Source organism: Mesoplodon densirostris, chromosome 16 (genome assembly GCF_025265405.1).
Source record: "Mesoplodon densirostris isolate mMesDen1 chromosome 16, mMesDen1 primary haplotype, whole genome shotgun sequence".
NCBI lineage: Eukaryota > Metazoa > Chordata > Mammalia > Artiodactyla > Ziphiidae > Mesoplodon > Mesoplodon densirostris.
The window spans coordinates 23,703,533-23,980,846 of NC_082676.1; the positions used below are offsets into that span (position 1 = coordinate 23,703,533).

The following is a 277,314-nucleotide window of genomic DNA, read 5'->3' on the forward strand; positions in this document are numbered from 1 at the left end:
CCCGCGCGGATCCGGGACCTGAGGTGACCTCTCTGCCCCAGTTGGACGAGACCTCACCTCGTCCGGACAACGACGGACAAAGGCCTTAACGGGCCCGGAAGGTGAGCGGAGCCCCGGTCGACGACGGGTGGAACGTTCGCGGGTCATCGGGCGGTTGGTCGTCGTTCTACCAAGACCTCGATGTCGGAAGATAGAAATGGTAGAATAACGTACCACATGCGGCCAATAGGAAGTGCCAGCCACCCTTTGGGAAGATTTACTGGCCGTTTATAGAAGGCCTGTGTATATAATATGAAAAAGCTGCTCTCAACTTTCCCCCCAACCTTTCGAAAGAAAACTTTTCGCTACATATAGGCCTAGATGTGAAGAGGTTGCCGACGTATGATAGAGTTAAAGTCACATGTCTTGTAAATGCCCATTTGTTTCTTTAAAAAAAAACGTAGAAAAGAAATGTCTTCTGGAAATGACTTTTCGAAATGGAGTTGTTTGACCACCTCTAGAGGCGACATCAGGAGCCACAGAGGTCCACGTTTGTTCAGTGGGTTAGAGACCATGGAATGGAAGACGTTGAGGAGGAAGAAAAGAAAGTTCTGTGCCAGACTGGTCACAGTTAGAAGACATTTGCATATTAGAATCATTGTTTTGTGTGTGCATTTTACTCCTTACTACTGTATATGTAGTTGACAATAAGTACTTTTTTGAAATATCTAGTCTTTCTAGATGTTCTAAAGTGCCTGATATATCTTCAAAGTAGAGGTAGTAAAAAGACATTTTGTAAATATCTTTTTGTTAAAATTCGTATGAAATGTTGTTTTGGGGGGCAGGGGTGGCCAAACCACCTTTTTGAACAGTACGCAGTATGCACTGTGTTTGTTTGTGCACTGGTTCAAGGTCGGGGGGAGGAGAAGGAAGTGCAAAGAGCTCTGTGCCAGTGTGTTTATAGTGAGGCAAGATTAACCATTGTCTTTTTTATGTTCCTGCATTTTGTTTCACTTTGCTGTGTATATAGTGTATATAATGGACAAATGAGTCGTAATTTACAACACCTAGTCTTTCTAGATGTTAAAGAGGTTGCCAGTGTATGACAAAAATAGAGTTAGTAAATAATACATTTTGTACATTTTGTGTTAAAATTTCTAGGAAAGATTGTCTTCTGAAAATTTGAGCATGATAGCCCTCTGGGTTGGTGGAGGGGGGAGAGAGAGAAGGGGGTTGGTCTTAGAATGGCTAGAATGCTGGTATTTTGAAGACACTCTCAGGTTGTAACTGTTACATGTGTGCAGTTCATTCAGTACTGCTCTGTATATAGTGGACAAATTAAGTCCTTATTTGAAACATCTAGTCCATCTAGATGTTTAGAAGTGCCCAACGTATGTTAAATGTAGAGGTAGTAAAATATCACTTTGTAAATATCTTTTTGCTAAAATTCACAGGAAGTAGTCTTTGGGAATGTTAAATGTTAAACCACCTCTCTGAGCAGTATACTATTGTTTATACTTGTTCAGTGGTTTGGAGGAGGGAGGGAAAGAATTGCAAAAGGTAATATGCTAGTGTGTTCATACCTGGACATTTTCGGACAAAACCATTTTTTGTATGTTCATTTTGTTTTGCTGTGTATATAGTGTATATAATGGACAAATTGAGTCCTAGTTTTGCAACATCTAGCCTCTAGATGTTAAAGGGGTTGCCAGTGTATGACAAAGTAGTAAAATTAGCACATTTTGTATACTTTATTGAAATTCATAGGAATGCTTGTCTTCTGTAAATGACTTTTGGATATGAATTTGTTCAACCACCTCTAAGCATTACACATGCATGTACTTGTCCACTGGATTGGCGGTGGAGAGAAGGAAGTGAGGGAGGAAATGGTTCAGGCCCAAATGGTCATACTTAGAAGAAGATACCTCAGATTATAACCATTGTTAAATGTGTGCAATTTTATTTAACAGTGCTGTGTACATAGTGGACAAGTAAGCTCTTATATGAAATATCTATTCTTTCTAGATGTTTAGAAGTGCTCGATGTATTTAAAAGTAGTTTTAATAGAATAATGCTTCTTGTAAATAGCTTTTAAAAACTGATGGGAAATACTGTCTTTGGAAATGGAATTGTTAAACCTCCTCTCTGAACAGTATACTCTGTGCTTGTTCATTGGGTTTAGGGAGGTGGGAGGGAAAGATTGCAAAAGATGTTTTGCTAGCAGGTACTAGAACATTTCAACTTATCCATTGCTCTATATGTTACATGCATTTTGTTTAACTTTACTGTATATATTTTGTATATACTGGACCAATGGGTCCCAATTTTATAATATCTAGTCTCTAGATATTAAAGAGGTTGCCAATGTATGACAAAAGTAGAGTTAGTAAACTAACACATTTTGTACACTTTGTGTTAAAATTCATTGAAAGGCTGTCTTCTGAAAAGGGCCTTTGGAAGTGAAATTGTAAATCACATCTAAGTGACACCTGTGCCTGTACTTGCCCAATGTTGGATGGATGGCAGAAAGGAGGTACTGGGAGAAATGAAGTGTTCTAGATTAGAATGTTCCTATGTAGAAGACACTTTCAGATCTAACCATTGTTACATGTGTGCAGTTTATTCAACACTACTGTGTATATAGGGGACAAACTTAAGTCCTTATTTGAAACATCTAGTCTTTCTAGATGTTTAGAAGTGCACAAAGTATGTTAAAAGTAGAGGTAGTGAAGTAACATGTTTTGTAGATATATCCTTTTGTTAAAATTCATATGAAATACTGTCTTAGAAATGGAGTGATCAAAATGATCAAACCACCTCTCTGAGCAGTACATGTTATTTTATTTGTGCTGGTTCAGGGAGAAAGAAGAAAGTGTAAAGGGCTTTATACCAAGACTAACCATTGTCTGGTGTGTCTCTGCGTTTTGTTTTACTTGGCTGTGTACATAGTGTACATAAAGGACAGAGGGTCCAAATTTACAACATCTCGTCTTCCCGGGTGTTAAAGAGGTCGCCAGTGTATGACAAAAAGAGCCGATAAATACACTGTAACTTTGTGTTAAAATTCATTGGAAAGACTTCTGAAAACAACTGGAGGAAGTAAAATTGTCAAAATCCCCTCTAAGCATTACAGATGCTTATTATTCTTGTCCACTGGGTTGATAGAGATGAAGAGGGGAAGCTTTTAGGCCAGAGTGTTCCTGTTTAGGAGACACTTTGTGACTATAGCCTTTATGTGCAGTTTCTTCAGTGCTACTATGTGTATACATAGTGGACAAACTTAAATCTGTATTTGAAACATCTAATCTTTCTAGATGTGTAAAAGTGCACAACATATGTTGAAAATAGTTAAAAATAAGACCTTTTAAGTATTTTTTTTTCTGTTAATTCATAGGAATGTTTGTATTGGGGGAGTGGAAATTGTTAAACTTGAGTCTTGGAGAGTAAGCTGACTATTCACTGGGGGGTGGGGAGGCGGGGAGCGGACAGGGAAGGAAGTACAGAGAAGGGATCTGTGCCCATGAGTCTTTAGACAAGTTCAGATTGTCTAACCATTGTTCTATTTGTGTGTTTTAGTTAATATTGCTGTGTATTAAAGAATAAGCAAGTCCTAATGCCCAAAGTATATTAAAAGTAGAGGTAGTAAAATAACCCCTTAATAAATGCCCTTTTGTTGGTTTTTAGGAAGGGCTGTGTCTTCTGGGAGTGTCTATGTTAATCCACCTCTTGGAGCTAGATATAGTCCTGTACTTAGTCGCTGATATGCTGGAGGAGGGGTAAGAGGAAGGGTGAAGGGAAGGGCTCTTAGCTAATATCTCCATATCTAGAAGACAGTTTTAGGTTATAACCATAGGTCTAAATGTGCATTTTTATAAAGTACCAATGCTTATTATGGACAAGGTTCATTCATTATTTTGCAACATCTAGGCTTTTTAGGAGTCCTGAGGTGACAATGTATGATAAAAAGTAGAGCTAGTGAATTAATCAATTTGTAAATATCTTTGTTATAATTGGTAAAATAGTAGCATCTTGGACATGGAATTGTTAAACCATCTGAGAAATGTACACCAGGACTTGTTCATTAGGTTGGCAGCAGAGGGGCAGAAGGAAGTATAAAAGGGAGGGAAGTGTGTGGATGTGTTCCTTTTTATATTTTGATGATAACCATTGATGTGTGTGCATCTCTTAGCTGTACTATAGGAATACATTGTTAAGTAATTCAGTGGAAACATACCTCCTTGCTAATACTTTAATAGTTAGATCGGATAATGAATTCTCTTAAAAGCATTATACTTTGGGTACTGTGTTGCTTTATGTCTCATTTTTAATTGAACTTTAAGGGAATGTAGTATTTTAATCATAACTCTGCCAATATCTTTATCTAGAGGCCTGTTGCCATTTTTGTCTTTTCTGAAGCTTTTGTCGCCAAGAAAGGATTACATTTTTTTTCCTTCCAGATTGAGTTGGTGTAGTGTATTTTTGGTTATCAAAATACTCATAGCTTTGGGACTTTGAAATGGTAAATATTCATGATGTGTGAAAAAGCATGATACATAACTGTATGATCTTAATTACATAAAGATGGATGCTTAGTTGTGTTTAAATACACAAACGAGACCTAGAAGGACACATCAGATGGTAAACTGCTTGTGATGATGGATGACTTTGTTTTTTGCTTCTTGTGTTCTTTGGTTTCCTATTATGCACATGTTAACTTTTAAGAAATAAATGTTATTTTGAAAACCTTAATGAAGTCTCCATAGAAGCATAGTGTCCACACCCTTCATGCCTGGGCTCTGAGGTATCTGAAGTGTCACGTCTTACGATGCCTTCCATTGCTTAGATGTTAGCCCCGCAACCCCCAGCGACGTGCCCTGCTGTTCTAGGTAACTAGTTCTGCGCTTCGGTGATTGCAGCTTTGCTCAAGCTATTCCTTCCACCCATGGCGCCCTTCCCACGTTTTTCTTTCTTTTTATCGATTTATTTTATTTATTTATTTCTGACTGCATTGGGTCTTTGTTGTTGCACGCGGGCTTTCTCTAGTTGGCGGCGAGCGGGGGCTACTCTTTGTTGCGGTGCGCGGGCTTCTCATTGCGGAGCACGGGCTCTAGGCGCGCGGGCTCAGTAGTTGTGGCTTGCAGGTTCTAAAGTGCAGGCTCAGTAGTTGTGGTGCACGGGCTTAGTTGCTCCGCAGCACGTGGGATCTTCCTGGACCAGGGCTCGAACCCGTGTCCCCTGCGTTGGCAGGCGATTCTTAACCACTGTGCCACCAGGGAAGCCCCCCTTTCCAAATTTTTCATCTAGCAAAATCATTCATTGTTGCCCTCTCAAATTTTGTATACAGTCTTGCCTACAAGAACCTGACATGCCAGAACCAAATGTCAGAAGTTAGACCCTTTCCCTTGCAGCCCCTACTTGTGCCTCTTGTATTGACATATGGAACCCACTTGTACTGTCATTGTTACCTGAAATTCTACTGGATTGAGCTCTGGCTTAAATCATCTTACCACAGGGTGCAGCACAATGCCTGACACATAGTAGGTGCTTAGGAAATGCCCGTTGAATACAAAAGAGCCAAAAGCTCAGCTTTTCAGACAGTTGTATGGCGTAGCTGCTGCTGGCATCAGTTGAATAGTCAGGGCTTCCCAGGCTGGCAGTTCCTATCAGCTGACCAAACCAGAGGGTGAAGGTTGGATGCAGCACCACCCACCCCAATCAGGCATCAAGTATTCTCTAATGGAATACCAGAGGGTTTCTTACACCCAACTTTGAGAGTGAAGCTCAAGAGACACTGGCCTCGAAATGTGGGGAGGTGGCATTTCTGGTGCTTCCCTGGGTGCTCTTGGTATAACATGGGTGAGCTGGGAGCCAGTGAGGGCAGGTAGAGGAGGCCCTTCCCATTGCCATCCTCTATTGACGCCCCTATGAGACAGGTGTTAGCTGACGGAGATGGGCTTCAGGGAGGCACATATGCCTGGAACCCCTGGCCTGGAAGGGGAGAACCAGGTGCATTTGGACAACTCATCCCAGGCTAGGACCAGTCTGCAACCCCAATCCACCAGAGCTGGAGATAAAAGCTGAAGCTCTCTGTAATTAAAGGTGGAGTCACCCATAAAGGTCTGGGGGGTGGGGGGAAGGTAGGCTCAGGAAGAGTTAAAGAGAAAAGGTTAGCTCTCAGAAAGGCAGTCTTGGACCCCCAGGCAAAGCTAACCCTCAGTGGACAGAAGAGGAAAGTGAAGTCCAGAGAGGGGACAGGCCCCACCGGGATCACACCTTGTAACTAACAACATGTATTGCCAGGGAAAGAGCACTGGAAGGGAGGCAGAGGCCTCAGCTCTCGTCTGAGCTCTCTCACGAGCTAGGGAACATTGGCCACCTGATCCCATCTGAGCATCAGTCCCCTCCTCTGTAAATGAGGGGTTTGTTCTGGCTGGTTGATGACGTACGCCTCTCCAGATCAGATGCTGGGCTTTTCAAAGCCACAGATTTCAGCAGAAGAGCCTGGGCCAGAAGCATCTAAATCCCATTCTCTATTAAAAGGAAGCAGGGTCCCTGGAGAAATGGTTAATTCCAGGGCTGCAACAGGAAAGTACGAGATCATCCTGGAATATCCTGTGGCAGCAGAAAACAAGAAAAGGCCTCAGAGAATGATAGGGACATGTCAAAAGGACCCCAGAAGCCAGCATCAAGTGGCTTCCATTGGCCTAATCTGTGGCAATTTGTGCATCAAAATAGAAAATGAGGGGCTTCCCTGGTGGCGCAGTGGTTGAGAGTCCGCCTGCCGATGCAGGGGACACGGGTTCGTGCCCCGGTCCAGGAAGATCCCACATGTCGTGGAGCGGCTGGGCCCGTGAGCCATGGCCGCTGAGCCTGTGCGTCCGGAGCCTGTGCTCTGCAATGGGAGAGGCCACAACAGTGAGAGGCCCGCGTACGGCAAAAAAAAAAAAAAAAAGAGAAGAAAATGATAATAACAGATAATACACTGAATAAAATAGGAAGCCACGAGTCCAATGCTGATATAAGTAAATGAATAAATAAATGGAAAGCATGATAAGGAAGGGAATATTTACATAGTCCCAAAGCACCTCCTCACAAAAGACCTATTAGAAGGGAATAAGACACGCTCAACAGAGTGAAATGGCAACCTATGGAATGGGAGAAAATACTTGCAAATCATATATCTGATATATCTAGAATATATAAAAAACTCTGACAACAAAAATATCCAATTAAAAAATTGACAAAGGACTTGAATAGACATTCTTCCAAAGATGACATACAGATTTCCATCAAGCATATGAAAAGATGCTCAACCTCACTAATCATTAGAGAAATGCAAATCAAAACCACAATGAGATATCAACTCATACCCATTAGGATGGCTACTAACAAGAACAGAATGACAAGTGTTGACAAGGATCTGGAGAAATTGCAACCTTTGTTCACTGTTGGTGGGATTGTAACATGGTGCAACTGCTATGGAAAACAGGATGACAGTTTCTCAAAAAAATCAAAACTAGAGCCACCATATGACCCAGCAGTCCCACTTCTGGATATATATCCAAGAAATTTGAAAACAGGTCTGAAAGAGATATTTGCATATCCATGTTCATAGCAGCACTATCACAAAAGCCAAGAGGTGGAACCCAAATTTCCATCAACAGATGAATGGATAAACAAAATGTGGTATATAAATGCCAGGGAATATTATTCAGCCTTAAAAAAGCAAGAAATCCTGACACATGCTACAACTGGGATGAACCTTGAGGACATTGTGCTAAGTGAAATAAGCCAGCCACAAAAAGACAAAGACTGTATGATTCTGCTTATATGAGGTATCAAAAGTTGTCAAGTTCATAGAGACAGAAAGTGGAAGGGTGCTTACCAGGGGCTGGGGGGAGGGGGAAAGGGGAGTTGTTTAGTGGGTACAGAGTTTCAGATTTGCAAGATGAAAAAGTTCTGGAAATCTCTCTCACAATGTGAATATACTCAACACTCTTGAACTATACACGTAGAAATGGTTAAGATGGTAAATTTCATGTTATGTGTTTTTTTTAACACCATACATACGTACATGCATACATATATTTTAAAATGAAAAGGAAATAAACAAGAGTAACTTTACAGTGGAGACACCATTTTAATCCAATAATAAGTTACCACCAGTAATGGGACAAACTGAAATCTTGCACCACCTGATAACATCCAATGGGAAGAACACAGCATCACTTCTGGGATTTCCTGCCCAAGATGCATAACCTAAATTGAACCATGAGAAAACATCAAACAGGCCCTTTCTTGTAGAAAGAACACTCTACAAAATAACTGGTCTATAATCTTCAAAAGTATCAAGGTCATGAATGTCAAAGAAAGGTTGAGAACTGTATCAGATAGAAGGAAACCAAAGAGGCATGCCAACGAAGTGTACTGCACGATCGTGAACTGGATCCTTTGCTATAAAGGATGTTATTGGGACAACTGGCAACGTGTGGATGGGCCCTGAGGATTCGATGGCTGTAATGTGTCGATGATAATTTCCTGATTTTGATGGTTGTGGTTACACAAGAGAATGTCCTTGTTTGAGGAAATAAACACTAAATTATTTGGATGTGCTGTTGCATCTGGTCCCAACTTACTCTCAAATGGCTTTTTTGTAGTGTAACTGCAACTTTTCTGTGAGATGATTTCAAAATTTATAAAATTAAACAAAAAAGAAATGTCCATGATACTCTAAGTAAAAAAACCAAAATGTATAACACTGTGCTGTCCATTATGGTGGCCACTACCTACCTATAGCTATTTAAATTACTTAAAATTAAAAATTCAGTCCTCAGTCACATTAGCCACATTTCAAGTGCCCAGTAGCCGTATATGGCTGGTGGACATGTATGATAGAACATTGTCTTCACTGCAGAAAATTCTATTGGACAGAGCTGGTATAGCTTCTTCCTTTTTTTTTTTTTTTTTTTTGTTAAAATAATAAATAAGGAAATGGATATGAGTATGTGAACTTTGAGAAGGTTACATACCAAACTGTTAGTCAAGTTATCCTTGGGAGATGAGATTAGATGGGTGAAATAGTGGAAATGTTTCAATTCTCATTATATACATTTAAAATTTGGGATTATGAAAACAAAATTTTTAGAATTTTTCTAATATTTATATCTATATAGATAAATATCTACCTACCTACCTACTACCTGTCTGTCTATATTTTTAAAGCATGTTTTAGGAATTACTTGATGCCAGTGAAGTTTTAAATGACCTTTCTTGTGATGAAGACCTATGAAAAGGGAATTTAAATTTCACGGCGCTACCAATAACGCTTGAAGAGGCAAATAGCTCATGGGTGCCTCCTGCTTCACCACACAAAACAGGATCTTGCTCACCTCACTTGACATAACCCAAGAGTCCCAAACAAAGGGTCAGGCTCTAACTGCAATCGGACAGACTGCCATTAAACAGGAGGAAGAACTTTCTGACAGTATCAACATGAAACCTTAAGGACAAGGGATCATGGAAGACTGAGGATGTTTAAGAAGAGAAACAAACCGAGGTTTGGAGCCAAACAGACCCAGGTTTGAATTCTGGCTCTTCTACCAAACCAGCAGTGTGAAAATGGGGATAATACTAACCTTGCATGAGTGTGCATGAAGTGCCGGGTGGTGTTGCAACTGCTTTACGTGTGTTATCACATCATCCTTAAATCCTTTTTTTTTTTTTTTAACTGTTAAAAACCACACTCCTGGGCTTCCCTGGTGGCACAGTGGTTGAGCGTCCGCCTGCCGATGCAGGGGACACGGGTTCATGCCCCGGTCCGGGAAGATCCCACATGCCACAGAGCGGCTGGGCCCGTGAGCCATGGCCACTGAGCCTGCGCGTCCGGAGCCTGTGCTCCGCAACGGGAGAGACCACAACAGTGAGAGGCCCGCATACCGCAAAAAAAAACAAAACAAAACAAAACAAAAAACCACACTCCTGATATTCGCCCCTAAATGTACTTCTCCTACAGTCTTCTCTGTCTCAGGGAACGGCTACTCCATCCTCCCCTTGCTCAAACCAAAATCTTTGGAGTTATCCTTAGTCCCTCTCTCTCATTCCTGACATTGTCCTTTAGCAAACCCTGATCGATTCTACCATCGAAATATGTCCACGATCAGCCCCATCGAGACACCACCACAATCAATATGGTGATCTGAGCCACCGTAATCTCCTACTTGGATCATGGCGCTGGCTTCCCAACTGTCCCCCACCCCCGTCTCCCCATGCCACCCTCATGCTTAAACCCCCAGTCTGTAGCCAGATCATATCACTCACTCCTCTGCTAAGAACTTTCCAAAGGCTCCCTTCACATGATCATGAGCTGGCCTCCAGTCCCTCTCTGCCCTTGCCCTTTTTCAATTTCTCTCTCCTTTGACTCCATTCCAGCCACACCAGCCTTCTTGCTGTTATGCTTGAATGTGCTTTCTCTCTGCCTGGAACATCCTTGCCCCGATATCTGCATGGCTCATCCCCTCACTTCCTGTACTCATCAATATCACAGTCTTAGAGAAGCCTTCCCTGACTATCCTTTACAACGCAGTAACCTGTAACCCACCTCCATCCCCGTTGCCCTGATTTTTCTTGTGTTCTTTAACCACTGACCCAGAACGTAAGCTCCTTGATGCCAAGGACTTTGGTTTGGTTTGGTGCTGTCTCTCTAAGCCCTGACCAGCTCCCTCTCCCTGCAGCATGTCTGCTAATTGGAGATATACTGGTTGAATTCATCTAGGTTTTAGTTCAGTCCTTCCAGTTCCCATATGCTTCCCTATCTAATGGAGATGCCAGGAGCCTGGCAGTTAAGGGACAGAAGACAAGCACTGGCATAAAGGGAGGAGGAGGAGATAGGCAGCCAGCAGGCTCCAGGGCTCTCCTCTCAAAAAGGCAGAGGACCGCATGAGCTGGTAATCGTCGAAGCTGATAAGATGTGTATGATAATAGAGCAATGTGCAAATGCAGAATGATTCACCGGTGAGAGCTTTTTACATGTGCAAATCCCCCAGCTGCTGTGATCTGTTAAACTGAGAAATGTCCATATGTGGGGCTCTTCTATTTCAACTCTGTGGGCAGGGCTGGCCTCCCGGTTGGTCTGCAAGTCTCACAGACCTACTGTCTGTATCATTTTGTCCCTGGGTCCCCTTTTTTCTCCCACCCCAGGTTTTTGCTTTCTGAGAGTCAAACTCTGAATTTAGTGTTTTATATGGACTATTTAAGTTAATCTTCATGACTTTATGAAACAGATGCTTTTATTATTCCCATGTTACAGATGGGGAAACTGAGGCAAAGAGCAGTGGCTTGCCTGCTGTCACACAGCTGGTCAGAAGCAGAGCAGCCTAAATCCAGAACTCCTGCTCATTATCCTGCTCCTTCTGCCCTGTGATGTCGGTGAAATCAGACAGAAGGACAGGAGAAGGTCTGGCTTTATGGGGAAGAGGCTTCCCGAAGAGCAATGAGCAATTCCTCTCCATCTCCACACAAACAAGAAAAAATCTTGAACAGTAGCATGAGTTTCAAGTTATGACCGGAAGAAGGACTTTCTGACAGTATCTTTCAAGATAAAAACCTGCTCTCAGGAAAAGATATGGTCTCAGTTTCTAACCATTAAAATCATAGATGATCAGTGTTGTTAAGACTTAAAGACCATGAGTCCACCTCCTTCCATGTGATAAACGTGATAAGGGAGCAAGGGGGGAACAGCCCTCACCGGCAGCCAACCATTCTAGAGACTAACTTTGTGGTGCCAGAAGGGACCCGAGGCCAAGAAGTCCAGAGCCAGGTAGAAACAGGCCCCTAATTTAAAGTACCCTGGGAGAAGGTAGCTCACAGTAAAATGGCTGCGAGGGTAAGTTTTATGTGTATTATACAACTTAAAATAATTTTTTTTTAAGTTACAAGAATGAAGGATGACCTAAGGTATCTACCATGATCATTTTTGTAATCTGGTCAGTTAATAAACAGTGACTGCTTTCAAATTGGAAAAAAAATTACAAGAATGGTTCAAAGAACTCCTAAGTACCCTTCACCCAGATTCGCCAGTTGTTATCATTTTGCTATATATGCTTTGCTCTTCTAAATATACACACAATATATTTCTAAATCATTTGAAAGTAAGTTGAAGAAACCATCTCCTTTAACAGCCAAGGACCTCAGTGTGCATTTCCTAAGGACAGGAGATTCTCTTACGTAACCACAGTAAACTTACCAACATCAGGACATTTAGCATTAATACAGTACTATTATCTCATCTGCGGTTCATTTTCACACTTCACCAAGGGTCTCTGTAATCCATTTTCTTCTTTTTTTTTTTTTTTTTTTTTTTTTTTTTGCTGTACGCGGGCCTCTCACTGCTGTGGCCTCTCCCGTTGCGGAGCACAGGCTCCGGACACACAGGCTCCGCGGCCATGGCTCGCGGGCCCAGCCGCTCCGCGGCACGTGGGATCCTCCGGGATCGGGGCACGAACCCGTGTCCCCTGCATCGGCAGGCGGACTCTCAACCACTGCGCCACCAGGGAGGCCCCCATTTTCTTCTTGATTCTGATTTTCTGTTGGGGTTAGAGGGAGGCTGAAGAACACCTACCAGACCCTGTGCCAATTTTGCCAATGACGGTAGTGAAGCTCCAGAAAGGGAAGGAGCCTGGCTGAAAGTCACACAGCTCTTGTCCAGAAGTGCCACCCTCCCAATATCCCCAGGCTCTGTCCCCAGGGCTAAAGCCCACAGCCTTTAGAAGCCATGAAAAACCCTCGTTCCAGCTTTGGTGCTGCTTCTCAGCCACCTAGAAATTACTCGTCTTCATTGTCAGCTCTGAACCTGTGACTACAAATTCTGCAACTCAGCACCCTTGTGGTTAAACCCCTTAAATCCCTAAATGACAGAAAAGCATCATGGCAAAATAGCCTCTAGTGAGTGCGATGGAGGTTGCAAAGCTACCCATCTCACCCCTTAGACCTTCTGTAACAGGAAGGTAAGATTTTTCCATGAGTTATATAAAAGGAATAGAGGATTTAAAGAATGCTTTTGCTTCCAACCCCAAGGAGGGATCTTAAACACTTCCTATAACAAATGCTGGCAATATCTCCTGTGTTTCTCAAATGGCTTTTTTCATTTTCCCCAAACAGTGGAAGCTATCAGTACTGGGGGCTGTATTTTTGGCTTGAGTGGCCTGGGTGTGCCTCTGCAATATGACTAGGCTTATTTACATATGGAAAATCATCCCAGAGGGTGAATATATTCTCTCCAGCACAGTTCCAGGGTTGTGTGTACAGAATTTGTATGGAAAACAGGTGGCTCATTTGGGATAGATGAGTGAGGGTGGTGTCACAGTGCACACGCTGAGACGCTTCCTGCCTGGGAGGGTGCTGGGGTGCAGTGAAAGCTCTCAGATTTCCTGGAGCAACCACCTGGTAGCGAGTGAGCTTAGACAAGGCCTTTGCCTCTCTGGGCCTCAGGCTCCTCATCTGTCAGATGGGGACAATGCCACCTGGTTAGTTGCCAGGAAGTATTTTCAGGATAAGTGATAGCCTCTATAGAGTGCCTCACACGATGTGGGCACACAGGGAGCACTCCGTACCTAAGCCGGGCCCTACTCCCTTGTGACGGGTCACTATGGGCTTCCTGACCCTTGGATCTGTGCCAGGTGGGCAGTAAGAACCTCTGTAGCACTGAAAATATGTTTATTACTAACACTTGTGTCAAGGGGTGTCATACTGGTTCCTTCTGAATGAGCTTTTCTCCCAAATAAATCCTCATGTGTCCTCCTCCCTGCCTGATGCTGATCCACTGCTGTTTGTTGCAGAGTGTATGCGGAAGGGGAGGGATTCTGAAGCTCATGGCCCGGAGGCTGGGAGGTTCTCACACAGCCCTCCCCACACCGTCCCACTCATTCTTCCTTCGACCAGCACCCTTGCCCACAGTGCATGTTGATGCTTTGCTGACCCGCCTCTGCTCTCTCCCTCCAACGCTGCCTCTTAATACTGACATTAACCATTTCACTTAGAGTGTGGGGTTCGGGTGAGATGACAGCCAGCGCCCTCCTATCCCAAATCTCTCGGAGATGGTCTTTATCATTGATTATGAAGGCTCAGCCTTCCAAAGCCTTGGCTTCCTATTCCACTGAAGGGGGAAGAGAGTCTCTGGAAGGGCAAATTGATCTTGATCAAAAAGGTACTAATAGGACTTCCCTGGTGGCACAGTGGTTAAGAATCCGCCTGCCAATGCAGGGGACACGGGTTCGAGCCCTGGTCCGGGAAGATCCCACATGCCGGGGAGCAACTAAGCCCGTGCACCACAACTACTGAGCCCGCGCTCTAGAGCCCGTGAACCACAACTAATGAGTCCGTGCGCCACAATTACTGAAGCCCACGCGCCTAGAGCCCATGCTCCACAACGAGAAGCCACCGCAGTGAGAAGCCTACACACCGCCAACAAAGAGTAGCCCCCACTCGCCGCAACTAGAGAAAGCCCGCGCGCAGCAATGAAGACCCAACACAGCCATAAATAAAATAAATAAAATAAATTTTAAAAAAGGTACTAATACCATCTAACATGTATTGAGCACGTACTATGTACCAGGGACTTTACATGTGTAACCGAACATAACTAGGGCCTCATGCTGCCCACTGTCGGCTTGGTAACTGAACTCAAAGAAACAGCACTATGGCATAAAATTATAAATAAGAGCTATTCAAAAAAACAAAAAAAAGGAGCTATTCAAATGTTTACTTGGTTTCTCAAGAAAATGCCAAAGGAGAAACATGCTCAGTGCACAGAAAAGCTCTTTGAAGACCTCTTTGGGCATTTCTCATTCTCAAGTTCTCCTATCTGTTACATAGTAGCTTCAGAAAAAGCTTTGCTCTTTCCCAAAGCCCCAGACCTCACAGCCTCCCCTGCTACACATGGTGCCCTTGCTCCCAGGCTGCTCTTCTAGTCTAAGTTCTCACCCACTGCTCCCCTAGAAAACTTGCTCTGCCTCCTACGCTGGAAGTTTTTTCTCTCACTTTCCAGGAAGCTGGATGCAGTGGTCCTGGTGAATAAAATCCTCCCCCTTGCTGTTCATGTACCACCTCTTTTAATCCTCAACAGCCATTAAGTGGCAGACCTAGGATCTTAGCCCAAGTCATTAGACTCCAGTCAGATGCTTAGCAAGATGGCTGTCATAGAATAAATGCTCAATAAAAAGCTTCCCACCCCTTCTCTGGTCATGTCAGGTCGACTCAAGAACCTTCAAGGGCTCCCTATTGCCTAGAGCGGGGGTCAGCAAACAATGGCGCACAGGCCAAATCTAGCCTGCCACCTGTTTTGGTTTTTTAAAAAATAAATTTATTTATTTATTTTTGGCTGAGTTGGGTCTTTGTTGTTGCGTGCAGGCTTTCTCTAGTTGCGGCGAGCGGGGACTACTCTTTGTTGCGATGTGTGGGCTTCTCACTGCAGTGGCTTCTCTTTGTTGCGGAGCATGGGCTCTAGGCGTGCGGGCTCAGTAGTTGTGGCACGCGGGCTCAGTAGTTGTGGTTCGTGGGCTCTAGAGCGCAGGCTCAGTAGTTGTGGTGCACGGGCTTAGTTGCGCCGTGGCATGTGGGATCTTCCCCGACCAGGGCTCGAACCCGTGTCCCCTGCATTCGCAGGCGGATTCTTAACCACTGTGCCACCAGGGAAGCCCGCCTGCCACCTGTTTTTGCAAATAAAGCTTTATTGGAACGCTAAAGCTGCTTTCACCATGCAGAGTTGAGTAGTTACAACAGAGACCATAAGGCCTATAAAACCTAAAATATTTATTATTTGGCCCTTGGCCTACAGAATAAGAGGGAATGCAGACTGCCTCTTATCCTCCTTTGGATCTGCTACAGAGCAAGTACTTAATAAATACATTTCAAATGAATGAACAAAATGTCCACACCATCATCTTGGAGCCACAGACCTACACACAAAGAGATCTCTAAATATAGTCAGACACCCCAATTTACCTGATCCCCAAACCATGCCACCCTGTCCTTGTAGGTCACAGGCAGCCCTTCCAGGACTGCTGCAGACATCCCAGGCTCCTCAACCCTCTGGAGCTATCAGGGAAGTCGAGATGACTTAAGTCCACTGCTTCTCTCCTCTCTTACATCCACACGCTCTTCTGACAGACAAATTCCCTACTCCTCCTTCTTTGCTGGGTAACATGAAAACAGCTTTCTTCTAAATTCGACAAACAAAAGTATAATGTTGAATGTGCTTTTCAAACTATACTCACCTCTCACTCGTGAAAACCATTCATCTTGTCCAACACGCTCATTTTGCCACTGGGGAAACCGGAGGGCAGGTGAAGCACTCCAGGCACTCAAGGGTGTCCCACGGGACAGAAGCAGGCTCTCCAGGGCTCCCGATGCCGGCTCAGTGCCCGGTGTTCCTCCGAGTCCACTCCTCGCAGGGGTGCTGTGGGGGGGGAGGTACTGGTTGGGGAGGGCTCCTGTCTCTCCTGGCACCACCAGGCTGGGCTCTTGTGCTGCCATGGCCTCCACCAGGCCCCTCAGGGCTCTCAAAGCTAAACCATGGGTTTTCCCAAGGGAGAGAGGTGACTTAGTCCTGGGTCTGTGGTGCCGAGGCTGGAGTGAGACAGGAACCCTGAGTTCTAGGCCCAGCGCTACCAACAAGGAGAGCCGGCCCAGGCCAGTGACTGATGGCTTCCAGGCCCCGCCGGAGGGACCAGGGAGAGCTCCTTAGGTCCCACTGACCGCCTCCTGTCTCTGGTCTGCATCCTCTCTCAGGCTGCTCACTCCTCATCCTTGACCCGGGACGCCGGCTCCTGTCACGCTGCCCATCCGTCTCTGGCTCCTTGTACCTCCCCCCACGGTCACGCCTCACTCCAGTCTCTGGCAACACCCTGTCATTCTGACAGAGCTGCCTGACAAGCTACTGGCAAACCAGCAGCCTGTGGGCCCAACGCAGCCTGTGTGTGTGTTTTGTTTGCCTAACACAGTATTTCAAAAACAATTTGAGTTCGTTGCTCACATTTGAAAACGGGTAGGAATCATCTAAAACACTGCGTTTCTGGGTTCTCCTGAAAAATCTAAGGATTGGCCGTACCGGGCCTGCATTACTTCCTGGCATGGCATCAACTGACTGGGTCTACAGAGCAGCGGCTCCACCTGGACGGAGAATGTGCGCACCAGCCCCCACCGTTCCCTGCCGCCTCCCCAGTCCTTCTGCTACACTCCTTTAGACGACCTGCCGGCCTTGCAAGGCATTTGAGTTTGCAACCCCATCTTGCCGCTGTGTCTCCCATCTGTCTCCTCAGATAAGACCCTCCCACTCTGAGGCCACCTCCAGTGATTAACCCATCCCCACCCAGCCTCCCAACCATCCCTTACTCAGTCCCACAAGTGTCCAGAGAGACAGTGCCCCAGGTGCTGCCCCAAACACCTCTCTGGACCCATGGCTCAGCCCTCAGGATCCCCCACTGTAAGCCCCGCAACTCCCACGGTGGTTATTCAGGAAACACGAGGGTCAACCCAACATCTTTTATTGACTCTAAACAAGGACCCCTGAATTCTTATACTGAGGCAGGAGTTCTTGGATTTTGTACCGGGGTGCTATAATGGCTTCAACAATCCTCAATGCGGGGAGGTATTTCTGGGGTGCCATAAAAATGGGATGACGAGGTCTAGTCTTCTTGTCTAAGCTACACAAATCCAGCATCACAGCCTTGGGCTTGTAGATCCCTTTCTCCTTGGGCTGGATTGGGATGAATGGTGGACACTGGCGAGGCTCCACCAGCAGCCGCATCAGGTCCTTCCGAAAGACATTCCAACTGTTCTCCTCGAGGAACTTCTGGCACACATCTTCGTCGCTGAAGGCAAGGCCCAGATGTTGAGGTTCCCACACGAGCTCCTCCCTGCCCCCTGCCCCTCCAGCCCTGCCTCCTTCCAGCCCCGAAACACACTGAGCCCTGTCCCACCTCCGCGCCTTTTCCCAGACTCTTCCCTCTGCCTCCTTTACCTTTCCACACCTTCATCACCTAGACCTGCACTATTCCATGTGGTGGCCACGAGCCACATGTGGCTACTGAGTACCTGAAGTGTGACGAATCTGAATTAGAGGTGTGCTCTGAGTATAAAATACACACCAGATTTCAAAGACTTAGAACAACAAAAAAAGAATGCAGAATATCTCAGTAATTTTTATGTTGATTACATGTTGAAATGATAACATTTTAGATACATTGCATTCAATAAAATAATTATTACAGTTAATTTCACCCATTTCTTTTGATTTCTTATAACGTGGCTACTGAAAATTTTAAATTACATATGTGATCATTAGCCATCAGGGGAATGTAAGCCAAAGCCACACAAGATACCACTTATGCCCACTAGGATGATGATAATTAAAAAGACAAATAATAATAAGTGCTAATGGGGATGTGGAGACATTGGAGCGAGGGTTCCAATACATTGCTGCCAGGAATGTAAAATGATGCAGCCACTTTGAAAAAACAGTCTAGCAGTTCCTCAAAAGGTTAAACAGTTAACTTATGACCCAGGAATTCCACTCCTAGGTATATACCCAAGAGAAATGAAAAATATGTCCACACAAAAACTTGAACAAGAATGTCCATAGCAGGACTTCCCTGGTGGCGCAGTGGTTGAGATTCCGCCTGCCGATGCAGGGGACAAGGGTTTGTGCCCCGGTCCGGCAGGATCCCACATGCCGCGGAGCGGCTGGGCCCGTGAACCACAACTACTGAGCCTGCGCGTCCAGAGCCTGTGCTTCACAACGGGAGAGGCCACAACAGTGAGAGGCCCACTTACCGCAAAAAAAAAAAAAAGAATGTTCATAGCAGCATTATTCATAATAGCTAAAAAGTGGAAACAACCCAACTGTCCATCAGTTGATGAATGAGTAAATAAAAGAGTGGTATATCCATGCACTGGAATATTATTTGACAATAAAAATGAATGAAGTGCTGGTACATGCTAAAACATGAATGAACCTTGAAAACACTATGTTAAGAAGCCAGTCACATATACATGGTTCCATTTATCTGAAATGTCCAGACAAGGCCACTCTATAGAGATAGAAGGTCCATTGGTAGCTACCTTGGACTGGTCTTGGTGCCCTGGCTCTACTCGGCCCCCTTCCCTCATAGCACATGAGGGTGAGGAAAGTGGGGGAGGGTGGAATGAGCTCAGGACTCATTGGTTTATTTTCTTCTGAGACCTCAGCAAGGGAAGGGCACACTCAACTTCCACTGACTCACCTATACTCTCACCTAAGGAGGCAACTCTGATAAATCACTAACACATTAGAGCATTCTTCTGGGTAGATTATATTGACCAGGACAAAATCAACTTTGATTCATAGAGATCAACTTAATATAAAATCTAGAGGTCAGAATGGGCTACAAGTTAGCCCTGGTGGTCTCAGCATTGCCAGCGTCAGCTCCTACCAGCTCACGAGAGCAACTCCATGCTCGATGACCTCAGGTTGGTAGCTCAAAACCGGCCATGGCGGCAGTATGTGCACCACAGAAACCAGCAAACACTTCCAATCAGGTTACTTCCCACCTCCCAGAGAGCTGCTCGTTGAACATTTCCCAGCACACCACTGGATAGTCTCCAACTAAAAAGTCCCGTTAACTCCCAATTTCTTACATAATAAATAACAGTATCTAACTCTGCTTCACACTTACCATGACCAGGCACTTTACACTTGTTAACTCATTTGATCCTCAGGACCACCCCATTTCACAAACATGGAAACTAAGGCTCAGTGGGGCTAAGGAATTCATCAAAACCTATGAGGGGGCAAGCACGTGCTTACAGATTCTTAAGGGATCTTTTTTTTTTTTTTGATCCAGAGTCCAAGTTAAGACAGACAAGATTCCACATAACCTCCTGATGCCGACAGTCACGTTGATTTCTAGTCTAGCCTTTCACTAAATGCGGCAGCTCTTCTAAAGTCCTCAGCTTCATGCAGCAATTCCAGTTCTACTCTGCCTCGCTTGAACTGAAAGTGTCATCTGTCCTTGCAGGATGCAACACTTCAGCCTGTGGTGCCCTCAGCCACAACCCCTCCCCATGCCTGCCTGGCAATCCAGCACTAGATCACACTCTGTGCTTTGGTTTTAGGCTGCTCTTCATTTGGGCCCTTGGAGATTTCCCTTCTTTCCTGTGAACTCAGTTGTTCATATTCTACATGGGGGAGAGGCTTCAGATAATCTAGCCTGTAGCATCCACAGGACAGGTGTCTCACCAACTGACTGTGTGATCTTCAGGATGTCACGTCCCCTTTCCTGGGCCTCACGGTCCTCAATTAAAACATGGAGGATTTGAGCTAGATAATGCTTATATTTTCTGCCTGCTTTAGCAGTCTAGAAAGCCATGAGTTCAACAATTAATGAATAAGCGAGAATTCTGTCAGCATTGCAGATGATTGCAGCAAAGTGCTGACTGGGCAGCACAGATGCTGAGTGCCCAAACATCTGCCACCCTCAAGTCTACATAAACATCTGAATTTCAATTCAACCAACATTAACTGACACCCATCATGTACCAGATGTTATGTGAGAAGCTAAGGCTCCTTAAATCCTTTTTTTTTTTTTTTTTTTTTTTTTTGTGGTACATGGGCCTCTCACTGTTGTGGCCTCTCCCGTTGCGGAGCACAGGCTCCGGACGCGCAGGCTCAGCGGCCATGGCTCACGGGCCCAGCCGCTCTGCGGCATGTGGGATCTTCCCAGACTGGGGCATGAACCCGCATCCCCTGCATTGGCAGGCGGACTCTCAACCACTGCGCCACCAGGGAAGCCCCCTTAAATCCTTTTTTGAGTAGCTATTTTCTAAATAGCTATTTTTTATGTTGGTAGTATGCAGGAATCAGAATTGGGGCATCGCTGAACTGCAAGGAACCACCAGTGTTTCCCAACTTTTTTTTTTTTTCACAAAACTGCCCCAATTTGGACCATAGCTACATATCATCTATTATTTTATTAATGATTTTTTTAATTTCTACTTAGTTTCTTTTACTTAAGTATTTACTTTGGCTTTGTTCTAAGCAACAAGTTTGTCAAATCATGGGTTTAGTGAGCTAGTCATGTTTTTCTAGGTCACACTAGAATAAATACATAGCTGTTTACAATCCGTGTACCACCTAAAGTCATCTTGTAAGCCTTCTGTGAATATGATCCATACTTCGGGAAACACTGTTCTAGTCTAATTTTCTTGTTTTTTAGATTGGAGTCTGAAGCCTAGAGGAGGGAAAATGACTTATCCAAGGTCATATGGGAGGGAGGGAAATGACTTATCCAAGGTTATATGGATCCCATATCAAATTCTTTCATGTGCTTATTGGGCACAGCTGAAGCAACTCTACAGGTTTGCTTGCCTTCACACCTCTTTCTCAACCACAGGAATCACTTGCTTCCCACACCTGCCCACAAAACGATGTCTGATCACAGCATCACCACAAGAAAAGAAAATGGAGGGAGGATGCAAAATTGTACAATTGGTATGATCTCCATTATAAAGCTCTGTGTGCCTGAATGATAAATACCTATTTGGTACACAGCCATGCGGTAAAAGAAAAAAATACGGAAAGGAAATACATAAAATGCTAATTGAGATTGCTGGAGGAATGCAAATGCATTTAAGAAGGTCTTCACCTTCTTAAATGTTCAGCATTTTCCAGTTTTCCCTAATGAGTGTGTCTCATTAATTCATTCACTCACCCAACGTTTATCACGCATCTACCATGTGCCAGGTACTATACAGGTGCTAGAGATGAAAGGTGGATAAAGCCCAATCCCTGCGTTCACGAAGCAATTAACCAAGTGGTGGAGAAAGAACTGTGCGAAAACTACGCAGCTCTAAACAGCTGTAATATAACGTGGTGTGGCCACTGTGAGAGCTACGTAGGGAGGATTACGAGTGCACAGAAAGGGGTACTTAGCCCAGCCTGGGGTCAGTCATGAAAGGTTTTCTGGAGGAGATGAATCTTAAAGAATGAGAAGAAATTTATCAGAAAATAAAGGGGAGAGGAGCAGGATTGAGGGGTGGCATTGCAGGCAGGGGGACTGCACTGGCAAAGGCAAGTATGTGCAGGTCCAGGAGGCAATCTGCCTGGGTTGCTGGAGTGGGTTAGAGGTGGCAGGAGGTGCTGCAGGGGAGTTGAAGGGCCAGAAAATGAAGGGCCATTTACGTGGCATTGAATCTGCACTGTATCATACAGTCCGTGAGATACCACTGAAAGGTTTTAAGCAGGAGTTTAACACAGCCAGATTTGGGTTTCAGCAAGAGCAAAGTATGCAGAAAGGATCTGGCAGGGAGAGATCGAGGCAGGGGACCAGCGGTAGGACGGCTACAGGAGTCTCGGCTGGGGATCCCAAAGTGGGGGTTAGGGTGTCAGCCAGGGAGGTGAATGAGATCCACTGGGCTGTGTGAAGAAAACAGTAGGACTCCATTTATATTTACCTTTGTCTTACTCTTTCTAAAGATCTATTTGTTGCATGTTTATAAAATATATGATATATTCATATAGCAATATATGGGCATAATAAATAAAAATAAATTAAATAACATATATTATTTATATCACATATATATTCTAGGGGGTATACACTCAAACACTCTTTAGTAATAGCGGTGTTAGATCAAAACAGTTTTGTGACCAGTGGTCCAGACAATAAATTGGTTTTTACCTAAAAATTAGGGTTTTTTTCACACTATAAAAGTATTCACTCAGGGCTTCCCTGGTGGCGCAGTGGTTGAGAGTCCGCCTGCCGATGCAGGGGACACGGGTTCGTGCCCCGGTCCGGGAGGATCCCACATGCCACGGAGCGGCTGGGCCCGTGAGCCATGGCCGCTGAGCCTGCGCGTCCGGAGCCTGTGCTCCGCAACGGGAGAGGCCACAACAGTGAGAGGCCCGCGTACCGCAAAAAAAAAAGTATTCACTCTGGAAAATTTGTAAGCTAGGGAAATATAAAATCTTTTTTATCAAATCTTTCAAGATAAATTTTTTTAAATTATAAAAGTAATATATCATCATTAACAAACATTTGGAGAATAAAGGGAAAAAAACCCACTTGGAATGTCATACCCTGATAACAACTTTAAAAACTATATCTTTTTTTCCCTCATTATAAAAGAAATGCATACTCACTACAAAACCAATTACACATCAGAGGAATATATAACTATAACCAGAAAGTCCCTTTTAGTCCGACCTTCCAGAGAGAATGACTATTACAAATTGGGCAATACCACAGATACTATCACTTTTGCTCATTTTCCTTCTAGATTTTTCTCATGTGTTTTACAAAGGCATAGTCATAGTATGTATATACACAATTTTGTACCCTATCCTTTTCTTGTAGCATTTTATCACTCATTTACTTATGATTTTTTTTTTTTTTTTTTTTTTGCGGTACGCGGGCCTCTCACTGTTGTGGCCTCTTCCGTTGCGGAGCACAGGCTCCAGACGTGCAGGCTCAGCGGCCATGGCTCACAGGCCCAGCCGCTCCGCGGCATATGGGATCTTCCCAGCCCGGGGCATGAACCCGTGTCCCCTGCATCGGCAGGCGGACTCTCAACCACTGCGCCACCAGGGAAGCCCCTACTTATGATTTTTAAATAAAAGTTACTTTCTATCAAGGGAATGTACCACAGTTTTCTAAACTATCCCCCTAGTGTACCACATGTGGGTAAAGGTGGTTGTTTTTCTATTATGAATATGGCGGCTACGAACATCTTAGTGTATGTAGCTTTCCCTATAATTAGTTACATACAGATAAATTCACAGGTAGACCATTGCTTCAAAGGGTAGGAACAGTTTTGTGGCCCTTGAAACATTATTATCTAAAATTATTATCAAAAGGATTGGGCTTCCCTGGTGGCGCAGTTGAGAGTCCGCCTGCCGATGCAGGGGACACGGGTTCGTGCCCCAGTCCAGGAAGATCCCACATGCCGTGGAGCGGCTGGGCCCGTGAGCCATGGCCGCTGAGCCTGCTCGTCCAGAGCCTGAGAGCCTGTGCTCCGTAACGGGAGAGGCGACAACAGTGAGAGGCCCGCGTACCACAAAAAAAAAAAAAAAAAAAAAAGGATTGAGCCAATTTCCAGTGTACCAACAATTATCAGTTTCATTCCACCAGTGTCAGCTTTAGGTATCATCACTTTTTTCTTCCTTTTACCAAAATAAGAGGCAAAAAAATTGTTGATTTGATCTGGTGGGAGGTATGCACATTTACAGCACTGACCTGGGGTACTTGATCTCGAACTTCGACAATCTTTCTATTGTCTTACTGTCAATCAGTTCGCAAAACTTCTCTTTCCTAATCCGTATCACCTCAGCTCCCAGGCTCACCAGGATCAAGGGCCGAGTGTCATGCTGGCTCTCCGGGAGGAGGATCTGGTGAAGGCCCTAGAAAAAAGAAGTCCCAGAAAGTTCGAGACCATCCACTTGTACAAGCAGATTTTCAGGGTAGGCAAAACAAGGCCCCGAACAGGAGGTGAATCCATCTGGGGTCATTCAGCAAGTGACGGGGAGAAGTCCAGAACTCCCTTTGCTAATGACATCAAAGTCCTGGGGCTCCTCACATTAGAAGAGCCCTCAGGGCACTTTGTCAGCTGTCCTGCTCACGGGCAGCAGGCTCTGCAAGAGTCGCACTCGCACAGTCGCTTGCCGAGCGACGGCATTTTACAAGCTTTCCCCGGTGTCCAGTCTCGACTCTTCTTTGTGCCAGGCCAGCCCGTTTTCTCTTCCTTAGGACTATGATGGACAGCTCATCCTCCTCTTCTACATCTTCCCTTTTACAGCTGTCACACCCTCCCACACCCTTTCCTCCAGGGCTTCCTTCATAAGCGTGTGTCGCCTTAGTTCCTTCCGTCCCTCACGGGCTCTGGGGCCACTGGTAGTCCCTGTGCGGCTCCCGTTGACCCTTGGGCTCCCTGGAGTGGATTCCTACTCAGTTATATCTGGAAGGGAGATGAAGGTCAACAGGCACAGCTTTACAGAGTGTAACCCCCTTTGTAAGGAGACACTCTGAGATGGGGCAAAGCCGGGACCAGAGTCTTTGCTGCTGAAACCCCAATCCAGGGCTCACTCAGCCTCTCGGCTATTAAGACTCAGGCAAGGAGGGGAGGGGAGGTCAATGGTCTGGAGCCTACAATGCCCAGCTGTCTTGGGCTTAAGAAGACATCAGCCAGGGCTTCCCTGGTGGCGCAGTGGTTGAGAGTCTGCCTGCCGATGCAGGGGACACGGGTTCGTGCCCCGGTCCGGGAAGATCCCACATGCTGCAGAGTGGCTGGGCCCGTGAGCCATGGCCGCTGAGCCTGCGCGTCCGGAGCCTGTGCTCCGCAACGGGAGAGGCCACAACAGTGAGAGGCCCACGTACCGCAAAAAAAGAAGACATCAGCCATAAACCAAGAGCTCTGTTCTATGGAGGCCGTGTGGGATTGAGAATAATCCTGCTTCAGAAGAAAGATCCATATGTTTACTTGTCATGCGACTTTGGGCAAAGTTATTATGTCCCTGGGCCACTGTTTGCTCACCTGTGAAACAGAGGTGAAAATACCTGCCCTGCATGTCTCTGAAGGATTCTCAGTTTGAAAGGAGATGTGAAGTAGGGTTTGGAACAGCTTCCCCTTCCCCGCCCTCACCCACACTACCACCATTTGGGTTCCAGACCTTGAAGAAAGACCATCGACTCTGAGCCCCGGCCTTGTCTCTCCTTGGTAAGACTGGAATGGAGATGTGTTATCTTTCTTATGAAGTTGTTGAAGGTCCAAACAAGATGGTGTGTGTGAGGATGCTCTGGGAGACGTGAAGCCCCCCACTTTAGTTGTGCTCAGTGCGATGGGCATAAAGGCCCTTCTGACCAGCGCCAGGCCTTGCACAGAAGCCAGATGGCTGCTCTTTAGTCAGCTCCTACTGTGTGGGAGAAACATGTGTGTAGATGTAATCCTCACAACCACCCGGGGATACAGGAATTATCAGCCTCAGATGTGGAAAATAAGGTTCAAAAAAGGAAATTTACTTGTCAAAGGTCATGTGTCTTCTAACAATAACAATGACGACGATGATAATGATGACGACGATGACAGCACCCGCTAATGTTTAATGAGCCTTCACTAAATCCCAGGCCCTCCTGTAGCTTTGGGGTGTGCTAGCTCATGGAACCCTCACTAGAACCCCATGAGGTGAGTCCTTTTATGATCATCATTTTACAGAGGATGCTGATGAGGTTAAGGAACTTGTCCAACATCATACAGCACGGAAGCAATAAAGCTAGGATTTGAACTCGGATGGGCCTGCCTTTAGAGTCCATGCTTTTAACCACTACACTCCGAGGAAACTGAGGCACAAACTTAACTAACCTGCCCAAGGTAACAAGACAGAAAGTGGTGGAGCCGGGATTTGAACCAGCAATCTGTCCAGGGTCTCACTGAGGGCAGCACCGTCAGCAGGCACTGTTATCCACCTCCACCCCACCCCACACGTTCCAGCTGGAGTCAGGTCTTCAAGTAGCTTCCCAAAGCGCCCAGGATAAAGCAGAACTCTTCACTGTGGCCACCGAGGCTTTGGCTATCTCACCCTTGTGAGGCTCCTGCCCCGTTGACTCTGTTCCAGCCATGCTGCCCTCCCTTCCAGTCCCCTCAACAGGCCAAGCTGCTCTCTGCCTCAGGCTCAACCTGCTGTTCCTCTGTCTGGAACACTCTTCCCCCCAGGTTGTCTGTAGTTTATTCCTTTTGTCATTCAGGTCCCAGCTTAAATATCGCTGCCTTCGAGCAGCCTTCCCTGACCACTCCGTTTAGGAAGACCACCCCCTTCAACGCAGCTTTCTGTTCCATTCCCAACAGCAATTTAAAACTTTCTGTGTGTTTGCTGCTTTATCTGTTTACTGTCTGTCTCCAGACTAGATCATTAGCCCCATAAGGGCAAGAATAATGTCAGTTTACTCGCCCACACTGGCACCTTGGGCCACGCTTGGAGCATGATAGATCTTCCAGAAATATCTGCTGAGTGAATGCTCCAACGGAATCATAGAACATTAGAGTCGGCAGCTCACCCAGGTGAATGTCCTCATTTTCTGATGAGGGTACAGATTCAGAGAGGTAAAGTGATTTGCCCAAGGCCACACAGCAAGCTAATTAGAAGCAAAAATTAAAAGATGTGAGGTGGCCCATCTGCCATCTCCCTGCTGCTCTGCCCAGTCTTGACCAAGTCTGAGGCCTCAGCCCGCCTGTTCCCTGGAGAAGCTGGTTCCCCTACACCCTCTGGCTCAAAAGCTGGGTCTCTTTACTCCAGGCCCCAAGCTCTGCTGTTTCCAGGGCTGACTCAGCTCTACACTCCTGCCTCCAAAGGAAAATGTGACCTCCTACCTCCTGGTAGGTGAATACAGTCACAGCTGTTACCATGCATTCTCCTGCAAATGAAGCCAGGGCCTTGAAAGCAGGGAGAACAGAATTTTACCAAAGGCACACCACAGGCATTTTCTTCAACAGGATCACGTTAATGACTGTTTGGTGGTGGGAGTTTCTCTGCTCTGGGTCCTGTGTGGTGAATGAGGCAGTCAGGGCCTTGCTCCGAGCCTTCCAGGATTGCTTAGAGAATCAAGTCCCAAGTCCCTCTTGTTCCATCTTCCACAGCCTCCCGCTCCTGTCACCCTCTACCACAGTGGGCAACACCTCGTCTGCCCTGTGGTTCCTCCACAGGGTGCCAGGCATCCCGGCTCCTCCGCGGGCAGCCCACAAGGCTGCATGCACGGCAGGTGCCTGGCCTCAGGTGGCCTGTGTCCAGCCCTGAGCACCTCACTCTGAGACACTGAAACTGCAGGAAAACGGAAGTGAGAAGGCTGGAAACTATATCACATGAAGACTGAAGGAATGGAGGAATGTTTTCCCTGCATAAGAAAATAATTAACAGGGCACAGATGCTGAATGAAAAACAAAACAGCATTCTTTAAATACCTGAGAGGCCACCATGTGGCAAGGAAGCTGATTTCTGTTTGTTCTTGGGGGGATGGGTAAGCGGGAGTCGGAGCTCCTTAAAAATTGTAGGAGGCAGAGTTTTACTGAGCAAAAGTAAGAGCTGCTGAAAAGCTCGGAAATACTCACGCGGTATTGACCGAGGGCTGTGCTAGGGCCTGAGGCTCCAGACAGTGCTGGGCTGACCTCCCTGCCTCGGCGGGGGGGTGTGCACAGGCCAGAGCAGGAGCACTAAGAGCTCAGCACAGCACGGGGTGAGGACCCTGGAGGTTCATGGCAACAACGATGACCATACATCAGAAGACAGTTCCCCCACCTCCAGGAAGACTGAGGTGAATCGCTACCCACCAGGAGGCCTCGTGCCCTCCCTGTATAGCTCACCCGCCCACCCAGCTCCAGCACCTATGGCCCAGCTCCCACAGTGGTCAACTCATGGCCAAGTTTGTTTCACCCATACATCCCCCCTCCACTATTGGATAATTACTTTTTTTAAAAGATTTTTTTTAAGGGAACCATTTTAAAAGTCTTTACTGAATTTGTTACAATATTGCTTCTGTTTAATGTTTTGGTTTTTTGGCTGCGAGGTATGTGGGATCTTAGCTCCCTGGGGATCGAACCCTCAGCCCCTGCATTGGAAGGCGAAGTCTTAACCACTGGACAACCAGGGATGTCCCTGGATAATTACTATTTTTTTTTTTTTTTTTTTTGCGGTACGCGGGCCTCTCACTGTTGTGGCCTCTCCCGTTGCAGAGCACAGGCTCCGGACACGCAGGCTCAGCAGCCATGGCTCACAGGCCCAGCTGCTCCGTGGCATGTGGGATCCTCCCGGACCGGGGCACGAACACGTGTCCCCTGCATCGGCAGGTGGACTCTCAACCACTGCACCACCAGGGAAGCCCACTTTTTAAAAACAATTAATTAATTTATTTTATTTATTTATTTTTGGCTGCATTGGGTCTTCGTTGCTGTGAGCACACTTTCTCTAGTTGCGGCGAGCAGGCTCTAGAGCGCAGGCTCAGTAGTTGTGGCACACAGGCTTAGCTGTTCCGCAGCATGTGGGATCTTCCTGGACTAGAGATCGAACCCATGTCCCCTGCATTGGCAGGCGGATTCTTAACCACTGCACCACCGGGGAAGTCCCGTGGATAATTACTTTTTAATAGACTTTTTTTTTTCCTTTTGTATGTCCTTTATGTTTTCATATTATTCAACACTTTCAGATTCAGGTTTCAGATTCAGATTCTGGCTCTGTGAGCTCCTGACATACATTTACCAGATTTCCATGAGTAATGGAACTCTCTTTATTCATGGACATATATTTATTGAAATTTTAATAACTGACAGTCTCTGTGCTGGGTTCTGAGACAATCCCTACTATAGAGATGTGTATAGACCACTGAGGAAAATATACAAGTTCAGTCACAGTCACTGTAATGACTTCATGAATAGACTTTTCTTTAGAACAGTTTTAGACTTAACAGAAAAATTGAGAAGATAGTACAGAGTTCCCATATACCCTGCCCTTGGTTTCCTGTTAAGATCTCACATTAACTGTGATACCTTTGTTACAATTAATGAACCAATATGGATACATAATCAATAACTGAAGCCAACGAGTTATTTAGATTTCCTTTTTCTCTTCCACAGTCCTATCCAGGACACAGCATTACATTTAATTGTCATGTCCCTTTAGGCTCCTCTTGGCTGTGGCACTTTCTCAGACTTACCTTGTTCATGATGATCTTGACAGTTTTGAGGAGTACCGGTCAGGTATTTCTTGGGTCGCCCCACTATTAGAATTTGTCTGATTTTTCTCATGATTAGACTGGGGTTATGGGTTATTGGGAAGAGGACCACAGCATGCCATTTTCATCACACCACATCCCACTTTTATCATCTCATATTAAGGGGACATACTATCAGCATGATTTATTATTCTTGATCTTGGCCTTGATCACCTGAGTGAGGAAGCACTGCTCACTCAATGGTTTTTCCTCTGTGAAATTATTCTTTTTTTTCCTCCTTTCTATCATGTACTCTTTGGAAGGAAGTCACTATGTGCAGCCCACACCTAAGGAGCAGTGAGTTATATACCCTCTCTTTCAGGGCAGAGTGTCTACATAATTATTTGGAATTCTTCCGCATGGGAGATTTGTCTTTTCTCCCCTGTTTATTAATTTATTCATTATTTATGCATTATATCAGTATGTCCTTACAGATGTTTATTTTGTACTTTGGGTTATAATCCAATACTACTTTATTTAGTTGTTCTGATTGTTCCAGCTTTGGCCACTGGGAGCTCTTTCAGTTGGCCCCTGTGTTCCTTTGATATGCCCACTCCCATCAATGTAGGGATTTTCTCCCCAGCACATCCTTACTTCCTGGCACTACAAAAGGCCCCAGGCTCACTCATATATGTCTTGTCCTGGTTCTAGACTCAACCAAAGAGCCCTTGTTTCTTTTGAAGAAAGGTATTAGGAACCAAGATCTGGGCACTATGTGTGCTCATTGCTACTGGTGTGTCATTTCTTCTAGGCCCTGTCGGCTAACAGAGCAAAAAATACATGTTTATACATATATCTATAAATATTTCTTTATGGAACCATCTGTATCTATATTACGATAGACATAAGTTCACATGATGTCTGTAACTCTAACCCATTACCACATGGATCATTCTAGCCTCCTCCCCTTGCGTATCTGTATATTTCCACTCCAGTGGTGAAAAACCTGGCTCCTACCCTCTGCCATTCATTTACTTAATTGATACATTTCAGTATACACGTACAGCAGTATCAGCATTGTTAATCCACACACCCATGGAAAAAACTTTGTCATAGAGTACAGTGCTCATGTGCAGTTCCTTTTGTTTTCAGTCTTAGAGACTCCACTCATCTCCAACGTTACTTAGGTCAGGACCTTTCCCTCCCATCCTCTTCACTGAAGTTGTTTCACCGATTTGTAATATTGTTAGATTCTCTCCTCAGTCTGCATTTCTTCCTGGGGGATCCCCCCCACCATCTCCTAAATGATTTTTGTTGTTGTTACAAATTGCATACATTAAGGTTCACTCTGTGCTGTAAAGTTCTATGGGTTTTGACAAATGCTTAATGTTTTGTATCCACCATTACAGTAATTACAGAGTAATTTTATTGCCCTAAAAACCCCCTGTGCTTTACTTATTTATCCCTCCCCCTGAATTCCAAACCTCTGGTGACCATTTTACTATCTCCATATTTTTGTCTTTTCCAAAATGTCACATAATTAGAATCATACAATACTTAATCTTTTCATACTGGTTTCTTTCCCTTAGAAATATTCATTTAGGTAATTCCCTGGTGGTCCAGTGGTTAGGATTCTGGGCTTTCACTGCTGGGGCCGGGTTCAGTCCCTGGTTGGGGAACTAAGATCCCACAGGCCATACTTGGTGCAGCCAAAAAAAAGAAATATTTATTTAATTTTACCATGTCTTTTCATGGTTTCTTAGCTGATTTCTTTTTTTTTTTTTGTGGTACGCGGGACTCTCACTGTTGTGGCTTCTCCCATTGCGGAGCACAGGCTCCGGAAGCGCAGGCTCAGCGGCCACAGGCTCCGGACGCGCAGGCTCAGCGGCCATGGCTCACGGGCCCAGCCGCTCTGTGGCATGTGGGATCTTCCCGGACCGGGGCACGAACCTGTGTCCCCTGCATCGGCAGGCAGACTCTCAACCACTGCGCCACCAGGGAAGCCCCGCTAATTTCTTTTTATTGCCAAATAATATTTCATTGTATGGATTTATCAGTTTGTTTACATTCACCTTTCCATATAAATTTTAGCATCAGTTTTTCAATATCCACAAAATAACTTGCTGGGATTTTGATTGGGATTGCATTGAATCTATACATCAAGTTGGAATAAACTGACATGTTAACAATACTGAGTCTTCCAATCCACGAACATAGAATATTTCTCCATTTATTTATATCTTCTTTGAATTTTTTCATTATAGTTATATAGTTTTCTGCATATAGATCCTGAACATATTTTGTTAGATTTATACCTAAGTATTTCATTTTTTGTTACTATTGTAAATGACATTGTGTTTTTTTATTTCAAATTAAAATTGTTCATTGCCTTATACCCTGTGACCTTGCTATAATCATTTATTAGCTCCAGGAAGTTTTATTTGTTCTTTTTCGTTGTTGTTGTTGTTTTGTTTTTTTGATTCTTTAGAATTGTCTATATAGACAATCATGTCATCTGCAAACAAAGACAGATATATTTTTTCCTTCCCAATCTGTATGTGTTTAACTTCCTTTTCTTAATGCACTAGCTAGAACTTCCAAAACAATGTTGAATAGGAGTAGTGAGAAGGGACATCCTTGCCTTGTTCCTGGATTATTTTAAAGCAAGTCCCAGATGTCATATCATTTTATCTGTAAATATTTGGATATGTATCTCCTAAATATAAGGACTATTTATTTATTTATTTATTTATAGCTGCCCTGCGTGGCATGTGGGATCTCAGTTCCCCAACCAGGGATAGAACCCATGTCCCCTGCAATGGAAGTGCAGAGTCTTAACCACTGGACCGCCAGGGAAGTCCCATAAGGACTCTTTAAAAAACATAACCACAGGGCTTCCCTGGTGGTGCAGTGGTTGAGAATCTGCCTGCCAATGCAGGGGACACGGGTTCGAGCCCTGGTCTGGGAAGATCCCACATGCCACAGAGCAACTAGGCCCCTGAGCCATAACTACTGAGCCTGCACGTCTGGAGTCTGTGCTCCACAACAGGAGAGGCCTCGATAGTGAGAGGCCCGTGCACAGTGATGAAGAGTGGTCCCCACTTGCCACAACTAGAGAAAGCCCTCACACAGAAACGAAGACCCAACACAGCCAAAAAATTTTAAAAATTAAAAAAAAAAAAAAAAGAAGTCCAGCCTGAGGGATGTGACATTTATAAAAAAAAAAAAAAAAAAAAAAAAAAAACATAACCACAATACCATGATCATATCTTTTTTTTTTTTTTTTTGCGGTACGCGGGCCTCTCACTGTTGTGGCCTCTCCCGTTGCGGAGCACAGGCTCCGGACGCGCAGGCTCAGCGGCCATGGCTCACGGGCCCAGCCGCTCCGCGGCATATGGGATCCTCCCGGACCGAGGCACGAACCCGTATCCCCTGCATCGGCAGGCGGACTCTCAACCACTGCGCCACCAGGGAGGCCCCCATGATCATATCTTAAAAAAATCAACAATATTCCTTAATATCACCGAATTTCGAACAGGATGATTTTAAACATTTACTCTCATTACTTAGCACCCCCAGCCCTTCGTGTTACACACTCTATTGTGAACAAGGCTCTCTGCACACTTACCAAGATTTCTCCTTGCTCCACGGTGTGGATCTTCATGTAGGCCCCCACTGCAGCCTCCTTGGGGAGATCACCATACTTCGTATCAATCATGGGACACTCGATGAAATGAGGACACCTGGATCTGAAATTTGACACCTTGTTAAAGAGAACTCATTTGTAACACAGCCAGTTCATGAAGCCCTGGATAAGCAGCCCCCATTCAACTGCATATTGAGATCGCCCCTCCCTTCTCCCAGGTGGTGAGAAAACAGAAAATCAAGCCCCTGGACAAACCGACTGTCAGGATTTGGAGAGTTTTAATAGGGAGAAGACATGCACCTGAGCCAGGCCTGATGGGTGAGAAGTCCAGGCTGGCTGACTTAATGCTCAGCACAAGGAAGGGATTTCTAAGTCAGACCTGTCTAAAAATGGAACAGACTACTTTGAGAAAGAGTAAGCTCTGTCCTCCTGGGGACACAGCAGAGGTTGGGGCTCTTCTTGAGAGGCAGGCAGAGAAGAGATGGCTTCATTTGTTTGTTTACAAAAATGGGTTTCCCTCAGTGATCTGTAGACTCGGTACTTTGTTCACTTTGGAGTGATTTTTACACAGGCAATCCTGTTGTGCTTTCTTTGGTCTCAGGCTAGGTAGAAGGAAGAGACAAAGTATGCTATCTGGATTAGAGGCAGGGAAAAGATTATTCATCAGCTGAGAACATAGCTGAACTCACCCAACATATACACAAGGTAGGCTTCCATTCTTGCCTCCCAGGACATGCCCAGCCTATGTCTTTTATTTTTTACTGTGGGGACAGCCTGTCCCCTTTTTCCTCACTATTTACAGCAGAGAAACTAAGTCTGTTCCATCTCTACCTTCAGAAGAACTAGGATTGGGATTTCAAACACTGGATCCTTTGGAAAGAGTATCCATCAGAGGTAAAAACAACAAAGCAACCACAGGGTGCTCGTTATGGAGGCAAGCAGGCTGGATCCGGGCACCAGGGAGATTGTGACACTGATGCCATTATTAGTCTGATTTTTTTTTGTTTTTTGTTCTTTTGCGGTACGCGGGCCTCTCACTGCTGTGTCTTCTCCCGTTGCGGAGCACAGGCTCCGGACGCGCAGGCCCAGCGGCCATGGCTCACGGGCCCAGCCACTCCGCGGCATGTGGGATCCTCCCAGACCAGGGCACGAACCCGTATCCCCTGCATCGGCAGGCGGACTCTCAACCACTGCGCCACCAGGGAGGCCCTATTAGTGTGATAGTTTTACTTCATATGTAATGAAGGGGCGGGCACTGAGCTGCTCTAGGCCAGTGCCCACTGAGTGTCCCTTCCTCTCCAGGAAAGGCAAAAAGCACAGCCTTCATTGTGCACCCACCTTGTTTCTGTCATGACGATCATACCAGATAGCAAGACTGAGCACTAACAAGCTGCTCAGGTTTGAATCCTGACTCTGCCACTTTCTCTCCGTGTGACCTTGAATAAGTAACTTAATCTCTCCCTGTACCTTGGTTTTCTCACCTGAAAGATGTGAGTGATAATAGCAGTACTTACGTTGTAGGGTTGTTGGGAGAATTAAATTAGATAATCCAGTACCAGGCACAGAGTCATTTCATTAAGTGTTAGCTATAATTATCATTATCTCATTTAACTGCTGGTTTACAACAAAACTGAGACTTAGATGCTGTTAGCTACAGACCAGGAAGCTGAGGCTTAGAGAGGTCAAGTCCCTTGCACAGGGACACAGAGCTAAAGTAAGTGGCCAAGCCAGGATTCGAACTCAGATTGGACTGGCTCCAAAGCACTTATCTACTGCCTCCCTTAAATGAGCAGACTTTTCTTAAGAAGCTCAGAGTCAAGGAGATATGGGGATGTATGTGTCTGTATAGCTGATTCACTTTGTTATACAGCAGAAACCGACACACCATTGTAAAGCAACTATACTCCAATAAAGATGTTTAAAAAAAAAAAAAGCAGCTCAGAGCCAAAAAGGCCCAGTGATATACAAACAGAAGGTCATCACCAAAAACTGTGTCCTGCCCCTTCTTCTTCAGATGGGTTCCCTGAGAAAGGAAGCAGCCACCACCTAAAGGGGCCCTGTGAGCTGGAGGCAGGGAAGGCAGTCCCCATATCACACCTAGGACCTCTGTAGGCTGCCTTCTGCACACATCCCAACCTTTGGGGTCAAGCTGTGATTGCTACCTCCGCCCCCTCCCCAGCATCCCTGACATTCTGCCCTGTAAGTTATATCCCCCTTTTCAACCAGAATCTGGACCATTCTATCTGTCAAGGGCAAAGCTTACTTGATCTTTGAGCCCAAGGTCTTTGGGAGAGTATTTCCTGAGGTTTTAATCTTCCTACTGAAGCTGGATCCCTGTTGCTCCTGGGCTTTCCGGAGATGCAGAAGTTTCAGAAAACTAAAATCCTGTACAGGATATGACCTGATCTGGAATTCCTTAAATCTCTCCACAGGAGACAGATCTGTTAGAGAAAGCACAGGAAAACACATTAATGGGTCTTTGCATACATAAGGGTTGTGCTGAAGGTGTCTAGAGGTATATCACAATCTCCTGTGTGGCTAGTCTGATGCACGGGGGAATTAAGAAAAACAGGAAAGAAAAACACTGGCTTCCACTGTTGTCCCTCTGTGCCAGGTCCTGAGCGAGAGCCTTTACATCCATTACATCTAGACAAATGTCATTAGCCTTATTTAAGAGAGAAAATGAGAAGCAGAGTTTAACACCCAGGAAAGGGCTGAAGCTTGTATTTGAACTCAGCTGTTTCTGATTCAAAGCTCATGTCTTTCCATTAACAGATCACATTTATCTGGGCTTTCAAACTGTGACTGGGGGCAGGAGCAGCAATAAAAAATAAATGGGTGACCAGCCATAGAACCTTGGACAAGTCTCAATCTCCTGGAATCCTCCTAGGACTATTGTAAGCATTACAGATAAAGTATGTGCTATGCCTAACACAGTGCCTGGAACATAATAGGTCCTCTGTGAGCATTAATAAAAAGATCTCCAACATGGGGCTTCCCTGGTGGCGCAGTGGTTAAGAATCCGCCTGCCAATGCAGGGGACATGGGTTCAAGCCCTGGTCTGGGACGATCCCACATGCCATGGAGCAACTAAGCCCGTGAGCCACAACTACTGAGCCTGCGCTCTAGAGCCCGTGAGCCACAACTACTGAAGCCCATGCGCCACAACTACTGAAGCCCATGCACCTAGAGCCTGTGCTCTGCAACAAGAGAAGCCACAGCAATGAGTAGCCCCCGCTCACCACAACTAGAGAAAGCCCGCGCACAGCAACGAAGACCCAATGCAGCCCCCCAAAAAAATAAATAAATAAAATAAAATTTTTTAAAAAATAAAAAGATCTCCAAGAGAATACCACTCAGAAACACTATGCTGAGTGAAAGGAACAAGATACAAAAGAGTACATACTATATGACTCCATTTACATGAAACTCTAGGAAAGACAAATGTAACCTATAGTGATGGAAAGCAGATCAGTGGTTGCCCAGGGCCAGGGGTGAAGGATAGGGATTGACTGGGATGGGGCACAAGGGAACTTCTGGGGGTGACGGAAATGTTCTATAACTTGATTGTGGTGGTTACAACGGATGTAAATTTGTTAAAATTCATTGAACTACACACTTTAAATGTGTGTCTTTTATTGTATGAAAATGAAACCTTAATGATATTGATTTAAAAAATAGATCTTCTGGGAGTTCCCTGGTGGCCTAGGGGTTAGGATCCTGGGCTCTCACTGCCGTGGCCTGGGTACAACCCCTGGTCAGGGAATGGAGATCCCACAAGCTGTGCAGCACGACCAAAAAAAAAAAAAAAAAAACCTCTCCAGTGTTAGTATTAAAATTAATGTTAATAGAAATAAACTCGAACTACACAAGGAGTAGGCCTAGAAAAACGTAGCATATATAAAAAAAGCCCTAAGTACAACCTATTTAGAAGGCATTTTAGCAATACTTATCAACATTTTAAATGTGCATAGCCAGTACACACTGAACCAATTACTTGATCCAGTAATTCTAAGAATTTATCCCATATGTTTTTGTGCACAAGTATGCAAAGATAAACACACCAGGAAATTCACCACAGTAGGGTAATAGCGAAAAATTGGAAATAACCCAAAATATCTGTAAAAGGTAATTGGTTTAATTGTGAGAATAAAGAGAATAAACAAGAGAACAAGAGAATAAAACTCAGCTATTAAGAACCACAGATCTAGACTTCTGCTTCCAGCCAAACAGAGTAACAGAGGGACTACCCTCCCACCTGAAACTAATAAAATACTGGGCTAAATACATGAAAAATGTGGCTTTCATGACACTGGGCATCAGGCCATGAAGAACCATTATTCCTGAAAGATAGAAAACAAATGGGCTGAGCCCTACTATTGCCCCAGCTGACCACCTAGAGACCTTCTGGGCAATGGTGCAGGAAAGGGAAACCCAGGAGGAGCCCAGCAATCTCTCTGAATTAATGAGACAGAAGTGAGTCCAGGGAAGACAAGGCAGCTGGAGTTCACAGAGCAGAGTCCCAGAGAGGAGAGAGTTGCAGAAAGAGAGAACTCTGAAGATGTTCCGAGGGTCCCCTTTGGTCTTAGCTGAGTACTGAGAAATACATGAATGATGTTAGGAAACCACCAGTGGTTAGGCAGCCACTAAGATGGCCCTCAGTGATTCCCACCTCCTGATGGCCACACATTTGTGTACTATCCTCCCGTTAAGTGTGGGCTGGATTTGATTCTAATACATAGAATATAGCAGAAGTGATGGGATATCACTTTTGAGGTTAGGTTTTAAAAGGCTTCTGCCTTGGGTATACTCTGTGTTGCTCTCTCTCTCTCCTGGGGAAGCAAGCTGCCATGTCATAAAACAGCCCTGTAGAGACACCCACAAGGTGAGGGACCAAGGTTTGCAAATAGCCACGTAAGTGAACTTGGAAGTGGGTCCCTCTCAAGTGAGTCTTCAGATGAGACCACAACCCTGGCAGACAGCTGCAACCTCACAACAGAACTTGAGCCAGAGGCAGCTGGCTAAGCCATGCTCAGATTTCTGACTCACAGAAACTGAGAGATAACAAATATTGTTTTAAGTCACTAAGTTTTGGGATAATTTGTTATGCAGTAATAGATACAAAAATACTACCTAAGACTGGGGAAAGAACCACCCAAAATGTTTAGAGGGATAAATAATCAGAGTTCACACAGGACCAGAAATAGTTACTATTCTCAATAGCTAGAATAGAAAGCGTCACAAGCCGTGGGCACCTGTGGAATATTCAGAATGGCTTTGTCTCATGAATGGGGCAAAATTAGCTCTAGATTAAACACTGCTCTGATCTTACCTACCAAAGTCTAAATGCTAGTCTTTAAAAGATCAAAATATTTCCAAATAACTTACCTGCATCCCAGAACAAATCTCAAAAATATTTACAGGAATTTTTAAATATGTAGCACCCAAAATTCACAGCTTCTAGCATTCTGTGAAAAGTTACCAACCATGCAAAGAAGTAGGAAAATATGAACCATATAAAGAGAAAAAACAATAAACTGAAACTGACCCAGAAATGACAGAGATAACAGAATTAGTATGCAAGGACATTGAAATAGTTATTATAATTGTATTCCAAAGAGGAAATTGTGTGTATATTAAGCAGAAACATGGAAATTATTTAAGAAAAAAAAAAGACCCAAATCAAACTTCTAGATATGAAAACTGCAAGGTCTGAAATGAAAAATACATGGATGGGATTAATAGCAGATTAGAAAATGCAGAAGAAAGTCTACTGAACTTGGAGACATAGCAATAAAAATGATCAAAAATGAGAGAAAAAAGACAACAAGAAAAAATTAATAGAGCATCAGTGAAACAACTTCAAGCAGTCCAATATACATGTGATTGGAATCCTCAAAGTGGAGGCGAAAGAAGGAAAGATAGAAAAAAAAATTGTTTAATGGTCAAAACATTCCAAATCTGATGAAAAATATAAACCCAAAGATCCAAAAAACTAAATGAACCCCAAGCACAGAAACATGACAAAAATTTTGTGAAGGCACAGTGTGACCAAATTGCTTATTTGATAAGATCTTTACTGATAAAGAGAAAAATTTTAAACCAACCAGGGCAGGGCAGTGGTGATCACTCTACCATGTACAGGAATATCGAATCACTATGTTGTGCACCAGGAACTAACATAGTGTCGTGGGTCAATTACCCTTCAAAAATAAACAAGCTCATAGAAAAAAAGATCAGATTTGTGGTTACCAGAGGCAGGGGGAAGGGCAGAGGGGGAATTGGATGAAGGTGGTCAAAAGGTACAAACATCTGGGGCTTCTCTGGTGGTGCAGTGGTTAAGAATCCACCTGCCAATGCAGGGGACACAGGTTCAAGCCCTGGTCCGGGAAGATCCCACATGCCACAGAGCAACTAAGCCCATGCGCCACAGCTACTGAGCCTGCGGTCTAGATCCTGTGAGCCATAACTACTGAGCCCACGTGCCACAACTACTGAAGCCCGCATGCTTAGAGCCCATTCTCTGCAACAAGAGAAGCCACCGCAATGAGAAGCCCACACACTGTACCGAAGAGTAGCCCCCGCTCGCCACAACTAGAGGCAGCCCACGGGCAGCAATAAAGACCCAACGCAGCCAAAAATAAATAAGTAAAAAATTTAAAAAAGGTACAAACACCTACTTATAAGATAAATACTAAGTAATAGAGATGTAATGTACAACATGATTAATATAATTAACCCTGCTGTATGTTATATACAAAAGCTATTAAGAGAGTAAATCCTAAGAGTTATCACAAGAAAAAAATTTATTTTTTCTTTTGTATCTATGTGAAACGATGGATGTTCACTAAACTTATTGGGGTAATCATTTCATGATGTATTTAAGTTGAATCATTATGCTGTATACCTTAAACTTACACGGTGCTGTATGTCAATTATATTTCAATAAAATTGGAAGAAAAGAGAACAGCCATAGCAAAAAGGCATTATTACATACAAAGGATATACAAAGTTACGCAAAGAGATTATACAAAGATAAGAAGGTTGGCAGACTTCTTATGGAAAACAATGCAAGCGAGAAGACAGACTTTAATGCAAATCTTTAAAATATTGAGCAAAAACAAAAAACAAAACCCTGTTAACCTTGAATTCTATACCCAACAAAAAATTTCTTTTAAAAATTAAGACAAAATCATTTTTAGACATAGAAAAGCTGAAAGAAATGTTAAAGGAAATACTTTGGGCAGAAGGAAATTGTACAATGGAAATCTGGACCTATACAAAGGCATGAAGAACATCAGGAATGGTACCACATAGGTAAATATAAAATACTTTTGTTTTTATTAGTTAAATATATTTAAAAGATAATTGTTTAAAGCAAAAGTGACAACTGTGTACTGTAAGGTTTTTAACATATGTGAAGGTAGAATATTTGACAATAGCCCAAAATCTGAGAAGGGAGAAATGGAAGTATATTGTTGTAAGGTTCTGATCCTGTATGTGAAGTGGCATAATATCACGTGAAGGTAGCCTGTGATAAGTTAAAGGTATGTTCAACAAACTATAAAGCAACCACTAAAATAAAAGGACAAAGAGTTAGAGCTAATAAGCCAACAGAGAAAATGAAATGGGATCATACATAATAGTCCAAAGGAAGGCAGGTAAGAAAAAGAATATACCACTGAACTGTGTGCTCAAAAATGGTTAAGATAGTAAATTTTACGTTATGTGTATCTTGCTGCAGTAAAAAAAAAAAAAAAAAAAAAAAATGGGGGGGAAAAATGTGTGGGATGTAGCTTTTTCTCTGGTGGATTAGCAATGGAAAAGAGAGAAAAAAAGAATTGACATGAGAAGAGAGCTGAAATTTACTGAGCACCTCCCAGGCCCTATGCACACATGATCTGATTCGGTGCTCCTAGTAACCTGTGTGATAATGAGAGTGAACATCTACTATATACTAATACATCTAGGTAGTGTTCTAAGAGCATTATATATTCATTTGCTTAATTTTATAACAAGCCTATGAGGCAGGGACCATGAGTCATATTTTACAGACTCTGAGGGCATCAGTGTGCAGGGACATGGAATCACTTGCCCAGTATCCACACAGCTAGTAAGAGAAGGACCCTGAATTCAAACGTAGCTTGGCCCTGGGCCTATGCTCTTAACCACGACACCAGCGACAGACCCCAAGACACCAGGCCCAAAGGCTTGAGTACTCACCAAAATCGCCCTGCTAATCAGTGGTATTCAAACCTGGCTCTGTCTAGCTCCAAGCTCTCTTTTTTCCACCCCTCTCCCTGGGCTGAAGCAAAGGGGAAAGGCTGAAATTGGCTGCAGGAGTGGGCAGGAGCCTCACCTCGGAGAGCCACGTGGATCAGGTTTCCTCAGCTAGTAGAAGAAGGATGTCTATCCTGCCAGGACGTTCCAGCTCTAGATTTCTAAGACTTTGTGGACCAGGCACTGAGAACCCACAGGATCAGGCACCCCCTGCTGTGCTGCGGGCTGCCGGATGTGGATATCGGCTTACCCTTGAGGTGGGTGTTTGGAGGTCTGTCGTCTATCAGCTGCAGGTGCTGCCAGATCCACTTGTGGTAGAAGGGCGAGGTCGCAAGGTCTATCAACTGCAGTACTTCACAGCTGCCCTGGACACGTCAAGAGACACAAGCAGAAGGGTCAACCCCAGCTCCAGGTAGGCTAGGCTTTGAAGATAAGCTCTCTTTTGTTTTACTTGCTTAATGCAAGTGGTTTCACGTCCTTTTTAAAAATGAAAATGTTATCTACTCATCATAAAAAATTCAAATGGCTAAAGAGGCCTGAGAACTAAAAAAACAAAAAATCACCATTGAGGATGTTATTGGGACAACTGGTGAAATTGATTATGGACTACAGATTATATACTATATCAATGTTAAATTCCTAGATTTCAAAAATTATTCTGTGGTTGGGCCTCCCTGGTGACGCAAGTGGTTAAGAGTCCGCCTGCCGATGCAGGGGATACGGGTTCGTGCCCCGGTCTGGGAGGATCCCATATGCCGCGGAGCGGCTGGGCCCGTGAGCCATGGCCGCTGGGCCTGCGCATCCGGAGCCTGTGCTCCGCAACGGGAGAGGCCACAACAGTGAGAGGCCCACATACCGCAAAAAAAAAAAAAAGAAAAAAAAAAAAATTATTCTGTGGTTAATTTCTGATCTTAGAAAATAATCACTTAAGTATATAGGGGTAAATGAATATGATGAATGATACTTAACTCTCAAATGATTCAGGCAGGAAAAATATATACATATATATAAAAGCAAATATGGCAAAATGTTAATAATTGCTGAAGCCAGGTTAGGGTCATACAGGAATTCTTTGTACTGTTCTTGCAAATTTTCTGTAAATTCAAAATCATTCCAAAACTAAAAGTTTAAAAAATATTCAAATCAAACAAAGAAGAACATAGAGAAAGTTAAAACTATGTTAATCCTAACACCCAGAAATAACAGGGTAACACTTTGGTGAATATTATTTCAAACTCTTCTCTCTAAGCATATAAGATGTATAAATACAATTTTGCATAAATAAGTCCTTTAATGTAAAACAGACTCTTGTAACCTTTGTAAAAGCTCAATAATATATCAAGGACATCTTTTTATGCCAAGCAATATGGTTCTATGCTATTGTTTTTAATGATTGCATATTATTCTATGTATGCCATAATTTACATAAAATTAAAAATAAATATTCAGTTGAGCAAAAGAAGTCAGACACAAGGAGCACATACGATACGATGCATTTACACAAAGTTAAAGAATAGGCAAAAGTAATCTGTGGTGACAGAAGTCAGAAGAGTGGTTACCTGTGTGGGGGCATTTTGTCTGGGAATGGACATAAGGGAGCCTCTGAGGTACTGAAAATGTTCTCTATCTTGATTTGGGTGATGCTTACACAGGGGTGTACATATGTAAAAATCCATCAAGCTGTAAAAGTTTAGATTTGAGGTCCTTATTGCATATGTTACACCTCAGGAAAACTTTTTTTTTTTTTTTTTTTTTTTTGCGGTACGCGGGCCTCTCACCGATGTGGCCTCTCCTGTTGCAGAGCACAGGCTCCGGACGCGCAGGCTCACTGGCCATGGCTCACGGGCCTAGCCGCTCCATGGCATGTGGGATCTTCTTGGACCGGGGCACGAACCCGTGTCCCCTGCATCGGCAGGCGGACTCTCAACCACTGCGCCACCAGAGAAGCCCCAGGAAAACATTTTTGAAGATTAATATTTAGTTGTTTCTAATTTGCCAGTATTATATATAACTCTGATTTCGTTCAGGACAACAAAGTCCCCAGTTTAAAAAAACTCACCGCCTTCCCAAACTCGCCTACAGTGGGGCTGGCAGTGACTCAATTCTGGCTAATGAGATATAAGTGGAAGACTGATGGATAAATCTCCAAGGAAAGCTATGGTTATCCTTTCCACTACCTTCTGCCTGAAACTCAGATGTGATGGCTGGAGGTGGAACAGCCATACTGTCGCCATTAGGATGAAAGCCATAAACTGTGGACGATGAAGGGAGAAGCTAGAAGGGGTCTGGGTTCTTGATGACTTCCTAGGACAGCTGTTCTAGCCCTGGATTGCTTAATTCTAGACTGTTAATACTGTGACCTGCAGTGGACAGCAACTTTTTTTTTTTTTTTTTTTTTTTTTTTTTTGCGGTATGCGGGCCTCTCACTGTTGTGGCCTCCCCCGTTGCGGAGCACAGGCTCCGGACGCGCAGGCTCCGGACGCGCAGGCTCAGTGGCCATGGCTCACGGGCCCAGCCGCTCCGCGGCATATGGAATCCTCCCAGACCGGGGCACGAACCCGTATCCCCTGCATCGGCAGGCGGACTCTCAACCACTTGCGCCACCAGGGAGGCCCTGGACAGCAACTTTTAACTGATAACCTTGTACTTACATCTTAATGCCCGTAGTGGTCATTAAGGCAAGTACTTGAGTTCTCCTTCCAGGCACATGGCAGGATTATACTTTTCTACCCTTTGAATTAGGCATGGCCTTCTTACCACTTTGGCCAGTTTCCTTAGCAAAGTGACTTGTGATAATCCTAGGTAGAAACTTTAAAAGCCAGGGAATTCCCTGGCGGTCCAGTGGTTAGGACTTGGTGCTCTCACTGCGGGGGCCCCGGGTTCGATCCCTGGTTGGGGGACTAAGATCCTGCAAGCCGCTCAGCGAGGCCTAAATAAATAAATAAATAAAAGCCATCACTTGACTCTCAATATTACCTTCTCCTGTTCTATTGATCATGGAATCATGGGTCAAGAGGGGCCCATGTCTCCATGTGACCTGGGTCCCTGAGTGACCATGAGGAGTAAGGCTTCCTGCTGACCTGCTATGATCAGGTAGTGGGAGGAAGGAATATATCTTTGTCAATCCACTGAGATCTGAGGATTTTAAAAATAATTGTGGCTTAATCCAGTTTATCCTAATATAATAGCTATGCTTGACTATCTCCTTGGGATTCATTCCTAAAGGTATTATGCATGTTTTAAATTTTGATACATATTTCCAAACAGCCCTCCAGAAATGTTAGATAAGTTGTTTTTTTTTTTTTAATAAATTTACTTATTTTACTTATTTATTTTTTGGTGCATTGGGTCTTCATTGCTACATGTGGGCTTTCTCTAGTTGCAGTGAGCAGGGGCTACTCTTCACTGTGGTGCACGGGCTTCTCATTGCGGTAGCTTCTCTTGTTGCGGAGCATGGGCTCTAGGCACGCGGGCTTCAGTAGTTGCGGCACATGGGCTCAGTAGTTGTGGCGCACGGGCTTAGTTGCTCCGTGGCATGTGGGATCTTCCCAGACCAGGGCTCAAACCAGTGTCCCCTGCATTGGCAGGTGGATTCTTAACCACTGAGCCACCAGGGAAGCCCCTGGAAATGTTAGATAAGTTTACACTCTGTCCAACAGTGCATAACAGAACTTGTTGTAATACATCTTTGTAGTACATTGACAACTGGGTTTTCGCAACCCTTTTAATCTTTTCTGAGAGGCAAGAAAGATACGTCATTTTTCTTATGTATTTCATACTTTATAAAATTTTAATCTTTTTAAGTAGGAATTCTAAAAGACACATTATAAAGGGTTAAGGTTCAAGATAGATTACTGCTGAACAGGAAGGAGAAGAAGAGATCAAACATTTAATAAGCCCTTATTATATTCCAGGCATTGTGCTAGGAGCTTTATTCAACATTCATTCAACAAACATTTATCTACCAGGAACTGCAGGTACTGGAGAAACACACATGAGCAGTTCTCTCTGGAAAGACTCTCATGGGTCTTTAATCGCATCTGTATCTGTGGAAAAAACAATTTCACCATGTGTTCCCAAATGATAAACTGTTCAAAATGAGTTGATTATGGGCATTAATTATGATTGTAATGCTAGCGGAAATCATGTTCTCCAACTTTGCCGTGACCCCAAGGACGCACAGCCACCCGATGCTGATTTCTCCCTCTAGTGGCAATATCAGTAAACTACAGGAGTCGGGACAACTGTTTTTAGCAGATGAACATTTAAGCAGCTGGACAGGCGGGAAATTATGAGAAAAAAAGAGCAGTCCCTTTAGAGGTGGCAGGTGCACTTCAACTCCAGCCAGAGGGGCCACACCAGAATATAGCCTGGTATTGCCTGATCTTCTGAATATTCAAAAGAAGCCAGAAATCAGAACTTTTATGTAGAATCTTCACATTAACAATTAAATCAGGTTTTAGCAAAATACTATAAGGGATAAACCAACTCATCTACTAGGCAAGAGGCTCTCTACCTGATGTCACTTTGTGACATCTGTATTATTTTTCTCAGAATGAAGTTCAAGCATTAGAAATCAGAAACCTGCGACGCTTATTCAGATGCAGATTTCCAGAGTTAATGAAGCAGAATTTCTGGGGTGAGGCAGGACTCTGCCATTTTCAGAAGCACTCTAGGAGTTTGTTATGCTTACCAAAATTTGAAAACTCTTCCCTTAGATCAGGGGTCCTCCAGCTTCAGTGCACATCAGAATCACCCGGAAGCAGATATCAGTGTTGTCAGAACACAGATTACTGAGCCCCTTCTCCCAGAGTTTTGGGTTTAATAGCTCTTGGGTGGGCCCGAGAATTTGCATTTCTAATGAGTTCCCAGGTGTCGCTGCTGGTCCAGGGAAAACACTTTGAGAACCACTGGATTAGAGGGTGACTGAGGTGAGTGAGCATGTGCTGAGCTAATCTCATCCTCACAGACTTTATGAAGTAAGCACATAGTCCAATTTTACAGATAAAGAAATGCAGGCTAAACCAGATTAAGAACCTTCTGCTGGTCAGGATGTAACCATCATGCTGAGTAAAGAAAGTCTTGAATTTATATCCCTTACTGCTCATCTCCCCCATCTTTTCTGGTTATACAGTATCAAAAGAGCTTAGAGTTAAATTTGCAGACACATGGCATGCTTGGCTTTGGAGGCAATCACCCCAATATTTTAGGAAATAGGAAGCAGATATCAGGGGGAGAAAGAATGGCAAATTATTCAGGTTGGCCTTCAGGGCTCTCCACCACCAGTTTCTCTTCTAGGCTTTCTCCCACCTCTCCTCACATGACCGTCAGGATTCTCCAGACTTATCAAACTCTTCCCCCCTCCACTGGCAAGGACCTCATCCTCATCCTCGCCCTCCTCTGGGTCAGATCCTGTGCATCCAATCCCCTTTTAGTGTTAGTGTGTAGAGGCTGGAAACCAAACACTACATTTCCTAAGGTACCCTGAAGCTAAGGCTCTGGATGTGATTTGGGTTCCACCAATCCAGTACACCTGGGCAAGGCTTGGTTTTGGAACTGTGGGACATCCACTTCACTAGTGGAGACGGTGGCTTCCTGAACTTGGCAGGAGCAGCAGCACCGGTGACAGTCCAGTTCTGGACTCTGATTTGGAGTCGTTTGGGAGTCATTTTCAGTCTAGAGCCTGTTTCTTCAGGTCTCCCCTCACCAGTAAATCTGTTAGCCATTTAACATCCCACAGTAAATCCCTTCCTGCTTGCATTAGCTAGACTTGAGTGTTCTCTGGGACTGAACCCAAAAATCACAACACAAACACATCCCTGGTGACGCTGAAACAACCGGCTCTTGGGTAAAATGTATGCACGTCTATACATTTTACCGTTATGAAGGGTGTGTTACACACAATTTATAAATAATAATAAAATATACCACACTTATTGGAAATTCCATATAGCCAATCGATTCTCACAGAATGCTTTTATTGACTTTGGCTGAACTCATATCAGTGGCTAGTCTATAGTCACAATTCAACCATAATTTGACAAATGAATCTGCATCCCAATCTATAAATTTAATATTATTAAGTCTGACTTGTACTCTACTGGTAAACTATTTCTCACCCTCTTATAAATTATATTCATTAAATTGAAACCTCTTTTAGCTTTAACACTATGTCTATCAGAACTTCACCTGTTCATCAGTTATATAACTGCTATGATGAATCTATGATGAGTCATTTTTGAATACTGGAAAACATTTCCTTAATTTTCTGCTCTTTACAATGTAATGGCTACAGACCCAGCCCACTTTGAAATTTAATCTGCATTATAAACATTTCCTCTATAGCTTTCTTAAGACAATCAGCAAAGCCATAAAACAAGACCTGACTTAGAGAGTCTGCCTATTTTCATTGTGTGTGCACATACTCCCACCATGGTCGATTTTCAGCTACCAATGGGAAGTCACTGCACATGGAACTGAGAAGAGATGTGCACAATGGTAGAGATTTCCACCATATGGATACTATGGGCAAAAGGAACTTCAAGAGCATAGACAATAGTAAAATGCAATAAATCCAGGAAATGATAAGTTTTTCAGTATTTATTACCCTTGTTTTCAATATTTAATTGTAGGTTTATATAATTTAATTTTTAATAATTATCATGTGTACTGACTTGCAAAATGCCTGAGAACTTAACAATCAGCTCTCTCAAGCCAGGAAGAACCAGCTCCAGCACACGACCAATCTTGCCCCCTACTTTTGTCTAAGGGCCCAATACTTCAATGCTCGTCTCCCACCTCACATCCTCCAGGAAGCCCTCCTTGGAGCCTTCAGCCTTTAGAGAGTTCTGCATCCTGAATTCTTGTAATTCACAGGGTTTGTACTAATCGCTTGGTAGTCGGCATTGACAACTTTGTCTACACTTAGAATCTAGTGGAGAAGATATATAAGGAGAGAGAACCAATCTTTTCTTTTTTTTAATATATAAATATATTTTATTTTTGGCTGCGTTGGGTCTTCGTTGCTGCGCATGGGCTTTCCTCTAGTTGTGGCAAGCGGGGGCTACTCTTTGTTGCGGTGCATGGGCTTCTCATTGCGGTGGCTTCTCCTGTTGCAGAGCACAGGCTCTAGGCACGCGGGCTTCAGTAGTTGTGGCACTCGGGGTCAGTAGTTGTGGCTCGCGGGCTGTAGAGCACAGGCTCAGTAGTTGTGGTGCACGGGCTAACTGCTCCATGGCATGTGGGATCTTCCCGGACCAGGGCTCGAACCCGTGTCCCCTGCATTGGCAGGCAGATTCTTAACCACTGCGCCACCAGGGAAGCCCCAGAGAACCAATCTTTTCCACCTTTGTATCCCTCCAGAGCCTGGGCCACTGTGTCATGATCTTGGCAAAAACTTGGCAAATGTCTGTGGTGGCTTAACGTGTAGGCAATAGGTATACAGGAGATATTAAATATGGGAGTTTGGGGGCAAAATTCTGGCTCTGCCACTTACTAGCTAGGTGGCCTTTCTTAAGGCATCTTAGCTTCAACTTCTTCATCTGCAAACTTGGAATAATAATATCTTCCTGGTAGAGCTACGGTGAAGATTTATGGTAGAATGGTACTAGGTACACAGTTATTCATCAAAGCACTGTTTGAAATAGCAAACGTTGAGATAACCTAAATATCCATCAGTTAGGGAACTGGTTAAAGTACAACCATACATATAGAATCTAAAAAAACAGTACTGATGAACCTAGTGGCAGGGCAGGAATAAAGACGCAGACGTAGAGAATGGTCTTGAGGACACCGAGGGGGAAGGGGAAGCGGGGACAAAGTGAGAGCGTAGCATTGACATATATACACTACCAAATGTAAAATGGATGGCTAGTGGGAAGCTGCTGCATAGCACAGCACAGGGAGATCAGCTCGATGCTTTGTGATGACCTAGAGGGGTGGGATAGGGAGGGTGGGAGGGAGACACAAGAGGGAGGGGATATGGGGATATATGTATACATATAGCTGATTTACTTTGTTATACAGCAGAAACTAACACAACATTGTAAAGCAATTATACTCCAATAAATATATAAAAAATAAAGCACAACCATACAGTAAAATACTCATGAGTGGTAAAGAGAATGAATGAGTTCTTTATGTACTGATATGGAACAACCTACAGAAATACTCTTAAATGAAACAGCAAAGTGCAGAACAGTCTGTATAGGATGACACCACTTATGAAAAAAAAGGAAAAAACATATACACACGCATGTGCCTGTATAGAGAGAGAACGTGTGGAGGACAGAGACACAAGAAACTGGTGCTGGTGGTGGTCCCTGGGGAGGGATATTCTGGGAGAGAGAGGGGGGAGGGAGACATCACTCTTGTGAACGTTTTGAATTTTGAAGCATGTGAAGTACTACCTATTCCAAAATAAACAAAAAAAGATTAATGATGTCATTAGAACTCCTAGCACAGGAGCAAAGAGCCTCAAAAAAATAGTGACTCTTATGATGATGATTATGATGATGAACTACTTAGGATTTGAGCAGGGTCAACAACTGATGGAAAGGTCAACTCAAATCCCAAGTCCCAGCTTCTGGGAAGAAGAGCTTTGGGGTCAGACAGACCTGGGTCGAACCCTGCCTCATGCCCCTCATCAAATGCGTGACCTTGAACAGCCACCTAACCTTCCTTTCCACCTCTGTAAAATGGCAATAATGACAATATCAACCTCCTTAAATTTTCTTTTCATTATCAACCAACAGAGCAGGGGGCAAAGGACATAAAGCAATTCACAAAACACAAAATTCAGATAGTAAACAAACAAGATTAATCTCACTAGTAATCAGAAAAAAACATAAGTTAAATCCTCAATGAGGCAGTAATTGCCACATATTAAATTTAAAAACTTTTGAAAGAATGACGGCAGAGCTTGGTGGCACTGGCAAAGTTGTATGTTGCTGGGAGCTAGAGAAAGTGGATCCCTCCTTGTGAAAAGCAGTTTGTTCCAAGAGTCATAAAAATGGTGATGCTAAGCAATTTCAATTTTGGAAATCTATTCTGTGGTAATGAGCTCATTTGTCCCCCTTCCTGGAAAGTTGTATAATGTGGTGGTATCACTTTTACAATTTAGAGATTATAATTATAAAAAGTGATCTGGAGACTTCCCTGGTGGCGCAGTGGTTAAGAATCCACCTGCCAATGCAGGAGAGACAGGTTCGAGCCCTGGTCCGGGAAGATCTCACATGCCATAGAGCAACTAAGCCCGTGCGCCACAACTACTGAGCCTGCGCTCTAGAGCCGCGAGCCACAACTACAGACCCCGAGTGCCACAGCTACTGAAGCCCGCGCGCCTAGAGCCCGTGCTCCACAACAAGAGAAGCCACCGCAATGAGACGCCCGCGCACCGCAACGAAGAGTTGCCCCTGCTTGCCACAAGTAGAGAAAGCCCGTGTGCAGCAATGAAGACCCAATGCAGCCAAAAAGAAATAATAAATAGTGACCTGGCATCATTAAAATTCAAGAGCCAAATGCATAATTTAAATATGTACCTGTTTGTAAATAAACATGTATATGAGCTGAAGGAAGGGGTACCCTCCCCACACGTGCCCTCTTTGTAATATAACAGCTATATCTTAACGTTCACAGCAACCCTCTGAGGGAGGGAGGCCAAAATGTGTCCTTTGTCTTTTTCTTTTTTTTTTTAACATCTTTATTGGAGTATAATTGCTTTACAATAGTTAGTTTCTGCTGTATAACAAAGTGCATCAGCTATATGCATACTATAACCCCATATCTCCTCCCTCTTGCGTCTCCCTCCCACCCTCCCCATCCCACCCCTCTAGGTGGTCACAAAGCACCGAGTTGATCTCCCTGTGCTATGTGGCTGCTTCCCACTCGCTCTCTACTTTACGTTTGGTAGTGTATATATGTCCATGCCTCTCTCTCACTTCGTCCCAGCTTACCCTTCCCCCTCCCTGTGTCTTCAAGTCCATTACCTACATCTGCCTCTTTACTTCTGTCCTGTCCCTAGGTTCATCTTTTTTTTTTTAGATTCCACATATATGTGTTAGCATACAGTATTTATTTTTCTCTTTCTGACTTACTTCACTCTGTATGACAATCTCTAGGTCCATCCACCTCACTACAAACAACTCAGTTTCTCTTTATGGCTGAGTAATATTCCATTGTATATATGTGCCACATCTTTATCCATTCGCCTGTCGATGGACATTCCTTTGCCTTTTTAAGTAGGACGTGGGCGCTCGGAAAAAGACGTGTTGAAGGCCAGGGCTCTGCCGGTCACCAGGCTACAGGACATTAGATTAGGCACGCTCTTCCCAGCTTCACCACCCTACCCCAGACCTCTTTACCTTACACACAAACACGATGGAGGATGATTCTACAAAGTCCTTTGAGATCAGCTGCCCGTATGAGAACTTCTCTTTCTTCCCCAGGATTACGAGCTTCCAGAGCTTCTCATCGGACCAGGAGTGAAACAGATCCATCTTCCTGAGGGGAAAAGCCTGTTAGACTTCATCGCCCTCCATCACCAAGGTGGCTCAGCACTTAGCAATTTCCAGAAAAGGAATATGTTCTTCTGCTCTTGCAAAGGCCTGAGGTGGAAGATTTCACACCCACCCTGCTCGCTAGCCTAGCCTGCAGCCGGTCTCCTGTCACTTGTCCTTTGCTCCCCTGCCCTCTTCTCAAGGCCCTGCCCTTCAGCTGCTCCCCTAACTGAGCCTCAGACGCACCGGGGGTGATTGGAGCTCTGCTTCTTTCACCTCTGCTCCTCCCTCCAGGAGCTTCTCCTGGCTGAATCCCCTGCCAACCTTGTTACCACTGAGCTACTCCCATTACAAGGAGCACCCAAGAGTTCCTCACTTCAGCTCACTGGCTATCCTGTCCCCCAGCCCAGCAGTCCGGGCCCTACCTTTGGTTTGGGCAGCTCATTCCAACCCCTGTCTCCTCCAGCCTATTGGCTTCAAATCCTCAGCCCTGGGCCTGGGAATGGGGGAAGTCTGGACTCTCTTCTTTTGGCCTGTTTGTGCCCTGTGGTGAAAGGCCCACCCAGCAGTGACCACCCCTTCCGTTGATCTTGAACCTCATACACCGCTGATCGTGGGCTTCCCTTCCCTCGCAGGCGGCCCCGCGGGGCTGCCAACAAAAATCATCTTAGATCTTCCCAGCTCCAACAGATTATGAGCCCTGAACTCGGGTGATTCAGGTCTCAACCTAGGCGAGGGAGCACCGAGTTCTGTCCAGGGCACCAAAGGGGAACAGGGTCAGTGCCATGCCCAAGGAGGAGAAGGGTCTGGAAACACAGGAGGAAAGCAGGGCCACCACAGAAGGAGCACCTCTTGGGCCAAGACTGAGCCACGCACTTCCCACGATCACCTCATCTGATTCTTACAATGACCTCGGGAGAGAGGAATTGTTATCCCCATTTTACTGCACAGGAGACTAAAACCCAGAGAAGTGAAGCGACCTATCTAGGGTCCCATGGTGGATAAGCCTAAGAGCTGAGATTAGAACACGGTCCTATTTTTCTTCCACTGTATACAAAAATGAACTGTCCCTCCCTTCAGAACCGAGTCCCTCCCTTTTCGGGCTACAGCCCCTTCATGCAGATGGCTTTCTCTCAGTTCCAGCCTACCCCTCTGCTCAACACGCTTCTCTATGGCCCTGCAACCCTACAACCTGTATTCTCAGTGCCAGTGCAGATGCTCCATTTGATTTTCACTCTTTTCCTCAAGGCAAGTAACTAAAGATAATTAAACGAGCACCTGCATGTGCCTGGCACTGTGATAACATAGGGATGATGATGGTGAAAAAGGAAGGTCTTCCCTTGCCACTGTGCTGCTTACTGTCTGATGGCACAAATAAACTGTAAAGAAAGTATTATATGATCAAGAATTACAGTTTGGATGGGGCTTTACGGAAACACAGGGTAGAAGCACTGAGGGGGCACCCTCTCTATTCTGGAGTGAGGGTAGCTGGGCTTGGTTAGTGAGGCGGGGTGGTGAAGCCCAGAGACTCTGAGTCAGGCATTCTGGACACATCACCATCCTGAGCCTTGCTTCCCTCACTGTAAACTGGGGAGAAAAAGAGAAAGAACATCATGGGTTGAATGTGAGATTAGATATAACGGGTGGTACAAAGGGCTGAGCATCCTGCCCGGCCCAGCAAGTGCTCAATGCATGTTAGCTATCCTGTTGTTACTATCCCATAAGGAAGGGATATTTGAACTGCGACCTGAAGGTATGTTAGGAGTTTGCTAGACCGAGAAGTTGGGTGGGAGGTGGGTACCAAAAAGCATTCCAAGCAGAGAGAACAGCACCTAGTGTTCCCCACTGGGTGTAGGACAAAGGCACCTAATAGACACACAGGGGGAAGATGCTGGCTGGTGGAGTTACCTAAAAAATTCAAACCGATGCTGAGCATCCTTTTTAACTTCTTGGTCCAGTTTATTAGCAAGGAAATCCTCTCTGTCAACAACCAAGAACTCTGTTTCTTCCATACAGACCACGGTGGCCCTCCTCACTGAAGAAGTTAGAAAGCCCATTTCCTGTTGGGTAGACAGGGGCAAAGGCAAGTGAGAGGTCACCCCTGGCGTTCTGCCCACAGCCCTGACCACCTCTTCCCTGCTTCCATCTCCCCTGAGAAATCTCTCCTCCCCAGAATGCAGGTTCCCTGGACCGCCCTGTGCCCCTGCTCACTCCCTGCTTCTATGGGCCCACGCCCCTCCCTCTTAATATGCTGCCTGTGGAAAAAGAGGCAACTGGTTTGACCAGGGCAGAGAAAGGAAGCTGGAGAGGCCTTGCTGAGGAGTCACTGCATCTCTAGGGGGTTATAGAGGGAACATACTCCTTAAACATCACAGACGAAGTGGTGGGACTTGGACATCACTGGCTCCAACTCAATCGGCATTTGACAGGTAAGGGCTCTGTGACCCACAACAGGGCAATGACTTGCACAGAGTGAAAGGCAGGACTGGGCCTGGCCTAGAGGTTGTAGCAGGAGTCCTGTCACACCCCGAACCCCACCCCAGGAACGCAGACCCGTGCCCCGTGCTTACCCCAAAACAGCTGCCCTTTTGCAGCAACGTTGGGTGGGGGTCCAGGAAGGCACTGATGCCATCTTCGTCCTCAGTCACGGCCACCGTGCCCAGGTAGATAAAATAAAAGCTGTTGCCCCCCTGGCCCTTCCTGACGATCACACGCCTGCGACCAAACCTGGGAAAAAAACATGGCCAGTTGACCTGGTAGCAACACAGAGTCTGGTCCCTAAGGGGAGGAGATCTGGACGGGCCGTGCTCCCTGCTCTGGAGTATGAAAGCCCAGACTGGGACTAGAAGGGACCTCAGAACAGCCCATCCCCATCCCCATCAAGCTCGACCCCTTCACTAACATTTGTCCAGACACCCACCTCCATTAGAGGAAGCTGCCGGAGAGCAGAGCCTTTGTCAGTCTGCTTAGGCAATGAACAGTTGTTGAATAAATGAATGAACAAATGCTGGAAGCAATGGATGCGTAGCTAAATGATTACGAGCACTGGCTTTAGGGTCAGACCAGGATCCAAATCCTGGTTTTGCCCTTAGCTGTGGGACACTAGGCAATTCATATCCCCTCTCTGAGCCTCAGTTACTCTTGTCTGTAAAATGCAGATGAGCATACGTAGAAAGAGATGGATAAATGATCTTATTATGATCCCTAATAACTCACTATCCAACTGGGAACCTTTAGGGCAGAGGTACCCAGGTTCAGAGCAAACTAACAGTTCTTAAGCTCAAAGGAGGATAGTTTCTGTATTTCAAATGCAAGTTCAAGTCAAATCTCACTTCTTTTAGTGTTTATTCATTTCCTTCATTCATTCAATAAGTTAGACAAATACCAATGGTGTCTAACAGGTGTAGTGATAAAAAATACAAATTTTGTTCTCAAAATTATGGTTAAATACAAGAAGTAAATAAGGTTTAAAAATGCTTTAAAAGACGTAAGGCACAGGCTAATTCAGAAGCAGAGAGAAAGGGCACTTAACCCAGTTTAGGAAGGCCAGAGAAGGCTCTAGGATGGTGGCTAGAGTCATCCACGTGGCCAGAGAGATGAAAGAGTGTCATAAGCAGAGGGACCACCATGTCCAAAAGCACAGAGATGGCTGGAGGCCTGGCATATTCAAAGAAAGAACAGTAAGCTCCATCAGACAGGACAATGTACAAGCCAGAGGCTTTATCAATAGAGGAAAGAGGCGACAGCCCAGATGACAATGACCAGATGGGAGAAGGCAAGCATATTCAGCCAGGAAATAAGACTTTGGGGATGAGAGAACACAGGCCAGCCTTCATTCCAGGGTAGACCCTCAGAGACCAGAACCTACATTTTGGGAGTGAAGAGATATCTCATACAGCAGATATCTGTTGTTTTCTCTGCCAAGCATCTGGTCACCTTTTTCCACCAACTGCACCCTGATTTTACTTTGGGAGAAACACCTTTTCTTGACTCTTAGACAATCGGAACATCACTAACCCACTGGTGATTCAAGTGAGATCACCCTGGCTCAGAAGGAACTAATCCCAAGGCTCTGACTTGATTGCGAAGAGGTATTCTCTCCTTTCCAATGGACTGAACCTGGAAAGCTAGAAGTTTGGAGCTGTGGCTGTAGCAGCCGGCTTGCCACTATGAAGGGAGAGTCTCAGACAGAGACTCTCCTTTGCATTTGCATAAGTTGCTTATGCAAATGAAGTGCCAAGAGATGGAGAGAGACAGACACAAACATGGGTCCTGGTGACACTGAGCCCCTGAATCCAGCTGAGCCTGAAGCTGGAGAACTATCCCAGGACTTTCAGATACATGAGCCACCAATGCATTCCCTTAGGCTGGGTTTTCTGTCACTAGGGAGTGGAAGAATCCTATCTAATCTGCTAATTCCCAGTCCCAGAAATAGTAATCAGCAACTAGTGGAGGGCTTTAACAATTACCACCTCCTGATGTTCACAAAAAGCCTGTAAAATTCATATTATTATCTTTATATCACTCATGGGGATACTAGGCTCAGAAAGGTTAAGTGGCTTGCCTGAGGTCACACAGCAGACGGCACATTAAATTCCAGAGCTTCTAAGCCTGTGACTCTTTTTCTTTCTGTGACGACATTCTGCCTGCTATAGAATCTTACTTTAAGACAGCAGTGGGGGCTTCCCTGGTGGCGCAGTGGTTGAGAGTCCACCTGCCGATGCAGGGGACACGAGTTCGGGACACGGGTTCGTGCCCCGGTCCGGGAAGATCCCACATGCCGCAGAGCGGCTGGGCCTGTGAGCCATGGCCGCTGAGCCTGCGCCTCCGGAGCCTGTGCTCCGCAACGGGAGAGGCCACAACAGTGAGAGGCCCGCGTACCGCAAAAAAAAAAAAAAAAAAAAAAATAGACAGCAGTGACTCCCTCTCTTTACTGGGCTAGAACAAAGCAGATGGTTCCCTCTGCCTGGAATGTCCCGTCTACACCTCCACTTGTCAAATCTACCTGTTCAAATGCCACCTCTTCTGTGAAACTCCCTTGGCCAAGCTAGCTGGAAGGTTACCTCCTCCTGGCTTATTATCTGCGAAACAGACCCTGCATGGGTCATAAAGGGTCGTCTGTAACCCGTAGTTAGTGTGGTTATGTCTTAGACTGTGACCGCTATGAAGGAAGATAGGGCACAAACCTATAGTGACCTTACATCTTAGATTTCAAGACAGGTTTTACCTCAAATATTCTGCTAGGCTGCCCCCCTGAGGCCACTGAAATGTCCTGGAAATAACTATTTTCACACGTACCTCTTAGGCTTCTCTACTACAAGGGATTTACAAGGTCCTTTTTTGTGTGTGTCACGGAGCAGTTGACAATCTGGTGAAGGTTTCACAGAACAATGTTTTAAATGTATAAAATAATATACATTAGAATTACAGTTAAGAAAAAACCAAGTTTGTGATATAGCAATATATGTGCCTCTTCATTAAGGCACTGAAAAACAAGAGCCAGCAGCAGATCTAATAACTACCATCATTTCAAAGATGTGATAAATATAAATTATCTTTTGAGAAATCTGCAGCAACTTGAATATGTCATAATACCTGTATTTTTTTATTTATAAAAAAAAATATACAGGGACTTCCCAGGTGGTCCAGTGGTTAAGAATCCACCTCCCAATGCAGGGGATGCGGGTTTGATCCCTGGTCAGGGAACTAAGATCCCACATGCCACAGGGCAACTAAGCCCGCATGCCACAACTAGAGAGAAGCCTGCGTGCTGCAACGAAAGATCCTGCGTGCCACAACTAAGACCCGACACAGCCAAATAAATAAATAGTATGCAGTGGTTTGTTACCTACATTCATGACTGAAGGAAATTATAAATTTCAGAGGTTAATGAAAATACAGATATAATATTTTTTCTCATCCAAGTTCACAGACTCTTGCCCTAGTTGTTCCTACCTGGATGTAGTACCTCATCTGTGATCCCCTCTGGCTTTTAGGGCCTGGATTTGAGTCTCGGCTCTGCTACTTATTTTCTGGGTGAACTAGGATGACTTATTTCCCCGCCAAGCCTCAGTTTCCTGATCTGAAAAATGAGGGAATTAGACTAGATCCTTTCTGAGGTTCCAACCAGATCCTCTCCAGACTCAGTGACTCCTTAATTCTGGGTAGATTCTCAGTGAATGGCTGAGACACAGTGGGCCGCAGTCATAACGGTGAGCACCAAGGTGAAGTGACAGGTTTCTCACGGCTGACACCCCGCAGAGGGGCTGGTAGACCCGCCGTGGCCTTCGCAGCCGGGCCCTTCTTGCCCAGCCCAGCCCCAGCCCAGGGGCCAAGGGATGTGCCCCTCACTGACCGTTCAAAGCGCATGACCTTGGCCAGGAGCAGCTGCAGGGGCTCCGAGTAGTTCCGGTAACTATCCAGAACCTGCAGGAGGTTACAGAGGGACTGGATCTCGCGCTCTGTCCTCCAAGCGGGCTTCTTCTGCGTGATCTGAATGGCCCTTGGAGGGAAGTGACCCTGGAAAGAGAGAGCCAAAGTGACACAGAGAGCCCAGCAGTTTCCCCCAGGGGCTAGCAGGCAACTCCCCACACTCCTGCTTTCACAGTCCCACTTCCCATACAATAGTGGCTGACAGGTAATGAGTGCTTCCTGCGTGCCAGGCATCGGGATAGGCAACTTACACACACCGTCTCATTGAATCTTTACCTAAAGAAGCGAGGCATGCTTATTATCCCCTTTGACAGATGAAGACATTCAGGCAGGATTATTACCTAGATTTGTTACATGCCAAGGCCTGTATCCCCAACTACTGATCATACTACCTCTGCTGTTCACTGACCACGCCCCCAAGTCAATAATGGGGCTCCCTGGGCTCCAAGGGCCCTTTGACACACTTCAGTCAGGGGAGACCTCCCCTGCCTCAGCCTATACCTCAGCATGCTCCGGGAGCCTAAGGAACAAAGAGAGCCTACAGAGACTCTTAGCTAACCTTCAGCAGCCAGGACTCGTGGACCAGGGGGCGGGCAGATCTACCCATTCGCTCACCACTCCTACCTGCGGGGAAATGGCACTGTGAGTTGTTAAACGCCCCGCACTGGCTGCCCGTGGCACTCAGGAGAAGATGTTAACTCCTACCACAGCCTGGGGCCCCACATGGTCTGACTCCCTACCTGCCTACTGCCCTCCAACCTCTCCTCCTGCTTCTCCCCTCATTCTCTAGCCTTCTATCCATCTCTTGCACGTGCCAAGCTCACTTCTGTCTTTAGATCTTTGCTTGGGCTGTTTCCTCTGCCTGGAATGTTCTTCCCCTGGGTTTTCACATGGATATGGCTGCCGCCTCCTCCTCCTCCTCATTCTGCTCTCAGCTCATATGGTGCCACATCCTCAGGGAGTTCCTTCTGCATCATCTGAGCTAAAATAGCAGGCCCCCTTTCCAGCACTCTGTGAGCTCTGAATCATTCTCTTCAAAGCATTTAATACTTTCTGAAATGACCTTATTCTTTTTTTGTTAATGTGGATATTATCTGTCATTTCCCACCCTACACACACACACACACACACACACACACACACACACACACACACGTGTAGAACTGCGCTGTCCACTATGGCAGCCAACAGCCACATGTGACTACTTAAATTTAATTAGATAAAAAACAAGCCCCTCAGTCACACTAACGACAAGTGTTCAGTAGCTACATGTGTCTGCTGGCTACTGTTTTGGATAATGCAGACTACTAAACATTTCCATTGTCACAGAAAGTTCCATCGGACAAAGGTGCTCTAGAATATAAGCCCCAATATAAACACAATAGTGGCCTTGTCTACCTTGTTTCCCACTCTAGAATAATGTCTCATCTGTAGTGGACACTCAACAAAATACATATTTATGGAAGGAAGGAATGAACACCGGCAGTCTTACATAACAGTAACTGTCATAGAAGCAAAAGGAAAGTGGGACATGATGCAGAATTCTGATCTTCACAACGACAGACGGAAAGGCAGTGTAGCACAGTGGTTGAAAGCACGCAGGCTATGCTGCCAGGTGCCTGGGTTTGAACTTTGTCCTGCGACTTCCCATTTGCGTGTCCTGGCACAAGTCTCTTCTCCCGGAGCCCGTTTCCCTACCTGATGATAACAGAAACTACATGTACAAATAGCAGGGTTAATACATGTCAAGGGCTTACAATGTGCATGGCACAGAGCAAGGGCTATGGAAGTGCTGGTCTTTTTTATGGTCTGAATCCAATCTTTCTCCTTTCTCTCTCTTACTATCAATAACCCATTAGGATTTCTATCATAGGGTCTATTTATGGTAAACCAGATGCCTCTGGCTTCTATGAACCAAACTTATTTTTCGGGCCCACTTAGGGCCCTAATTCCTTCAGGAAATCCTTCTTATTACCCCTAACCCTTGAGACTCCCTTCTGTGGATTCCTACAGAAGTGAAAATTTGTTATTAACTTCCTGGGTAAGTTTCATCACCTTAACTCCTAATTAGCTCCTTAAGGGAAGGTGCGAATGTTACACAACCTAGCACAGTCATCCTTGTCCTTCAGTATCCACAAGGTGGGGAGGAAGGATTGGTTCTGGGACCCCTGCCAATACCAAAATCTGCAGATGCTCAAGTCCCTTACCTAAAATGGTGTAGTATTTGTACATCCTCCTGTATACTTTAAATCATCCCTAGATTACTTATAATACCTAACGCAATGTACATACTATGTAAATAGTTGCAAATACAATAAATAGTTGCTGTCTGCAAGCAGTATTCAAGTTTTGCTTTTTGGAACTTTCTGGAATTTTTCTTTTCTGAATATTTTCTATCCATGGTCAGTTGAATCCACGGATGTGGAACCTGCAGATACAGACACCTGACTGTATTCCCCACCACCAGACACAGATCTAGCCCTACCTTAGGAGCTCATAAAAATATCTGGAATGGGGAAAAGGGAATAGTATTCAAACAGAGCCCTGCCTGTTTCTCACACACCATTTCTCAGCGCTGTCACCCTCACTCACTTCAGGCCAGCCATCTCCTCAGTGTGTTCATCTAGCATACAGGAAGGATAAAGGAAAATAAGAGGGGCTGCCCATAATGCTACCACCCAGAACTAGCCATTTACATGTGACATTCTTGTTGCCTGCCTTTTTCTTATGCATAAATAAAAATTTTGAAAATAACATAATACATGACTATTTTCCATTAAAAATCAGAACAATATATATAGTTAAAATCCCCTTGTACCATGTCACCAGTAACCCAGACCTGCTCTCCACCACCAGTTAACCATTTATATATATTATTATATACTTATATGTGTGCCCACAGAATATGTATAGAATTGTTTTATTTTTATTTGCATAAATGTTAGACTGCTGACATCGTTTATGCAACTTGCCTTTTTTCACTCAATATTTTTTTAAACCATGTTTTAGAAATGTACCCATTGTTTCCAATGTCTCACAAATGCTATAATAAATGAGTCTATGATTCTAAGCCTCTATAATTCTTAGGATTCTTTCTGAGAAGGTTAGCATTAGTAGACTATATGGAAGTTGAGTTTTCCAGTGTTGTCTGAGAGACAGCTTATATATGTATAAATGTGTGTGTGTGTGTGTTTGTGTATCACCTTGATCGAGATGTAATTCACACAACATAATGATTTCACCATTTAAAGTGCACAGATCAATTTTTAGTGTATTCACAGAGTAGTACATCACCACAGTGGGTTTTAGAACCTTTTAATCATCACCCTAAAAAGAAACCTGGTACCCATTCGCAGTCACTAAAAGGGTAGGTTTTTAAATCGGGTCTCTACTCTCCATGTCTGTGCTGGAGACAGAGCCAGTGATAACTCATTCAAAAGGCAGAAAGGCCTTGCCTATATGATGGACTTTTCCTCTGTACTCGCCTCTCTTTCTGTTGCTATGCACAGAATTGCCTCCATCTCCAGATCTCTGTGGCTCTCAGACAGACCCCTAGTTTCTCCTGTCTGAAGGGTGAAACTTGGGTAACCTTCAATGCACAGTGTCAGGTCACACTGGCTGGTCTCGAAAACTGAAGAAAACTCAGAATTTGGAGGACTTTACTGTGCTTCATATATAATGGGGCATGAGAAATTAGATTATGCCCAGGGGAGGCAGTCAACAGAAGCCACACCTTGGTTCCAAAGGAGGAGGAGGCAGCAGGGTGGCACAGGTGGTCCTGGTACCAGTTATAAAGCTCTGTTCTCCCTGCTTTTCCTAGAGAAAAACCAGCATGTCTGCTCCAGGCCAGGGTCAAGTCAGGTCTACATTGGTGAGAACTTCAGATCTTCCTTATAAATAAGGAAGCCCCTTAATTAAAATTTAAATTAAAATTTTAATTTTAATTTAATATCCAGGATTTGGTGGGGAGAAGCCAGGAAGATAATAATGCTTGAAATTTGGAGAACAAATCACATAGTGCAAATGACATGAAGGCATTCCCTTCTCAGAATGGCCATCCGAGCACAGGTGAGAGACAGCTGTGCCCAGCATCTATCAGAAAGTTTCGGGCAGAGCCAGAATCCACACACAGGCCAGTGCTTTTCCCACCACCTTGATTATTTCTCCTCTCTCTGGGGTTCTCACATCCTCTCCTTTGCCTTCTACGGTTTTCCCACTGGTCCAAGCACAGGCGATCTCCCGTGCTGGTTCTGCTCAGCTATAACGCAACAATGGGTTTGGGGTTCAGCTGGGTGGGAGAGGGGGAAGGCTCGCAGTCTTGGGATGCCAGAACTGAAAGGGATCACCAAGGTCAGCTATTTTATAGGTGAGGAAACTAAGTGGCTAGCTCAGGGTGGCACACTGGGTTGGTGGCAGAACCTGGTCTGAACTCAGCTATCCTGATACCCAGCCCAGGGCTTCTTTCAGGCTATGATACGAAAAAAAAAAAAAATTCCCAGCAGCAAAGTCAGAGCTGTCTATACATACCGACTCTGCAATGAAGTCCACAGTATCAAATGTGATTCGGCTTTGCTTCTTTTTCTGGGGAAAAAAAAAAAAAAAGGAAGGGGGGCTGCAGAGTGGAAGGAGAATCAGCAAGACTGTTTCTAGAATTTTGCACTGAAACCCTTCTGCGTACCTGGGCCACTGTGGTAGGCAGCAAGCCTTGGGAAACCTCCTACCAGCTGGGCCTCTCATGTCCACCTCCGCTCAAAAGCCCCAGCTCCACATAAGACTTGGGACCAGCATTGACAATGTATTATTATGGAGGCAGAGAAAGATGGGGGTGGGGAGAGGGAAAGGAGGATAAAGAGAAGAAGGATGGAGAGAGAAAAGGAAGAGGGAAAAGAAGTAAAAAAAAAAAAAAAAAAAAAAGGAAAGTATAGAGAAAAGAAAGAAAAGAGGGATAAAAAGGAAGGAACAAATGAAGCCAACCTTCATTAAGTGCCTGTAACGAGCCAGGCATGGCTTATCTTATTCCATTTCATCATCAGGACAAAGCAGGTACTACTGAGCAGCTCCACTGAGGACCTGAAGTGGGTGAAGGAAGTTGCCCAAAAATCACACAGTGAGGAAATGGTCCTCATCTGAAGGATGGCCAGGAAGAAGAGGTATAGGAGGTCTTAGGGATGAACTAATTCAACCCTATTTCCTAATAGATGCAGAGAGGATGTGGAAAGCGTAGAGAAAGGGGCAGAGAGGGAGGAAAAAGATATGTAGCGGGGGAGTAGCAGGGGAGGAAAGGGACAAACAAGGCCCTGAACAGCATCCTGGGGCAAACCAGGACTCCCCATTCATCTCTCTGGGCACACCTTACATCCTTCCCCAGAGCCCACTCGGTTCCCTGTCCCCTCCCTCCATTTATAGTTTATACATCCATGTGGTGCTTCTCAGAGAGGCCAATGAAAGACGTGATGTTCAGAAAGATCTGGATTCACATACTCCACTGAAAACCAGTCTACGGCTCTCTCTGCCCGACACTATGCCCCAACCCCCTGGCTCCCTGCCCGGAAGCCATATGACCCCCATAGGCTGTCCCTGAGACGCTTCTGCTCTGCTCAAGGCCATCCTGACAGAGCAATGTTGTTAGGTTTAGCCTCACACTCCCATGATGACAAGCCTGACTCTGGTCTTCAGCTTCCAGCTGCCCAGGCACCAACCCAGGTCTTCTGGTAACCACAGACTCCTGGTCTCCAGGGCCCTTCGCTTCACCACTGCGTGACTCCCGGAGTCAGAAGGTCCTTCCTGAGGTTACGATGCTCCTGCTCCAACCCTTCTCATCTCACGACCCAATAACAGGGCAGAATCTGGCTGCAGATTTGTTTGGTTTGGCCACCAAAATGTCTTAAAAATATATGAATTTGAATGTCTGTAGATGGGGCAAGCCCTTCCCCTCAAGCTGCCCCCAGGTGCCTACTCCCTGCTTCGTCTTAAACTCAGCCACATATACACAGTTACATTAGCTGCTGGTCCCTTAGAAACCAACCTAACACACCTTCTTTTCCCCATCACCACCCCTCCACGCCCCTCTCCTTGGCTGCTAGGCTTCAGAAACCATTGTGGGAAATGTTTTGGAGGCAATCGCTGGATGCAGTGGGGAGGCACGACTGGCACAGTAGGAATCTGGGCAGGGTTTGTCTAGGTATTGGCTGGGGAAACTTTGGAGCCCTGGAGAGTAATGAAGACACCCTTGGGGACCCAGAACAAGTTAAGAGAATGGTGATCAACTTTTCTGAGCCAAAAAGGGGCTCAGGATCTACCACTGGGATAAAATATTTGAAATTGGGACCTTCCAGAAAATCTAGAAAGCAAGGTCACCAGAGAGGCCCTGCAAATGTCCCCTTCTTGTCTAGGTGGGGGGGACAGGAAAGAAGGCAGAGAAGATGAACAGTTGCTAAGTATTCGGGAAATCCTGGCTCCATTGTGGCTCCTGGATTTCTTCTGGCTGTTTTGATCACCCTTGGAATGGAGATGGCTTCTTCCCCACTCTTGATGTTTCTCTCTACGTGGAGGGAGTTGTACTAGCAGAACAATACCAGCCCCTCTCCTTTCACACTGAGAAGGAGTGACTTAAACTCTTTGGTGAATTTGGAAGGAGAAACCGGGCACGATCATCCCCTTCTCCATCCCTCCAAGCCCACATTCTGCTCTGCCCTTCCCTGCTGTGAGTGTAGGGCAGGAGACCCTGCTACTGCAGTGAATGCCTGCCTTGGTCCAGCACTGCCTGTGACTGGGGTCGTCGATAAGGCTGTCCAACTCTGGGGTTTAGTATTAGGTAACCCTCTGGCTTGATGACACCTGTCAGCTTCTCCAATGTAAGTTTTGTCATTAATAAAAGTGACAGCTCAGTCTCCCATCTGCTTTACCCTTTGTCTTCTCTCTCAGTTGATTCAGAACTTGGGCTGGGAAGTGAGGTGCTATTTATTGGACCCCTTTAAACCGTGTATAAACCTGCTAAGCCCAGCAGCTTACATCCCAGAAAGAGAAGATAGGGTGCTTTCTGTGAGCAGTCTCAATGATCTGATATTTCCGAAACCCTCTGAGGCCTTGGCGGAACATTCTACACACTCGGTTCATCGTAATGATATCCATGGTGAGCTGGTACAGCCCCTGTGGAAACAAAACAAACAAGATCTGTGGAAACCATCTGTTTTCAACAGTCAACAGCAGGCTGGATAGTGTGAACAAGGTGAAATGTAATAGGATTAAATGCAGTGCTGTTGCTGGAACCATAGTTACATCTTTAGGGAGTTTTCAAGCCTGTTGAAATCATATTGGTAGCTTGAAATTGGCCATGGTGGGAGTATTTATGCCACAGAAACTGGCAACTACTACAAGTGGTGGCATCTCCCTCCCCAGGAGCCTGTTAAAACATTCACCAGCACAGCTTTAGTTAACTGTCAAGTCCTTCACTTCGCTCCAGAAAATAATGTGCGCAAGTAACGGCACGCGGCACGCCGTGAGGGGTGATGTGAAGAGCCTGCATGATGGAATCAGATGTATCTGAGGGAAGAATGGTCAGAGAGATGCAACAATCCTGGCTTTGAAGGCAGAGAAAGGGCCATGAGCCAAGGAATGTGGGTGGTCTGTAGAAGATAGAAAGTCAAGGAAATGAATTCTTCCCTCCACTCTCGAGAAAGGAACACAGCCCGGCTAACACCTGGATTTTAACCTGTGCCAGACTTCTAGCCTCCAGAAGATAATGTGTGTTTGTTTGTTTTAATTTATTTATTTTTTGCCTGTGCCGTGCAGCATGCAAGATATTAATTCCCCAACCAGGGATCGAAACTGTGCCCCCTGCACTGGAAGCACGGAGTCTTAACCACTGGACCACCAGGGAAGTCCCAATGTGTGTTGCTTTAAGCCACTAAAGTGTGGTACAGCAGTCAAAAGAAAACTAATATAACACCTAATCCAAGACAAGCCATTCTATCTTTTCCCTGGGAATTTGGAATTGGAGCTGAGAACAAATCAGCCTCTCCATCCCAATATGAATTGAGGAGTAAGGGCAGTCACCCTCTACCTGCCAAGTAAATATAAGGGACAGGGAAACAAGTTCAACACCAAAGAGACAAATCCAGAATGTAAAACAATCTACAAGTCATCTAACCCAGTTTCTTCAAAAAGTCAGCTGCAAGGGCTTCCCTGGTGGCGCAGTGGTTAAGAATCTGCCTGCCAACGCAGGGGACACAGGTTTGAGCCCTGGTCTGGGAAGATCCCACATGCCGCGGAGCAACTAAGCCCGTGCACCACAACTACTGAGCCTGCACTCTAGAGCCCGTGAGCCACAACTACTGAGCCTGTGTGCCACAACTACTGAGGCTGTGTGCCCCAACTACTGAGCCTGTGCACCTAGAGCCCGTGCTCCACAAGAGAAGCCACCACAACGAGAAGCTCATGCACCACAACGAAGAGTAGCCCTCGCTCGCCGCAACTAGAGAAAGCCCACGCACAACAACAAAGACCCAATACAGCCAAATAAATAAATTTATTAAAAAAAAGAGAGACATACAAACAAATGCAAAATATGAACCTTGATTGGCTCCTGGTTCATAATAACAAGCTGTAAAAGACGTTTGAGGGACAAATAAGAAAAATACATCCGGTAGAGTCACGGGACTGGAATTGGCACTAGAGTGTGTGTCAATGGGGGTAAAGCTCACACAATTTTGAGTGGAAAAAAGGTGAAATGAGATGCCATTTATGATACCATTTTTAAAAATGTGCTGCATACTGCAGGTTCTTATGGATACACACAGATATAATAAAAAATTTTTAAACATAGGAAGGGTACATATCAATCTCAGGAAAGTGGTTGCCAGTGAGGAGAAAGGGAGTGAGATAGTGAGGCGATCTACCTGTAACTATAATATTTTTAAAAAATTATATATCTAGGGCTTCCCTGGTGGCGCAGTGGTTGAGAGTCCGCCTGCCGATGCAGGGGACATGGGTTCGTGCCCCGGTCTGGGAAGATCCCACATGCCATGGAGTGGCTGGGCCCGTGAGCCATGGCCACTGAGCCTGCGCGTCCGGAGCCTGTGCTCCGCAACGGGAGAGGCCACAACAGTGAGAGGCCCGCGTACTGCAAAAAAAAAAAAAAATTATATATCTAAAGGAAATATGGGGAAAAGCTTTATTAATAAAATTAATATTTATTGAATACAATTTGCCATTGTCAGGCTCTATTCTAAGCCTATTATATGTATTGACTTATTTAATCCTCAATAATAAATCTATGTAGCAGGTATTGTTATCATCACCCTTTACAGAGGAGAAAACAGGCACAGCAAATCAAGTAACTTGCCTAATACTAATATTAGCCACATGACTAATAGGTGATAGGGATTTAAACCCAGGAAGTCTGGCTCCAGAGTCCGTAAGTTTAACCTATTACTCTACCCTGATGCTGGGCCTTATTCTCTCTGACTCTCCTAATAGCAAGAAGGGTGAGTACAGAGCAGTCCTCAGGGGCTCAAAGTGTAGCCAATGCCAAGGGCAGAGTAGGCTACAGGGCAGGGGTCAGAATTCATTCTTTCCTTTGTGACTCCAAAAGGTACAGGGTGGCCACGTTTATCCGAGGCCGCCTCCTACACCTGCCTCTCCTTCCCTCAAAGTACCTGTTTGTTCAGTCTTCCACTGTTCCCTCCCGGGGTCCTTGACACTCCTCACCAATTCCTTCTTCACGATCTGCCAGGAATGGGACACCACAAATCTCTTCATGGTTCCTGAGTTGGCAAATGGTGCAACAGCCCCTTTGTTTTTCAAGGGTAGGACCACAAGTCTTTCCCCAAGAATCCAGTTATACTAGAAACAAAGTTTCCCTCAGTGGCAAGGTAAGAGCTCCTCTCCATTCCTCATCCCCAACCAACAGTGGCTGGAAGCCTCGTTCTAACGAATCTATTCTCAGAACCTCCTTATGTCACACTGGAAGAGTCTGGAAGGAAGAGAGGGCAGTGGGAAGTAACTGGAATCTGGGAATCTAACATTTAGTGCACACTCCGAGGTATTATCTTAGTTAATCCTCACAACTGTTATAAGGTGAGGGACTTCACACCCACTCCCTGCATGAGGCTAAGGCTCAAAGTAGCTAAATGACTGCCAGAGCCACAGGGCCAGCTTAAGGAAAGTAGGAGGCTTCTGGGCTTGGCGTGAGGACATCCAAAACCTCAGCCTGGGGACCACTCTGAGGCTTAGAAATTGGAGATGACCCTGGAGTGTAGGTGCCTGGCACTATTCTATAAATCTTGTTAAACCAGCAAATCAGGAACACTCAGCAAACTGGAAGTCCTCAACCAAATGGGGTGCCAAATGTTAAAAGGTATTTGGTGACTGAAAATCAATGACTCTGAGGTCCTTCCAAAAGTGAAGCATACAGGTTATAAAGTACTTTTTTCGGGCCTCCCTGGTGGCGCAAGTGGTTGAGAGTCCGCCTGCCGATGCAGGGGATACGGGTTCGTGCCCCGGTCTGGGAGGATCCCATATGCCGCGGAGCGGCTGGGCCCGTGAGCCATGGCCGCTGAGCCTGCGCGTCCGGAGCCTGTGCTCCGCAACGGGGGAGGCCACAACAGTGAGAGGCCCGCATACCGCAAAAAAAAAAAAAAAAAAGTACTTTTTTCTACTAGATCAAAGATGGCAGCTGAAAATCCCAACTTGCTCTTGTACTAGAATCCTCAGTAAAAGACTGTGATTTCAAGTTACCGCCTGATGTGCCATTCTTATCCAGCTAAGCACCCCCAAACTGACAGCGAAATGGAAGGGTACTGAATACAGTGAGGACAGCTGGACAGCTGGGAAGAAATATTCAGGCTCTAAATTACTAAATTCAAAGGCCATCACTCCTGGGATGAGACACTAATCACTTACAGAGGTGAGAAGAGATAGAACTGGTTTTTCCCCCTTACCTGGAGAAAAAATGTAAAGAACTTAGGAAGAAACAGAGGAAGAGAACATTTCGATAAAAGAGAGAAAGAGAGAGAAGCAGTGTGGAGTTTTTGCCTCCCCAACCCCAGACCTAGTCTTGAGGAAGAAAATATAAGAAGATCTCCTACAAATATTTAGAGGGTTTCAGAGAGAAACGACTACTGGATGTGGGGAAAGCAAAAGAGACAGTAGGAGGTAGATATGGACAGGGGGGTGTCCCATCAGTCCCCTGAGTTGCCCCGGAGTTGCCTCAGGATCCAAGTGACATGGAGAGGACCAGGCTAATGAGGGGCGTTAGAGGATGCCGGTAGGTAGAACCAAAAACCTGATGGAACCTCAAAAGTAGACTCTCCCAACTTCATCTGTTGCCAGCTGTGGTCGTCTCACTAGAATAAAGCTATAAAGATACATGAAGAAAGGGCAGGGCTTGTTCAGGGAGCATAAGATGTGGCTGGAAAGTGAGACGCCCAGGAGGTATGGCAGGAAGTGGGGTTAAACTGGCAGAGGCCACGAACCAGCCACCCATGGGCCAAACTGAGCTTGCAGACCGCTTTATTTGACCCACATGGTGTTTTGGTTAAAATATTGTGAAAACTTAACTTCTTTATCTTTAGTTGGGGAATGGGCTCTCCAATTCAACAAAGTCCTCACCTCACACAACTGTGTTACCTGTGAGCATGTTACCTATTTGCAACCCCTGGTATAGGATCTATATGGCCTCTTTCAGGTCTAAAATCCTCTGACTATAATCAGGGGTTGCAAAATGGTAGTCTACAGGCCATATCTAGCCTGCTGGCAAGTTTTGACAGAGTTTTCAAAAATTTTTGAATCAGGGCCTCCCTGGTGGCGCAGTGGTTGAGAGTCCGCCTGCCGATGCAGGGGATACGGGTTCGTGCCCCGGTCTGGGAGGATCCCATATGCCGCGGAGCGGCTGGGTCCGTGAGCCATGGCCGCTGGGCCTGCGCATCCGGAGCCTGTGCTCCGCAACGGGGGAGGCCACAACAGTGAGAGGCCCGCATACCACAAAAAAAAAAAAAAAAAAAAAAAAAAAAAAAATTTTTGAATCAGTTGTCAACACTTAAATACTGGGATTTTATGAGTCATTTTCCAGGAAAAAATAATTTACCAAAGTGACCCAAATAGAAAACATCTAATAGACTAATTTTCATAGGAGAAACAGAGAAAGTTGTAACAGAGCTTTCTCACCACCACTACCACCAAAAAAGAAAAGAGTACCAGGTCCTGAAGTTTTCACAGGCAATGTCTGATAATCCTGATGTTTCTTAAACTGTTCCAGAGCATAAAAAGAAGGAAAACTTTCAAATTCTATTAAGCAAGGAGAATACTGATACTAAAACCTGATAAAGGTAGCATAAAAAGAGAAAGCTAGAGATTCATTTCACTTACGAATATTGTTTTAAAAATCTTAAATAAAATATTAAGCAAATGAAATTCAATAGCACACTTTAAAATAGCATATCATTCCAGGAATGCAAGGATGGTCAATAGAGAATGCATAAATATAATGTTATGTTAGATGACTAAGGAGAAGAATCATCTGCTCTTCTTCATCCATTAAAAACAATTTTTGAGAGAGGCACACACATTAACGAACATGTCATTCTTCTTGGCATTTGGGGCTCCAAAGGGCTTAGCATGCCTCTGTCAGGGAGGAAGAAATTTTCCTCTTCTGTACCCTTTTAGGTTCTTCTGGCTGGTCTAAGAATTAAATTGACATGAGACAGATTAACAGGAGAAAATCAAACAAAAGTTTAATAACATGTATACTTGGGAGAGACCTGGGAAAACTGAGTAATTTGCCAAAATGGCCAAAATCCTCACCTTAAATTTCAGCTTCTTCAGCTAAAAACGAAAGAGGATGTTGGGGGTTGTGGTTTGGGACTTCAAAGGGGAGGAAGGCAATTTTACATGGAGATAGAAGAAAACAAATATTTGGTAAACAAATGTTTCCTGGGTCATGCAGAGACAATGGGACACACAATGGACTCTGATCACTAAGGTCCTGCACGTTTCCCCTACCACACTCAGCTCATAGTCTCTGCAGGTATCTCTGGCATTAGCTCTATTCTAGGCCCTTAATCTAAATTCTCTAGGCAGCTAAGGGGGAGGTAAAAAGAAAGACTTCCTGAGGTTTCTGTTTCTTAAAAATAATCAGGTTAAATTAATCTTAATGCCAAAGAGACACATTTTGGGGTGGGAAATTTTGCTCCCCTACCCCTCAGGGCTGTCCCATTGGTTGAGGGCTGCTCCTAAAGGCATTCACTCGCCAGCATTTCTGGGCTGAGCTATCCAGTGGCAGAACAAGCCCTCTGGCAAAGGTGTTCAGAGTAGGAACCCATCGTGTCAGTGAAGAAACGGCAAGTGCTGAGAAGACACAGAGAGTTCAGGTCCATAGAGAAGGCCTGGGACTGAGGTCTCAGGGGAAGAGAGCTGGCAGGGCCCTGAGTCCTCCAGAGAAGGGCATGCACCTTGAAGGCAGAACCAACAACACCTTCTGTTGAACACTGGGACTGTGATGCAAGGCCTGGCTCTGGGAGCCTCCCTGGGACCACTGGCACCAAGGAGAAGCAGGGCATGAATCAGGGAAACACACAGACACGCCATCTTTGTAATGCTGCAGTTGCCAAGCTCCATCTGCCGGGAAGAGGAAAAAACTAAAACAATTTCACCCACACAAAACCCTTGTCCTAAGGAGCTTCACTAATGACCTTAAAGGACTTCCTGCCAGCCTGGAATTCTACTCTAGTCCCCTCTCCATGCACAACTCCAACAAATAGCTTGACCAGGAAGAACTCACTTCACTTGAAGGGAAGTTATAGTAAAAAAATAAATAGCACCAGACCTATATAAATATATTACAGAGAAGTGGGAGGGGGGGGAGGCAGGGAACAAGGAAAACAAATATTAGATAAAAGGCACTCACCAAAAAAAAAAAAAAATTAACATGAAACAGATGATAATCATGAACAGCAAAGGACTCAGGGCTTAATGAATTTTAAAGCAAGAGATCAAAGCAAGGATGCTATAGTTCAAAGAAGAGATGATGAAGCAACTGGAGGAGATGGCACTGGCAGAGCTCAGGAAAGAAAGTATTAAAAAAAAACACAAAAAAAACATCTCAGAAGTGAAGGTAATTTCAGAAACATCAACAAGGAAGCGAGCCTTGCTGAATATAGAGGATAAGATTGCAAAAAGCAAGTGAAGGAGTTGGAAATGAACAATTAAAAGGGAACCAAGAAATAATATAGCTAACAAGTATGGAGACACAGAGGGCAAGAAAGTGGGAGGGTTAAGCACATGGGTTTCTTCAACTTTTATAGCTGTAAATCTTAAGATACCTTTAAAATCTGATAAATCTAGAAACAGATGTCTAAGCACATTTAAAGATATAAAGGGAACTAACAATAATAATTAAAACTGGATAAAGAAAAGCAGAAGTATAACAATTATCTTTTTTTTAAAGGTGTGAACTTTCTAATTTATTTTATTTATTTATTTACTTGTTTATTTATTTTGGCTGCATTGGGTCTTCGTTTCTGCGTGTGGGCTTTCTCTAGTTGTGGTGAGCGGGGGCTACTCTTCGTTGCGGTGCACAGGCTTCTCATTGCGGTGGCTTCTCTTGTTGTGGAACGCGGGCTCTAGGGCACGCAGACTTCAGTAGTTGTGGCACACAGGCTTAGGTGCTCCGCAGCATGTGGGATCTTCCCGGACAAGTGATTGAACCCGTGTCCCCTGCATTGGCGGGTGGATTCTTAACCACTGCACCACCAGGGAAGTCCCAATTACTCCTTTTTTGACTTTTGAATTTTGTACTATCTATCTGTCTATCTATATGTATATACATTTCACCTATTCAAATGACTGAATCAGTTTTTAAGTAATAAAACAAAATCAGTGCAGTACAACAAGGAACACAGAGCTATTGGTAGAGCATCACAGTAAAAACAGGTTCATTGAAACTGGGATCTAGGAGGGCTGCAATTGAATAGAAATCAGTGAAAGGAGAAAAGGGCAAAAAGATGATGAAGTATCTAGGCTACCGAATTTACACTGGTTTATCAAGAATGAGACTTACTAATAATAAGAGTTAGTTACAAACATAATTACATACAGAGGGTTAGATTGAGCACCCTAGACCAGTTATCTTCTTCAGTTCATCAAAACATCGAAAGATAAAACAGACCTTCATCCCAAGATCAAACATATATGATAAAAAAGGTTATCAAAAAGAAGTTAATAGTCAGTAGAGAGACCAGAGCAAGCCTCTTAGACTTCATAATAAAAAATTAAACACACACACACATACACCTACACACACACACACACACACATACACACACAAATGGAATAGCCTGGGGCTTTTTATCCAAACTACCTCATTAGCAAGAGCAACCTGCTTCCTCTTCACCATGAGCACAGCTGGCCCCCTGGAATGATGTATGCAGTATGTGGTGTGTGTAAATGAAATTACAGGATTACTAAATCTGTTGAAAATCTGAATTTCTTGATCACTGGTAACTTATCTTAAAAATTTCTATTTAACATCTCACATTTAAAAAAATAATGCAAAATACCAAGTGTTGGCAAGGATGAGGAGAAATTGGAACCCGTGTGCATTGTTGGTGGGGATGTAAAATGGTGGAGCTGCTGTGGAAAAAATAAGGTGGTTCCTCAAAAAATTAAACATAGAATTACCATACGATCCAGCAATTCCACTTCTGAGTATGTAAGAAGATAGGGTAGGGGGTCCCCAGAGAAAGAGAACCAGGCATAGCTTTCTTGACATAAGAGATGTCATTTTTGACCTAAGACATTTTGTGATCTAAGCCTGGCCACAGGCTTGTCCTTGAACAGGTCTCAGTATTAGGCACCAGATGTAACAATAGCAAAGATTATAAATCAGTTGTAAAGATTCCCAATTCTGTTTCAGTGGTAAAGACTGGCCTGAAACGCTCTACCATTACATCAACTGGAAGCTAAGGGATGATGATGTTGACCTTTTCTGACCCTTTAGTGACTTCAATCAACTAAAGCTTGGACTCTGTTGACCGCCCAACCCCCTTCATGAATATGCATGTGCCCTTGGTTTAAAACTTGCCCGATTTTGCTGTTTGGGGAGACACTGCTTTGGGAAAGATCCCCAGTGGCCTCCTTACTTACTCTAAGTAATAATAAATCCTTCCTTCTCCAGATTTTTGGCTTGGTTGTGTCTTTTGGCTCGATACTCACCAAGAGGCGAACCCAGTTTTTCGGGTAACAAGTATATACTCAAAGAGATTGACCGCAAGGACTCAAAAGAGATTTCTGTACACCATGGTCCATAGCAGCTTTATAAACAATAGTCAAAAGGGAGAAACAGGGACTTCCCTGGTGGCACAGTGGTTAAGAATCCACATGCCAATGCAGGGGGCACGGGTTCAAGCCCTGGTCCGGGAAGATCCCGCATGCCGCGGAGCAGCTAAGCCCGTGCACCACAACTACTGAGCCTGCGCTCTAGAGCCCCTGAGCCATAACTACTGAAGCCCGTGCACCTAGAGCCCGTGCTCCACAACAAAAGAAGCCACCGCAATGAGAAGCCCGCACGCGGCAACAAAGAGTAGCCCTCGCTCACCGCGACTAGAGAAAAGCCCAGGCACAGCAACGACGACCCAACGCAGCCATAAATAAGTAAATAAATATGTTAAAAAAACAAAAACGAAAGGGAGAAACAACCCAAATGTCCATTGACAAATGAATAGATAAACAAACAAAATGTGCCATATATATAGTGGAAAATTGGCCTTAAAAAGGAAGGAAATTCTGATACATGCTACAATGTGGATGGACCTTGAAAATATTAACTAAAATAAGACATAAAAGTACAAATATTGTATGAGGTACCTACAGGAGTCAAATTCATAGAGACAGTAGAATGGTGGTTACCAGGGGCTGGAAGGAGGCAGGAATGGGGAGTCATTGTTTAATGGGTTCAGAGCTTCAGTTGGAGAAGATGAAAATGTGCTGGAGATGAATGGTAGTGACAGTTACAGAGCAATGTGAATGTACTTAATGTCACTGAACTGTACACTTAAAGATGGTTAAAATGGTAAATTGTTTTTGTGTATTTTACCACAATTGTTTTTTAAGTTTTAAAATAAAGTATGTTCCTGAGACAGGAGGGAAGGGGGCAGGGCACAACCTTGAAAAGAATGACATAGCTGTTGAGGATACGACAAAGACTGGTTAGAACTAATTAGGCCTAAGATGGCGGAAGATTCAACTTCCACTAGACCTTGAGCCTCATTATAAACTCATTGTATCACATTAGCATATGCTAAATGACACGCCCGCAGGCACCACTGACAGCTCTGAGGCCAACCATAAAAGGCCAAAAAGTGGGCAGTGGCCCAATTCCTGGAAATCCCCACCCCTTCCCCCAAATACTGGGAATAATCCCCCCATTTGTTAGCCTATGAAATTACCCAGACCATAAAAACTAACCCCCCATATTTCTGGGCCACTCTTACCTTCTGAGATGGCCCACACTCTGTGGAGTGTTTCTCGCAGGGCCTCTCTCACCTTTTAAGACGAACCGCATTCTGCCTATGGAACGTGTGTCTCTGCTTTCACTTTACTATGGCTCGCTCTTGAATTCGTTCCTGTGCGAGGCCAAGGACCCTCACTTGGTGGCCTGTCCCAGGAACTCACCCAAGACCTGGGACATGACCATCCTCTTGTGCCCCGTTTTCCTGCTGCATCTTTACAAAGGAAGAGGACAAAGGTGGTCTTCTCCCCGTTCTCATTTTTCCTTTGATTATAAAAATGTAGCCCACTTAATCCTTGGGGCAGATCCCTCTTCCCGGCCCACTTGTATCCTTCACAAGCATCCTAGATTAATAAATCTACTTCCTGCCTATCACTTTGCCTCTTGTTGAATTCCTTCTGCGCTGAGACGTAAAGAACCTGAGCTTCATTACGTTCTGAGCCCAGGTGTGCGGTTTCAGCTGGGAGACTGTGAGTTCGAGTACCTTCCTAAGCCAGAGATGGTGGGTCAAGTCCCATCTGAGGTGCAACTGGGTTTGAGTCCCATCTAAGGTGTTAGGTTTCGAGGTACGGTTTCATTCCCCTTCCCCCACCCTTCCTGAATGATTCTGTTTAGAAGCCATTAGTTGAGGCCAGGCATAGCAGGCATCTGTCTCGGGGTAGAGGGAGGCTGTGGTGGGGTAGCACAAGGTGCTGGAGCCCTGAGCAGGGTGAGGGGACTGGGGTGAGGGCATGGTAGTGAGGGACAGGGTTAGCGTGCAACAACAGGAGACTGGTTACATTCAGGAGGGCTGGTCAAAGAAGATCGTGAGAGCCAAGTTTCTCTCGTTCAAAGAAGGAAATTAAATGTATAGAAAGAGAGAAAACTAGAATAAACCCTGTGGTGTTGGACTGGAGTTGAATGTGTTGGTGTGAACTCATGGATTTCAATATATATAGATAGATGTAGAAATAAACAGATATAAATGTACGTGCACTTACCGTATATACATACATATATACCCTCCCTCTGTCCATGAGACAGCCTAGGAGCAGTGACCATTCCAACAGCAATGAACAAACCCACTGCCCAAATCTTGGTTTCTAAACACCATTCTCCACTAAAAGAACAAGGGTTTCTTGGAGAAATGACTGAATCCTGAGCTGAGACAGAGAAGGTACAAGATATGCTAGAAAGTAAGAAAATACTCAAAAAATGATGGAGACGTATCAAAAGGACACAGAAGTCAGCCTGAAGGGGCTCCCACTGGTCAAATCTGAGATAATTTGAGTATCAGAATAAATAATGAATTCCAGTGGCAACCAAGATGGAGTAATCCCATTACAGCCTCTCTCCCTCATCCGTTACAACTAAAAACTCTGGACAAAATACAAACAGCAACCAACTTCAAAATCTGAAAAGCAAATAATGCCAAATGGATTTTGGGAGTGAGGGTAGTAAAAACTTGAAGAAACAACCCCAGCGGGGCTGAGTTTCCTGATTTAATGAAGGACACAAGTTACTAAACAAAATTCAAAATTGTATTTTTATATACTATCAAACAATTAGAAATCAAAAAATTTTAAACAATACTATTTATAGTAGCACTAAAAACATGAAATACTTAGGTCTAACAAAATATGTGCAGCTTCTGTATGCTGAAGTTTATAAAACATTGATGTAAGAAGTTAAAGAACATCTTGGGGCTTCCCTGGTGGCGCAGTGGTTCAGAGTCCGCCTGCCGATGCAGGGGACACGGGTTCGTGCCTCAGTCTGGGAAGATCCCACATGCCGCGGAGCGGCTGGGCCCGTGAGCCATGGCCGCTGAGCCTGCGCGTCCGGAGCCTGTGCTCTGCAACGGGAGAGGCCACAACAGTGAGAAGCCCGCGTACCACAAAAAAAAAAAAAAAAAAAAAAAAAGTTAAAGAACATCTAAATAATACCAGACCTGGTATTAGTTCTTTTTTTTTTAACTAATTAATTAATTATATTTATTTTTGGCTGCACCTGGGTCTTCGTTGCTGCATGCGGACTTTTCTCTAGTTGCGGTGAGTGGGGGCTACTCTTCGTTGCGGTGCGCGGGCTTCTCAGTGCGGTGGCTTCTCTTGTTGCAGAGCACGGGCTCTAGGCACACGGGCTTCAATAGTTGTGGCACGCGGGCTCAGTAGTTGTGGCTCACGGGCTCCAGAGCGCAAGCTCAGTAGTTGTGGCGCATGGGCTTAGCTGCTCCACTCCATGTGGGATCTTCCCGGACCAGGGCTCGAACCCGTGTCTCCTGCATTGGCAGGCGGATTCTCTTAACCACCGCACCACCAGGGAAGCCCTGGTACTAGTTCTTTTACATATATTCTCTCATTGACTCTTCAGAGCCATTCTGTGTGGTAGTTATTATCCCCAGGCTCAGAAAGAGTATATGACTTACCTAAGGCCATATTATAAAAGAATTCATAGCAGGTTTATTTGTGATAGCCCCATATTGGAAATAACTCAAATGTCCTTCAACGGGTGACTGGTTAAACACACCATGGTACATCCACACCATGGATTATGACTCAGCAATAAAAATGAACAAACTATTGATACACACAAAAACCTGGAAGAATCTCCAGGGAATTATTCTGAGTAAAAAAAAAAGCCAATCCCCCAAAGTTACATACTAAATGATTCCATTTATGCAACATTTTTGAAATGAAAAAAATTAAAGAGATGGAGAATAGATTAGTGTTACCTGCGGTTGGGGATACGGCGTATGGGAAAGTAATGCGTGTAATTATAAAGCAGCAGCATGAGGGACCTTTGTGATGATCAAACATTTCTAGGTATTTATGGTGGCATCGTTGCACTAATCTACACGTGAGAAAATTGCATAGGCCTACATACATACACAAATAAGTGCATATAAAACTGGTGAAAACTGAATAAACTCTGTGGATTATATCAATGTCAATTCCCTGGTTTTGATATTGTACTACAGTTATGTTACCACTGGGGAAAACTAAGTGAAGTCTCCACTCTTTTTGCAATTTTCTGTGCATCTATGATTATTTCCAAATTAAAAGCTTTTAAAAAAAAAGTAGGCTTCTGTTCCACAACCCCCAACAGTGTGCCATCAAAAGACAACAAAATCTCTGTCTGAAAGAGTCTGGAAATCATTATTGGAGCTCTCCTTTCACAGGCATGATCTGCAATCCACTGCTTGTCCTCTCTAATCAACATTTACTGAGTGTCAGCTGGGAAGTCAGGCCTTGTGTTGGAAGCTAAGTGATATGAGATGAATGATTTATCATCCATTCCCATGGGAGCTCCCAACCTAGTGCTAATAAAAATGTCTAATAAGATAAGAGCATTGGACTAGGAAGTCAAAAGAATTTTGTCCTCCTGGAAACACTTACTAGGTTTTTGATTTTGGACCAATCCTTTGCCTCTTGGTATCTTGGTTTCTTAACCTGCAAAATTCAGAATAGAATGCACGTAAATATATATTTTAAACTTAATCTGAGCCCTCCGGGTGGGTTCAAGGCTATCTGAAATTACCTGAAATTGTACGCAGAAGTATGTAAGTGCATCCTTCTTCTAGGAAGAGGTATTATTTTTTAAAAAATAGATTTTGGGGGCTTATAACTGAAACTGATTTTGGATTTACTCTCTGAGGTCCCTTCCATACTAACATTCTACAATTCTAGTAGAACTCTAAGATGTCTCCTTCTATTTCTAATGTTCTGTGATTCCAATAGGAATGGAAGAAATGGGCTAAAGCTCTAACACCCGTGATTCCCAGTACCAAGAGTTCGTTCCCTCTGCAAGAGGACAAGGATTCAATTTTTCAACATGGAATTCTAGGCTCTTTATGGTTTAACCTTTAATTGACCTTCCAACCTCAGCTCTTATCCCTTCCCCAGACCTCACCTCAGCCTGCAGTTTCCACAAAGCTTTGCTCCGATTCACTCTGTGCCTTGGTACAGACAGTGCCTTCTACCTGGAATGCCCCTAACTCCACCCTTTTTCTTCTTGAGTCTAAGCTTAAAGGTCCCCTCCTGAGTGAAGACTTCCAGGACCCCTCATCCTTACAGCAGGGTTTGGTGGGCTCCCTTAGCCCTGGATACCGACTGCCTATTACCACACAGGAAATAGGACTGTTGGTTCACTCAAGGCAGCAATCCCAACTGCCAAGGGGCCTGGCAGAGGAAGGAAAGGTTTGAAGCTGGTAGGTATGACAAACTCTAGGCCCCTGTTTTCCCACCTTTGAAAAGAAAATAGGGAAAAATATTGGCTCTAAGGAAAACGACAACCTGAGAGCAATAGTAAATGAACTCTTCTGAATGTTAATGTAACACGAAACAACATTCTGTTTCAGAGAACAATAGGGAACGGTGGGTGGGGATTGAGCCTGACCGGAACAGAGTATCTGTCTAAAAGAAGGAGACCCAGCTCCAGCTAATTGTTAACTGGCAGGAATGTGGGTGGGTCCGGTGCAGCCAGCTTGTCCACTTTTTCAAGAAAAACTGGAAATCCAGATTTGCACGTGAAATCTCAATTTTTACATATTACTAACGAAAAACATTAAAGACCTATTGTGATGACTTTCAAGGTTTTCAGGCTGTGGAAACTGTTCTGGGAGGATCTACTTCAACCCATTTACAAGAGCACATCCTATGCGGGAGGCAAGTTTTATATCAGGGCCATTGGTGTGTTGATGGCTGTACAAGAAGCCCACTCATTCTGCATAGAAATCAAAGGTACTGCAAGGGTTATACAAAATCTTCATAAGGGACCCCGTCTCTCGCTTAGTTTCCCAGTCTGTAAAATACATACAAAACATATTTGTGAGCCAGTTGTCAAAAAGAATATCAATTACCAAAGGGCTGTCAGAGCTACATGCCTACCTGCATCATCTCACTGAATTCTCATAACCACTAATGAGGTTAGTTCTAATACATCCACATTTTGCAGATCATTAAACTGTAGCTCAGAGACAGCAATTTACTTAATGAAGACAAACATTTAAAAAGCCCTTTCTTTCCAAAGTCTTCACTATTTAATCCTCTCAGCAACTCTGGCCTAAGGCAAATAAACCCTTCGGGGATTCCAAGGCAGCCTGACTCCAATAGGGTAGCAGTTTTACCGTTCAACGTATGTATAATGAAAACCATATACGTAAGGTAAAATTTTCTAGTAGCCACATTTAAAGGTGAATGACACACGTGAAATTAATTTTAATGATATATTTTATTTGACCCAATATATGCAAAATACTACCAATCCAACATGTAACCCATATAAAAAATTATTGAGATATTTACCTTTTTTTTCATACTAAGTCCTGGCTGTATTTTACATTACATCACGTCCCAATTCCCACTAGCCACATGTCAAGGGCTCAGTAAGCATATGGGGCTAGTGGCCACTATATGAGGCTACGCATTTAGTCTATTGAGTAATCCTGAAATTAAAAGCAAAACCCACAGAGCCACCTGTCCCTTGGTTTCAGAGGCCACGCCAAAATAAAAAAATCGTAATGGCAAAAAGTTCTTGAGCGTTTACTTTGTGCCATGAAAAGGGCAACTTTTACTACGTGTGTTGAAGATCTTACACACGTTATCTTGTGTCTTCCTCGCCACAAGGCGGGTGTACTGCCCTCTTCTTTTGAGTGAGCGAGAGAACTTTCCGGAGTTGGGCCCTCCTCCAGAGCCCGACCGCCGTCCCGCTCCCGCCACCCGCCGGGCGCCAGCCTCCGGGAGCCATTGGTTCTCCATCATCCTAATCAGGGTCAAGTAAGGAGGCGCGCACGCAGGGGCAGACGCAGGTCACCTGCAAGCCGAAGCGATCGAGGCTGATAGGGACCCTTCTGGGCCCCTTCTCCTTAGGCTTGGGCTTGCGCTTGGGCTTGAGCGGCGGCTCCGGCACCGACTCCTCCTCCGACCCCTCCTCTGACTCTTCGACTTCTCCTCCTCCTCGAACTGGTGCTCGGAGGCGCCACCAGCCGGAGCCAGCCATTGCACGCTTCGGCTGGCCGGCCGGCGGTACCACAGCCTCCTACCGGGACTCAGGAACGCGAGGGGGCGTCGCTTCCGGGAGCCCGGACTCAGCTTCCGGACGCTCGCGCGCCGAGCTCACCATAGAGAAGCCAGCCGGGACGCCCACTTCCGCCTGCCCCAGACGCTTTGCTGGCGCTGGTAGGCTTGGGGCCCCCACCGCCCCTCTCCCTCAGGGTCGCTCGGGCTCCGCCCTTTAGCGGAAACGTCTCCCTCTTCACCCCGCCCCCTCGCAGACGGAGTGCTGCGCCCACAGCTGCCGGACAAAGAGCGACGTCCAGAGCTGGAGTCATGGCGGCGAGTGAGCAGAGCTTGGCAGTAACCGAGAGCCTCGCGCCGCTGTCGGGAAAAGAGGAAGAGGCCGGCCTGAGCTCAGGCCTGGAGCGTAATTCCACGGGCTCCTCCTCGACTCCTGAGACCCCATCGCCTGCCCCCGAGTCGTCCAGCCTCAACGCCGCGGTCCCCGAAGCGAATCCTACGTTTCCCGCGGCGGCGGCCGCCGCCCTGGAGCTGCCCCTCGGGCCCGCACCCCTGGCCTCCGCGCCGTTTGCCGAAGCCGCTCCGCGATCCCCCCCAGGCCCTGGCGGCTCGCGGCCCGGCCCGGAGACGTTCCGCCAGCGATTCCGGCAGTTCCGCTACCAGGACGCGGCAGGCCCTCGGGAGGCGTTCCGACAGCTGCGGGAGCTCTCCCGCCAGTGGCTGCGGCCCGACATCCGTACGAAGGAGCAGATCGTGGAGATGCTGGTGCAGGAGCAGCTGCTCGCCATCCTGCCTGAGGCAGCGCGGGCCCGGCGGCTTCGCCGCCGCACGGACGTGCGCATCACCGGCTGAGCGGTAGAGCTGCGGGCGGCCCGGCCCGGGCGCTTTCTGGACTAGAGCCATGATCAGATCCGAGGCCCTGAGCCTGGCTCCCCATTACGCGTTAATGAAAAATGAGTTTTGGCAGTTCCTGCAGTCTCGTGTGTCCTTTTCGTTCGTGCTTTACTGTGCTTATTTTCCCGAGCCTATTTCCAACCTCCTTTCTGGCTGGTGGCGAAACCAGGTTGGGAGCCCATGAGAATAAATCCTTTGTTTCTCATTCACTTGGCCATCGTTGGCTTTTGTGGGATCATTATGTGTTGGTTAGGCCTGGGCCGCCACATGTGGGAAATTTTTTTTTTCCTGCGCGTTCCCCAGCGCCCCACTTGGGTTTCCTTTGTTTTGTGGAGTCTATGTAATGAGGGCTCCAGCAGCCTGTGTTCCATCGTCGCCCCTACCTCTTACTAGCTAGAATTTGAGCTTGTTTTCCTACCTAAGAGAACAGATCACAGTGTTCTGTTGTCTTGTAGATGGCGGTGGGTTGTGCCGGCAAATAGCTGGCTCTACTAGGTGCTTATTTAACTGGCTACTGCTATACCAATACTGCCACCAACTTGCTCCATCTGCCTGCCCTTTGGGCACAGACTTCCCCAAAGGCCCAAGTTATAGGGCTATTTTAGTAAGTGTTTAGTGCAGGTGTTTACAGAGATAGTCTAGTTCTTGTTTGTGAGCTCTGGTTTAAGCCTCCATACCAAATTTTAAGGCTCTTGAAAGATTTAAGGAGCATATCTGGTGTGAACTAATGGATTGCTACTCACTTTAATGTCTCCCCAACTGCCTCCCTTAACTTTTTTAATAAGCATAATTGTTTAGGAAGGGAAGGAGCAATGTGGCAAGTAATAGGGAAGCTCTGCAGTATAACCTTAGAGCCTACTCCATTCCTTGAGTCTTCCGCACACCCAGGAAGGAGCTGATTGGGGTTCATAGGCCGTTTGGCTTGCCCTCAGAAGGGTCCTAATTGCAGTGGGTGCCATCTTTTAATATAAGGAAGGCCAGACCTATTTTCCCTGCACTGCTTTCAACAATCAAAAATTGAATAGTCCAGCAGCTCACATCACAAAGCATGAGCCAGACTGGGCTAGAGGGTGGTGTGGGGCATTTTACTTTTGAATATTAAAGACACTTAAATGAATTCAAAAGTATTTTGCATACTTCCTTGAGATTTTGGATTTAAGCCTGCATCTGCCTCCCTGCAGAAGATACATCTATTTAGAATGTAAAAGCAGACTTCCTTTAAAAGGTAATGTTTATAGAAAATTAATGCACATTAAAAACAGGGTAGATGGGACTTCCCTGGTGGTGCAGTGGTTAATAAGAATCTGCCTGCCGGGCTTCCCTGTTGGCGCAGTGGTTGAGAGTCCGCCTGCTAATAGAGGGGACATGGGTTCGTGCCCCGGCCCGGGAAGATCCCACATGCCACGGAGTGGCTGGGCCCGTGAGCCATGGCCGCTGAGCCTGCGCGTCTGAAGCCTGTGCTCCGCAACGGGAGAGGCCACAACAGTGAGAGGCCCGCATACCGCAAAAAAAAAAAAAAAAAAAAAATCTGCCTGCCAATGCAGGAGAGACAGGTTCAAGCCCTGCTCCGGGAAGATCCCACATGCCACGGAGCAACTACGCCCGTGCGTCACAGCTACTAAGCCTGCACTCTGGAGACCGCGAGCCACAACTACTGAGCCTGTGTGCCACAACTACTGAAGACTGCATGCCTAGAGCCCACGCTCCGCAACAAGAGAAGCCACTGCAATGAGAAGCCTGTGCACCGCAACAAAGAGGAGCCCCTGCTCACCACAACTAGAGAAAGCCTGCGCACAGCAAAGAAGACCCAATGCAGCTAAAAATAAATATAAAAAGAAAAATAAATTTATATTAAAAAAATAGGGTAGATAACTATATAACAAACGACTGAAACGTAGCAACAAAAACCTGTTTTATTTTTTCCAAATACAGATACAGAAGTTTGCATGTTTTGCAAATATTGCTTCAAAGCAACATTTCTATATACAGCGCCTTCTGTTCTAATAGCGCGTAAACATAGATATGTATCCACAGTGCAATGTTGGCTCATCAAGGGTCCACCTTGCATACACTCATCACTTAAAAACAAAATGATTAGTCAAACCAGAACTGTTTTTGTCAAGGCAATTTTTTTTAATAGGTGGATAGTTTTTCTCAAAAGAAAACTTAGGTAGTGTACATATTTCTAAATGGTAACAGTAATATTTGCAAATAACAGTTTCCAGTGCTCCAGCCTGGGGTTAATTCAACTTGACCCAGGAATTGGGGATGGAGCCCCTCAACATGGCTTTAAATTAGGGAAGCACACTGGGGTTATCAGAACTTGGAGTCCCCCCCTGCTTCCCTAAGGACAAAGGTCACAATGAGTGAAATGGGATTATTTCCTTTACAAAAAGCATACAGTAAACTCAATAATGGCCACTTGGCAAAATTAGGGTAACTCAGTTTCTTCTTTCATCTTGAAAAAGACATGAGATTGACTCCCTTAAAGTTACAGCTTCCCCAGAAGTTATGCTCAAATGTGTTTTCAGGAAAGAAAAATCAGTAATCTAATAAGTCACCACACCTCACAGTTGTGGCTACAGAAAATAATCCTGTTTCTTCCCCTTTCAGACAAGCTTCACACAGTTCTTATAATGTGGCTGTCTGATAAACTATGCAAAACACAGATGCCATGCATACTCCTTGAGCATTTCTTCCCACACCAGAAACACCAATATTAGCAATGGGAAACAACCTCTTACAGAGGAATTGTGTCAGCTTTATTACAGATGTCATAGCCACATGTATTCCCTCTGATGGATGAGCTACAGCAGGTCAACTTGTCCTAAATTCATTTTATATCAAATGGTGAGTTAAATTACTAGACAAAGCATACCCTGAAACAGATCTTGGTACAGAGGGCTTTGTGACCGCAATGACCTGTACCTTAAAGCCTAACCATCCCAAAGGTCACTGGAGATACTGTCATTGCTATTGAGATATTGGCTACTTCACGTTTACATAGTAAATATTTGCAGCATATAACATTACAGATTCATAAACCCATAATTAACTTGTGAGTGTTAATGGATAGATGTGCTTTGATTTTTGCCTTTAGTGACAGGAAAACTAAATGGTAAAACGGGTCACTCCTCAAAGCATGGAACATTTTCTTTAACTTTGCCTAGTAAGGAAAAACAAAACAATTACACGTGGAACCGTAACCTGGAAGAGTAACAAATATTGTCTCAGAAGGTACAAACTGTACCTGGACCTTAAGCAGCATAATCACCTTGATCTCACAAAATAATACAAACAGGAAATTTAAAGTGTTAAAGTATATTAAAACAATTCTGAAAATGCCAACTACTGAACATATACCCTTCGGGGAAGGAGAAAAGCGGCAGCAGATGTAGAATCTGGTTTGTTTACAACAATACAAAGTAAGGTAATTCCCCAAACCACATTCTTTGTAACAAATCTTTACAGTGAGAGTTCAAATTTGGGGGAACCATTTTTTGGACATTAAACAGAACTGGTAAGCTGTCAAGAAGTGGGTAGAAAATGCTGTCCTTTGGGTTCCAGACCCTTCCTGCTTCGGTTTGGAATTCCTCCTAGATTCTTATTACAGTGAGATTCTAGTTCTTCCACAGGCTGTATGGGTTCTGCTACAAAAGACACAACCCAGCCAATTCTGGGGTGAAAGCGTACAAAACTTGTCCCCGGTACCATGAAGTCATGCACGAGAGGTGGTGAGAAAGCGAAGAGTTCTAAGGAGGCGGGGTGGCCAAGGCCTCTGCTCCCTCCCAACCTCCACAGAAGGGTGAGGTCACGACATTCCCACGAAGCTGGAAAAATGAAAATGATGCCTGCTGCCTAAATCCATGCCAGGCAGAAAACCAGAAGGCTTGGCATGTGCCCCAACCTGACAGAAAAGTCAATTAAATAAGCTGCAAGTTGAATTTACAACTGTTTCCGACTAAACTTTTTTGGCTCTCATTCCATTTATCATCAGTGGCACGATTTCAAGTGAAGTTTGTGCAAAAAGACTCACTCTCCATTCAACAATGTGCACAGAAGAAGGGAATCCCAAGAGTCTATTTGCTACCTTCTTGGTAGGCTTCGAGATCAGAGTGCCCTCCCTTCCAGCAGCCAAAACGGCCTCTTTGTCCAAGTCCATCACACCCCTGCCCAGATCCCTGAAGTCAGTCGGTGTCACGTGCATTCAGCATGCTAGGTTTATTTATTTAAATATGTGAAGCTCCTCCTGCAGGTGCCCCAGGATTGTGCCCCCAATTAGTGTGGGGTGCCCAGTTTCATGTTGAGCAGCAGAGTGCGATCTGTTGCACCTTGCCCAGGTCCGTCAGCAGCTGCTTGATGCAATGCTTGAGCTGCGGAAGCCTGGCCAGAGGCTCCGGGGGCTCCAGCTCCCCAGTGTAGTCCAGCCAGCTCTCCAACACTGTAGGCAGAAGAGAGAAGACCCGGTGAGTTCTCAATACTTGATCTGCAAGAATGTCAGCAAAAATTTCAGCACTTTATCCCACTCATGGGGGGCGGGGAGGGAGGGCCATTTCAGGCAACACTGACTCATCACCCTCTCTGCAAAGTATTACTCCCAGGACAAAGCTCAAATGCTGTAGAGCAGTGCAGTCCAACAGAACTTTCTGCAATGACAGAAATGGGCTATGTCTGTGTTGTCTAATATAGCCACTAGCCATATGTAGCTACTGAGTACTTAAAACGTGGCTAGTGCAACTGAGGAACTGAATTTAAACTTTATTCCATTTTAATTAATTTAAATAGCCACACATAGCTAGTGACTACTGCATTCGTGCAGCTCTACAGTCTAGCCGGCTTGGAAGGACCCACCTTTCTCAGTGTTACCGCCCCATCTTTATAAGGCTTTCCCATGTTGAAAATCAGAGAGCCTGGTGTTTTAGCCTTCTGTTAAGAAAAATGAGAATCTAAAGGGACTTGAAAAGGTCTATTTTTGTCTCCATAAATTCTGATCTGCTTCATATTGATTCCTATCATCAGTAGCACAGAACACTCCGATTTTATTTTCTAAGTACTTAATGTAAAATGTCCAAGTACTAACAAACTTGACTACAATTAGTTCAATATCTAAAAAGCTGTCTTGCTTCTGAGAGCAGAAATTTCTCTATAGAAAGATATTTGTTCTTCCCCAGCCACTCCCTTAAGCTCTGGCATTTGGGGAGGGGCCATTCCGGAGCCCTGCACCTCTGACAAGAGCCAGCCCCTCCAGGTAGGCCCTGTGCTTACCCTGGTCTGCCCGTAGCCTTTCTAGTCCGTGTATCAAGCTCTACTGAGCACCATCTGGACCCTGGAGCCAGAGTGCAGAAAGAGGGAGACCACGCAGCTCCTGTTCCTCAAGCAGCCCGCAGCCTCATACACAATCCTCTGCCTTCCTCAGACCAGCCCTCCATCTTCCTTCCCACCTTTCTAAATCCTTTGTTCCCTGCAAGTTACTTCTCAGGGAAGCCTTCCCCAACTCTACAATCTGAATCTGGTCCCTGTGTCACAGGTGCTACGCTATCACTTGCTCTCCTTTGGAGCACTTATCCTGGTTTGTAATTAAACATAACGGGATGATTTAATTAATATCTGTCTCTAACATAAGATCAAGCTCCATGAGAGCAGAGGCAGAGTCTGCCTTACTCACCATTATATCCCTAACACTCAACTATGCCTGGTACATAGCAGGTTCTCAACAGAGGCAGTGAGAGAATGCAGGAACAGCCCAGCGACATGCCCCACTGAATGCTCGGGCTCCTCAGAGTTCACCTTCCTCCATTAGGTTTCTTGTTGGCACTCGGGGGTTCCAAGGAGGAGGAACCTTCCCTCCTCCTGATCCCAACAAGTACAAGGACTTGAAAATAAGAAATATAAAACTGACTTCTCAGACGGAACTTGAAAACCAAGAGTAAAGGATCAAAGTTAAATGACAGTGACCAGTGACCTCCTGAGCAAGAAAAACTCCATAGTGACCAGTTTCAATACAACAGTAAGTCTTATTAAAAAAAAAAAAAAAAGAAAAAGAAGTCCATAGACTAGAGAGAGACAGGAACTGCTCAGCTAAAGAGCACAAGAGTAAATGGAGGGGGGACTTCCCTGGTGGTCCAGTGGTTAAGACTCCACGCTCCCAATGCAGGGGACCCAGGTTTGATCCCTGATCAGGGAACTAGATCCCACATGCCACAACTAAAGATCCCACACGTGGCAATGAAGATCCCAAAGACCTGGCATGCATGCATAAATAAATCTTTTTTTTTTAAAAAGAGTAGGGGCTTCCCTGGTGGCACAGTGGTTGAGAGTCCGCCTGCCGATGCAGGGGACACGGGTTCGTGCCCTGGTCCGGGAGGGTCCCACATGCCGCGGAGCGGCTGGGCCCGTGAGCCGTGGCCGCTGAGCCTGCGCGTCCGGAGCCTGTGCTCCGCAATGGGAGAGGCCACAACAGTGAGAGGCCCGCGTACCGCAAAAAAATAAAAAATAAAAAATAAAATAAAAGAAGAGTAAATGGAGAAAAGACTCCAAGTTAATGCTGTAAGAGCCCATCTGGGTGAGTCTAAGGCAGTCAAGGCTGGCTGGGTTGATTCCAAGAGAAAATGTCAGTCAGTCTGTCCTGGGCAAGATGATCCTACAATTGCTGAGAGGTCCCTCTTAAAGCTACTGGAACTACCTCAGATCTGGTTCGGGCTCACCCAAGCAGACCCCAACACCATGGTGACCCAGCAGGCACGCACAGGGAGAAAGAGCATCAGTCAGTGTGCAGACTAGAAGAGTCTAGGCCACTCATAGTGTCTGAACTTGGTTAAGAGGAGTGTTTGGAGCCCCTAAGGTGGAAGTCTTCTCTCTAGCAGGAACGAAGAAGACCAGACCCAGAACTGTGGGAGCCAAAAGCACCTCCTCTGGACCCCAGCACCCAGCAAGCCAGCCTTCTCTCCACACCAGGTGCTGGACCATCACCCCAAGTTTCTCTTTTAAGGAAGCTCAACAGCTCTCAACAGTATCATGATTCCAAGAATGGCAGCAGGTTATAAAGGTAAAGTTTCATTGCAAATACACTCCCCCAGACCATCTAGATAGAGGTCAATGCTCACTAAGGTAACATTTAAAAAGAAAAATCTTTCTAATGCTAAAAGATTCAGTATTTTCATGGTCATTAAATATCTTTTAGTTTTATAAGACTGTTCACACAACTACGTAAGTTATTAAATAATGGTTAATACTGAAACAATGACTTTTTTTTTTTTTTTCCCATGTGTGGGCCTCTCACTGTTGTGGTCTCTCCTGTTGCGGAGCACAGGCTCCGAACGCGCAGGCTCAGCGGCCACGGCTCACGGGCCCAGCCGCTCCGCGGCATGTGGGATCTTCCCAGACCGGGGCACGAACCCGTGTCCCCTGCATCGGCAGGTGGACTCTCAACCACTGTGCCACCAGGAAAGCCCAACAATGACATTTTTAAAAGTCAATACAATAGCTTATCAGACTTTTTAAAAAGGAATATTGTATCCAAATTCCTATAAAAGTTCAGTTTATCTTGATGGTATTTAGATGAAATGAAGATAGTAGAAGTAAAATGGGATTCTGATGAATCTTAATTAAATACAATGCAAACTCTGTTTACCTGAATAAAATCTTTAAACTTTATAATTGATTTTCATGCTTCCAGTACCTCTCGGGGCCTGGAATATCAGAACAAGAACAGAGTATGTGGCCCCAGATGAGCAGGACACAGCAGTCCTCTGGAAGGCCAGAGAAGGGAGCCCAGGCTTATCATCCTGGCCACACTGACCACTCAGTGAACTCAGGGCTGGAGCAGCCCAAGCTTGGGACTTCCCTGGTGGTCCAGTTAAAGAATCTGCCTTCCAATGCAGGGGATGTGGGTTTGATCCCTGGTTGGGGAACTAAGATCCCACATGCCTCGGGGCAACTAAGCCCGCACGCCTCAACTGGAGAGCCCACATGCCACAAACTACAGAGCCCACGCGCTCTGGAGCCCATGTGCCACAGCTAGAGAGAGAGAAGCCCACATGCCGCAACAAAAGATCCCGCATGCCGCCATGAAGATCCCGCGTGCCGCAACTAAGACCCAACGCAGCCAAAAATAAAATAGAAGGAAGGGAGGGAGGGAGGGAGGGAGGAAGGAAGGAAGAAAGAAGGCTCTGACTTCTCCCCTAGGGGCAGGTTCCTTTGGCAACAACAGAACCTTCGCCCTGTTTCCATGGTGCTAAGCCTCTTCTCAGGGACCCAGAGCCAATTCTACCCCCACTGTCTGAAACTACAATTTTCAGTCTGGCATTCGATCCTCTTTCAGCTTTCTAATAGCACGGTTTTTCACAGACCTGGCATCAGCTACAGTTCTAAGGAGCCCAAGGAAACCTTTCAGGAGTGAAAGAGAGACAGAAACACTCCGCCTTCCAGAAATGCCCTCACAATGGACCCTGGACTGGCCTCCCATTCCTGGTTCCACAGGTTTGCCTCCGGGGCAGGAAAGAAAGCATGAGGGCATGTTAGGCTCTCGTCCTCGCACTGTCCTCCAACAGGGCCAACCCCTTCCCAGTCGAGCCAGTCCTCTTATCATCCACCCTCAGTCACCCCGCCTGTAGCAGAAAACATCACTCTCTTCAGGGCTCCGCTTCAGTCCCAGGAGCTCCAGGAAGCCTTCCTGTTATCACTTCCCCTCACAGCAGCTCTCTTCCCCTGGCCCGGCTTCAGCCATACCTTGTGACCCTCGCTTACATAACACATGGCATTTTTCTTCTGAGTTATTTCATCCCCAATTACAGTAATAACAGCCTGGCTGTACTCAGAATCCTCAAATAGAACATTTATTTCTTAATCAGTCTCCTTTCTAAGGATGAAAACAAGTAATTAGGAAATAAGAGAATAAGACAACAAACAATCAAGAAGGAAGTTTGTCTTCAAAAAGCAAACTGACAACATCCTGGGGATCAAGAGTTCAGTCCTCCAAGCCCATTTGTTACCACTAACATCTGGGACAAATACCCAGGGGCTACATAAATGACTTAGTCAAGTTCTTAAATCTCTACTGATAAAGAGGAGAAGGCTTCATATTAGATTTTAAGAAAGGCTGAAATAAAAGGTGTTTTCGGATCAATCCTCAGGCATCCTAAAAGCTCAAATAGGCCAAAGTTTCAATTCCCCCCAGACCTGGCTTAGCAAAGATCTGCTCAGATCACACGTTCCCGCAGGCAGAGTCCAGCTGCTCTTCTGCACACTCTCCTTGGCAGAAGGGACTGGGAAAGTGAGGCAGGACCCCTGACGTCGCACAAACCTGAGAAGTACCCGATCAATACTCAAAGTAAGGCTCTGCCATCTTGAGGGGAGAATGAAGGTGGTGAGACTAACGGAGAGGAGGCAAGAACACAGCTGTGCCTGGAGAGCAGATCAGGGGTTCAGAAAGCAGCTCATCCCGGCGGATCCACAGTGCCTGCCAAGTGCAGGGAGCCAAGGAGGGAGCCCTACCGTCCAGCTCCTTCTCAATGGAGTCCATCCTATGCGTGACTTCGTCCTGAAGAGACTCCACATGCGTCAGCAGGTTAAAGTGCCACTGGTGCTGGGGGCTCAGCAGCCCCTCTCCGCCTCTGTCCAGCAGCTTCCGAGCAGGGGCTTCCTCAGGTAGGACCTTTCTGGAGACATATTCCTTCACCTGGGGATGCAACAACATTGAAGTTACTGCATGGAGACAGCTCCCAGCCCCTTTTCCGACCAGCCAGTGTCCACAACCATTTGAAAACCCAGTTGCAGTTTGAATATCCCAACTCTCTACCTCCCTTCCCCATTCCTCCCCTCTTGGGCACTGGGCAGAGGCATGCCTGCTGTACCGATAACAACCACCTTAGAGCAGCACAGACCTCTGGCTCAGAGGATCCCACAGCTGCTTCCCAAAGAATGGCCCAATGTCCTAGGCCTGAAGTAGGCCTCACAGAAGGGCTCCCAGAAACCTGAGATCAGAATATGGCAGGGCGAGTACAGACAAGGGTTAGTATGTGGATGTCAGACAAACTAGCTTTAAGTCCTAGCTCCATGTCTTGCTGAACGCATGTATCTGGATGAGTTACTTCACCTCTCTGGGCCTCTGTTCCCTCATGGGAAAGAAGGAAGTAGTAAATCCTACTTTAAAGGTTCATGAGGATGAAATAGGATAATGTTTATAAAACACAGTGCCGGCCTACGGTCAGCCTGCTATCAATGAAAGAGATTTTTAACCCCAGCTGCCTTGTTTAGGCCCAGTATTTCCTGATTTTTTCATGATGTGCCAGACACCTCTATAGTCAATCTGCCTAGTCTGCATGACCATAAACCTTTTCTGGGGTTTGTGACCGCAACCTTTCATTCACTCATTTGAAATGAAACAGGTTCTACTTAACATTTATTTAGGGGTGACTATGTGCAAAGCCATGTTCTGAGAGCTTTTCACAGATATGCTGCACAGTAACTGAGAGGGCACTGCCACTGGCTCCACTCGACAGCGGGTAAGGAGACACGTCTGAGGAGGTGAAGTGACCTGCTCAGAATCACACAGCAAGTGGCTGAGCCCAGACTTGAAACTGGGTCTGTCTCCAAAGACTATGTCCTCACCAGCCTCATCCAGCACTGTTTAGACCCTGGCAAGGATACAGGCTGAACGAGGTATAATGCCCACCCTTGAGGGGCTTCTAACCTAGGATGCTCCCCCTCGGCAAGATGCAGCAGTGGACTTATGCTGGTGATACCATCCCACAAAATGAAGTCTGTGAACGTAAGTATGACAAGGGTGGAGAAGCTCTCAAATCACACAAATCCTCACTGACAATTGAGGACAGCGCAGAATGAGACCAGTGAACACTGGCAAGAGAACACAGGGGGCTCCAGAAGAGAATGACTTGAATAACAAGAAACTGAGAGTTATCTCTTGGGAAAACTGATGAAACCAGCAAATATTTTGACAAAATGGACTGTTCCTATGTCAGGGCTGCAAAGTGAAAGTAAAGCCAGCATAAAATTGTACTGAAAACCTTATGCCTAACAAAACACCCGACTCATTCTTTGCTCGTGCGAAGGATTAGCACCCACGGGCAACTATGTGTTGCATTGAAGAAAAAAACTCACTTTCCTAACTTACTTCCATTTATCAAGTTCCAGTCGACCCTTTTCCCCTGCTACCTCCCACCTCTCCACACCCTGCCCCCGACTCTGCCATTTTGTGGACATTTCCTAGAACCAATGATCTTTGGGGTTTAAGTGGGCTCTCTTGACTTTGTACTCATTTTAACAGACCAAAAAACATCTATGATAAGCAAATTTATATACAGTTTTACAGTAAATACAACTCTATAATGAACATCTTCCACAGAACATTTAGCCCTAGGAGGAGAAGGTACAAGCACTCAAACACTGAATTAAGAACCAGTACAAGCAAGCCCCATACCTTTGGGGAGCTGGGTTTGGGGTCACTGTCCCCTCTGCTCCTGTCTTGTTCTAGAGGCCAGCCCAGGCGCGGAGAGAGGGAATCGTCACCATTCTCGTGGAGGGGGTTGACTGCATCGTCAAGGGCAGAGCGCCGGGTCTCCACCACCAGCTTCTGTTCCACAGCAGGGTAGTAGGTGCGGGGCTTCTGGTAGCAGTGCTCGCTGGTGATATATGACTCCTCCACAGACCGGGGCAACGGCAGGGGCAGAGGCTTCTCCACTGCCCCGTTCAAAGTTCTATAGCTTGGGGCTTCCTCCCTGCTCTTGGCTTCAGTGACATGGATGTGTTTGGAATGAGATCTCCCCTCCGCCAGATGCTGTTTCCAAGGCTGACACCACAGCTGCAGATCAGGATGTTCCCGGCTTCTGTTGGGAGGGCAAACAGAGAGGGCTTTGGAGTACCTGGGACCACTGCAGGGGCTTTCCAATAGCGGGGAAGACCTCCCACCTGGGCCAACTGGTACAAGCCACTATTTGCCACACAAGAGGGAATGTAAATCAGCAGCCTCTGAGGAGACCACTTCCAGGCAAGCTCTTGCTGTATCACTCACAGTGAGTGGGACTGGACTTGGGAGTCAGAAGACCTGACTGCATTTCAGCTCAGCCGCTGATTAGCAGTGCAGCTGGGCCGAGTCACTCAGCCAGCCTCATTCCCATTTCCTCCTCTGCAAATCTGGCTAACCATCTACCTGTCTGCCAGCAACCACTGAGTTTGCTATAGATGAAGTGAATTAATTTGAATGGAAGTACAGTACTTCGTTGGCAGTAAAGTGCTCTTCAAATGTGACTTGCTAAAAATAACCTTAACTTATTAATAAACAGCCATGATAATCCTGGCATGCAATGGCACTCAATTACACAAATCCAGTGGTGACACGGGAGGGAGGTGGTAACCAGTAGTCAACTAGGCATAGGCCATTAAGAACAAAATCTTCTGTTCGCACCATTCCAAAGAGGAAAATCTGTTATTAAAGAACAAGGATTCTGCTCCCTTTTTGGGCCACAGACACTTCTGAGAATCTGAAAGCTCTTGCTACATGTATACGTGTACATAAAATTCTGTGTATGACTTCAGAGTTTCCCACAATCATTCACCGTCTGAGGTTTGACCCAACAGAAAGGCTTTAATTTACTGGATCATAATCAATTGTAAAAAAGGAAAAACAGAACAGAAAATACCAGAATGCACCATTCTAAGTAATAGTAGGTGTTTTGTGAAATTTTAGTTTCAGTTTTGTACATGAGTGATATAAAATGTATTTCTTACTGTGGGATATATATTTAAGTTTAAAAGCCACGACTCTAGATAAACTTCACCTTTTTAACTCTTGCTTACCACCCAGAACTTCCATTATAACCTTGGATCATTAAATGAAATGAAGAAAGAAAGGAAAGGAGAAAAGGACGGAGGAAGAAAAACTGGGCTTCCCGAGTAAGGCCCACCAGCTACCGGCAGTTCCTAGCTGGCAGGGGTGTTTGCAAGCAAGTGGGAGGATGGACAGGTACTACTCACATTTGGTTCACAGATGTGCAGAAATGTGTGGGAGCCTTTCCAACTGTCACAATGACTACTGATTGTCACATATGTGGCCTCAGCATTCAGTTCACTGAATTCAGAGATGCTAAATAATCTGTAATGCTCGGTACAATTCCACACATACAGAGAATTATCTCATGGTATAATTGTAAACATTACCTTCACCAGTCCCAACTGAGAAACACTGAAACCAGATCAGCAGGAACTCAGCAGCAACTCCCACGTATAGATACCCCCCACCTACCCCCACACACTTTCCTGAAGCCTTCCTGCAGAAATGGAGTAGGCCATAAATAGGACAGCATGGAATGATCTTACAGAACCTAAAATTCTGCTCACAAGGGGCTACAACTATCCTTTCTCGGCTCTCCCACGCTAGCAATCCTCAATACCACTCCGATCCACTGGAGAAGGAGAGGAAACCACCAGCATCGAGGCAGCCTGGGTCCCTGGCCACTTCCAACAGGGTACCACAGCCTGTACCAGGAACCTAGGACCCCAGACACGCCTCTGAAATCATAATTGCATCAGAGGAAATGGGAGTCCTTGTTCACTTTCAGGTCTACTGTAGCCTGAAATCTGTTAACTTGGAGGATAGAGGCCACAGTATGGACCTGTTCTTGCACGAAAATCACAAAAGTCTTTGCTTCCTCCCTCCTACAATTTTCACCCTCCCAGCTAAGATCTGAAGCCCCAGCTACTACACAAGGATGACCCTGGCCTTTCTTTGTAAGCCCTGTCAATCATGAAGAAGGTATGCACAGCCATGCATGTTACTTTTGAAATGACAACATTTGAAGTTATTCCCAGTTTTACTGTTTGCCTTTGAAAATGAATCCACCAGGTCACTTAGGAACAAAATTTCTGAGAATGAAGACCCAGAGCCTGTGACAGCAGAGACTATCCAGGTGTACAGAGACATACTGGGACCACCTCCCTGTCTCCCAGGCTCTTTTCTCCATATATAATGACTAACAAAATCTCCCTATACTCCCTCCTGAACTTCTTGGAGAAGTCAGATTTAATTCCAGTACAAAGTCAGTGCTATAAAGATGAAGGATCTAGGGGCTTCCCTGGTGGAGTAGTGGTTGAGAATCCGCCTGCCAATGCAGGGGACACGGATTTGATCCCTGGTCCGGGAAGATCCCACATGCCGCGGAGCAACTAAGCCCGTGTGCCACAACTACTGAGCCTGTGCTCTAGAGCCCATGAGCCACAACTACTGAGCCCGCGTGCCGCAACTTCTGAAGCCCGTGTGCCTAGAGCCCGTGCTCCACAATGAGAAGCCATCACAATGAGAAGCCCGCGCACTGCAACGAAGGGTAGCCCCCGCTCGCCGCAACTAGAGAAAGCCCGCACGCAGCAGCAAAGACCCAACACAGCCAAAAATAAATAAATAAAATAAATAAATTTATATAAAAAAATTAAAGATGAAGGATCTAAATGGGGATTCAGAACGAACAAGGTTCTGGAATATGGGACAGGGCTGGAGCACTGGTATTTCAGTGAGAAGAAAGAGAACACCATCTGACTGAATCCTCAAATGAAAAGAAACAGCAACATTTACAGTCAGGAGCATCATCTGAGGTTTGCCCTCACCTTCCACCTGTCTCAGTCAATTTCTGGCATCTCGTTAAGAAGAAATTCACTTGGCTTATATGGAGGAAAATTTTCTGATTTTATAAAATGTGAGGGAATACCTAGTCTAAGACATCCAAAGCAGGGTCACTTGATTCAGTTCACCTCAACAGATACCGTCACAGTAACGGCTAATTCCCCCAGTAACCATCCTTTCCTTCTCTTACACCCACCTCCACCCTCACTCCTGAGTTTGCTCAGGGCACATGGCCACCTGGCTACTAGCCTCCTGCAGTTAGGTGTGTCCATGAAACCACTTGCTCCCCTCCTGGGGGTCAGAGCAGAGTGGAGGTACAGATGCATCTGCTTAGACCACACAGATGAGATTAACCCTAATGGAATGCCAGAGCAATAAGACAGAAGGAACCCAAGTCCCCACGCCCATAGCTGGAATCTTGGAGAAAGGCCACCTATGTGGCCTGGACCCCTGCCTACCTCTGGACCATGGCTTATGTGAGAAAGAAAATTCCATTTTGTTTAGCCTTTATTTTTTTGGTTTTGTTATAGCAGCTTGGTTTTTACCCAAATCAACATATACCCTTGCTGAATGTGCCCTGCTCAACCTCTCCTTGCCATGTCAATTTTACTTTGTTTCAATTTTACTTTGTTTACCAATCAAGAATGTTTAGGATGGTAGTTCCCTGGTGGTCTAGTGGTTAGAATTCGAGGCTTTCATTGCCACAGTCTGTGGTCCAGGTTCAATCCCTAGTCGGGGAACTGAGATCCCACAAGCCGTGAGGTGTGGCCAAAAAAAAAAAACCACACACGATGTTTAGGATGAATGGATAAACAAAATGTGGCATTACATATAATGGAATATTATTTAGCCTTAAAAAGGAAGGAAATTCTGATACAACTTACAACATAGGCAAACCTTAAGGACATTATGCCAAATGAAATGAGCCAGTCATAAAAAGAAAAATACTGTAGAATCCCATTTATATGAAGTACCCAGAGCAGTCTAATTCAGAGAGACAGAAAGTAGAAGGGTGGCTGTCAGCGGCTGGGGGAGGGGAAATGGAGAGAAGTTGCTTAATGGGTACAGAGTTTGTTTTGCCCCACACAAGGAGTTCTGGAGATTGGTTGCAACAGAGTGAATGTACTTAACACTACTGAACTGTACACTTAAAAATGGTTAAGATAGCAAACTTTACATTATGTATATCTTACCACAGTTTAAAAACCAAAACCCAAAAACTCAGAACATGGTCGTCCAGCGGTTAAGAATCTGCCTTCCAAAGCAGCGGACGTGGGTTCAATCCCTGGTCTGGGAACTAAGATCCCACATGCCGCGGGGCAACTGAACCCATGCTCTGCAACTAGAGAAGCCCACAACAAAGACCCAGCACAGACAAAATAGAAAAAAACAACTTAGAACGGTACAAAAAAAAGAAAAAACAAACTATAAATACACCATTTCTTTTTCTTTTTCTTTCTAAGGCATTTTATTTTATTTTATTTTTTGGCCGCACCACGTGGCATGTGGGATCTTAGTTCCCTGACCAAGGATCGAACCTGCACCCCCTGCACTGGAAGTGTGGTGTCTTAACCACTGGACCGCCAGGGAAGTCCCCACACACCGTATCTTGATTACAGTAGTGTTTGTATATACATTTGCCAAAACTCAATGAACATTTAAAATGGGTGAACTTAATTATATGTAAATTATACCTCAATAGAGTTAAGTTTTTTAAAAAAGAATGTTAATAATGTAACTGAGAATTTTAAACAAAAGTCTCAAACTTATCCATCTTATCACTGATTTTGTGGCTTTCCAATTTCTCATATTTATCCTGCCCTCTGCCCACGCCAAATCAGACTCATCCCCAAAGCTGCAGGTGCCACACTTACTGCAAGATGCTCATCTTGAGCTGCAGGCCATGCAGAACCTCGATCACTCTCTGCACATCGCCGAGAAGCTGGTGGGTGGCCACAATCTTCTTGGCATTCTGGTGGGAATAGTTCTCTTCTAAAAATGCCAGGCCATGCATATGTCCCCTGCTCAACCACTCCTTGTCATACCAGTACTTGAAACCAGGTCTCTGACCTAAAGCAGTGACAATGAGAGAGTTAGTCCTTGGTCTGAAGAAAACCCAGACCATTTCATCATTGCACAGTTATCACACAAACTATTGGAAGGATGGACTGGTGTGTTCATTTTGTTCATTCATTCATCCAGTATACATTTACTTGGCACCTACTATATGCTGGGCTCTCTACTAGGTGTTGGGGATAAGGTAGCGAGAAAAGTATATAAATTTCCTGATCTCTGCAACTGGCCAGAGGTAGAGTGGGAACTTGGACATCTTGTTAAAGTTAAATCACATCATTCCCTCTCCCACTTAAAACCTTCGATGACTTCCTATCGTGCACAGAAGAAAACCCAAGGCCCTGACTGATCTAATGAGGCCGGCAGGCCCGGGCTCCTTCCTGCCCTCCTTGCCCCACCCTTTCCGGAACACATTCAGGCTCTTTCTGGTCTTAGGGTCTCTGCTCTAGCACCCCTACCCCTGTCTGGAGCACTATTCCCCAAGGCCTTTGCAGGACTGGCTCCTTACCACCTCCTCAGAGAGGGCGTTGGTTACCTCCCAAAGTACGAGAGCCTCTTCCGTGCCTCCTAGTCATTCCCAATCTGAGGGCTTTTGCCCCCTCAAAGCATTCATCCCTACCTAACATGTTCTTGTTTAGATGACTTATTTTGACATCTGTTGCTGGTCCAAACCCCACTCAAAGCCAGAAGAATAGGAATTGTTTTGTTCATGGTTATGTCCTCAGTGTCTGGCAAAAGGCATCGTGAATGGATTTATCAAATGGAAAGAAGCCCCAAGTGCCACCTACCGCCTAACTAAATGAATGGTCAGCCCCCCACTCCCTTCTCTGGACCTCCATTTCCCATCTGTAACAATGACAGATGAACCAAACAGCTTCAGCGGTCCTGTTCATTACAGGGATCCTAAGGAAGGACTGAAAACACAACCACACGTGACTTGGCACAGTGTTTCCTGCTGTAAAAGCCCAGGAAACAGCTTCCAATCAGACTGCTGTTCACCTCTCAATGGCTATAAAGACCCTAAAATAACCCGGGCAAACCCTATCAAGGTCCTTGCGCTCTTTCTGGCTTTTCTAAGACACATGGTGGGGATGCACCTCCATTCTGTTAACAACACCTTTAAGTAACCTTTAAAGAATAGATCTGTTAGATTAAACTTCTGGCCCAAGACTGCAGAATCAAACATAGTCAATAAATGTGACAGTCACTGAGTGCTCAATTCAAGGAATCTATTCCCAGTCTTGGCAATTTTTATAAAAGTTCAGAAAGTGCACAGGGATTGATAAAGATGGTGTACATGATTTCTAAAAAGAGAAAAGTGGACGCAAAGAGTGAGAGACAATAAAGTAGACAAAAGAGGTTTTTAAATGGTGCCCTAAAGGAGTCCTGGGGATTATGTGTGGAATCTCAGAGGCAGCTGCCACAGAGGTAGCCTGAGCAGCAGGATTCAAAGCAGCACTACCTGTTTTACAAGACAAAGGTCAGAGACACCAGCTGTCCTCTCCTATCTACCACTAACTGTCTGAGTGATCTTAGGCCAATCATGTCCCTTCTGGGCCTGTTGCTTGCCTGTTAAATGTCAAGGCTAAACTAAGTGGTCTCTGAGATCCTGCCCATCAATTATATTCTATGACTTATGGACTAATCTTCTGACCATATTCTTTCCTTGGGATAAAGGGAAGAACAGAGGCAGATTGCTCTCTGTCTACAGACTAATCTAGCACAAGAAGACACAGTGTCACAACAGAGGTTATCAGGCCCCAGGGGGACCTATTTGCTGGAAAATGAACTGTGGTAGCCCAGTCCCTCCCTATACCACCAGCAAAATCAAGAGACTTGGTCCCACAGGTCAGTTCTAATTCCAATCTTCTTCATGAGATTAGGAAAGTCATTCATTTCCCTGGGCATCAATTTCTTCCTCATAAGCAAAAATAGGAATAGGAGCTCCTATCAGGCCCACCTCATAGGACAAAAAGGAATAACAGAAGCAGAGGCTCTCCAGCGTTGTCTAGCTGTAAGGGGATCATGGGACTGGACCCAAGGGGAGCAACCTTACAGGTGATGAATGGAGACGATGTCACATCCCACTGACAGCAAGACAAGAACCACAGATTTATAATCCACCCCTGAGATTTCTGGAAAGGGGAACCCAAGAGCCATAGGCCAGCCCTGCAGTCAAGGAACAATGAAACGAACTGATCCTAAGAAATTAATTCACTGCTCTGGGTGGCAGACAGGCTCTTTGCAAACACACCTTTCCCCTCCCGTCAAGGGCATATCTCCCTTCCAGGTGGCAACGATGCAATGGAAGGCAGATGCCACCAGAGGGAGCAGAGGCCGGTTTCCAACCCTTCAACAGCCCTGAAAAGCCAAGGACACAGCCCACATCCTCATGAACTCTCAAGAAAAGGAAAAGGTGCTCGCTCTGGGAGCACATATTCTAAAACTAGAACAACAGAGAAAAGATTAGCATGGCCCCTATGCCAGGATGACATGCAAATCGGTACAGCGTTCCATAGTTTTTACAGAGTTTCAGTCGTACAAGATGAAACAGTTCTAGAGATCTGCTATACAACATTGTGCTTACAGTTTATAAAGAATACTGTACTGTACACTTAAAAATTTGTTAAGAGGGTAGAGCTCATGTTATATGATTTTTACCCCCACCCCCCCACACACACACAACAAAATTCTAGCTCAAGGCCAGGCCTTCCACTAGGTGAACCTCTTCATACATGCTCTCTTACTGCCAAGTTCAGGACAGCTGGCCACCAGGTGAGCTAGCAACAAAGGCGAGGAGGAGGCAGAGTCTAGCCGATGCTGAAGAAATGAGTCTCAAGACCACAGACACTCAGGCTGCTTCACCGCCAGCTGTGCTAAGGAAAAGGCTACATATTGTTAATACCCCTGACTCTAGAAATCTCTACCTGGAGGGTCTTGGCAAACATAACAGGTGTATTTCTCAGGCACATTTTCTTCCAGTAATCCCATGCAGACCCCATGCTGCCAGCACTGGCACTCTTCACACTGTTAGAATTAAAGAAGCAATAAAAATTAAACTCAGAAGGAATCCTCCATCCAAAAATAAGACCCACCTGTGGGGGGAAAGGGGCAGTGGGAGGCGGAAGCAGGAGGGAGGGAGAGGAGGAGGAGGGAGTGGGAGCTCAGCTGCAACCACTCTTCCAGAGCAGCCACTAGCCACCTGTGCTTTTAACATTTAAGTTAACTAAGTTTAAAATTCAGTTCCTTAGTCCCACTAGCCACATCTTTAGTGCTCAACAGCCATATGAGGCTATTGGCTACCGTACTGGACAGCACAGATGAAGAACATTTAAATTAAACAGTACTGATCTCAGAAAAATGACTATTTTCCCTCCCATTTCTAGAGGCTTTCACTTTTCTTACCACTTTATAAAGAGAAAGGAAAAACTGTTTAAGTCCTTAGAGGGAGGTTAACTTAGAAAGACAAAAACCTGAGTTTGAATTCTGTCTCAGACATTCATTAGCTGTGTGACCTTGCACAGGTCACTTCTCCTCCCTGGGCTTCAGTTTCCCCATCTGCAAAATAGGATACTATTCCTACCAACCGTGTGGGGTTGTTTGTGAGGAATCAATGGGTCACATGTCAAAATTCATATAGTAGAGCCCAGCACACAACTTTTATGTATTAAGAGCTTATTACTGCTACGAATGGGTAGGCTAACTCACTTTGATGCCTCCTGGACTCAACATATGCTAGCGCTTTGCATTTGTTCTTTCTAAACCTTACCAACGGTCACACAGCTGAGAAGACACAACAGTGGATCAGAACACAAGCCTGGCTGACTGCAAGGCTAGTTCTTTTAACCCCTAGGCTCCACTGCCTTCCCTGGGGAAGGGGGAAAGAGAGAAGGGGCAAGAGGCAGAGAGGGAAAGAAAAGAGCAGAGGATGAGGGCAGCACTGGGAGACAGACATGTGGCTGGCCGGAGGATAGCAAGCCTGAGGGCTAAGGATCCAGAGGAGGGAATGGAGGGAAAAGGATGCCAAAGGAGATGCTAGGACACTTCAAGCAATTCCAAACCAGGGCCCTAAACCTTTAACTACCCCACCAAATGGATAGCTCTGGAAAGTGGACAGCGAGCTTCCAATATGGTCTGGAGGGTGAGCCACCAGCCTGGCCACAAGGGAAAAAGCTCACAGTCCTCAGCCACTTGGAGTCAGATAGGCCCCAGGATCAAAGGGTTTTTATGGGCTGATCATATCAGAATCAACAGGGGCAGAGCTGGAAGAGAGACTTCAGATAAGATGCGATCCAGATTCTTCCATTTCCAATGAGGAAACTAAAGGCTCAGAGGGAAAGAAAAGGGTGTGAGACAACCAAGGCAGTTAGTAGCAGAAAACAGACTAATAATTAAGAATGGAAGTCTCTCTCACCAATGACTTCGTGTCTTAAGAACTAGGATACACCAAAATTGAATCAAAAACACCTAAGTTGAAAATTTCAAAATAACGTTTTTCATGTGGGTCTGGCTAATATACATTATTCATTTTTAAAAAGTTTAAATTGGAACTTCCCTGGCGGTCCAGTGGTTAAGACTCTGCACTTCCACTGCAGGGGGCGTGGGTTCAATCCCTGGTTGGGGAACTAAGATCCCACATGCCGTGTGGTGTGGTGAAAATTTTTTTTTTAATAAATATTAAAAATAAAAGTTTAAATTTTTTCTTGGGGGGGGAGGGCAGCTGTGCCACGCGGCTTGAGGGATCTTAGTTCCCCGACCAGGGATTGAACCCAGGGCCCTGCCCTCCAGCAGTGAGAGCGCTGAGTCCTAACCACTGGATCACTAGGGAATTCCCCAAAAGTTTAAATTTAGAAGTGAACAAGAACAATAACAGAAAAGAAAATATCTAAGAATAAATCTGAGACTAAGAATAAAAACATGCAAGGTCTGTGTAAAGAAAATTTTTAAATATTTGAAGGACATGGAGACTTAAGTCAATGAATGGAAAGTTGTACTTTATTCCTGGATAGCAAGAGTCATTATCATAAGGATGACAGTTCTCCTTGGATTAATATATAAAAATAATGTAATGCCAACAAAATAATAAGTTAGTAGCTCTGGAACTATACAGAAGCTGATTCTAATAGCCAGGAAATTTATTAAAAAGAACAAAAGGGGGTACGAGCCCTACCAGATATTTTTAAAATATTATAAAGGTATAATAATTAAAATAGAATTGTACAAGTAAATATATAGACAGAGAGACCATTGGAAGAGAGAATCCAGAATGAGATCCAAACTACATATGGAAATAGAGTAAATAAAGGTGGTGTTTCAATAATAAGGCATGGTGTTGGGACAACTGTGTAGTGAGAGCCTTCACCTTATACCAGGATAAATTCCAGGCGGATCAAATACTTACACGGTTTTTAAAAGATAAATGAAACCTCAGAAGTACCAGAAGAAACCATGAAAAATTCTTTTATTGACTTTTCTATAAACTGTTATGAACTTCCAATGAGGAAGCAACTGCTATTCAAATCTCAAAAGCCATTAAAGAAAAGTTTGATATATTTGACCTCACAAAAACAAAAAAATCTATCAGACAAGCCAAAAGACGGATGCCAAAGTGGGTACAAATATTTGTAACTGTTCTCACAGCTGATACAAAAGCATATCTACAAAAAGCTTACACAGGGACTTCCCTGGTGGTCCAGTGGTTAAGACTCCATGCTCCCAACGCAGGGGGAACGGGTTCGATCCCTGGTCCGGGAACTAGATCCCACATGCCGCAACTAAAAGATCCAGCATGTCACAACTAAAGATCCCACGCACTGCAACTAAAGATTCCACACGCCGCAACTAAAGATCCTGCACACCACAACTAAAGATCCTACACGCGGCAACGAAAATCCTGCATGTAGCAACAAAGATCCTGTGTGCTGCAAGAAAGACCCAGTGCAGCCAAATAAATAAATTATTATTATTTTTTAAGAAAAGCTTATGCAAATGGGTATGAAAACAACCAACCATCCAACAGAAAACTGAATAAAGGACATGAACAGGCAGGGCAAAGGAAAGAACACATCTTAAATAAAAAGATATTCAAAGCAACCATTATAAGAACAAAGTAATATAAGGGAACTTGAATTAATATAAATTAATGTGAAATGAAACCAGCCTAATAATATACATACACATTAGTATTTCTAGATTCTGGGATTACATGTAAATATCAATTAATTCTTCATACCTTTATGTATTGCCTGAAGTTTTTATAATAAACATTTACGACTTTCATCACACAAGTGTTATTCTCATGAAAAACTGTTTACAGAGTATAATTTTCATTTATATATGCATGTATATGTGTGTATTCTAAAATAACAACAGTGATTTATCCCTGGGTAAAAATAATCTGGGTAATCCTTGTTTTCTTCTTTGTAGTTCTTGGAAAATGCAGAAAATCACAATCATCAAAATTTTTTAAGTATATTAAAATAAATTACGAAATGGCTACACTAGTAGACTGTTTTTTCACTTATCTGAAGAGCAAAGATAAAGAAGTCTGATAGTGCTCTGTACTGACAAGGGCGCTGCTAAGACTGTTCTTTGGTAACACCAGGGAAAGTGTATAGAATATTGCTATGACACCAGTATTTGTCAAAATAATAAACGCACGCCTACTTTGGTCCTGGAATTTTACTTTCAAAACTTGGTCCTACAGGGCCTCCCTGGTGGCGCAGTGGTTGAGAGTCCGCCTGCCAATGCAGGGGATACGGGTTCGTGCCCTGGTCTGGGAGGATCCCATATGCCGCGGAGCGGCTGGGCCCGTGAGCCATGGCCGCTGGGCCTGCGCGTCCGGAGCCTGTGCTCCGCAACGGGAGAGGCCACAACAGTGAGAGGCCCACATAACGCAAAAAGGAAAAAAAAAAAAAAAAAAAAAAAAAAAACTTGGTCCTACAGATACACTTACACAAAATTATTCACTACATCACTGCTAAGATTAGAAACAATCCAAATGTCCATCAACAAGGGAAGAGTTAAATAAATGATGATCCATCCATTATGCAACCATTAAAAAGAATGGGGAAGCTTTTTTACATCTGAAAATGGAATGGTCTTCAACATATATTATTAAATGAAAAAAAGATACTGAAAACACTATGTATTAAAATAACATTGTGTTAAAAAAAGATGGTTGTACAGCAATGTAAATGTATTCAATGCCAGTTCACTTAATGCCACATATATTTAAAAATGGTTAAGATGGTAAATTTTATGTTATGTATATTTTATCACAAAAAGAAAGAAAAAAAATGGAGAGAATATATTTGATATCACTTGTTTAGCCACTGAATGTTTCTGGAGTGATATGCAAGAAGATGACAAGGGCTGCCTCCAGGGAAAGCAAATAAAGTTTTTAAAATGGGCTTCTTATTAAAGCTGCTACACAATTTTCACTGGGGTCCAGCACCTAATGTTACATATTTGTTGCTCTAGGACAAAGGTCAGCAAACTACAGCCCACAGGCCAAATTCAGCTTGAGTCCTATTTTGGTAAATAAAGTATAATATGAACATAAACATGGTCATTCATTTTTTTGTATTGCCTCTGACTGCTTGGGGCAGAGTTGAATAGTTGTGACAGAGATCACATGGCCCAAAGCCTAAAATATTTATTTTCTGGTCCTTTAAGAAAAAGTTTGCCAAAACCTGACTTAGAGCAATTAAAATAAATTTAAATATTAAATGGGTTTCCTGATGCTCATTTTTTTATGTGGTACCCAGATTTCTCAAACATTCATGATTACTAAGTAGGATTTTAACCTTCCAGTGATTTAAATTAGCACTGGTAAATAAAATCAAATAATAATATACATGAACAATACTGCTACCAAATAACGAAAATGATCAAAGAAAACTATTTCTCTAACGTAATCTTTTAGAGAACAAATTCTGAATGTTTTCTAGGGTTGTGCAATTATCAATGTAAGTTTAAAATTTATTTTAAGAAAAAATTATTTGAACTTTCCTAAATGATGAACGTATTTAAAACTAGACGAATACGTTTTAAAACTTTAAACTGTATTGTTCCAGTTAGCTTCCTCTAAATTTATGCCTTTTGCTAAAGTTACTGAGTGGAAAAAGGTACCCTGCTCACAATGACAGGTATAGTCAGAAACTGTCCCTCTATAACGCAAAGCCAGCTGGACAACAAGTGGACAGCAAAGAAGAGTCTTCTACAACAAAACCCAAGGTGTTCTGAAGTGAGCTCGTCACCACCACAATGCCAGACAGGAAGGAAGCCACAGTGCTGAGATGAGCTGCAGGGAAGGTCATGTGGAGCCTGGAAAGCAGGCGATGGAATTCAGTTCCTGACTCTGCCATGTAACAATGGTGTGGTCTCAATTTTTTCAAACTTAGTTTCCTCACAGCACAAAATGGCACTTCAAGCTCTACCCCCCCAAACACCCCATGATCTTTGCCACTTACAGAATAGTCAATGGAGAAAGTACCATGGTGGATCAGAACTGCATCTCTTATACTGATTAGCTGGAAGAGCCTTGCCAAGAGAGGCCTTCGTTACTCACCCACTAATGATTCCTAAGGACAAATGAGGACCAAATCAGGCTTCCAAGGCCCAGAACTGAGCACACGCCCAGAGAGACACGATGAAAACTAACGATCTTCAACATACTTTTATTTATTTATTTTTATTTTTGGCTGCATTGGGTCTTTGTTGCTGTGCGTGGGCTTTCTCTAGTTGCAGCGAGCGGGGCTACTCTTCATTGCAGTGCACAGCCTTCTCATTGTGGTGGCTTCTCTTGTTGTGGGGCATGGGCTCTAGGCACGCGGGCTTCAGTAGTTGTGGCACACGGGCTCAGTAGTTTTGGCTCGCAGGCTCTAGAGCGCAGGCTCAGTAGTTGTGGTTCATGGGTTTAGTTGCTCCACGGCATGTGGGATCTTCTGGAGCAGGGCTCGAACCTGTGTCCCCTGCACTGGCAGGCAGATTCTCAACCACTGCGCCACCAGGGAAGCCCCAACATACTTTTAAAGCCAAACTTAAAAAAAAAATTCTACTGGAGGGGAAAAAAACCCCAAACAGGGCTTCCCTGGTGGCGCAGTGGTTGAGAGTCCGCCTGCCGATGCAGGGGACACGGGTTCGTGCCCCGGTCTGGGAAGATCCCACATGCCGCGGAGCGGCTGGGCCCGTGAGCCATGGCCACTGAACCTGTGCGTCCGGAGCCTGTGCTCCGCAACGGGAGAGGCCACAGCAGTGAGAGGCCTGCGTATGGCAAAAGACAAAAAAACAAAAAAACAAAACAAAACAAAACAAAAAACCCCAAACAAAAGGTTTTCATGTTACATACGTTTCTGAATTATATTCCACTGAGCTTCAGAGATTCTACAAATTGGTGTGTTTTATAAAATGGGACTATTTTAGAAGACAAAACAAAACAAAAAATGCACACTCCAAGCTTAAATGTTAAGACAACAGAGCCCACCAGTACACATAATTCTGTACTGCTAGGCTAACTTATTATTATGCTGTCCTCAAAACAAAGCTTTTCTTCCCATCTCTGATTAACCAAAGTGACTACACAGCATGCTGTTTAGGAAAAGTCCCCATACAATGGCCATGTTCATTAGGCTTGTCTCACAAAAAAAGGAAAACAACTGAGCCACTGAAATGCTCCAAGTTGGCAACCACCGCTCACAATCCCACCTGCATATTAGAGCTCATGGGAAGAGGCCAGCCATTCACATTTTTGAACTTCAAAGTGAAAATTATTCATTTTGAACTTCCAAAACTACTGCTTTTATCTGTTACACATATGGGGGTTCTGTGAAAAGCGTCCATTAGGGAAAGGGGTTCTGATGCTGAAAAAGTGATTTGAAAACCACTGACCTGATGCATACCAAAGGTCATAAGTATCATGAGCTATTTGAGACCATTCATGTACCTTGACTTCCCAGAGGTTGCCATGAAGGCTATTAAAAAAAAAAAAGAAACTCCCAGAAGAATTCTAACCAACATAAACATGACTTACTTAAAAAACTCAGGTTCCCTGGAGTGAGCCAGGCAGCAGCCACGTCCACCAGAACCGTGATTAAGAGCAAGAGAAGGGCCAGAGGCAAGCAGGTGCTGGCCAGTGATGGTCTCCCCAGGCAGGCAGGGAGGCCCCCCAACAGGCACGTCCCAGAAATGGAGACGACACACACAAATGCCAAGAAAATGAAGACTAAGAAACAGACAAGTTATAAAACTGGCCTCCATCTCTTTAGGCCATAAAGAAAATTTACCTGAGAGAGAAGATATGGATCCACAGGAAGATCAAACTGCCCCTCCAGAGATTTGGGTCCCTACTGTTCAACTCCTCACTGTGTGACCACAGGCAAGGCCCTTCCCATTTGTGGGTCCAGCTGGCCCAAGCAGAGCATAAGAGGTTTAGATCCAGTGATCCCTCAAGTCCTCTCTTATTCTATTCATAGGTTATTTATACCAGCCTGAGATGCAGAGGAAGCTGAGCCAGTGAGCAAAGCTCAATCTGCTGCTGACAGCACTGCCTGCCTGGGGCTTCTGACATGACATTATTTTTCCTGGCCTCAGACTGTATTCCCTCAAAATTCCCTCCAAGGACCAGTTTGTGCTCCTCTATACCTGTGTCTCCTGGAAGCTCCGCCTACCTGAATCATGAAGTCATTTTCCTCCTGAACCTCACAGATGCAGCGGACCACTTCAAAATCATAACGGTCCTCCCCATCAAGTTCCTCATCTGGGTTAGTGGTCACGTCAACGTCTTGGCCATACTCCTCATCACTCCAAAGAAAGCTCTCGGAGGAGGAGTCACTCAGATTATCTTCTTCTGAGAGAAAAGGGAAAACAACAGTCACTTTAAAAAATTAGAGTTAGAAAATTTTTTAAAAACCCTAGATTGTCAAGAGTAGAAATGACCTTACAGACCTTCTCCTCTGTGAACTTTTTACAGAGCTGGGAAACACGAACTCCAATCTGTTCCTCAGGCCTGTCATCTACTAACAGCCCGAATGATACGTGCTGCCCAGCAGTGAACTGGACTCCATTTCCTCATTTTCCTGACAGTGAAGCCCAAGGTAAATGGCTGCTCAAGGTCACAGAGCTCACTTGCGGAGAAACTGCAACTCCACATGAGCCACACAGATCATCATCCCTAACGACTCAAACGTGTTCCTTGACCTCACCCCACCCAGCCGTGACCTGGCTTACAGCCCAGTCTGTATCCACAGCCACCTTTAAAACTCTGTGAACAGTGGGGAATGAGGGAGGGGCAGATTCCAGGGATAATCAGAACCAGAATCACTAGATCTTGGTATCTGATTAGTGGTTATTACAGCTAACCTCTACCGATCACTTATTCTATACCAGACACTGTTCTAAGTACTTTCCATATACTTATTAACTACTTTTAAACTCACAATCACCCTATAAGTTGCTAAAGAAGGGAAAACTTCACAAGGTTGACTCAGATTTCCCCAAGCAACCAGGTTAGATGCACAGGCCACCAACAAGAAATGGAGGAACAGGAGGGGCAGGTGTGCAAGGAGTTGGGAGATAATGGATTTGGTTATAGACACACTGGCTTAGAGGTACCTAAGAGACATTCTACTAAGACCAAAGTTGGAGAGAAGGGAAGTTCTGGGAAGGTATAGCTAATGGCCTATTTATTTGATGGACTTCTTGTTTAAAAGACCTAACAGACTACTTGCAGAAGTCCTGAGAGTAGATTACAATATCAACATAAATCCAGCCTTCTCAGACTGCCATGCTGTACAAATGATCAAGCCAGCAGAGCCTCCTTACCGGACATTTTCACTTTCCCTTTGTGGTTTCCAGATTCTGAGCCATGGAGCTGTGGGCTCATATGGACCCCCGGCTTGTGTGAGGACCCACACCTGGTGACAGCAAATGCCTTGGGTGGAGAAGGTTCCTGGGAGGCATCACTGATCTCCTCACTGCAGGGGCATTCTGGAAGAACAAGATCAGGAAGAAATTAGCACCCTCAGACATCACTAGGGCATTCCAGAATCAACCCCATCCACCCAACAGCTCTGCTGTTCAAAGAGCTCAAATGCTCAGAAGCAATTCAGCTAGAACAGATTTAGGGATTAATACTTCTAGCCACCTCCAAAAACCTCAAAACAAAAAGCCTCTTCCTCACCATCACCCTTCTCCCCTTTTTCTGATAAGATTGCTTTTCTAAGCCAGAAGATACTTTGAGAATAAAATGTGGCATCCCTTTAGCTCCCAAGACTGGAACACTGATTTTCTTAAAAATCAGCATTTTTGTTGGGGCTAGACACACACTTTTCAAGAAATGAATCCTTCTTGAAAGGGTTCAGAGATGTGTGTTTCAGAGTTGTGTGTGCAGACAAGTACAGTCATTCACCTGCATATCCTCTCCTACAATGGAGCTTCCATTATGACAGAGCACACCGGCCAACACAGCAAGAGGGAGGGCTTTCTAAATGCCAGTGTGGCCTTGCAGCACCTGGGGTGAGCTGAGCCCGCAAGCTCCATTAAAGGCCTGCTGGCCCTTCCTCTCCTCAGAGGCCAAGACTGGGGAGAAGCAACCCCTCCCTACCTACAGTAAGGAAATCCAAGTGAAACGCCCCAAGGGAAAATTTACCAGGTTTGGTTTTCTTTTTCTTTTTCTTTTTCTTCTTTGGCTTCACCCTCACAAACTCTTTGAATTTCTTCTCTTTATTCTTCTCCTTGTCTTTTGCAGCTAGAATTAAATACAAGTGTAAGTACTGGCATTCTAACATTTTGTTTTCAGTGCCGGGATGTTTATGCTTAAGTAAGCAAGCATGCACAATGTGAAGAACTAGAATGGTCAGTAGAACAGAGTTCCACGTCTGGTTCTGCCTGGGAGGTCATCTTCCATCCTCCTTAGAGCTCTGCAGCCCCTTCTCTATCATCAAGCCTTTAGACCAGAGGCTGGCAAACTCTGGCCCACTGCCTGTTATTATAAATAAGTTTTATTGAAAATACACTATGCTCATTTGTTACATGTTGACCACGGCTGCTGCCACACTTCAATGGCAGATTCGAGGAGTAAAGACAGAGACCTTATGGCCTTCAAAGCTGAAATATTTATTGTCTGGCCCTTTACAGAAAAAATGTGCCAACCCTACTTAGATCACTACTCCTGAACACTGGCTACATATTGCAATCACCAAGGTAGATTTTTAGAAAGTGAATGCCCGGGTCCCACCCACAAAGATTCTGATTTAACTGGCTTGAGGTACAACCTGAACATCAGGATTTTGTTTGCTTGGTTCTTCTTCTTCTTCTTTTTTTTAATAACTGAAGTACAATTCATATAATATAAAATTATCCACTTAAAAAGGAATAATTCACACCTTCCAAAAACCACAACTTCATTCTCTGCTACTTTTCACAGCAAAACTTCTTAAGTTATCAATACTCCCTGCCAAACTTCTCAGTTCAGTTTTCCTAATTCCCCTCTAAAAAGCTTCCCACCTACCACTCAACTGAGACTGTAGTTTTCAAGTTAATAGCCTAACCATTGCAAAAATCCAGTTGTTTCTTCTATCTTATCAAACATATCTGTAGCATTTCAAATAACTGACCACGCCTTACTTTTTAGGTGTTAAGATATGTTTAAGCATACATATATCCTGTGACCTAGCCATTCCACTCCTAGATATTTACTCAAGAGAAAGGATAACCTATGTCCACACAGAGATTTGTATATGAACGCCCACAGCAGCTTTAGTTGTAATCTCCCAAAATGAAAATTGCCCAAATGTCCATCACCAGGTGAAAGGACAAATAATTTGTGGTGTATCCATACAATGGAATACCTCCAACAATAAAAGTCTAAACTATTAATAATATGCAGCAACGTAAGTGAACCTCAAAATAAGTATGCTGAGTAAAAGGAGCCATACAAAATCTAATGCATACTGCATGATTCCATTTATATAAAATTCTAGAAAATGAAAACTAATCTATATAACAGAAAGCAGAATAGAGACTACCTGGGGATGAGAGAGGGGGGAGGACTAGAAAGGAGGAATTAAAAAGGGGCATAAGGAAATTTTAGGAGGTAATGGATATGTTTACCATTTTATTGTGGTAATGGCTGGGTATATATATATGCCAAATCTCATCAAATTATACAACTTAAATATGTGCAGTCCACTGAACAACAATTAAGCTTCAATAAACCTGTAGGTAGGTACGAAGGAAGGGAGGGAGGGAAAAAGAAAGCAATCCAGTGGCATGTAGTACATTCACAATACTGTCCAACCAGCTCTACCCCAGTTCCGAAACATTCCCATCACTCCGAAGTAAAACCACTTACCATTAAGCAGATTCTCCCCAACCCCTCAACCCTTGGCAACCACCAATCTGCATCTGTCTCTATGAATTTATCCACTCTGGACATTTCATATATATACAATAAGTGACCTTCTGTGCCTGGCTTCTTTCACTTAGCGTAACGTTTTCAAGGGCATCAGCGTTTTTAAAAACACTCTCCAGGTGATTCTGATGCAGAATCAAGATGGATCACAAAGCAAGTGTGGGGTAGGATAAGCAGTCAGGTTCAACTGATTTTAACTGAGCTCCTGTGTGCAAATATCACAAACATCTCATTTAACCCTAACAACCACCTGTGTATATCATTCCAGTTTCACAGATGAGGAAATTGAAGCTTGGTGAGGTGATGACACCTGCTTGAGATCATACAGACATTTAAAAACAGGTTCATCTGGCTCTCCAGCACCAAGTCAGCACTACCTCCGAGGCCCCTCTCCCAAACAGGCATCCAGGAACTGTACGGGAGGACGATGGGCTGCATCCCCCAGTTGGCAAGCCTGGCTCTACAGGTAGAAGTTAATCTACTGGCTAAAGAACACAGGACTTAAGGGTCTCTAAGCTCCCTTCCTGTTAAAATACTCTGCAACTGGGAAACAAAGTTCAACAAACAAGAACTCTAGAAAAGACCTTAGTCTAATTTACAGAAGTACTCTTTCTAAGATTAAGAAACCAGAGCCCAAAGAAATAAGGTGACTAAGCCAAAGTCATGCAGTTGATAAACAAAACATGGTTAAATGCCTCCTAAATTTCATTCATAAAAGCTATCAACAATATTTACTTTTCCTCTGATCCTGGAAACAGTCTTCCTCAGGAATAGAAACAGAACAACTCATTTCTGCACATTCGCTTGGCTACAACCACATTATCAGCCACGGTTTAAATTCGTTTATTTAACAAATATCTGAGCATCCACCATGTTCCAAACACCATTCTAGGGAGGAGGGATAAGGCAATGAACAAAAAAAGACAAAAACCCTTGCCCTCACAGAACTACATTCTAGTGGGTGGGGGCAGAAAGCAAGTAAGTCATATAGTATTTTGGGAGGTGATTAGTGTTATGGAAAAAATAAAGCAGGGAAGGGGGATAGTAGGGATGAGGGAAGGGGAGATTTGCAATTTTAACAGTCTGTGGTCAGAGAATGCCTCGCTGAGAAAAGGACATCTGAGCAAAGACCTGAAAGGAGCGAGAGAACAAAACATGCAGAAATCTGGGAGAAGAGTCTTCCAGGCCAGGGACAACAAATGCAAAGATTCTAAGGACAGGAAGGCCTTCAGTGTTCAAGAAATAGGCACAGGGAACACTTCCTAACTCATTCTACACGGCCAGCATTACTCTAATACCAAAATCAGATAAAGACATTACAGAAAGGAAAACTACAGACCATGTATCCAACAATGTATAAAAAGAATTATCTATCACAACCAACTGGGATTCATTCCAGGTATACAAGGAAGGCAGGTTCAACATTTGATAATCAATTAATGTAATCCATCATATCAACAGGCTAAAAAAGAAAAATAATATATCAATTGATGTAGGGTATATGCCCAGTAGTGGGACTGCTGGGTCATATGATAGTTCTATTTTTAGTTTTGTAAGGAACCTCCATACTGTTCTCCATAGTGGCTGTATCAATTTACATTCCCACCAACAGCGCAAAAGGGTTCCCTTTTCTCCACACCTTCTCCAGCATTTATTGTTTGTAGACTTTTTGATGATGGCCATTCTGAACAGTGTGAGGTGATACCTCACTGTAGTTTTGATTTGCATTTCTCTAATAATTAGTTATGTTGAGCATCTTTCCATGTGCCTCTTGGCCATCTGTATGTCTTCTTTGGTGAAATGTCTATTTAGGTCTTCTGTCCATTTTTTAATTGGGTTGTTTGTTTTTGGATATTGAGCTCCATGAGCTGTTTGTATATTTTGGAGATTAATCCTTTGTCCGTTGCTCCGTTTGCAAATATTTTCTTCCATTCTGAGGGTTGTCTTTCGTCTTGTTTATGGTTTCCTTTGCTGTGCAAAAGCTTTTAAGTTTCATTAGGTCCCACTTATTTTTGTTTTTTTTTTTCATTACTCTAGGAGGTGGGTCAAAAAAGATCTTGCTGTGGTTTATGTCAAAGAGTGTTTTTCCTATGTTTTCCTCTAAGAGTTTTATAGTGTCCAGCCTTACATTTAGGTCTTTAATCCATTTTGAGTTTATTTTTGTGTATGGTATTAGGGAGTGTTCTAATTTCATTCTTTTACATGTAGCTATCCAGTTTTCCCAGCACCACTTATTGAAAAGGCTGTCTTTTCTCCATTGTATGTTCTTGCCTCCTTTGTCATAAATTAGGTGACCATATGTGCATGGGTTTATCTCTGGGCTTTCTATCCTGTACCATTGATCTATGTTTCTGTTTTTGTGCCAGTACCATACTGTCTTGATTACTGTAGCTTTGTAGTATAGTTTGAAGTTGGGAAGTCTGAGTCCTCCAGCTCCGTTTTTCTTTCTCAAGATTGCTTTGGTTACTCAGTGTCTTTTGAGTTTCCATACAAATTGTAAACTTTTTTGTTCTAATTCTGTGAAGAATGCCATTCGTTAGTAGTTTGACAGGGATTTCACTGAATCAGTAGATTGCTTTGGGTAGTGTAGTCGTTTTCACAATATTGATTCTTCCAATCCAAGAACATAGTATATTTCTCCATCTGTTTATATGATCTTTGATTTCTTTCATCAATGTTTTATAGTTTTCCAAGTACAAGTCTTTTGCCTCCTTAGGTAGATTTATTCTTAGGCATTTTTATTCTTTTTGTTGCAATGGTAGATGGGACTGTTTCCTTAATTTTTCTTTCTGATTTTTCGTTGTTAGTGTATAGGAATGCAAGAGATTTCTGTGCCTTAATTTTGTATCCTGAAACCTTACCAAATTCATTGATTAGTTCTAGTAGTTTTCTGGTGGCATCTTTAGAATTTTCTATGTACAGTATCAATTGATGCAGAAAAAGCATTTGACAAAATCCAACACTCATTCATGATAAAAATTCTCAGAAAACTAGGAACAGAGGAAAACTTCCTCAACTTCATAAAGGACATCTACAGAAAACCTACAACTAACTTCATATTTAATGGTGAGAACTGGATGCTTTCTCTTAAGATCAGGAACAAGGCAAGGATGTACCCTCTCAACACTTCTTTTCAACATGGTACTAGACATCCTATCTAGTACGATAAGACAAGAAAAGGAAATAAAATATAACTTGGAACAGAAGAAATGAAACTTTATGCTTTAAAAGGAAATTGGCCTTTACTATGAGTAACTCCACTGGAAGGATTTGAGCAAATGTTTGATGGGATTTGATGTACCTTCACCCACACACATATAGAAACAATTGCCCAATCCAGTTTTTGATTTGTAAACTCAAGTTTTAATGACCTTCAAACTAAAGTAACGGTCTCCATTAGCGTACTGAAATGCTAACAGCATTAACCCAATCACTAGCAGAACTGGCTGAAGAGATACCACCTAGGTTCTGGATCCCTGAGACAGAAAGGTCCAGATGCAGGATATAAATTGCCAAATGCCAGGGCATACCCAGTTATCACCTAGTATGGTAGTTCCCTTGGGCTTCTCCAACAACAATCTTTTTTGCATTTCACATTTTATAAAACAGCATCACAACCTTTAGGGAACCCAACAGGCAATTAAGAAAAGGATGGTGAAGTTCATTCCATACAAAAGATTCCTGAAGACCCTACATTATTCAAGCTCACATAATTCATGACTAATATTTACAGAAAATAAAGGCATAATGAACACACTTTCATTGGCCTACCAGCTTTGAAATCATGTGGTTGATGAATTTTGTCAGTTTGGTAGGATTTGTATTAATTCAAATTTTATACATAAGGCTTTTTATATCACACAACTTCAAACTGATCAACTTCAATTTTGCATAAAATACATCTATACCTTAACTTGATTACCACTTTACAGAGGAGGAAGTGAAACTCAGAGAAGCTGCAAGATCATATAAATTGGTGCATAGAAAAGATGAACTCAGACCTATGGGTCTGAGGACTTGGGCCATGTTGTGGGCCCTGTGCACTGTCCCTGATACAGGAAATGAGCATAGGGCATGGATCTGCTCTACAGTTCAACACCACCACCACCCTTTCCCTGGCTGTGCAGATTTTGCTGGGTGTAGCCGAAATTGTGGATATCTCCCAGCATCTCTTCTACCCCTCTTTCACTGTGCAGCATCTAAGGGATTTGGACAGGACTGACTTCACACTCACTTAAACTTATAAGAGTAATCCCATGCCCCTTGTCACAGTCATAGGCTTAGACAATCTGAGCCTGGGCCAACTGGTTCATAAGGCAGGGACAGGAATGGAGTAATCCAACCCGAACTCGAGACTCTGGTCCAAAGTTTATTAAAAGGGTATGCTCTTACTTTCTTGTTAGGTTTGAATGAAGCAGCATGGAGTCTTAAATGATACTGGCTTCCATCCTCTGACCACAAGGGTTTAACCTGAAAACAGCACTGAGAGGTGAGACAACCAACAGGCCTGGAGCAGTACACCTTCCATGGACTTCCCTATTACGTGAACTAACACATCCCCTTTATTGTGGAATCAAATTGAATTGGGTTTCCTGTTACTTGTAACTAAAAGCATCCCAAGTGCTGCAGCTGGTCAGAAATATGGTCATATTAAGCTTTAAAGAGTCCACTCCTGAGGCTTCAATTAGAGGAGTAAGCACTGAGGATAAAAAGAAGAGATATTCTAGGAAATTGTTCTACAGAAACCTGTGTTCTCTGAACACAGAGGGAAGAGAGAAAGCATTCATAGGCTCACCCTGGCTTCTGGATGAAGACTGTAAAGTCACATGTGGCCATAAGTGACAGAGCTCACAGGGAGAACTGCCCAGCAGGGACTAAGCTAACCCAGGTGAGTCCCTGAGGAACAGGGGCAGACAAGGTGACAACAGGCAGAACTCACTCACTCGTTTGGACTACCCATGTGCACAGAAGTCTCCTACAGGGAGGCACTCCTATTCCCCACTCCAAGGCCCAGGGCCCAGGGCCAGGGCATCCTTCCATGGAATCCTAAAAGACAGCAGAGCCTAAAAGTGAGAGTATGTGTTCTGCAACTAGATTCAAATTGTGGCTCCACTACATGCTAGATGTGTCTATACTGGCTCAAGTTAATCCACCTCATCAGCACTTCAGTTTCTAATCCATAAAGTCATCACAATAGTACCTGCTTCATAGGGGTTTTTTTTGAGGATTACACAAGAAAATACAAGAACTTGCAACAGTGCCCGGCACAAAATTAGCTGTTGTTATCTCGTCTGTGATACTCTCTCCCTGGAAGGTGGTACTCATCTGTGGTCAGCTCTCTCTCTGAACAGCTTGACCAATTTGTTCCATGACCCACAGAACAGACACTTGGCTACAGAGCTTCTTCCTGAATGCCCAGACTTGGCTGGACAAAGAGCAACTTCCTGTCAGGGCTCTGGATCAGAGAGCAGCTTGTCGCCTGAGGAGGGCGAGGCTTTTCCAGATGGCCACTCGTCCGCTCCTCAGGCTGCAGGTGCCCATCAGGAGAAATACCAGAGCCCTTCTTGCTCCCTCTATACAGCCTGCTCCCTATTTCTCCCTCGGATCACTATGTTATGATAGCAGAAGGACATCAGACTGCTGTTTCCAGGAGGGAAGAGGAAAAAAATGACATCACCCTCCCCTATGGGAGAACTGCTTGTACACCACAGAGCACTGCCACGTGCCAGGGACAAGCAGTGACAGAGTCTGTTCTGACCTGTACAAGGGGAGGGCAACTCAAGGGCAGAGCAGGCGTGGGTATGCTCTTGGAGGGATTTTCACCACCTATCAGAGGAAATGGTCTCATGGCCTAACACCATCATTTCACCTTGTCTTTTTTTTTTTTTTTTAAATATTTATTTATTTATTTATTTGGTTGCGCCGAGTCTTAGTTGCGGCTCTCGGGCTCCTCAGCTGCAGCATGTGGGCTCCTTAGTTGTGGCTGGTGGGCTCCTTAGTTGCAGCACACCAGCTCCTTAGTTGCGGCATGTGGGCTCCTCAGTTGCAGCTCGCCAGCTCCTTAGTTGTGGCGTATGGGCTCCTTAGTTGTGGCATGCATGTGGGATCTAGTTCCCAGACCAGGGATTGAACCTGGGCCCCCTGCACTGGGAGCGTGGAGTCTTAACCACTGCACCACCAGGGAAGTCCCTCACCTTGTCTATTTTTCCAGCCTCATCTCCAATTAGTCCCCCACCATGGATCCCACCCAGACACTGGCCCAAGGGGGTCCTCCAATAAACCCCTCCCTCAAGCCCCCTGCCTTTTTCTACCTTGGCTCATACGGCAGAGACTGCCATGCATTCTCCAATACCCACTTTTCCCAAAGGGAAAAGAGTACACTTTCCAGCTTCCCCTGAGTGAGCTGTGGCCATGTACAGATCTTCTGGCATATGGGATATGAACAGAAGTGATGTGTGGCACTTCTGGGTTGTGCCCTTAAAAGAAAAAGGCATGCCTCGCCTTTCCCTTCGCAGCTGCTGAAAGACAGGCAAGGTGGTGAGGGATCTTGGTCCACACAGAGAGAGCAACACCTTGGGCTGGTGGGGCACTGAGGAGGAAGCTGGCCCTGGACACCTGGACACCTGCTCAGAGCCACAGCAGAGCCACTGTGGAGAGCCTACAGTTTGACCAAAGACAGAAATAAACCTCTGTCTTAAGCCAGCTTCTTTGGTATTCTCTTTAAGGCACCATAATCTATATCCTAATTAAGCTCCTCTTTCTCCCTTCCCTTTAAGGGGAGAGGGCACGGTTCTGTGAGAAGGCCAGTCTAGAACCACAAGAAAAGATACAAAGAATTGTCCACTCCGGTGCTCCAAGGCTCCTTTTGGCCTAAAGCCAAGGCTTACCCAGAGTGAGAATATGAATGAAATGGATGTAACAACAGGTAATGAGCACAGGTGAGCCTCCCTTTGATCCTCAAATATTCTTTCTGCAGCAAACCTCTACTCAGGACTGAACTCACCTATGCAGAATCAAACACAAGCACCAAGGAAGCCTAAGCTCACCCCTGGAAGAGAATTTACTAAATGGATTCTGGTATTCTATGAAACCTCATTTGGAAAAGCAAATCTAAACTGACCTTCCAAATTAACTTATGTGACTAAAGGCCTGGCTGAGCGAAGAGGAAACATCTGAAGGCCAGAGTCAGAAGGGGTACCTTAGGGACAGACCACCATGGCAGTTTGTTCCTCTCAATGCCTCTGAACTTTGTTCTGCTTGTTCCCAGCACAGGGATCCCTTTCCTATTCCCCTGCCTTCTGGTTCACCCCCTACCTACCCTCACACTTTAAGGCCTAACTCAAACGTCACCTCCTCCTCTCGACATCCCAGCCCCTGCTCTTCAGGCAAAATCTCAATCTGTGTTCCCACAACACTTCACACGTTCTCTGCATAGAACTTAGTAGTTCTCACTGTAGCTGTTTATGTGCTTTTCTCCCCACAAGAAAGAGCCCTGCCTCATTCATACCTAGTCCTACATCATCATTTTGGAAAGGAGGAGATCAGATCTGTGAAGAGCTCAGATCATAAGTGAACAGGAGCAGAATTGCTACTAAGATAGAGTCTGTGGACTTCAGACCAGAACTGCTTCTCCTGCCTAACTTTACCAGCAGGAAAATGGTTGGGGAGGATAGACCCAAAAATAAACCTCTGCAGAGCGTTTTCTGGTCATGCTGGACCGGAAGCCCCAGAAATCTCCATCTGAGAAATCTATTAGAACCCAAGTTCCCATAATCAGAGTACTTGGCATAAAGGGAGTACCTTTTTACAGTAATTGTCCCCAAATAACGTTTCCAATTACAGTACAGTGATTGTGCTGCCCCAAGCAGCACACATCCTGTAACGTTTTGATTTTCACCTAAGCACAGCGTCAAGTCCACACACGGCCTGTGGACTAGCACACAAGCTGCCTGGTGTCAGAGCCTCACCCTGGAGCATCTCCCCAGTTGAACTGCCCCCACTGTCTGAAATTCCACCCCTAAAGATAAGAGCTTTCTTAGAAGCTGAGGTGAAAACTAGATATGCTGAGAGAACAGATGGTCTGTTTAGCTGGTTTCATTCTTTCAAATCTTAAGAAATTTAGTCATCAGATTAATCAAGTATCCAGCAAATCCATGAGGAAATGGAAGAAGACTGATGTGAAAAAAGTGAGGGCAATGCCTGGAACAGGGGGTGCCTTCTGGAGGGCTGGGGCCTCTGGAATATGCTGAATATGCCTCTGTGTTTGCTCTCATTGGTATCCAGCGACGTGATGAAGGCTGAACATGTCTACTGACCCCAGTTCACAGATGGTGAGAACTGAGGCTCCTGCTGGTTAGTGGCAGAGGCAGGACGAGTGGCCAGGTTTTTCATTTCCCAGCTAGAGCACAGCAAGATGAATGGTCTAGTTTGCTTCAGCCTGGGAACTGCTGGCAATCTCAGCAATCAAGCCTGGGAGAGCTGTGAAATCGTCTTTGTGGTCTGTGGGGTCTGACATGGGGGTCTGTGTGGCGGGGGGGAAATGTCCCTTTCTGGCTGCACAAACCTGCTCTCCATCTGAGAGGGTACAGGAATGACCAGGCTATACCCCAACATGGGTGAGAGGCCTGTGTGGTACACTCAGCCACCAAATTGACCAGTTTTACAAAGGACCAGCAGGGGGGTAACAAGTTAAAACACAGGGATTTAAAATACCCTTCTGTTCCCCCTAAAGCATTTTGTAACTGTCCACCCCTGCCAGCCTGGCAAGTATTCCCATAGCAGATCTTGTTATTTTAAAACCTGTCAGGCAAATTTTCCCTATTCACCAAGGGACTTCCAAACCCCAGTGAAAGGGATCCTTCTGTACTGAGAGAGAATTTTAGAAATCCCATGTCGGTATATTGGTATGAGACCCAAATGCAGTACATAAAAATAGAAAATCACTCACTCAGGTTTCTTCATTTTATCAACATGGCAACACCTTGTCTATCGGTCTTGCAGCTTATCAGAGGTCAGCTGAGTTTAGAACTCAGCTCTCTGACTGCCTGGGTTAATGTTTTCACTAAGATAAAGGCCTAGTATTTATTAAGAGTTTACTGTAGGCCAGACATTGTGCTAAGCATTTTACATTAGGTCATTTAATGTAACAAAGTTCTGAGGTAGGTAGGTATTCCCATTTCACAGATGGAGAAACTGAAGCTCACAGTTCTTTGCCCAAGGTCACAGAGGAAGCAAGGGGTGGAGGCTAGATTCAAATTCAGGTGTGCTGACTCCAAGCCTGCTCATATTACTCAACACAAATCAAGACGCTCAAGTACAGTTAATCAGGAATTCCAAAACCAAACAAGAGGTCCGCACACCCTCTTGTGTGGGAACACCCACCCTGTACTCAGGGCAAGGTGCCTCCTCAGACAATTACCATGATTATGTGTTATAATCACCATTCAGATAAGGAAACAGAACCCCAGCACCCCAGGAGTCTCCTTCCTGCCCCACTTTCAGTCACTCATCCACTTACCCCCAAGGAAAACCACCGTACTGACCTCAAACATAACAGATTCATTTTAATCTGTTTTTGAACTTTATATACATATCTACCATATCATATATATGAGTTTATGTTAGCTTCGTTGGCCCAACATTATATTTGTGAGATGTTGGTGGGTATAGCTGTAGCTCATTCACTCACTGCTGTATAGTATTCCACTGTATCAAGACACCACAATTTATTTACTCGATTTATTCTTCACATATTTATTTACTGTGAATAAACACTTGAGCTGTTTCCAATTTAGGGCTCTTAAGAACAGTGCTGCTTTGAACATGTGTGCACATTTCAAAATAATTTTAAATGCCTAACATAAAGACCTTTCCAGGATTTTTTGGGGGGGCAAGTAGTTTAACCTCTATGTTACATACTAGAAGGTGAGGGATTTAATCAATACCACAGAACTTCGAGTGGCAGAGCTGGGTCTCAAACTCAGACCTTCAGGCTCCCCGACCACTGCTCCTTCCTTCCTTCCACCACAGCACTGAAAAGGGAAGCAGGAGGGGAGGGTGCAGACTAAAGTCAGAGGTCAGCTGACCAGAGCCAACCAGCAAGCCAGGCCAATCCACAGAGAGAGGGGCTCAGAGAGAACCGTCCTCAGAGCAGATCAAATCCCTCACATCACGGTTTCCTCTCTAAGGCTGTCCGAGAATGGCGCTGCAGTGGGAGCCCAGCAGAAACAGGGGAGGTCTGTAACAATTCCGACTCTCATCTAAAAAGTACAGAACAAACGTTTTTCTCCTTGAGAAAAACAAGGAGATAATCATTTCAAATTCCTAAGATTGGGCAAACTTATGTCAGATAATACCAAAAGCTGGTGGGGATATAGACAAATCACAGAGCTGACAGGAATGTTGAAGTCAGAACCACCATTTTCAAATACATTCTGGTACATTAACTAAAACCCTTCCATCTAGCAATTCCTCTTCTAGGTAAATACTCAAAAGAAATGCTCACGCACAGGGGATGTGTACACAGGCAGTCCCTGAAGCATCATCCATAAAAGTAAAAAACTAGAAACCTCAATGACCCTGAGTAGGAAGGGGTTAAAGAAACTCTGGCATACTTAACTATTGTTTAAAAAAAAAAAGTTACACCTACAAGGGGGGATGGGCGTGCCCAAAACCCCACAATACACCAGCTGAAGAATCAATGAGATCCACCTACAGGTTTCAACCGGGATGAAGATGAACATAATGCTAAACAAAAAGCAGCAAGTTCCAAAAGAGTAAGTATAATATGATACTATTTATACATATTTTTAAAACACACAAAATACTCTATCATTTACCAATATAAATGTTAATAACACTTGAAAATACTATATGGAGAGGAGGGATAAACTGGGAGACTGGGATTGACATAAACATACTACTTTATATAAAATAACTAGGGCTTCCCTGGTGGCGCAGTGGTTGAGAGTCCACCTGCCGATGCAGGGGACACGGGTTCATGCCCCGGTCCAGGAAGATCCCACATGCCGTGGAGCGGCTGGGCCCGTGAGCCATGGCCGCTGAGCCTGTGTGTCCGGAGCCTGTGCTCCGCAATGGGAGAGGCCACAACAGTGAGAGGCCCGCGTACCGAAAAAAAAAAAAAAAAAAAAAAAAGATAACTAATAAGGACCTACCTCATAGTACAGGGAACTCTACTCAATACTGTGTAATGGTCTATATGGGGAAAGAATCTAAAAAAGAGTGGATATATGTATATATATAACTGAGTCACTTTACTGTACAGCAGAAACTAACACAACATTGTAAATCAACTATACTCCAGTAAAAAATTTTTTTAAATACTAGACATTATTTCTCAACATATATGCATGTATTTGGGAAAGCATAAAGGGAAAGAAAGGAAAAGCAATTCAGGGGGTTTGTACTTCATCCTAGTGTTTTGTTTCCCTTAAAAAAAAATCTGAAGGAAATATGGCAAAATGTTAACATTTTTTAAGTGTAGGTGGGGGTTAGATGCATACATGTTTGCTATATATAATCCTGTGTACTTTTCTATACATTTAAAATATTCCAAAATTTTTAAAATAAAAGACTAAAGTCACTACAATATTTTTTACCTATCAGATTAGCAATAATTTAAAATTTGATAATACTGATAAGATTGTAAAGAAACTGATGTGCATAACCAGTTGGTGGGAGATTACAAACTGGGACAAGCTCTTTGAAGGGTGATTTGGCATCATCTATCAGAAATTTAAATATGCATACCCTTTTCCCAAGCAAATCCCGCCTCCAGGAACTTATCGCATGAATTTATTCATACAAAAGAGCAAATTAATCTTCAGGAAGGTTTACTTTGCTTTAGCACTTGGTAAGAGTGAAAAAATCGGTGAATCATAATTTTCTGTAGGAAAATGTTTAAAGTCCAGTACACCCATACAATGAAATAATGGCCACTGTCAAAATGAGATAGAGCCACGTATCTATACTGACATGAAATGAGGGCCAAGGTATCTTTAATGAAAAAAGCAAGCTGCATATGATACCAACTGTATAAAAGATATTTTCTATTAGACATGAAAGAAATGTGCAGTTTGGATACGCACAGAAAATATCTGAAAAGTTATAAAAGAGTTTGCTAAAAATAGGTATATCTGCAAGGGAGGTGGGGCTACCAGTGGGAGGGAGGCCTTTCCCCTTAGTATTCTTTTGTATGGATTTTACAGCAATCATATGTCACTTTTATATTGGGGGGCGGCGTGTACAAAAACTTCAGATTCTAAACTTAGAGCCACTGAACTGGAATGCTGTAAAGCAGGGTCCAATAAATCTGTACTTTTTTTTTTTTTTTTTTTTTTGCGGTACGCGGGCCTCTCACCGTTGTGGCCTCTCTCGCTGCGGAGCACAGGCTCCGGACGCGCAGGCTCAGCGGCCATGGCTCACGGGCCCAGCTGCTCCGCGGCATGTGGGATCTTCCCAGACCGGGGCACGAACCCGTGTCCCCTGCATCGGCAGGTGGACTCTCAACCACTGCGCCACCAGGGAAGCCCAAATCTGTACTTTTAACAAGTCACCCAGTGACTCCCAGGCAGGTGAGTTGGCCACTGCTCCAGGTGAGACCTGGGCCAAGTGACACATGGAGGGGAGAAAAGGATCTCACTGACAGGTCTCTCTCACGTTCTCAGAAATAAGCTTGCCTCCAGAATGAACCATGCATTCAATGGCAGAGAGATATAAACTTATCTAAAGGACACAGAATGGCCACCAAAGCCAGTGGGACTGGCCAGTAAGACATTATTAACATCCCTAAGGAATCAGTGGCCCTAATAAAACAAGCACTGCCCAGGCAAGAGGATGCTCCCATCTAACAACTGAGCCTGTCCTTTCTTCTCTGTTCCAGGAACACCCACAACCAAGAGCACCAGGCAGAATGGGACCTCGGTTTCCTTTTTACTCCCCAGAAGAGAGGCATTTGATACAGTCATTGAATGAACAAGTCCATCTCTCTGAGCTGGAGGCATCTCTAACTCCAGTGCTCTGCTCCAATGCTCAATAAACAAGGAGTTTGGGTAGCTGTTGGCTTCATTGTCAATAAATAACTGGCACCTGGCATTGAGCATCATCCACTGCTATCTGATTCAGACCACCCTGCTGTGAGAGATATCCATCCACTGGTGGGTACCTGAGCAGGACTCTGGTGAAGTCACTAAGGTGGAGAGTGCTGCCATGCCCTGCAGCCCACATGGGGAGCCCCTCCTGGGTGACTACTGGCCAGCTGGCCTTCCTCAGGCAGCTCCTTTTAGCTCAGTACTTGGGCTCGTCAAGTGCACAGCTAAACTGCCTACAGGTAGTCTACAGCTAGTAATCAAGCTGCATGGGCCAATTCTGTGGCCACCAGCCATATGCAGCTACTAGCACCGGAAATGTGGTTAGTCTGAACTGAAATGTTCAGTAAATGTAAAACACATACTGGATTTTTTAAAAATTTTATTTTATTTGTTTATTTTTGGCTGCATTGGGTCTTCGTTGCTGCGGGTGGGCTTTCTCTAGTTGTGGTGAGCAGGGGCTACTCTTCGCTGCAGTGCATGGGCTTCTCATTGTGGTGGCTTCTCTTGTTGTGGAGCACGGGCTCTAGGCGCATGGCCTACAGTAGTTGTGGCACGCGGGCTCAGTAGTTGTGGCTCACGGGTCCTAGAGCACAGGCTCAGTTGTTGTGGTGCACGGGCTTAGTTGCTCTGCGGCACGTGGGATCTTCCCGGGCCAGGGCTTGAACCTGTGTCCCCTGCATTGGCAGGCGGATTCTTAGCCACTGTACCACCAGGGAAGTCCCACATACTGGATTTTAAAGGCTTAATACAAAAAAAGGAATACATAATAGCTTATCAAATAGTAATTTCTATGCTGATTACATGCTGAAATGATAGTATTTTGGATATTTTGAGTTAACAAAATTTATTAAAAGAAATTTCAGGGACTTCCCTGGTGGTCCAGTGGTAAAGAATCCACCTGCCAATGCAGGGGACGTGGGTTCGTTCCCCGGTCAGGGAACTAAGATCCCACATGCTGCAGGGCAACTAAGCCCACACGCCACAACTAGAGAGCCCATGTACTGCAACCACTGAGCCCACGAGCTCCAGAGCCCACACACCACAACTAAAGAGAAGCCCGCGTGCCACAACGAAGATCCTGTGTGCTGCAACTAAGACCCAACTCAGCCAAAAAAATAAATATTAAAAAAAAAAAGAAAGAAGTTTCACCTGTTTCTTTTTACGTTTTAAAATGTGGCTACAAGAAAAAGTTACAGGCTGACTCACATTACATTTCTAATGGATAATGCAGCACATATGACTAAGAAACTGTCACTTGACACATTATGTCTTCACAGCCTGGCTAAGAACTGACCTCTCACAGGGTCAGAGATCACCTTAGTCTGCATGGCCCTGACCTGCTGTCTGAAACCCAACTCTGTACTCCCTTGGGAACACTGTCAGATGTCCCAGGAGTTCCATATACCATCTAATGCCTATGTATTTTAACAGAGAAGTTCAAGCCAAAAAATATATAGTGATGTTACAATTTCAGGTAAAACGAAGCTGGGAAGCTTGCAGAATTTACTGGAAACTCATTAATTATTCTGAAATTCCCAAGGAACATGTAATTTTTCAATTTCTGTAAGTTTTAGAATAAGACGTGAACATGAGATTTTATGGTAACCCTTACTACCACTACTGTAGTTTCTATGTAAAATAAACAGTGTTGTTAGAAAATACCTTCAGTTGCAATTATGACAAAATTGGACCCAGAAGCAGAATCCCACATCACCTCTTAGTTCTTCTGTTCTGTTAGCAGGGATGGGATGACTGCACCCATGCTGTTCTGAGCACTAGTTCTCCTGCTGGCTTCTAACAGAGCTCCCTTTCCTTGATTGTTCCCACTCCATACCAAGAGTACCAAGACCTTCAGAGGCTAAGTGACTTCTCAAGGTAACTTGAGCAGCAAGAGGTGGAGGTAAGAATGAGAGTCAGGTATTTCTACTTCCTCCAAGAAGGCTACAACTCCACAAGGCAATTCCTGAGGATCCCTTGTCATTTTCAATTTTGAGGGATTCAACTGGACCAGACCAACCTAACACCCACTTTCTGTGTCAGCCCTTCATGATACAGATAACAACCCAGAACCAAAATGCTTACTTGGGAAACTGGCCGAGACCCGCTTCCTGGTCAGGCTCTCCTGGCTGGCCTTGTCTGAAGCTGAAGAGCCCCTCGTCTGGACATGCCTCTTTCCTGAGTTCTCCTCTGGCTCTGGTGACTTCTCCATTCCGTGGAAATACTTCATGTGATAGTGCAACAGTTTGGCTTTGCGGAAAAATTTTAAACAATCCACAACCTTGCACCTAAACTTGTGATCTAGGTCGACAGCTGGTGCTTTAGATGTCACAAAATCATCTGTTTTCTTACAAGTATTTGTTACTGAAAAAAACAAAAACAAAAAAAACAAAGATCCCTCATGCTTATTCGAACTATTACAATACATGCATTAACACAACGCATGGCAACAGAGAGTGAGAGAGCAGCATGCATATGTAGACGGAGACATCAATGACTACTGCTGTTTGAAAGAATGGTGTAACTTCAGGGTAAATAACAGAGACTCAACTGTGATTCATCTTTTGAAAGAAGAGATCAACTTTTTTTTTTCTTTTTTAAAGCAGCCACACAAGTTCTCAGGGTTTCAGAAGAACAAGGGAAAATCCTAAAAAAAAAAAAAAAATCAGGGATCCAACCTAGCACTTGTTATTCATAGGTTGGACCAGATTCAGACTTTCTACCATCCTGATACCTTTGTGTAGACAAGACTAGAGAATATTCTGGTGGGATCTCTTTATGAAACTGAAAGGATCTTACAATGGTTTTTGCACAAGGAGAGTAACTATTACAAAGCTTTTAGTATTGAGCTTTTGAGATTTCACTACCGTGTACTCTGATGAAGAGGATTCAGAAAAGAAGAGGAAAAAAAGACAACCAACTGAATGGAGCTGGAAGGCATGTGGAGAACTCAGAGAACTCAATGATCAAATTCAAAGAGACAAAAAAAAGTCTGACACCCTCTCCCCAAACCAAATAAACTGAAGGCAATGGTCTGTCATGAATCAGTGACAAAAAGTAATGCTGTCACAAGGAAATCATGAGTGTTAGAAACTCAGTTTATTGAAGTCCCTTCACAATGCCCTCACCCTAATGAGAGCAATCACCATAAACTCAAATCACTCCTACTCTACAGATTAAGTCACCCAAGAATATCCTGAATGGACGGAACTTTCTTGAGTGAATCAAATTTTTCCTAAATGCAATGACACAATTTCCATTAGAAGCGAACAGCATGGTGAACTTTTGGTAAATATTATGATTACTTTTTCAAGTACCATTCCATAATCAGAAGGAATAAAAAAAATTATTAAGCTCAATCTGAATCATCCTCTACATTTCAAAATCAGCACTAGGGTATGATTATAAAACTGGTAGGCTTGGGACTTCTCTGCTGGCACAGTGGTTAAGAATCCACCTGCCAATGCAGGGGACATGGGTTCAAGCCCTGGTCCGGGAAGATCCCACATACTGCAGAGCAACTAAGTCTGTGCACCACAACTCCTGAGCCTGCGCTCTAGAGACCATGAGCCACAACTACTGAGCCCCGCACGCCTAGAGCCTGTGCTCTGCAACAGGAGAAGCCACTGCAATGAGAAGCCTGCACACTACAACAAAGAGTAGCCCCCACTCGCTGCAGTGAGAGAAAGCCTGCATGCAGCAACGAAGATCCAATGCAGCCATACATACATACATACATACATACATACATAAAACTGGTAGGCTTGATGATCTGATGGCTTCTGTTACATAGGCATTTAAACAAGTAACAAATTATATACACATACACATGCCAAAGCATAATGCCTTAAATCACTTTCTATCCATGACAAGAGACATAACAAAGAGGTTCAAATCAGATACAGTTAAGAAAAAGTAACACGAAATGAAATGGAATACACACTTCTCATACAAATAGTTGTACAGGAAAAACAAAAAAGTCAGTGAAGAAATTCAAAATTCAAACCTCCAATACACCCTAAAATTCTTTCTTAAAATACAAACAGGTCTTCCCTGGTGGCGCAGTGGTTGAGAGTCCGCCTGCTGATGCAGGGGACACGGGTTTGTGCCCCGGTCCGGGAAGATCCCACATGCCACGGAGCGGCTGGGCCCGTGAGCCATGGCCGCTGAGCCTGCACGTCCGGAGCCTGTGCTCCGCAATGGGAGAGGCCACAACAGTGAGAGGCCCGCGTACCGCAAAAAAAAAAATACAAACAGTTTCTGTGGAATTTCCTCCCCTTCGGCCTATTAAGTTGAACCATACAAACTTGCCGTTTTTGTAGGTTAAGAAAGGTTAGATATTGGCCATTTCATATGGTCGAACCTAATAGTTCCTTTTCCATCTGACAATGTTTCCAAAAAATCACTGCAGAAAATTCCACTTACCACTGTGTGAACAAAGCTAAGGTTTGAGGAAGTCAGAGAGCATCAACCCTGCCTACTATCACCTGAGGACCTCAGCAGTCAAGTTCAGCTACAGTAAACTCAGCCATCCGTTGGCTTGTGTTTGAAGCCCTGTTTGTGATCAACTTATTTATAATAGAAAAGAAGAATGCCAAACTACAAATACCTTTGAATTTTAAAAAAAAAAGTTAAAAATAATGAGAACTTTGAACCAATTCCATGAAGAATTGCCACTCTTTCTATTCAAAACCTTTGCACCCTTGTGTACACACACAGGCCATTTGCATAAGGCAAAGACAGGATGGTGGTTAAAAGTGTGGGTTCTGCAGCTGGACAGCCTGGTTCAAATCCTGGCTCCTCTAATTACTCCTGCCTCCTCAGTTTCCTCATGTGCGTAGCGGAGATAGTAATAACAGTAACTACTTCAATGAGTTGTAAGAATTAAATGAATTATGTGCAAAGATTCTAGAAAAACATCTGGCGCATAATAAGTGTTCGATAAATATTGGCTCTTATTACTATATAGTTATCATTTTGTTCAATATCCTGTGATAAACTAGAATGGAAAAGAATATTTAGGCGTCGGGAAGCGCTGGGGAAAAGGCCTGTGGGCCACCGGGGGACTCCTATCTTCATGGAGTTAAAGTCTTCCCGTCTGAGGAGCAGGCGCCCAATCCCGGGCAGACCCAGCACGTGGACACCGTAACTGCGCACTTCAGCTTCCCTCCTGCACCCGAGGAGCCCCTGGACCTGGAAGGGGCCGGGGCGGGCACACTCGCTGACTCCGGGTGTCATCTCTGCCCAGAATGAGGGGGCACGGGGCCCCCAGGAGAGGGCGCTCGGCTCGGCCCGTCAAGTGCCAGGCAGACTTCTTAGAGAAGAAACCTTTGAGTTGAGGCCTGAGGGATGAGTAGTAGTTCTTATGCCCCAGGGAGTGACGTGGGGTGGGAGAACCTAAGTCTCAGATTTTAGGAGCTTTGGACGCCACCACACTGAGCTCAGAGGAGGTTGCGTCTGCCTTATTGTTGTAGTGACCCTATTGTTAATGAGCTGGAGACTTTAAAGATGTTTAAAGTGTATCCAGGGTGCTGACAATACAATGAAGACATTTGGATTTGACAGTGTGGCAGCCCCGAATGTGTAGCAGTCACCTTGACCAGGTGTGTAGGGGGCGGGGATAGGGGGATGACCCTGTGGCCACCATCCTGGCAGGAAGGGTGGGGTCCTGGGGGCTGAGATATCTTGCCTGGCTGGAGAGGAATATCCTGGTAGGAAGTGAATCCCCAGAGTTTGAGATAGGGAGAGAGGGCAGAGTCAAGGACAACATTGTAGTGCCAAGATTAGGTTCCTGGGCTGTAGCTTAAGGGGTTCTGTCAATGAGACTTAGCCTGAGACTACATTGGGTCTTTGTTTTCAGATAACAGTTTTCCTTTTAATAAAGACCAGTAGGGCTTCCCTGGTGGCGCAGTGGTTGAGAGTCCGCCTGCCGATGCAGGGGACACGGGTTCGTGCCCCGGTCCGGGAAGATCCCACGTGCCGTGGAGCAGCTGAGCCCGTGAGCCATGGCCGCTGAGCCTGCGCGTCCGGAGCCTGTGCTCCACAACGGGAGAGGCCACAACAGTGAGAGGCCCGCGTACCGCAAAAAAAAATAAAAAATAAAAAAATAAAGACCAGTAGAAGTTAAAAAAAGAATATTTAGAAAAGAATGTATATATGTGTATATAGTATCATTTTGGACTTAAGAACAAGTGTACTTATGAACAGCCTTCCAGAAATTAACCTGCTCATAGCAGAAGGGCCTAAGTCCCCATCACTCCCAGCTTCACTGCATGCTCATTCCAGAGGCAGTATGGTATAATGGAAACAACCCAACTTTAAATCCCAGCTCTACTCTTCATTAGCTGCATAAATAAGCTGTGTATGGTTTTTTTAAATTGTTCTTATTATCCAGGTTCCTATCTATAAAAGGGAATAATACCACCCATTTCAAGAGTTGGAGAGAGGGCTATAAGATTTGGCACAAAACAGGCCAAGTGTATATATTATTATATATATTATTAAAATATATTATTTATATATATAAATCATAATTTATATATATATATAATATATTATTAAAATATATTATTTTATATTATTTCAAATATAAAATAATCTTGATAAACAGGCTTATGTCATTTATGGAATGTGGCAAGAGACAGATACTGGGTTGGCCAAAAGTTTCATTTGGTTTTTTCCGTAAGATGGCTCTAGTTGCACTGGTCTTTAACTTCATACGAAACAATTTTGCTAGATTGTATGTGACAGCTGTCATATCAGCATGCATTAAAAAAAAAACTTAACAAAATTGGTGAATTTTTGTGTAGCCATTTTTAATACTGAAGATGGAAAAAAAAGCAACATTTTCAGCATATTATGCTTTATTATTTCAAGAAAGGTAAAAACTCAACTAAAACGCAAAAAAAAGATTTGTGCAGTGTATGGAGAAGTTGGAACTGATCGAATGTGTCAAAAGTGGTTTGCGCGGGCTTCCCTGGTGGTGCAGTGGTTGAGAGTCCGCCTGCCGATGCAGGGTACACGGGTTCATGCCCCGGTCCGGGTAGATCCCACATGCTGTGGAGCGGCTAGGCCCATGAGCCATAGCTGCTGAGCCTGCGCATCCGGGGCCTGTGCTCCGTAACGGGAGAGGCCACAACAGTGAGAGGCCCGCGTACGGCAAAAAAAAAAAGTGGTTTGCGAAGTTTCATGCTAGAGATTTCTCGCTAGATGATGCTCCACGGTAAGGCAAACCAGTTGAAATGAGGTTGACAATGATCAAATCAAGACATTAATTGAGAACACTCAACGTTATACGACGAGGGAGATAGCCGACATACTCAAAAGATCCAAATCAAGCGCTGAAAATCATTTGCACCAGCTTGGTTATGTTCATCGCTTTGATGTTTGGATTCCACATAAGTTAAGCAAAAAAAGCCCTCTTGACAGTATTTCTGCATGCGATTCTCTACTTAAACATAATGAAAACGTTCCGTTTTTAAAACAGATTGTGACGGGCAATGAAAAGTGGATACTGTACAACAGCAGCCCCCAACCTTTTTGGCACCAGGGACTGGTTTCCTGGAAGACAATTTTTCCACGGACCTTGGAGGTGGGGGGGTGGGGGCGGGGCGATGGTTCAGGCAGTAATGGGGGCAGCAGATAAAGCTTCGCTCGCTCGCCCGCCGCTCACCTCCTGCTGTGTGGTCCAGTTCCTAACAGTCCTCGGACCAGTACCAGTCTGCGGCCCGGGGATTGGTGGCCCCTACTATACAATAATGGGGAACAGAAGAGACCGTGGGGCAAGCAAAATGAACCACCACCAACCACACCAAAGGCCGGTCTTCATCCAAAGAAGGTGATGTGTATATGGTGGGATTGGAAAGGAGTCCTCTATTATGAGTTCCTGCTGGAAAACCAAACGATTAACTCCAACAAGTACTGCCCCCAATTAGACCAACTGAAAGCAGCACTCGATGAAAAGCGTCCAGAATTAGTCAACAAAAAACGCATAATCTTCCATCAGGATAATGCAAGACCACCTGTTTCTTTGATGACCAGGCAAAAACTTACAGCTTGGCTGGGAAGTTCTGATTCATCCACCATATTCATCAGATACTGCCCCTTTGGATTTCCATTTATTTCAGTCTTTACAAAATTCTCTTAATGGAAAAATTCCCTGGAAGACTGTAAAAGGCACCTGGAACAGTTCTTTGCTCAAAAAGATAAAAAGTTTGGGGAAGATGGAATTATGAATTTGCCTGAAAAATGGCAGAAGATAGTGGAACATAAGGGTGAGTACGTTGTTCAATAAAGTTCCTGGTGAAAATGAAAAATGTGTCTTTTATTTTTGCTTAAGGCAAAGGCACTTTTTGGCCAACCCAATATTATAATTATCAACCAAAGTGAAACATTCCTTTGACCAGCCCTCATAAGCTCTGGCTGGGAGACACATCACTCTGTAAGCATTCAGTTTTGTCTACATCCTACTAGAAATGTGAAATCCAAAACCAACCACAAGATTCCTAGCATGGCCATTCAGTGGCATTATTACCCCCACCTTTCAGGACATCTTACTTTCACTAATTCAGCCTCCCCCAAATTTTAAAAAATAATTATATTACATGGTGCTGGACAGTACACCAAGCTTGATCCACCAAAATCCTGAACTTTGTCCTGTTTGTCTTTTTAAAACACAAGTGCATTTCCATTTCCCCCAAAAGTTTTATCAAACTATACGCTGGAAGTTACATTTAACCCTAATAAACTCCATCTTATTATTTTAGTCCAAGAATTTTATAACTCGTTTCTGTAATCCTATGTATTCTTAGGTCTTTATCCAAGCTGCTGATAAATATCCAGTAGGACAGAGCTGAGGACAGCCTTCAGAACAAGCTTCAGGCTGACACCGATCAATTAATGTACACTCTGGGTAGAGTTACCTGAACCTATTGAACTGCACCTGTGCAAATTACCAATGCACTCATATATCTATTTCCTCCTTGTCCACAGATAGATTTTAAAAGATTTATGGTCAAACTATCTGCTGAAATAAAGATATACCTAGTCTGACAGTGCTATACTAAACCCCCAAAATTCATATGGTGAAACCTAATTCCCAATGTGATGGTATTTGGAGGTGGAGCTTTTGGGAAGTGATTAGGTCATAAAGGCAGTGCTCTCATGAATAAGACTAGCACCCTTACAAAAGAGACCTCAGAATTCTCCCTTGCCCGTTCCTCCATGTGAGGTTACTGTGAGAATATAGCTGTTTATCAACTGGGAAGCTGGCCCTCACCAGACACTGAATCTGCTGGCACCTTGATCTTGAACTGCCCAGACTCCAGAACTGTGAGAAATACATTTCTGTTGTTTATAAGCCACCCAGTCCATGGTATTCTGTTATAGAAGCCCAAATGGATTAAGACAGATCGTCTACCAATCCAGTAAGCCTCTAAGAAGGAAATACGTTTAGTTTGGCAGGATAAAAACTCTTCGCCCCCAAAAGCAAAACCCTTGATTCCTCACAGGTAAGCAGAAAGTGGAAACAGCTGGTCCTCCAAAGGTAAACAAGCTTGGCACTCAGGTGGCCACCTGCCTCAGAGGTGGTACTAGGATCAAAGAGGCTCAGGTAAACAGATAAACTCCCCAAGAGAAAAGACACTACCTGGTGTCACTATCATGAAGCCCCTGGCCAAACCAAGAACTCTTTTCAAGATGGCAACGTTAATAAGACAAAATGAGTTGCTGGTTTTTGTCTGAAGGAATAAGAAAGGCTTGAGAATTATGAATCTTCAACCACGGAAGTTCAGGAAGTAATAAGATTCCCCCCATAAACTCAACTCAGTGAAGTATATATATAACTCATTGATATGCAAGCCCTTCTGATTATAAGCCAGTAAATATAACCTACCTTGCAATGTGGAGAAAACACAATCAACACAAGCATCAGGGTGAGACAAGCAGCAAAGAGGGTATAAATTAATTGTGGATAATAGCCTGTGACAAAATCTGATAAATTAAACAATTAACTGTAATTTCAGGGACTTCTATGGTGGTCCAGTGGTAAACAGTCCATCTTCCAGTGCAGGGAGCACTGGTTCGATCCCTGGTCAGGGAACTAAGATCCCACATGCCGCAGGGCAACTAAGCTTGTGCACCTCAATGAGAGAGCCCGTGTGCCGCAAACTACAGAGCCCACGTGCCCTGGAGCCTGCATGCTGCAACTAGAGAGAAGGCTGCGCACTGCAACAAAGACCTGGCACAGCCAAAAAAATAAGGAAAATAAATAAATAAATAACATAAATATTTAAAAAAGAAAACAAAACTATAACTTCAGACTCACAAAAGAAGTAGATCAAACACCCCAAAACTTAAGTAACTGCTCCTTTTTCATGAAGGTCTTGCAAACTGAACCCAACAAATTTTTTAGAGATATGAAAAACTGCATTTTCCAGACTTCACAATTTTATCCTAATTTTCCCATATGGCAGCCAAATGAGCCCTCTGTATGCACAATGAAAACTGCCAGTCCAGCCGGTGCAGGCCTCTGGCACACCTCTCCCACGTGCAAACCAAGCCCTGTTCAGCCTTCAAAGGCCACCTGCTTGTACGATACTTTTTCCTTGGTCTCTGAGCAAAAAACATTCTATCCTGCCTTCTTTGAATTCCCATAAGTACTTCATGGAAAATAAATCTTGTAGTATCTGTCCCTTTCTATTTGTATTACAGTTAGTTCTGTTTATTCCTTATTCTAAAATATTGAAATGAGGAATGTGCTCTATTCTTTACTCCTACAGTACTCAACTCAGTGTATTACTACTTCAAACAAGAGAGTTAGCCTCTCCAAGACAGTTTCCTTATCATTAAATGGGAATAAAAATACTTATTTCACAAGGCTCCCACATGTTTCCATGAGGTATTAGAAGAGAAAGCCCATTACTAACTGCAATAGGTTACTGGAACATTAGCCGTCATCTGGATTGGCACTGACCTCACAGTTGTTTGCTTCCAACAAAGTTATGCATAATCCCAGCCAGGGATCCATGTACCAGGGCACGACCTGACAAAATTTAACATCTAATTGCCCCACTTTATTAATCAAACACTGAGGTGTTAGCGGTAATTAATAAAAGCACAACAGCAAAATGATGTGACCAGTAAAAATGTTTTACATTTTAAAAGTAAGAATTTTAAAATAGAATATGCACAGCGTAACTATGCTAAAGAAAACCCTCAAAAGAAAGTTCCAGCAAAACAAAATTATATATAAGAATAACATATAAAATAGTGTATTTTTTGTTTAGAATTGTAAGAATATAAACAATGGTACCCATTTTGCATTTGAGATTCCAAGGTAAAAAAAACTGATTTTTTCCCCTATTCTTCCATGTTATAATACCCATATTATTTCACAGTAGAAAGAATACAATTATTTTATATATTATATTACACTCCTCCCCAGAATGGTGTTCCTGTGACAAAAGAAACATGATGATGGAAGCACGGTCAAGCAACCAGGAGAGTCAATGGTTGCCAAAAGGGCCTGGGCCACAGTCTACAAAAATCCCAAGTCTCACACACAGTGTCTATTTCCCAATGGGAGGACAGTTCATTTGGAACATATGTCACTGATGGCACCAGCTAAATGACATTATCCACTCTAGGGATACTATGGTCCTTTGTCAACATGAGAGCAGTTACTAGGCGATAAAGGGCAGAAAATATGTAAATAAAATCCTCCAGGGAGTGGGACTTCCCTGGTGGTCCAGTGGTTAAGACTCAGTGCTCCCAATGCAGGGGGCCCGGATTCAATCCCTGGTCAGGGAACTAGATCTCACATGCCACAGCTAAAGACCCGGCACAGCCAAATAAATTAAAAAAAAAAAAAAAATCCTCCAGGGAGCCTGGTTCAAAAGCAAGGGGTAATCAAATTGTCCTTGGGATAGAGGGTAAACTACTGAAAACAATTTATTTTTGTTTTAGAAAGTAGTATGGAAATCAGTATTTGCAAGTAGTTATGGGTATTACCATTTAAATGCTGTGCTCTTCCTCATGTTGAACATATTTTTGTATGGAAGAATTGAGGCAAAGCATTAGAGCTCTATCCTAGGCTCCCAGGCTCAAAATCCCAAGTCACCCTCTGCTCTTGCCTCTCACAGATTACTACTATACCTTGGTATATGAGGGGAAAAATGGCCCACAGAATTTGAATTTGCTTTTAATAATGGCATAACTCTAAGGAATGTTCTCTTTTTTTTTCTTTTTTTCTGGGGGGGAAGGGTAGAAATAGACTATAAAATGTCTCTTAATAATCCTGCCTCCTGGTATTCATGCCCATGTGTAATCCCCTCTCCTTGAGTGTGGGCAGGACCTATAACTTGCCTCTAATAGAACAGGCAAAGGTGACAGCATGTCACTTTCATAATTATGTTATGTAAGATTGTAACACCCATCTTACTAGCAGGCACTCTCCCTTGCGGGCTAGATGCAACAAGCTGCTATGTTGTGACCTACTCTATGGAGAAGCCCATGTGGCAAGGAACTGAGAGCGCCCACTAAAAAACTGTAGCTCTCGGGACTTCCCTGGTGGTGCAGTGGTTAAGAATCCGCCTGCCAATGCAGGGGACACAGGTTCGAGCCCTGGTCCAGGAAGATCCCACATGCTGCGGAGCACTAAGCCTGTGTACCACAACTACTGAGCCTGTGCTCTAGAGCCCGCGAGCTGCAACTACTGAAGCCTGCACACCTAGAGCCCATGCTCCTCAACAAGAGATGCCACGTCAAAGAGTAGCCCATGCACCGCAAGGAAGAGTAACCCCTGCTCACTGCAACTAGAGAAAGCCTGCGCGCAGCAACAAAGACCCAACGCAGCCATAAACAGAAAGAAAAGAAAGAAAAAAGAGAGGGAGGGAGGGGGGGAGGGAGGAAGGAAGGAAGAGAGGAAGAAGAGTATTTAAAAAAAATAAAACTGTAGCTCTCAGTCTGACAGCCTGCAAGGAACTGAATGCTGCCAACAACCATGTGAGCCTGGAAACAGACCCTTCTCCAGTAGATTTTTCAGATGAGAACACAGCCCTGGCCAACCCCTTGATTTCAGCCTTGCAGAGAACCCTGTTAAGTTGTGCCTAGACTCCTCAACCCACAGAAACTGTGAGAAAATAAATACGTTGTTTTAAGCTACTATGTTTGTGGTAATATTGTCACACAGCAATAGATAACACAGAGTAGGATCAGAAGCTCTCTTGTTTTCTATTTGCTGGGGCAATGCTTTATACTTTCCCTTTTATGATAAGCATATATCACCTTTATAATAAAAAAGGTTTTTAAACTATGTTTTCTGAAACTTGGCTTAGAAATAATGTCCTATATAACCCCCCCTTTTATTAAATTTATTTTATTTATTTATTTTTGGCTGCATTGGGTCTTCGTTGCTTCACGTGGGCTTTCTCTACTTGCAGCAAGCGGGGTCTACTCTTTGTTGTGGAGCACGGGCTCTAGGCATGCGGGCTTCAGTAGTTGTTTTGTATACCCATTGCCAGTACCTCAAAATCTCACAGTTGGATTGACTATGATGATGGTATTCACTCTGGCTGGCAATACTCAGTCTGGAATTCTAAGCCCATGTCAATCTAAGCACCATCTTGCTTTCCAAACTCATCTCCCATTAATTAATCCACAATGAGCCCTCAGCAGCTGCTTCACGCTCTCATAGCTTGCACCACTGCTCAGGCTGTGCCCGCTCCCTGCCATTCCTCACTGCCTCAGCCAAGTCTTTACTTCCACTCAGACCCAGCTCACTCCGAATGCAGGAAGGCATCCAGATGGCCCTGGCTCTCAGGGACCACATGCTATCAACTCCTGGCACAAATGACTATCTACTGCACCCCGCCTTTAGCACTGCGGACCTGCTCCTGGATCTGCTGTCTGTCACTTCTCCAGACAGAGAATAAGGCTCATCGTCTTGTTTTTCCTCAGCAGTGACCCCTAATACAGTTGGTATTCTTGTCAACAAAGACACCACATGACCCCAGTAGTTTAATACTTTTTGAAATGTACTTGAAATTCTATAACGAATAAAACTTTTTTCAGGTCTGTGAAGGAATAACTTTCTCAGCTGTAAAACAACAAAAAGCAACCAAAGAGAAATGTAAACACATTTAAATATTCACAATTAGTCCAGTCAAATGTTTAGAATTAAAAAATAACAAAATGTCCATAAACAGAGGAACAGTTAAATAATTTATGGGAAGTGTGCACTATGTAATCCTAATCAGTCATTTAAAAGAATGAAGTAGCTCTGTACTTACTGATACTGATATGGATAATCTCAAGATACACTGTTAAATGAAAACAGGAAGTTGCCCAGTACATACTGTATGACCCCATGCATGGTTACAGAGGGGGAAAATGTTATTATGAAAATGCATAGAGGGACTTCCCTGGTGGCAGAGTGGATAAGAATCCACCTGCCAGGCTTCCCTGGTGGCGCAGTGGTTGAGAGTCCGCCTGCTGATGCAGGGGATGCGGGTTCGTGGCCCGGTCCGCGAAGATCCCACATGGCACAGAGCAACTAAGCGTGGAATCTGGTTGAACATATACAGGAATTCTTTCCATTATTTTTGCAAGTTTTTATAAGTCTTAAATTATTTCAAAATAAAAACGTCTTTAAAATACATCTAAAAAATACTCTGAGGTCACAGAATAGCTAAGTGTGAGGAAAGCAACCCTGCCGAGGCTATCCACACTCAGCCCTCACAGAAATCACTGAGCATTTATTCCACAAGATGGCAGAGCTGCCTCAAAGGCCAGAGCTGCTCCATACGCAGCTAACGCCCCTCTTCTGCTCTAGACTAGATAGTGTTGCCTTCCCAGCTCTTCCTCCTGCTGCCCAAGAGCCTCCTTCACACAGATTTCTCAGACCATGACTCCATCCCAAGTTAGAAATTCCAAGACTGGCACCAGCTCAGGACAGCAACCTCTAAACAGTGACTAAAACAGCAGCATCCTGGCCTCCAGGGGCCTCGCTGGATGTTTCTGAGGATGATCCCGCCCTCCTTCCTGCTTACTTACATAACACATTCCTGGTGAATGAGTTCTCAACAACCCCCCCTCTCTCCCAGCAATCTTTCTGGATGTCCTGTACTCACCACTAAGCCCATGTTCCAAAAGAAACACCAGGAACACCATTCAGTTTCCAGATCAACACTTCCTCCCCGCCTCACATTAAAGAATTCCAAAGGCACCACCCTGCCTGGAGTACTGACATCACTTGTACCACACACTGCTCTTCTTAGTAGGCCACTCGGTAGTTGTGGCTTGCGGGCTCTAGAGCACAGGCTCAGTAGTTGTGGTGCACAGGCTTAGTTGCTCTACAGCATGTGGGATCTTCCCGGGCCAGGGTTCGAACCCATGTCCCCTGCATTGACAGGCGGATTCTTAACCACTGAACCACCAGGGAAGCCCTAATAATTTTTAAATAAGGGTCCTAACTGCCTTTACATCAGAGTAGTTGTGAAAATTCATCAAGAGGGGCTTCCCTGGTGGCGCAGTGGTTGAGAGTCCGCCTGCCGATGCAGAGGACACGGGTTCGTGCCCCGGTCCGGGAAGATCCCACATGCCATGGAGCGGTTGGGCCCGTGAGCCATGGCCGCTGAGCCTGCGCGTCCGGAGCCTGTGCTCCGCAACGGGAGAGGCCACAGCAGTGAGAGGCCCACGTACCACAAAAAAAAAAAAAAAAAAAAAAAAAAAACATCAAGAAGTAGTACTTATAAAGAATTAGTATTCCTTAGTGTTTTAATTGTGAAAAATCAAATTTAAATTTTAAAAATCATCATTAAATAAAACCTTTCATTGCTGTCTCCTTATGACTCAAAAGTGATGACCATACCAAGTGCACAGTCTGTAATGATCTTAAGTTCCTGCCATGTTGTTTTTCAATGAAGAATACTAATGATTAACTGATATAACTTTTAATATCTTAGAAAATATTAAAATACCTTTTCACCTTTATTTTCAAAATAGATTCTTTATCTGATCATATACGTTGGAAAAGAATCACTGCATCAAAAAATAGGACATATTTGAAATTTTGTTTGGAAAAAGTTGTCAACATTATGGCATATGCTTAAGCTGGACAATGATCAGTCAATAATGCTATTCACCACTAGTCAACTGGAAGTATCCAGAACAATCTATTCATTCATTCATTCATTCAATTATGGCTGTGTTAGGTCTTCGTTGCTGTGCGCAGGCTTTCTCTAGCTGTGATGAGCAGGGGTTACTTTTCGTTGCTGTGTGCAGGCTTCTCATTGTCGTGGCTTCTCTTGTTGCAGGATACGGGCTCTAGGTGCGCAGGCTTCAGTATTTGTGGCACTTGGGCTCCGTAGTTGTGGCTCGTGGGCTCTAGGAGTGCAGGCTCAGTAGTTGTGGCGCACGGGCTTAGTTGCTCCGTGGCATGTGGGATCTTCCCGGACCAGGGCTCGAACCCGTGTCTCCTGCGTTGGCAGGTGGATTCTTAACCACTGCACCACCAGAGAAGCCCCAGAACGATCCATTCTTATAAGTAAGTGTCTCTCTGAGGTCAAGGAGATAACTTATTCATCTTTCTGTGTTTTCATTAACACTTCCAGATTTCCTCTCACCCCCCTCCAAAGTTTTGGTACCTAAGAAATGCTCAAGAAATTGCTGAATGAATGATCTGATGATAAATGTTACCCACTAACTGACTGATGAAATAAGTTTTCCAATGGATCCATTTTGCTCTGGCTGGGAATAAAAGGTATTCAATAAAAGTGTGCTGAGGGATGTCACTGGTGGTCCAGTGATTAAGACTCTGCGCTTCCAGTGCAAGGGGCGCATGTTCAGTCCCTGGTCGGGGAACTAAGATCCCACATGCCGCAACGGCACGGCCAAGAAAATATTAAAAAAATAATAATAATAAGTGTGCTAAATGAAAGCCCAGAGGTGAGAGTGTACCTGCTGTGCTTACAGAATAGCAAGGAGGCCTGTGGCTGGAGCAGAGGCAGCAGGAAGGAGCGAGACTGAGGGAAGATGAAACTGGAGAGGTTACAGGTGGCCAGAAGAAGCAGGGCCACTGCGGGCCAGAGTAAGGACCTGAGGCACTCACTCGAGACCAAATACCAACAGTTCTGGGTGGTGGGAAACATGAATGTTAGTTTCATTGTTCTTGTATTTTTCTAGATTTCTCTACAAATTTATGAATATAAAAAAGCAACTTACCAAGAAAGAAAGTGCTGAATGAAGACAAGATCACTTCCATAAATGAGGTAAAACGTGCCAATGAAATCCCTGGTGGAGTTTGAATAAGGTCCTGATTTTGATAATTGTGGTAACATAAGAGAATGCCCTCATTTTTTGGGAAATATACATCAAAATATTCAGGGGTAAAAGTCTGCAACTTTTTGTCAAACATTTCATAAAAAAATAATTTAAAATGCCTTAAGGCCACAGAACAGCTAAGTAGGAGGAAAGCAACCTTACCAACAGAGATCCAAGTGAACATTTGATGGCTATCTCCCTATCCTGCAAACGAAGCATTTCCAATAGCTCCATAAACAGAAAAGCAACTCAAAGCAACTGACCTCAGTTTGGCAGCAACTTACCTGCTCAGCCTTAACCCACTTCAGGACGCCTGCAATTAAGTCAGAAAGCACACTTAATAGTCTCAGAAAACACCCTATTATTATGCTGCTGATACTGCTCTGCCTCCATCTCCAAATACCTAAGTGATATCATCCTTCAAGGCCCTGTGCAAGTTCCATATTCTTCCACCCCTGCCCCCAAACCACCAACCTAAATATCACCTCTCTCCATAGTCAGATCCAAAGAGCATTTACTGAACACTAAGACCAAGAGTGCCACATTCACTGACAGCAGAGCTCCAAGGCATAATAGTAGGGGTTCAACAAGCTAATCCTGAGTTCAACTTCCATGTGGCAGGCACACATTATCACTGTCAGTTTTCTCTCCCATAGTTTTAAGTATTTCTCATGACACCACCTTAACTGTCTCTCTTGTAATGCAGGTACCTGCAGTCTTATTCATTCCTCTGGACAGAAAGACCTACAAGGACATTGACCAGATGTCTCATTCATTTCTCTAACCCCCAGAACAATGAATTCTCAGCCAATGTTCCACCACTATATGTCTGATGACAGACCACAGACACTCCCAACTCCCCAAACTACAATGGCTATAGGTCAACGACTCACTCTCCTACTCAAGAAAACATGGAAGAACACAAGTGTCCGAAACCTAAACTATCGTAAGCATTAAACTAAACTGGACCATGTTAATTTAAAAATAAATCATTTGCAAGAACTATTATAGGCATTACACTGAAACTAACCTGGTTAATTTACAAGTAAATCATCTGTAAACGTTTAATAATTCAATGACAAATAACTTCCTATTCATTTTATAACTAACAACATAACAATGGGACACTACACCTCATGGTAGTACCCCATTTCTAACAGGTATTTAGTTTAAAAAAAAAAATTAGCTGAATAAGTCTGTACTTCTATTGGGTCTTCTCTCTTGTTCATTCTATGACTCATGTAGAATATTCACAAATGACACAGCTTAGAAGAGAGTCTGGCACTTAGTAGGTACTTGTTAAATATTCCCTGACTGAAATGAACGAATGGACGGCAGCCCATTTTCCAACAGCCCTGGTTGTCTGTGAATGACCAAATAGGCTGGGCCCAGATTTAGAGACTAATCTGAGATCGCAACTTCTAAGGACATCTATTCTAATTTCTGTTTTACAGAATAAACAAATGCTTACCCAAGTAGAACAATTTCAACTGCATTCCCCTCTGGCACTTAAGTCATGAAAGCAAATAGCTTAGAGCCTACTCCAAAAGAGAACAGCAATGGGATCCATGCTGCTTTTACTCCTCATAGCTCAAGATCCAGGTAATTGGACCACTACCATTACTATACACTCTCTTGGAAAATGGGCAAGTGCTTCAGTTAGTTGCAGTGGTTTCAAAATTATTCCCCAGAAAATCCTATGTGCAACATAAAGAAGCAAGACAACAAAAAATCTTCCTATCATCTTTCCCAAGACTCACCTGTGCCACTCTCACTTTACCTTATTTCCATCTTCTCCACAAACCAGAGATGCAGCTATATTAACTGACATGACACAGAAACTGTATGTGTGTGAAAACTTTAAAACAAGCACTGGGACTTAGCCTCTGACCTAGTCCTCTCACTCATCTCATCTGCTCAGCATATTTCCCAGTGGCGTAGGAACAATTCATTTCCAATTTCAAGTGATGTCTAATGTAACACCACCCTTAAGACAGCATAATGAAGAGCTCAGTCTGCTGAGTTAAGGGACATGGCTGTTATAGAGAGTTTTCCATGCCAAAACATGGACTACTAAATTCTGAGATTAAATTTCCACCAAATTTGCGCATCAAGTTTAATAATTTCCCCCACAGGGAAGAAAGTAGGCTGAGGAGAGGAGCCCTGCAACTGAGAGGAGGCTCAGCACGAAAGGAGAGAGCCCTTGTATCCACAAGCTCACATGGCTGAGGCATAACACTCTGGACCCAGTGGAACAGAAGACCAACATAAAGGCACCAGGGATGAGCCAGGAATGATACTTGAGTACTTTCAGTTTACTATTTTCAAAGAACTGCTCTGCCACTGCATTTGTGTTAACTACACAGAATCTGATCAAGACCAAAAAAAAAAAAAAGAAGAAGAAGAAGAAGAAGGGGACCTCCCTGGTGGTGCAGTGGTTAAGAATCTGCCTGCCAATGCAGGGGACAAGGGTTCGATCCCTAGTCTGGGAAGATCCCACATGCCGTGGAACAACTAAGCCCGTGCGCCACAACTACTGAGCCCACATGCTACAACTACTGAAGCCCAAGCACCTAGAGCCCATGCTCTGCAGCAAGAGAAGCCACCGCAATGAGAAGCCCAAGCACCGCAACGAAGAGTAGCCCCTGCTCACCGCAACTAGAGAAAGCCCATGCACAGCAACAAAGACCCAACACAGCCAAAAATAAATAAATAAATAAATTTGTTTATTAAAAAAAAAAGAAAATCTGCCCCTCCAATCTAAATTGAAATTATCCAAACAAAAGTATGCAATTCTGTAGACACATAGTCTTTACAGTATAAAACTCTTACTAAAAAAAATATTTAAATGTCATTAACCTTTTAATAAATTTTCTATTTATAATTTAAATTACTTTTTTTTTTTTTTTTTTGCCACGCACACAGCTTACAGGATCTTAGTTCCCCAAACAGGAATTGAACCCAGGCCACAGCAGTGAAAGCGCTGAGCCCTAACCACTGGACAAAATTTAAATTACTCTTAATGTTCGAAATTTGCCTTTCCAGAAGAAAGGCAAAGAATTTCAAACCTTACATTAATTATTAAATATATAAATTAGATTTATATTTAGTATAACACAAATGAGTATATAAGTGTATAGATTTCATGACAGCTTATATTAAATAAAGTCACAAGTATGTAGTGTCAAAATACAGAATCACTAAATATTCAACTGACTACCTTCTCTCCATTTCAAATAGCCTAATAAGAGATGTGCTACATCCTCTATTCATATAGTTTCGTCTACTGGAATATCTAAGCCTCATGTGTTACTCATGGGACAGTGCTATACATCCATCAAGATTCAGCTTAAACGTCATGCCTCCCAGGCAGGCACTAAGTCTGACTGATCTTCCACCACTGATGCTTATTATATTAGCACAGTGCCTATTACTTAGCAGGTCAACAGGACACTCTAACTGAACTGAGCAAAACAAGATACACAACCAGAGCTTCCACATCCATGTGTGCAGCATCTCTTCTCACCTTTCAGGCCCTAACTACAGGAAGACAATTTCGTTTAAGCTCTACTATTTCCCTGAGTCTCTCACGAAAAGCTTGTCTGCACATTCTTCTCCAGGAACAATGCGTGACCCACAAATCTCCACGAACAATGCGCAACCCACGAATCTTCACAAGTTTCTTCATTCTTCCTCTGGGCTCATACATACCCAGGAAGCTCTGCTCCAGGAACCACAGGGCCTGTCCTCTCCACACAAGTGAAGGAAGAAAGTTACAGACCACCCAGGTTTATCAAAGGAACACTTCCCAGGTCCAGAACCAAGTCATCAATAGAATCTCATGAGTTTTGATTCCATAACTTGTTCCTGGCTAAATTCTCCAATAAGGCCATGTCTTCCACCCATTAAATCTGCCTTAGTTCAGAATATAGCTGAGTCCACAAGAGGGCTATCCTACAAGCCCTTCAGCCTTCACGGGTATTTAGGAAACACCAGAATTTACCTATACTAATTCCCTTCTCCCCTATTCTACCTCTTGCAATTAATGATAAGTCAAACTTTACAAAATAAACAAATTTTTAAAGATGAATATTGATCAAACCTTGGAACATGAGCCGTGGGTAGAAGACATATTTTGATCTCATCAAGATTTTTAAAGGGTGGCTTATATTATAATTAAAATGATTTTCATATGGAGTTTATAATATGGGAAAATGCATATGTAATAATACTGATTATACACATACTATGATCATAACTATATTTTTCAAATACTGAGGAAAAAAGAATGTAGATTTAAATTTTTTAATTTCAGTATTATGAAATACAATAAATAAAAGTGACACTAATGTATGGGACTTCCCTGGTGGCGCAGTGGTTAAGAAACCGCCTGCCAATACAGGGGACATGGGTTTGAGCCCTGGTCCGGGAAAATCCCACATGCCGCGGAGCAACTAAGCCCGTGTGCCACAACTACTGAGCCCATGTGCCACAACTACTGAGGCCTGCTTACCTAGAGCCCCACTCCACTACAAGAGAAGCCACTGCAATGAGAAGCCTGTGCACCACAATGAAGAGTGGCCCCCACTCACCACAACTAGAGAAAGTCCACGTGCAGCAACAGAGACCCAACATAGCCAAAAATAAATTAATTAACTCATAATAATAATAATAATAATATACAAAGGACACTTGGCAAATCAATAACAAAAACAAATAATCCTAGGGGAAGTGGGCAAAGAATATGAAAAGACAATTCACAAAAATAAATAAATAAAAATATTCAATAAACATATGAAGGGGCTTCCCTGGTGGCACAGTGGTTGAGAGTCCGCCTGCCGATGCAGGGGACACGGGTTCGTGCCCCGGTCTGGGAAGATCCCACATGCCGCGGAGCGGCTGGGCCCGTGAGCCATGGCCGATGAGCCTGCGTGTCTGTGCTCCACAGCAGGAGAGGCCACAGCAGTGAGAGGCCCACGTACCGCAAAAAAAAAAAAAAAAAAAAAAAAAAAAAAAAGAAAAACTGCTAAACCTCATTTAAAAAAATACAACTTAAAAAGTAAAACCTTGGGCTTCCCTAGTGGCGTAGTGGTTGAGAGTCTGCCTTCCGATGCAGGGGACATGGGTTCGTGCCCCGGTCCGGGAAGATCCCACATGCCGTGGAGTGGCTGGGCCCGTGAGCCATGGCCGCTGGGCCCGTGAGCCATGGCCGCTGAGCCTGCACGTCCGGAGCCTGTGCTCCGCAACGGGAGAGGCCACAACAGTGAGAGGCCCACGTACCGGAAAAAAAAAAAAAAAAGTAAAACCTTGTTTCTAATGTTAACATAAATTTAAGAAAATTCAAACGATGAATAGTATCCATAGACAGCAAGAATGTAGGGAAAACATACTCTCCCATATTCTTGGTCATTATATAAAGTGGAATGGTCTTTTTGAAGGGTGATCTGTTGATGCAATTTAAAACTTACATTCCGTTGAATCCAGCAATCACAGTTACAAAATGTATCCTATAGGTCTATTCACCAAGCAGTCAAAAATAAACGTTCAAGAACTACTACATTATTGTTTGAAATACTTTCTTATTGCTCAGAAATAATCTAAATATCCATCAAAAAGGACCATTTATCACAAACATAACATTACCAAAACTAAGAGTTTGTATTACCAGTAACATCCAAATAGCTATTAATGCAACAAGCAATCACTACTTCAGAGAAAAAAATCCCTCTGTGTAGCCATGGATATGCACAACTTCCTAAACTGTATGTCTATTATCATAAGGTAGAGTTTTTTCTTTCAGTAATGGTAGAAGACCTCATATGGAAACAAACCTTTTGCTTACAACCATTATAAACTCTGGGGGAAAATTATAAAAAAACAAATATCTAAAGGCACTGAAGAGCAACAAAGAGAGGCAGAAACAGGAGTCGGATATTTGGAATAAGAGAAGGGCGCTAGGTGAGTTTCCCATTTTTCGAGGCTTTTCACCTAAAGGCAGGCTCCAGTAAGTAGCACTGTGTAGCTAAAACCCTTTAGTCTTACTGGCTAAAGAAACAGAAGACAACGTTCAGTGCAACTACAACAGCTAGAAAGTGAGGGGTAAAATCCTAGAAAGAGGAGAGCCACAAAAGGGTGGACTCACTAAATGCATTTAAATTCTGTGTAAATCTATGGCTGATCTCTGAACGTATAGAGTTTCAAGAAGACCAACTAAGGCTCAAAGACTGAACGGGGGTTTCAGACACTGCCCTTGCAGAGGAAAAGAACTTGGAGTTTGAGTTCAGCCAAATGAATTGTCCTTTAAAACAAAGAAATCATTATTCTTCAGAGGAACATAACATAATCCAAACTACAACTTACCACTCACAATGCACAGGATATAGTCCAAAACATTAGACATATAAAGAAAAGGGAAAGTGTCACCTGTAGAGAAAAGTCAATCAATGGGGATTAACGTCAGGATAATCTAAATGGTGGTAGACAGCACCGATTAAAACTATGCTCATGGGCTTCCCTGGTGGCGCAGTGGTTAAGAATCCACCTGCCAATGCAGGGGCACAGGTTCGAGCCCTGGTCCAGGAAGATCCCACATGCTGCAGAGCAACTAAGCCTGTGTGCCACAACCTCTGAGGCCTGAGCTCTAGAGCCCACGAGCCACAACTACTGAAGCCCACGTTCCTAGAGCCCGTGCTCCGCAACGAGAGAAGCCACCACAGTGAGAAGCCCACACACCACAACAAAGAGTAGACTCCACTTGCCACAGCTAGAGCTAGCCCACGTGCAGCAATGAAGACCCAATGCAGCCAAAAATAAATTTTAAAAATAAATAAATTAATTAAAATAAAATAAAATAATAAACTACGCTCATAATGAATAAACAGACTGAAAATCTCAGCAGAGAATCTAGGGAGATAAAAGGGACATTGTAGAACTAAAAAGTACTAGAAATAAAAAATTCACTGGATGGGCTTAAAAGCATATTGGAGGGGCTTCCCTGGTGGCGCGGTGGTTGGGAGTCCGCCTGCTGATGCAGGGGACGCGGGTTCGTGTCCCGGTCCGGGAAGATCCCACATGCCGCGGAGCGGCTGGGCCCGTGAGCCATGGCCGCTGAGACTGTGCGTCCGGAGCCTGTGCTCCGCAACGAGAGAGGCCACGGCGGGGAGAGGCCCGCGTACCACAGAAAAAAAAAAAAAAAAAAAAAAAAAGCATATTGGAGTTGAGAGAAGAATTTGAAAACAGATCAAAAAGTTTTCAGTCTGAAAATGAAGGGGGAAAACTAAATGAAAACAAAAAAGACAACAGAGTCCCAGTGACCTGTGGGACAATATCTAAAGGTCTAACATAAATTTGATGAAATAAATCAATTTTCATATTCAAGCTCAGTGAATCTCGAGCAGGTTAAATACAAAACTAAAACAAATTTAAATACATCATAGTTAAACTGCTAAAAACCAAAGATAAAGAAGAAAATCTTGAAAGCAGCCAGAAAGAAAACCCAAAGATAAAGAAGAAAATCTTGAAAGCAGCCAGAAAGAAAACACATTACAACCAGGGAAACAACAATATAAATGATTACTAACTTCCTTTCAGAAACAATAGAGGACCGTGAACAACATCTTTAAAGTACTTAAAGGAAAAGACTGTGAACCCGCAATTCTATATCCAGTGAAAATATCCTTTAAGAATGAAAATTAAATAAAGTTACGTTCAAATAAACAAAAACCAAAAGAATGTCACCAGGAAACCTGCACTACAGAAAAAAAAAAGAGGAGGAAGAAGAAGAAATGAAGAACACTGGATATGGTAGATACATGTGTAAAGCACTATCTCTTTTGTATTATTCTTTAAAATACATCATTGTTCAGAGCAAAAATTATAATACTAAATAGTGGACTTTACGGCACATATAGATACAATTCATGTCATAACTAGAGCGTAAAAAGGGGGTGTTAATGGATTATACAACATTTTACATAAGGTGGTTCAATATTAACTCTATATAAACCATGAAAAGGATATATATATATATATATATATATATATATATATATATATATATATATATATCATAATGCCTAGAGTAACCTCTAAAACAAATGCTAACAAGTAGAGCTACAAGCTAATAGATGAATTAAAATGGGATTTTAAAAAATTCAATTGACCTGAAAAAACAAGAAAGAAGTAAAAGAACAAAACACAGGATAAACAGTAAACAAAAAGCGAGATGGTAGACCTAAAAGCAACCATCTCAATAATTTCATTTAATGTAACTAAACATTGCAATTAAAATCCAAACCCAACTATCTATAAAAGACACACTTGGAACTTAAAGACATAGTTAATAGTTATATTGAAAGAAAAGTGATAGAAATAGATATACCATGCATACAGAAAGCAAAAGAAAGCTGGAGTACCTTTTTTGAAAGCTGGAGTAATATGAGACAAAGTACACTTCAAGTAAAAGACTATCACCAAAGCCAGAGTTATACTTCACATTACAAAGGGGACAGTTCAGGAGTTCCCTGGTGGCCTAGTGGTTAGGATTCCAGACTTTCACTGCCACAGTCCAGGTTCAATCCCTGGTCGGGAACATCCCGCATGCTGGCATGGCACAGCCAAAAACAAAAACAAAAAAGATTGAAATCCTGCAGAGTATGTTCGTTGACTACAATGGAATTACATTATAAATCGTAACAATAAGGTATCTACAAAATACTTCCCCGGTGGCACAGTGGTTAAGAATCCGCCTGCCAATGCAGGGCACACAGGTTTGAGCCCTGGTCCGGGAAGATCCCACATGCCGTGGAACCACTAAGCCCATGCACCACAACTACTGAGACTGAGTTCTAGACCCTGCAAGCCACAGCTACTGAAGCCCACGCACCTAGAGCCCATGCTCCGCTACAAGAGAAGCCACTGCAATGAGAAGCCTGCGTACAGCAACAAAGAGTAGCCCCCGCACGCCGATACTTGAGAAAGCCCGTGCGCAGCAACGAAGACACGATGCAACCAAAAATTAATCAATTAAAACAAACAAACAAACAAACCAATACTTGGAAATGAAACAACACACTTCTAAGTAACCCAGTCAACAAATAACTCGTAGATATTTTGAATTGAATGAAAATGAAAATACAACATACCAAAATTCGTAGGATGTAGCTGAAGCAGTGCTTAGTGGGAAATTTTATAACTTTAAATGCTCATATTGGAAAAGAAGAAAAATCTAAAATTAATGACCTATGTTTCTAGAAACATTTAAAGGAAGAAAACAGTAAAGATCAAAACAGAAATAAATGACAAAAAAAAAAACAGAGAAAACTAAAGTAAAATGTTGGTTCTTTGAAATTATCAACAAAAATTGATAAATCCTTAGCTATACTAATCAAGAAAAGAGGAAACCCAAATTGGCAATATCAGAAATGACAAGTATATAGCATTTTAAAATGTATATAGCATTAAAATAAGAAAATATTATTAATAAAAGGTGAAAAAAATCATTAGGAAAATCCATTTTTTAAGTTCACAATCAAAGGAGAAGCAAAAGAAGAGGATTACGTTAACTCTAAATATGAACCTGCCACCGTAGAAATCTCTTGTAACTCAGCAAGGGGAGAAGCCGGTTCCGTTTTCATAGTGTTTTCTCCCATTGACTTGCAGTTCAACTCCAAGCCTGCAGGCCCCAATCCATCCCCAATGGAGTGGCAAGTTAGTGCAGATGAGACCTGGCCAGTTTCCAAAGGAGATTTCAACTGACCTAGAAGAAAAAGAGAAAGATTGGGGAATATATACATGTACATAATCTGAGAACCAAAAGTCCCACAAAAGACTGATAAAGGGGCTTCCCTGGTGGCACAGTGGTTAAGAATCCACCTGCCAATGCAGGGGACACAGGTTTGAGCCATGGTCCGGGAAGATCCCACATGCCATGGAACCACTAAGCCCATGGGCTACAACTACTGAGCCTGCACTCTACAGCCCGCAAGCCACAACTACTGAAGCCCGTGCTCCTAGAGCCTGTGCTCTGCAATAAGAAGCTACCACAATGAGAAGCCTGCGCACCACAATGAAGAGTAGCCCCCACTCGCCACAACTAGAGAAAGCCCACGGGCAGCAACGAAAACCCAACACAGCCAAAAATTAATTAATTAATTAATTAATTTAAAACCAAAAAAACCTGATAAAGCCAGGGTCTTTTTAGAGGAAACCATTCATTTCATGGCATACAAGAATACATTCACAGGTTCCAGCACACATAGCCAGGGCTGTGAGCATATCAAAGACGAAGACCGATAAGAAGCTAAAGTGAAGGGAGGATCTGCTGGAAATATTAACAAAAAGGCAGAGGGACTGGAGTGAGATGGCATCAGAAAGACAGAAACAGGAACAGCGCTCTTCAAGCACTGCACCTCCAACCCAACATTCAGACATATATAAGCAAAACCAATCACAAATGCAAACAGGTTTGTCTATTAAGTCTTCAGTGAAGAATATAAGAAACACTGCAGCCAATTCAATAACTTGATTTCAAGACCATCTAAAACTTGTATAAGGCAGTACACAATGATTGATTTAGACTGGTTCTCATTAGACAGGGAGTAGGTTGGCAAGACCATTCCAGAACAGACTCTGACTCACCTTCTTCAGACTCCTTGGTGCCAGATGTGTTTTGCAAAGGATCAGTAGTAACCGTATCAACCAAATCTGATACAACCAAGTCAGGATCTAGGATCTCGTGGGTCCCATTAGTGGACAGCCTGGAGGACCGTCTCCTTGATAAGTCTTTGTCAGTGTTTTCCGAGTAGTTTTTTGACTTTTCCTGGGCTATAAACCATTAAGAGAGTTGTAGTCAAGAGACCTGAAGAAATAATTCTGCTACTACAGATTTCTGGACTGGCTGCCTCTATAAGGGCTTCAACCAGAGACTTCTGGAATATTAGATCAATGATGAAAGGAAATACCCTATCCTGGTTTATAGTTTTAAGTAAAGGTGCAGTCCTTCTGCCAGGATATAATTTTCCTAATTTAAGGATTCATGATCTGAAAATATGTGCCAAGGTCGTGTCCCAATCTTGACAAGTTTTATTTTGGGGCTTTCCAACATAGAAGTCTACATACTAACTTCCCAAGTCAGTAAGGTTTACAGAGCCTTAGAGCCATCACAAATCCTTTCTGGAGCCAACAGGGTACTTTAAAAAAAATCAATAAACAGTATTTTTTTAATGGAAGTGTAGTTGGTTTACAATGTTGTGATAGTTTCAGGTGTACAGCAAAGTTTCAGGTATGTACATATATATATGTACATATGTATGTGTGTACATATATATATATTCTTTTTCAGATTCTTTTCCACTATAGGTTATTATAAGATATTGAATATAGTTCCCTGTACTATACAGTAAAATCAGTAAATATTATTTTTAAAGTTTTACTCAGCATATGAAATCCATCCCTTCCTAAGCCATTCAATTTCCAGTGGAATTCATATCAGATGTAGATTATGGGTATAGAGACAACACTACTGACCCCAACATTAACACACCTTGTGCTCTGAGATTTATTTTTCCTCTAGCAGAACTCCTCTGATCCAACCACATCCCACTCACACTAGCCCCTGTGATCAAGGACAAGCATCAGCGCCTATAAGGAATAGGCGACAAGATGAACACAGCGGAATTAACCCAATGGATGTCAAGTTCTAGCCACACATACACAAACTGAAGACTCACATGAATTTTTGTCAAGCCGAGGACGTTTTAATGGGACTTCACTTCCTTTTGATATCTTCCTTCTTCTCAATTCCAATGTTATTGGTTGCAAAGTTTGAGAGTTTGAATCCACAGCTACAATGTATATAAAACCACACAAAAATAGGTATGTAGCTTCTTAGTGACCAATCCTCATATTATATGTAAATAAAACATATATACAAAGATCCACACACATCCTTGCATGATAAATAGACCCTCAAAGGGAATTCTTACTTAAGCCAAAAGGGAAAAAAAAGTGAAATGGGTGAGAAATTACTTCCTTTTAGGAAACAAAGACACCCTGCAGACTGACCTCCTGAATCTTTTTGGTTTCTCCTATGACCCAGCTCTACTCATATATTTATCTCCTGAAACCCTCTCTTTAAATACCCCAACGTGACTCCTTTAAAATATGAGGGTACAAAGGCAACAGAAAAGTCATTTTTATCACCATCAAATCTTCTTATCAAAATTTGGTTTATACAATACTCAGGAAATCCACCAGGCAGGCTCATTCTTAAAATGTGTACCCTGGGACTATAGCTTGATTATTATTTTCAACCTCTACTTGCTAAATTGGTTAGCTTGGCATTGGTCCTAATTTTGAAGGACCAAAAAGAATGTCAACAGTTACAACCTCTTAAAAACAATTCCAGAAAATTCTCAGGGGACTATGCTATTTTATAGTCAGGGCCAGGCAAGGCTGCTTAACACTGGAAAATCCAGCCCTGACATAATTTAGCAGTGCAGAAGCTAAACCCTTAGGTAGTACTCACTCTTTAATTTTTATTTTTTGGTTTATTTATTTATTTATGGCTGCGTTGGCTCTTCATTGCTACGCACGGGCTTTCTCTAGTTACAGCCAGAGGGGGCTACTCTTCGTTGCGGTGCGCAGGCTTCTCATTACAGTGGCTTCTCTTGTTGCGGAGCAGAGGCTCAAGGTGCGCGGGCTTCAGTAGTTGTGGCACATGGGCTCAGTAGTTGTGGCTCACGGGCTCTAGAGCACAGGCTCAGTAGTTGTGGTGCACGGGCTTAGTTGCTCCACAGCACGTGGGATCTTCCTGGACCATAGATCGAAGCCACGTCCCCTGCATTGGCAGGCTGATTCTTAACCACTGCGCCACCAGGGAAGTCCCTCACTCTGTATTTCTTTTTTTTTTTTTTTTTTGCGGTACGCGGCCCTCTCACTGTTGTGGCCTCTCCCGTTGCGGAGCACAGGCTCCGGACGCGCAGGCTCAGCAGCCATGGCTCACGGGCCCAGCCGCTCCGCGGCATGTGGGATCTTCCCGGACCGGGGCACAAACCCGTGTCCCCTGCATCGGCAGGCGGACTCTCAACCACTGTGCCACCAGGGAAGCCCCTCACTCTGTATTTTTAAACCTAACACTTAAGAAGTTCTCCCCCATGAGGAAAGGTGAGAATCCAAAAGGCAGGCAAAAGAAAAAAACAAAAGAAAAAAAATAGTGGGGGACTTCCCTGGTGGCACAGTGGTTAAGACCCCGCCTGCCAATGCAGGGGACACGGGTTCGAGCCCTGGTCCGGGAAGATCCCACATGCTACAGAGCAATTAAGCCCATGCGCCACAATTACTGAGCCTGCGCTCTAGAGCCCGCAAGCCACAACTACTGAGCCTGTGTGCCACAACTACTGAAGTCCGCACACCTAGAGCCTGTGCTCTGCAACAAGAGAAGCCACCACAATGAGAAGCCCACACACAGCAATGAAGAGTAGCCCCTGCTCGTTGCAACTAGAGGAAGCCTGTGCGCAGCAAAGAAGACCCAATGCAGCCAAAAATTAATTAATTAATTTAAAAAAAGAAAAGAAAAGAAATTGGGAAGCTTGAGGCAAAGGTAGGGCTGGGGGTCTGATGAGGGTTGAAATGAGAGAAAGCAGCAGCCAGGAGAAAGAAGAGGGAGGAAGGGGAAGAAATGGGAGGGGAAGGGGGAAGGGAGAGAAAAACTCATCTAAGACTAGCAGCTTCAGATCTGCCATGTCAAATGGCCAAAGGACACAGGGCTGAGCTCTGAGGAGGCAAACCTGATGAGATTGCTGAACTCTTTGGCTCTTCCTGTGTTCAATCTTCTCAATGTGCCAACATTATTTAGTTCCAAGGATGGGAACTTGGAGATCACACACATTCCAAATTAAACACAAACAACCTCCCCAAACAGCTCAGATCCTGTTCCAATAAGGTCTGTACAATCTACAGAGCTCAAGACTCCACCGTGTCAATGAACTTATTCCAAGCAATTTTTAAAGGGGATTTGAACTATATATTAGATACTGGCAAACCTTCTTCACTTTGATACCACATACAAACTGGGGATGACCACACAGAACTTCAGTGCTTCCCAAACTCTTATCACAGTAAGAATTATCTGGGAAGGTGTTAACAATTAGCATTCCCAGATCCTGCTTCAGAAAATTCTGACTGTGGAGGAATGCCTCAGGCAAGTGTTAACACTAAGCTTGGAAAACTCCAGTTCTCTATTAAATTGATCCTATCTGGTGTGAAATCCTACACTTAATAAAAAGGCCTGCTTATTATATCCCACATCTTAACATGGTACACTACCCAGAGGTTTAAAACCTCCAGGACTTTCTCAATTAGGGTTCCTCATTTGAAAACAGAACACAAAGGTTATTTTCTCAATTCTCCCAAGAGTGGTTTATCATTCTACTAACATTCTCAATTTCCAGAAGTCAATTCATTAGAGGTCACAGATGCCTTGGGCATTAGAGCTTAATTCTCTCTTGGAACCCTACTGAGAAAGCCAATGAGGCCAGTGCTGTCCAATAGAAATATGAGAGCCATAAATGGAAGCCACATAGGTAATTTTCAATTTTTAGTTGTCACTTTAAAAGTTAAAAAAAGTGAAATTAATTTTAAGAATATATTTTATTTAACCCAATACATCCAAAACATCATTCCAACATGTAGTCAATAATTTTAAATTACTGAGATATTTTACATTCCTGGGTGTTTTTTTTTTTTTTTCTTTTGTACTATTTGCAAACCACTGTGGTTTTTTGTTTTGTTTTGGCCACGCTGCACAGCTAGCAGGATCTTAATTCCCTGACCAGGCATTGAACCCGGGCCCTCCCTCAGTGCTAAAAGCAGAGTCCTAACCACTGGACCACCAGGGAATGCCCTCCCTTGTGTATTTTACAAGTTACAGCCCATCTCAATTCAGAGTAGCCACATTTCAAGCGCTCAGTAACCACAGGTGGCTAGCAGCTACCATATCGGACAGCACAGGTCTAGGCCCTAGTTAGGCGTAGGGACAATTCCAGCATGCTCAGATCTTGAGAGTGAAACCCACTTATAACCACTAAAGGGGGAAGTGCCTTATTTCATCTAGGAAGAAATCAATCTATTGTCTTATTTCATACCTTAAAATGAGAAGATGTAAGAAGGCTGTCTACTGGGAACAAGTACTAATACATTTATTTGAAGTAAATAAAGGTAGAGTTTCTGCCACAGGAATTAAGTCTGGTGTAGCTGTCTGGATTGACAGATAGGACTGGCTTTGCATTCTGCATCATAAGGGAACAACAAATGAGCTACCTCTGTAGTTCCACAGTTTTGATGAAAATATATTTTGTCATATTTTATATTTTAAATTTACCTTTGGCAGCTATTCAAACTTGTAAGAAAAAAACAGATATCACTTTTTTTTTTTTTTGGCCTCGCTACATGTCGTGTGGGATCTTAGTTCCCCGACCGGGGATCAGACCAGCGCCCCCAGCAGTGGAAGCGTGGAGTCTTAACTGCTGAACTGCCAGGCAAGTCCCCAGGTATCACTTTAAAACTAGGGGATTCACAGTTTTTCAATATTTATGTAAAGAACATGTAAACAAGAATGTCTGAAGGCCACTGCCAGATAATCATAGGCAGTGCTCAGTCTAGAGATCCTGGGGGTTCTTCACGCCACTCAATCTAGAGAAGGAATGTTTGCCTTAGGAAAAAATTCAGGGTCTGTTTCTTTCTTGGCTACTCTAGAAGAATTCCATATTTCAACTTTTTAAAATAATTGTGCATTCTTCCCTAAATCCTCTAACCTTGATGCTACCAATTAGCCATCTCAGCTTTTTATTTAGATGGGGAAAACTTCCGATCCATAATCACTCTCCAGAGATCTCAATTTCAAATGTACCCATATGTTCCTAGGTCCAGTGTTCTTTCTTGTCGCCTCCTCCAGATGCCCACACCTATTTACTTCTCCTTTCCCCTTTCATGTCGCTCATGAAAACGCTACTTCCTGATTCTACGTTCTAGTAAGCTTACTTAAAGTGAAATCATTTGAACTGGCAAAAGCAAAAGGCCTTAGCTTATTAGGGTTTATCATATAAGCTGAAGTATCTAGTGAAGAGTTATCTGTCACCCCAGAAGCCCAGTCAAGAACATGTTTCCGAAACTTATGTTCACCTGGATATATGCCTCCCATAAAATTCAGCTCTATGGGCATGACTTGTTTTTAGATGACAGGATGATTCAAAGTCAGTCACAAAAACAAAGGCTTGAAGTACAGAAGTTATAAAGAACCACAAAGGACCACAGAAGAACACTCTGGCATCGCACACTTGGGAAACTCACCAGTAGGAGCTATGGAAGGGGGTCTGCCTCGCTTTCTTTTTGGCTCCCTCAAGTTTTCTTGTGGACTCTTCACAATGTCATTTTCAGGTTTCTTATCCACTTGAGCATCTCCAGAATACTCTCTGTCATTTTCTGAAATGTTCTCCTTATCTTCCTTCTCGTTCTTGGGAAGGCTCTTCTCTGACACCTTCCCCTTTTCAGAACAGATTAACTTTCCTTCTTTATCAGGCTGTTTGGGTCTCTTTTCTGTCTTTAAGGCTTTGTCCTCTTTGTCTTTCTTCACATTGGCTGTGGCTTTTCTCTGCTCTTTAAACTTCTCTCGTTTATCAAGAGATGATGAAAGACTTTTGTGTTCTGTTTCTTTAGGCCTAGCATTACCCACAATATTCTAAAATGAGCAAAATAGCGATGAAACACACTTTGTGATTACTTGCAAATATAAATCAGACCGTTTTTTGTAAACTTATGAAGACAAAGAAATTAAAAGAGGACATGTATCAGGTCACATAACGGAAAGCACCACTGAAAATATACACCCATATTCTGAGGTTTGAAAACCAGTCCTAAGTTTAAAGAAAATAACAGCCATGTTCAATTCCTTCTGAGACAATGTTATCTCCCTTTTGATTAGTAAGTCACTAAAAAATAATTAAAGGGACAGACAACTACGCCAGGGACCTCTTCTGGGAAGCAATCTTTTTTACAGAGATGCCTTCATGCCCTGTCCGTCTCCTCCCAAGAATGACTACACTGACCCAGGGCCTTTCAGAGGGTGGCTCAGTTTGCCAGCAGATGCTGATGTCCTGTGTAGAGAAGAACCCAAACTGATAACTAGAGGTGAACCAGAAAGCTGTAAAGATTTTCCATCTCAAAAACAGGGTCTTTGCTTCCTCTACTGGGTAAAGGCTGTGCTCAGTCGAACAAGTCACCTACTGCATTCCTGAGCTACTGAGTTTTTGTCCATTAGGAGAAAGTACTGCTTCTTGGTTACTTTCCTCCTAAATTACTTTTTCAAAATTCATCTTAATAATCTTGTGTCCTAGTATACTGTCTCATAATAAAGCCAGCTCTGAAAGCTCTGGAGTTTCCAAAACTACAATTAAGTTTATTTGTGTAAGTATCTTTCTTCCAAGACCTCAAGAGAAGAGCAGAGACCACCACATCGTGTTCATATTGGATCCCTAGCACCAAGCACACACTTGGCACACAGATTTTTGCCAGGAGCAGGAAGGACTGCCTAAATACACAGTGAGTAAAAGTTTAATTTGTTCCAGAGGGAAAAGTAATAAACAAGGAGAATCCCTGTGGTTAGAAACTAAAAGGAAATATTTTTTTCAAGTCTCCAAAATTTTCTGAAAGCAGCCAGGTTTGAGAACAAGTACTCCTCAGTAACTGCTGGCAGAAATATAAATTGCAACCACCAGGAAGGGGGGTTGGCAATTTATGTCAAAAGTCTTATGTTTATACTTTTGAACTAGAATGAATTCCTAGAAATGAAATCTGCTAACAAAATAATCAGACGTGTGTACCCAGATTTACAAATATCCTTAAATGACCATTAGAAAACTGGTTACACAAAGTAGGGTTACATACATATTATAAATACTACTAAGCCATTAAAAGCTATATTCCCATACAGTACTTAGGAACTTGGGAAAATGTTATTTTGTTAAAAGAGCAAGTTATAGGGCTTCCCTGGTGGCGCAGTGGTTGAGAGTCCGCCTGTCGATGCAGGGGACGCGGGTTCATGCCCCGGTCCAGGAGGATCCCACATGCCGCGGAGCGGCTGGGCCCATGAGCCATGGCCAGTGAGCCTGAGCGTCCGGAGCCTGTGCTCCGCAACGGGAGAGGCCACAACAGTGAGAGGCCCACACACCACAAAAAAAAAAAACCCAGCAAGTTATAGAACAGTAACATATGACTCAAATTTGGAAAAGAAAAATATATATACATAAGTATCTTTTATAAAAAATACAGAAGGCTATACATTAAAATGTTAAGAGCAATTGCATCTAGATGATAGAATTATACAATTTTTACTTTCTTTGCGCTTTTCTGTACTTTCTAAATTTTCTACAGCAAACATATAGTTTCTATAACTTCAAAAAAAAGATAAATGTCCCTGAAATACAGATTATCAAACCACTTAGGGCAGTACAATCCTATTTAAAAAACAAAAAACAAAACCACAATCTAATACTATATGAAAAAAGCTTTAAAAATTGTCTGACAGATATTTGTAAGAAATTTTGCTTTCTAAGTGGCCTAGCTGAGAAGTCATTTATCCAAACCACTATGTCCTCTTGGAAAAGAAAAACAAACAGGAGCCATGGGCCTGTGCTTGACCACCTGCCAGGTCTGAGATGACATGAGACACTCACAGGCAGCTGGGAATTGAGGACTGAAGACCCACAAATCCACACAGGGTGAGGTGCCCATCCTCAAGCTAAGGCACCATGAGTACTATCAATCAGAGGAAACAGATGAACGTTTGTTATGTGGAGCCCTAGACTTCCATTTGTGTAGATTCTAGATACAATCTGACAGTTCTGGACATGTTCTTAATACAGTCCTCTATCTATATGAACTCATTCCACAAACTTAACACAAAAATTGCCAAATTGAAGGCCAAAATAATGTTTTACAGTTCTGTGTAGCTCCTTAGATGCCTGAGAAGCAAATGATCAAAGAGAAAACATCTTCAGGGCTAAAGCTTTATAATTTTGTCAGTTTTCTGAAGAGGAAAACCAGAAAGGCAAAAACACTTTTGAGATTATCTTTAACAATATGATGTATCATAATGCTTTGGAATTGCTAAATATATGTTCAGAAGAATTTATTAGAAGGTTCCAGGATTACCAAATACTGTCATATCAACAACCACCCAAAGAAGTAAACAACAATTAGTTACAATCAGAATCTTTCCCCTCAGCTATTTCATTAAGACATAAATATAAAAAAAAAACTAAGAGGGAAAAAAAATCATGAAGAAAGTAGGCAACACTTCCAGATGGTCAGAATCTATCTGTGTGCACCATATTTCCAGTATCAAAACTCAGGACCCGTACTTAGACAAGTACATGGATGGTGAAAGGGACAAAAGGAAACAAAATTTTCAACCCAGGCACATCTAGCACAAGGCCAAATCTACGCCAAATAGTGGCTACGTAACCACCAAGCCATGGTCCTGAGCTGAAGGACAAAGTCAGATGAGGAGAAAACATCTCCATCTCTTCAACCACTCAGCAAGTTCCCTGTGAGGGGAAACAGCTCTGTGGGCAGAGGACAGGAAGAGAGAAAAAAGAATAACAATGAGGCGCTTTGGGAAAAAGACAGATAACAGGTAGTGGTACTCAAGTACTGGCATTTCTGAAAAGAACTGGTATGAAAAGAAAAAGGCAGAGAGAGAGACAAATATTTACAATTTCTGAAAACTTGTGTATTGCTTTCTGGTGAAATCATGTCAGATGAAGGAAAGATTTTGTCATCATAAACAAATGTAACATCTTTGAGAAACAAAACTATAACATTAGCATTATTCATACCACAAAGCATAAAACCACATTTCTCACCTGATCTTTCGAAAAAGCTTTGACATGAATATGTTTGACAGTCTGAACTACTCCATCGTAAAATTTCACAGTGTAAGTACCTAAAATTCAAAAAGATATGATTTTAACTTGCAGTTTCATGAAAGCAATGAAACTTTTCAAAGCATAAACACAAGGGAGCTCCAACCACAATAATAAACATATGGGAATTAAAAAGTTGTCCAAGAATCACATTCAGTCTTACTTATGTCCAAGATAATAATAGTACACTTGCCTTTTCCTCTTCTATACAAATCAAAATCCATCCAAAAAACCCCTCATTTTTATGGTGCTTCACTAAATCTTAAAAACTTGCACTGACTTAGACCAAGAACAAAGAACAGTAAAACAATTAAGAATGTAAGGAAACACCAACAGTGAACTATCAGAGAAATTAAGGGAAAATCCCGTTTATTGTTGCATCAAAAAGAATAAGATACCGAGGAATAAACCTACCTAAGGAGGTAAAAGACCTGTACTTGGAAAACTATAAGACACTGATGTAAGAAACTGAAGATGGAAAGATATACTGTGTTACACTCTTGGTGGGAATGTAAACTGGTGCAGTCACTGTGGAAAAAACAGTATAGAGGTTTCTCAAAATACTAAAAATAGAATTACCACATGACCCAGGAATTCCACTCCTTGGTATATATGTGAAAAAAACGAAAGCACTAATTCGAAAAGATACATGCACCCCAACGTTCACAGCATTATTTACAATTGCCAAGATATGGAAGCAATCTAAGTGTCCATCAACAGATGGATGGATAAAAGAGGTGGTGTATACACACACACACACACACACACACACATAAAATGGAATACTACTCAACCATGAAAAAAGAATGAATTTTTTTTTTTTTTTTTTGCGTTACGCGGGCCTCTCACTGCTGTGGCCTCTCCCGTTGCGGAGCACAGGCTCCGGACGCGCAGGCTCAACGGCCATGGCTCACGGGCCCAGCCGCTCCGCGGCATGTGGGATCCTCCCAGACCGGGGCACGAACCCGTGTCCCCTGCATTGGCAGGCGGACTCTCAACCGCTGCGCCACCAGGGAAGCCCAAGAATGAAAATTTGACATTTGCAGCAACATGGATGGACTTGGAGGGTATTATGCTAAGTGAAATAAATTAGACAAGACAAATACCATATGATCTCACATGTGGAACCTAAAAAATACAACAAAGTAGTGAATATAACAAAAAAGAAACAGATTCACAGATACAGAGAACAAACTAGTGGTTACCGGTAGGGAGAAGGAAACAGAGGAGGGGCAAAATAGGGATAGGAGATTAGGAAATACAAACTATTATATATAAAATAAGCTACAAGGATATATTATTCAACACAGAATATAGTCAATATTTTATAAGAACTATAAATGGACTGTAGCCTTTAAAAATTGTGAATTACTATATACCTGTAACATAATTTGTACATCAACTATACTTCAATTTAAAACAATAGGAAAAAAACAGGATATAAGGAAAATGCAGATTTATTTATTGCTTGGTGAATTATTAATGTTTATCACTTAATCTTTATTTTCTGGGCTTAGAAGTAGTGATATCTTTTAAACTTTAAAAGAAATACGACCATCTGCTAAAGGTATTATGTTTTTAGAGGTCACATTACTCTCAAAATCCATATGAATTAGCTGCATATTACAATATTTCAAAATAGAGACTAGGCCAAAGCACTAAACGGTGACCGCTACATTATTAGTTTTGTTCCTTTTCTTTTTTTTTTAAGTCCAACAAAAATCACTCTCTGCTAAAAAACGGAAACTGGAAATCCAAATAATCTTATCTCCCCAAATAACGCATCCAACTACAGAAGTTCTCTTAGCTGTACCCAAACCAACACTTTCAAACTTTTGCATTTTAGAACCCACCCATGTCTCTCTCTCTCTCTTTTTTTTTGGGGGGGGGGGTTTCCAGGGATTTATTTTTTTAAAAAAATCACAGTTAATCTTGTCAAGATTATCAATGAACCACTGGTAATCATGTAATGATTTACCACTAGTAAACATGGTCAGTTTTCAGGACCAATTTACTACCCAACATGGAAGAAAAAAAATAAATCCCAAGGGTTGGGAGCAGAATAATGCAACTGATGAAGTTAAGATCTTCTGGCTGGTTGCCTCCTTCTTATACATTCTCTCCCCACCCACCAGCCCTCTCCTCCAGCCCTGAATAAGGCCCTGCCCATGGCTAGCCACCTCTACTGAAACCCTCCCTCTTCAGTGTTCAAAGTCCAAGCAATCTGAGCCCAATTATTTTCCAAACCTTATTTCGAATTACCAGCACACAATACCCACCAACTCAAAGTGACTAGCTACTTGCCACCCACTGAAACTGTCTTGTGACATTTCCACCTCCACACGAAGTGTTTTCCTGACTGGAATGTGCCACTCATTGATCCTTAAGCACTCAGCTCAAAAGACCACAATAGTTCAGTAAAAGCTTCCTGACTTCCCTGCTGCTGGAGAGTTCTCCCTCCTCTGAACTTCTCAGACTCATTTGGTACCTGACCTGCAGATCCTCACATTTAGATGCCTTCATATAAAAGGCAGATCCCAAATCGAAGGCAGGCTCTCCAAGGCTAGAGACCACATCTGACACTAGTTTCTCACACAGCACCAGGCTCACTGTAACCAGTGTTTCTCAAAGTGTAGTCCCCAGACCAGAAGCATCAACAACCCTGTGAAATTACTGGAAATGCAAGTTATCAGCCCCACCCCCAATATACTGAATCAAAAACTCTGGGAGTGTGACACAGAAATGTGTTTTAGTAAGTCCTTGAGGACTTCCCTGGTGGCGCAGTGCTTAAGAATCTGTCTGCCAATGCAGGCGACATGGGTTCCGGCCCTGGTCCAGGAAGACCCTACATGCCACAGAGCAGCTAAGCCCGTGAGCCACAACTACTGAAGCCCGCACACGTAGAGGCCGTGCTCCGCAACAAGAGAAGCCACTGCAATGAGAAGCCCACACACCGCAACAAAACGCAGCCCCTGCTTGCCACAACTAGAAGAAAGTCTGTGCACAGCAAAGACGCAACGCAACCAAAAATTAAAAAAAAAAAAGACTCCGTCTTGCGAGAACACCAGAATCACAACTAAAGGCTCAACAATCATCGACAGGAAGACACTGGAACTCACCAAAAAAGATACTCTACATCCAAAGACAAAGGAGAAGCTACAATGAGATGGTAGGAGGGGCACAATCACAATAAAATTAAATCCCATAACTGCTGGGTGGGTGACAGACAAACTGGAGAACACTTACACCACAAAAGTCCACCCACTGGAGTGAAGGTTCAGAGCCCAACGTCAGGCTTTCCAACCTGGGTGTCTGGCAACGGGAGGAGGAATTCCTAGAGAATCAGACTTTGAAGGCTAGCAGGATTTGATTGCAGGACTTCGACAGGACTGGGGTAAACAGAGACTCCACTCTTGAGGGCACACACAAAGTAGTGTGCGTATCGGGACCCAGGGGAAGGAGCAGTGACCCCAGGGGAGACTGAACCAGACCTACCTGCTAGTGTTGGAGAGTCTCCTGCAGAGGCGGGGGGTGGCTCTGGCTCACTGTGAGGACAAGGACACTGGCAGCAGAAGTTCTGGGAAGTACTCCTTAGCATGAGCCCTCCCAGAGTCTGCCATTAGCCCCACCAAAGAGCCCAGGTATGCTACAGTGTTGGGTGGCCTCAGGCCAAACAACCAACAGGGAGGGAACCCAGCCCCACCCATCAGCAGTCAGGCAGATTAAAGTTTTACTGAGCTCTGCCCACCAAAGCAACAGCCAGCTCTACCCACCACCAGTCCCTCCCACCAGGAAACCTGCACAAGCCTCTTAGATAGCCTCATCCACCAGAGGGCAGACAGCAGAAGCACGAAGAACTACAATCCTGCAGCCTGTGGAATGAAAACCATACTCGCAGAAAGATAGACAAGATGAAAAGGCAGAGGGCTATGTACCAGATGAAGGAACAAGATAAAACCCCAGAAAAACAACTAAATGAAGTGGAGATAGGAAACCTTCCAGAAAAATAATTCAGAATAATGATAGGAAAATGATCCAGGACCTCGGAAAAAGAATGGAGGCAAAGATCGAGAAGATGCAAGAAATGTTTAACAAAGACCTAGAAGAATTAAAGAACAAACAAACAGAGATGAACAATACAATAACTGAAATGAAAACTACACTAGAAGGAATCAATAGCAGAATAACTCAGGCAGAAGAATGGTTAAGTGACCTGGAAGACAGAATGGTGGAATTCACTGCTGTGGAACAGAATAAAGAAAAAAGAATGAAAAGAAATGAAGATGCCCTAAGAGACCTCGGGGACAACATTAAACGCAACAACATTCGCATTATAGGGGTCCCAGAAGGAGATGAGAGAGAGAAAGGACCCGAGAAAATACCTGAAGAGATTATAGTCAAAAACTTCCCTAACATGGGAAAGGAAATAGCCACCCAAGTCCAGGAAGCGCAGAGAGTACCATACAGGATAAACCCAAGGAGAAACACGCCAAGACACACAGTAATCAAATGGGCAAAAATTAAAGACAAAGAAAAATTACTGAAAGCAGGAAAGGAAAAACGACAAATAACATACAAGGGAACTCCCATAAGGGTAACAGCTGATTTCTCAGCAGAAACTCTACAAGCCAGAAGGGAGTGGCATGATATACTTCAAGGGATGAAAGGGAAGAACCTACAACCAAGAGTACTCTACCCGGCAAGGATCTCATTCAGATTCGATGGAGAAATCAAAAGCTTTACAGACAAGCAAAAGCTAAGAGAATTCAGCACCACCAAACCAGCTCTACAACAAATGCTAAAAGAACTTACCTAAGTGGGAAACACAAGAAAAGAAAAGAACCTACAAAAACAAACCCCAAACAATTAAGAAAATGGTCATAGGAACATACATATCAATAATTACCTTAAATGTGAATGTATTAAATGCTCCAACCAAAAGACACAGGCTCGCTGAATGGATACAAAAACAAGACCCATACATATGCTGTCTACAAGAGACCCACTTCAGACCTAGGGACACATTCAGACTGAAAATGAAGGGATGGAAAAAGATATTCCATGCAAATGGAAATCAAAAGAAAGCTGGAGTAGCAATACTCATATCAGATAAAATAGACTTTAAAATAAAGAATATTATAAGAGACAAGGAAGGACTCTACATAATGGTCAAGGGATCAATCCAAGAAGAAGATATAACAATTATAAATATATATGCACCCAACATAGGAGCACCTCAATACATAAGGCAACTGCTAACAGCTATAAAAGAGGAAATCAACAGTGACACAATAATAGTGGGGGACTTTAACACCTCACTTACACCAATGGACAGATCATCCAAAGAGAAAATTAAGAAGGAAACACAAGCTTTAAATCACACAATAGGCCAGATAGATTTAACTGATATTTATAGGACATTCCATCCAAAAACAGCAGATTACACTTTCTTCTCAAATGCACACAGAACGTTCTCCAGGATAGATCACATCTTGGGTCACAAAACAAGCCTCAGTAAATTTAAGAAAATTGAAATCATATCAAGCATCTTTTCTGATCACAACGCTATGAGATTAGAAATCAGTTACAGAGGGAAAAAACGTAAAAAACACAAACACATGAAGGCTAAACAATACATTACTAAATAACCAAGAGATCACTGAAGAAATCAACGAGGAAATCAAAAAATACCTAGAGACATATGATAATGAAAACACGACAACCTAAAACCTATGGGATGCAGCAAAAGCAGTTCTAACAGGGAAGTTTATAGCTACAGAAGCCTACCTCAAGAAACAAGAAAAATTTCAAATAAACAATCTAACCTTACACCTAAGAACTAGAGAAAGAAGGACAAACAAAACCCAAAGTTAGCAGAAGGAAAGAAATCATAAAGATCAGAGCAAAAACAGAAATAGAAACAAAGAAAACAATAGCAAAGATCCATAAAACTAAAAGCTGGTTCTTTGAGAAGATAAACAAAATTGATAAACCATCAGCCAGACTCATCAAGAAAAAGAGGGAGAGGACCCAAATCAATAAAATTAGAAATGAAAAAGGAGAAGTTACGACAGACACCGCAGAAACACAAAGCACCCTAAGAGACTACTACGAGCTACTCTATGCCAATAAAAGGGACAACCTGGAAGAAATGGACAAATTCTTAGAAAGATATAACCTTCCAAGACTGAACCAGGCAGAAACAGAAAATACAAACAGACCAATCACAAGTAATGAAATTGAAACTGTGATTAAAAATCTTCCAACAAACAAAAGTCAAGGACCAGATGTCTTCACAGGTGAATTCTATCAAACATTTAGAGAAGAGCTAACACCCATCCTTCTCAAAATCTTCCAAAAACCTGTGGAGGAAGGGACACTCCTTTATGAGCCCACCATCACCCTGATACCAAAACCAGACAAAGATACTACAAAAAAAAGAAAATTACAGACCAATATCACTGATGAATATAGATGCAAAAATCCTCAAAAAAATACTAGCAAACAGGGGCTTCCCTGGTGGCGCAGTGGTTGAGAGTCCGCCTGCCGATGCAGGAGACACGGGTTCGTGCCCCAGTCTGGGAAGATCCCACATGCCGCAGAGCGGCTGGGCCCATAAGCCATGGCCGCTGAGCCTGCGCGTCCGGAGCCTGTGCTCCGCAACGGGAGAGGCCACAGCAGGGAGAGGCCCGCGTACCGCAAAATAAATAAATAAATAAATAAACACTAGCAAACAGCCAACAACACATTAAAAGGATCATACACCATGATCAAGAGGGATTTATCCCAGGGATGCAAGGATTCTTCAATATACACAAATCAATCAATGTGATATACCATATTAACAAACTGAAAAATAAAAACCATATGATCATCTCAACAGGTGCAGAAAAAGCTTCTGACAAAATTCAACACGCATTTATGATAACAACTCTCCAGAAAGTTCGCATAGAGGGAACCTACCTCAACATAATAAAGGCCATATATGACAAATGCACAGCAAACATCATTCTCAGTGGTGAAACACTGAAAACGTTTCCTCTAAGATCAGGAACAAGACAAGGATGTCCACTCTCACCACTATTTTTTTTTTTTTCGGTACACGGGCCTCTCACTGCTGTGGCCTCTCCCGTTGCAGAGCACAGGCTCCGGACGCACAGGCTTAGCAGCCATGGCTCACGGCCCCAGCCGCTCGGCAGCATGTGGGATATTCCAGGACCGGGGCATGAACCCGTGTCCCCTGCATCGGCAGGCGGACTCTCAACCGCTGCGCCACCAGGGAAGCCCTCTCACCACTATTATTCAACATAGTTTTGGAAGTCCTAGCCACGGCAATCAGAGAAGAAAAAGAAATAAAAAGAATACAAATTGGAAAAGAAGTAAAACTGTCACTGTTTGCAGATGACATGATACTATACATAGAGAATCCTAAAGATGCCACCATGAAACTACTAGAGCTAATCAATGAATCTGGTAAAGTTGCAGGATACAAAATTAATGCACAGAAATCTCTTGCATTCCTATACGCTAATGTTGAAAAATCTGAAAGAGAAATTAAGGAAACACTCCCATTTACCATTGCAACAAAAAGAATAAAATACCTAGGAATAAACCTACCTAGGGAGACAAAAGACCTGTATGCAGAAAACTATAAGACACTGATGAAAGAAATTAAAAATGATACCAACAGATGGAGAGATATACCATGTTCTTGGATTGGAAGAATCAATATTGTGAAAATGACAACACTATCCAAAGCAATCTACAGATTCAATGCAATCCCTATCAAATTACCAATGGCATTTTTTACAGAACTAGAACAAAAAATCTTATAATTTGTATGGAGACACAAAAGACCCCAAATAGCCAAAGCAGTCTTGAGGGAAAAAAGCAGAGCTGGAGGAATAAGACTCCCTGACTTCAGACTATACTACAAAGTTACAGTCATCAAGACAATATGGTACTGGCACCAAAACAGAAATATAGATCAATGGAACAAGACAGAAAGCCCAGAGATAAACCCACACACCTATGGTCAACTAATCTATGACAAAGGAGGCAAGGATACACAATGGAGAAAAGACATTCTCTTCAGTAAGTGGTGCTGGGAAAACTGGACAGCTACATGTAAAAGAATAACATTAGAACACTCCCTAACAGCATACACAAAAATAAACTCAAAATGGATTAGAAACCTAAATGTAAGACTGGACACTGTAAAACTCCTAGAGGAAAACAAAGGAAGAACACTCTTTGACATAAATCACAGCAAGATCTTTTTTGATCCACCTCCTAGAGTGATGGAAATAAAAACAAAAATAAACAAATGGGACCTAATGAAACTTAAAAACTTTTGCACAGCAGAGGAAACCATAAACAAGATGAAAAGACAACCCTCAGAATGGGAAAAAATATTTGCAAAGGAATCAATGGACAAAGGATTAATCTCCAAAATATATAAAGAGCTCATGCAGCTCAATATTAAAAAAACAAAGAACCTAATCCAAAAATGGGCAGAAGACCTAAATAGACATTTCTCCAAAGAAGACATACAGATTGCCAAGAAGCATATGAAAAGCTGCTCAACACCACTAATTAGTAGAGAAATGCAAATCAAAGCTACAATGAGGTATCACCTCACACCAGTTACAATGGGCATCATCAGAAAATCTATAAACAACAAATGCTGGAGAGGGTGTGGAGAAAAGGGAACCCTCTTGCACTGTTGGTGGGAATGCAAATTGATACAGCCACTATGGAGAACAGTATGGAGGTTCCTTCAAAAACTAAAAATAGAATTACCGTACGATCCAGCAATGCCACCACTGGGCATATACCCAGAGAAAACCATAATTCAAAAAGACACATGCACCCCAATGTTCATTGCAGCACTATTTACAATAGCCAGGTCACGGTAGCAACCCAAATGCCCATCAACAGACAAATGGATAAAGAAGATGTGGTACATATATACAATGGAATATTACTCAGCCATAAAAAGGAACGAAATCAGGTCATTTGTTGAGACGTGGATGGATCTAGAGACTGTCATACACAGTGAAGTAAGTCAGAAAAACAAATACTGTATATTAACGCATATATGTGGAACCTAGAAAAGTGGTATGATGAACCGGTTTGCAGGGCAGAAATTGAGACACAGATGTAGAGAACAAATGTATGGACACCAAGGGGGGAAAGTGGAGGGGTGGTGGTGGTGGTGGTGTGATGAATTGGGCAATTGGGATTGACATGTATACACTGATGTGTTTTAAATTGATGACTGGGGCTTCCCTGGTGGTGCCGTGGTTAAGAATCCGCCTGCCAATGCAGGGGACACGGGTTCGAGCCCTGTTCCGGGAAGATCCCACATGCCGTGGAGCAACTAAGCCCGTGCACCACAACTACTGAGTCTGTGCTCTAGAGCCTGCGAGCCACAACTACTGAGCCTGAGAGCTACAATTACTGAAGCCCGCGTGCCTAGAGCCTGTGCTCCACAACGAGAGAAGCCACCGCAATGAGAAGCCTGTGCACCGTAACCAAGAGTAGCCCCCCGCTCACCACAACTAGAGAAAGCCCGCGCGCAGAAAAGAAGACCCAACGCAGACAAAAATAAATAAATAAAATAAATTTTTTTTAAAAAATTGATGATTATTAAGAACCTGCTGTATATAAAAATAAATAAAATTTAAAAATTTTAAAAAAAAGAATGGATAAACAACAAGGTCTTACTGTATAGCACAGGGAACTATATTCAGTATCTTGTGATATACCATAATGGAAAAGAATATGAAAAAAATAATGTATATATAGGTATAACTGAATCACCTTGCTGTATACCTGAAACTAACACAACTATACGTCAATAAAATAAAAATTTTTTTAAGTAAAAAAAAAAAAAAATTTAATAAAGCCTTGAGGTGACTCTGGTGCACGATGAAGTCTGAGAACCACTGTTGTAAACAACGAGTAATTACCTACTGTTTTACTCCTTGTAATTACAAAATAAAAGTGATTATTTGGGGCTTCCCTGGTGGTGCAGTGGTTAAGAGTCCGCCTGCCGATGCAGGGGACACGGGTTCGTGCCCCGGTCCGGGAAGATCCCACATGCCACGGAGCGGCTAGGCCCGTGAGCCATGGCCGCTGAGCCTGCGCGTCCGGAGCCTGTGCTCCGCAACGGGAGAGGCCACAACAGTGAGAGGCCCGCGTATCACCAAAAAAAAAAAAAAAGTGATTATTTGTTACAAGTGTCACCAACACAGAAAAGTGGCTAGCAAACAAGACAGACACAAGGATACACAGCTGGTTTTATATATATATATAATACTTATACAGGTATATATAATTGGTTTGTTAAAGCAAACAACAAGATGACAGGCTATGATAAGCATTCTACATAAGGCACATCAGCAATGATTGATGAATACTTACAGCAAAGGCCTGGGTTCCAGTCTTCCTGCCTCTATTGTGAGAGTGTTGGCAAGCAAAGGAGCAATGATAATAAGCAAGGCTGTGGAACTCTATACAGACTCTGTTCAAGCAACCATGGCAAAGCTCTGGCCAGTCTAAGGATGGGGGTTTGGGGGTGGGGACCTTAAGAACCCAATTCTCAAGAAATCTTAAATATTAAGCATGCCAACAGGCCACCCAAGCCTATACTTTCAACTATCTTAGCAACAAAGTTCATCATCAGTTACATCAAAATGAAAATTGTCCATTTTTACAGACATTTCAAACATCCAGAAGGACAAAATACTACCCAAAAGTCCAACATTTTCAGCTACTTGAAGTCAATTTTGAAGCTTACTCCTGACAGCAGGCTCAGAATGGAGGCCTTAGATGAAGGGATGGACCCCGAGTTCCATGGAAGTCTACAACAGAGCTAGAAGCAGAATCCAAGCCTGTCTGCTGACCTCTGACTAATTCTTCTCCCACCACCCCACACTGCCTATTCCCCAAGTCCCTCGGCCTCAGTTCCAAACCCCAAACCCAGAGCACCACTGGCCACTCTGAAATGACCCAAACTATGGCCAAAGGTGCTCAGGGGCCACTGTCCTTAGATAACAATATCCTGGCCCTGACCCTTTTTACTTCCAAAGAACTACAAGGGATCATCTTGAAACTTTCTCCCTTGATCATGCACATAGCCTAACCTGGGCTTCAATAAATCAGAGGGAACAAAACAACACATCCCACAGACAACAGTGGTCTAGACCCACTTCTGGAGAGAGGCCCCAAATCTACTTTAATGGTTTCATGAATAAAAGAATGTCTTCCCATGGAATCCTCCCAAGGGTGGCTGGCAACAGAGCTCTCCTATGGCCACAAACAACATCTAACAAAAAAACATGTAAATGACAGAATCCAAAATAAGAACATTCTTGCCACAAAGGTCACCTGCCTCAGGCTCCCTTAAGAAGCTCCCGTCTTTACCAGATGAAACAAAGCTTCCTGGCTTTGCCCTCTGGGGGTTAAGAACTCAGCATATCAGACAACCTTACAGAAGTCAGTAATAGCAGAAGGCATGTAAGAACAATACTAGAGATGTATAGAAAGCTCATCTTCTCTAAGACCAAGGAAACAGGTGACTCTACAAAGGACAGATTTCTGTTGCTCTTGATATCTACCATAACTGTGACTCAGGGCCCTTTTACTACCCCGCTCATTCTCCAGGAGTCAGAGAATTCCATAATATCATGGATAGGAGCTTTCAAACATGGTTTCTCAAAGTCCCGAGGTTCCCACAGATGTGCCTAAGGGGGTGGGCAGAGGGATGGGATAAGTGCATGTTTGCAGACAACCTCCCCCTAAGTCTTTTCCTCTTAGGAATTTTACATAATGGGCTTAGGTTCTGTAGCCAACAATTTCCAAAAATGCTCATCTAGTCCAATTCCTTCTCCCATTTCTAACTGCTCAGATGAGTCTAGAGCAAGGAGAGTGAACTGCTTAAAATCATCAAGCAGAGACTGGAACAGGGCCTGTCTCCAGTCAGGGCTCTCAAGACACAACCAGGCTCCAGGAAGTACAAACCATCTACACTCAACCTACCGGATCAGGTGCACGTACACACACACACTCCGCCAGCGAGCATCTGGCCCTGACAACTTCTGCTGTTTAAGGAAAACCCTGCTCCAGAGAAGCGGCCTGGTACTGTAGGAACTGCAGTTTCAGGAAACTTGGAGCACCACAGACCTCCATGCAGACCTCAGGCTACCATTTATCTATATGCTCTGTAACCTCAAGCAGTTTCTCCTGTGAGCTCAGTTCCTCATCAGTAAAATGTGGATGGGGTTGACGGCAACAACCTTTCCACGTTTGTGTGAAGACTAAATAAGATCAGATATGGAAATTGCTTAGCAAAGGGACTGTCACAGAGCAAGGGATCAATATGTGGTTCTAATTACCATCATCTACCAAGTCACTTTGACAGAGAACCTCCTTCCCTCCATAGAAGGTAGGAGCCGAGCTAGCAGATGCACGTATGGGCCTAAATTGTCCTTTTATCTCTATTCAAAGCTGCTCATAGTCCCAGTGTTCCCACATTTCAAATGTAGGTTCAGTTACAGCATGAAGAAAACAAAAAATAGTTACTGCTTCAACCAGAGACTCTAGAAATAAGACCATTTCCATAAAATCTCCCAGTTTAAATGCAGATTTAGGAAATGAACAAAGAGATTGAACTGGGGTACAAGGAGGGGACGAGGGGGCACGTGACCCAAGGATATGCATAATTTTAAGGAAGAGGGACCTGATTCGCCTGCGCACTCAAGTTAACCACAGATCAACAGGAAGGAATGATTCCTCATTTTGTTGTAAATGTGAACCTACTTTCAGTTTCCCCCAGAGAGAATGTCTTGCAGAGCAGGGGCACAAACCCCCTGACAGACAAGCGGCTCTGACATCCTCGGCATAAAAACGGAGAGCTGAGCAGAGGTGAGGTCGACTCACCAGAGATGGCTTCCAAACAAATATTCCCTGGAAGCAGAATCCCTTCTTTTTCTCCAACACAGACCAAGGATCTAACAAGGCTACCAGGTGTGGCTGCCTTCACACAAAATGATGCTTAACTGCCACTGCCAAGGAATCATTCCAGATGAAAAGGGCTAAATAACATGGCATTGCTCTCCCCAGTTTCCAAGTGCTAAATAACTCCCTTAAGAAACTCTGAAAGTTGCTATCAAAAACTCAACAGATGACAAGCTTCTTTTCTAGAAATAAGACATTTCTTGACAACTTATTCATGTAAAACAGATCTTTTGGGTTTTTTTTTCCCTTGTGTTCTTCCAAGCTTCTGCTTAGAGACAAAAAAGAAAAAATGTGTCTAAAGTCCATCAGTGTTAACTCCCTGTGACAGGGATGAAGGAAAATACTTTAATAGTGCAAAAAATAATAGTGCTGAAAGCTGTCAACGAAAGACTGAATGTAAAAGTAAAAAGTGTTGGGCCTCCCTGGTGGCGCAAGTGGTTAAGAGTCCGCCTGCCGATGCAGGGGATACGGGTTCGTGCCCCGGTCTGGGAGGATCCCATATGCCGCGGAGCGGCTGGGCCCGTGAGCCATGGCCGCTGGGCCTGCGCATCCGGAGCCTGTGCTCCGCAACGGGAGAGGCCACAACAGTGAGAGGCCCACATACCGCAAAAAGAAAAAAAAAAAAAAAAAAAGTAAAAAGTGTACATAGTTGTAAAAAAAAAAGGAGTTTTAAAACATGTTTATTTTCTATGCACTTTTTAAATTTAAGTGATAGTTTAATTAATAAACATGTCAACTTTATTGCTGCAAAAAAATAATTAAATAAAATAAAAAATAGGGACTTCCCTGGTGGCGCCGTGGTTAAGAGTCCTCCTGCCAATGCAGGGAACACGGGTTCGAGCCCTGGTCCAGGAAGATCCCACATGCTGCGGAGCAACTAAGCCCGTGTGCCACAACTACTGAAGCCCGCGCGCCTAGAGCCTGTGCTCTGCAACAAGACAAGCCACCACAGTGAGAAGCCCGCACACCGCAACGAAGAGTAGACCCCGCTCGCCACAACCAGAGAGAGCCCGCGTGCAGCAATGAAGCCCGACGCAGCCAAAAGATAAATCAATTAAACAAACAAACAAACAAACAAACAAATAAATAAATAAATAAAAAGTTGCTATCTGGTTGTGATTCAGTCATGCCGGATTCCCAATGCCAGCAGCCAGGGCTCTCCACCCTGGCTAGGGCCACTACCCACCAGCCTGCTCAGTCAATGCTCAGCCTCAGCAAAACCATCAAGGAGGTTAAGAACGGCAGAAAAATCAGACCAAGCCTTCCCAAGATGAAGCTATAGAAAGTGACTTCACTATATCCCCAGCCTCCTCCTAGCAGCACCAAAAACACAGAATAACTTTTACAGGAAATAAAGGCACCACCTTGCCTGCAGAGGTTCTTCTCACAGCACCATTAAGCCATGGTGGCCCCTGCTACAGACGGAATGGAGGCAGGGCAGAAAACACCAGGGAAAGAGTGAAATTAGAGTCCAGCACTGTCCCTCCCAAACCTGCAATTGAATTACTAGAATAAATCATGAGCTAGAAACTGCCAGCTCCCCTGGATTAAACCTAACCCAAAGGCAGCACCTAAGAGTCATTATTTCATCTCAAAATCAGGCACAGATCTGAGCACCCGCAAAGGCTAGCTTTCCTTCGCAGTCCACGAGGTAGCAATAATGCCACACAGCTGGTTCCATTAACTTTCAGGATTGCCCCTCCCCCATGTCCCTCCTTCTCCTCCCTCTTCCAATTAATCTCAAGAACCAGAAAGGATGGCAGCATAAAACAGGATTTCAGACTCAAGAACTCTGGGGAAAACAGGTTCTCCCAAAAATATCCACTCATTTTCAATGTCCTCCAGTTAACTAAAATTCACTGAACAGAATTTGAAGCTTATAGAACTAATATATTAGGGTAGCAAATGACCATTGTAGGAACAAATTACCTCAAGACTCTCCCTCCTATAATTTTAGCTTGTGGAGGAAATGAGCTGAAAAGATTTTTTAAAACAACTTGCAAAGCTCTGGTTGCCAAAGTTTAAAAGACATTTAAAACCCTTAATTAACTATGGCCAATAATTCGGCCAATGACCTTTAGTCCTTAAATGATCACTTCAAAAGATTTCAGACGTAGGGCTTCCCTGGTGGCGCAGTGGTTAAGAGTCCGCCTGCCAATGCAGGGGACATGGGTTTAAGCCCTGGTCCGGGAAGATCCCACATGCCGTGGAGTAACAAAGCCTGTGCACCACAGCTGCTAAACCTGTCATCTAGAGCTCACGAGCCACAACTACTGAGCCCACGTTCTACAACTACTGAAGTCCACGCACCTAGAGCCCGTGCCTTGCAACAGGAGAAGCCACCATGATGAGAAGCCCATGCACCGTAACGAAGAGTGGCCCCCACTCGCCACAACTAGAGAAAGCCTGCGTGCAGCAACGAAGACCCAATGCAGCCAAAAATAAATAAATAAAATAAATTTATTTTAAAAATATATTGGCTATATTACCTGTGCTGTACAGTAGTATATCCTTGTAGCTTTTTCTTCTATGAGTTTGACTTGATTTTCCCCATATTAAGTGAGATCAGTCACCATTTTAATTAAAATGGACCTATAAATTTTATTTAATGAGTGTTTGATATAATAAACTATGTCTTTTACTAAAAGGATTTAAAGCAGCTTAATAACATGTATGCTTTCCTTTAAAATAAATTTTTAGGTTAAAGTGATACATATGAAAAATAGTAACAGGATTTTATTTTGAACACTGGCTTATAAAGTAACTTAGGGAAACAAGGGACTATCCAAAAAGACAATCAACCATGAACAGGAGGAATCAGTAACTGTTTAGATAACTTAGAAGATACAACCTTGCTTTGGAGGCCTGTGGTAAAAGAACTGTGGTTTAAGGATAACCTACATCTGTCAACCCACTGCTGGGACTGGGGGTGGAGTGAATGTACCAAGAGAGGAACTAAAATTTCTGCTACATGCAAATGTATGTTCATTTTTGACCATTTCAACCTATTCTCAGACAAAACTTCTTGGTCACCCCAAAGTCCAGCAGAGTGCTGAATAAATACTTGAATAACTTCACTGAATGAAAAATCAATGTGGCCTTAGAGTCACCCCTAACACTGGTACTAAGAGGTCTGTTTGCCCTAAACATTCACTGCAGGAATCATGGACATACCACAAACATCTTGGTAGAAAATGTTAAAAAAAGGAAAAAAGGTATCACTTGAACCCCCAGTGTGTTCTGTGTGTGTCCGGATGCTGACCACATATATTACCTTCATAACCCTCCTCTTCTCTTGCCTTTGTATTAGCAAAATGAGCCTCTCTGGGACATGTTCCCGGTCCTGACTCCTCACATGTTCTAAACTCTGGCAAAGGCATTCCAGCTCAGTGCTCTAAATCCCAGTATCCCAATTCAACTAGTAACTCTGATACTACAGACCACTCTCAATCACCTTGCATCCACAAAGCACATTTTTAAGAAAAGTTTGCTGTTTGCTTCATTTCTTGGCCGTTCACAAATAACTGAGGAATATTAGGGACTTATTTCATCTATTATATTAGGAACCCCTAGACAGCAAGAACCTACACACTTCCCAGCGGAGTGACAGATGAACCATGACTGTTTTAGAAGGCAAAGAACCAAACTCCCCCTCTTTAACCTACCTTTCTCTCCATTTATAATTTCTTCCTAACTCCTGACAGAGTAATTAAAGAGAGAGGATTCCTAGGCAATAAATACATACTGAAAATATACTCTCAAACTCCAATATTACAAACTCACCCCTAAGTCAAGAGTAAAAACAATTACAACTCAAATGCCTTACCATCCTTGTTAACAGCAGTGACTTTGGCTGGGTAAAAACGACAATCAGACCAGCAAGCAAGGACCTGCTCATTTATTTGAAATTCCTAAAAAATATTAAAAAACAAAAAAAGATCCTGTTACCAATCCAATTTCATAGGACATACATAGTAACAGAATTCATAAAAGAAGCTGAAATTGACAAGGGCAGGAAGGGGAGATGGCTACTGGGATGCAGGACGATGTTTCTGCTTTTCAGCACTGGGAGCCAAAACAAAAGGGCTGGACACAGACTTTTGCCATTTTAAGAGTTCTGGACAGCCACAGCACAGCACCAGTGATAATCCTATCCTGTCCCTGAAAGTGAGTCTAAGAGCCCAGGACCACCAGGGAACACACCAAGTACACAAGCTGGAAGGAGAGAGGCTACTTCATATTAAGGGAAGCAGCATTCTTGCCACCTAATGCCATCCACACTTTTAAAGGGTCTTTTGACAAAGGAGGCACTCATTCACCATTAATATTTCATACTGTTTTCCCAGCACACAGTTTGCATTGCTACATTTTGAAGAATGAATATTCTTCAAGGTCTTATAAAAGACCTTAATATGAGGCTAGCACAATGCTCCACATGGAATGATTGCTTAATAAATGATCAGACAGCAGATGAGCTTACTAAATGATCTAAAGGGACACAGTGGTGTAAAAGGTCCCCATTCATCATCAATGCAGTCTCAACCAAGTTAGTTTATGAGCTGTCAAATCAATCACGTCATACAAACAGATGACAGCTGAGATTCTTCAACAACCCCCGCCCCACCGCTCCCCGGGGCCATGGAGATCTCAGAGTTGCACTACAAGCCTAAATAAGGATGGTCCCCAGCTGCTATAGACTTTCACACTAAACATCAAAGTCTGGAACATAAAGTACCTAATGGCTGACCCCACTCATTACTGAATTGCCCAGATTTGTTACTCACAGATGATCCTTCCTCTTCATGTAAGCCCTCTTTCCTCAGCTGTATTTTCTCTAAAGGGCGTAAATAAGGACTGTCCCAGCAGAACCATTCATCATAACGATGGTTCCAACGCTTGAAATGGATGAGTACTTTTCCTTCTTCGTAATCAATATCTTCTATGTGAGCTGGATACCTGAGTCAGGAAAAAAAAAAGAAAATTAAATGCCTTTAATACCCACCCCAAATAATCAAAACGATACCCTTCCAAACCTCTTCCCAAAGGAGTAGGTCTCAAAGTACTAAATAAAGCCTATCATTTACAGGTTCTGTGTCATTGTGTCAAATTGAAAATTATGAAGGCTAACAGACCTGGGGTTCAAATCCCATCCAGGATATTCCTTAGTCCGTGATTAAATTAACCTTTCAGAGCCTGAGTTCCTTCATGTAAAGTGGAAGAAGGATACCCAACACACTGTGTTGTAGTGCAAGTTAAACAAGATAACATATACACAAGACCCAAGCACAAAGGAGGCAGGAAGCAAACATTTAACAACTAGATTATATTTTACATGTGTTAAAAAATTCAAATGACCATGCAGCCCAGATTGTGTTAGTCTCAATTTTAAGAATTTTAAGAATTTTGTTATCTATATATTGGAATACTATGAAGTTGTTAAAAAGAAGATGGCTCTATGTCATGATATGGGAAGCTCTCCCAAGATGAATTATTAAATGAAAAGAGCAAGGTGCAGAAACTGTGTATGGTAAGTAAGCTACTGCTTATTTTTTTAACAAGATGAAAAAGAATATATATATTCATACATGCTGAAATATGCATAAAACATCTAGAAGAATACACAACAAACTAACACTGGTTACTTGTGGAAGTATGGTCAGTTCACTAGATGGGCTCTTTCAATCTCCAATCCACTCTTCTAGATTGACAGTTGGGAAAACCAACAACTACATTTGCTTGACTCCCTTACAATTGGCAATCAAGGTCATGGAGACCTGTGGATTTGGAAGCAACTGTAGCGGCCAGACCCAGTGCTCCAGTGCAGGACCTCTCAAACTTTCATGCAATGCAAATCATCAGAGGATCTTGTTAAAATGCAGATTCTGATTCAGTCGATGGAGCTAAGGTCTAAGAGCTTTAAACAAGCTCCCAGGTGATACTGACATGCTGGTCTACAGTGGCAAGGGTCTAATGTCTAGTCACTGGCTTCTTGAGTGTCAAGCAGCAATGGTGGGGGTGGCAGTAGCAGGAGTGAATTCCTGACCTCCAGATCACAGCTCCAGTGGTGGGTCCTTCAAATTTATACTCTAAGGGCAGCCCCCCTGGGTCCCACTCCTCCAGCTCTTCCAACAATTTTGTAAGTAGCCAATTTCTTGTGTTAAATCCTTTTGTGGTTCAAGTACCCAGAATGGTTTCTGTTTCCAGCATTAAACCTGACTGATACAGAGGGGAACTGGGTATAGCAGCAGGGAGGGGCAAAACTGGGATGGAGACCTTTTGCAGTATACCTTTTAATACTGTTTCATTTTTCAACCATATAAATGTATTGCTCATTCCAAAAATAAATAAATGGTTAAAAATAAAGAAAAATAAACATGCACTTGTTCTCTTAAATACACTTGTACTAATCAGAATGCTAGTCTAGATTGAGAAAGTTTACACTCTGCCTATTCTTTATTTTCTCCCTACAGCTTGGACATGCACCATTTCCTTCTTCTTACACTTAGTACCCTACTGTCCTAATAAATATGTGCTACCTAAATGAAAAGGCCTGCTTCCATGTGTCACCTGTACACTGTGTCCTCTTCAACCCTACGCTAGTATCTGCTAAGGCAGTACGCTTGGAGTTAACTAACCACAGAAGGTTGCAGATACTGGGTATTCAATAAACATTCAGCAAATGAGTTCTATTCTCCCTATTCTTCCCCAAGGTCGAGTGTCTTGTCAGTTCTTCAAACCCAAAGCTCTCAGTCTTCAGCTACCCATTCCAATTTCAGTCACTCTCCAAGTTCAGGCCCCAATCACTTCATGTGGGTATTTCTCACACAGGACTGACAGGGTATGCTTTTCAAAATTCCTAATGGTATTATGCATACATTAATTGCTCAAAAAATATTAACAAAAGGAATAAACAGCCCTGAAACTAGTCCCCCTACTCCAATCCAACTTACACACAGCTGCCATAAATATGAGCTATCTTGACTAAATATAAGCTATCTTGACAACAGACTAGCTAATTGTACGATCTCGTGAACTGAGTAGTACAATGGTAGGACATAAAAGAGGCTTCCCTAAGTCTATTCCTCCCTATAAAATGAGGAGAAGGATATGGATATCTCAACTGCATTCCTCTTGCCTTCTCATCCAGTCAGTAAGCCTCCCTAACTCACTCCTATTCAAAGCCCTTTCTTTAGTGGTTTACTATCTCTAGCAGTAGTTTCAAACAGGTCTTTGGACCAACGTGCAGAATTAATTTTTCACAGAACTAAATTTATTTAACTTATAGAACTTTCCTTTATACTAAAATCACATTCTTTCTAATTTTTTTGGTGCTTAAATATACTTTTGAAATTAAAACAATCGTAATTGTTTTTAATCCTTACTAACATTATGCAGCCATTAAAAAGAATAAAAAAGAATCTCTATGTACTGATTTTTAAAGATCTCTAAGAAAAGTGGAGGGGGGAACAACTCAAGATGCGAAACGGTATTGAATGCACTACCATTCATTTGGGGGAGGGGAGAGAGCCAATACATTCGTACCTGTTTTTAAATGCGTGGGCTATCTCTGGAAGGATGATCAAGCAACCCGGTTTGCCTCTTGGGAGGGGAACTGGATAGTTAAGGAACTGGAGAGGAAGTATGAGACTTATTTTATTCAATATATATCCTTTTGTTTGTTTTGAATGTTGTACCATGAGCATGTATTAAATATAAAAAATATAATTAGGTATTTATTTTAAATAGCCTTATTTGGCAAAATAAAAAGTTGGCACCTCAGTACAACCCCAAATTCTTTTTAATTTGCACTTGGTCAGTGCCTTCTAAAAGTCTGGTAAGTCTGGATCCACAGAAATAAGTGCAAAATCCTAGGCTAGTAACTCCACTGCGCACACTCGGAGTATGAAGGACCTCTGGGCCCTTAGCTAGCCAAAAGCTACTCCCTTGTTCAAAAACTTCACAGGGCACAGGCATCCCACTGTCTGCAGACTACACAAATCTCTCCAGGAGGATCAAGAATAACCAAGGGGTCAGTAAGTTTTCCTAAGAAGAAGGTTGTTCTCCCTACTTCTCTAAAGTGTGACAAGGATACAAGTCATTCATGGTGGATGGGGAAACCCAACTGCCATTTCACAGAAAAGACAAGCAGTTGATCTTAGACATCAACCCAGTAAGGCTTGGTGGCTCACAACTGCACAGCTGCCTTGGGGACAGCTCAGATTCATCAGCCAACAGAACGTTATTAAGTGACTTTGATCTGGCCAGTCAATTCCAGGTCTTGGAAGAAATTATTAAATGTATGTGGTTCTGACCCCTGCCCTTGAGAAGAACCAGACACCAACTAAGTTTTTGTTTGCTTGTTTGTTTTTCCAACTAAGTTTTAAAACTACTCTGTGGATAGACATGCTGCCAAAGAGGAAATGCAGATGGGCAACAGGCACATGAAAAGATGGTCAGCATGGCTAATCATCAAGTAAATGCAAATCAAAATAACAATGAGCTATCACCTCACACCTGTCAGAATGGCTATCATCAAAAAGAACACAAATAACAAATGCTGATGAGGATGTAGAGAAAGGAGAACCCTTGTACACTATTGGTGGGAATGTAAATTGGTGCAGCCACTGTGGAAAACAGTATGGAGGTTTCTCAAAATACTAAAAATGGAATTATCACATGACCCAGCGATTCCACTACTGCGTATATATCCAAAAAAAAAAAAAAACAGTAATTCAAAAAGATACATGTACCCCAATGTTCACAGCAGCATTATTTACAATTGCCAAGGTATGGAAGCAATCTAAGTGTTCATCAACAGAGGAATGGAGGGAGTTCCCTGGTGGTCCAGTGGTTAAGACTCAGCGCTTTCAATGCCGTGCCCCAGGTTCAATCCCTGGTGTGGGAACTAAGATCCAACAAGCCGCACAGTGCAGTCAAAAAAAAAGAATAAATAAATAAACAAAATATTTATTTTTAAAAGAACAGATGAGGGACTTCCCTGGTGGTACGGGGGTAAGACTCCACGCTCCCAATGCAGGGGGCCTGGTCCGGGAACTAGACCCCATATGCATGCCGCAACTAAGAGTTCACATGCCACAACTAAGGAGCCCACCTGCCGCAACTAAGACCTGGTGCAACCTAAATATATAAATAAATATTAAAAAAAAACAGATGAATGGATAAAGAATATATGGTATATATATATATATACAATGGACTACTACTCACCATAAAAAAGGAACGAGGGACTTCCCTGGTGGCACAGTGGTTAAGAATCCACCTGCCAACGCAGGGGACATGAGTTCAAGCCCTGGTCTGGGAAGATCCCACAAGCTGTGGAGCAGCTAAGCTTGTGCGCCACAACTACTGAGCGTGCACTCTAGAGCCCATGTGCCACAAATACTGAGCCTGTGTGCCACAACTACTGAAGCCGGCACACCTAGAGCCCGTGCTCCGCAACGAGAAGCCACCGCAACGAGAAGCCCGTGCACAGCAACGAAGAGTAGCCCCCACTCACCGCAACTAGAGAAAGCCTGTGTGCAGCAATGAAGACCCAACACAACCAAAAATAAATAAATACATTTATTTAAAAAAGAAAAAAGGAATGAAATTTTGCCATCTGCAGCAACATGGATGGACTTGGAAGGCATTATGCTAAGTGAAATAAGTCAGACAGAGACAAAAATATTGCATGATATCACTTACATGTGGAATCTAAAAAATACAACAAAGTAGTGAATGTAATAAAAAAGAAGCAGACTCAAATACAGAGAACAAACTAGTGGTATGGGTCGGGGGAGGGGAAATACAGGGATGGGAGAGTGGGAGGCACAAACTACTGGGTGTAAGATAGGCTCAAGGATGTACTGTACAACACAGTGAATACAGCCAATATTCTGTAGTAACTATAAATGGAAAGTAACCTTTAAAAACTGTATAAAAAATTTTATTAAAAAAAACTACTAGAACCAACAAGGACCTACTGCATAGCACAGGGAACTCTACTCAATATTCTGTGACAACCTGTATGAGAAAAGAATCCAAAAAAGAATGAATATATGTATATGAAAAACTGAATCACTTTGCTGTACACCTGAAACCAACACAACATTGTAAATCAACTATACTCCAATAAAATTAAGAAAAAAAAAAACTACATTAAAAAAAAAACCTACATGGTGGAACCACATGAAACAGCTGATAATCAACTGCTTTTTACTGACAAAAATAGTAATTTTATCTGGTTCAACCCAAATACTGGAACAACCATAAAGGAAGCTGGAGAAGATGCAGCAAGGTTAACAAAAGAGGAGATGTGAATGGAATCTATATAGACAGAAAAGGGGAGAGAGAATTTCCAGCTTCAACATGTAACTAACAGCTACTGATAAGACTCTAGTTTCCAAACTAACATTGCAGCTGGGAGTCACATTTCTAATGGAAATACTAGCCAGAAAGGAGCAGACATTAAAAACCAAACTGAAACAAAACTTAGCTCTGGGGAGGAGAGAGGGATTGGGAATAGCCAAGAGACTTTTGCTTGTGGTTTTAATTTTTACAAGGATTTAGTCACAAAGTACCTGTGTAAGCAAAAATAAATACTTTTTTTTTTTTTTTTGCGGTACGCGGGCCTCTCACGTTGTGGCCTCTCCCATTGCGGAGCACAGGCTCCGGACGCGCAGGCTCAGCAGCCATGGCTCACGGGCCCAGCCGCTCCACGGCATGTGGGATCTTCCCGGACCAGGGCACGAACCCGCGTCCCCTGCATCGGCAGGCGGACTCTCAACCACTGCGCCACCAGGGAAGCCCAAATAAATACTTTCAAATTAAAAGTTTTGAAAAATATTTAATGGGCTGATATCAACCAGTAGCTTCATGGTTCTTGGATTTATATGCTGCTTGGCACATCCACAAAACAGAACATTATGCAGCTGTAAAAAAAAATGAGAACAAACTATGAATTGACAAAGATTTCCAAATTTTAAAAAGTCAAGCTATAAAATCATGCATATCTTATACCTTTTGTGTTACAAAAGAGGAAAATAAGAATACACCGTATATTTGCTTTTGCTTAAATATTAAATAAAGAAACACTGGTAGGAGGACTTCCCTGGTGACGCAATGGTTAAGAATCCACCTGCCGGGCTTCCCTGGTGGCGCAGTGGTTGACAGTCTGCCTGCCAATGCAGGGGACATGGGTTCGTGCCCCAGTCCAGGAAGATCCCACATGCCGCGGAGCAACTAGCCCCGTGAGCCACAATTACTGAGCTTGCGCGTCTGGAGCCTGTGCTCCGCAACGAGAGGCCGCGATAGTGAGAGGCCCACGCATCGCAATGAGGAGTGGCCCCCATTTGCCGCAACTAGAGAAAGTCCTCACACAGAAACGAAGAGCCAACACAGCCATAAATAAATAAATAAAATTAAAAAAAAAAAAAAAAAAAGAATCCACCTGCCAATGCAGGGGACATGGGTTCAAGCCCTGGTCCGGGAAGATCCCAAATGCCACGGAGCAACTAAGCCCATGTGCCACAACTACTAAGCCTGCACTCTAGAGCCCGTGCTCCGAAACAAGAGAAGTCACAGCAATGAGAAGCCTGTGCACCAAAAGGAAGAGTAGCCCCCACTTGCCCCAACTAGAGAAAGCCCAGGCACAGCAACGAAGACCCAATGCAACCAAAAATAAATAAATAAAATTAATTAATTAAAAAAAAAAAACTAAAAAATTTGCAGAAAAAAAATTAAAATAAATAAATAAAAATAAAATTCAACCTGGAGGAGTTTCCTGGTGGTCTAGTGGTTAGGATTTGGTGCTTTCACTGCCATGTCCTGGGTTCAATCCCTGGTTGGGAAACTAAGATCCCGCAAGACATGCAGCACAGCCAAAAAATAAATAAATAAAATAAAATTCAACTTGGAAAGGTCGGATAACCTAAACTTCAGAGTAAATTAGGTTACTATGGTGACCTTATCTTAAGCAAGTGATATAATTGGTCACTAAACCAAGAAGCCACAGAAGGGCAGTGTAGCCAATCAAATGTAAAGACACACGGAGAATGACAAAAATTAGAGAAAGGAAAAAAAAAATTAGAGAAAGGGAAATTCATCAATTCCCCTGACATTTTCTGAGTACCCACTCTGGGCCAGGAAGTGTACCAGGGTTTGGAAATACAGAGCAAAATCTATAAAGTCATGTGATCACAACAGCTGACAGAGGCAGGAAGACAATGTTACAAGGCACGGGGGCTTTTCATTTCCTCAGACATATACTCCCTTCCCATACCGGGTCTGTTAACTTCACCTGAATCACTTTCCCCTGCCCACTCTTCCCAGGAAACAGCCTGACCCTCCTGCAGCCTCAGAATCCCTGACTATCTCAAGTAGCCTCCTTCTCCTTCCAATCTGTGTCAGTTTCCTGCTTGCTTCCTTCACAAATAACACTCGACCCAATCTGTAATTATTTCATTTGTTCCTCTGTTTACCTGTTTATGTTTATATGGCCTGCTTCCCCAGGATATTCTAGACACCTCTAAAGACATCTATCTCTTACTGCAGTATCCTCAGGAGGAATAAATGTATAACTATACACACAAGTAACTGTAATAAAGCATCACAGGTGCAACTACAGATGACTACTTAGGTAGAATAGGGTACCAAGGAGCAAAAGGCTAGTTCTAAGGCAGAGGGGGAGAAGAAGGAGGCTGAGGAAGGAGGGCCAAGTCAACTAGTGAAAAGGAGACACTTGACTCAATCCTAAAAGATGAATAGGCATTTTCCAGGTGATGAAGGAGGCAATGAGATTGAAGAGTGTTTCTGGGAGAGGGTGTAATATAAGTAAATCAGCATAGGTACAGAGGAAGAGAAGCACAAAGGAAGATAAGGAAGTACAGGAAACTGAAGGTGAGAAAAGAAACAGCAACTCTGTGTAGAGAACTATGCAGGAACCTTATGGATTCCACAGACCACTGGGTGTTAGTGAACACAGAGCTGGTGGTCCACAAGGTCTCCTTAAGGAATGTTTTATTGTGCTTTTCCATAATCTAAACCATCTTTATTAGAGCTTCCCAGCTGAGATGCCACAAATGGATTACAGGTGAGCAACAACATGAAAAAGGTTGAAATGCACTGATCAAGATGACCACCATATAATCAAGTACTACTAAAGAATTTCAGTGTGTTTGCTATTAACCTGGCATTATATGATCACTCTCAAAAGGTAGCTGTAGTGGTTTTAAAAGACATCTGCAAATTTGGCACTCCTTCCCTCCAAAGGTGAAGACTAATTATCCTCCCCTTGAATGTGGCCTCATTTCTAACAAATAGAATGTGGCAGAAGTGATGGTGGAGGACTTCAAGTCTGGGTCATAAAAAGTGCTGCAATTCTACACTTCTGGGCAAACACCCAAAAGAATTGAAAGCAGGGACTCAAACAGTTATCTGTATATCAATGTTCAATAGCAGCATTATCCATAACAGCCAAAAATTGGAAGCAATCCAAGTGTCCATCGACAGATGAATGGATAAACAAAATGTGATATGTTCACACAATGGAATATTATTCAGCCTTTAAAAAGTATAAAACTCTTATATATACCCTACAACATAGATGAACCTTGAAAACATTATACTAATGAAATAATCACTAAAGGACAAATACTGCATGATTTAGAGTAGTCAAATTCATAGAAACAAAAAGTAGGATGGGGCTTCCCTGGTGGCGCAGTGGTTGAGAATCTGCCTGCCAATGCAGGGGACACGGGTTTGAGCCCCGGTCTGGGAAGAGCCCACATGCCGCAGAGCAACTAGTCCCGTGAGCCACAATTACTGAGCCTGCGCGTCTGGAAGCTGTGCTCCGCGACAAGAGAGGCCGCAATAGTGAGAGGCCCGCGCATCGCGATGAGGAGTGGCCCCCACTTGACGCAACTAGAAAAAGCCCTCACACAGAAACAAAGAGCCAACACAGCCATAAATAAATAAACAAATAAATAAATAAATAAATAAATAAATTTTTAAAAAGTAGGATGGTGGTTGCTAGGGGCTGGTGGGGGAAGAGAATGAGGAGTTACTGCTTAATATGTACAGAGTTTCCATTCGGGAAGATGAAAAAGTTCTGACAACATAGGGAATATAGCCAATATTTTATAATAACTACAAATGGACCAAAACCTTTAAAAATTGTGAATCACTATATTGTACACCTGTAACTTATATAATACTGTACATCAACTACACTTTAAATACATACATACATACATACATACATACATACCTAGTTCTGGAGATGGGTGATGGTGATGGTTATACAACAATATGAATGCACTTAATGTCACTGAACTATACACTTAAAATGGTTACAATGGTAAACCTTATGTTATGTATATTTTAACACACATACACACACACAAAGCACTGCTGCTTCTTGGGTTCCCCATTCTGAGGGAAGCCAGGTGCGGTGTCACGAGAACATTTTAGATGCCCTATGGAGAGGTCCATGTGCAACCAGAAGTCTCCCACCAGCGACTAGCACCAGCTTAAGACAAACATAAGACTTCAGCCTAGAACCCTTCATTAGGCTGCTCCTGAATTCCTGATCCACACACTGAAAGGATAATATTTGGTGTTGTTTTAGGCCACTAAATTTTGAGAAAATTTGTTACACAGCAATAAATAACTAACATAGTAGCATTTTGCCCCAATGCTACTAAAAGTGGGATCCACAGATAGTACATAGGTTGGAGGTCCCTATATTTTTTTGAGTTTGAGACACACTACTCTAAACTACCAGATAAGCCAGTCTCCCCTAGGGCTCCACCAAGGAAAGGAGAGGGCTGTGGGACAGTGAAACCCACACCAAATAAAAGGGAATAACTCCACCTGCATGTCCAGAAAGGCAAAGAATAGTCCAGGTCTGACACAGAAATACAACATTGGCTTGTCCACAATATATGACCTCAAGTCCCAGGAAGGCTTGCTGCTGCTCAGAGTCTTGGCTGCTTCCGTGCAAAATTAAGCTGCCCAACACCGCACACTGTGCACATGCTTAAATTAGAGCAGCTAGACAGTGCCTGGCAGAAATCTGTTTGGTCCCCCCACATACACACCAAAAATACAAACTGAAGAAATGTTACAGGGGGAAGAAGAGGAACAGAAAGGATAACAATTTCCCTCTGATTTCCTACTCCAACCGGTCAGCATTCACTCACATGGCTACTAATAACCAATGTGTGTAGTTTACTCTAGGGGTTATAAACTGCTTTTACATAAGGTATCTCACAGGATCTTTACCACCATCCCATGAGGGCTTAAGAAACTGTTATTATCACTGCACCCATTTTACATTTCTGGAAATGGAGGCTCAAAGAGAGTGACTAGGAAGAGGTGTAACCAAGATCAGTATCCAAATCTTCTCACTAAACCCAGTGAAGAGCCTTCTGCTCTTAATCTGACTTCACACGCAAACATGCTTGTAGTAACACGGGTCCACAGAGGTATCTTTTGTGTTAGCTACCTAATGGTCTACCTGGTGGTAGCCCATAATTTGCCTAAACTTTCCCCCAAGGGAAAGTTTGGGCATTCAGGCTGCTTCCAGATTCTTCCCTATATAAAGAGACTTTCTGCAAACATACAGCAATCATTTACTTCAAGAATCAGAGTGTACCTCTCTATTCCTGGCTCAGGGCACACACCAGAAGCAAACTACTTCTATGCACAAAAGTAACATTCTAAGCCATCTCCAGCCTTTGTGGAGAGGGGATGGAGATGGAAATTGTATTTAGTGTAAAACAAAGGGCTGACTATTAAGCTGCAGAAAAACTGTGCTGTTTTGGATGCCTTAACTCTTTTCCTACCCCTTCACCACTTCCATTAATCAACATCGGGCACTTCTAACTCAGGAAATGTCTTGAATTCACCTCTCCTCTCTAAGCTGATCATTTCTCACAATTGAACAGTCAGTACATCCAGGTTAACTCCTATACCCCTCTACCAGTACTGGCAAAGGACCAGATACAGAGACACTCAATAAATGTTTGGTGACTGAATAAACACCACCACTTTTCTGTTCCTACAAGGGATCTGACCATGCCTCTCTCCTGCTTAAAATCTTCCTTTTTAGCCCAGTCTCTCACCACTCCTGATCTGTCCCCTCTCCAGACTCTGAGAACACACCACATTCTTTGAACTCTTTTTGCTCACGCTGTCCCTTCTGCCTGCTCTCACGCTTCAGTCTCATCCTGGAAATCTTATCCTTTAATCTCACTTCCTTGCATATACCCTCAACTCCCTGGCCCCTCTCGCCCTCCATCATACCTGCCTGGACAAACCCCAACTGTAGGCAAATCAGAATCTCCACATTCTCCACTCCTGCACCCAGGCACCTGATTATGCTGGAGAATACACACACAGTGAGGGGTCTCACTTTATTTTCCTTTTTTTTTTTTTTGGCAGTCCCGTGCGGCATGTGGGATCTTAGTTCCCCATCCAGGGATGGAACCCAAGCCCCCCGCATTGGAAGCACAGAGTCTTAACCACTGGACCACCAGAGAAGTCCCTGATGGGTCTCACTTTAAATGCATGGCCACAAATAGTGGTTCCCCTGTGGGTGAGGGTGGCTGCGTGACTGGGTATGGGAAAAACGGTCTTCTGAGGTGCCCAGAATGTCTACTTCTTAATCTGGGTGATTACACAGGTATATCCATGTATAAAAGTTCATCAAGCTACACACATAAAATATGTGTACTCTAAAATAAATTATAGCTCTACAAAACTTCTTTAAAAATAAACATTTTTGGGGCTTCCCTGGTGGCGCAGTGGTTGGGAGTCTGCCTGCCAATGAACGGGACGCGGTTTCGAGCCCTGGTCTGGGAGGATCCCACATGCCGCGGAGCGGCTGGCCCCGTGAGCCACAATTGCTGAGCCTGCGCGTCTGGAGCCTGTGCTCCGCAACGGGAAGGGCCGCGATGGTCAGAGGCCTGCGCACTGCGATGAGGAGTGGCCCCCACTTGCTGCAACTGGAGGAAGCCCTCGCACGGAAACGAGGGGCCAGCACAGCCATAAATTAATTAATTAATTAATTAAAAAAATAAAAATAAAATAAACATTTTTGGGACTTTCCTGGTGGCCCAGTGGGTAAGACTCCAGGCTCCCAATGTGGGGGGCCTGGGTTCGATCCCTGGTCAGGGAACTAGATTCCGCGTGCATGCCGAAACTAAGATCTCATGTGACACAACTAAGACCCGGCACAGCCTAAAGAAAGAAGTATTTTAAAAAATAAAAAATAAACATTTTTAAGGAGTAGCATCTTTTCTCTCTTCTTAATTCAATGTCTTACAACTGTAAACTGCCATAAAAATCATTATCAAAAAAGTTTTTTAAAATTCCAGGGCGTACCACTGGCTGCTGAGTGGAAAAGAGCCTGAGGAGGAGGAGTCCAGAAGGATGCAGGAGACCAGTTAGGCAGCCACTGCCGGGGTTCACAAGATCCACAATGGGAGACTGGGCCACAGCAGGAGGGTGAAGGTGGCAGCCAGTGTCAGAGTCAGGATAGATTCTGCAAGTGGATCTGACAGGATGAGCTGATGTCCTAGGTGATGGAGTAGAAGAGAGGAGCCAAGGAGGCTCCAAGGGGCCTCTAAAGGTGCTCCGCAACAAGAGAAGCCACTGCAATGAGAAGCCCGCGCACCGCAATGAAGAGTAGCCCCCACTCGCTGCAACTAGAGAAAAGCCCTCGTGTAGCAACAAAGACCCAATGCAGCCAGAAAGGAAGGAAGGAAGGAAGGGGGGGAGGGAGGGAGGGAGGGGGAGGGGGGAGAGAGAGAGAGAGAGAGAAGGAAAGGAAGGAAGGAAGGAGGGAAGGAAGAAAAAAAGAAAGAAAGAAAGAAAAAGAAAAATACTGGGTGTACATACAGATGGGAACTCTGTATTTTCTTTGGAATTTTTCTGTAAATCTAAAACTACTGTAAGGTAAAAAGCTTACTGAAGCTTATCAGAAAAACTTCATGACCACCAACTTCCAGTGGACCTTAGTGGCACTTGAGGGCACCAGCAATCCTACCACATTTCTCACATCCTATCCCTCTTCACTCTCCTAAATGGTATTGCATACCTTATCTTCTTTCCTCAAACCCAAGACCAAGATCTCAGCTGAAGATTTTACTTATTTCACTTAAAAAATAAAAACAATCAAAAAAGAATTCCCACTGCTGGTGGGAATGTAAAATGGTACAGCCGCTGTGGAAAACAGTTTGCAGTTCCTCATAAGCTTAAACAGGCTAATTACCATATGATGCATCAATTTCACTCTTGGGTAGATATCCAAGAGATATGAAAACATAGGTCCACACTAAAACTCATACACAAATGCTCATAACAGCATTAATCACAATAGCCAAAAAGCGAAAATAATACAAATATTTATCAACTGATGAATGGATAAACAAAATATGGTATACCCATATAATGGAATATTATTCATCCATGAGAAAGAATGTTGATATATGCTATAACACAAATGAATGTTGAAAATACCATGTTAAGTGAAAGAAGCCAGTCACAAAGGAACACGTATTATTTGACTTGGTTTCTATGAAATGCCCAGAATAGGCAAATCTACAGAGACAGAAAGTAAATTAGTGTCTGCCTAGGGCTGGAGAGAACGAAGGGAAGTGACTGCTAATAGGTATGAGGTTTCTTTTTGGGGTGATGAAAATGTTCTGGAATCAGAGACTGGTGATGGTTGTACAACTTTGTGAATACACTAAAAACCACTGACTTGTATGCTTTAAAAGAGTGAATGGTATGTAAATTATATCTCACTTTTAAAAATAAAAACTAAAAAAGAGGGAAAGAAAAGAATCCCTAAGGGCTGGCAAAGATACAGAGCAACTGGGACTCTCATACATTGCTGGCGGAAATGCAAAATGGAACAGCCACACTGGAAAACAGTTCAGCAGTTTCTCATCAAGTCAAACACACACTTAACATATGACCCAGCAATCACACCTTGATATTTATCCAAGAGAAATGAAAACTTACGTTCTCACAAAATCTGTATTCATGTTCATTCATATTCACCAAAAACTGGAAACAATTCATTTCTTCAAACAGGTAAATAGATAAACTATACATCCATACAATTTAATTCTATTCAGCAATAAAAGGAACTACTGATTCATACAAAAATATGGATGAATCTCAAATGCATTGTAAGTGAAAGAAGCCAAATTTAAAAGGCTACATATTGCATGACTCCATTTATACGACATTCTGGAAAAGGCAAAACTATATGGACAGAGAACGGATCAGTAGGTGACAAGGGCTGGAGGCTGCAGGAGAGGTTGACTACAAAGGAACACAAGTCAATTCTGTGGGGTGACAAAAATGCTACATTTTGATTATGGTGGTGCATGCATGAATGACTGTATGAGTTTGGCAAACTTCATGGAACTGTATGCTGAAAAGAGTGAATTTTACTGTTTGTAAATTAACCTCAATTTAAAAATACAAAAAAACACATGCTCCCATCACCAACTCTACAAGTAAACCTTCATCTCTACCTATATACCCAGTTTCCCTCTTCCCCTTATAATAAATGAACTATCTGCTCCTATCAATGGCCAATTCCTCCCACTTTGCATCACATCACAGTTCCTTCTCTCCTGTCTTCCTTGAACCCATGCCAATTAGGGTTTTTGTCCGCACTGCTCCATTAAAACAATTCTTGTCAAGGTCATCCACAACCTTGATGTAACCAAGTCAAGTCACTCAATCCTCATTTTATGTGAACTACCAGCATCACAAGATGGAAGTGATTACTCACTGCTTCTTGAAACACCTTTTCCACTTGTCCTCTAGAGCAGGGGTCACGTCCCCCCCACCCCTCCCCCGCCCCGTTACCATCCGCAGCCTGTTAGGAACCAGGCTGCACAGCAGGAGGTGAGTGGCGGACTGGCGAGAGAAGCTTTATCTGCCGCTCCCCATTGCTCCCATTACCACCTGAGCCATCACCCCCTCCCCCACCAGGGTCTGTAGAAAAACTGTCTGCCACGAAACCGGTCCCTGGTGCCAAAAAGGTTGGGGACCGCTGCTCTAGACACCCCCATGGATTTCCTCCTGCCTCAACGGTCACTCCTTCCCAGTTTCTTTTGCTGGTTCCTCTTCATCTGCTAACATCTTGACACTGGAAGGAACCAGGGCTCAATCCTCCTTTTTATCTATATTGACTCCCTAAATCAGCACTGTCCAATGGAACCTTCTCAGTGGAAATTTTCTATGTCTCCTTTCTCCAATACGGTAGCCACTAGCCACTGAGCGCTGGAAATGTGCCTAGGGTGACTAAGGAACTGAATTAATTTTATGTAAATAGCTACTTGTGGCTAGTGGCTACTTTTTTGGACAGTGCAGCCCTAGAAAGCTCATCCAGTCTCATGGCCTTAAATCCCATATACTTACAAAAGAAACATCTGATAAAGAACTGTTATCCAAAGTATACGAAGAACTCTTAAAACTCAAAAATAAGAATACAACCAACAAAAAAATAAAAGCAACAACCAACCAATTAAAAGATGGACAAAAGACCTTAACAGACACCTCACCAAAGAAATATACAGATGGCAAATAAGTATATGAAAATATATTTGACATATTTCAATAGAGAATCACAAATTCAAATAACAATGAGATACTACTATATACCTTTTTTTTTTTTTTTTTGCGGTATGCAGGCCTCTCACTGTTGTGGCCTCTCCCGTTGCGGAGCACAGGCTCTGGACGCGCAGGCTCAGCGGCCATGGCCCACGGGCCCAGCCGCTCCACGGCATGTGGGATCCTCCCGGACCGGGGCACGAACCCGTGTCCCCTGCATCGGCAGGCGGACTCTCAACCACTGCGCCACCAGGGAAGCCCTATACACCTATTTTAATGGCCAAAACCCAAAACACTGACAACACCAAATACTGTCAAGGATGTGGAACAATATGAACTCTCATTCCTAAGCGGTAGAAATGTCAAATGGTACAGCCACTTTGAAAGACAATTTGGTAGTTCCTTGCAGAATTAAACATATTCTTACCATATGATCCAGTAATCACACTCTTTAGTATTTACCCAAATGAGTCGAAAAGTTATGTCCACATAGAAACTTGCACACAGGACCTCCCTGGTAGTGCAGTGGTTAAGAATCCACCTGCCAATGCCGGGGACACAGGTTTGAGCCCTGGTCCGGGAAGATCCCACATGCCGCGGAGCAACTAAGCCCATGCGCCACAACTAATGAGCCTGCACTCTAGAGCCCGCGAGCCACAACTACTGAGCCCACACGCCTAGAGCCCATGCTCCACAACAAGAGAAGCCACCGCAATGAGAAGCCCACACACCGCAATGAAGAGTAGCCTCTCCACAACTAGAGAAAGCCCGCATGCAGCAATGAAGACCCAACGCAGCCAAAAATAAATAAATAAATAAGAAATTAGGATGAATATGTCATATCCATATGGGTAAATCACAAAAACATGAAATATAGAAGAGAAGCAAACAATGAGACCACTTATAGGAATTTTTTAAAAATACCCAAAGTGGGGCTTTCCTGGTGGTGCAGTGGTTGAGAGTCCGCCTACCAATGCAGGGAACATGGGTTCATGCCCCGGTCCGGGAGGATCCCACATGCCACGGAGCGGCTGGGCCCGTGAGCCATGGCCGCTGAGCCTGCGCGTCTGGAGCCAGTGCTCCGCAACGGGAGAGGCCACAACAGTGAGAGGCCCGTGTACCGCAAAAAACAAAAACAAAAATACCCAAAGTGATGCAAACTAGTATTATTTATGGATACATACAGTAAAAATGTAAAACATGGACAGAAAGGACAGAACTAACTACAGGATGCTCGTTGCCTCTAAGGAATGCAGGAGGGGAATTGAATTGGGAAGGGTATAAAAGGTACTTCCATTATACCAGAAACGTTTTATGTCCTTTATTTTTTAAAATATAAGTAAAATAGAAGTGTTAATATTCAGTAATTCCAAGTGATAAGTACACAGATTATTTTATAGTTAGCTGTACTTTTAAACTTTTTCTATATTTTATTTTTTCCCCCAAATTTAAAAACAATTCTTTCTCTTGATTAAGCTGCCTTAAAAAAATACTGAGGGAAACCAAAGGGAAATAATTATAGAAATACAAACAGCCTAAAAACAACTAGGTGTTCAAAGTGTCTCTAATTTTTATATCAAATCTCCCAGCCCCAAAAGGCAGCAGAGACACTTTCTACCCCAGGCATTTCCCCTGCTTCCCTTCCCGTCTTCTCTTCCTACACCCCAGGAGCTGGTCAGCCTATTTTGAGATAACCCTCAAGAGCACTACACTCTTCCTTATGAAAATTCACAGAAAGGTTTGAGTTCTGAAACTCCCACTTTCACCTTAAGCATTAACAAGTGACTAAATTCTAGGGTATCCCCAACAACAACCATCATTTTACAGTTTATAAGGCCTTTTCCAACATATCCTATTATTTGATTCTCAGAAAAAAGTCTGTGAGGTCAATATTACTAGTACCCACATTTACAGAGGAAGCTGATGCTCAAAGTGGTTAATTACCAGCCAGAGGTCACAAGTCAATGACAAATTTGGGACTACAACCTCTCAGCCTCTGAATCTAATCATCCCTAAAATGTGATGACTGAGTTTCAACTGTACAACAACACACCCAGAAAACAGAAGTTGTTCACGACACACAAGCTGTTCCAATCTAACCCCTTTTCTTCATTCTTCTATCCCTGATCTTTCAGACAGGCAGCCAAGAGCAAGAGAGCTGCTACTATTAATCTTCCCTTCCCTGCAGCCACTCCTGCTTCTTCTTCCCATAACTCCTTCAGATGAACAGGCAGAGAAGGGAAACAAATATAACAGGATGGTCCCCTTGACACAGGGATCCTGGCACCAAAGACAAAGGACATTCCACAGCTCTAGACTTAAGTCTCTTTCCACCTTCCAAGAGTCAGGGAGCAGGAAAACACTACAGAAAAGCCCAGGCTACCCCTCTTTATCAGTGCTGGCAAAAGTCCTTTACTGAAGGGATTTAATTAACAGAAAAATGTAAAAGTACCAGTTTTTTAATCGGTCCCGGGCTTCCAACTGGGCTCCCACTTCAAAGCTGATTCCTCGTCTGTTAGGTGGATGCTTTGTCATTTTCAGTCATCAACGGGGGCTGCCTTTATTCTCCTGAAAAAGCCAATTAAAATTTATGAAACTTAGGCAAAGTCTGCCCAGAGTGGAGTAACACTCACTACACAGAAAAGACAAACAGGCATTATTCAAAACACAAAGCTCCAGGAAACCCTGTCAGCGCCCTCCTTTACTCCTGCCCTCATCCTAACACAGGTGTGTCCTCCACTGTTCCTCCTTCTCTATTATGCAGCATCCTGTAGTCTCTGGAACTGTAAGGAGACCCTCCCTCAACACTGCTTACCAAGAATTCACCTATAAGGGGCACCTCTCAGAACACCAAAAAAACAATCACTCTCAGAACTAAATTTAATCATTTGCTGAAGTATGCAACAAATACCTGCTGAGAGATGATTTAGGAAAACAGTCGTCAAGACCAAAAGAGACGCAGTTCCTGGCCTCATAAAGCCTCCAGTCTACCGGGGGAAAACAAAAATGTAGCCAGTAAACAGACAAATCTTAACTGCAAGCTGTAACTGCTATGAATTTTAAGTGCTACAAAGGAAGCGAACAAAATCTGAATGCTGATTTCTGGCCCTACTTTTGGAAGGCTAGACAAGAAAGATCTATTTATTCATTCTTTCATCTATTTATATATTTTTTGATTTATTTATATTTCTACCCATTCTTGAGTACATTCTGACAATTTATTGATATATTTTCCCAATTCTTTATCAAGCCTTTTGGTACTGGAATTGGTGGTCATTTTCTATATGAGTAAAATTTATCTTTAGGGGCTAGTGGTGGTTCTGATGGAGATGTAGACACTCTGAGTTCTTGGGGAACTTGAGCAGGCGACCTCCATAGAGCAAGGCTATCCCTGAGTAAATTCTCTCCCACTGAACTTAGGAACCCAACAGCCTGCACTGCCAGGGCAGTATCTGCCTCATACCAGGAGGGCAATCTTTGCAATGGATGAATGAGGAATAATCACAAAAGTGGCACCTCATGGGAATTCCCTGGCCATCCAGTTGTTAGGACTCAGAGCTTTCTTTCACTGCCCTGGGCCCGGGTTCAAATGAAGATCCCGCAAGCCGTGCAGTGTGGCCAAAAAAATTAAAAATGGAAAAAAAAAAAAAGTGGGTCCTCACATCTAATGTGTAATACCATCACATTTTCTTGCAATATATTACATGAAAAACCAGGATGTAAAATTACACCCCTTTGAGCTCAAATAAAAATTCATGTGCATTTAAAAAAAGAACACAGGAAGAAAAAAGAAGTTTGTAAGTGATCTTTTCCTCTTAAACAGTTTCCTAAGCTTATTTTTTTTCATAATGGAAATTTTCCATAAGAAAAAATATATGTAATGTAAAGGATGAGCTATCCATTACATTAAACAACTCATTCTGAAGGGGTGATATTGGACAACGCACAAAGCAAATCAGACCAATAAAGGAATGGTTAACAGTTGTAACTAAGGAATCTGAAACCTAATAAACTGAAAAGCTACGTCAAATAAGAGTATTTGGATTATATGGACCCTAGCAAAGGGAGAGTGAGATGTTTGACTGGCTATACTTCACACTCTCCAGGAAAATGAGATATGAATCTGATGTAAGTAAATCCAATCAGTAGAAGAGTCTTCACTTTGACTTAGGAGCAACACCGCCTCAAATTATCTTTTTATTTTTGACTTCATGTATACCAAGTAATAGTCTCACCTCTCAGATTATATGAAAAGGTGAAGCCAGACAAGAATAAAGACAGAGTGGCACTGAAAACTCACCAGAGTGGGGCTACCCTGGTGGCGCAGTGGTTAGGAACCCGCCTGTCAATGCAGGGGACGCAGGTTAGAGACCTGGTCCGGAAAGATCCCACATGCTGCGGAGCAACTAAGCCCATGCACCACAACTACTGAGCCCCTGTGCCACAACTACTGAAGCCCGTGCACCTAGAGCCTGTGCTCCACAACAAGAGAAGCCACCGCAATGAGAAGCCCGTGCACTGCAAGAAGAGTAGCCCCTGCTCGCCACAACTAGAGAAAAGCCTGCGTGAAGCAACGAAGACCCAATGCAGCCAAAAATAAATAAATAAATATATATTTTTTTAATTCAAAAAAAAAAAAAGAAAAGAAAACTCACCAGAGCAGCTAGTATTTACCAGACTTCATGTAGGGAGACAGCTCCCTTTTACAGATGTCATGTAATATAGTGTAATGTAATAGGATTAAATGCTTGGCCTTTAATACTCAGCCCCACCCTTTATTAGCTGAATGAATTTGGGTAAATTACTTAACCCCTCTGAATTTGTTACCCCTCCCTAAAATGGGGATGGTGATAATAGTACCTATTTCCAGGCAGTGGGTGTGAAAACTAAATGAGATAATCCATTTAAGGAACACTGGCACAAAGTAAGGACTATACAGTTTGTAGCTACTAATAATTCTATTATCACAAATGAAGAAATTAGGTTTAAAGAATTGGGCTAAGGTTCAGGTGCTAAGTGACCAGCCCCAGAACAAAAGCCCAGGTCTGCTTGATTTCTGAATTAATTCTTTTACCACACAACTTCCCTAGGATGCCTTCCATTAAAGTACAGGAGTGTGGTAACAAGACAGTGAATGAAAATGAGCAAATTATTCTTAATGGCTCAAGAAAACCAATTCCTCTTGAGGCTGAATTGTCAAAGGTCTTCCTTATCATGAACTGAAACCTGTTTCACTGTAACTCTGACCCACTTATTTATTTGTTTGATTGTTTTGTTTGTTTGTTTATGACTGCTTTGTGCGGTGAGTGGGGGCTACTCTTCCTTGCAGTGCATGGGCTTCTCACTGCGGTGGCTTCTTCTTCTTGTTGCAGAGCATGTTAGGCACATGGACTTCAGTAGTTTCGGGACGCAGGCTCAGTAGTTGTGGCATGCTGGCTCCAGAGTGCAGGCTCGGTAGCTGTGGTGCACGGGCTTAGTTGCTCCGCGGCATGTGGGATCTTCCCGGACCAGGGATCGAACCCGCATCCCCTGCATTGACAGGCAGATGCTTAACCACTGCCACCAGGGAAGTCCCTGAGCCACTTATCTGAAGCTTCACTCCCTGTTATCACACAGAACAAGACTAAGGACTAATCTAGCTTTTATGACCCATGCCCAAATCTTCCCTCCACTCCTCTGGGGATAGCAGAGTCTGTTTTTAAATTTCACATTAATTCATTCAACAAACCATTAGTGAGCACTGTCAGTAAGGCACTGTGCTGGCAATCAGGAATCAGAAATCCAACTCAGTTGCAGCTCCAGTCCACCCAGGAAGACAAACACAAATATGAGAAGAGATGAACGAACTCTAACAAAGGGCAAGGTGAGGGACAATCACCACAAAGTCTCAATTTAATTTGGCAAATCTACTAAAGAATAAAGAAGAGTTCAAGACAAAAGCAGGAATTAAAAAGATTACATGAGAAGTATGTTTTTACTCCTAACATTTAGGGTTATTTTTTAATTTTTTTTAATTTATGTTACTTATTTATTTTTGGCTGCATTGGGTCTTCGTTGCTTCACATTTAGTTTTAAACACAAATTTTTCTCAAGAGGCGAGAGGGCTAAGATTCTGTAGCTTTTAACTTACCCATTCTTCAGGGCCTAAGTTTTTTTCTACCAAAAAGCTCTAGCTTCCAGAATAGGAAAAGTAAATATGTTTAGTAAGGACATCCAGAAAAACTATGAGAAAAAATCTGATGCAATTTGTATTCACAAATGATTCCACTTAAAGACCTTGGCAGGACTTCAAACTACTCCTTTACATTCAAATTTCTCTACAGGGAATTCCCTGGTGGTCCAGTGGTTAGGACTCCACATTTCCACTGCATGGGGCATGGGTTCGATCCCTGTAGGGAACTAAGATCCCACAAGCCATGGAGCATGGCAAAAAAAAAAATTTTTTTTTATACACGTTTTCCTACAATGTGAGCTCACTGCTACACAGGAGACAGAGAGTCCAGTTTATTTCCTTAAATACAGCAGTTGCAGTCAATGCCCCTGTATCAATGACAATGAAAACTTTAAAGGTACACTGTGTAATACAGTTTAAAGGGCACTTTCACAAACAACAAACTGGGAGAAAATAACTGCAACACATATGACCAAAGGGCTAACTTCCTTTATTAACAAAGAGTGCATACAAACCAAGAACGAAAAAAGTTAAACAACTCACTTATGGGAAAAGCGTATGGGCTTCCGTGGTGGCGCTGTGGTTAAGAATCCTCCTGCCAATGCAGGGGACACAGGTTCGATCCCTGGTCCAGGAATATCCCACATGCCATGGAGGAACTGAGCCTGTGCACCACAACTACTGAGCCAGTGCTCTAGAGCCCACAAGCCACAACTACTGAGCCCGCGTGCTACAACTACTGAAGCCTGCGCACCTAGAGCCTGTGCTCCACAACAAGAGTAGCCGTCACAATGAGAAGCCTGCGCACCACTACGAAGAGTAGCCCCCACTTGCCGCAACTAGAGAAAGCCCACGTGCAGCAATGAAGACACAATGCAGCCAAAAATAAATAAATAAATTTATTATTATTTTTTTTAAATGAGCAAAGTATAAGAACTGGCAGGTTCCCAGGGAAGGGGGAGGTTTGGGGGGGGAGCGGGGAATAATATAAAGGTCTAATAAGCATGTGATATTATATTATCCACATAACCTCACCCTAAATTAAAGGAAATGCAAATCAAAATAACAATTTTTCAATTCTCAGACTAAAAATTTCAAGGTAAAATACCCAGTGTCTTCAGGGATGAGGAAAAAAAGATGCTTATACACTGTTGGTAGAAGCATAAATTGGAAAATCTTTTCTAGAGGCAACTTGGTGCTATCTACAAAAATGCAAATACCTGCAACCCAGCAGTCCCCATTGCCAGTAACTTATCCGACAGATACATCCCCCAAAGTCTGCCAAGTTACCTGTAAGGATGAACAATATAGTTTCGTAATTTCTACAGCTAAAATGTCCATCAAAAAAGAGGGCTAGTTAAATGAATTATGGCCACCTATACAATGGAATGTTGTACATCTATTAAAAGGAAAAATGGCTGGGCTTCTCTGGTGGTGCAGTGGTTAAGAATCCGCCTGCCAATGCAGGGGTCACGGGTTCGAGCCCTGGTCCGGGAAGATCCCACATGCCACAGAGCAACTAGGCCCGTGTGCCACAACTACTGAAACCCGTGTGCCTAGAGAGTCCATGCTCTGCAACAAGAGAAGCCACCGCAATAAGAAGCCTGCGCACCACAATGAAAGACTAGCCCCTGCTCGCCGCAACTAGAGAAAGCCTGCGCACAGCAACCAAGACCCAACACAGACAAAAATTAATTAATTAATTAATTAAAAAATTTTTTAAATGGCAATCTGTAGATGCTGATGTGGAGCCACCTACAAGATACACTGTCAAATAAAACAGGCATGGTGGGGCTTCCCTGGTGGCACAGTGGTTGAGAGTCCGCCTGCCGATGCAGGAGACACGGGTTCACACCCTGGTCCGGGAAGATCCCACATGCCACGGAGCGGCTGGGCCCATGAGCCATGGCCGCTGAGCCTGCGCGTCCGGAGCCTGTGCTCCGCAATGGGAGAGGCCACAACAGTGAGAGGCCTGCGTACCACAAAAAAAACAACAAAAAACAGGCATGGTGTAGAGGCCCGTGTCTGGTATTATCTCTTTAATGCAAACAGACAGATCTATTATAGTATATGCATTAAATTATTTCTTGGAAGGAAGAAAATAACTGGTTTAAGTAGTTCCCTTAATGAAAGGAATAGAGCATGAAAATTTAACTTCTCATTCTTTATCCTTCTGTGTTGTTAGAATTTTTTAACCTTAAGAATGTACTTCTGGGACTTCCCTGGTGGCTTAGTGGTTAAGAATCTGCCTGCCAATGCGAGGGACACGGGTTCAAGCCCTGATCCAGGAAGATCCCACATGCCGCAGAGAAACTAAGCCCGTGCACCACAACTACTGAACCTGCGCTCTAGAGACCACATGCCACAACTACTGAAGCCCACACACCTAGAGCCTGTGCTCCACAACAAAAAGAAGCCACCACAATGAGAAGCCCACTCACCACAACTAGAGAAAGCCCACGCGCAGCAACGAAGACCCAATGCAGCCATAAATAAATAAATAAATAGATAGATAGATAGATAGATAGATAAATAAATAAATAAATAAAATACATTAAAAAAAAAAGAATGTACTTCTTTGTTTTTACTTTAATTGTGAGCAGGGATTATCCAGTTGGTAAGATTTTAATTTTGAATTACGTCTTTGTATTTCTTCATATTTTAAAAAAATAGATTATTTAAATATGTAAAAGGCCTTCATCCTTACACTATTTTCTGGACCTACACAACTGCCAAATGATGTAGTTAGGACTAAATGTGACATTCCCATTGTACAGAAAGGAAACGAGGTGCAGAGGGGCTTTCAAGGTCCTCCAAGGCAGGAGACATGTCTCTTATCACAGGTAACAGGATTTTTCCAGAGGTAGATAAACCACTTCTTGAAGGCCCTTCCTCTTTCCCTTACCAAAGTCCATGCTATGCTTATACTCATGCCTTTAGACATAAACATAGTTTGAATACAGGAAGATGAAGCAATTGGGTGCTTTTCAAATGTTGTGACAGAATTATTACACCATTATATAGCAAGCAGAAATATTTAATCTTTCAGAAAGGACAACACCTAAGAATGGCCCAGCTGTGAGAAAACTGCAACACTTGAACCACTGCCTGATGCCCTGACCATGGCCATCATTTTATACCTCAATCTGGAAAAAAGGAACAAGCTGTAAAACTGCTTCTACACTTGGAGCCAGTAATTTCTATCAGAAGGATACAGTCCAGGATAAAAATAAATCATTTGTGAAAACGAGAAAAAAACAATAGCTCTTGGGCTTCCCTGGTGGTGCAGTGGTTGAGAATCTGCCTGCTGATGCAGGGGACACGGGTTCGAGCCCTGGTCTGGGAAGATCCCACATGCCGCGGAGCAACTAGGCCCGTGAGCCACAACTACCGAGCCTGCGCATCTGGAGCCTGTGCTCCGCAACGAGAGAGGCCGCGATAGTGAGTGGCCCCCGCTTGCCACAACTAGAGAAAGCCCTGGCACAGAAATGAAGACCCAACACAGCAAAAATAAATATAAATAAATTAATAAACTCCTACCCCCAACATCTTCTTTAAAAAAAAAAATTGTCAGATTACAGAATTGTTTAAGGTTAAGCTACATTAAAAAAAAAAATAGCTCTTTACATACAATGCTGGGGAAGCTAGATATAACTTACATGTTTAATACTAAGAGAGGGACTTCCCTGGTGGCACAGTGGTTAAGAATCCGCCTGCCAACGCAGGGGACACAGGTTCAATCCCTGGTCCGGGAAGATCCCACGTGCTGCGGAGCAACTAAGCCCATGTGCCACAACTACTGAGCCTGCGCTCTAGAGCCCACGAGCCACAACTATTGAGCCCGCGTGCCTAGAGCCCATGCTCCACAACAACAGTAGCTACCACAATGAGAAGCCCATGCACTACAGTGAAGAGTAGCCCCCACTCGCCACAACTGGAGAAAGCCCGCACGCAGCAACGAAGACCCAACACAACCAAAAAATAAATAAAATTTTAAAAAATATTTAAAATAATAAGAGAATATTTAAATAAAACCTAACGTAGTAGGACTACACTTTAAGTTCCATTAGGGAAAGGAATGACAGATACTCAACAGATGCCTAATAAATGAAATAAAGAATGTTACTCAGCTACTAACCACCAGAAACTACAGAACAGGCTTTACAATAATCTAATAGTGCTTACACCAGGCTTGAAATTCAACCTCCATTAAAGGGTGATGGTGCCTTTCAAACTGAGGGACACTGCAAGTGAAAGACCAGCTTAAATCTTTATGCCTCAGGCTTCCCTGGTGGCACAGTGGTTAAGAATCCTCCTGCCAATGCAGGGAACAAGGGTTCGAACCCTGGTCCGGGAAGATCTCACACGCCGCAGAGCAACTAAGCCCGTGCGCCACGACTACTAAGCCTGCACTCTAGAGCCCACGAGCCACAACTACTGAAGCCCATGCGCCTGGAGACCGTGCTCCACAACAAGAGAAGCCATCGCAATGAGAAGCCCGCACACCGCAACAAAGAGTAGCCCCTGCTTGCCGCAACTAGAGAACACGACTAGAGAAAGCCCACGCGCAGCAACAAAGACCCAACGCAGCCAAAAGTAAATAAATAAAAAATTTTTTAAATGTCTAAAAAAAACATCTTTATGCCTCCTTCATTCAATAAATATTTACTGAGTGCCTGCTATGTGCCAGGTGCTGGAGATAGATGCTGGGAGGATGAGACACCCCTGGCCCCATTCTCTAGCAGGGAAGGCAGGAACGTGATAAACACAAATACAAATAAGATCATTTCTGGGAGGCTAAGCTCTGTGGGGGAAAACCCAACAAAACAATGTGAGCCAGTGACACGGCAGGACCACCTTAGATAAGGCCGTTAGAAAGAACTCTGAGGAGCTGAGGTCTGAGCAGAGATCTAAATGACAAGGCAAGGAGCTTCCCTGGTGGCACAGTGGTTAAGAATCCGCCTGCCAATGCAGGGGCCACAGGTTCGATCCCTGGTCCGGGAAGATCCCACATGCCTCAGAGCAACTAAGCCCATGAGACACAACTACCGAGCCTGCACTCTAGAGCCCACATGCCACAACTACTGAAGCCGGCGCGCCTACAGGCCGTGGAAGCCACCGCAATGAGAAGCCCGCACACCGTAACCAAGAGTACTCCCCGCTCGCTGCAACTAGAGAAAGCCCATGAAGACCCAATGCAGCCATAAATAAATAAGCAAATAAATAAATAAATAAATCTAGCTTTAAAATAAATAAATAAATGACAAGGAGACCACCATGTGAAGATCCAGAGGAAGAGAATTCTAGGTAGAGAGCAAGTCCTAGAGGCAAGGTGACTCAGGAAGGAATGAGCTCCCCTCCCCACACAGCCCTGAGCCTAGGAGGTGGAGATGCTCCCTGCAGCCCTCACCACTGTTACAGAAAAGCATAAACAATATCAGCAGGTCCAGTGACACCTACGTCTCACAGGAGGAAGCTTCCAAGGGGACTCTGCCAAAGTTCTGTCTTGAAGGAAGGCCAGGGAGTACTTAGGGATGGGAGCAGACAGGTTTCAGACTCAGATTCTCACGAATTCTGGCTCCTCTCGTTGCTGGCTAAGTGAAGATGAGAAAAATCACTGAGCCTCCCTTTGTTTGCCCATCTATAAAAGCAGATTAATAACCCCTACGTCCTGGGATTCTGAGGATAAGCAAGCTAATGGATGTCAAGTGCTTAGCACAGTACACACTAAATATTCAATATTGGTGATAAAGTGGCTGTGTGACTGTAGTAGCACTAGCAAAAAGGACATCAGACACAAAGGACTACAGTCAATATCATTATGCAATATTAACAAATAGTATCCAACACAATGAACATAAAAGAGCACATCTTTAGTCCTAGGGAAGTGACAAGTTGGTTCAAGTAGGAGCAAGGGCCCCTCCATCACTATCCTCTCCTCAACAACACAGAAAGAAGACTGGGTCTAAAGCCAACCATTACCACTCCTTCCAGCCCTTGCCCAAGTCACACTAAAAGAGCTGAATTAGCCTCTTTCACTTGAGAGGGTAAGGAAGGAAACAAAGGGAAGAGGGGAGGAAAGTAAGGAGGCAGGAAGAAAGAAAAAGGCCCCCCCCAAAAAAATTCCCTTACCCTCTTCCCAGATACTTGAAATACTTTCTCTAAGAGCCAACCTTTTCCTTCCACAATTAAAATTCAGACAGACAGCAAACACAGGTTCATTCCGAATTACTGAGAATGAATTGGTTAAATCAGTGGATCTTCCCAGAAACAATGGAAAGGGCCTAGTGCCCAGGCTTGACTCCAGAATATATTTGCTAAATAACCTTTGGCACATTACTCAACTTCACTGAGCTAATCATCTTATCCTCACAAGTTCCTTCTCCTTTTCTTCCCATCACAGTTTAAGACTCCAAGACTGGCCAATGTGCCAAGCTAGAAACATGGGCATCACCCTTGCATCTCACTCTCAGTCACCATTTTGTCACACCTACTTCTAGGTTTCTCCCATTGCCCAGTGGTTGCCCAGTTCAGGTTCCCATCAGTTCTAATCCGATTACTGCAACAACTCTCAAAGGAGCTCAAAACCTCCAGCCACACCCTCCCCAGATCCAAAACAATATTGTCTTACAGACTGACTTCTGAGTGCTTATTTTACGACATACAGTATTCTAAGTGCTTTACATATACATCGTCTCATTTAGCATCTACCTCATAGGTTTGTAATGAGGATTACTATTACTCCTGTTTCAGAGGTGCAAAAGTAAGGTTCAGAAAGTAAGCTGCCCAAATGACAAAGCTACCAAGTATTGTGACAAGGAGCTGAACTCAGGTAATCTGACTAGCCAACTACTGCACTGTGGCTACTCTTCATCAGTGCTGCTACAGTAATATTTCTAAAGCACAAATCTGATCATAAGACTCCTCTGTTTAAAACACTTCAGGTTATATGTCAATTATATCTCAAATGAAGAAAAAAAAAAAAAAGCTCAGTAGTTCCCCTACAGAACAGACTTCAAGCTGTGCAGCATCAAGGCCATCAGTGAGCTAGCCATTATGACCAAACCAAACCGGGGCTTGTTAGAAACGGGAGCTTACAAGGAGAGGAGCAGACAAGCTCTGCAGAGGGCCAGCGGCATATGGTGGTTATGAGCCAGAACTCCGAAATGAGACTGCCTGGGTTTGGACCCCAGCTCCACCATTTTCCAGATAACCTTGCACAAGTCATTTCCTTTCTGAGCCTCAGGCTCCTTATCTGTTAAATGGGGATAGTACCAATACCTACTTCATACCTTCATACAGGTGCTGTGAAGATAAAAATTACTTAGCACAGGGCTTCCCTGGTGGTGCAGTGGTTGGGAGTCCGCCTGCCAATGCAGGGGACGTGGGTTTGTGTCCCGGTCCGGGAGGATCCCACATGCCACGGAGCGGCTGGGCCCGTGAGCCATGGCCGCTGAGCCTGCGCGTCCAGAGCCTGTGCTCCGCAACGGGAGAAGCCACAACAGTGAACAGTGAGAGGCCCGCGTACCGCAAAAAAAAAAAAAAAAAAAAATTACTTAGCACAGAGCCTAGCACACAATAAGCTCTCATGCCGCCCACACACCAAGACTCCTTGCAATGCTGCTTCCTCTGCCTGGTCCTTCAGACTGGGCTCAGCCATCAGCACCTTGCCAAGGGCGCTGGGCCAGGGCCCACTCCATTATTCGCCCATGGCAGCTTTGCCTGCCATCTGGACCACAATCCAGCACCCTACATTGAAATTGCCTGTTTCTGAGCCTCTCTCTCCTCAGGCATTTAACTCCTCATACGCATCCCCAGCAACTAACAAGCAGCGCCCTTACTTGGCAGTCAGATGCTTGTTAAATGAGATAACCTCAGCTTCCTCTGTCAAAAAAGGAAGAAAGATAGGAAAGAGACCTGTATCACCCACCTTAAGGGACAGGGATTCAAGGAGACAATCATATGGAGGCTCTCTGAAAAGTGCTATCCACAGGTAAATGTAGGAACTGTTATCACTCCATGGGGGCAGGGGGAGGAAGGCAAAGCACAGGGAACGAGTTCGCCCCTGAAGACAGACCACAATTCCGCCCCTGGAGTCTAAGAAAAGCTGTACTCGGTTTTCAGTCACAGGGAGGGCTCCAGTCTATAAATGGTGGAAGGCAGCTCTGGAGCGGGTTTGTGTGGGTTCCTTTTAGGGAAGGGAATCTTTTTTTAAATATTCCTGACTAAACTGTTCTTACAGGATTCCTTAATTGAGGCATCACTATATTACAAAGGAAAACAATTTGGAGATAGAGTCAATACCCCATGGGACCTCCAAAGACATTTTCCTAAATTACAACTGATTCACTGCCCATGGGGCTTTAAAGATAAATAAAAATTATTTAAGTCAATTAATTACCTTATTCTTTAAGTATTAACTTTTGTTCCTGGTCTTTATTATTAACACCAGAAAGTGGCTAACTTTTACTGAGTTTTCACCACAGGCTAAATCCTTGACAAATATCTCATTCCCAACAATGCAGAGAAGTTGGCAGTGTTATCCCATTTTACAGAGGAGGGAAAGGAGGCTTAGAGCAAATAACTTGCCAATGGTCACCTGGCTAGGAGGAAGAGCTGGGATTTGAGAAGCAGGACCTCCTCCAAAACCCACTGTATTTATACTGTATTTAAAAGTAAGGCCTTTGAGGGAATTCCCTGGCAGTCCAGTGGATAGGGGGCCCTGGGTTTGATCCCTGGTCCGGGAACTAAGATCCCGCAAGATGCAGCCAAAAAAATTAGAAAATTGAAAAACATAAGGCCTTTGAACAACAAGGTCCTACTGCATAGCACAGAGAACTATATTCAGTATTCTATGATAAACCATAATGGAAAAGAATATTAAAAAAAGAATGTATATATATATATATATATATATATATATATATATATACATACATACATAGGGGCTTCCCTGGTGGCACAGTGGTTGAGAGTCCGCCTGCCGATGCAGGGGACACGGGTTCGTGCCCCGGTCCGGGAGGATCCCACATGCCGCGGAGCAGCTAGGCCTGTGAGCCATGGCCGCTGGGCCTGCGTGTCTGGAGCCTGTGCTCCGCAACGGGAGAGGCCGCAACAGTGAGAGGCCCACATACCGCATAAAATAAATAAATAAATAAAAATATACATATGTATAACTGAATCACTGCTGTACAGCAGAAATTAACACCACATTGTAAATCAACTGTACTTCAAGTATAAAATACCACAATTAACATAGGGGATTTTACAAACATTTTGTAAGAGGAATAAAACAAAATAATGGTAACATATACTCAACTCTTCACAGCTCACCAAGTTTTAATAATCTTATAAATTAGATTTTCTTCTTCCCATTTTACAGATTAGGAAATGGAGAGAAAAGGGTAACATTTACTGATACTTACAATGATAGATGTGAGGTAGTTATGATGATACTTGAGAAAGAAAACAGAGGTCCAGATATGTTAGAAACTTGCCATGCTGGAAGTCTGCCTCCAACGTCTGTGCTACAGGAGGGTCCCAAGACGTTTGAGCCCCATGCCCAAGTGACATGTAGCCCCAACAGAGTGGCAGATGCTAGAATGCAAACTCGGGCATTCTGCCTCCAAATTCTGGTCCTTCACCACTACATACCACGCAGCCTGGACATGAAAGGTGGCCTCTTAAACTATCTTGCCTTTCTGAATTGTAGATGTATAATTCTCATATAGGTCACAGCATGACCGACGTCCTACTCAACAAAGCACTTTGGACGGCATTCACCACTCCATGAGACTTAGAGACTGTCAAGCAGACCAAACCAGCCACGCACCGGGGCCTCAAGAAGGGGAGAAATGCAGCCTCAGCTGGGAGAGTTTGGCTTTTACAATTAAGAGATGTTTACATGGTCAGGAACAGAATCTGAGATGAGGTGGCAAGGCTACCTCTTCTCCCAACAGTGCCTCAGTCCTGCGTTCCAGGCTGCCCTGTTTGATATTGTGACTAATGTGACTTATTCAAACATTGAGGGAGAAAGGTAAGGCAGCTGTAGAGAGGAGGATGTAAGGGCACCAGGCTTGCAGGCAAAGCAACCTGGGTCATTAGCCAAATGACCTTGGACAAATAAATTACTTAATCTCAGTTTTCCTGTCTATTAGATGAAGATAATGGATAAATTGTAAAGATTCAATAAGACCTAATAGAGTGCTCCAAACAATGCTAACTAAAATGCCCACATTTCCAGGCTAGGGTTCCACAAAATCCCAGCACCTGGATAAGCAAGGAAGGCACGTCAATCCATCTAGCCATGTGCCCTTTCCACAGGAAAAAGAGACCTCTTGAAAATCAGGTCTCTACTAGGACAAGGTGAGACCTCTTACATCATCTAAGATGCCTGGGAGTCAGTCTTTAAAATCTTAGGATTATGTTCCTGACAAGAGAAAAGCTCTTACCAAATAAAACCATCATTTAAAATCCTTTCCCAGGCCCCTCCTCTTCTTCCTTCCCCTAAGTCCACTGATTCAGGAACCGCCACCCTTTCATACAACTGCCCTATTTATGTTTGGTGACTCATACCCAGCTGCTAAAATTTTACAGGATTTCTACAAGCTCACCTCTTCCATTATTTGGCCAAACAAAGCAAAGGACAGTTGATACCTAGCACAAGATCTAGTAAAGTTGTCACAGCATTATTACAAATCAAGGTTTCAATTTTCAACAAGTTACCCCAAAGTTAATCAACAACCTGTAAAGGTCAGTTGCTGAGATGAATAAGACAGGGACAGCACCCTCCCTCTCCAAGCTTACAATCTAACGAAGGAGGCTCTGACTAAACACACATTTTGGTTTAAAGTATGTTTATCAAAAAAAAAAAAAAAGAACGTTTATCAAGAAACATGTAAACATCCCATCACTTCCTAGAAAGATGAGGAAGGGGGATTAGGTTATATACATCTTTGATCCCTGATTTCCAGGCAACATCAGCAGCTGCCCTTGAGAATAATCAGGTGCTCTCAAAGAATTGTTAGCTTTACTCACTGATGAAGTTATTTAAAATTTAAATTTCTTATCATTGTCCTTAGCAACTTCTTGTCAGGTTTTGTGGCTGAGTGTGTTCCTAGAAGGAAGAGCATTTAGAAGTAATTTTTAAATGAAGTTTGGGGGGCTTCCCTGGTGGCGCAGTGGTTAAGGATCCGCCTGCCGGGGCTTCCCTGGTGGCGCAGTGGTTGAGAGTCCGCCTGCCGATGCAGGGGACACGGGTTCATGCCCCAGTCCGGGAAGATCCCACCTGCCGCGGAGTGGCTGGGCCCGTGAGCCATGGCCGCTGAGCCTGCACATCCGGAGCCTGTGCTCCGCAACGGGAGAGGCCACAACAGTGAGAGGCCCGCGTACCGCGAAAAAAAAAAAGAATCCGCCTGCCAATGCACGGGACACGGGTTCGATCCCTGGTCCGGGAAGATCCCACATGCTGCAGAGCAACTGGGCCGGCGCGCCACAACTACTGAGCCGGTGCTCTAGAGCCCGCGAGCCACAAATACTGAAGCCCGCATGCCTAGAGCCTGTGCTCCGCGGCAAGAGAAGCCATAAGAAGCACACACGCTGCAGGGAAGAGTAGCCCCCGCTCGCCGCAACTAGAGAAAGCCCATGCGCAGCAACGAAAACCCAATGCAGCCAAAAATAAATAAATAAAATAAATAAATTTGTTTAAAAAAAAATGAAGTTTGAACTTAGGATACACTTTCAAATTTGATAGGGTGTTTAAGCACCTTTAAAATCCAGGATGAAGAACCAGCTAGCTGATTTCCTTGAGACCTTGAGAGAAGATGGCTAAAAGCATTACATTCATTTTCCCCAAACTCCAGCAAAAGGCAAACTACCTGCTTCATTTTTAAATTTCATTGTACCTACTCTGCTAATTCAAAGCAAAAAAGAAAGCTGGGGTGAGGAGGAGGGAAAAACATTTTTAAAATACACATCAGATAAGAGAACTTCCAAATAAACAAAATTGCATGTCAACTACAGACTCCCTCTTAGTGATTCAGGGAAGTAGCTAACATTGAATGGAGAATTCAAGTTAGACTTCTTTGAGAAGCTTAGACCGTTTTGAATGAAATAAAGCATGGAAATGGCAGAGGGCACGGAAGCAGAAGAATGCTGAAGCTGGGTGTGAAGACAAGGTGGCTGCCTCGGCTAGAAAAGAGGCAGTGGCAGAAGTGACTCGGACATGCAAATGATTGGCAGCGTGCCCAAAAGAGCACGTGAAGGAAATCAGATCTGCTACAAACTCCCACAGACACTGGCTTTCTAAGCAAGGCACGAACAAAGGCTCAGAGCAGGGTAGACCTTGGAGATAATCAGCCCCTCACTTTACAAATGGGGAGAATGAGGTCCAGTAGTATTAAGTAACTTGCCTGAGGTCTCATAGTGAGTGGAAGAGCTGGGACTAGAGCCAAATCCAGATCAAATCCGTTACTGAAGAGGATCTATCTGACACTCATGTGAGGGATGGGGGGGAAGGGAGAGGACCAGGACACAAAATAGTCTAGTCATTCAGGTTTGCCCTGATTAGGGCCCAGAATAGGATCATGCTGGGAAAAGTCCACGACAGGTGATAGCCAGGGAAATAGGTACAGATGACCTAAGACACTTAGAAAGGAAAAACCCACTAAGACTTAAAAATAGATGTGAATACAAAAGGAGAGAGAGCATCATAAGCCATGATTCCCACCAAAGAATAATGTCACATTCACACCAGCATTCACCTTTGTGAAGCTCCATACAGAGACAAGTCAGTAGCTTCCATTCAGGGTCCAGGCACCTGCGTCTCCCAGGCCCATTTCCAGGACCTAGAAGGACTCCTTGGAAATTCCCATACCTGTGACCCTGTTGACTTGGAGTATCTCAGAATCACTACCCATGGTAGGGTAATAGATGAGGAACCAGAGAGGCAAGCTGGCTGATTACTACATGGGATTTACTAGAATGATTTTATGTCAAGAGTTATGTTTACCTTCAATCAAGAAATAGTTAAGCATTTATTTATTTATTTTTTACATAAATTTGTTTGTTTTTGGCTGCGTTGGGTCTTCATTGCTGCGCACGGGCTTTCTCTAGTTGCAGCGAGCAGGGGCTACTTTTCGTTGCAGTGCGCAGGCTTCTCATTGCAGTGGCTTCTCTTGATGCAGAGCACGGGCTCTAGGCACGCGGGCTTCAGTAGTTGTGGCGTGTGGGCTCAGTAGTTGTGGCACGCAGGCTCAGTAGTTGTGGCACACAGGCTGAGTTGCTCCACGGCATGTGGGATCTTCCCAGACCAGGGCTCGAACCCATGTCCCCTGCATTGGCAGGCAGATTCTTAACCACTGCGCCACCAGGGAAGTCCCAAGAAATAATTAAGCCTTTAAATTTGACAAAATACATAGGAATCAAACTCCTGGAGAAGTTCCAGCCATGATTTTAAAAGTTTAATGCTAGAGTAACTACAAATGAATATAAATAGTAGTCCTCCAAAGGGGACGTGTACAAACTCTAAGGAGTGTGCGTCTAGATAAAGAGAGAATGGAAAATAATGTCCCAGCTTAAAGCTAACCACCACCTTCCTATTTTCAAAGAGAAATCTTTAACTTTGTGCACAGAACCTAACTACTTAAAGTGTAGTTCAGAAATATTAATATCACCTGGGAATGAGAAAAGAATATACTCAGGCCCCACCCTAAACCACTGGATTAGAATCAGCATTTTAGCAAGACACTCCCCACCCCAGGTGATTTATTTGCACATTCAAGTTTGAGCAGCACTGGTGCAGAATACTTTAAGGGTGGACTATATATAGCACTACACAGACAAAGTACCAAACAGGCAAATAAGAGACAAAGTACCTGCTCACTTTCTGTATACCATATTTTATTAGGTACTGCTCAGACAGACCTCCAATACTTTTTAATGAATTTGGTACTTACTAATGACCACATGATATAAATGTGGGATCCATTTCACTTCCTGAAATAACACAGCTCTAGCGTTTTCATGCACGTGAAATTTAAAACAGCTTAGTTGTTCTGAAAATACAATAATGATTTATTTTATTCAAGTTCCAACACTGAGTTCAGAGCACTTCACCACAAGCCCCATTAATTCCTACAGGTTCCTGGGAGTATCATTAAATCCCCCAGCATCCCTAAGAAGCAGGTGCTTGGCAAACATCCAATCTTCAAATGAGATTCAGAAGGACGTGGTCCTGAAAATGCAGTATTTTTCTGCCTTGTCCTGCCAGGGTAGCTTCTCGGGCCCAAACTCTCTCCCGCACTGAGGCCTCATACAGCTGCACACTCAAGTACTTCCCGAAAGGGAGAAAGGTCAGGTGTCATTATCCCATAAGCACTTGAGATTCCAGCTGTGGAGAAATTAACCTGGTTCGCTCCCGCTGAGAAGCCCTGAGTAAGATCTGGAAAGACAGAGGGAAATACAAAAGAAAGAACCTACTGAGAGGCTCTTAGGAGAGGAGAGGTCTCAGACATTTGCAGATTTTAAGGAGGGGGTTGGGGGCAAGGCTTGGCAGATAAGTGAGAGGATTAAGGGGAGAGGTAAATACCCATCTCCCTCTTCTTCCCCAGGAACAACAACAACAAAAAAAAGAGTGACCAACAGATTTCTCCAAATGACCTCCTTTCTTGATAAAAGGAAGGAAAAAAGCCAATGTAGGGAGGAAGCGTATGAGTTGGAAGCAAGACTAAAGAATCTCTTGAGGGTTTTTTGGTTTTGTTTTTTTCCAACGAAGGGAAATAAAGCAAAGGAGAAAACAGTACCCATCTAGCCAGAATCTTATAGGAAGCAAACCACCAGGAGGATTAAGAGCCCTGTGAATAACCAAAGAAATGCAAGGGGATTCCTTTCCAGTTTAAATCCAGCGCTGGGGAGTCAGGCAGCCCTGGACTTGAAGCCACTTCCAGAGCAAGGGGAGGAAATGGGAAAATCTTTACAGCCACCAATAAGCAGAGCAGTGTCCAAAGAAAGAAAGAAACCAGAAAAATGCCAGGGGATAGGGCAAGCCAAGAGAAAAGAGCTCCCGTTAGCAGAAAAGTAAAAGATAAAGTAGACATATGGGAGACAACATGCAGGCAACCCCTTTAGGATGGGCAGGGAGATCCTCCCCTAGGGGGAGGGGACTTCAGGAGGTAAGACTAGGAAGTGTGCACAGAAAAAAGGCTACAGAAGCAGAGAAAGTGTGGTGCTGAAGGTATTTATTCACCAGAGGAAGGAAGAGGAAATAGGTGCACTGCCCTGACAGGGAGAGCACCTAAAGGGAAATGGGGTTCCAAAGAGGGAAAGAAGCTGAGGAAAGAAAATATCTTGGATGGCAGAAAAGCTCAAGAACCTTGGACCATCGTATGGAAATGAACGAACTCAGAAAAAAGGTGCGCCGTCCCAGATTTAACAAGCACCAGGAAGGTTGCTGCACCGTAAGAGTTGTGTAACCAAAAGTAGTTCATGCTGTACATGTGGAGGGCACAGGAAACAAATACACTTTCAGATATGAAAAGTCTCCCCCAGGAAATAAGGTGGTCGGATTTAGAGAACTCATGAAAAACGGTGCAACCCCAAGAATAGAGTGACTGGAAAAAGTAGTGAATTCCCTTGTGTAAATACAAATATGTATCCTAAAATTTCAGGATTCGGATCTCATTTTCGGTAGACTCTGGAAATGAGGTGCACTCCCAGATTTTGAAAAAGCAGGGAAAGGAAGCGGCCCCTAAATTTAAGAAATTCCAGAAAGCACGTTGCCAGATTTGGGGCCTGGAAAAGGGAATTCTTCCTCGATTTTGTGCGAATATAAGTACCCCCAAAACTTTGGTTATTGGACCCCAGATTTAAGACTCGCTAATGGGAAGAACCCCAAAATTTGAAAGGGGATGCTTACTCAGACTGGAGGCTCGAAAAGGGAGTGTCCTCCCAGTTTGGAGGTCGTGGGTCAAGGGATACATCCTCAGTTGGGCAGGCTTTGGAAATTTAGATAACATCCCAGGGCTGGAGCTTAAGAAAGGGGGTGCACCGACCACATTTTCTAAAAACTATAGAGAAAGGGGACACTCCCATAGTCTGGTGCTTGAGAAAGGGGTGTGCTCCCCAGAATAGGATAAAAGAGTCAATAAAAGAAAACGCGTTCCCAAAGCACAAGGTAACGGCAGGGGTTGCTGGTGGAGCTCTCGAGGGCCACACAGCTCAGGCTCCGGCCCTAGCGCTTACACCCCACCCCCAACACGGCCCGCTCCGCGCCCCGGGCCCCGCACCCCGCGGCCCAGCCCCCTCGGGAGCCGCTGATTGGCCGCAGCCACCGTCACTCCTGCGGGCAGCCCTAGGGATTGGGCGCCGCCCGCACGCCCGCCACGCTCTCAGCAGCGGTCCCCGGGCCTCCCTCCCGGCTGGGCGAGCCGGGCCAGGCGGGGAGCGGGGCCGGGTAGGAGACCGGAGCAGCGGTGGCGTCCGTCACCGTCCCCGCCCGCACGGCGCGCGCGCGACGCGGGCCGGGCCCGGCCCGACCTGACCCGACCCTGCCCCAGCCAGCCGGCTTCACCTCGCCGCGCCTTGCCGCGAGCTCACCTCACAGCCCCGCTCCGGCTGCTCCGCTCCGGGTCCAACCGACTGAAGGACTCTGCGTGCTGCGCACCACGTGACCCCGGGGACGCGCCCAGCGTATCCCCCGCCCCCCACACACACGCACCAACGACTCCACCGAGTGACGCAGCGCCTCAGCTGCCCCGCCCTCGGCCCCGCCCCACCCGATCACCGTGGCGACGGCTCGGGCGGGACACGCCCACTGCCCTGACGCGCGGGAACAGGCCTTCTCCCGGGTCCGGAGCACGAAGTCCCCTCTCACTCGTATCCACTGTGATCACACGAAGGCCAGGACTGGACACTATCCATCACCTGTTAATTTTGCCTCCTGAATGCATCTCGAAGCCTCCTACTTCTCTCCATCCTGCTGCCAGCACTCCAGTTTAGTCCACCATCACCTCTCTCCTAGATGATGGTTGTCCTCTCCATACAATTACTCTTTCCCCTTCCAATCCATTCACACTCAGACAGCGGGAGCTTTTCAAAACGAAACTATATTCACAGCCATCCCCTGCTCAAAGCCCGTTGCCCACTGTTCTTCAGATTAAGATCTAAATCTTCACTGTGAGCCAGGCTCTTCGGAGTCTGTACCTAACTTTCCTCTCTCACATTGGCACGCATTCAGCTCCCCCACATTCTCAGTTCTCAGCATCTTTCAAGTCCTCAAACAAGCCAGGTTCCTTTCCGCCTCAGGGCCTTTGCACTCATCCCCCCCACTCCGCTTCACTGCATTAGCTCCTAGGAAAGGATTCCAATTGCTGGTGTGGAGAGGAGCAGTATTCTGCCTCAGGGGACCAGGTCAGAGTTGCAGCCACCCCCCAAGGGTCTGAGATGTTTTCCCAGTGGGACTTGGGAAGTTCCAAAGAGGAATGCTTAACATTTGTTATTTAGGAAGGCAATAATGACTTTTACTTTAGAAAAACAGGGCAGCTAGATTGCACTTTTTAAATGTAAATGTAATCATGTCACTGCCCTGCTTAGAACCACCAATCTCTCCATCACATCCTCCACCTTTGCTATTTCTCTGGCCACATTAACTTGCTATCATTTCTATGGTTCTCTCCAAGCTCTGTCCAGGCACTGGGCCATTGACTAGGCTGTTGCTTTTTTGCAAAACTAACCCTTTAACAGGTTTCAGTTTGTCATCTCCTCGGTGAGGTCCTCTTTGACTACATTAGCTAGAAAGTGCTCCCCTTGATCTCCTGCCTCGTACAGGGCAATTGCTCTCTACCTTATCACTGTTCATTTTCATCAGAGCACTTAACATACTTCGTAAATATTTAATTTGTTTGTTCTCTTGGTTTTATTTGTCTTTTCCCCCCAAATTAGAGTTAGGAACTATCTTCTATCTACTGAATTGTCAGAATCTGACAAATAGTAGATGCTCATTATGTATCTGTGGAAGGAATGAAAGGAAAGAGAATATTTGGGGAAAAAAATGATAATTGAAAATAATGAGTAGATTCTTCTTTAATGACCTGGCTCCATAGGAGTGGTCTTTTCAAATCTGGACTGGAGGCTGAAGAGAGGATTTCCTGAGCTGATGTAGTCAGGGCAGAGGGAGGTGCTTAGGGAGAGCTTCTAGGAAACCAGGGACAAAAGGTTCAGCTGTACACACTTTGACAACACATATGCAAAAGTTGTAACCATACAGAGAAGATTAGTGTGGCCCCTGCCCAAGGATAACATGCAAATTAGTGAAGTGTTCCATATATATATATATATTTTTGTGGGGGGGGGTTGTTTTTTTTTTTTTTTTTTTTTTGCAGTACGTGGGCCTCTCACTGTTGTGGCCTCTCCCGTTGCGGAGCACAGGCTCCGGACGCTCAGGCTCAGCGGCCATGGCTCATGGGGCCAGCCGCTCCGCGGCATGTGGGATCTTCCCAGACCGGGGCACGAACCCGTGTCCCCTGCATCAGCAGGCGGACTCTCAACCACTGCGCCACCAGGGAAGCCCGAAGTGTTCCATATATTAAAAAAAAATAAAAACACCTTCTGGAATTTGAGGACCAAAAGTACCTACATGAACTCGGATAAGGGCTCAGATACAGAAAGAAAGGACATTCCCAGGATCCTCTGGGTTTATGTTTATTAACATGAAATTGCTCAGATTTTAGTGGCTATTGTAGCATATAGAGAATTTTTTTGCCCCGCAACCGAAGTCATGCCACGAATCCATAGCCCCATACAAATATAACACGTTTCTTTATTTATTCAACCTGCACATATAGAGACCCAGGCTTGAGCTGAGCATCAAAGACACAGAGCAGGGGACTTCATTGGCGGTCCAGTGGTTAAGACTCCATGCTTCCACTGCAGGGGGAACGGGTTTGATCCCTGGTGGGTCGGATCCCACATGCTGGCAGTGCAGCCAAAAAAAAAGACACAGAACAGAATGAGATTTAGGCCCTGCTCTCAAGGAGTTTACATCCTGGTAAAGAAATCATCACAATTTGTAAGTTAAAATTCTTTTTGTCTGTTGCAAATACAAACATGGACACTGTTGCAAGTACAAACAAAAGAAACATGTATTACAAGGATCTTTGGGGGCCCAGAGCATGCACAGGAGGGCAGCCTTGGAAAATAAGCGGCACAGAGCAGCTCCAGCAAGAAGCAAGAAACAGCAGCTTCTGCAGCCAGCAGCACCACACATCACAGCTGGGATTCAATCCTAACATCCCTTTGTCTTTGAGTCACTCACTCAAGAGGCAAAGTCTTGGCGGGGAGCTGATGTTGATTGGTCAAGCTCAGGCCACATGGATTAGTCTAGGCTGCCAGGGGAAGAGAGAAACGATTTGCCCCTAAGGATATCCCCCCAAATGAAAAGAGAGGGGGAGGACTGATGCTGGCCAGACAAAAATAACTTCATACAAGTATGAATGAAATACCTTGGGAGTTAAGCTTTTCCTGATTAAAAAACCTGTGGAGGGCTTCCCTGGTGGCGCAGTGGTTAAGAATCCACCTGCCAATGCAGGGAACACAGGTTCGAGCCCTGGTCCAGGAAGATCCCACATGCCACGGAGCAGCTAAGCCCATGCGCCACAACTACTGAGCCTGCACTCTAGAGCCCGCGAGCCACAACTACTGAGCCCGAGTGCCACAGCTACTGAGCCCAAGTACCACAACTACTGAAGCCCGTGTGCCCAGAGCCCATGCTGCACAACAGGAGAAGCCACTGCAATGAGAAGCCCGTGCACTGTAACAAAGAGTAGCTCCTGCTCACCACAACCAGAGAAAGCCTGCATGGAGCAATGAAGACGCAATGCAACAAAAAATAAATAAAATAAACAAATTAAAAAAACAAAAAAACCCTGCAGAAACCTGGCTTGCTTGCTTCTGAACTGAACAGTCCTGGGCTGCTAGTCACAGAACCCCAGTTTGAAAAGTTCTGGTCTAAACGCCAGGTTTCACCACTGCCTCTTTAGCAGCTTCTATCATTCTGCCTTAAGGTCCTCCCCAGCATCTCACTAGTAGTTGGTCTCAACCTCCCAATTCTTTCTTACCTAGAACCTTTCTTTGTCTAGATAGGCGTTCAATTAATAGTTGTGACTGAGTGAACAAGTGATAGAATGAATGTACAGCAGCCTCATCTCCAGAGAGTAGAATCCCTCCAACCATTTCAGAATTGTGGTCCCAGCACATAAGATGACAGCTCCACAATGAAACCCTACATACACACGAGAATATACTGTAGCACCAGAGATATTCAATACCTGCGTGGAAGTGTCCTTTCTCTCCCTAAGCATCACTTTTCTTCAACTGTAAAATGGGATGATATTTACCCTCATTCACAGAATTGTCACGATTAAGTTAAATAATATGTGAGAGTGTACTGTAAACTGCATAGTTCTATATAAATGATTTTCCAATTGCTTTCTTACTAGATTCATTATCTAGAGTATTCAATGTCCCTAGCTAAAGAAAAGCAGAATTAAAGACCTGAGACAGCATATTCAATTAGAAAACTGATCTTTCTCAACCTCTACCCAGCAAACCTTTATACTCTGCCCTTATGCAACCCCCAGGCATTTACAATCAGTCTGTCAAGGGAAAAGGGGAAAACTAAAACAGAAAAGCAAGCCCCTTGACTGTGACTCACACCCACAGATCCCATGTACTCAGAGTATCACCAAGCCTGAGCATGTCAGTCTCCAAAGCAGGAACAGGGGTATGACATCTGCAGCACCAAGCTGAGTGTGAGAACTCAGGAAGTCGGAAACCACAGTCACAGCAGCATCTGAGGTCCAAGAACCTCCACAAGGCACCAGGGGCCCAAGGGAAGTGGGTTGAGTCTTTGCCCTGGTCTGAGGTCTCTCCAATCTGGGCCTGATGGAAAGTTCCTGAGCTCCTCAAGCCTTACTGCTCTCCAAGTGAGGGGGAGGAGAGTTAAGTAGGAATTCCAATATATTTCCAGCGTTCTGCAAGATTATAAGGAGGGGGTAGGAGCAGGGAGAGAAGGACGTTTTTTGTTCTTGTTATAGCCACTAAAGAGAGTGATAAAATCCACCTGGACCACTTCAAGGGCAGGGACTATGTTCTGTTCTCCTTTGTCCCTTGGGAGTCCCAGTACCTAGCACTGTTCCCTGTAATTTAAGCATATTTAATACTTGTTTCTTGTGGGTTGAAACTTTTGCCAGTTTAGAGATAAAGAGAAAGGGGGAGGAGTTTAGCCCCAGGGACTACTGGAAAGGAAGCTATAAAGAAGTCAATTAAAGAAACAGTCTCTAGGGCCTCCCTGGTGGCGCAAGTGGTTGAGAGTCCGCCTGCCGATGCAGGGGATACGGGTTCGTGCCCCGGTCTGGGAGGATCCCATGTGCCGCGGAGCGGCTGGGCCCGTGAGCCATGGCCACTGAGCCTGCGCGTCCGGAGCCTGTGCTCCGCAACGGGGGAGGCCACAACAGTGAGAGGCCCGCATACCGCAAAAAAAAAAAAAAAAAAAAAAAAAGAAACAGTCTCTAAAAATCTGCTAGACTCCAGTTCACTCCCCAGATTTCTTGTAATTTAATTTTAAATAGTCATGCTGTCCCATGATTCGAATGCCAGAAATTATATAAAAGGTATACAATACAAAGTCTTCCTCATTTGTCTTGTTTCCATTGGTAATCGCCATGGGTCCTAACCACTGCACCACCAACTCTTACTTTCTTATGAATCCTTTCAGTATTTCTTTATGAGTATAAGCAAAGCTGAATATAAGTTCAAATATATTCTGAACTTTTTACACAAAAGAAAGCATTGATACATGGTGTTCTCCACCTTAATTTTGCCACTAAACACACTTTGGGCACCTTGCACATTTTGTAAAATGGTATAAAAATAACTTTCTCATTATCTTGTTTTATTTTACTGCTACATAGTATTTCTTGTGTGGATATACTAAAACTTGCTTAATCAGTCCCCTATTTAAGGACATTTGGGTTGTTTCCAATCCCTGGCAATTTAAAAACTATGTTCCATTTAGAAATAGTTGTACACATGTGTGCAGACAGAACTGTAGTCTATTCTCTGATATGGGAGAACTGAGCCACAGGGGTATATGCATTTATAATTTTGATAGAGATTGCAAGTTACCCACTATAGATTCCCCCAAAATATAACTCCACAGTTGCAAGATGTGTTACAAGTCATCTTTACTTGTAACACTTAAAATCTGTGATTTATTTATAGCTTAAGAAATAGAAATGCTTTCAAGATTATTCCCATAATGTTATTCTCACTTACATGCATTCTTGATAGTGAAATGAGTGATATTCCAGTTATCCAGCTAGGAATGTGTACAACCCACTTCCACAACAATGTATGTCACACAAGTCATCACCATGTGTCTTTTTTCTTTTTTTCGCCCCACCATACAGCTTGCAGGATCTTAGTTTCCCGACCAGATATCGAACCCAGGGCCCAGCTATCGAACCCAGGGCCCAGCAGTGAGAGCGCTGAGTCCTAACCACTGGACCACCAGGGAATTCCCACTATGTGTCTTTAAAAAAGATGTATTAGAAATTATCTTGATTATCTTGATGTAGGGGTAAATATCTATCAGAGATGCAAAGGACAAACCATTAAGGAATATACTATAAATTCAACAACATAAAAAATTCTATCCATGAATATATATCTACACATGGATGGTCTCAGGGCTATAGGGAAATGAGACAGGGAATGGAGGCTTAGGAAGAATAACTCAAAGAGGGACCATTCACTTTGTTTCCAATGTTTATAAACAATATTGCAGTAAACAATTCCCTTACTGACGATCATTCACAATGATGTTTCCAGTTGCTTACAGACAATGCTTCAATAAACAGCCTTGTACATTCAAAAAAGGAAAAAGAGAGGAAAATCTGGGGCTGTGTCTCGCTTAATGGAAATTGTGCACCAAGAAGCAAATGTGTGATTGAATGTATTAGTACAATTATGCACATTTGAGGTTAAAAAAGGTGTGGGGGGGTGAAGAACATTGATAATTGATGCTCTGCCCCTCACACCCCTCTGGACTCCTTCTTGCCTGCTTATTGACTCACTAAGACCCAAAATCTCTCCCCTGCTTCTCAGTTGTTACACATCTGTGAGTTTGGAATCTAACCTCCTTGACGTCACCCTACCCAACACAGCTCATAGTTTCCCTGGGCCTAAAAAAAGTCACTGAAGTCCAACCTAGGTTCCAAATTCCACGCTCTAAATAGTACCTCCAAAAAAGTCATTGGATAACAATTATGGAAAAATGGGTAATCACAGGTACGCTCACACCTTATTCCACTTCCCTTGCTTTCCTTGCCTATATCACTGTCTTTTTTTTTCCTTGCTACTTCATAAGCACTTTTAAGGCCTTTATGCTTTTCAAACATTTACCCTACATGCTGAATCATCACCCTTCCTCTTCCCACTCCTACAATTGTAGGAAGTAAAATAGAGACAGAAACTTGGCTAAAGTAGAAACTAAAGGTGCCATAACACCCCAAATGTTGAAATCTTATGAATACATAGAGAGCTGGATCCTACACACTTTGAACTCTCCCCGCCCTAGAGAGCCTGTGTCTTCCCACCAGGGAAGACAGGGATAACACCTCTGACTTTTCAAAGGCCAGATGGAGGAATAAGTTATATTTATATTTCCTATAGAGTTTCCAAATTTTCTTTTTACCCCTGCATACCACACTCACTTTTGCCTGTCTTCCCTTCCTATTCTACTTCAAATTTTTATCCCTTTTGGAAAAAAAAATAATGACAATATCTATTGAACATTCATTGTTTGCCAGGCACTGTACTAAGCCGTTTACATGAATTATTTCATTTAATATTGACAATAACCTATGAAGAGAGGTCCTATGTATTATCATCATTTTGCAGTTGAAGAAATGGAGGCCCAGAGAAATTAAGTTATTCATCTAAGGTCACATTGCTAAGAATAATTTAAACACAGACAGTTTAACTCCAGGTCTCACGCTTATTAATCCTGAACTCACCAGATTCTCAGTTGAGACTCCTCTAGTTCCCCTGTTCTCAAACTCTCTCCAATCTGGCCAATTCTACAAACTATTCAAGTTGCTATTCAAGAATATTCAATATTGAATATTCAATATTCAAACTATTCCATATTAGTATTATTCTAACATAATACTAATAATAAGCAAAGTGACCCTTTAAAAACATGTCAAATTATCCACTCCCCTGCACAAATGCTTATAATGTTGTCCCCTCTCTAAATGAAAGTAAATTCAAAATCTTTACCTACCAGCCATTCTTGATCTGCCTCTTGTGTTCCCCAGCTCTCTGACCTCAAATTCTGTTCTCTCTGCTTTGCTCACTCCAGTTGCACTAGCATTCTTGCTTTTTCTTGAACACACTAATCTCACGTCTCCCTGGGGTTTTATACTTGCTGTTCCCTCTGCCTGGAAAAATCTACCCCCAGATACCCATAAGACTGAGCACCTCATTTCCTTCTGATTTCTGTTCAAGGGTCATTTTATCATAGAGGCTTTCCCTACCACCCTAAATAAAACAGTATCCTGTCTTTTTCTATCTCCCTTAATCTCATTTATTTTTCTTCAAAGCACTTATCACCACCCAGTATATTATATATTTATTTTCTGTTAATAATCTGTTTCATATCTTTAGAAGTTGAAATTCTTGAGTGCAGGGACTTTGTCTTCTTTATTGCTATATCCCCAGCACATGGAATGCTACCCAGCATAAAACTGGTGCTTAATATTTTGCATGAATGATAATACTAAATAATATTTTTGGAGTGCTTCCATTACACCAGGCATTCTAAATACTTTACATATGTATTTTCTCATTTAATCTTTATAACAATCTTACGAGATTTAACAACCTTTTTAATGTGATGTCCAAAACTTTTCAGTGGCCTATGAACAACTAGCTCTCGGAGAAAAAAAGAAAAGGTTGATTTGTAACATTTGTGATATCTGTAGTATAAATACTCATACTGTGGCTGATTTAAGACTACTAATATGAGATCAACTGGCTCACAAAATTCCTGGACACTTATTACTCATAAGCTGGTATGAGTCTGCTGCAGCACACCACTGCTACTATTCTTAGCAGAGCTTGGAAAACTCTTCACAAATTAGCCCTTATCAATCTTTCCAATGGAATCTCCTCTGACTCTCCAACTTGCCCACACAGCCCACTTTCAAATCATGAAGAATCCCTGTCTGTGTAAGAACATGCCCTGCTTGTTCTATACTTAATTGTCATTGGGCAATGTACTTTATTTCTGAGAAGTTCTTTCATCCTTCCTCACTTTGGCTCTGTACTTATGCATCTTCAAAGCAACACCAACTAATTCAACAAACAGTAGTTACACAACCAGCACATTCCAGGCAGGATGTTAGGAGCTAGGGGGTAGAGATAAAGGAGAAGCAGTTGATATTCCCAGAGTAGCTCACAATCTGGTAGTGAAGGCAAATGCATAAGCAATAAAGTTGAATTACAGTCTAAGAGGAGCAATAGTGAGGGATTGATTGAATCTAACAAGGGTGGGCAGGATCAAGACCAACTTCCTAAAGGAAATAAAACACAAACATCTTTACAGACAGACATTTTCAAGGCAGGGAGATACAGGCAATTTGAGAGCTCTAGAACAGATTGAGAAAGTGCTGTAGAATACACAGTTAGGCTTCCTGGACCCCTCTTTGCTCCCCAAACCCTCAGTGGGAAACTCTATTCCACTTCATTATAGGAGAATTGCCGATGGGCAAGTGGTAAAAATCAATGAATAGTCATGAACATGGGGGAAATACAATAATAAGTCAATATCTTGAGAAATGTTTGCCAAAATCTTATACTTGTTGGTTATCAGCAAATCATAGCCAACAAACTAGGTGGCCATGGATCAAAGAATGCCATAGAACTTGATAGACCTGTTCAATCAGTTAGAAACATTGGAAAATATAGCAAAAAGCATTGTTGGTGGGATATGGAGAAAACTACACATAATAAATATATAATTAAAATAAAAATTATGAAATTAAACTATGTGTCAGCCACTGATTTATATGCTTTACTTGTATTAACTCATTTAATTTTGCCCCAGTTTTATAAAGCAGGTTCTATTATTATCCCACAGATATTTCACGGAGAAAACTGAGACTTAAGACAGGTTAAATAACCCACTCAATGTCACAGACATACAGCTGAATGCTGGAGCCAGCCTGTATTGGCTTGCAAGAGCTGATTATTAAATATACACTTGCTAGGTTAAAATAGGCCATAGCGGAAATAGTTACACTATGAACATTGGCAAACTCTATACATCAGGCTTCTTTTTAAAAAATATTTATTTATTTATTTAATTTATTTATTTTTGGCTGCTTTGGGTCTCCATTGCTGCGCGGGGGCTCTCTCTAGTTGTGGCGAGTGGGGCTACTCTTCATTGCAGAGCACGGGCTTCTCATTGCCGTGGCTTCTCTTGCTGTGGAGCACGGGCTCTAGGTGCATGGGCTTCAGTAGTTGTGGCACGTGGTGGGCTCAGTAGTTGTGGCTCACAGGCTCTAGAGCACAGACTCAGTAGTTGTGGTGCACGGGCTTAGTTCCTCCGCAGCATGCGGGATCTTCCCAGTCCAGGGCTTGAACCCATGTCCCCTACATTGGCAGGCAGATTCTTAACCATGGCACCACCAGGGAAGTCCCTCTTTTTCTTTTTTTTCTAAGAGCAAATTTATCAGCACACCATTGGTAGTCTTAGGTACTATTCCAGGCCCTGGGGATATAATAATAAACAAAATAAACAAAAATCTCAGCCTTCATAAAGTTTGAATTACAATGAAATTCTAATTCAAATAGTCTAATGTAATTCAATAGTCTAATGGTGGGCGATAAACAATGAACAAATAAATAAATAAAATATATGGTATGTCAGATGATGACAAGTGCTATGGAGAAAAGTAAAAGGGGTAATAAGTATGGCACGCTATCATTTTATTATTTATTATTTATTTATTTATTTATTTATTTATTTTTAGCTGCACCGCTCAGCATGCAGGATCCCAGTTCCCCAACCAGGGATGGAACCTGCCACACCCCCTGCATTTGAAGCCTGGAGTCTTAACCACTGGACTTCCAGGGAAGTCCCCACGCTACCATTTTATTTTTTTAAATAAATTTATTTATTTTATTTTGGGCTGTGTTGGGTCTTCATTGCTGCACTCAGGCTTTCTCTAGTTGAGGCGAGCGGGGGCTGCTCTTCGTTGTGGTGCATGGGCTTCTCATTGCGGTGGCTTCTCTTGTTGCGGAGCACGGGCTCTAGGTGTGCCGGCTTCAGTAGTTGTGGCTCGCGGGCTCTAGAGCACAGGCTCAATAGTTGTGGCGCACAGGCTTAGTTGCTCTATGGCCTGTGGGATTTTCCTGGACCAGGGCTCGAACCCGTGTCCCCTGCATTGGCAGGTGGATTCTTAACAACTGTGCCACCAGGGAAGCCACTACCATTTTATTTTATTTTATTTTATTTTATTTTTTAATTTATTTTGGCTGCACCAGGTCTTAGTTGCAGCAAGCGGGATCTTCGTTGTGGCATGTGGGCTTCTTAGTTGCGCCATGCAAACTCTTAACTGTGGCATGCATGTGGGATCCAGTTCCCCCACCAGGGATCAAACCCAGGCCCCCTGCATTGGGAGCGAAGAGTGTTACCCACTGTACCACTAGGAAAGTCCCTCCACGCTACCATTTTAAATAGGATGGTCAGGGAAGGCCTCACTGAGAAGGTAACATCTGATTATGACCTTAAGGAAATAGGAAGGAGCAAGACCTGCATCTGTCTTGGAGGGGAGTGTCAAGGCTCTAAGAAGCACAGACCTACCTTAGGTACTTAAGGGACAGCAAAGAGGCTAGTTAACTGTAACAGACAGAGAAAGGGGGAATCTTCAAAGGAGAGTGTGATAACCGTAATTAGGCATTATTTTCTTTACTGAAAAAGAAGGTCTTGGTAGACATAGCTGGATAAACCATAAACTAATAGCAAAAATATAGCTCATGTTCATTGAATGTTTCCTGTGAGTCAGACACTGTGCTAAGTGCTCCACATACGTTATCTTACTTAATCTTCCCCGTAATATTTTACTTAATCCTCAGAGCAGTCTGTGAGGCTGGGGAAACAAACTTGACTGCGATTATAAGTAAATTGCACAGAATTTTATAATATGTAGGGGAACAGGTGAGAGCCTGTGTCTGTTCCCACCTGCTCTATCACCTACCCTTCCCTATTAGAATTGGTAAGTGAATTTGTTCGATCCACAGGATTAATCTGAGTGAAGATGTTTCAGTGTAATTGTAGGGCCACAGAGGGGTGTTATTAGGCGTATGGGTGTGACTTGGCATATGATTATGAAAACAAAAACCTATAGACCTTAAGAAAGGCATTAAGAATGAACTGGGAAAACAAACAAACAAACAAACAAACAAACAAAAAAAGAATGAACTGGGGCTTCCCTGGTGGCGCAGTGGTTGAGAATCTGCCTGCCATTGCAGGGGACACGGGTTCGAGCCCTGGTCTGGGAAGATCCCACATGCCGCGGAGCAACTAGGCCCGTGAGCCACAACTGCTGAGCCTGCGAGTTTGGAGCTTGTGCTCCGCAACAAGAGAGGCTGCGACAGTGAGAGGCGCACACACCACGATGAAGAGTGGCCCCCGCTTGCCACCACTAGAGAAAGCCCTCGCACAGAAACGAAGACCCAACACAGCCAAAAATAAATAAATAAATTAATTAATTAATTAAAAGAAAGAATTAACTGGAAGGATAATTTTAACTGAGGGTAATGGGAAAAGACACACAAAGAAGGTAGCACTTGAACTGGACCTTGAAGAGTAAATATCAGATGCTTATATATCAGTCAAGGTCATGTAGGGTGGTAGATACCACATGTTATTTGAAGAGAAACAATTTGATATAATGGGTTGTCAACCACAAAACTGAAGAAGTAAAAGGAGAAATCTGAGCTATCATGAAGGTAGTAATTGTAGGAACATCTACAACCCTTAGGGCTGAGGGAACAAAAGAAAGAGGTTGAAATTACTAAAACACATAAACTTAGAGGGTTGCCAAACAGAACTGAAACAGACCTCTGAAGAGGAGGCACAGCTTGGTGGGTGCTTGTGTTTCTGAACTCAGAGGGGCTGGGACCAAAGCCTGTGTGAAGGAGGCACTGGGCAGTCAGTGCTAACTATACTGATTCTGGAAGTGCTGGAAAAACTGCAAACTGATTCAGCTGTTGTAATGGGAGGCAACTGCCACTGCTGGAATTAAGACACTTTGCTGGGATGTAACTGATAGAAATAGGAAGCAAGTAAGAAGGAGGCTTCTATCCTTCCTCCTCTAGCTTTGCGATATCACTCTGGTAGTCTCTATTGGAAGAGCATAACAGAGAGCCAGCATATAAAGCAGAAATATTGTTTGCAGAGTCTCAGCCCCGAAATCATAGAGCAGAAGGGTGAATTTGGAGCTGATACAATAGCTAATAACTGACTCACCTTACCTGGTTTAGAAGGCTTTGCATAGGAAAACCGGACAACCACATGTAAAAGAATCATACTGGACTACTCTCTCACACCATGTACAAAAATAAATTCAAATTTTTTAAATTGTTTATATTTAAAGACTTACATGTAAGACCTGAAACCATGAAACTTCTAGAAGAAAGCAAAGGCAGTGCGCTCTTTGACATCGGTCGTAGTAATATTTTTTTGGATATGTCTCCTCAGGCAAGGGAAACAAAAGCAATACAAACAAATGAGACTATATCAAACTAAAAAGCTTTTGCACAGTGAAGGAAACCATCAACAAAATGAAAAGGCCACCTACTGAATGGGAAAAGATATTTGCAAATGATATATCCCATAAGGGGTTAAAAAACGAAGAACTCATACAACTCAACATCAAAAAAAAAAAAAACCCGATTAAAAACTAGGTAGAGGATCTGAAAAGGCATTTTTTCAAAGAAGACATACAGATGGCCAACAGGCACATGAGAAGATGCTCAACATCATTAATCATCATGGAAATGTAAATCAAAACCACAATGAGATATCACCTCACATCTGTCAGAATGGCTATCATCAAAAAGACAACAGGGGGCTTCCCTGGTGGCGCAGTGGTTGAGAGTCCGCCTGCCGATGCAGGGGATGCGGGTTCGTGCCCTGGTCCGGGAAGATCCCACATGCCGCGGAGCAACTAAGCCCATGTGCCAAAACTACTGAGCCTGCGCTCTATAGACCACAAGCCACAGCTACTGAGCCCATGCGCCTAGAGCCCGTGCTTGGCAACAAGGGAAGCCACCACAATGAGAAGCCCGTGCACCGCAACGAAGAGCAGCCCCCGCTCGCTGCAACTAGAGAAAGCCTGCACCCAGCAACAAAGACCCAACTCAGCCGAAAATAAATAAATAAATAAATAAAAAGACAAGTGTTGGCAAAGATGTAGAGAAAAGAGAACACTTGTTCACTGTTGGTGGGAATGTAAATTGGTCCACTACTATGGAAAACAGTGTGGAGATTCCTCAAAAAACTAAAAATAGAACTACCAGATCCAACAATTCCACTCCTGGGTACTTATACAAAGAAAACAAAAATACTAATTCAAAAAGATACATGCAGACTTCCCTGGTGGCCCAGTGGTTAAGAATCCTCCTGCCAATGCAGGGGACATGGGTTCGAGCCCCGTTCTGGGAAGATCCCACATGCTGTGGAGCAACTAAGCCCACGTGCCACAACTACTGAAGCCCACGCGCCTAGAGCCCGTGTCCCACAACAAGAGAAGCCACTTCAGTGAGAAGCATGTGCACCACAAGGAGGAGTAGTCCTCGCTCGCCGCAACTAGAGAAAGCCTGTGCACAGCAACAAAGACCCAAGGCAGCCAAAAATAAAAATAAAAATAAGATACATGCACCCCTATGTTCATTGCAGCATTATCTATAATAGCTAAGCTATATGGAAGCAACCAAAGTGCCATCAACAGATTAATGGAGGGACTTCCCTGGTGGTCCAGTGGCTAAGACTCCACGCTCCCAATGCAGGGGGTCTGGGTTTGATCCCTGGTCGGGGAGCTAGATCCCACACGCATGCCACGAGTAAGAGATCCCCCATGCTGCAATTAAGACCTGGTGCAAGGGAGACGCAGGAGGGAGGGGATGTGGGAACAGATGTAAATGTATGACTGATTCACTTTGTTGTAAAGCAGAGACTAAAAAAAAAAAAAAAAAAAAAGAAGACCCGGTGCAGCCTAAATAAATAAATATTTAAAAAAGATGGATAAAGAAGATGTGGTATATATATACAATGGAATATTAGCCACAAGAAAGAATGAACTCATATTATTTGCAACAACAAGGATGGATCTAGAAGATATTATGTTAAGTGAAATAATTCAGACAGAGAAAGACAAATCCTGTATGATTTCACTTATATGTGGAATCTAAAAAACAAATGAACAAACATAACAAAGTAGAAACAGAGTCATAGATTCTGAGAACAAACAGGAGGTTGCCAGAGGGGAGGGAGATCAGGGGTGGAGAGGAGTAAGTGAAGGAGGTTGAGAGGTACAAACTTACAGTTGCAAAATAAATGTCATGGGTATGAAATATACAGTGTGGGGGATATAGTCAATAATTATGTAATATCTTTGTATGGTAACAAGTAATAACTAGACTTATCATAGTGAACATTTTGAAATTCATTGAAATATTGAATCATTATATTGTGTAACAGGAACTAACATAGTGTTGTAGGTCAGTTATGCATCAACAACAAGCAAGCAAACAAACATAGGAAATGAGAACAGATTTGTGGTTACCAGAGGTGAGGGGTTCCGGGGAAGGGGAATTGGATGAAAGCAGTCAAAAGGTACAAACCTCCAGTTAAAACATAAGTACTGGGGATGTAATGTATAACATGATAAATATAATTAACACTGTTGTGTGTTACATATGAAAGTTGTTAGGAGAGTAAATCCTAGGAGTTCCTCTCACAAGGAAAAAATGTTTTTTATTTCTTTAATTTTGTATCTATATGAGATGATAGGTGTTCACTCTATTGTGGTAATCATTTCATGATGTATGTAAGTCAAATCATTATGTTGTATACCTTAAACTTACACAGTGCTGTATGTCAGTTATATCTCAATACAACTGAAAGAAAAATAAAAAGGTGGTTTTGCATGGTCTGGATCTTCACAAGCTTCTTTGCTATAGCCACATGGCCTCTGGCAGGTCCTTAAAGACACCATACTCCCTGTTGCTACAAGGACTTCTGCAGATTTTATTCTTTGACTAGAATGTTCCACCTATTAAATGCTCTTTCTCACACTAAATATACTTTCATAACACCAGAAACCTCTCTTGTAGCACTTGTCACAGTTGTACATCTTCATTTACTGATACAGTCTTTTGATCAAAGCCTGCCTCCTCCAGCTAGATTGTAAGGTTCAGGACAGGGACCATGACTGTTTTTGCACTCCATTGTTTGTTTTCCCAGTGCCTACTTCAGTGACTGCCACATGAAAGAAATTCAATATACATTTGTTTTATTTTGTTTTTATTTTTTTGTGGTACGCAGGCCTCTCACTGTTGTGGCCTCTCCCATTGCGGAGCACAGGCTCCGGATGCGCAGACTCAGCGGCCATGGCTCACGGGACCAGCCGCTCTGCGGCTATATGGGATCCTCCCAGACCAGGGCACGAACCCGTGTCCCCTGTATCGGCAGGCGGACTCTCAACCACTGCGCCACCAGGGAAGCCCTTACATTTGTTTAAAATTATTTCAATATCCTGAAAATAGTGAAACATGAGATGTGTTCTAGAAAGCAGGGATTTGGGGGGCTTTTATCTCCCTGTAGCATCTTGCTCTAGATTCTGGAGGTCCTTAGAAGACCCCTCTCTTTCTTCTTTCCCTTCCTTCCTTCCTTCCTTCCTTCCTTCCCTCTCTTCTTTTTGAAACTGAGGTAAAATTCATATAACACAAAAGAAAATTAACAATTAGCCATGCTAACCTATCCAATTTTTGTCATTTCCTGCATTCACAATGTTGTGTAACCATCGCCACTAGCTAGTTCCAGAACATTTTCATTATCCCAAAAGGAAATCTCATACTCATTAAGTAGTCATTTCCCATTGCTCCCTCCCCCTAACCCCTGGAAACCACTAGTCTGCTTTCTGTCTCTATGGATTTATCTATTCTGAATGTTTCATATACATGGAATTATATGTGACATTTTGTGTCTGGCTTCTTTCATTTAGTATAATGCTTTTGAGGTTCATCTATTTTGTAGCATATATCAGTACTTCATTCTTTTTCATGCTTGACTAATATTCTATTGTATGGATATACCACTTTCAGTTCATATATTTATCACTTGATGGACATTTGGGTTGTGTTCATTTTTGGCTATCATAAATAGTACTGCTATGAACATTTGTTTACAGGTATTTGTTTGAAAATATATTTTCAATTCTTTTGTGTTTATACCTAGGAGTGGAATTGCTGGGTCGTATGGTTAATTCTATACTTAACTTTCTTTTTTTTTAATTTTTAATTTTATTTTTGGCTGTGTTGGGTCTTCGTTGCTCTCCGTGGGCTTTCTCTAGTTGCGGCGAGCAGGAGCTACTCTTCATTGTGGTGCAAGGGCTTCTCATTGCGGTGGCTTCTCTTGTTGTGGAGCACGGGCTCTAGGCACATGGGCTTCAGTAGTTGTGGTGCATGGGCTCAGTAGTTGTGGCCGCAGGCTCTAGAGCACAGGCTCAGTAGTTGTGGCACATGGGCTTAGTTGCTCCGTGGCATGTGGGATCTTCCCGGACCAGGGCCCAAACCCGTGTCCCCTGCATTTTCAGGCAGATTCTTAACCACTGCACCACCAGGGAAGTCCCCATACTTAACTTTTTGAGGAACCGCCAAACTATTTTCCACAACAGTTGTACCATTTTACATTCCCACTAGCAATGTCTAAGGGTTCCACTTTCTCCATATTCTTACCAAAATCTCTTGCTTCTCTTTTTTTTTTTTTTTTTTTTGCTGTATGTGGGCCTCTCACTGTTGTGGCCTCTCCCGTTGCGGAGCACAGGCTCTGCACGCGCAGGCTCAGCGGCCATGGCTCATGGGCCCAGCCACTCCACGGCATGTGGGATCCTTCCGGACCGGGGCACGAACCCGTGTCCCCTGCATCGGCAGGTGGACTCTCAACCAGTGCGCCACCAGGGAAGCCCTCTTGCTTCTTTTACAACCACTGCACGCAAGTCATGTTCATACTGCACATATTCCAACTCTGATGTTTCATTTCTATCTTGAGTTAGGACCTGGATATTTGGAGATGTTTGTGAAAGTCATGTCTCTTTGGGCCTCCTCCAGAAAACGATTGTTAGGGAACGTTTTTTCCTGCTCCAAAAAAAAAAAAATTCTTTTTGAGTCTGTTAGAGGCACACTTTCAGAGATGCTGCCTTTCTGGGCTATTCATTTTCATTCACTCGTATCACAGAATCACATGTTTTTCATTCAAAATCACTGTGGGTTGATGCTTCTTTTGTTTTTCATCCATCATTTTCAAGGTATATCTTCATCCTGTGATGCCTTGTCAGCAGGATCTTCCTTTCCATTGCTAAATTTGCTTAAATTCAAAAACTTTTGCGATGTTATGTTTGATTACATTTCTTTTTGCTTCCGTTAGCAGATGTTTTAAAACAATACTCTGCCTCCTAATTTGCAATGTTTTATCCACGTCTCTGGTTGTCGAATCAGAGTATTTTGGAATAAAATAAATTGCTTCCTCTGGTCCTCTAAGCTTGCTTCTGCCATCCCTTCACTTTAAATAAAATTAATATTACCCAATTTGTATGCATTTGTCAAAACTCATATATTGGTAAAATTAAGATTTTTGCATTTCACTGTATGTAAAATTTACCTCATTAAAGAAAGAAAAGAATTGTGAACTACTAAACTCAGTTTAAAATATGCAGTGCTGAAGAGTTTAAGGATGATGTGCACTGATGTCTGTAATTTTGAAAAGAATTAAAAAATTAAGCTGGATAGAAGAATGGAAAGAGGGATAGGTAGATAAATAGATACGTGGTAAAGCAAATATTGAAAAATGTTAAGTTTAAAGTAATTGGTAGGCATTCATTCTATTCTCTCAACCTCTCTTGTTTGGTAATTTTCATAGTAAAATGTAAAAAAAAAGCAAACCTCTTTAACTGCTCTGATGACCTATGTCAATCAGCTCTTTGCAGAAAATTCTGTGATCACCTCCACTATAGTCTGATCCCATCAATTTATTTCATCCAATTCAAGTAAACAAACAAAATTTAGAGGAATAAATGGGAAAATGTATAAAAATGGTTTATACACTGTGAAGAGCTATATAAACATACTATTATTAGTTCTATGATGGTCAAGGCATTGAGCTCACATAAAATCTTAATACAAAACACTATCTTGGGGCCTCCCTGGTGGCGCAGTGGTTAAGAGTCCGCCTGCCGATGCAGGGGATACGGGTTCGTGCCCCGGTCTGGGAGGATCCCATATGCCGCGGAGCGGCTGGGCCCGTGAGCCATGGCCGCTGGGCCTGCGCATCCGGAGCCTGTGCTCCGCAACGGGAGAGGCCACAACAGTGAGAGGCCCGCATACCGCAAAAAGAAAGAAAAAAAAAAAAAAAAAAAAAACACTATCTTGAACATAATTTTGTTCCTTCAAGAGTTCTCTAACTAACTTAGAAACTTTTGAAGGAAAGAGACTGTGTTTTTTATTTATTTGGTACTAACAAATTGTCCACTGAGTGCCAAAAATTCAGAGGGTACTAAATAAACAGAGAATGAATCAGTAAATGGCACATTTCACAGATTGAGCTCTAAAAGAAGAGGGGAGGGGCAAGATAGGAGTAGGGTCTTAAGAAGTACAAACTACTATGTATAAAATAAATAAGATACAAGGATATATTGTATAGAACAGGAAATATAACCAACATTTTATAATAACTATAAATGGAGTATAATCTATAAAAATTTTGAATCACTATGTAGAACATGTGGAACTAATATAATATTATCAATCAACTATACCTCAATCCAAAAAAACCCCAAAAACCTCTAAAAGAGTATTTTATTTATATATTTTTATTTTTATATTTAAAAAATATTTTCTAATTTTAATTATGCTTTATTATTTGACCTACATGCTATTTATGATTGTATTGATTAATTTTAAATTCTTTTTTTTTAAACCCCACATTTGTTTATTTATTTTTTTGGCTGTGTTGGGTCTTCGTTTCTGTGCAAGGGCTTTCTCTAGTTATGGCAAGCGGGGGCCACTCTTCATCGCGGTGCGTGGGCCTCTCACTATCACGGCCTCTCTTGTTGCAGAGCACAGGCTCCAGACCCACAGGCTCAGTAGTTGTGGCTCATGGGCCTAGTTGCTCCACGGCATGTGGGATCTTCCCAGACCAGGGCTCGAACCCGTGTCCCCTGCACTAGCAGGCAGAGAAAACAGTATTTTAAATTTTAAGTTATATTTTATTGAATTTTTGTCATTTTTATTTTCAATCTAAAATAGTGTTTTGCGGGACTTCCCTGGTGGTGCAGTGGTTAAGAATCCACCTGCCAATGCAGGGGACACGGTTTGATCCCTGGTCCGGGAAGATTCCACATGTCGTGGAATAACTAAGCCCGTGCGCCACAACTACTGAGCCCGCGAGCCACAACTACTGATGCCCGCACGCCTACAGCCCGTGCTCCACAACAAGAGAAGCCACCGCAACGAGAAGTCCACACACCGCAACAAAGAGTAGCCCCTGCTCGCCACAACTAGAGAAAGCCCACGATCAGCAACAAAGACCCAATGCAGCCAAAAATAAATGAATAAATAAATAAACAAATAAATAAATAAATAAAATAGTGTTTTGCAGGAGTTCCCTGGTGGCCTAGTAGTTAGGATTCTGGGCTTTCACTGCCATGGCCCAGGTTCAGTCCCTGGTTGGGAGGCTGTGATCCTGCAAGCCACATGGCACAGCCAAAAAATAAATAAAATAGTGTTTATTTATTTATTTTTGGCTGGGTTGCATCTTCATTGCTACGTTATTTCTCTAGTTGCGGTGAGTGGGGACTACTCTTTTTTTTTTTTTTTGCGTTACATGGGCCTCTCACTGTTGCAGCCTCTCCCGTTGTGGAGCACAGGCTCTGGACACGCAGGCTCAGCGGCCATGGCTCACGGGCCCAGCCACTCCGCGGCATCTGTGATCTTCCCAGACCGGGGCACGAACCCGTGTCCCCTGCATCGGCAGGCGGACTCTCAACAACTGCGCCACCAGGGAAGCCCAGGGCTACTCTTTATTATGGTGCACGGGCTTCTCGTTGTGGTGGCTTCTCTTGTTGCGGCGCACAGGCTCTAGGCGCGCGGGCTTCAGTGGTTGCGGCACATGCGCTGGTAGTTGTGGCTTGCGGGCTCTAGAGCACAGGCTCAGTAGTTGTGGCACACGGGCTTAGTTATTCCGCGGCATGTGGCATCTTCCCAGACCAGGGCTCAAACCCGTGTCCCCTGCATTGGCAGGCAGATTCTTAACCACTGAGCCACCAGGGAAGCCCCTTGCACAATGCTTCCGTTCATCGGATGGACAGGGGGACAAATAAGTGGCTGGTGATGTAACCCTGCAACAGCTCATCTTTTAATGACTAACCATTTACAAATTTATGCAAATTCCTTTTGGATATGTCACTACAATGCCACTGACATTATGGCCAGTAGACAGGCAAGTATTTGAAACAAATGCCAAATTCAATCTCTAAGTAGATTTATTAGAAAATCAAGTACAAAGTGGGGGTGGGGGAGGGGCATGATTTGATCCACTCAAATCAGGCAAAAGTCATATGGGTGGCAAAGTTACCTCCAACAGCATGAAATGGGATTGAGTTTCTCGTTGTTATGGAGACTTAAGGGTTGGGGGGGGAAAGCTCATTGTGCCCTCAGTGGCTCAAGAATTGCTGGAATCTGTCTGGGAAACCATGCAAACACAGTGTTTGGTCCAGATCAGAAACTCTGGCCCATCAGGGACCTTGGTCCGCTAAGATAATATCTGAATTCTCTCGGAATGTTAAACTGAAAAATAGTAAAACCCTTCTAAGTGTCCTTTTTATACAGGTAAGTTTAAAGTCTTAAAACTTTCATATTAAGGTTAAGAATAGTTTGTATGTATCTGTATTTAAATTGTAATGTTTAAGGGAACTTGGCATACTAGAAATTCAAATAAAAAATGTGTGATTGAGTAATTGACTTGAGATTTGTGATTTTAATTGGAAAGGTATGAGACTACATTAGAATACTTTAAGAAGTTTTGAAACTCACTCTATTTGTGATTTTTTTAGATTTAGAAGAATTGTTTACATACTTGGCAAGTCTTAAAATACTCAAAAATAATACATCATGTTAACTTGATAAAAGCATACTAAATTTGAAGAAACTTGTCTAACATAAATGGGACTGAGTTTTTGAAGGGAGTTTAGTCCATTCAATTGGAATTCAACTCAATATTAGCAGAAAAAGTGAAGATGGTTCTAAAATTTTAGTTAGTTAGATTCATAAATAAAACAAACAAATTTTCTAAGTCAGTCTTAAAGACTCAAGGAAAACTGGATAAAAATGCACTTACGGGCTTCCCTGGTGGCGTAGTGGTTGAGAGTCCGCCTGCCGATGCAGGGGACACGGGTTCATGCCCCGGTCCGGGAGGATCCCACATGCTGCGGAGCGGCTGGGCCCGTGAACCATGGCCGCTGAGCCTGCGCGTCCAGAGCCTGTGCTCCACAACTGGAGAGGCCACAACAATGAGAGGCCTGCGTACAGAAAAAAAACCAAAAAAAAACCTTACTATGTAAGTTGAATATTAGTTCTTAAAATGCAAGTGTGAAAAATAGCATCCCCTGTCCATAAAAATCATACGTGGACATTAAAAAACTCACATTGGCAAAATATATTTAATTTTCAGCCAAATTCTCTAAGCACAATATCTGTTACCTCCTTTATCCCTGGCGCTTAGTTATGGTGTGGTCTCCTCTTCATAATTTTTAAGATAGAATGATATTCTTGGTGCTGGTGATGATTTAACCCAATGACCTTCACTGCAAATGACTCGAGAACAAAATGATGAAAGGTAAATGAGTCCATGAGCCAGACAGAGCGAGAGAGGTTTTGCAAAGAGAATGAAAAGCATATTATGTTTTTAATAATTTCTTTTTTTTGGGGGGGGGAATCTTCCCGGACCGGGGCACGAACCCGTGTCCCCTGCATCGGCAGGTGGACTCTCAACCACTGCACCACCAGGGAAGCCCTTTAATATTTTCTTTTAAATATATAAAAATAGTTTTGTTTTAGAGACTGAGTTTTCCAGCAGATGTTTCTTGATTGTGTGCTCACTTGCCAGGTTCACTCTGATATTCCTGGAACAGAAAACAATTTAAGGGATATTCAATACTCAAGTGACTTAGAGTTTAAAACCTTTCTCTTCTCAAATAAGTCTAGAGGTTAAGGTCAAATACTGTCATGTTCCCAAACAAAGAAAAAAATTAAGAAGGGGCCACCACCTATGCTTTAATATTGGTACAATTAACAAGTCACAACACTTAAAGGGAAAAGAGAGGCAAAGGCTAGCTTGTCTTTTCTGTTATATTATGCGTCAATATAATGTGGTGATTTTCACCATTTAAAAAATGAAGGGACTTTCCTGGTGGCGCAGTGGTTAAGAGTCTGTGCTCCCAATGCAGGGGGCCCGGGTTTGATCTCTGGCCCGGGAACTACATCCCACATGCATGCCGCAACTAGGGAGCCCACGTGCCTCAACTAAGAAGCCGGCAAGCTGCAACTAAGCAGCCCGCCTGCCGCAACTAAGACCCGATGCAACCAAATAAATAAATATTAAAAAAAATAAAATAAAAAATGAAAAGAAGGTCTGAGTTTTCAGGAAAAGAAGTTAAGGGAATATTACTAATTATGCAAAATCTATTAATCCTCTAAAAGAAACACCTGAGTGGGAAGTTAATCCAAAATGGAAAGCCTCTCTATACTTTCCTCTAAATAATTTTGTTTAGAAATAACAGAAGTTAACTGTTTTGAGGACTAAATATTTGCCAGGCATTTTACAGCTATTATCTCATTCAATCCTCACTATACTCCTATTAGGCTTTCATTCATTCATTCATTCATTTATTACGTGTCCACCTGGCTGGGTATGTGGCTAAGCGCTGAGAATTCACTAGTGAGCATTATCGGCCTATGTCAGGATCAAGAAGTTAAGTAATTATACTATATTCTTCACAGGAGGAAAGGGAGGGTAGGCTCTGAGAGGTTAATTTACTTGTCCAAGGTCACACAGTGCTGAAGCAGTTACAAACTCATTTCAAATCTTTGCCCTCAATCATTAAGCTGTCAACAGACTTCAAGATTTTCTCCCTCAAGATTTTTTGCTTGTAAGTTATCTTTCCAAATTTTTTCAAGCATTTTTATCTTAGAGTTAAGTCTTATAGTCAATGTTCTCTCTGCCCTCCGCTCTTTTTCACCGTGTAGACCAAAGAACAAGCGGTGAATGTACACTCTAACTGCCAGGCATCTGGGAGACTTCAGGGGCGAGAAGCCAAGTTCCAGGGGGATGGGGGACATTTTTGAAGAAACAATAGCAACCCCGACACAAGGCCAGACTATAAATTCGAGGGTCACAAAGCTGGTCCACTGCCAAGAGCAGTGTTTTTTCACCTTCTCTTTGCCTTTTTCCACTACTTTCAAAGCTGTTTTGAAGCTCGACAGTCGCCGCAGTGCCTAGTCCACTGGCTCCACAAGGCCGAGAAATATAATTTTTTATTCTACACCCTTAGCCCCCTACGCCTGTACGTCTCTTTTCGACTTCTCTCTCACATGCTTTTCACTCCATGTTCACCCCGGCGGATAATCTATAAATGAGCGTTTTCGTTTTATTCTATCGCCATATGGACTAGGTTGCTTTATGGCGACCTTGACAGACATCTAGGTGGGAGGCTCCCGGGAGGGGGGGAAAGCCGTCAGCGCTGAGGGAGAAACCTCCTGATAGCCGATGGGAGGCGCCATGAGGGGGCGGTGACCACCATGCTCCACTCAACGGTGAGTTTTCTAGAAGATTGACAGGAAGCGTACCAATTGTCTTTGCGCTAGCAACTTGCGCGATCTCGCGAGATGTGAACGCCAATCTGGAGGGGGAGTCAAAAGCACCTCCCTGAGTGGGGGATGGGAATATCCGTGGCGCAATCATTGCGCGAGATTAGGCCACGGTCTCTGGGCCCTATGCCTAGATCTCGCGATATTTCCGCTGCTCCGGACTGAAACTAAGAGCAGCTTCTCGCGAGAGCCCGTGCTGAGGGCTCTGTGAGGCCCCGTGTGTTTGTGTGTGTGTATGTGTGTTGGTGAATGTTAGTACGGGGAAGCCGCGGCCGCCATTTCAGAGAGCTTGCCGACGCTGTCGCAGGGGTGGATCCTCCGCTGCCGAAGCCGCCGTCCTGAACTCCCGCGCGGGCTCCTCTAATCCCATTGTTTCTTTTAGATTCTCTTGGGCCTATCCGCCCTAGGAGCCCGAAATTTGGGCTGGGTGGTACTGCGGCCTGGGCCTAGCGGCTTAACAGTAGCAACAGCGGCGGCAGTAGCAACCCCCCTCTTTCCGAATACGAGCACCGCAGGGGCCCCGAAAGCCCGCACAGGTAAGGAGGCGTCGCGGACCCCCGTATTTGCAGGGCTTTTCTGAGGTGTGGGTCTTTTCTGGGTTGAGGGGCACTCCTTAGCCGATCTTAAGCGACGGGGTTGGGGGGGCAGGTTTTCGAGAAATGGGCTTCATTTCGAAGACCGCGCCCTTCTTTTCCGGTCGGGTGGATTTCAGGGTTTTCGGGTGGCATGGGCTCCAGAGAGGCCTCGGGCAGATGGCGACCGGTCCTTTCGAGGCCTGGGACGACCGCGACCTCCCAACATGGCGCCAGCCGAACGCTGCCTTGGCACCGAACTCCTCCCAACCGAGGGAGTTTCCCTTTGCCCGTAAAATGGCAGCGCGGGGTTTTGCGCGGAAAGAGGCGCTTTCGTTCGATGCTCTCGGGTTGTTTTTTGAGGCATTACAGGCTTTTTAAAAATCGGATACTTAATCTGCTTTAGCGTGTTCGGTCTTGGGGACATTTCAGGTTTAATTGTCAAACCTACTAAAGTGCGTCGTCCCACCTTAGTCGTTTTGTGGGGCGTCTCTGAAGTTTTGGAATATGTCCGGTAAGAAGGAAATTTAGCAAAATTTAAAATTGTTTACTCATTGAGTTTTTCATTCTTATTCTTTACCTAGGCGTTCAGAGAAAATGGCAGACGATATTGATATTGAAGCAATGCTTGAGGCTCCTTACAAGAAGGTGAGAAAAAACAAGTCGGTGAGGTTTATCTATTCCTTAATTTAGCATTATTCACGAAACTACTGCTGAAATGTAAACTAACCTCCCCGGAGCCCTCTTGATTTATCTTATCAGAGATGCATTAAGTGTAACTTACAAAAGTAAATATATGCTATTGATGTAATAATATTGTGCAGTAGTTTCACTTCAGCGTGATGAATAAATGCCCATCTATCTCTCTTTGTAGACTTGCCTAACGATATCTCACCTCTACTCCCATGAATTCACCTTTGATTCCAGTGTGAACTGTCAATCATAAGGTAGTAATTGAGTGACTTATCGCTGTACCGTGGTCCCCTAGGTAAAATGACTCAACTAAGAATTACCAGCTCCAGTTTGGTATAGCAAAAAGGTGAATGTAGTGGTTTGGGAAAGCAGCAGGGGTCCAAGAATAACACAGCATAACCAGTCTGTGGCAAGCAAATCTTTAAATAAGACAAGTCTTACAAGAAGAAATGGGTGAGATTTAAAAATTTATCCTATACATAAGACTGGTAATAGTCAATATTAAAACAGGCAGGTGATGATCTGCTCAGTTAAAAATTACTAAAATTCTTGGATCCCTGAATAAAAAAAAATTCTTAAAGCAAAAGAGGCACTATCACAACTTGAGTCACTTGATGACTGTTTAACTGTTCTCCATATTGTTTTATTTTTAATTAGTCCCTGTCATAATATTTCACACAGAGAAACTACAAAGGAGTTATTTTGACTAATAATACAGTCTTTGACCCATTTCAGTATCACAGTAAAACTGTCTTTTCATTCTTTCACCAGTTGGTGGTGAAAATAGCAGTATGCATGCGTTATCACTGATGTCACAAACTGTAAGCTTTGTAAGTTAGCACTTATACTCCTATAACTGATGTGATCAAACTTTAAAATAAACATTGCGCTAAACCTTTTAAAAATAATACGTTTGTTTTGGAGTGTATAGCTCGACCATGTGGTACCAATTTGGATGAATTCTTTAAAGCTTTGAATAATGTATGTAGTTTTGTAATGCTTAGACTCTTGAAGCGCTACTTTCTATTTTAATGTTAAGATTCTGTCTTAGTTTAACATGGATGTAATTCCATGTAAACAGGTATGGAAGTAGGACTGGTCGATTATTAATTGACTTTCTTGGGTTCTTGGGAGTCAACATTACTAAAGCAGTGTGAATCCCTGTTTGCTTCAGGGCGAGATGTGTGACAGAGGTGGCATCAAGCTCTTACAGTCCCAACCCTCCAACGGAAATGGGCGAAGATCTCAGGAATGGCATCGGTCACAGGAAATCGATAGTGGCTGGCTGCTAGCATGGCCACATGGGGCTTAGGCAGAAATAGAGCCATGGTACTGACCAAAGGGGCCATAGCACATGGAATAAAACTCAAAACAGGACTTCATTCATGTTTTATAGAAATTCTATTTAACCACTTCAACACTGTAAATCTGGATAACTTACTATCTATGTAAGAAAATAAAATTTAACGTGTTAATGTGCCTTTTTATTTTTGTATCTTGATGACTTAATTTGTAAGCAACAAAGTGGTTAAACACATATCCATCTAAATTTTTTTATAGCCTTCCATGTTAAACTATAAATAAGTAATTAGTTTTAAAAATTGTTTTGTATTTTCTTATTCCTATTCCCTTTACCCTTTGACAACTTGAAATGTTACCACTTCGTCCTCATGATGTTCTTCTATCAACCCTGCTTAGGATGAGAACAAGTTGAGCAGTGCCAACGGCCATGAAGAACGTAGCAAAAAGTAAGTTTTAAGAAGGGACCTGGGTTGGGGGGAGCTATATGTGGTTGAGATTTTAAGTTGTATTCCTGTGGCTAAAGCATCAAACCCAAGGTTCTCTCCTGAAGGGTTTCTTTGCCTTTTTTAGAAAAGTAGGTTCTTTACCTTCTGGGATGAGACACTATTTGAGGATGTAAAACTATGGACTCTTTCCTTAATTTCAGGAATTGGTGGTGTCAGGGACTTTTTGGACACCTTCACCTCCAAGTCCATCCATGACAATCTGGATAAGAGTTCTAGTGTTAGAGCTTGTCTTTTGTCTTAAATTTGTTAACTTCGGCTTAATATTATTTTATCAGTATTATCAATAAAACTATTATATACACTGAAGATGGTTAGAAAGAAGAAGGTAATAACCAGGCTATGGAGAAGTATTGTTTGCCATAAATTACTAAAGGAGTCAGAGCTGTGAATTATTTATGCTCCTAAAGGTTCTTTTTGTAGTAACGTTATAGCACACTTAAGTACTTAATGTTCCTCTTACATGGCTTTCGTCCTCTTAAGCTTTTTAAACTCTGATAGACTTAATAGTGAGAATGGAGTTTCAAGAAACTATGAATATTTATGTGTGTCATTTAGGTTAAAGAAGTAACCCTTAATAGGAACTCTGATACAGACTAGTACAGAGTATAGTATATAAGAAGTCTAAATAGCTGCACTTTATAAAATTTGATCGTGTTCTTGGAGTTTTCCTTCAGCTCTAAAATCATTGAGTCTTAACATCACATGGTCTGTATTATAAGCATTAAGACATTTTTTTAGCCTTCGTGATGTCATATTCAAACGTTCTGTCATGTTCATGACCCCATAATAATGAAAAATGATGTAGAATAAGCCACTTATTTGGTTCTTTTTGGCGCTTCCTTCTAAGAGCTCTAAGTGCTTCATAATATACTACCTCAATATCCTCACAAGTTTGTAAGGTAGGTTAATATAATTTCATAAAATAGATGAGGACATAAACTGGATTGTCCAGGTTTTGCTACACCGATATTCTTACCCCTAGAATATTGTAGTAATGGATCAAAATGATACAATTTGAAGGACATGTCCTGTATTTTTTCTGTTTGGGTGGGAGTCTGTTATAGTTCCTCACTAATCACGTTAAGGGTATTGGGTTGGGTTTAGTCTTCAGTTGTTATAATTTGAGGCAGTCAACCAATCTTTGCGTGGTATAATGTCCTTTGATTTTAGACCTTTTACCAAAGTAAGTTTCCTAATTAATCGTTGTGATTTGCAATTCTGTAATCAAAAGAAAACCCAGGAAGGGGTAACCATATAAATTGAAATTATCCAATCTCTAGATATCAGGCCAAGTGGATGGATAAAGATCTCACTCTAAGTGCCAAAAGAATGAGGACCTACACTATAGGGCACATGCCTTCTTTATTGTACCATTCTTACATGTCATTCCTTGCTACTAATACCATCTCCAGTTTATATTTGTTAATCATCCTACAACTAAGCTCATGAAGACTACAAGTCTTTTACAAGGAAATTTAGCATCAAGCTCTCAATGACTGGTGCTTACTTAGTGGTGTTTATATATATAATGTAAAGGGTCCAATGGGACTAAATAGAAGAACGGACAATTTAATTGGCCATAGGATTCTTTGTTTAAGGGAAGAACCTTTTCAAAATTTCAGCTGTCTAGTGTCTTTTTAAATGTACAAATTATTTCTCCGTCAGACTTCTCATTCTCCTCATTCTCAGTTAAAGCTGATTAAATAAATGACTCCCTTGGTCAGTCAGTAACTGTTAACCCATTTTTTTTCCTGAAGGAAATTAATCTTTCAAATTAATTTGAAAGTTACCTAGAAAAAGTTCTTTGTATTTAGGCATAAATTATAAAACAAGCAGAATGTTCTTGTGTATTAGTTTTTAGTATAAATTAGGTCTCTTAACCAAAGGAACGTGCCATGTGCATTTTTCATCCTAAAACTTCATTGTTTTTTAAAAGCCATTGAGTATTGGGATGTAGTTTTAAGGTAGTAAGAAAATGCACATTATGAGAAATTGAGAGTTGACTGACAAGTAAATGTTTTCTTTTAAAAAATAGTAAATCTCAGTACATACACTCAGTTGATTTCAGGTAATAGTAAAAGGAACTAAGTTTAATATTAACGCAAATTGGTTGTCTTTTAGCCGCCTTTCTGAAAAGCTGTACCCCTGAGCTTGGCAAGACCTCAAAGTATGCCTTTTTAAGTACCTGAGCTTGCCTTCATGGGAGTATTATTTGTTAGTATAACCAGTTTTGCAAAGTCTCAACCAGCATCCATTCAGTTAAGCTCTTTTGGAATTTCTCAAAAAAGGATAAAAAACAATAAATGACACAGTTGAAATATATTGGCTACTGTGGTGTGGATTATCTATAAATTTTGGAATAAATGACTTTTCTATTTTTTTTCTTATTTTCCAGAGTACTTTGCATTTAAAATTTAGATCTTCTTACATGGAAGAGGTCAAATCCAGTTATAGCAAAACACCTTTACAGCAGAGGCCATATAACCAAAAAGTCCAAAGGCCCAGCCCAGTGGACCATTTACTTCAATGATGTTCAGTACAAAATTCCACTGCCACTAAAGACTTTGGAAAGTCCCTTTTAAGTTGTAACAGGATTTGACTATTAGTGTGGATTTTGATCACCCTTCTTTAGTTAACTTAATAAATGTTCTTTGAAGCTTCATCTTGTTATTGAGAAGTACACTGCTTTCTTGCACCCTTAAATTTTTGTCTGGGCTTTATAAAGAGGATTATATTTCTGAATGTCTTAGTATGTTGCTGTCTTTTTACCTGTCTGGGGTTGCCTTCAGATGTGGGTGGGGACTCATTTATAAAAAGTCCTAGAAAGACCTTAAGTTGAAATTAGCTCTCCAATTTTCGAGTCCTTTCCTTTGGCGCAATTAATTTTGGGCCTAAAAAGAGGTAATTTGGGAGGTTGGCTGCCTCTCTGCAATGGGCCATTTATGAGCAGAGCAAAACTTTATTTATCCTTTTTGTGGGGGATGGAGTCCTTACTTTGTCCCCTAATTGATAATATTTAGGATTTTTTATTACAGCTATCTGAGAGAATTTTTTAGTCTAACAGATAGTTTCAGGTTTTTAGGCAACAAAGTTGGAATGTTATCTGTTGCCCTTCTGGGCATTGCTTTGATGACGTCTGTATAAGTAATGAGTGTAGCCTAATTTTCTGTCATGTGCTACCTAGCATATACATTTCTGACAGTCAGGTGGATTATCTTGAAATTTTAGACAAAGTTTCTGCCTCCTTGGAAAGCTCTACATCTCCTTGTGATTGGAGTGTGGGTTTCAAGATTCCAGAAGGTGGGTGTCTTCATTTTCTATTTTCAATGCACTCTAAGATGACCTGCTTACAGGTTCTCTGAGGCAGACTTCAATTGCTCTTGTGCTAACTTTGCTTTGATAAGGACTAAACAGTTAATTCAATTTCCAAATGATGTAGTTGTCAAAATGTTTCATAATCTTTTAGCCACTACAAAATGACATTTAAGTGGATAAGTTTAATTTGAAATGTCTTTCAATTTATATTGAAATATCTGAAGGCACCTCTAAAATTTGGGTGATGACAGAGGTACGGCTTATAAAAATTATGGAATGAGTGGGTGGTATGCTGTGAGGAATACAGAAATGAATAGGAAGATACACGACTGACTGGCTTTTTTACCTTTCAGAGCTTGAGAATTTATAAAGATTTATAAAGGTGTTGATTCTTCCTTTTGGTTGTACCCCACAGGCTTGTATAAACTGGCATAAAAATGGCATATTTTAATATCTGGTGTACTCACTGTAACTTGAAAAAGAAAGTGTCTGAAGTGGTCACATTGAAGTCTAGGAGTGTCAGATTGCATTTTACTGCATTAGTTTTATTGTCCTTTGTCATTATTTGTAATAATTTTGCCCATAAAAACCGAAATAGTGATGCCTCTATAGCCCTTTGAAAGTATATAATATTCATATGTGCAAATTGGGTCAAAATTGGCTTACTTAAGAGAAATTAGTGTATTTAATGGCAACTTTTTTATATGATCCAACACTAATACTTAAAGTATTCTATTGTAACTTTGATTCTATTACCGTATGTTTTGGATTACAGTTATACTTAGTTGGCCAGATACGATAGACTTTATTTAAAAGTTCACGGGACTTCCCTGGTACTCCAGTGGTTGGGACTCTGTGCTGCCACTGCAGGGGGCATGGGGTTCGATCCCTGGTCAGCGTAAGATATATCGTGCATGCTGTTGCTGTGCAGCATGACCAAAAAAAAAAAAAAACATTTAAAAGTTCAGGTTTTTATTTATACCTACCAATAAGTCCTCTTCTTGTTAAAGCCCTAGCTGACTCTCAAGAAAGATCATTATAGTCCCTCTCACTCAAATGATTCATTGTCAACTGGCTGCTGATTTTCAGTAGTAGAAGGCGAAGGTGGGGTGTTGTTTGCCTTACCTAGGAATTATTTTTCCATAAGTGATTATTATGTATCATTGTATGATAGTAAATATAGCAAAATATATCTGACCATAAAAGGAAGTATATTTTTGCAGATTCTTAAATCAGCAAGATAATGGTGAATTTTTTCTTCTCAGGAGGAAAAAAAGCAAGAGCAGAAGTCGTAGTCATGAACGAAAAAGAAGCAAAAGTAAGGAACGGAAGCGAAGTAGAGATAGAGAAAGGAAAAAGAGCAAAAGCCGTGAAAGGAAGCGAAGTAGAAGCAAAGAAAGGAGACGGAGCCGTTCAAGAAGTCGAGATCGCAGATTCAGAGGCCGCTACAGAAGTCCTTAGTATGTAACTATAATTATGATGATATTGGTTTGAGAGATTTTTCTGGGTATCCAGAGAGCAGCATAACTGGAGTGACTTGAATTGTGGAATTTTATTTTTCAATATGATCAGTTAAAAAGTATTAAATAAGGATTTTGGCATTGAAAAGTCCAGTAGAAATGCAGTGTGTGGACAGATGCATAATGTTTGTTTTACTAGGCATGCAGAACGTTTTCTGTTACTCCATCTAAAAATATTACTGTGTGCCAATTCAAACTAAAGCACTAAAGTGCTTTTTAAACAAAGATTTGATATTATAGTGCCAAATACGTGAAAGCTTAAAGGTTTGTGAGCTATCACAGTATCCTTTACTGAACATAAAGTTTTTAAAGCTCAGATGGATACAAATTGCAAATATGTACAGTCAGTCAAATACATAGTTAACAACCTTGTCTGTGTGGCTGTTTTCAGCTGAAATGACAGACCAGTTGTGAATTTAGTGCATGCTTCTTGATAATGATCGCACATCTTTGTATTTAAGGTGTTTTAATAGTAAGAACGCACTAAAACTGCTTTTGAAGGTTGAATCACTATGGAAATTCTGATGTGGTTAAACATGTTGGAAATGTTTCGTTAATAGTAATTTTTAAAAAGCTGAAATGTATTAATGACTGGAAAGAGCCTTCTTGCAACTCTTTAAGCAGTTCAGTCTAACAGTCCCTAGTGATTTATGATGTTCCTTTCCTGTTAGTAAATATACTGTTGTAAACTGTGGGATATGTTAAAATTAACAGCTTTAACGTTAAAACTTGAATGGTTTAAGATTGAATTCAAAGACAACAGTCCTGAATCAGAGCCTTGGCTCTTTAAATTGGTTAAACACTGTAAGAAACATTCTTAAGCTTTAGTTTTCTCATCTTTTAAGAAGGAGGTAACCACTGACAGGCTATTAGAGTCTTGAATGAGAAGAGAATGTAAATGAGAGCACCCACAGTACTGCTATTGATGAAATGTTTTGGTGTTATTTGAAGCCAATAAAGTTAGTAACACTTGGAGTTCTGATTCAGGTTTTTCAATAAAAAGGATTCCATTTCTTGTTCTCTAAGGTCCTCTTAGCTGATTATTTTATAAACTTTTTAACAGCTTAAAAAGGACCGCAATGTTAAGTCTGAGTGCTTTATTAGAAAATACTTGCTTTTTGTCCAATTTATCAAAATTTACTGCATTCTTTTTTACCAGAATGAACTAAATAGGGGGGAAGGATTACTTTAATAAATTCTGAGTATTATTATCTCTGATCAGTGATGAATACTTGAAGTCAGCCTGTGCTTCTGGTCTGACTTAAACTCACTTGGTTCTTATGTTTGGTTTCAGGTGATTTTTAACTACCAAGGCAGTAACTGAAACTTTTATAATTGAAGGGGAAAGAAAATAGCTTATAGACTCTTATTTATCCAGTAAATATATATTCTTAATGATCACTTTTAGTGTGCTTTGCAAAGGACCCATTTAATACAATTTTATTTGGAACTGCTTGGGTGTTATACGTGCATGTAGAGTCCATGAAAACAAATCCAAATGTGGATTGAAGACCACCATATATTTTCATTTTGCTACCCATCTGGTAAAGGATAGCAGGATGAGCACTAAGGGACATCTGATCTGACCTTTTAACTTAGTTTGGTCTTTCAAAATAAAAGGGCCATAAACTACTGGGCCTTTTTAGAATATTCTAGACTACAGAATAAAGCTTTTTAAAAAGTTAACTTTTGTGATCTTTTTCGAAAACACTCCTTTAATATGTCAAGTCCCGAAAAAAAAATTTTCCTGAGGGATTGATGAACTTCCTTCACATCTTTACTATGGACTATTTTGTCAAAAAGAACTGAAGTGTGTGACATGCTACGTATGCTTATATGCAGTCTTGGAGACTTACTGTTAAATGAAAAAGTTGGAGTTTCATGATTATGGAAAGAATTAGTTCCTTTACATTTTAAAAGAAACTCCTCAAGGGAATTCCCTGGTTAGGACTCTGCACTTTCACTGCCTGGGGCCTGGGTTCGATCCCTGGTTGAGGAACTAAGATCCCACAAGCCACGCGGTGTGGCCTGAAAAAAAAAAAAAAAGTTCCTCAAACAAGAAGACATAACTGAATATTGTATATGTATGTATATATGAGCACATGTGTATTCCTTAGGAAGGATCTGCAAAGATGCACACCAAATTGTTAATTATAGTTAGTCCTGGTGTGAGGGAAGTTCAGGATAATTTTCACTTTGGGTCTTTTTTTTTTCCCCCTAAATCTCAGGAATGTATTCATAAATATGTAGTTAAAGAGAACTAGACTGAAAATTGAGCATTTTCAGAATATTAAAAAATTTGAGGCTGTAACCTTTGGTCTTGGCACCTCTCAGTGGTCCAGGATGGATAACTGTAAGAGCAGTTTGCCTGGGATAGAGTTAAGAGAATAAAAAGTCTCTTTATTTCCTCTTCATAATTGAGGTGGAAAACAAGCAGCCTAAACAATGTTAAGCTTGCTGGAGAGCGCATGAACGCGATCTTAGCAAGACCCTAACCCTGTAACTAGTGTAATTTTGTGTTTCCTTTTTAGCTCCGGACCAAAATTTAACAGTGCCATCCGAGGAAAGATTGGGTTGCCTCATAGCATCAAATTAAGGTTTTTAAACATACTTCTGAATTGTTTAAATTGTTTTTCAAGGAACTAATGTGGTGTACTTGTTTGGGTAACTTTTGAAACTTCTTAACTTTGCAGCAGACGACGCTCCCGAAGCAAAAGTCCATTCAGAAAAGACAAGAGCCCAGTGAGGTAACTGTTTTCCCTATTTCCTTTGTTTTGTACTTTTAGCTTTTATAAAGTTTTTACAACTTATGCTACTGCTAAATTTAATGACATACAGTAATTTGGATCATATTAAATCTTGATTCGTTTTGCAATTCTAGCATTATTAATTTTTAAAAGACTTAGTTAATTATTTTTAGCTGAGTTGGGTCTTCGTTGCTGCACGTGGGCTTTCTCTAGTCGCGGCAAGCGGGGGCTACTCTTCGTTGTGGTGCACGGGCTTCTCATCACGGTGGCCTCTCGTTGCGGAGCATGGCCTCTAGGCGCGAGGGCTTCAGTAGTTGTGGCGCACGGGCTTAGTTGCTCTGTGGCATGTGGGATCTTCCCGGACCAGGGCTCGAACCCATGTCGCCCGCATTGGCAGGCGGATTCTTAACCACTGCACCACCAGGGATGTCCAATTCTAGTATTAATGTGAATTTCTAAGTTTTCAATAACTTGCATGTGAGAAGAACGGAGCAGAAATTACCACTTTAATGTGTAGATGTTACATGTGCTTTTATTTCCCTTTTAGGATAGCTATATATTTTTTTAACATCTTTATTGGAGTATAATTGCTTTAGAATGGTGTGTTAGTTTCTGCTTTATAACAAAGTGAATCAGTTATAAGTATACATATGTTCCCATATCTCTTCCCTCTTGCGTCACCCTCCCTATCCCACCCCTCTAGGTGGTCACAAAGCACTGAGCTGATCTCCCTGTGCCATGCAGCTGCTTCCCACTAGCTAGCTATTTTACATTTGGTAGTGTATATATGTCCATGCCACTTTCTCACTTTGTCACAGCTTACCCTTCCCCCTCCCCATATCCTCAAGTCCATTCTCTAGTAGGTCTGTGTCTTTATTCCCGTCTTACCCCTAGGTTCTTCATGACCTTTTTTTCCCCCTTAGACTCCATATATATGTGTTAGCATACAGTATTTGTTTTTCTCTTTCTGACTTAGTTCACTCTGTATGATAGACTCTAGGTCCATCCACCTCACTACAAATAACTCAGTTTCGTTTCTTTTTATGGCTGAGTATATTCCATTGTATATATGCGCCACATCTTCTTTATCCATTCATCCGATGATGGACACTTAGGTTGCTTCTATCTCCTGGCTATTGTAAATAGAGCTGCATTGAACATTGTGGTACATGACTCTTTTTGAATTATGGTTTTCTCAGGGTATATGCCCAGTAGTGGGATTGCTGGGTCATGGTAGTTCTATTTGTAGTTTTTTAAGGAACCTCCATACTGTTTTCCATAGTGGCTGTATCAATTTACATTCCCACCAGCAGTGCAAGAGTGTTGCCTTTTCTCCACACCCTCTCGAGCATTTATTGTTTCTAGATTTTTTTTTTTTTTTTTTGTTTCTAGATTTTTTGATGATGGCCATTCTGACTGGTGTGAGATGATATCTCATTGTAGTTTTTATTTGCATTTCTCTAATGATTAATGATGTTGAGCATTCTTTCATGTGTTTGTTGGCAATCTGTCTAAAATTTTTTAATGGTAGCTGTAGAAAACTTTAGACTTGACTCACCTTTGGAGTTAATGAATTTTAAGTTATTGAAATAACTTCTTGTGGGAAAGTAGTTGAAATAGTCATGAGTTTTATCATTTGGCTCCCTTACTTGAGAAAAGTATTTAATTTCCAAAATTGTAACCGAGTTGACTTGTTTTCAAGTAGTAATACTATGTTTTTGAGTGTTTCTGCGAGGTATTTTCCTCTTAAAAAAAGATAAGAGTTATCTATCCAGTCTACCATTTTGGTTCAAGGAACGTTTTGTTAACATGATAACATTGTTCTTTACTGATGTTCTGGCTTCCCTTAAAAGGTACCTTTTAACTTTTGAGTCTATCTTTTTTTTTTTTTTTTTTTTTTTTTTTGCGGTATGCGGGCCTCTCACTGCTGTGGCCTCCCCCGCTGCGGAGCACAGGCTCCGGACGCGCAGGCCCAGCGGCCATGGCTCACGGGCCCAGCCGCCCCGCGGCACATGGGATCCTCCCAGACCGGGGCACGAACCCGCATCCCCTGCATCGGCAGGCGGACTCTCAACCACTTGCGCCACCAGGGAGGCCCTTGAGTCTATCTTGATTGACGTATTCTAATCCTAGGATTTAGTGATAGCCTCAATGTTCTTAAAGGCGCTCTTTGTAACAGATACTGAGTTTTTGTTTAATATTTAGTTTTCTTTCATGGGAAAACTCCCGTTTAGTTCTCATTCTTTGGATATAGTCAGCTTTGTACCTCTGTTTTATGGTAATAGGTTTAAAATTACTTGCAGATTTCTTAAGGGGATGTAACGTGAGTTTTTTGAAGTTCTTCCGGAGAATGTCCAGAACATGGTTAAGAAAGAGCAGGGTTATGCTTACAATTTTAAGGATTTACTTAGAACCTTAATCTTAGTAGAATTATTTATAATAATGTCAGTAGACATTGTTATTTTTCCTTGACATTCATTAAGTTAAATTTATCTATTGTGCTCTTTTACTTTCCTCACATATTTGGGCACTTATAGTTTCCTCTGTAAATTTAGAAGTGTACACCATTTATTTGTAAGCATGAGTAAATTAAATCCCACTATTGTTATTTGGCTAGATAATCTCTTGCTTTTCATTTTTGACTTGCTAATTGTTACTGTCTCTGTATTCTATAACCATCAAGTATTTTTTTGGGTACTGAATTTGTAGAGTCTTAGTAAGACTGATCTAATTCTGATAAACAGCTGCCTCAGTATTCCATGTATCTATCTCAGTTTGTGAAAAAAATTCTTAGAGTCAAATAGTCTTCATCACTTGGGGTTTTACTCTCAAGTTTGTCATTTGTGATTATGAAACTTAATTTTATTTTATGATTTCCTTTTGGGGAACCATCCTTTCTACTAATTTGGACCAGTCCAACATTAGTATGGACTCGGGTTATTACTTGTGACTATCATTAAACTCTCAGGCTTCTGATTGGCCCTTTATTATCCTGGAGAGAATACCATTTGTAAGACTGAGAGGCCAGTGGACTTTGGTCCTGATAATGTAAGATACTATCAGAAGAGACATTTAGAAATTATCATCATATTGAAGGCATTGAGTCACATAGAATTATTTTATGGACATTTTGTTTGTTTGTTTGTTTTTTTGCGGTACGCGGGCCTCTCACTGTTGTGGCCTGTCCCGCTGCGGAGCACAGGCTCCGGACGCACAGGCTCAGCGGCCATGGCTCACGGGCCCAGCCGCTCCGCGGCATGTGGGATCCTCCCGGACCGGGGCACGAACCCGTGTCCCCTGCATTTATGGACATTTTATATACATCATAGTTAAAATGGGCTTGCGAGTAGTGACAGATTGGTTTCAGGAAAGTTTATTCTGTTTACTGAAAATGTACATTAAAAGTTATTTTAAAAGAATAAGTTATAAAGTTAATTCTATATTCTTTACCCCTGTTAGGGAGCCTATTGATAATCTGACTCCTGAGGAAAGAGATGCAAGGACCGTTTTCTGCATGCAGCTGGCAGCAAGAATTCGGCCAAGGGATTTGGAAGAGTTTTTCTCCACAGTAGGAAAGGTAATCTAAGCCTATTTTCAGAGCTAATTTAAGTAGAAACTGCAAACAACATTTTAGTAATTGTCAGTGTGACAGATTTTTTTTTTTTTTTTAATATTTATTTGTTTGGCTGCATCGGGTCTTAATTGCAGCATGCAAACTCTTAGTTGTGGCATGTGGGATCTAGTTCCCTGACCAGGGATCTAACCCGGCCCCCTGCATTGGGAGTGGAGAGTCTTAGCCACTGGATGAAGTCCAGGGAATTTATTTTTGTACCATTTCTTTTTGCCTCACTTGGAAGTTAATAGTGTTGGAATTGATGTATGTTGATAAATGAATTGGGCCTACAAATTTACCAATTAAAAAAATCTTTTTAATGGCTTGCTTTGCAGTATCATTAATATGCCTCTTGTGTTTTGAAATTATTAGACTTACTGTGAATGGTTGCACAAACAGAACCTAAAGTGTGTGTTTTCTTTTTAGGTTCGAGATGTGAGGATGATTTCTGATAGAAATTCAAGACGTTCCAAAGGAATTGCTTATGTGGAATTTGTCGATGTTAGCTCAGTGCCTCTAGCAATAGGATTAACTGGCCAGCGGGTTTTAGGAGTGCCAATCATAGTCCAGGCATCACAGGTAACTTTTTTCTTGGTTAAGAATTTGATCTTTGGTAGTGTTAGAAACCTGTTGCTTAGTGTTGTGTTGTAATGCCTTGAGCCTTACACAATCACCACTTCCTACCATAAGCCAGATGTTCTCAGGGTAGCTTTTTTAAAAAAAAATTGCCTTGATTTCTTTGATAATTGCGTATTCTTAATGACATCCTGTTCCATTTTAATGTAAGTTGTAAATACCTATTTCATGGAAAAGACTTGAGAACTTGTTCTAGAATTTTACTGATTTGTGATGACTTCTTATTTGGGGATAGAAGCATCTAAGAACATGTTTGCCCCTTCCTATCTTTTAAGTGGAATGGTTTTGACATTTTTAGTAAATTTAATATTTTCACTGTTTTAAAATACATACTTGTGAAAGATTTTATATAATGTTAAGAATAGTTTGAACAGCTAGCTATTCTAGCATTTCTTGAAAGTGAGATGTTTCAGACTAATTTGGAGAATGTTTTTTAAGATAATCCAAATTATGATTTAATTCCTCTTTACTGATGCTCCACAATAAATGAGTGTTGCCTTTGTAAAAATGAAATTAGTGTTAATATTTTAGTTCATTTAGATATGGAAAAATTGGGATATATCACTATTGAGTATATTAATGTGAAAGTATTTTTTTTGATTTTTTCATCAGTACCTTTTTGTACTAAGAAACAAGTTGATTTCTGTGACTACCTGATAACTTAGATTTTTTTTAAATGGAGAATATAGGATTTAAAGGAATTTTTTTTGGCCTTCCCGAGCGGCTTGTGGGATCTTAGTTCCCCCACGAGGGGTTGAACCGGGCCATGGGAGTGGCAAAAGCGCCGACTTCTAACCACTGGACTGCCAGAGAATTCCTAAGGATTTAAAGAATATTTTTTGAGCAATACAAAATAACAATAGTTATGTTCGTTCCTTTTCAAACCCCTGAAACAAATACTCCTCATAACTCCTGAAAACTCTGGTTACTCATCAAGCTTTTACATCATTTTGTAGTTAGGCACAAAATTTATAACCAGATCTTAAGTGAAATTCCAGTTTCACTGTTAAGCTGTAACTCTGGTCAGATTACTACCTTCTGTCTCTAAAAGATGATGGTAGGTCCTACATAGTGTGTTTTAGCAGTATGTAATATTGGGTATTTATCATTTGATAATATGTCACAGTAAGAAAATAATTGTTAGGAAGCAGTCTGGGGGGAATCATTGCTCAATTCATTTCCCGTGATGGAGAACAAACCTAATAGTGTGTACGTTGGCCTGGCAAAGGGCTCAGAAGAATCACATTGATAAATGATATTTTGACTTCATTTAACTTAAACCTCCTATTATGCCCCAGTTTGTTAAAATAAAGGAGTTTGTGTTAGAATATAAATTGAGAACTATTTCCTTTGAGAAGTGCTTGGTATGGGAAAAAAACGACTGCTGAACTGAATGGTTTACTTGGTTTGATTTATATTGACGTAAGTCCTTTTAAGATGGACAGCCAGTTGGTGTACTGTATGTTGAGTAACAGTGATATTGAGAGCACATGAATGATGAGTGTATTTAACACTTCCAGGAGATAATCTTACATTTCCACATTTGGCATATCTGTTACCAGGATGCTGCTTTAGATTGGCATAATATAGGGTTTAAAAAAAATTTTTTTTTTAATTTATTTTTTTTTGGCTGCGTTGGGTCTTTGTTGCTGTGTGCGGGCTTTCTCTAGTTGCAGTGAGCGGAGGCTACTCTTGGTTGTGGTGTGCGGGCTTCTCATTGCGATGGGTTCTCTTGTCGTGGAGCACGGGCTCTAGGTGCTCCGGCTTCAGTAGTTGTGGCACATGGGCTCAGTAGTTATGGTTCGCAGGCTCTAGAGCGCAGGCTCAGTAGTTGTGGTGCACTGGCTTAGTTGCTCCGCGGCATGTGGCATCTTCCCAGACCAGGGCTCAAACCCGTGTCGCCTGCATTGCCAGGCGGGTTCTCAACCACTGTGCCACCAGGGAAGTAATGTAGTGTTGATTGATCACATTTTATATATGAAATACCTTGCATAGTTGCATTATATGAGTTTTGTATATGCTCTTAAAAGTTAATCTAAAATTTTTTTATTGTAAAATGTCATATAGTAAAATCTAAAATTTTTAAGAATTTGGCATTGTAACCATTTTAAGTGTACCGTTCAGTGCCATTAATTAGTCACATAAGTGGAATAATACAATATTCTTTTTTTTAATATGTATGTATTTCAATTAATTAATTTTTATTTTTTTGACTGCGTTGGGTCTTCGTTGTGGTGCATGGGCTTCTCATTGCGGTAGCTTCTCTTGTGGAGCACAGGCTCTAGGCACGCGGGCTTCAGCAGTTGTGGCTTGCAGGCTCTAGAGCGCAGACTTAGTAGTTGTGGTGCATGGGCTTAGCTGCTCCCTGGCATGTGGGATCTTCCTGGACCAGGGCTCAAACCCATGTCCCCTGCATTGGCAGGCGTATTTTTAACCACTGTGCCACCGGGGAAGTCCCCTAATATTCTTTTATGTGTGACTTACACTTAGCATAATATGATATCAGTTGTCATTAAGCAAACCTAAGGTATGAGTGGGATTTACTACTCTGCTCAAAATGGTATTTATTCATTCTTAAATGGATGTGTGTGATGTGCCTTATGTGTTGTCTTAACTAACTTGTAGGCAGAAAAAAACAGAGCTGCAGCAATGGCAAACAATCTACAAAAGGGAAGTGCTGGACCTATGAGGCTCTATGTGGGCTCGTTACACTTTAACATAACTGAAGATATGCTTCGGGGGATCTTTGAGCCTTTTGGAAGGGTAAGTCCCAAGTTTTTTAGTGGGTCCTAAATCTTGAAACAAATGTAACTGCACAATAATTTGTTTGCTTTGTCATGTTTTTAATGTTAGAATTGGAGTGGTTCTATAAAGTTTTTGAGACAACTTAGATCAAGATAGTTTCCCTGAAGATAGCATTTGAAGACAGAATCTGTCAACCTTTGTAATGCTACAGTGAAGTGCATAGTATTAGCTTCAATTATTAAAAAATCAACCTGGATGATAAAATGTACTGTGCATTGGAGCAAGAGATTTTTTTCTTGGTTTGTTTCTTGAGATAGTTTTTCTTACTGAAAATTTAAAGGTATATAAGCTTCTCTGTACTTAATATGTAAGGAATTAGACTGTTTATGCCCATTTAGTCCTCATTTTTTTCTTTTTTTATTGAGATAAAATTGACACAGCATTGTCTAAGCTTAAGGTGTACAACATAGTGATTAAACTTACATGCATCATGAAATTATTACAATAGGTTTAGTGAACATCTGTCATCTCATACAGATACAACATTAAAGAAATAGATAACAAATTTTTTTCCCTTGTGATGAGAACGTTTAGGATTTACTCTTGAGCCTTAATTTATGGTATACAGCATAATGTAATACATTACATCCCTAGTACTGATTTATCTTATAACTGGAAGTTTGTACCTTTAGACTACTTTCATCCAACTCTTCCCTCCGCCCCCCCCACCCCCCACCCCTCACCCCTCTGGTAGCCACAAATCTGATCTTCTTTTCCATGAGCTTGTTTTTGAAGTACAGTTGAATTGCAACACTAACAGTTCCTGGTACACAACATAGTAATTTGATATTTTTATGCATTTTTTTTCAAAAGAATCACCAGGGTAAGTCTAATTCTCCTCATTTTAGAAAAGATGGTTAGAATAAATGTTACTAGTAGTCTGTGCTCTGGTTTAAAAAATTCATTGTGTGGCCATGAATAAAAATCTTGCTTTCTGTCATACCTTGTCTACTACTTAATCTTTATGGCTGTTGGATATACATTTCGTTGTTTTTTTTTCACTACCCCACTCAACCCCTTTGTTAAACTGTTTTATGTGTCAATAATGATAAAGTTGGGGTGTTGAATTTTGTGGGTGCTTTATATTTATTGGAAATATACACATATTAATGGTGCACAAATCATAATTGTATGAGTTGGTCAGTCATTACAAAATGAATACATTCCTGAAACAACCAGAACATGAAATATAATATGTGGGTGCTGTATTTTAATTTTTCATGCTTCCTTTGTATGGCCGAGTTTGTTGGGATATTGTGATGTAGTAAATACAGTTCCCTCAGTTAAGGTGAACAATCATTGCTTTGTAGCATATTCACAGTGTTGTGCAACCATCAGCCACATCCAGTTGTTTGTTTTAGTTATTCCAACATTTCAGGCAATTTATTGTGTCTGGCATAATTGAGAATTAACATTTGGTGTATTTTAGCAAAGGGGAAGAAAAAAGGTTGATTTCGTTTTTAACATTGTATTCTGCAAAGGATTTCAGATTTTTAGTGGTTTTTGATGCAAAATACTCCCCAGTGCATAACTTCCTGTTTAGGAAGTTCCTCGGCCTCTGGAAAGAAGATTTTTTGGGCATGAGGGATTGTGATATGTTTTCTATTATGTTTTAGGGGGAGCCATTTTAAAATCATGTTTCAAGGGGTAAAATACTTTTGTCCCCCCTCTTTCATTTATATAAATAATAATTGTGGTTTTCATTTGTAGATTGAAAGCATCCAGCTTATGATGGATAGTGAAACAGGTCGATCCAAGGGGTACGGATTTATTACGGTAAGCAGTTGACCATGATTAACATGACTTAAAAGTTTTTGATTTGAGTAAAGTAGTGTAAAGCTTTGTTGGTTATTGATAGTGGGGAAGGAGGTAAGGTTAATATTTTCAAGTGGTTTAACTTATTTTGCTGTTAGTAGCCAATTCTTAGTAGCTAAAGGTGTCCACCAAATGTGAAACTTAAAGCAGTTAGTTATCATTCTGTTTATGGTCGGTTTGCTTAGCCAACTCTTCATGTAATTGAAGTCATTCACTCCTTTAGGACTTCTTCAGTCTCTTTTGTGACACAAGATGTTAGTTGCATAAAGGTCTCTTGGAATTCTCTTACTTTTTATATGGACACGTCGGACAACCATGACCAGGATTGCCTTATTAAAAGTGTTTGTAGCTGACCATTGAAGCCCAGTGCCTGAATAGGGTATGAAGTGGCAGCTTGGAATAATTGTGAATAGAGGTGCCCTTTTAAAAGTAAACTCTTTATATATTAATGTTCATGATGCAATCCAGTTACATGAGAACAGTTTTTCAAATTATTTTTTAACCTTGGAAAGTGCTGGAAACACATTTTTAGTTTAAAATACAGTTGTTATGACTGCTGCCATTGTACACAAAAAATTTTAAAAATACAGAGATCCCAGATTTTATCAAGAAATTACAATTGTGTCTTATAACCAAATTTAAATAAAATTGAAACCTATTCTGTAGTGATAATACGTTCCACTGTTCAGTGGGATTTTATCTACCTCAGTGTGTGTTGGTGAAAAGAAAAAAGTTATAAAACACTAACATGCTATTTTGTTACTAGTAACATTAGCATGATCTCCCTCCCCCCAAAAAAAGGTGTTTATGGCATTTTACATGAAACTTAGAAATATTTCATCCTACCATTATCTAAAGTATTTAGTATTCTATATGCTAGATTTAGTGCTTGAATATTTGCTCACTGGTCATATTTTCACTAGAACACTACTAAATGTCATGTAAACAAGACATTTTGCAGAGCATTTTAATTTTTTAACATAAATCAAGTATGAACTATTTCCTATGACTTACTGATCTGTATGCAAAGCTAGATTATATAGGGACTTTCCTGGTGGTCCAGTGGCTAAGACTCCAAGCTCCCAATGCAGGGGCCCCGGGGTTGGATCCCTGGTCAGGGAACTAGATCCCACATGCCACAGCTAAGGGTTCGCATACCACAACGAAGCTTCTGCATGTGGCAATGAAGATCCCGCCTACCACAACTAAGGCTTGGTGCAGTCAAATGAATAAATATTTTATTTAAAGCAAGATTATGTAAATCTACATGGTTCTGTTCTGTGTCTAAATGTTTTTATATTTTGTAACTACTATCTGTAATTGTTCCCATCTCAATAATGGGAAAAAATTACTTTTAAACAATTCAACATTCTGATGAAAGATGAAGCTGTGGAATTAGAATGTAGCCCATTCTTCCATTATATTAAAACCAGATTGTGTGAATTAAAGTTTTTTTGTGTCTGCATCCTGAAATTAAGACTAATACTTACTTAACTGGCAATAAAACAATGACCCAGAATTTTGTATTAAAAATTAAGTTTTGTATTAAAAACCTAAGTTGAACTTCTAATTTTCCTGAATAGTGTACTTCTATGAGAGAAAAGAAGCAACATTATTTATTCCAGCATATTAAAAAGGGTTTTGATATTTGAAAAACTACTTTTCACATTTTGTTACTGAGATTCTTTATTCCCAAAGACAGGTGTCATTACTTGATAATGTCTTGCCCTTTAAACCACCACATTAATAAATCTAATATGCGTAAACTTTGGTGGTCTGATAATTTAGGTTATATTACTTATAGCCTGAACTTGTTACTTTATCATCCTTGCAGATGTAATTATTGAATATACTAGCTTTAATAAGTAAGGGTTTCTTTACCTTTCATATATAAGTAATTATTGGACTTTTTATCCCCCTCTCAATTGTATAGTTTTCTGATTCAGAATGTGCCAAGAAAGCTTTGGAACAACTTAATGGATTTGAGCTAGCAGGAAGGCCAATGAAAGTTGGTCATGTTACTGAACGTACTGATGCTTCCAGTGCTAGCTCATTTTTGGACAGTGATGAACTAGAAAGGACTGGAATTGACTTGGGAACAACTGGTCGTCTCCAGTTAATGGCTAGACTCGCAGAGGGTAAGTTTATCCTAGTGCTGTGAATGATTTGTTGATACCGTAATGAGAAAGGTAACCATGCAGACAAATAAATGCAAAATTATTTTTTCTTATTTTGGGGTTGACTGTTATCCTTGGACGGCACATGTGGTTTCATAGGTGAAATTCATTGGCTTAATTATAATGGAATCTACTTTATGATGGTGCTTTTTGAGTACCACAGCATATGTTACAGGATTTCTTTTGCTTTCTATAATAATTAAATCCTCATACTTCAGAATAAATTTAGTTGCAGTGCTTAATACTGTGTCCTGCCTGTACAGTTGGCCTCCCATATCTGTGTGTTCTGCATCTGTGAGTACGGAGGGCAGACTGTATCATGCCACTTTATATGAGGGACTTGAGCATTTGTGGATTTTGATATCCGAGGAGATCCTGGAAATAATCTCACCTGCCCTGCTACCAAAGACCACTGTAATTTGTTCTAATGAAGTGACTTTGGTATTAAGCAACCAGAAAACTAGGATTTTCCCGCTCTTAGCAAAGCAAGGATGTTAAGACCTATTCTTTTACAGGTACGGGCTTGCAGATCCCACCAGCAGCACAGCAGGCTTTGCAAATGAGTGGCTCTCTGGCATTTGGTGCTGTGGCAGGTAGGAATTGAATCTTTTCTATTTGAAATCATTGTTTTTTCACCTAATTCGAAAATTTGCCAAATTTTTGCATTTAAAAGGACTTACTGAGAATTCAATTCATCAAGTACTTTTAACTTACAGATTTCAAGAGTTCATGTAAGGAAGTGGTGATACAGGACATAATTATGCACTCATAATAAACTGTCTCAGGGTATTTTTGAACCCTGCATACCAATTTTTAGTTGAAATTGCTGTTGTTTTTTGGGTTTGTTTTGATTGATTGATTGATTGATTGATTTTTGGCCAGGTCTTAGTTGTGACATACGGGATCTTTTGTTGCAGCTCGTGGGCTCCTGTCTAGTTGTGGCATGCGGGTTTTCTCTCTAGTTGTGGTGCGCAGGTATCAGGGTGTGTGGGCTCTGTAGCTTGCAGCACGTGAGCTCAGTAGTTGAGGCGCGTGGGCTTAGTTGCCACGTGGCATGTGGGATCTTAGTTCGCTGACTAGGGATTGAATCCGCGTCCCCTGCACTGTAAGGTGGATTCTTTTATCATTGGACCACCAGGGAAGTCCCTGTAAGTTGTTAAGTCTTTTAAAATGTATCACTTTTATTGAAGACCAAAAAGTTTATATTGTTTCAAAGGAAAAATGGTTTTTGTAATGTTTTTGGTTGGAAGGCTACCAGAGGCCTTTGAATCAAGCTTTATTTAAAATAATTACAGTATAAAGAGTGCAGAGAAAACTGCTTTCCTAATTAGAACATACTACAGTTGATCCTTGAACAACATGGGTTTGAACTGCAAGGGTTTACTTACACATGGATTTTTTTCAGTTGTAAATACCACACGATTCATGGTTCGTTAAATCCATGAATTTGGAAGGACTAAGGATATGGAGGGTCTACTATAAGTTACATATGGGTTTTCAACTGCTCAGATGGTTGGTGTCCCTAATTCCCCAGTTGTTCAAAGGTCAACTGTATTTTGAGATTTTGAGTTACAGAATGAAGTGCCTGGAGAGGTGAGGAAAAGAGGGAGAGAATTGATAGTTTCTTACAATTATGTAACAGTGGGTTTAGTTTATGAATCACATTGTTTTCTTCTCTTTTGTGGCTCAGGCACTTGAAATTAACCCAAATCTGTGAGCTAGGATAGTATTAAATTTTGAGATGTTGAAGCCTTGCTTTTAGAATATCTGAGAAGAACCGTTTGTAGTTTGTACTTTAGATGACAAGAAACACTAACTCAAGAAAATATGGCAATATAAGATCATGGTGCTGCATCTGAATATAAAGTTCTGTGTGGTTGCTTCATGAGTTCCTTTTCAATTGAAAAGCCATTAATCAACAGAGAGGATCATTTCTGCATCTGCATTATTCTTTATAGGGGGCGCTTCTGTGTTTTCCTTTTTTTAGTGAATATTCGAAAGTTTGTGAGTACTTTTAGGGTCTTGTTCTTCCTTTCAAACTGTGATATATTTTGAAATCTGATAGGTAGTTCTTTAAAATTACTGACAATCATGTTAGTGTATTCATATGAGAAGAACAGTTATAACTATTAATGCATTTCTGTATTTATGAATCATTTAATGACTCCAGGTTTCTCTAAATTATTGTTTTGACTTTTTAAACAAGTATTAGACATTTAATTTCTTTGCAGTGAACACGTAGTCATAGAATGTCACGTACTGTAATTGAAGATACTAAAGGAAAACCCATCATTTCAGAAATATATCCTAGTCTCTGGTTTAACAGTTACTATTTTACCTGAAAACTGTATCGGTGTATTGTTTCCCATTGTTCAGGTCATTCTTTGAATAATTTAGAAAAATGCTAGAGTGTTTACCATATTCTAGGTATTTCACTAGAGGCTGGTGCCTTTTAGGGATTTAATACAAATACGTATGATTCATTTCTACACAATCTTCTGTTATATCCCGGCTGCTGTATCAAATATGTTGATTTGGTTTGTAAACAATATCTTCGCCTAATTATAGTTTTTCAGTGTTAGACATTATTACTTCCCTAAGCCATTATTTCTCTTACGATGAATGAAGAAGGACTATACTTCCCAGGGCACACTTAACTGGGTAGTTTATGTTAAGGCTGAAAATTCTAAATGTCCATGTGGATTGCTTAAAATAGCCATTTAGTTAACTATTTGTTATATTCCCCCTTTGTAGTGTTGATAGATGATTTTAAAGTTTGGTTCTGTTTTCTTAAAACTTCCGGTAAATTGCTATTACTACTGAATTAATAATCAGCACTCTATTTTAAGGTACATATTTACATAACTGGGTATTTTTCTCCTGTCATTAAAACCTTACACATTCCTTGTTAAAATTAGATAAATCCCTGAGTGTTGATGTCAATATTTGAGGCCCTTGTTGCCGAAGTTCTTAAAAGTTTTTTGAAACCAAGAGTGGCCTATCACTATATCCACATGTCTTTATTCTGGAAGTTTAATGGGTCTTTTCTAAGATAAGTTAGTTCTTATCTTTATGAAACCCATGCTTTGTTTCCTAACTTGTTACAAATGACCTGAAGAACCATTTTTGAAATTTTGATTTATATACACTTAATATAGCATGGATTTCTGATACCTATACATATTTTCCCATTTTAGGGAAAAAAGACAAATTGCTTTATAATTTAAAGTTCGTTGACAATGTTCCTATGGTCATATCTTCAAGTTCCTTCAGTATACACCAGTTACATTTCTTCAACTCCCTGGGATGCCAGTTTTGAGCACCTAGGACCCAGGTATTCTTATATCCCCATGTGACTTGGGCTGCAGATCCCTTTTCATTTTTGCCCATGTTTTATGATGGTAATAAAGTATTGCAGTTGAATCACGTGTTATTGAAAATTAGGTTACTGAACCCAAACAATTTCTGTGTTTCTGTAGTTTTTAAACTTCAAGATACCTTTGGATACTGTGACATTTTCTTTACTCTTTACTTTTCACACTTGCTGCTGCTTTCACTTGATGGCAGCTTTCTCTTAATTGGCCTTCTCATGTAGAATTTTAATGATTATATGAGAAAATATATTGGTAGAAATCACCATTCTGTTTATTTTTAATACAGACTAGATGTTTAGATTTTTCTTGTACTACATATATTATAGTAAATCTGATTAGATTTCATTCCTGCCTCATTAAATTTCCAGAATAGGCCAGGAAATCAGACCTAATAAAACTACCACCTTCTGGGCTGGACATGACAACTTAAAACTTAAAAGAACTTAAATAATATATACATATGGTTAGAATGGGGTCTTTCACTACTTAATCGATAGATTATTGAAAGTGTTTGATGTGTACTGCTGCAGTATTTACTTTTTCACCATAAACTTCTAAAGTTTAAAATGCTTACTGACACTGATAGAACAATAAATAGTTGAATATCCCAAGTACTTGGAATTGAATTCTCAAGATCAGGGTTTTCATGCATTTTCTGACCGGTGTGCTTCCCTTTCCCCATTTCCCATTATTCCCATGTGAAGAGTAGTTTAGTGGAATGCCTTTGAGATGTGGAAGAGTTCTAGGAATAGGAATAGAGAGGCATAAGTTTCCTAGGATAGGAGGAAAGAAAAAGGCCCCACAGCCTTGTCAATGAGGAATGGGGAAGGAGGTTTGGCTGCCAGGTTTTACTATAAGTTCACTTTGATAAACCCTGCTACCGTAGTCCTCTTTTATTAATGCTTTCCTGACATTTACCCTGTTAGTTGAGGCTCTTCATTGTTCCTGCACTGAGCTGTAGAATTCTCTTTTGTTATAGATTTGCAAACAAGACTTTCCCAACAGACTGAAGGTGAGTTGAGTTTTTTATTTGTTTTTGAAGTGGATGTTAATGTAGCAGGACATAGTTGTGTATATATATTTTATCATAATTACTACTGTAGTTTGTATTTTGGGCCGTTTTGTCCGAATGACATACAGTGTCATTAACAGTAAGCCAGAAGGCCTAATCCAAGTCATTACAATTACATGAATAAAGATGATAAATGTCCATGGTTTTTTTTGCTATAGCTTGCTTAGAATTATTTTCAACTTTGTATGCCTATCTTTGTGTTCTGATTGTACGTTCTATATAGATGTCAGAAGATGAAACTTGTCATTTTGGTAGACAAATCTTTTAGAACATGGAGTCTGTGAACTTAATATAAGGTTAGGAAAAAACTAACTCCAGTGATTTGTGTAAGCAGTACCAAGCAATGAGATTATCCAGAACTAAATTGCATGCAGATTTCAGAGATTGTGAAACAATTTATAAAATAGGCTATTGTTTTCTTAGTTTTCAATTATCAAGTAAATCTCTGCCATTTAATATAGCATTTTGTTGCGGTAATTTGGTATCTTACAGGATATACTTAAAGTCGTTTAGGTAAATGATTCTGTATGAAAAAGGTCTTTCCTTGTTCCTTGATAGTCAGGAATTAAATGTGTATCTTAATTTTTTCAGCAAACGAGACAATTGTACTCAACCTTTTTTTTCCTAACAGATTTTTAAAAGTAGAACTGGTGGATTTTCCTCTTAGTTAATATTTCTATGCTGAATTCATTGTGTTCTGCATTCATCTAGGTTGAGCTGCAATATTTCCATGATACATTTTCTAATATTTTTCAGTATTCATAGCATACAGTGACCTTCTAGTGTTTTTTCCAAGCATACTTCCTTCCATTTGTTTATGATAAAGGTACACAGTGGGCTTCGTTTTTTTATTGTAATATAAGCACACTTGCATCTTTAACTTTCTTCAATAGAATTTGACGTTAGTTATCTTAGCATTTTTATTTTCATACAAAGTTTTATGAAAGACAGATACTTGTTTATTGAAGTAAACTATAAAGAAGCAAAAAGCACTTGTTACTCTATCAGAAACTATCTTTTTATGATGTATTTCATGCACAGCCCTAGTTTTTATTCAGTGGAATGTTTCTTATACTTCCTCAGGTTATTGTTCATTTTAATTACCATAATTTCTAATGCACTGTTTTATCCATAGCTTTGTTTATTATTGTTATGTATTGGAATGAAATTTGGTCAAATATTATGATTACGGTGAGTTCTGTAACAGCTACTGGTAATGTTTTCTAAGTCACGTAAAAGCAGTGGAGCAACTGTCTTGGAAAATGCACTTAAAACTTAAAACCAACATTGGTTTAAATTTGCTCCTAAGTATTAGTGTCCAGTAGTTTTTTATTTTTAACAATGACTATTATAGATACATATTACTCTTTAGTGTTTCTCCTGCTAGAACAGACCCAATCATTTTTATAATATTAATTTGATGTTGTAGTAGGTTTTATAGTCCTAAGATGTTAAGTCTTAAATACTTGGGATGGTTTTATGTATATTATTTTTAAAACTTCATCCTTTTATATAATGTTTATATATTTAAAAGAAAATATGTAACTATATATTCATGGGCAGAAACATAAGAAATAAACCATGGTATAGATTTAGTTGGCATTTTAATATTGTATTTGCATCATCCCCTGCTTCTCAGGGTATAAACTCCAGCAGTCCTGCGAAATCAGTCTTGTTTTTATTTTCTTGTTTGTATTACTGATATTTGTTTAATTGAATGAATTTTCACTACACTTAAAGTTTAACTTCCCTTCTAAAAACAAAAGTCCCAACTTAGGATCAGCTATCTCAAATACTAAGTTGCCTTAGCTTTCTGGCAGCTAAAATGGGGTATTATATACACTGATGTTTGATAGCATTTATTGAATATGGTGAATTAGTGAAGTGACTGACTACCCTAGTTTCACCCTGTGGGTCCAGTGGTTATATTGGGCTTTGTTTTATTCATAGGGATATTCTGATGCATTTTCCATGAAACTGATTTCTCCCTCTTTTTTTTTTTTTTTTTTTTTAGCTTCAGCATTAGCTGCAGCTGCCTCTGTTCAACCTCTTGCAACACAGTGTTTCCAACTCTCTAACATGTTTAACCCTCAAACGTAAGTAATATACTTCGGTCAAGTTCAAAAGGGTATGCTGTGAAATCTTTAATGTTTAACTTGTCTAAGTTAACATTTAGCATGTTTTCAACATATTTCATAGTTCAAACTGCCACAATTTTGATCCTTTTAGTATAATTATTTTTCTGCACATTATGAATTGTTTCCCTTGAATGTGTTTGTAAGATTGGAATTCATTTGAAAGCTTTGTAGATTTTGTTTTCCATTTATATCTAGTAGTTTTCTGTGAAGTTTGTATCAGTATTTATTTGTATCACCAGTATACTCTTTTCGTAGTCCTATGAAATGGTGATAAACTTGGTATAAGTATCTTTGAAAGATGTCAGTTAACCACTTAAATGTTAAATGATTTTTTAAATAACACACTAAGATTTTTTATACAGATTGGAATATATATGTATCATTTTATAAGTTTGAGTAGTGTCTCATAGATTTAATACTTTGTTACAGAGAAGAAGAAGTTGGATGGGATACAGAGATTAAAGATGATGTGATTGAAGAATGTAATAAACATGGAGGAGTTATTCATATTTATGTTGACAAAAATTCAGCTCAGGTATTTTGATTGTTGCTTTCTTGTGTCTTAATTTTCACACACACTTGGGGCATATTATGATCACTGTTGTTCCTTAGAGCGTACGGTTTTTTGTTTTTTGCTGAGAGAAGCTTTAGCATACTGACTAAATACACCCCCTACAAAATAAAGACACTTTTAAAATAGTTCAGGTCATCATGTAGCATTATTGTTGCTGGTTACTGTTCAAAGTTTGCCATGAAATTCTGGCACCTTGATTTCATTCTTCAGCAGCTTTCATATCATAGAAGATACTAACAAGGCCAGTTTTGGGGATGATGAACTATTTTCAATAAATTTCTAGGTTATATATAATAGCTAGTGAAACAATTATGCAGTTATAGAGCAGTCTTTCTATAGGTAACTTGAGTAAACGTATTGGAGTCCATGTTGTATATCACACCTTTAACCTTTTTTGTTGTATTTTAGGGCAATGTGTATGTGAAGTGCCCATCAATTGCTGCAGCCATTGCTGCTGTCAATGCATTGCATGGCAGGTGGTTTGCTGGTGAGTTTGACCTTTTTTTCTGAGTGATTGTTTTTAATGGTCTAATCTAAGTGAAGAAGCTAAACGACCATATGTGTTTCTTTCAACAGGTAAAATGATAACAGCAGCGTATGTACCTCTTCCAACTTACCACAACCTCTTTCCTGATTCCATGACAGCAACACAACTACTGGTTCCAAGTAGACGATGAAGGAAAACATAGTCCCTTATGTACATAGCTTTTTTTCTTTCTTGAGAATTCATCTTGAGTTATCTTTTATTTAGATAAAAATAAAGAGGCAAGGGTCTACTGTCATTTGTATACAGTTCCTGTTACCTTGAAAAAATAAAAATGTTAACAGGAATGCAGTGTGCTCATTCTCCCTAACTAGCAAATCCCACTGTATACAAAGCTGTTCTCTTGTTCTGCCTTTTAAATGTACATGTAGAAAATTACATTAAGGATCTATAGGAATAGCTCTAGGGGAACAAATGTGCTTAACATAAAAAGGCAGACAGGGATGTAATGATGTTTTTAATGTTTCAGAAGCCTAACTTTTTACACAGCAGTTACATTTCACTAATGTTGATATTTGGTTAATGGTTTAGCAGAGGTTTCTGGAATACATAGTTTATGGAAATTTAAGACAGCTAAAAGGGCTGTTTGATTAACATCTCATCTTGCCTTCTGATCAACTGGCAAGAAAAGGAGATTTCAAAATTAAATTTCTGGATGGTATCTTTTCAATTAATGTATCTGTAAAAGTTTCTTTGTAAATATTATGTGTTCGGGTGTGTCTAAGATTCCAAACAAAATGATCCCTGCATTTCCTCAGGATGTTTAGTGACAGTCTGGTATGCAAAGCAGTCTGAGCAAGAAATAGGAAATGCAGAAATAGGTTTTGTCTGGTTGCATATAATCTTTGCTCTTTTTAAGCTCTGTGAGCTCTGAAATATATTTTTGGGTTACTTCAGTGTGTTTGACAAGACAGCTTGATATTTCTATCAAACAAATGACTTTCATATTGCAACAATCTTTGTAAGAACCACTCAAATAAAATTCTCTTAAAAAGGCCACAAGAAATCTTCATTTTTGAAATGTTTTAAAGTCACAGAAACTTGGAAATAGAATATTAGTTTCTTTGACTTTTTAGTTGCCTCTTCGGGAAAATTCTTAGTGAAACTGTTGCCCTCAGCCCTCAAGTTGTCCCTCTACATTCCTCTGTATCAGTCTTACTACCGTACTACTTATTTAGGGTATTATATCAAAACTGAGGAATTTACGAAAAAGAAAACCAAACTGATTTGACCAGGCCTGAAACCTGGGCATCCTTAAGTCTCTCCTACATTTTCTGGACATCTTTGTGGTGGAAAAAAATGCCTCGTTATTTAAAAGCAAATACTGGAGAAAATGGTGTAAGTTCAAACTGGTTTCCCAAATTGATTTAACTGCATTTTTGAGCTTTAACTTTACTTGGTCAGCAACCCTTCATGATTTATACTCTGAACTCTGCTTCAAGTTTTTGTGTCTAGGTTGCATCTTTTGAGTAGGGGATGTTGCTCCTAATTGTTCCTTCCAGTACTGATTTCCTCACCTGCCTGAATTTGTTACTACTACTGTATTGATTTGTTAGGGCTGAATCATAAGTATTACAGATTTATTCAGATATCAAGATAACTCAGTTTGAATTTGGAGGCATCAGTTTTCTACCAACCCTTTTGAGGAATGTTTGTAATTCCCTTACTTGCTTCAGTTATTTAACCTGAAGAAAAATTTCAAGATTCAAGTTAACTTTATTTTTGAACACCAGGCAGCAGTGTTATTGGGTGGCAGAGACATACATAATGCCAACTTTTTTCTTTCCAAATTATCTCCTAGTAATTAAAAATTTATTCTTGGATCAAGTACTATCAGGTTTGTTCTGTCATTCCTTTCTAGGGAACTGGGCCAGCAAAGGTGCCTTCAGGTGTGATTTAATCTCATCTGTTAAGAGGTGGCAAAAATTTGCCCACTACCGAAGAATGAAATTTGGGTTATAGGGCTTCCCTGGTGGTGCAGTGGTTAAGAATCCGCCTGCCAATTCAGGGGACACAGGTTCGAGCCCTGGTCCAGGAAGATCCCACATGCAGCAGAGCAACTAAGCCCGTGTGCCACAACTACTGAAGCCTGTTCCCCAAGAGCCTGTGCTCCACCAGAGAAGCTACAACGAGAAGCCCATGCACCCCAAGAAGAGTAGCCCTTGCTCACCGCAACTAGAGAAAGCCCGTGCACAGCAACGAAGACCCAACACAGCCAAAGATAGATAAAAGAAATTTGGGTTGTAAATGATGTTCAAAGCAAATTTGTTAAAGAGTTCAGTCAAATAGAAAATAGCTCAAATGGCTATTCGGAGTGAGATCCTTTAATCAATTCCTGAGACAACATCCAATTTGGTT

The 277,314-nt window shown here is 42.7% G+C and overlaps 4 protein-coding genes and 2 non-coding genes across 15 annotated transcripts; 4 read left to right on the forward strand and 2 right to left on the reverse strand.

Annotated features, from left to right (window-relative positions):
- Positions 1-17,524: 17,524 nt before the first annotated feature.
- Positions 17,525-82,168, reverse strand: CNBD2 (cyclic nucleotide binding domain containing 2). The gene is made up of 13 exons (XM_060120418.1): positions 81,841-82,168; positions 79,425-79,478; positions 65,562-65,699; positions 63,078-63,131; positions 58,474-58,637; positions 54,689-54,845; positions 54,027-54,178; positions 51,984-52,122; positions 41,873-41,987; positions 35,606-35,783; positions 33,325-33,445; positions 24,243-24,406; positions 17,525-17,843 (listed from the first exon to the last, which is right to left on the reverse strand). The coding sequence occupies exons 1-13, from the start codon at positions 82,024-82,026 to the stop codon at positions 17,525-17,527; spliced, it is 1,941 nt and encodes a 646-aa protein (XP_059976401.1). The 5' UTR covers positions 82,027-82,168.
- A 43-nt stretch (positions 82,169-82,211) lies between these two features.
- SCAND1 (SCAN domain containing 1) lies at positions 82,212-83,146 on the forward strand. The gene has a single exon (XM_060078948.1). The coding sequence runs from the start codon at positions 82,356-82,358 to the stop codon at positions 82,893-82,895; it is 540 nt and encodes a 179-aa protein (XP_059934931.1). The 5' UTR covers positions 82,212-82,355; the 3' UTR covers positions 82,896-83,146.
- Positions 83,147-84,832: 1,686 nt separating this feature from the next.
- PHF20 (PHD finger protein 20) lies at positions 84,833-220,962 on the reverse strand. 9 transcript variants are annotated; one of them, XM_060120361.1, is made up of 20 exons: positions 220,882-220,942; positions 220,202-220,352; positions 218,244-218,342; positions 200,569-200,684; positions 182,264-182,435; positions 181,306-181,390; positions 164,397-164,476; positions 160,825-161,212; positions 156,207-156,320; positions 155,116-155,301; positions 154,055-154,234; positions 129,244-129,522; positions 112,289-112,387; positions 111,463-111,627; positions 110,310-110,485; positions 102,567-102,666; positions 99,441-99,636; positions 94,375-94,780; positions 92,430-92,613; positions 84,833-87,378 (listed from the first exon to the last, which is right to left on the reverse strand). In XM_060120361.1, exons 4-20 carry the CDS (start codon positions 200,649-200,651, stop codon positions 87,236-87,238), a joined length of 3,036 nt encoding a protein of 1,011 aa, XP_059976344.1. In that variant the 5' UTR covers positions 200,652-200,684; positions 218,244-218,342; positions 220,202-220,352; positions 220,882-220,942; the 3' UTR covers positions 84,833-87,235. The 9 variants fall into 9 exon arrangements, with proteins under 9 accessions (XP_059976344.1, XP_059976337.1, XP_059976339.1 ...); XM_060120354.1 differs by having other exon boundaries at positions 110,310-110,488; positions 220,882-220,935; XM_060120356.1 differs by lacking the exon at positions 220,202-220,352 and having other exon boundaries at positions 110,310-110,488; positions 220,882-220,943.
- Positions 102,056-102,162, forward strand: LOC132477216 (U6 spliceosomal RNA). The gene has a single exon (XR_009530235.1). It is a non-coding gene; the product is annotated as a U6 spliceosomal RNA (small nuclear RNA).
- A 1,544-nt stretch (positions 220,963-222,506) lies between the features above and the next one.
- Positions 222,507-222,613, forward strand: LOC132477215 (U6 spliceosomal RNA). The gene has a single exon (XR_009530234.1). It is a non-coding gene; the product is annotated as a U6 spliceosomal RNA (small nuclear RNA).
- Positions 222,614-245,776: 23,163 nt separating this feature from the next.
- RBM39 (RNA binding motif protein 39) lies at positions 245,777-275,977 on the forward strand. Of its 2 annotated transcripts, none has more exons than XM_060079050.1 (17): positions 245,777-246,089; positions 246,710-246,773; positions 248,517-248,566; positions 253,207-253,401; positions 255,993-256,058; positions 256,155-256,208; positions 259,668-259,785; positions 260,248-260,400; positions 263,083-263,220; positions 264,973-265,038; positions 267,011-267,215; positions 267,770-267,847; positions 271,590-271,640; positions 273,715-273,796; positions 274,268-274,373; positions 274,821-274,899; positions 274,989-275,977. In XM_060079050.1, the coding sequence occupies exons 2-17, from the start codon at positions 246,723-246,725 to the stop codon at positions 275,087-275,089; spliced, it is 1,593 nt and encodes a 530-aa protein (XP_059935033.1). In that variant the 5' UTR covers positions 245,777-246,089; positions 246,710-246,722; the 3' UTR covers positions 275,090-275,977. The 2 variants fall into 2 exon arrangements, with proteins under 2 accessions (XP_059935033.1, XP_059935034.1); XM_060079051.1 differs by having other exon boundaries at positions 271,608-271,640.
- Positions 275,978-277,314: the final 1,337 nt, after the last annotated feature.

Coding starts and splice junctions, on each gene's coding strand:
- RBM39 (XM_060079050.1), top strand. CDS start 246,723: ATGGCAGACGATATTGATATTGAAGCAATGCTTGAGGCTCCTTACAAG. Junction 263,221..264,972: donor TCTTTGAGCCTTTTGGAAGG/GTAAGTCCCAAG, acceptor TTTCATTTGTAG/ATTGAAAGCATCCAGCTTAT. Junction 273,797..274,267: donor AACATGTTTAACCCTCAAAC/GTAAGTAATATA, acceptor ACTTTGTTACAG/AGAAGAAGAAGTTGGATGGG.
- CNBD2 (XM_060120418.1), bottom strand. CDS start 82,026: ATGGCTGGCTCCGGCTGGTGGCGCCTCCGAGCACCAGTTCGAGGAGGA. Junction 63,132..65,561: donor CTATCTTCTCTTTCTGGGAT/GTAAGCTGCTGG, acceptor TTTTTTCCCCAG/AAAAAGAAGCAAAGCCGAAT. Junction 52,123..54,026: donor CATCGGTTTGAATTTTTTAG/GTAACTCCACCA, acceptor TTTTCCCCTCAG/GAAGATGGATCTGTTTCACT.
- SCAND1 (XM_060078948.1), top strand. CDS start 82,356: ATGGCGGCGAGTGAGCAGAGCTTGGCAGTAACCGAGAGCCTCGCGCCG.
- PHF20 (XM_060120355.1), bottom strand. CDS start 200,651: ATGACAAAGCATCCACCTAACAGACGAGGAATCAGCTTTGAAGTGGGA. Junction 164,477..181,305: donor CACTGCTGTTAACAAGGATG/GTAAGGCATTTG, acceptor TTTGAATTTTAG/GTACTTACACTGTGAAATTT. Junction 161,213..164,396: donor AAGCTTTTTCGAAAGATCAG/GTGAGAAATGTG, acceptor TGCTCATTTTAG/AATATTGTGGGTAATGCTAG.